The following is a 288,358-nucleotide window of genomic DNA, read 5'->3' as shown; positions in this document are numbered from 1 at the left end:
ATTTACTTCAAATTAAATAATTAAATACAATAATTCCATGCGTTATGGTGCCCAGAATAATAAAACTCAGAATGTGTCATCATAATTTTCATTGAATCGGCGCGGTTCATGATAAACTGGTGTATAGAATTGTGTTTCGCTGTAGAATTTAACTCCATTATTTTAGATTTCTGTATCGTATTTTGTAATTGCTGATTCTGCATAGAAAGAGAGTAATAAAGGGAAACTGAAGATGTCAAAGCAGATGACGGTGCACAATTTTCGAGCATTGTAAAATTACATTGGAAACTGCAGTCATGTGGTTTAAATTCAAATTATCCGTTAATGTTGTTGTATTTAAACATACATTTGAGGACATGAAAGGAGTAATTTCTGTAGGTAAAAGTCTAGACTGTTCCAGATTTTCTTGCTCTTGACCAAATGGAGCCACGTTGTGAGAATTTTCATAAATACTACAATAATTCGTTATGTTCCTTTATTCTTCTAATTTATGTAACCGGTGCTGTGGGTTCATAAAGTGGTTATTAGTACAGCGGGATTTATTATTGCGAGAAGTTTTTCGTTGTGTAAGCGTAGTAGATGTATTGCGAATATGTCGGTTATTACAGAAAAGACGTCGTGCTTCAGTTGACTCCTTGGCCTCGGGATTTGGATGGTCATGTGTCCCTTTTGCTTGAAAAAATATAACATTACTGGCTCGACGCCAAAAATGGGTTACCGAATAACCACAATGGCCTTTACAAGGTTGTATTTCCAAACGTCCTAAGCAATTTCTGAAAAAATAATTTTAAAACATTTTTATTAGTAAAAGTTTTAAGATATGTAGTTATAATCAACCGTATCTTTTTAACTTTATGGACTACCTAAGAATATATAAGGGGTATTCGCTTGCTCTTGCAAAACCCTTGCACGGTGCAAGAATTGCATATATTTCCTCTTGGTGCACCGGCACAACAACAAACACTCGCAGAAAATTATTTGCAATGGCTGTAAAATATGACAGACCAAAACCCATGTATATTTGCGTGCAATATCACGCAAAAATATAATTGCAACCCTGTTTTAGCCGCCATTTTACATAAAGACATATTACGTTATTAAATTGTTGAGGAAGGTAAGTTTTAAATCGATTTTATAATTTCTATTTAAATTATAAAAACTTGTTACCGTTTTTTTTGTTAAAAATGTATGCAGAAGGTGCCCCAATTCACAATAGCCATGCACAATAAGTCATTCAAAATAAATTGACCAAAGAAGCTGTTCATATATCACTAGATTCTGCAATGGGTGCTCTCGTGTCCTTGTATATTTCGGTATAGTATTTTTACAATCTGCAATCTTGCAAGAGCATATGTATGTGATGCAAAGGCTTCACTTACCAAAATTCTTCAATAAGCTAACATATAGTACGAAATCCTTCTACACATTAGTGAATCGCTGTAGTTGCTCAAAAGGTAACTCTGGCAACTATAGATAGCATACAGTTCAGTTAGTCAGTCAAGTCGCGTTATTCATATCAAACACATCTCATGTGCAACATTTCTCAACAATTTACAAATTACGAGTAATAAATAAATAGATTTTTTAGTGGAACGATTTTAAATAAGAAAATGAAAAGTTAACACAACAAATATTTATTTCAGCATTCATTGCAACTCCCAAAATCGATCGACATTATTCCTGATCAATAAATAATAATGAAAATAAAGAATCATCCACTTCAATATATTGTAAATTCTGCTGACCACTCAACATTCCCTAAACTCTGCCGTTAAGAACGATATGCCGCGGCCGTTGAACCACAGCTAGTTTAGGTTATTTTTAAGGAACTATGTTCAGTTACATTTCTTAACTCAATAAAGCAAAACTTAACTGGCGACCGAGCAGGGACCAACGAGGCTAGAAAAACTTAAAAGTTGAACTTCGTTGGGCATCGGTGGATTGCAAGTCTTGTAAGGCAAGCCCGCAGGACACCTTCTACTTCAGAGTTAGTTGCAGGAAAATTATTAAAATCATATATTTCTAAAAAGGGCGTAAAGCGATAATAAAATAATAACCCCTACTTTTGCAAAAATTAACTAAACGAAGTTTTGTACGCAAAAGTAGTATACTTTACTTTTAAACGAAATAGAATTACAAGAAGGCCACAAAATATTTCAAAACAATAATATAACAACTCTATCGAATAAATGTTAGAGTTCGCATTGTAAAAATTCCAGAATTAGAAGCAACCAATTATCAAAATCTACTAATAAAACCAGTTGTAACAAATAAACTAATAGTTCACTTAGAAACAGATGAAATATTTTTGTCCGAAAATTGTTTGTTAAAAGTACCAAACAACTGTAAAATATCCAACAATATGAAAATTAAAAAAATATATATAGCCATTAAGTTAAGAGAATCAAAATGTATTTCTAAATTAGTTGAGGGCAAAGAATCGCTGTGTGATTTCAGTTATGCGGACCATATCCCGGAAATCGAGAGATTGACAACAGCTTAAGGGGTTAGGTGGGCTTCAGAGGCTAAAAATAAGCGTATTTTCATCATTTTTTTTTATTATATACGAATATCGAAGGTACATATTTAAAGACTATTTTGTGAAATTTTCATGTAAAAATTCTGAAAACTCAGCCATTGACAACTCATCTCCCGTGACGTCTCAAAAAAAGTGATCTTGCCGTGGACGTCATAACCAGGGCCAACTATTTTAAGCCTGTGCTTATAATTGCTTATTTTGCATATTTAGAGTTTCCAAGCTTATTTTTGAGTTTCCAAGCTTATTTTTGATGATCATGCTTATTTTGCATATTTGTTAAACTTTAAACACATTCGACGCGATTCAACACATTCATGTTTCTCTCGCAGAGGCTTCGAATGTATTTAAGCCTTTACTTTATTTGACGAAATGTGGTAACTCAACCACTATTTTTTCCGCGCTGACAGCTGTGAACTACATTTTTATCTTTTCTTGTTATGAGCGTGTGAAACCAGTTTTGAGTGGTGTACTATTTTTTATAAGTATATTCCTTTAATATGCTAATTTTACTTTTTTAAAGGTATTCAGTACAACAGAGTATTATTTGCGGTTACGGACGCGGCGGCGTACATGTTAGCAACTATGAAGGCTATGAAGACGTTGTTGTTGGTTTAAGGCACCGTCTCGACGCCGTCAATTCAGGGCAGACTTTCCAGAGTTGAAACTACCCCCACAACCTTGTATAACTAGGAGGGGTACATGGATTGATGCGGCTGAATATTATTGCGATCATTTATATGACGTAGATTCAGCAATTAATAAACTCAGCAATGACGACTCAGACGTTATTCGTCGAACTAAGGAAATATTAAAAAATAAGAACCTGAAAAATGAACTTATTTTTATCAAATCAAACTTTGCTTGCCTTTGTGCAGGGATTGAAATGCTGCAAACAAAAGGCCTATCTTTGCAAGAAGGTATTGACGTCATGGAAGTTGTAAATCAATCATTAACACAAATCGAGGATAAACGCTTTTTTGCAAAAATTTAATGCAGTTCTAAAAAGAAACGAAGGCTACACGTCTTTATGCAAAATTAAAAGAATTATTTTCAATAACTCGAAGGAAAATGATAACTTCATCGATTCTTTAACACCGTTGGAAGTTGATAATTTTAAATACTGACCAGTGACTTCAGTGGACGTTGAAAGATCTTTTTCCGTTTACACCACATTGTTAAATGAAAAACGACGATCGCTTTTATTTGAAAATTTAAAGCAACATTTAATTGTGCTTTGCAATTTTTCTCTCTTTAATAACAATGAAAATTAAAACATATAAAACAAATTTTGTTGATTAATTGAATATTTTTTTTATTGAGCACATTTGCGAGCATATTTCAGCCTATTTAATGCATATCTAAGCGCTTAAAACTGCATTTTTTGTGCATATTTTGGTTGGCCCTGGTCATAAATCATAATTGGATTGTCTAAAATCAAAAAACCAAAAATATTTCGTTAGTACATGCATAAATCTCTTTATTGAACGAAGGAAAAAAAGTGATATTGAAATTTGAATTTTTGACAGACTTAGAAAAAAATAACACATTTTTTGGTTAAATTTTCGCCATATTTTGGCTCAAAAAAATGATTTATTATAAAAAAAAATGATCGTTCATTAAGTAAATAATGTTATTTCAAAGATGTGTGCAAAATTTGAGCCAAATCGGTTTATAACTTTTCGAAAAATCGTGTCCACCGACTTAAAAAATAGAGTTCTGAGATAAATACGTTTAAAGTTTTGACGCTGCGCTGACGTGGCCTAATGGGCGGAACTTCCGAAGGATATATCTCCTAGAATTTTACTCGAATCAATTTGAAATTTTAGGAGAATATTCTAAACATATTGGACTATTTAATAACACAAAAATAAATCGATTTTTTTTTTAAATTTTCAAACCTACCTAACCCCTTAATCCTACTTAACAACTTTAACGGCAGTCTAATACAAAATAATATAACCCGTCATCTCGTACACTATTGGAATGAGAACATAGCCATAAATAATAAACAATTCAGCTACAAGGAGAAAACTATATTAGAACCCGGAGCACCACTCATCCAAATAACCACAATAGAATTGGAGCGTCTTCAAATACTATCATTGGAATCCCTACATGCACTCAACAAAAAAAAAAAAGGAAACTTGGACCAAATAAATACAGGGCCCGAATCGCGGCATTCGTGATCGAGCGAGCTATTGTATCGAAACAAATTTCGTGACGTTTCAAGTAGCCGGATCGCCGCACATACGAAGCGAATCTAAATTAGCTCACTCTAACAGTCCTGGCCTCTCTACAAATGGCATTTACGAAGTGTCAAATTGTGAAATCAAAACAAAGAAAGTTGTTGAAGCCGTGCTATATTTTTTTATAAAGGTGAAATACTATTGTTTTTCTCAAAAGTGATGCATCCAATAATTTTTTTATATTCGTCTTCGGAATCTGAGGAAGCAAGTCATAAGGAACCGAATGCGAGACAAAAGCAATCCCTTGGCAATGCCGGAGGCAGCGTAAGGAATTAGAATTGTGTACAAATTAATTTCAATTGCCTACATGTTTATATTTACAGCTTCAGGAAACGGCCATAAGCTTTTCGACAGGCTCTTTTTCAGGGTGGAGTTGCCAAAAGTTCTTACTTCTCCCAGGCCTTCTACCGCAACATCCATGCCGGTAGCCTGAAGCTGTTGCTCCTCTGCTGTTGTTAGGTACTTTTCTTCGTAAGGACCACCACCAGTTCGCTGCTTCGACGCTTTGTTGAAAGACAACTTCTTTTTGACGTTGTGCTTTTGATCAGCAAATACCTAAGTGTACATGTATAAAGAAAATAACATTTGTGTTAGTAAATTTGTTAAGGCACTTATCAAAAGAGGAAATGCATGGAGATCTACGTACTTTCCACCAAGACTTAGCATCCTTCATTGGTAGACCGGCCGCATTAAGCAGGACCGCCAAGGAGTCCCACAATTTATTGGCAGTAGCTTTGCCCTGACCACAATTCGGCAACATATTTTTGGCCAAATCTTGATGCCGAAGCATGTATTCGGCCATTAAATTTTTTTGTCTCATGTTGATTTTATTAACATTTGTCCTAAAAAAATGATTCTATTTATAAAATAGTCAATAACATAAACGTTAACTTACATTTTATTTGATTTTTTCTGAGTAGACTCACGACGTTTGAAAACTTTTGAATTAACGATTGCAAATTATCAATCGAATGACATTTCGTTAGGTTCGTTTGAATTACAACTCGTTATCGAATGACAGAATGTCAAATTTCGAACGAGTGTACTCGATAACGAGTGCCGCAATCCGAAAACTGGAAATTTCGAACAATTTTACTCGTTCACGAATGCCGCGATTCGGGCCCAGATTCCTCGCACAAAATTTATTTTCTTTGTTTATTCTCCCTTGCTCTTCTACAGTGGATCATTCACAATGCGTAACAGGCTGTCAAAATTACTTAAAGAAAAAATGTATTACGTGAGATCTGGATACGTACCTCATAGCTTAGTATCCAGCTCTCAAGAAATGTAAATACTTCATATAAAAAAACGCTTAAGAAACGGTCAAGAAACTTTCCTGCGATAAATTTACTTGTGCTAGTATGCAGCTTTAAAGGAATCTAGTACAAATTTTTACTTTTTTTCAATAAAATTCGAATATGGAAAACCTGGTTTTGCGAAGAAACAGCAAATCAACAATGGTTTCTTGAAGGAAATTCACAGTAATCGTTAAATTCGTCCTAATTTCGTTAAAATCATTATTATGGAGTATATTTCATTTTGAAATGTTGTATAAAACTTACCAATCATCAACAACATTCCTTAAATCGCAAGGAAAATATTTATGTTACTACACACATACATACATACATTTACGCACAAAGTGTATTTTCTTTGTTTATTCTCTCTTGCTCTTCTAATGTGGATAATTCACAATGCGTAACTTCTTCTTCTTATTAATTGCCGTAGACACCGCTTACGCGATTATAGCCGAGTTAACAACTGCGCGCCAGTCGTTTCTTCTTTTCGCCACGTGGCACCAATTGGATATTGCAAGCGAAGCCAGGCCCTTCTCCACTTGGTCCTTCCAATGGAGTGGAGGTCTTCCCCTTCTTCTGCTTCCCCTGGCGGGTACTGCGTCGAATACTTTCAGAGCTGGAGTGTTTTCGTCCATCCGGACAACCGCCGCTGTCTTTTAATTCGCTGAACTATGTCAATGTCGTCGTATATCTCGTACAGCTCATCGTTCCATCGAATGCGATGTTCGCCGTGGCCAACGCGCAAAGGACCATAAATCTTTCGCAGAACTTTTCTCTCGAAAACTCGCAACGTCGACTCATCGGTTGTTGTCATCGTCCAAGCCTCTGCACCATATAGCAGGACGGGAATTATGAGCGACTTATAGAGTTTGGCTTTTGTTCGTCGAGAGAGGACTTTACTTTTAAATTGCCTACTCAGTCCGAAGTAGCACCTGTTGGCAAGAGTAATCCTGCGTTGGATTTCCAGGCTGACATTGTTGGTGGTGTTAATACGGGTTCCTCAATAGACGAAATTATCTACAACTTCAAAGTTATGACTGTCGACAGTGACGTGAGAGCCAAGTCGCGAGTGCGACGACTGTTCGTTTGATGACAGGAGATATTTTGTCTTGCCCTCGTTCACTGCCAGACCCATTTGCTTTGCCTCCTTATTCAGTCTGGAGAAAGCAGAAGCATGGTGAATATCTGGACGGTTGTTGATTTGCCAGGTCTAAAGCCACACTGATAAGGTCTATTCAGTTTGTTGACGGTGGGCTTTAATCTTTCACACAATACGCTCGATAGAACCTTATATGCGATGTTGAGGAGGCTAATCCTACGGTAGTTGGCGCAGATTGTGGGGTCTCCTTTTTTATGGATTGGGCATAGCACAGTTAAATTCCAATCGTTGAACATGCTTTCGTCCGACCATATCTTACAAAGAAGCTGATGCATGATCATTATCAGTTCTTCGCCGCCGTGTTTGAATAGATCGGACGGCAATCCATCGGCTCCCGCTGCTTTGTTGTTTTTCAGACGGGTAATTGCTATTCGAACTTCTTCATAGTCGGGTAATGGAACGTCTGCTCCATCGTCATCGATTGGGGAATCGGGTTCGCCTTCTCCTGGTGTTATGCGTTCACTGCCATTCAGCAGGCTAAAGAAGTGTTCCCTCCATAATCTAAGTATGCTCTGGGCATCGGTGGCTAGATCACCTTTGGGGGTTCTACAAGAGTATGGAGAATTAATAATAATAAAGTTAGAAAAAAAGAAGCTAAATAAAATTATCAATTTACTTTTGTATAGTTACTGAAAGAGAAACTCTTCTATATCGGCTATGACATCAAGATTTAAGAGCGATTAACGTTGGAAACCCCTATGCTTATTATGCCTTATACGGTGCAAGAAACTCACCAACTGTTTTCAACAGACGCATTTAACTAATATAATATTTTTTATTTTTATTTCTTTACCCAATGGTCTTGTGATAACAGTGAGCCGTGAGCAGACGCTATTTCAACCGCATTTATAAAATATTGAAGGACGAGGCATCGTTGGGTGAGTGTTTAACACGATACAAGCGGCCGACATCAATATTCGCCCGAAATTGTACATGCATATCTTGTTGTCTGGTGGTCTTCTAGTCGATTAAGTCGGAACGTGAAACTAAGCAATTGTATTTGAAACGTTTGCTTAAGAATGATATGGGTAAATTAGCGGTACGAAATTGCAAATAAAAAAATGTAACAGAAAAGACAAATCATAAAAATTCGCTTTTGCAGAAAATTGAAATTAAAGATCCGTCACGACAAAAAGATAAAGCATTTCCCAAGGCGGTCGGTTCTACGTTACCAGAATTGAAATGGATTTTATCTGCCCAAGGTCTATCATATCGCCGATCTAACCTTTTGAATAGGTAAATAACATTTTTTAATACTGTTATAATTAGAGCAACACCTAGTAGCAGAGTTGCTTCGTATCCTCTTAGCCGTGTTGGCATTGAATTCAACCCTGTTCTTCGTTTGCGCAAAAAGGCTCCACTATACTTCCATTTCGGTTAGATGTAATAGGGAGTGGTGCACACGTTATGTGGCCCCATGGTACGTGTGTTGGTATGCGAAAATAACCTCAACGGCTGCGCAAGTAGGCAGCATAACCCAGTCTGATAGCAATTAATTGCATATAAGCTTTTGGGTTTGTAAGTTAACTCTTAAGGAAACTGATATTGGCTTTGTGAATAACACAGGTAACCCATTTGCTATTACATGTACCATAAATAGCAGAGGTAACTCAAATGGAGTCATGTGTAGGAGTACACGCAAGTGAGGAAAGCTTTCTGAGCGCTACTCACATGGGAGTGGCCATAAATGATTGTTTTACATATGGCAGCAGATTAGGTATCCTCTGGGTAGCCAAAGGACATCCGTTTGAAGCCGCACCGTCCTTCTCCAGGGTTGTGCGCTGGGTTTGGGAACCGCTACTTAAAAAATGCCCCTAATGCAATTGAAACCACTGTCTTTGATGAGAGACCCCTATTTTGATGACGTCCAAATTGGGAATGTGCCGATGTCCAGCTTTAGATGTTCTCATAAAAGTACAAGGACTGAGACAAGTAGGCCCTTGTGGCATTTACTACGGTGGCCATATATAGGGGCGCGAATTCGGTGTGGGATTCGGAGTGAGCAAGAGACTCCGTCGTCGAGTTCTAGCGTTCACGCCGGTGGATGAACGTCTAGCCACAATTCGCATCAAAGCGAAGTTCTTCAACATATCGCTGATTTTCGCCCACGCCCCAACGGAAGAGAAGGACAATGTTACCAAAGATGTATTCTATGAGCGCTTGGAGCGCATCAATGACAGCTGCCCTGCCACGATGTCAAAATCGTCCTTGGCGACTTTAACGCCTGGGTGGGCAAAGAAGGTATCTTTGGCACAACGGTCGGTAAATTCAAATTCCCAATGGGAATAGGCTGATCGACTTTGCTAGGGCCCTCAATATCGTTATCTGTAGTACAAGATTTCCCTAATTGGGAACGTTCCGCTGTCCAGCTGATTATTCTTCAACATATCGATGATTTTCGTCAACGCTCCAATGGAAGAGAAGGACGATGTCACCAAAGATGCTTGCTTTGAATACACCAATGAGAGCTGTCCCGCCACGATGTCAAAATCGTGCTTGGCGACTTTAACGCCTGAGTAGGCAAAGAAGGTAGCGTGGGACAACGATCGGTAAATTCAGCTTCTATGAGGAAACATCTCCCAATGGTTTGAGGCTTATCGACTTTTCTAGCGCACGAAATATCGTTATCTGTAGTACAAGATTCCAGCATCTAGGTCTTGAAAACAACCAAAATTGCTCCATTGAGACGCTCAGAGTTTGAAGTTAATCAAATAAACATAAAACACTATAACTAAGTCAAAAATTAACTGACCAGTCACGACTACCAAAACTCTAACACATTAAAAAAATGTAAATGATATCTAATATAGCAGTCTCTAAAGTTTCATTTATGTGACTATTGGAGCTCTACGTCCACGGTCAGCTATTTGAGCGTTTCCCTATTTTAATTAATTGTTCATTGCCTTTCAAGAAAGTACACCACATCCGCTCCAATTCATGGAGTTAATGTGATATTGAATCTTTTCCGAAAATTTTTTTAAGTTGGAAATTTTAAAGAATTTCGTGAGTATACTTACGTCTTTTTTATATGTATTAATATATTAAAAGATACTGTGCAAGTGCCTAGGAACTTAGTGAAGAAGAATCATTATCATGTAAACTTAAACTTTTACCCCATTTATTTCCAAAGAGGACACCAAAGACTTTTCGAATGTCAAGAACCGATTCTTAATCCACTTCGACTACTGAAAATCGATTTTTAAAAATCGATTATTTTACGAGAAAACTCGATTTTCGAGTAGAATCGGAGTCGAGTTTACCATCCCTACTGGCAGCTATCGGGGCACATATAAAACCTCCGCACAATAACCACCACAAAAAAAAAAAATGATTTTTTTTCCATGTAATTTATATGGAAAACAGAAAATTTGAAATAGGCACCTCTTAATATTAATATTAAGAGCTCATCTTTTGAGTGACTTTTTTTTACGCATTTTCGAAAGTTTTGAGCCTTTTTTTCAGTTGAAAAAAAAGGTTGCCTCAGAATGACACACCCTAATATATATGTGTAAATAGAAAGATTGGTAAATAGTTTGTATAATATAGAAAATTACGTACTGCTTCTACATTAAGGCTGTAAAATCCTTTGCGGTTCATGAAAAGCGAGAGAGGAGTAGTAGCGTCTGTGCTTGAGGGTGAAACAACCCCAATATGGGTATAATCGATTGCGCCGATTGTGCCCTTGATCCCAAATTTCGTGTAAAATCTTTACGAAAAAATTTATTTATTTATTTATATTTATTTATCTTACCCCTTCTTTGTATCCGAAACATCCTGCGCGCTTGAAGGGAAACAAATTTCACTGCCATTAACATCCACAATTAATTTCGAAATAAAGTGCAGAGCTCTAGACACAGAGGGCTGGCTCATAGAGAGCATATAACTATTACCAACGCATTTTTGGTAAGAGCCATGCCCGTAAAAATATAAACACGCCAGGAAACGCAGATCAAAAGGTATATTTGACTTCTGCACATCATGCGGCACCAATTCACTTATAAGTAATTTACATAGCGATTTTGGGAATCGAAATGTATTAATAAATGTTGTTTCCTGCATAGCAAAAGGATCGCTTTTTCTCGCAAACCCTTCAACATTTTCCTCCTACCCCCCGATTCCTCCTCCACAACAATTGCCACATATACAAAGAATAGCTCCTCCATGCTAATTATAACACTCAATTCTCAATTTTTTTTTTAAAACAAAACAAAAAAAACACAGATGTTTTGTATTATGATGGCTGCTTTCACACGTCACAGATATTTGTGATAATAGTGAGCATTTGAGCTTTTGAATTTTCGCCAGAATAAGGTAACCCTCACTATAGTGAGAAACATCACTGTGGTGAGGTTGGTGACTTTTGTGAGGGCATGAGAATAGGGCTGTTGATTTATGCTTGTATAAGTTTATTAAATTCAAGACTTCGCTCATTCCCAACCCAATTTGCATAATTTTTCTGTAAATTAACAATATTAAACTAAATATTAATTTTTTGAAAAAATGCTATTTTTAAAATGTACTTTATTTTTATAATATAACACAACCGCCGCTCGCTCTTCTAAATTTCATATTGCCAAATTGAAAATGCCGTCGGCATATGTGCAAATGGGATATGTTGCCTCTTCAAAATTTTCATAGAAATGAAAACTGCGCTGTCAAACTGCTGAAGTGGCAGCTTCTAGCTTACGATACAATGGAAACTAGATAGTATTCTATGTCTAGTAAGCTATGAGCAATGTGGAGTCTCCACAGGCTATGTGCACGGCAATGCAGCTAGTATTCTATAAATTCTAACGTGTCTTGATGCCCCGTAAAGAAATTCCATCACTCACTTGTCACCAGGGATAATGGGATGCCCAACTTATTCCAGTGTGAGAGCGCCTCAAAATAAGCGTTTTTTATAACATTTTCTATTATGGCCAGATCGAACAAAATAAGAATTTTTGGGCATTTTAAATTAAAATACCCAACATTTATTACGATTGCTAATTATTACATATTGGACTTTTAATATATGGCGAAACTACTTAATTCCTTTTTTATGATTTTATGGTATATTAAAACAACTGACTTTCGCTCTTTCAATACTTAATAAGGTGAATTAAGCCTGTTAGTTCTCAATTAATAAATGTTTTTAACCAATTGTAATAGAAAATTAATTCTATTATGCATCAAATTACAAAACGTTTCATGAAATAAATTTCGCATTTTCTTTGATTTTCATTGTTTTAAATTTTTATTAGCGATCTTGAACGGCGGCAACAAATTCCTCCGTTTACACATATTTTTGGTATAATTTCAATCTGGCCGTTCCAGTCATTCCAATTGCAAAACGTCAACACCTACCCAATCTAGTCAACTGTCAAAGATCGGTAGGTGAGCGGCTCTCACATTTCCAGTGACAGGAGAGTTGTGGATCTCTTTATCTCTGCTTGTCACTGTTCAATAAAATATGAGGAAGAATTTAGTACACCATCCCAGGATTTCGGGAATAAAATGAGTATGGTCGGATAGAGGAGATTCTCCAGATCACGAATATACATGGTTATAGCCGCAGGAAGCTTATAGTTTTCGAGTTATTCGCGTTTTAAGTTGAAAATTTGCAATATTTTAATTACATATTTTCGATATATAAAATTAATTTTGCACTTATATTTTTCACTTTTATATACACTAACACATCACTTATTCATTTGCACACATTTATTTTATATAATATAGTGCAAAAATAGCTTTTAATACACATTTAAATTATTGTTGTATTTGATTATTTAAGAATAACAAATGAATTACAAACTGTCATATAATCAGTGTTACCTTATCAACATCATTTGTAAAATAACTAAATGAAATAAAGGGAACAGATTATACCCCAAATACGAAAATCAACAACCTATAAAAAACAGTAACCCTGGTCGGTCCAACACCGGGGTGTATCAATTTTTCGCGTAGAACTCCTTTTTGCGTGGGCGGCCTTAGGCCGTGCTTCAAAAAAATAACCCTGGTCGGTCCAACACCGGGGTGTATCAAATTTTTTTCGCGTAGTACTCCTTTTTGCGTGGGCGACCTTCGGCCGCGCTTCAAAAAAATAACCCTGGTCGGTCCAACACCGGGGTGTACCATTTTTTTTCGCGTAGAACTAACCGTGGTCGGTCCAACACCGGGTATATATGTACATTTTTTTTCTCCCGTAGAACTCATTTTTACATTGGCAGCCACTTAAATTTTTTATATATTTTTTAATGTTTATCAACGATTATGTTTCCTGTATTTAGGGTATAATATTTTTTTATAAATTTTTTTTTATTTTAGTTTGTAAAATATTTTACTATAGTAACACTGATTATTTGACACATTTATTTTTACAAATGATGTCGATAAGGTAACACTGATTATATGACAGTTTGTAATTCATTTGTTATTCTTAAATAATCTAATTTAACAATAATTTAAATGTTTATTAAAAGCTATTTTTGTACTATATTATTTATATATTTTTTTATATATCGAAAATATGTAATTAAAATATTGCAAATTTTCAACTTAAAACGCGAATAACTCGAAAACTATAAGCTTCCTGCGGCTATATATTCGTGATCTGGAGAATCTCCTCTATCCGACCATACCCATTTTATTCCAGAAATCCTGGGATGGTATACTAAAGCCGACCCAAATATGATTATCGCTGCTTTATTTTGAGAGAATTCATGTCTGCTTGCATTAGAGTAAAGAGAAACAATCCATGTATGTATGTATGGTTGAACTTAAAATAAGGAAGCATGACCTTATATCAAAGTTTGAGTTAAGTAAATAGTCGGTTCGCATAAGGTTGAGTCATCCTTAAATTGAATAAATTTTTACTTGTTGAAAGTTTAAGTAAATATTTTCCTTAAACCAAGTAAAATTGAACTTCTTTCACTTATAAAGTCTAAAAATGACTTGTTTTCTGTACAATTTTACTAAAATATAGAAAAATGCCATGAACTTAAAATAAGACATCGATTTTCTTATTTTAAGTACGATCGTCCTAAAATTGAAGGGTACGACTTACTCATATTAAAGGAACTTTACATACTTTGAGTAAATTTTACTATATTTAAGTATATTTTGAGCTTTTTAAAACAAGGGCGCACTTTCCTTAATTCTAGTCTGTCCATTATTTTCAGTGTACGTTGGTTTGTATTTTAGGTGACGATATATATATTATTGTTTTTAAAATATGAATTTGAGGGCATAATAACCAAAAAATATAACTATTTTATATCCAAAACTGAAATTTTGTTTCAATGTGAGTGCTTGATAACCAAAAAATATAACTACTTTATATCCAACATTGAAACAAAATTTAAGTTTTCGTTATAAAATGGATGCATTTTGGTTATTATATCATTCAGCGATTTCCATTTATTTTTGATGATACATTGGTTTGTATTTTAGGCGACGATAATATATTATTATATTTAAAATATGAGTTTTGGTTACAAAGTGGTTACGTTTTTCGGCTATCATGCACTCATATTGAAACAAAAATTGAGTTTTCGTACTGTACTGTACACTTTACACTTTATTACGTAATATTGTTATATAATATTACTTATACATATGTATATATAATATTATTATACAATATTACTAATACATGTATATAATATTACTTATTTGCTTAATAAATTTAAAAAAGAAAATATCCATATGCATGAATAGAAGAATTTTTACGAAAAAGAGGAATTTCAGCGAAATGCCTTATCATTACATGGCAGCCCTTCATTTCGTCGTCATTTTTAGTAAACAAATGAGGTTCAAACGAGTGTAAAATGTAATTTTTAAAATAAAGATTTTTTAGGTAAAAAACCTGCTAAAAGTGTAAAATGTGGATTTATTTAAAAGATTATAGTGTAATTTAATTAATTTAAAGAAGGAAATGTGAATAAAGTGTGTTTATCGTGTTGAAATAGCTTCTTGAAATGTTCGAATTTTGCGAATTTTTGAATTTTAAGGTCCAATATCTCGTAAACTAAGCGTTAGCGGACCCTATAACATGTTTTTTAATCAGGAGGACTTCCTCTTTCTAACGGTACCTTCAAATCGCGGCGCCAAAGAAATCGGAATTGTGCCGAATTATCCACTTTAAACATTAATATAAATTCAAATTTCAAATTTCACATTTTATTTTGTTTTCTTTTAGCTAAATTTATTAATTTAAAAATCACTTGCACATTCATAGTTAAACAAGTTGTTGAATTGTTTACAATTATGAGGAAAACGAGCGCGGTCACATCCTAAAAACCAAATATGAAGGATTTTTCAACGACAACGTTTTCTTTGTTTGTACTTTCACGTAATTCCTTTCTTTGTTAAAGCTTAGTATCCAGCTCTCAAGAAACGTAAAAACTTCATATAAAAAAATGCTTAAGAAACGGTCAAGAAACTTTCCTGCGATAAATTTACTTGTGCTAGTATGCAGCTCTAAAGAAATCTAGTACTAATTATTAATACATTTTCAATAAAATGTGAATATGGCAAACCTGGTTTTGCGAAGAAACATCAAATCAACAATGGTTTCTTGAAGGAAATTCACAGTAATCGTTAAATTCGTCCTAATTTCGTTAAAATCATTATTATGAAGTATATTTCATTTCGAAATGTTGTATAAAACTTACCAATCATCAGCAACATTCCTTAAATCGCAAGGAAAATATTTATGTTACTACACACATACATACATACATTTACGCACAAAGTGTATTTTCTTTGTTTATTCTCTCTTGCTCTTCTAATGTGGATAATTCACAATGCGTAACTTCTTCTTCTTATTAATTGCCGTAGACACCGCTTACGCGATTATAGCCGAGTTAACAACCGCACGCCAGTCGTTTCTTCTTTTCGCAACGTGGCGCCAATTGGATATTCCAAGCGAAGCCAGGTCCTTCTCCACTTGTTCCTTCCAACGGAGTGGAGGTCCTTCTCTTCCTCTGCTTCCCCGGCGGGTACTGCGTCGAATACTTTCCGATCTGGAGTGTTTTCGTCCATCCGGACAACATGACCTAGCGAGCGTAGCCGCTGTTTCTAATTCGCTGAACTATTTCAATGTCGCTTTACTTTTCAATTGCCTACTCAGTCCGAAGCAGCACCTGTTGGCAAGAGTTATCCTGCGTTGGATTTCTAGGCTGACATTATTGGTGGTGTTTACGCTGGTTCCAAGATAGACGAAATTATCTACAACTTCAAAGTTATGACTGTCAACAGTGACGTGAGTGCCAAGTCGCGAGTGCGACGACTGTTTGTTTGATGACAGGAGATATTTCGTCTTGCCCTCGTTCACTGCCAGACCCATTTCTTTTGCTTCTTTGTCTAGTCTGGAGAAAGTAGCACTAATGGCGCGGGTGTTGAGGCCGATGATATCAATATCATCGGCATACGCTAGCAGTTGCACACTCTTATAGAAGACGGTACCTTCTCTGTTTAGTTCTGCAGTTCGAATTATTTTCTCCAGAAGAACTTGAAAAAGTCGCACGATAGGGAATCGCCTTGTATGAAACCTCGCTTGGTATCGAACGGCTCGGAGAGGTCCTTCCCGATTCTGACGGAACTTTTGGTGTTGCTCAACGTCAGCTTACACAGCCGCATTACTTTTGCGGGGATACCAAATTCAGACATCGCGACATAAAGGCAGCTCCTTTTCGTTCTGTCGAAAGCAGCTTTGAAATCGACGAAGAGGTGGTGTGTGTCGATTCTCCTTTCACGGGTCTTTTCCAAGATTTGGCGCATGGTGAATATCTGGTCGGTTGTTAATTTGCCAGGTCTAAAGCCACACTGATAAGATCCAATCAGTTTGTTGACGGTGGGCTTTAATCTTTCACACAATACGCTCGATAGAACCTTGTACGCGATGTTGAGGAGGCTAATCCCACGGTAGTTGGACAAGATTGTGGGGTCTCCTTTTTTATGGATTGGGCATAGCACAGTTAAATTCCAAACGTTGGGCATGCATATTTTACAAAGAAGCTGATGCATGCTCCTTATCAGTTCTTTGCCGCCGTGTTTAAATAGCTCGGCCGCCAATCCGTCGGCCCCTGCCGCTTTGTTGTTCTTCAGGCGGGCAATTGCTATTCGACCTTCTTCATGGTCGGGCAATGGAACATCTGCTCCATCGTCATCGATTGGGGAATCGGGTTCGCCTTCTCCTGGTGTTATGCGTTCACTACCATTCAGCAGGCTGGAGAAGTGTTCCCTCCATAATCTAAGTATGCTCTGGGCATCAGTGGCTATGCATGGGCCAGCTTATCAAGCTCTTCGTACTCACACATTTCGGCCTCTTTCTTCCTTTATCTACAAATTCGTCTCGCTCAACTCTCGGTATCTATCCCATCTCGCACGTGTTGTGGTCGATCGTAACGTTGCGAGGTAGGCAGCCTGTTTTCTCTCCGCTGCGACACGGCAGCTGTTCTTTTGCACTTTTCGAAAACCAATGATTTCGGTTGCAGCTGTACGTAAGGAGTTTAAAATAGCGTCCCACAGTTCCCTTATACTGAGTTGTTGACGAGTGCTCTCAGACAGCAGATGTGCAAGCCGAGTAGAAAATCGTTCGGCTGTCTGTTGTGATTGCAGCTTCTCGACGTCGAACCTTCCTTGTGTTTGTTGGCATGCGTTTTTTGCTGCACAGAGGCGGGTGCGAATCGTGGCTGCAACAAGATAGTGGTCCGAGTCGATGTTAGGACCTCGGAGCGCCCGCACATCTAAAAAACTGGAGACGTGGCTTCTGTCTATCACAACATGATCGATCTGGTTGGTAGTTTTTCGATCCGAAGACAGCCAGGTAGCTTGATGAATTTTCTTATGCTGGAATCTAGTACTACAGATAACCATATTTCGGGCCCCGGCGAAGTCGATCAAACTCAACCCATTTGGGGATGTTTCCTCGTGGAGGCTGAATTTACCGACCGTAGTGCCAAAGATACCTTCTTTGCCCATCCTGGCGTTAAAGTCGCCAAGCACGATTTTGACATCTTGGCGGGGGCATCTCTCATACGTGCGCTACAAGCACTCATAAAAGGCATCTTTGGTCACATCGTCCTTCTCTTCCGTCGGAGTGTGGGCTCAAATCAGCGATATGTTGAAAAACCTAGCTTTGATGCGGATTGTGGCTAGACGTTCATTCACCGGAGTGATTGATAGTACTCGGCGACGGAGTCTCCGACCACGAATCCAACAGCAAACTTGCGCTCCTTTAAATGGCCACTGTAGTAAATGTCACAAGGACCCACTCGTCTCTGTCCTTGTCCCGTCCATCGCATTTCTTGGTCGGCAGTGATGTCAGCCTTTATTTTCACGAGAACATCAACCAGCTGGGCAGCGGCACATTCCCAATTAAGGGACCGGACATTCCAGGTGCATGCCCTCAAATCATAGACCTTAATTCTTTTGCCATGGTCGTCATCAAAAGGGGGTCTCTCATCCGAGGCTGTTGTTCATTTTTCATTGCGAATGTTTTTTTACGTGGCGGGTCCCAAACCCAGCGCATAACCCTATGCAGGGTATGTTTCGCCTTCTCACTTTAGCTCGCCTTCAAACGGATGTTCTTAGGCTACCCAGAGGATACTTGGTCAAAGACCGGAAGTCGTGAGCTGCTTGAGTCACATGTAAAAGAATCGTTTCTGGCCACTCCCAAGTGAATGGCAATCAGAGAACTTTCCTTACTTGCGTGAACTTCTACACTTGACTCCATCCTCCCGTTTGTCCGTTTGTTTTTCCATATGAGTCAGAATTTGTATATTTGTCTGTCAGTCTGAATTACCTTAACAATGTCAAAATGTTTAGATGTCGACGGCCGATTTTGCATAGTTGTCTTGATCATTGATTTTAAAATGAAAATTTTTTCGATTAGTTTTGTACGCTTATTATTCATTTTTGTTTTTGTGGGTTTTAAGTGTTTTAGAGTACCAGGTATATGATTCTCCACCAGTATTCCGTTGTGTTTTTTAATAAGTATTTCGATGTGAGTGATTTATGATATTTTGTAAATGTTACTCATTATTTAGTATATTTTTTTGATTATTATTATTGTTGTTCCTGAAATGTACTTGATTTTATATACTTTTTTTGTATTAGTCGACTTCACTTACGTACACTTTAGTTTGTTAATAAATAAATTAATATTTTTGAAAAAAAACTAAAAAAAAGCTTCTTTCTACTTACATACATCTCTGCGTCAAAAGGGCAGATTTTGATCAGGTCTCATCATGATTCATAATAACTGTAAATTTTGGGTCTTGTTTGGTGACGCTTTTCATTTTTTAGCAATACATTGTCTCCTACGTTATATTCAATTACGTATGTCTGCGGTAAATGTTCAGGAGAGTGTCTTTTCTGAAAACATCGACCAATTTTCATGTGAAATGTCCTAAATTTTTTGTTTTTAATTCTACTTTACGAATATATAAGGCAAATCGTTTTGAAAAAAGTATTTTTTTTTTGTTTTTAATGAATGTTTCGCGGTGTTCAACGTATACATACTTTCCATCAGTCACTTGAAAAATTCGGGAGAGCGGCTTTTCCGAAAATGTGCACCAATTTTCACGGGAAATGTCTTAAAATTCTTGTTTTTAATTCCACTTCACGAATATATATGGCGCGTTATCTATTTTTATGTCTTTTGTAATAAAAACAATAAAAAATATTATGATTTTCCACGATATTTACGCTATACATGGTTCGAAATTCAATTTGGCACTAGTGATACAAGCAGTGATCGGTTTCGAAATATCGATACTCGCGATATTCGAGACTGAACGAGAATTGATAAAAATGTGAGATACATAATAGAAAAATAATAATAATTGGAAAAATAAAAACAAATTAAAATATTGATATTCGAGACTAAACAAGAATTAATAAAAATGAGAGATATACATATAATAGAAAAATAATAATTGGAAAAATAAAAAGAAACTAAAATATCGATATTCTCTTCTGTCAGAGCGTGGGCGAAAATTGACGATATGTTGAAGAACTTCGCTTTGATGTTGGTTGTGGATAGGCGTTCATCCACTGGGGTGAATGGCAAAACTCGGCAACGGAGTCTCTCTCTCACCACGAATCTCACAACGAATTTACGTTCCTTTATATGACCACTGTAGTAAATACATTAAGGATCTACTCGTCTCAGTTCTTATTACTTTAGCTTGTCTTCATATGGCTGGTTTTTGACTACACAGAGAATACCACTACGTTTCTGTCCACTCCCACGTGAGTGGTGCTCAGAGAACTTTCCTCACTTGCTTGAAATTTACACATAACTCCATCCTCCAAACTAAACGCAAAAATGCGGTGCTCAAAATATTTAAAACCTTTTCAACAACCATACTCGTATGTATATCGTTGTGCCTAAAGTTAAAATTATGTAAAATGCATTCTTAGTACTCGTAATTACCTGGCATCTAATATTACTTAAAATCCATTTAGTTGACAATAAAGTTGTTAATGGAAGTTCAAATGGATTGATAATATTATTTATTTTTCCAGTTAAGGTTTGGGTTTTTTCGCATGTACAAACATCGCGTCATCATTAATCTCTAACTTCTTACCGAAAATATGAAAAAATCATGCGGAAAGTTTTGTATATGTATACTCTCGCAACAAAGTTGCTAAGGAGAGTATTATAGTTTTGTTCAAATAACGGTTGTTTGTAAGTCCTAATACTAAAAGAGTCAGATATAGGGTTATATATACCAAAGTGATCAGGGTGACGAGTAGAGGAAAATCCGGATGTCTGTCTGTCCGTCCGTTTGTCCATCCGTCCGTGCAAGCTGTAACTTGAGTAAAAATTGAGATATCGTGATGAAACTTGGTACACGCATTTCTTGGCTCCATAAGAAGGTTAAGTTCGAAGATGGGCAAAATCAGCCCACTGCCACGCCCACAAAATGGCGGAAACCGAAAACCTATAAAGTGTCATAACTAAGCCATAAATAAAGATATTAAAGTGAAATTTGGCACAAAGGATCGCATTAGGGAGGAGCATATTTGGAAGAAATTTTTTTGGAAAAGTGGGCGTGGCCCCCTACTAAGTTTTTTGTACATATCTCAGAAACTACTATAGCTATGTCAACCAAATCTATAGAGTCGTTTCCTTCAGGCATTTCCATATACAGTTCAAAAATGGAAGAAATCGGATAATAACCACGCCCACCTCCCAAACAAAGGTTATGTTGAAAATCACTAAAAGTGCGTTAACCGACTAACAAAAAACGTCAGAAACACAAAATTTTACGGAAGAAATGACAAAAGGAAGCTGCACCCAGGTTTTTTTTTTAAATTGAAAATGGGCGTGGCGTCGCCCACTTATGGACCAAAAACCATACCTCAGGAACTGCTCTACCGATTTCAATGAAATTCGGTATATAATATTTTCTTAACACCCTGATGACATGTAGGAAATATGGGCGAAATCGGTTCACAACCACGCCTTCTTACAATATAACGCTGTTTTGAATTCCATCTGATGCCTTCTCTGTATAATATATACATTAGGAACCAATGATGATAGCGGAATAAAACTTTACACAAATACGGTATTTGAGCTGAGGTATCCCTTGTGGAAAAATTGTTTTGATCGGACTATAACTTTTCAAGGTCCCTGATATCGAACACGAAGTAGTCAGTGCCTAACCTAACCTAACCTAATTTTTCACCGAAAATATCGATAAATCTCTCAGAACTTAATTCTAATTAATTTTACAGCAAAATAAAAAAATGTGTAAACGACGGATAATGAAGTCTCGATTATCACTTTATCATGCGAGAGTATAAAATGTTCGGTGACACCCGAACTTAGCCCTTCCTTACTTGTTTTATTTTATATTTCAATTGAAATCATTCAAATTTATAATAGGTAGTACATCTTTCAGGTACTGGACAATGGTTAACAAATATGAGGTGTTCTTCAGGCTTATTTGCTTATGTCACACTAGGTATATTAAAAGTATGCATTGCATAACAAAAATAGGATCAACAGATAATAATCTTTGAAAGCTGCTTGTTCTAATCCATTCTATATGAAATCTACTCTTTCTCATTTGTTTATTTTGTCAATTTCTCAATTGACAACGTTACTGTTGGAGGTTTGGCCAACTTACAAGTGATACAAGTGTTAAATTTACGAACGTATTTTGCCATATTCTCAATCCAATAAAATTCGTGCATTTTATCCAATGGCTTTTCTCAAAAAAATATGTACAATTGCCACTTGAACTTATAGTTAGTTTACTGTCCATCTGAAAGATCTGGGAAAAAACGGAGAGCTAAATTATCCGAAGTCTTTGTTGTTCACCAAATAATTAATTATCTGATTTTACAGCCAACAGAAATAAGCATATTAGGACTTTTCGTTATCAATTGCAAGCAGCCTAGATGATATATTGGATTAAGTGAGAAGAAACCAACTTCAGCAAAATGTGAGTATTTTTTGCTAATAATTTCGAAATTCCCTCTTTTTATTTGCCCTTGGACTTCAGGAATGTACAATACATCTGATCCAATTCATGTGATTTATCTAGCCGCAGGTCACTGTTTTATTTGAATCTTTTCCGAAAATTTTATTTAACCTGGAAATTTTAAGGAATTTCGTGAATATACGTCCTTTTATACATGAAAAAATATAAAAAACGAAACCACCTTTAATACCAGACACAACAAAACCACTAACCAAATTACCATTAAATTATATCACAACTGCAATCGACAGCAGTGACAATAGCAAAAAAGCCGGCACATGTTTTAAAGAACCGATTTATGATTAATTCAAATCGCTCCTCCTTGCAGCGTAATTACATGACCCCTGTACGATCTATGAATGATTTTCTTCTGAAAGTTGTCTACGTGGAGTGTCTATTCAAAATAAAGTAGCTTTAACTGCGCCTTGGTGTTGGTACTTCAAGAAAAAATGTGTAATCGTGTTGAAACTTCTGTGAAAAGTGGTTACCTGTAGTTGTCAGGGTTATTTTAAGAATGGAGTAAATTTCCTATTGTAAAGGATTTCCCAATAAGTTGTCTGCCTTGTAACTCAAAGTTGAGCTCATTCAATTTAACTACACTGTAATTTAATTAGCAACCCTTTGTTGTTCTTCCAAATTTCGATTGAATCATTTTACCATGCCATTGGAACGCGGATGTAGTGCAGGTGTACGGGTTTTCTGGATAGCCAGTTTTTGGCACATCTCCTGAATTAGAGCTGATTCAACATTCCACACGTAATTACATTGGAATGTCATATCTTGTCTCCCATTTGGTGATGAATACATCCGCTACTGGTTCAACCTCACGATTAGGAATTGGGTATACTTTTGCCAATTCGCTGGAATTTTTCTTGACAACATGCCTATACTGCTTCATCTGGCCTTGGCTCTTGACCCTCTTACCTTTACTTTCAATGTACTCAGCAAAGAATTCTGTCCAATTGCATTAACCAGCCCCAAAAATCTTTCCTTCAATTTCTCCAAGTTCTTCGTTATTCTCAGCTGCTGCCCATTTGGACCGTGGTACAGTTCGTTGAAATTTTCGGAGATTTTTCTTTCGAAACAATCATCATCAGATCTCGAGAGCATTGCCCATATTCGCTTTCCCATAGGTGGGGCAAGCATCCAGACATCAACTTTAAATTGTTCCAGTGTGACCAATATGCCCTTGCTTCTGTAGCTATTTCTTCTCTAGTATTACACATTTCAATTTCTTCTTGCTGTAATTTTACGAGTTTCTCCCGATCCCAGTTTAAAGTTATTGCTATTATTCGGACGTCTATGGTGTCCTCTTTAGAAATAAATGGGATAAAAGTTTAAGTTTACATGATAATGATTCTTCTTCACTAAGTTCCTAGGCACTTGCACAGTATCTTTTAATATATTAATACATATAAAAAAGACGTAAGTATACTCACGAAATTCTTTAAAATTTCCAGCTTAAAAAAATTTTCGGAAAAGATTCAATATCACATTAACTCCATGAATTGGATCGGATGTGGTGTACTTTCTTGAAAGGCAATGAACAATTAATTAAAATAGGGAAACGCTCAAATAGCTGACCGTGGACGTAGAGCTCCAATAGTCACATAAATGAAACTTTAGAGACTGCTATATTAGATATCATTTACATTTTTTTAATGTGTTAGAGTTTTGGTAGTCGTGACTGGTCAGTTAATTTTTGACTTAGTTATAGTGTTTTATGTTTATTTGATTAACTTCAAACTCTGAGCGTCTCAATGGAGCAATTTTGGTTGTTTTCAAGACCTAGATGCTGGAATCTTGTACTACAGATAACGATATTTCGTGCGCTAGAAAAGTTCATAAGCCTCAAACCATTGGGAGATGTTTCCTCATAGAAGCTGAATTTACCGATCGTTGTCCCAAAGGTACCTTCTTTGCCTACCTAGGCGTTAAAGTCGCCAAGGACGATTTTGATATCTGGCGGGAGCAGCTCTCATTGGTGTATTCATAGCAAGCATCTTTGGTGACATCGTCCTTCTCTTCCATTGGAGCGTTGACGAAAATCATCGATATGTTGAAGAATAATCAGCTGGACAGCGGAACGTTCCCAATTAGGGAAATCTTGTACTACAGATAACGATATTGAGGGCCCTAGCAAAGTCGATCAGCCTATTCCCATTGGGAATTTGAATTTACCGACCGTTGTGCCAAAGATACCTTCTTTGCCCACCCAGGCGTTAAAGTCGCCAAGGACGATTTTGACATCGTGGCAGGGCAGCTGTCATTGATGCGCTCCAAGCGCTCATAGAATACATCTTTGGTAACATTGTCCTTCTCTTCCGTTGGGGCGTGGGCGAAAATCAGCGATATGTTGAAGAACTTCGCTTTGATGCGAATTGTGGCTAGACGTTCATCCACCGGCGTGAACGCTAGAACTCGACGACGGAGTCTCTTGCTCACTCCGAATCCCACACCGAATTCGCGCCCCTATATATGGCCACCGTAGTAAATGCCACAAGGGCCTACTTGTCTCAGTCCTTGTACTTTTATGAGAACATCTAAAGCTGGACATCGGCACATTCCCAATTTGGACGTCATCAAAATAGGGGTCTCTCATCAGATACAGTGGTTTCAATTGCATTAGGGGCATTTTTTAAGTAGCGGTTCCCAAACCCAGCGCACAACCCTGGAGAAGGACGGTGCGGCTTCAAACGGATGTCCTTTGGCTACCCAGAGGATACCTAATCTGCTGCCATATGTAAAACAATCATTTATGGCCACTCCCATGTGAGTAGCGCTCAGAAAGCTTTCCTCACTTGCGTGTACTCCTACCCATGACTCCATTTGAGTTACCTCTGCTATTTATGGTACATGTAATAGCAAATGGGTTACCTGTGTTATTCACAAAGCCAATATCAGTTTCCTTAAGAGTTAACTTACAAACCCAAAAGCTTATATGCAATTAATTGCTATCAGACTGGGTTATGCTGCCTACTTGCGCAGCCGTTGAGGTTATTTTCGCATACCAACACACGTACCATGGGGCCACATAACGTGTGCACCACTCCCTATTACATCTAACCGAAATGGAAGTATAGTGGAGCCTTTTTGCGCAAACGAAGAACAGGGTTGAATTCAATGCCAACACGGCTAAGAGGATACGAAGCAACTCTGCTACTAGGTGTTGCTCTAATTATAACAGTATTAAAAAATGTTATTTACCTATTCAAAAGGTTAGATCGGCGATATGATAGACCTTGGGCAGATAAAATCCATTTCAATTCTGGTAACGTAGAACCGACCGCCTTGGGAAATGCTTTATCTTTTTGTCGTGACGGATCTTTAATTTCAATTTTCTGCAAAAGCGAATTTTTATGATTTGTCTTTTCTGTTACATTTTTTTATTTGCAATTTCGTACCGCTAATTTACCCATATCATTCTTAAGCAAACGTTTCAAATACAATTGCTTAGTTTCACGTTCCGACTTAATCGACTAGAAGACCACCAGACAACAAGATATGCATGTACAATTTCGGGCGAATATTGATATCGGCCGCTTGTATCGTGTTAAACACTCACCCAACGATGCCTCGTCCTTCAATATTTTATAAATGCGGTTGAAATAGCGTCTGCTCACGGCTCACTGTTATCACAAGACCATTGGGTAAAGAAATAAAAATAAAAAATATTATATTAGTTAAATGCGTCTGTTGAAAACAGTTGGTGAGTTTCTTGCACCGTATAAGGCATAATAAGCATAGGGGTTTCCAACGTTAATCGCTCTTAAATCTTGATGTCATAGCCGATATAGAAGAGTTTCTCTTTCAGTAACTATACAAAAGTAAATTGATAATTTTATTTAGCTTCTTTTTTTCTAACTTTATTATTATTAATTCTACATACTCTTGTAGAACCCCCAAAGGTGATCTAGCCACTGATGCCCAGAGCATACTTAGATTATGGAGGGAACACTTCTTTAGCCTGCTGAATGGCAGTGAACGCATAACACCAGGAGAAGGCGAACCCGATTCCCCAATCGATGACGATGGAGCAGACGTTCCATTACCCGACTATGAATAAGTTCGAATAGCAATTACCCGTCTGAAAAACAACAAAGCAGCGGGAGCCGACTGAACTGATAAGGAGTATGCAACAGCTTCTTTGCAAAATATGGTCGCACGAAAGCATGCCCAACGATTGGAATTTAAGTATGCTCTGCCCAATCCACAAAAAGGGAAACCCTACAATCTGCGCCAACTACCGCGGGTTAAGCCTCCTCAACATCTCGTATAAGGTTCTATCGAGTGTATTGTGTGAAAGATTAAAGCCCACCGTCAACAAACTGATTAGGTCTTATCAGTGTGGTTTTAGACCTGGCAAAGCAACAACTAACCAGATATTCACCATGCGCCAAATCTTGGAAAAGACCTGTGGAAAAAGAATCGACATCAGTGTGTTAGTTCCTCTTTTTCCAGACTGGATAAGGAAGCAAAGCAAATGGGTCTGGTAGGGAAGGACGGCAAAACGAAATATCTCCTGTCATCAAATAAATAATCGCCCCACTCGCGACTAGGCACCCACGTCACTTTTTACAGTCATAACTTCGAAGTTGTAGATAATTTCTACACCAACAACGACGTCAGCCTGAAAATCCAACGCAGAATATCTCTATCAAAAGGACTAAGTAGGCAATTGAGAAGTAGAGTCATCTCTCGACGAACAAAAACAAAACTCTATAAGTCACTCATATATATCGATCAATATAAAAGATAACTTAGTAAAAGTAACCAATCATATAATATTGTCTACGAGTTACCCAAACTCCCATATACCGCATATAATGATTTTCGCGTTATTCTTACAAACTTTAAGCCGAATATGTCAATCAATGACGAGGTAAAAAATTGTGAAATACGCCAGCGAGCGAAGGGAAATTACAAAAAAAAATTCCCACTGCGTGAAACATGCCCGCATCATTATATCACCGCCACCATGACATTCTCTAACTTATTATTGGAGCTGATCATTTTAGCGATGCCAATGATATGACTTGCCATCGGAAGGTAACGAAAGATCTAAAACCTGTTAACTAACAAATTTTTGCGTTCTATGTATTATTATTTTGCTAATAGCGGGTAGTTTTTAAGTTTAAGTTGATAATATCGAAAGCATGTTATACATATTTCAACAATTATCTCTTGCAAAAAACGTTTAATTAACCACCACTGCGATGGGTAATGCCCGTGAGTCGATAAACAAAATATGAGCACCTCGAAAGACCTGAAATCAGTAAGGATACACTTCCAACCACAAATCGTCGCTGCCATTTACCAGTGTACATATGTCGGAGTGCTAATAATTTAAAGGAAAGTGGATGTGCCACAGAGTCATTGAAGTAAGCGACACATACTTAAGTGGCATATGTTACGGTACTTTGACTTGTAAGTGCGCAAATAAGTAAGTATAATAGCACAAATAAATATACTGTTACTGAGTGAGGTCTGATCATATTCCGAGAACTGAGAGAGAAGACAAGACCCGTTAGGTACTTTCAGAAAATAGTAGGCATGCGCGATAATAAGAATAAGATAAGGATAAGGTGTTAATTATGAATCGATCTGTGTTTCGGCACAATTCCGATTTCTTTGGCGCCGCGATATGAAGGTACCGTTGGAAAAAGGAAGTCCTCCTGATTAAAAAATATGGGTATGGGTACCGCAAACGCTTGGTTTACGAGATATTCGACTTCAAAATTCAAAAATTCCTAAAATTCGAACATTTCCACAAGCTATTTCACCACATTAAACACACTTTTCGTACATTTTTTACTTCAAATTAATTAAATTAAACTATCAACTTTTAAATAAATGCATATTTTACACTTTTAGCAGGTTTTTTTACCGAAGAAATCTTAATTTTAAAAATTACATTTTACACTCGTAATGAACATTATTTGTGTGCTAAAAATTGCGATGAAATGGAGCCCTTCCATGTGATGATAAGGCAATTCGCTGAAATTCCTCTACCCATGCATATGGATATGTTCTTCATTTAATTTAATAAACGAATAAGTAATATTATATAGTAATATTATATAATAATATTATATATATTGTCACCTAAAATGCAAAACAACGTATTATCAAAAATAAATGAAAATCGCTGACAGATATAATAACCAAAGTTTAACCATTTTATAACGAAAACTCAAATTTTGCTTCAATATGAGTGCATGATAACCTAAAAATACAATATAACCACTTCATAACGAAAACTCAATATATTTTTTTTATTTTTAACGCAGAAAGGAGTACTACGCGAAAATACTTCAGTCACCCCGGGTATTCGCTCGACCAGGGTTATTTTTTTAAAGCGCGGCCGAAGGTCGCCAACGCAGAAAAGAGTACTACACGAAAGTACTTCAGTCACCGACTACTTTGGCCGTCGGGAAAAAAACACGAATTTCGGTATAAATGGGGTAAGGGATAGGGGAGCTTCTCCAGAGGAGGAATATGCAAAAATAATGTTGCTAACACGTATATTTTTTAAAATATTCTCTACTAAAAATTCAAAAATTTGTATTAATAGCACTAGTATTTCACAATGTTCCACTAAATTTTTTCATATTTTTCACTTTGTTTATTTAAATATACTTTCTAAACATTGAAATAAATTAACATTTTACTTTTATTTTCTTATATTTTAGCAAAATTTATTAATTTAAAAATCACCTGGCACACTCATCGCTGAAAAGATTAGATTCTTTACAATTATGAAGAAAACGAGCGTTGCCACATCTTAAACACCAAATATGTAGGATTTGCAACGATTTTTCTTTGTTCGTATTTTCGCGCGATTCTTCTTTCTATATCAACTATAATAATTCATTCGTTATTATTGCAGAAATACTAAGAATATCGATATTTTAATTTCTTTTTATTTTTCCAATTATTATTTTTCTATTATATGTATATCTCTCATTTTTATTAATTCTTGTTTAGTCTCGAATATCGATATTTTAATTTCTTTTTATTTTTCCAATTACTATTATTTTTCTATTATGTATCTCACATTCTCCCCCCCCATCTATGAACGAGTCGGCATTTTCGGCCGTTTTAATATCATAACTAAAAATTTGAAAGTTCATTTCGGCAATTCCAGTAAGAGTTGCCAAGTACCCGGAAATTTGTTGTCAAAACTTATTGAATATTTTTACGATTTTCATCAAAATATATTATTGCACATTAATTTTTACGTCATATCCATTCTAACTTCAGTAAAACGCAATAAATAGCTCTATAATTGCGGAAGCAAGCTTAAAAAGACACCTTTTCGTAATTTCCACGAGGATTATTAAAACACTACAATGTTCGAATAACAGTGGTTGAATATATTTTTTTTTTAAGTTCGAAGAATGAATTCATTGATTTGTTGGGAGCAAAAACTGAAGAGGCTATTGTAAAAGAAGTCAATGAAGCGGGAATTTTTTCTGTCATGGCAGACACTACTCCAGACAAATCACATCAAGGTCGACTTGCTGTCAACGTTCGGTATGTTCTACAAACTCATGATGGACTTTTGACTGTTGAGCGGCTTCTGAAGATGGATATTGTCCTATCAAAAAAATCGGGTGAAGAGTTGGCTAACAAAAATTGTAGAAGCTCTTAATTCAATGGGGATTTCGATCAAACAAATTGTTTTCCAGTCCTACATGTCTGGCAAGTATAAAGGAACCCAGCGAAAATTGTCAGAAAAATGTCTCATCGGATCAACATATTTGTTGAAACATCATGCAATGCAAGTGTTTTGATTAAAGGATTCTTTAACGTTTTAGAAACACTGTACGTTTTTTTTTTCTGGAAGTACGAAACGTTTTCTTAGTTTGCGAAAAGTATTAAATGATATTGAGAATGCATTGCAACTGAAAAACCTGTCAGTAACACGATGGACTGCTCGGGCTGAAACAGTAAAAGCTGTGTGGATTTCTATCGAAGGTATTGTTAACGCTTTGGAAGTCATTCAAAAAGATTCAGAAAATTTTGATAACAATACACGTACATTAGCTTCTGGTCTGCTAAAAAAAAATTCTGGATTTTGATTTTATTAGCTCGTTATTTTTTTGTAAAAATATAATGTTTAAAGTACAAAATTAGACAGAAAGTTTGGAAGCCGAGAAATTGAACGTCATTGACGCATTATTGGTGATTGAAAGCACATCAGCGTCATTTCAACAAATGAATGACGATTCACAAATTAACAGTTTGCTAGCGAGTTCAGTTGCATTTGCTGAAAAGTGTCAGATCAACCCTGAAAATGACTTTTCGAAACACCACAGAACACGCCGTGCTCCGAAGAAATATGACGATAATCCAGCAACTGCTTTTAATTTTGATTTCCAGACATTTTATAGAAAAGAATTCAAAATTGTCCACGAAAATTTCACAAATTGTATTCAAGATAATTTGCAAGAAACTATGTCAACCTTCAAACCCATTCAAGAGATGTTCAGGATTCCAGCTAACAGAAGTAATATTACAATCGAATCTATACAATTTATTGTGCAATTGGAACCTAAGTTCTTCAGTGAAGATCTAGATTGTATTTTTGCTGAAACACAAATTCTTTTTGATTCATTCAGAGTGTAAATTTTTCGATGACATTTCTATAGTAGCGTACAAATTGAGAAAGGTCATTCCTTCTGCGTACAAAATTGTTCATTACATAATGACTGCTCCTGTCACGTCAGCTTCATGTGAATGTTCTTTTAGTAAATTGAAATTTGTTTTCAACGATTTGCGTACAGCAATGGGGGATGAACGTTTGAATTCTTTGATGCTGCTTTCTTCTTCAAAGGATAAAGTAGACGAAATCGATCTGCGCGATGTTGTTGGAAAATGGTCAATGTTGAAACATCGCAGAGTGAAAATATAACTCAGAAATTTATATTGTTTGCAATTCAATTTCTTAAGAAAATCTTGTTTTTTCCCGCGTAACACGTCGCTGAACAATATATGTATTTTATATTAAGAGACACATATTAAATGATGATTATACTAATATGTACAATACTTATTTGAGAATAAAATAATGAATTATGCTATTATGTTGTCAAACTTCTCCATAATACCTTATCAGAAATGAAGATATCCTTATTTTATATATATTTATAAACATATACATTAAATCGGCAAATTCTTGAAATGAGTCGGCATTTCAAAGGGACTCACCCCCCCCCCATAATCTGGATCCTCGCGATGCTAATGAACTAAACAGAGAAGGTACCATCTTCTATAAGAGTGTACAGCTGCTGGCGTATGCCGATGATATTGATATCATCGGCCTCAACACCCGCGCCGTTAGTTCTGCTTTCTCCAGACTGGATAAGGAAGCAAAAGGTCTGGCAAAAGGAATGGGTCTGGCACTGAGCGAGGGCAAGACGAAATATCTCCTGTCATCAAACAAACAGTCGTCGCACTTGCGACTTGGCACTCACGTCACTGTTGACAGTCATAACTTTGAAGGTGTAGATAATTTCGTCTATCTTGGAACCAGCATTAACACCACCAACAATGTCAGCCTAGAAAGCCAACGCAGGATAACTCTTGCCAACAGGCGCTACTTCGGACTAAGTAGGCAATTGAAAAGCAAAGTCCTCTCTCGACAAACAAAAACCAAACTCTATAAGTCACTCATAATTCCCGTCCTGCTATATGGTGCAGAGGCTTGGACGGAAAAAACATTATTTTTTTGTACATCTCAAAATACAAATAAAAATATATTAAAAAACTAGCTGACCCCGCAGCCGTTGTCCTGCGTGAAATTATGTGTTTTGAAATGAAGAGAATGCTAAATTTATCATTTGTTTTTTTTTTTTCAATGTAACGTAGCTTAATAAACAAAATTTTTTGGTTTCTGTTCCGGTGCGTAAATGTACAGAGAAGATAGTTTTCCAACTCGTGAGCACGCCACGTATTTTTGGCCGTGTGAAAAACATAGCAGTTCCAAATTTATTCGAATTCGTAGAATCAAGCATTCTGCCCCCTTGTATTCGATAGGTGCGTCACAATCAGTCAGGTTCCATTACACAGTTTCAGCGCTTGCAGATTGCGATACACAATAACTACAGATCCAACTTTGAGACGCAAATGATGCGGTGGCATACCAAGCCTCTCCAAAGAATTTAAAAATTCTACAGGATAATTCACGGCGTCGTCTTCATTGTAAAGACGATCGATCGATTTGTATGAGCGCAAGTCTCCCGGAATTTGACTTTGAATCTCCCAGTTTAAGTCAACAATATCGGTATTTTTGGCGCGTGCACTCAAGGAATCGTAGTTACGATAATTTGGTTAATGTTCCGATAAACATTCGTGATGAGTTCATCTTTTGTGAATCGATAAACGGCAAATGGAATTCATATCAAACCACCGGAAGTATGAACCGGAATTGACACATTTCCAATTCTTAGCGAATACGATGTAAAATGTCTTCGATGATGCATTGCATATATAATCGTCAAAGTCAATTTTGTTGCTGGTGGTGTTTCCACTGGCTGTAATGTGTTCTCTGGGTTGAAATACACTCTGGCCATTCTCCAAATTAAATGCTAGACGCGCAACAGTCGGCAAACGTTCATGAATTTCAAAAGTAAATATCCTACAAAGCGCTTTATTGCAGTTCACCGACCGTATCGTTCAAGACCAATAATCGCGATGTTGCTTCCTTTGGCGACGTATTTACAAACGTATTTTATCGATTACACCAAACTGCAATACTCAACATTGACATGACTTTTGAATGTGAATTAGACAACAGTGGCGAATATGGTACGATCCATGTGTTGTCAACTTCGATACTCAGTCTTCTATATTGAATGCTGAATGTTCTGCCGTTGTCGTCTGGTGAGCGACGCCGATAGAGTGGATATCCATCATTTCAGGTTTGTGTTTCCGAAAGAAAAGCACGTGGATACTGTTTCGTGCATTTATTGTCAGACATACAAACCGAAGTGGAATGCTGATTTTCATCACTTAGTATAATACAGGATTTTGCGTGCGGCAAACCTCTCTTTTGCAACACAACAGAGTACATCTAGCATCTAACAACACCAGACGATCGCTTTCTGATTGACCGCGACGTATAATACCGCACGTATGTCATCGCATTCTGGGAGTACTCGATCATGTGCCTTAGGCTGTTAATGTACATATGTTGATGCCAAAAGAACGCCGACCGATATTAGCGCGACCTCTTCATGGCATCGTGACAAAATTCAAGCTGTAATTGAACACTTTGTTTTAAAAACACATAACATTTTCACTGAATAATTTTCAAAAATTTTTGAAACAAACGACAAATTTGAACGATTCAAATAATTGAAAAACAAAACAAAAAAATTGAAAACAAAATTTTGTATGGAAAAGATTAACTTTTTGGAATTGTCCAATTTTCCGACTTTTCCTCACAAAAGGCATACAGGATTTTTTATTTCTAAACTTTCCCCGATCCACATGGAACATTCTCTGAAAATTTCACCAAAATTGGTTCAGTCGTTCCCTTAGCGTTACTAATAAACAAAAATTCATTCGTTTGTATGGAAAAAAAGAAAAGGGCTGTTTTTAGAGGTTTTCGGCAATTTTTCAAAATTTTCTTGTCGTAAAAACCATCCTTGAGCCTCAACGAACATTTTAAAAAAAGAATTGGCAAAATTGGTCCAGGCGTTTTTGAGTTATGCGCTTACCAACACATTTAGCGATTCATTTTTATATATAAGATTAAAATGATTGAATTAATAGCTGGTGCTTGTTACTCTAATTACTTCAATGAGCTGGAAAAAGTAGTACATTCATTTAATAGCTTCAATGCGATTGTTTAAGTCACACTGTTTAATTACAGACGTCGCTTATATAAAACAGAACTTTTCTAGCCTTACAAATGTTACTGTTAGACTCGAAACCCGAGGTTTACAAATAAAAGAATTCGTCTTGTCGAGGAAGTACGAACCTACCTATCTACTTTAGAAAATAAAACATATTTTGAAGAACCTAATGCTTAAGGAAATAAATTATGTTTTGCAACAAAGCATAGAAGCTGCAAATTCATACGTGAAGAAAACTTTATCCAACGGTACTGACTCTTTTTTCACACTGCCCCGTACCATACACAGATGTCGACCGTAATTACCTTCAAGAAGAACAAATTAAGTATATGGGGGCTGTGGGCAGTATTGGTCCGATTCAACCCATTTTTAACAAAACATACCATTGTGAGAGAATGATTATCCCTTAAATTTAGTTATATACAATACTAGCTGACCAGCTGATCGTTCTGCCCAAAATAGATTTTTTTTTTTCATTTCAAAAATTAAAACGGTATTGGTTTTAATAGAATATGAACGATTTTTCCTAATTTCATTGTGTATACTTTAAATACCGCCTTTTTTGTCCTTGACAAATTCACAATATTGAAAAATAGTGAAGAAAATATTATTGCTAATTTTTTTGAACTGTTTTTGATAAAAAATTTAAATAAAAAAACATGATATACAGGCAGGTTCTGCAATTTACTTCCGAGTGAAATTTTGTGGAAAATACTTTCTGCACCTAATTTGACAAAATTTTTACAAATTTTACTCGGAAGTGAATTGCCAGACCCCTGCGAATGGTAGGCACCTTGTCGTGGTGCAGGGGCTTAAACCGCAGCACAGCATGGCATCTCCCATCCGCCAGGGATGATGCTGCTTAGCATCTCCCCTGTGGGATGGCAGAAGCCGCATGTGCGCGGCGACCAAGAGCTACCACCTCCTAATCCAGGGTGTCATGCGACCCGTGCCCATTGGATGATTTGCAGCCAGGAGGTAAATTCGGCTGTATTCGAACGGAGCCTTCCCAACACCGGGCCGCCTTTGGAAGTAACGGTGGCCTTACTGCGTCAAGGGGCTCTGGCGCAGCGGACTCTTCGGATTCCCCTTTCCAAGATTAGACCGGGAGGCCTACAACACGGGCCGAACGGTCGTACGACCAAGATGATACAACAACAACAACAAAACCAAGAAACAACCAAACAAACAACGGCAACAACAACGGCAACAACCGAATCGACAACAACAACAACGACGATCGGAGCAACGAGCAGAAGCAGCGGCAACAGTAGTACCGCAAGCAAGAGTGGCCCAGGAACTAGAAGAAAGTATAGGTTCCTGGATGCCCTGTCGCCTGAAGAGCGAGCACTCTTTGAGGAGCACGCACGCGATGATGACGAGGCGCCCTCCTGCAGCGGTACACAGCGTAGTGAGTCAACAAGGACCACGGTAAATCGCGCAAATGCTGCCCCCGCAACCCCCTTGAGCAGGATCGACGGCAAAGAGGAGGGTGGTTTCACGAAAGTGGAATCTAGGGGTGAACGCAAACGGAGACGGCAACGAGGGAACATTCCACGTACCCCGGAGCAAGGACAGCCAGGAGGTCATGGCGATCCTCACAGAGCAGGAATGAGCGGAGCCACTCTTAAGTGGTACCTTAGGTTCCTGTAGGACGGCATGACACCAGAGTCAGCTGAAAAGCGGGCTCTGAGTAGGAGCAGTGGGAACAACCCCTCTCCCAACAACGCACAGCGCACAGGTGCCAACGGTGGATCGGCGGCAACGAGACGCAGAAATCGAAGGCGTCGCCGAGCTCACGCTGCCTCGCTTGAGGGACGGAGCGAAGCAAAGCCGGCACCCCAGGAGGCACCTAGAATTGAGAAGAGGAAGAGCGGCCAAATCACACCTGAGGAGCCACCTAGACCAAAGAGGGTAAGAGAGGACAAACCACAGGAGGCCAGTGGAAAGCGCTCCAACCCCAACCAGCAGCCGGTAAGAACCGCAAGCCGCAAATATGCAGAGGCTGTGAGCAGCATTCGGATGGCTGTGTTGCCCCGCAACTACCCGGCGGAGGCCCTGGGCTCCGAACAATTAACGGCTCTCCAGGACTGCATCGTGGATGCCCTATGTGTCGGCAAAGGCTTCACCGGAGCCTTCAACGGCATATTTTTCAAGGGCGGCATGCTGCTGGTTGACTGCCAAGAGGAGAAGTCGGCCACTTGGCTTCAAGAGATCACACCAAAGCTGGGAGGTTGGAAGGGTCCGGCCCTGTGCGTAAGACGGGGCGACGAGATCCCTCAACTGTACAGCATGGTGGCGTTCTTCCCGAGAAGCGCAGACAAAGGCTACGACACCGCGCTCAATCTGGTAAATAACCAGAATGAAGGTTTAAGTACCTCGGCGTGGAAGGTCGTAGCTAGTAAAATTGAGGGTTCCGGGTGGAACCTCAATATAACGATTGACGACGAATCCTACAAGTACATCCGGCAGAGGGGATTCCGGTTAAATTTCCGCTTCGGGAAAATAATTATGAGGCCATGGAGGCCCAAGACCACGTCGTCAATCCAGAGAGCTACGACAGGGACGACCGAATTAACAGCTCCACCCGAAACCCGCCCAAGAGCGCATGAGGCAACTGCGGCTGTGGTTTCAGGAGAGCAAATGGAGACCCCCAACGAACCCATCCCGGCTGTGCAGGGTGAGACCACCGCCGCGGGTGTAGAAAGCAGCAAGGAGCCCCCCATCGAGCAAGGAGGCACGCTGCCATCAACCCAGGAGCTTCTGGAGGGGCTGGAGATGCAGGTCGAGGAAGAGATTGTGGACGAAGACCTGTCTCTCACCGAACCGGTCCTATTAGCTCCAGAACCGGCATGGAAGTGGCTCAGGTGAACCTACATCACGCATCGGCGGCCTCGGCAGTCATCGTGAAGAGGATCATCTCGGATAACCTGAGCATCCTTCTAATCCAGGAGCCCTGGGTTTTCAGAGGAGAGGTAAGAGGCCTCAACACGAGTAATAGCAAGGTAATCTGGGATCTCTCTAGCGAGAGACCCCGTTCCTGTGTAGTCGTTAGAGCCGATATAGGGGTCGGACTTTGTCATGGCGTCCGCGTACTTCCCGGGTGAGACAGCTACGGCACCCCCCCATCGATACTCAGTTTGGTGGAGTATTGCAGGGCCAACAATCTTCCCCTGACCTTAGGATGCGATGCCAATGCGCATCATACGGAATGGGGTAGTACGGACTACAACGTGAGGGGTGAGTCACTTCTTGAGTTCATACTTAGTAATAGCATTAGTATAGAGAATGTAGGGTGTGAGCCAACTTTCGTAACCAGTGTTCGCAGTGAGGTCCTAGACATCACCCTAAGTAACGACAGCATGACCGGGTTGATCTCACAGTGGCGGGTGTCAACAGAACCCTCATTGTCGGATCACCGGATCATTCGTTTCGTTCTGGGGGTGAGTGTCGGGGACCGACCTCCGACTCGTACCCCGCGTAATACGAACTGGGGTATTTTCGTAGAAACCTTAAGTAACAATATAAGCATAAATGTAGAGGGGCAGACGGATGGCAGGTCGACCACAGATGGACTGGAGAGCAGACTGAGTGCCATAAACCAGTCCATTGTGGACGCCTATCATTGCGCCTGTCCACTAAAAGCGACCACCAGTAAACTTAGCTGCCCCTGGTGGTCCAGTAGACTCTCGGCCCTCAGACTTAAGGTGCGCAGGCTGTTCAATAGAGCCAAGCGCACAGGGGCCTGGGAAGAATACAAACGGCACCTAACAGCCTACAACAAGGAGATTAGATTTGCCAAGTCGAACAGTTTCAGGAGATTCTGTGACAGCGTCTCCTCGACCCCAGAGGCAGCTCGACTGCACAAGGCGTTGTCGAAGGGTAAGACGGACACAGTATCGTCCATAAAGAGACAAGACGGGACATATACGACAAGCGCGGGGGAAAGGGCAGAAATACTCCTACAAACGCACTTCCCGGAGACAGTTCCAGTGAACCAAATTCCAACCTCGGTCACACGTAGGCCGGATCGCTCAGACTGGCTGACTGCAAGGAAGCTTTTCACTGCAGACTCGGTCAGGTAGGCACTGGCCTCCTTTGCAAGCTACAAGTCACCGGGAGTGGACGGCGTCTTCCCGGCCCTTTTGCAGCAGGGTATGGATATTCTCCTACCACACCTGTTAGGGCTGATGAGGGACAGCCTGGCGTTGTCGTATATCCCTGAGCTATGGAGAACTGCAAAAGTAATTTTCATCCCCAAGATAGGGAGGAGAGACTATTCGCTAGCGAAATCATTCCGGCCTATAAGTTTCACATCCTTTATGTTGAAAGGGATGGAAAAAGTTATAGACAATCATATTAGATCGGAGGCGCTAAGGATCGCACCCCTGCATGCCAGACAACATGCGTACAGAGCGGGCAGATCTACAAACACTGCTCTGTACCAACTCACATCTGAACTGCAGGATTCGCTGGATAATGGCGAAGTTGCGATCTGCGCCTTCCTTGACATTGAGGGTGCCTTTGATAATGCGTCACACGTTAGCGTGATCAGGGCACTCGAGAGAAGGAACGTCAACCCCCCGATACGCAGATGGATAGAAGCCCTTCTGCGCACGAGGGTTGCGGAAACAACAATAGGTGGTGTGCTGTCTCCTCTGCTTTGGAGCCTAATAGTAGACGAACTACTTGAGCTTCTCACAAGCAATGGAATCCGCTGTCAGGGATATGCGGACGACATTGTCATAATGGCGAGAGGCAGATTTGAGAACACTCTCTGTGACATTGTCCAAAGGGGCCTGAATCTGGCGAAAGGATGGTGCATCACGGTAGGGCTAAACATCAACCCAACAAAGACCACCGTGATCCCATTCACTAGGCGGAGATCTCTTCCGGGCCTGAGGCCCCTAACAATTGGAGGCACAGAAGTGGAAATGTCAAGGGAGGTCAAATTCCTTGGCCTCACCTTAGACTCAACGTTAAGATGGAGCAGGCATTTGGACCTAACGATGTCCAAAGCAACCAGAGCAATTATGATATGCAGACGCCTGGCCGGCAGATCATGGGGTTGCAAGCCATATATCATTAGATGGCTGTATACCATGATAGTAAGGCCCATCATCACCTATGGAGCGGTTGCTTGGGCCCACAAAGCAGCACAGTCTTCTGTGATTTAGAGAATATCAAAGCTGCAGAGACTTGCATGTGTCTGTGCTTCGGGGGCAATGCGCACATGCCCTACGGTGGCACTGGAAGTCATACTAGAGCTCACACCACTGCATCAGGTGATCAAGTTAGCAGCAAAACACACCATGCTGCTAATGTCAGCAGAAGGCTGTGGAAGAGGGAAAATAATGTCCTCTAAACAGATGGACGCACTAGCGGAAAGCACACCGCTGGCCCTCCTTCCAAGAGACAGCACAACGAAGAAAATAAACTTCAAGAAGAACTTCAAAGTAACCTTAGGCAGCAAGACGGAGTGGAATGATTCCACTCTGGAAAAACTGCTGGATGACAGTACCATTCAGTGGTACACTGATGGCTCAAAAACACCGGAAGGAATTGGGGCAGGTATTGCGGGTCCGCATACTAAGCTATCCATACCTATGGGATGCTTCCAAAGCATCTTCCAGGCTGAAGTTTTTGCTATCAGTCAGTGCGCCGAAGTCAACCTCAGCCGCAACTATCGCAACCAGCGCATAGCTATCCTCAGCGATAGTCAGGCGGCACTAAAGGCGATCTCATCATTCGAGACCAAATCGCTTTTAGTTGAGGAATGCACAGAAAGGCTAAACCGCCTGCCCTTGTGCAACCGGGTGCACCTAATTTGGGTACCAGGGCACAAGGGAGTAGAAGGAAACGAGAAGGCCGACGAGCTGGCACGCAAGGCGGCAGCGTCTAAGATGTTGGGACCAGAGCCGCACATAGCGGTAGGACCCCACACTCTTAAGGAGCTGCTTCGCACGGAGGAGAGAGAGGTGAGGGAGCAACACTGGCGACAGGCAGCAAGTATGCGTCACGCCAAGCTGCTACTAGGAGGATACAGCCTCTCCAGGTTCAAAGAGCTAATGAACCTCCCCCGTGAGAAATTCCGCCTCCTCGTCGCAGTCTACACGGGACACTGTAAGCTCAGGAAGCACCTGTCCAACATGGGCATGGTCTCCTGTGCTAACTGCCGGTTCTGCGACTTGGAGCAGGAAACACCAGCACACTTAATGCTGGATTGCACAGCAATCTGTGGAAAGAGGCTCAAGGCCCTGGATTCCATCTATATCAGCAGGGATCACATAACCTCACTGGCGCCCGGCAAAATACTGGAACTATTCAGGATGCTAGGTCTCTGGGAGGTCATGTGATATAGGAGAGGGCACAATAGACCCTAGGCGCGGTGCATAACCTCAATTAACTATTCATTCATTCATTCATTGCCAGAACCTGCCTGATAAACATTTTTTTCGAGGGTATATTAATGCTTTTTGAATTGCTTGAAAAATGCTACTCTTTTCAATAGCGCTGACATATCGCGTCCAGGATTTGTTGACAATTTAATAAAATTAAGTTTGTACTATTCTCATTCAATTTTTTTTAGTTTTAATCGAGTCTCGAAAATATATAATTTTAGTACATATTTAGTTTAGAGCTGCACGGTACACGATATTTTTGGTTTTCTGTTCCGCGGCGTAAATAAACAGTGAGGAAGGTTTTCCAACACGGGAACACGCCACATAGAGCTGGCCATGTGAAAAGCAAGACATTTCTAAATTTATGCCGCATACTTCCAGCGACTGCCCTTGTGACTTGTTTATTGTCATCGCAAATGCAAGTTTCACTGGGAACTGCAAACGTCTGAATTGGAATGGCAAATCTGATGAAGTTAATGGAATTCGGGGAAGTAAGCATTCCTCTCCCTTGAACGGGCCTTTCAAAATGCTTGCCACTATTAAATTGTCCATTAGCTTGGTCACAATCAGTCGAGTACCATTGCACAGTTTGGGAGCATGAAGATTCCGTAGCATAATAACTACAGACCCAGCTTTGAGAGGCGAATTATGAGGCGGCATTCCAGGCGGCATCAAAGAGTTTAAGAACTCCACTGGGTAATTTACTACCTCGTCTTCATTTTCAACGCGATCGATTGATTTATATGACCGCAGTTCTCCCGGAATTTGATTTTGAATCGTCCCATTCAAGTTGTTGACATCCATATTTTTTGCTGCTAAAATTGCGCGCGTGCTTAACCAATCGTAGTTACCATAATTTTGAGCAATATTTGGATATACACTACTGATTAGTTCATATTTATTAGATGTGAATTGGCAAATCGTAGTTGGAATCGATATTAATCCACTGCAAGGATCTATCGGAACTTATCCATTTCCGATTCGCAGCAGCTCTTTTGAAAAAACCTCCGCACTTCTATCGTTTTGCAGCAAAACTCGCATATTCATGGTCAATGAAATGGTTTTAACAAACCTCCACAAATACGATGACTTCAGACATGCGTTTAGCTCATCCGCCGCTGTTGATTTTGGAATAACGGGAAGTGTTTGTCTAAAGTCGCCCGACAGCAATATCATCACTCCTCCAAAGCAACGATTATTGTTGCGCAAATCTCTCACTGTTCGGTCGAGTGCTTCTAATGATCGTTTGTGGGCCATTGTGCATTCATCCCATATGATTAACTTACATTTTTTTTAAAACTTGTGCCATTGCTGATTGCTTTGAAATATTGCAAACAGGACTTTCGTGTATATGCAAGTTTATTGGAAGCTTTAATGCTGAATGTGCCGTTCTTCCACCTTCTAACAGTGTTGCAGCAATCCCGGTAGATGCAAGAGCTAATGCAATACCACCTTGACTACGTATTGCTGCTAGTATTAAAGACAATAGGAACGTTTTGCCAGTCCCGCCGGGCGCATCGAGGAAAAATATGCCACCGTTTCCACTATCTACAGCATTTATTAGCTGATTGTACGCACTGCTTTGCTGTTCATTCAACAGTGGAACATTTGTTTGTACTTGTTGTTGCAAGTGAGTTATATCGTAAGCACGCTCGCGTTCCAATTCGCGACTCACTAAATCCCTTGTTTGACGACTTGGTGCCGGCATATGAACTTCAATCAATAGTTTTCCACTCATAAGTAAACATAAATCTTCAATAAGGTCTAATGCTTCATTGTAGATGTCAGCGTTCATTTGTAAGTCGATGCAAAATATCTTCTGTCATGTCATCTTTGTACGTATCCCATAATAGACGCGGGTTTGAAGGCTGACATGTCGAAATTATAATAGCGAAAAGTGTACGAACTGCAGTGGCTCGTGCAGTGACTGTCGTGTTTAAGCAATTGCAATTGTTGACATGCTTCTCGAAATGTTGCACAAATGGTACCATCTAAAGTCCTCAATGATTCAAATGAAGTTGAACCGCGTACATTAATCAAAAGCAAACGTAGGTAAAAGCAATCATCGTTCTTTGGATGGATTGTGTAAATTCTTCCCAATGCATCAGTTGAAAAAACACCTGGATAACCATCTACCGGATGGCCGTTCTTCCTGCAAAACCATTTCTTCGACGATGCATTCCATGTATAATACCGAGACATCTCCGAGTAAAGCAATGTTCACGCAAACGGATCACTGGCGCAAGTTGCAAAGAAACTTGTTAAAGTGGTTTCGGGTGGTATTTCCGTTCGCTGTACTATGTTCTCTGCGTTGAAATAAACGCTGGCCATTCTCCAAATGAGCTGCCAGATGCACAACAGTAGGATGGCGTTCATGAATTGCGAATGAAAATATTCTCCAGATTGCTTCATTGCAGTTCACATATCTGCCCATTTGAAATTTGCTAATTTTATCTCGTTCAACGCCAATAACCGCCATATCGTTTCCTTTGGTAACATATTTGCAAACATAGGTACTTAATTAATTTTATTGAACTGCAATACTCAACATTTATATGTGTTTTGAATGCCTTAGACAAAATTGGCGAATATGGAACGATCCATGTGTTATCAACCACGAAATTCTTTCCTTTCAATTGAGTGATGAATGTTCTGCCATTGTCAGCGGGTGAGCGACGCCGATAGAGAGGGTATCCATCGTTTCCAGTTTGAGTTTCCGAAATAAAAGCACAGGGATAGCGTTTTTTGCATTTACTGTCCGACATACAAACCGAAGATGGATCGTGTTCTCCGCATGGCCCATGAACCATATTGGCCATCACCACTTCATGCAACTCTGGATCTATTTCAACATCAGGAATTTCGGCGGAAATGATGTCATCAATTTGTTCAGGTGTAATTTTCTCCACCATCCAAAGAAGAATGTGTGCGTGGGGCAAACCTCTCTTCTGCCACTCCACTGAGTACATCCAGCATCGAACAGTGCCATATACACGTTGTTTCGTAATAAAGTCCATCAAACATCTGAGTTTTTGTTTAAACACGCGTGCTGTAACGTCGTAACGTGGTGACTGACCGGGATGCAATAAATTCGTAATGTCTGGCCATTTTGGATTGCAAGTAAATGTAACAAACAAATCCGGCCGTCCATAATTGCGCACGTAAGTCATCGCATCCTGGGAGTACTCATGCATGTGTCTAGGACTGCCAATGTATGTCGATGGCAAAATATAGAGTCGACCAATATCTGTAATATCCGCGTCACCATTCATTGCATCTCTTAAGTGAATATACTCTTCAGATCGCAACTTCGACTGATTGTATTGCATGTAATTAAGTCGTTCTGTCTCAAATTTAACGTACATGTCAACTGCATACTGTTGAAATAACCGTCCATATCTCAGTAAGTGGTTGTCATAGTTTTGGCGAATCATCATTCGATATGCGTAAAACTTCATTGAACTTACTTTTTTATTTGTCTCGACACCTAAAAGCTTAAATTACCTATATGAAGTAGCAAACAAAAGTTTTTTTTTTACTAACCATTCACCGGATTTATCATCTTATATCCTAAGTGATATACGTCTTCTCCACGGCAGAACATGAGCGGATATTGCATTGCGTCGTGAGACCGATGTGTCTCACTTATCCGTTTTAGTGCGTTTTGATTTCTACGTTCGATAACAATATCACGCGACTGCAAATTTTCTCCAACAACAACAACTGATATTTCGCTAACTGTAGGTGCATTATATTATCTTTCATGTGTCCCTGTTGGTCTTTTGTCCGCTTGTATGATTATACTATGATCATCTGTTGGCATACGTTCCAACGAAATCGTAAACAGTTTAATGAGGCCATTGTGTTCGTGTAACATTTGCTCTCTTTTCGTTGTATTGAAGATAGCACAACGCCGATTTACTGCATCATGTGAATCTCCCAGAAAGTAAATTTGGAGATATTTGTGTTCTTGATCTGGATACGGCAACAGCGATCCAGCGAGATGAAAATGAACCTGTATAATTGGAGGAAAGCTCTGTTGTTTCTGTCGAATATTGTTTGGCAAAAATACCTTAAACGTTGGATTGCAGTTTTGTTCATTTACAATTTCACCGCCAAACGACGTCATTTGAAAACAATCGTTGTACATTTTAGTGTGCTTTAAGAAATGGCTCGAGTGAGGAGATTCACCGTAAAGCAGCTGGAACAATGGCTGTGGTGGGGGAAGCAATTCTGGCAACTTAACCTGTTTAAAGGGGTGTAAATCCACTAGTTATTTTTTCCAATGATTCACTCACTACCACTTTATTAGAAACAGAATGCAAGAGGAATTTATATTTATAATGGCTTTATTGCATTATGACATAAAATTTATCTTAATGTACACTATAAATAAAGTCGAGACGGTGTCCAGATGACGCAACGAGACATGCTGTTGAATCGATGTAGCCCGGTGGTTGCTGATGAGTCGATCTTGATATAGCGCTCTGAATTACTGAAGAATCGAATTCACGCACTCAGGATCGGTGAATTATATATCGGTGTAGGTGTTAACACGGCGCAGTGGGTAAACGATTGTATCAGAAACGAATGTATGTAAATGTGCGGCTTGTATAGATCGAATGTGTTCGCTATCCTTTTTTCCAGCCTTTTTGTTATGTGCGTTGATTGATGTGGAGGTGTGTTGAGTTGTGTTGAGTGGTATCAGCTGTGGTGAACTGAGATGGTTTATTAAGGTGCGCCAGTTTTTCCGGGAAGAGTGGGCGGATGCTTAACTCATTTAAACATCCTGGGCCCCCTAGGCAAATATTTTGCCTAGTATTACACGTTGTTGCATGCATTTCGGTGTACTGCTTGTAGAGTTGCCGAGAGCGAAGAATACATGCTGTAAATCTTGAAAATGACTTCGGTTTTAAACATAGTACTATTTGGTATTTATTTACCTTTACTTGCGTATGGCAAGGAACTATATTTTTCGGGTTTATCCGACTTATTATTATAGTAAAAATGTAATTTAAAATTTCTTATTTCATCGGTATGGAATACCGGTTGTTTATTATTTGCCTTTTCTATGTTATCGGCTTATAAAGGATAGTAACTCCATGCCTGGCTCAGATGTGGCCAGAATGGGTACTCCTTAGCCCTAGATTTAGGACTATGAAATTAGAGGGATCTTGCGAGCGAGTAGCCGGTAATTGCGAACGGCTTCATTTAGAATTATAATTTTTTAAGTGGGATGTTCAAGTTGTACAACAGACTCCCATTCAAAACCTTATATGGAGCGCTTATGTAGGGACGATAAGAGCGACCTCTGCTTTTTTTTCCTATTCCTTTGGAACAATTTTGTTATATACTGTGTTTAAGTGCGTATGCACTAATTTGGTTTTTAGTAGCCACCGCTCAAGGATTGATTCAGGATTGTGTTTTTTCCATTATTGGCGAAAGCCATCCTGCGGGGTCGAAAAGTAACATATATTTGAGTTTTTAATATTGTTAGACCGAAATCTTACTCTGTTTTTTCTACCAATATGTGAGGTATTGGAATATTGTGGCTCTAGTGGTAGTCGTACGACGTACCGGCCATTATTTGATCGAGTAGTTGTAGCTTTAGAGAAGTCTTTACAATACTGATCGTCTAGAGTTTGAAATTTCCTTAATTGTGAATTAAGGTATTTATTTGCATTGTACTCAACTTGAGTTGGTATGGTTGTAACTAGGTCGGTAACTAGTCCATTTTGTATTTCGCTGTGTAGCGTTTGAACTTTTTGAGCCTTTGAGCAACATGGTGTCTCTTGGCTATTTTTAGAATTTTCTTTTTCGGGATTTGCTTTTGTAATTAAACCCGTGGTTCTTGATTTATAAGCGCTTTTATGGGGTGGGATGTTAAATGTGCTATAATGAAGCATTGTATGATGTCTTTTGTGACAATATAAGCAGTTAAACTTGCTTTTGCAATTTTTAAGTTTATGTGTATCGGACAAGCAGTTTGTACAGAGTCTTTTTGATCTGACAAAGTTGTTCCTTTCGTTAATGTTTAATTTTTTAAACTTCTCGCAAGTTTTAAGCTTATGCCCTCTTTTACATAGTTCGCATGACGTATGTTTTTTCTGTTCGGATGTGAACGATTGCATTTTGTTAAAAATTCTATTTGATTTGTTTTTGCTTCTAGCTTGGGGTCTATTGAAGCTATTATTTTGGTCGTGTTTAATGTTCTTATTTCTGATTATTTTTTCTTCTAACCTTTCCGCAATTTCATATTGGGTGGTGAGAAAATCTTTCATTTGTGGCCACGTTGGGCACTTTTTTCGTGATGAGAGCGATTGCTCCCATAGAAGTAACGACTTTTCTGGTAATGCGGCGGTGCAAATGTTTACCAGAATTGGGTCCCAGCTGTCTGTGGGAATATTAAGTGTCGATAGAACGGACAAACAATTTGAAACAGTGGATTCTAGGTTGATGAATTCTACACTTGTTCCTTTCTTAATTTTTGGCAAGTTTAATAGTGTCGTTACTTGATTATCGACCAGTATTCTTTTGTTTTCGTAACGTGCTTTTAGAGCTTCCCAAGCAAAATTGAAATTTTCGTCATTGAGAGCGAACTGTTTTACTATTTCGCCTGCTTGACCTTTAGTTTTGTATCTGAGGTAATACAATTTTTGCGCTTGTGACAATTGAGGATGGTTTATGTACACGGCCATGAACATGTCCCGGAAGGACGGCCATTCTTCATAACCTCCGTAAAAAGTTTCTGTGTCACAAGCGGGCAACTCGAGTTGGATGCCTGAACTTGCCTTCTGACTGTATTCTTGTGGCAGCTCTACTCTACTGTGGGGAGTAGGTGCGATTGCTTTAATGAGCTTTAATTGATCGGAGATGGGAGGATAAGCGAGGTTCTTCAACATCGCTGATTTGCGCCCACGCCCCGACGGAAGAGAAGGACGATGTGACCAAAGATGCTTTTTATGAGTGCTTGGAGCGCACTTATGAGAGATGCCCCCGCCACGATGTCAAAATCGTGCTTGGCGACTTCAACGCCAGGGTGGGCAAAGAAGGTATCTTTGGCACTACGGTCGGTAGATTCAGCCTCCACGAGGAAACATCCCCAAATGGGTTGAGGCTGATCGACTTCGCCGGGGCCCGAAATATGGTTATCTGTAGTACTAGATTCCAGCATAAGAAGATACATCAAGCTACCTGGCTGTCTCCGGATCGAAAAACCACCAACCAGATCGATCATGTTGTGATAGACGGAAGACACGTCTCCAGTGTTTTAGATGTGCGTGCGCTCCGAGGACCTAACATTGACTCGGACCACTATATTGTTGCAGCCAAAATTCGCACCCGCCTCTGTGCAGCAAAAAACGCACGCCAACAAACACAAGGAAGGTTCGACGTCGAGAAGCTGCAATCACAACAGACAGCCGAACGATTTTCTACTCGGCTTGCACTCCTGCTCTCTGAGAGCACTCGTCAACAACTTGGTATAAGGGAACTGTGGGACGGCATTTCAAACTCCTTACGTACAGCTGCAACCGAAACCATTGGTTTTCGGAAAGTGCAAAAGAACAGCTGGTACGACGAGGAGTGCCGTGTCGCAGCGGAGAGAAAACAGGCTGCCTACCTCGCAACGTTACGATCGACCACAACACGTGCGGGATGGGACAGATACCGAGAGTTGAAGAGGGAAGCGAGACGCATTTGCAGACAGAAGAAAAAAGAGGCCGAAATGCGTGAGTACGAACAGCTTGATAAGCTGGCCGACAGGGGTAATGCTCGAAAATTCTACGAGAAAATGCGGCGGCTTACAGAAGGTTAGCCACCGATGCCCAGAGCATACTTAGATTATGGAGGGAACACTTCTCCAGCCTGCTGAATGGCAGTGAACACATAACACCAGGAGAAGGCGAACCCGATACCCCAATCGATGACGATGGAGCAGACGTTCCATTACCCGGCCATGAAGAAGTTCGAATAGCAATTGCCCGCCTGAAAAACAACAAAGCGGCAGGGGCCGACGGATTGCCGGCCGAGCTATTCAAACACGGCGGCGAAGAACTGATAAGGAGCATGCATCAGCTTCTTTGCAAAATATGGTCGGATGAAAGCATGCCCAACGATTGGAATTTAAGTGTGCTATGCCCAATCCATAAAAAAGGAGACCCCACAATCTGCGCCAACTACCGTGGGATAAGCCTCCTCAACATCGCGTACAAGGTTCTATCGAGCGTATTGTGTGAAAGATTAAAGCCCACCGTCAACAAACTGATTGGACCTTATCAGTGTGGCTTCAGACCTGGTAAATCAACAACCGACCAGATATTCACCATGCGCCAAATCTTGGAAAAGACCCGTGAAAGAAGAATCGACACACATCACCTCTTCGTCGATTTTAAAGCTGCTTTCGACAGTACGAAAAGGAGCTGCCTTTATGCCGCAATGTCTGAATTTGGTATCCCCGCAAAACTAATACGGCTGTGTAAACTGACATTGAGCGGGACCAAAAGCTCCGTCAGGATCGGGAAGGACCTCTCCGAGCCGTTCGATACCAAACGAGGTTTCAGACAAGGCGACTCCCTATCGTGCGACTTTTTCAATCTGCTGCTGGAGAAAATTATTAGAGCTGCAGAACTGAACCGAGCAGGTACAATCTTTTATAAGAGTGTACAGCTGCTGGCGTATGCCGATGATATTGATATCATCGGTCTCAACACCCGCGCCGTTAGTTCTGCTTTCTCCAGACTGAACAAGGAAGCAACGCAAATGGGTCTGGCAGTGAACGAGGGCAAGACGAAATATCTCCTGTCATCAAACAAACAGTCGTCGCACTCGCGACTTGGCACTCACGTCACTGTTGACAGTCATAACTTTGAAGTTGTAGATAATTTCGTCTATTTAGGAACCAGCGTTAACACCACCAACAATGTCAGCCTTGAAATCCAACGCAGGATTACTCTTGCCAACAGGTGCTACTTCGGACTGAGTAGGCAATTGAAAAGTAAAGTCCTCTCTCGACGAACAAAAACCAAACTCTATAAGACGCTCATAATTCCCGTCCTGCTATATGGTGCAGAGGCTTGGACGACGACAACAACCGATGAGTCGACGTTGCGAGTTTTCGAGAGAAAAGTTCTGCGAAAGATTTATGGTCCTTTGCGCGTTGGCCACGGCGAATATCGCATTCGATGGAACGATGAGCTGTACGAGATATACGACGACATTGACATAGTTCAGCGAATTAAAAGACAGCGGCTACGCTGGCTAGGTCATGTTGTCCGGATGGATGAAAACACTCCTTGATCGGAGATCATAGCTTTCGTTTCTTCATATTGGTCCAAGCAGTTTTCGTAAGTATCGTAAGCCGATGATTTAAAATTTTGTGTATCTGAATCGTTAGAATCTAGAATGGCGTCATGAGCCACTTGGAGCCGAGTCCAAAAGTTTTCAAGATTTTGAATTTTGATTTCTAATAACGATTCAGAGTTTTCATTAATCGGCAAAGAGGCAAATCTAGTGCAGTATCTTAATAAACTGTCACTTTGCGAAATGAATTTAACAACTTGTTTTGAGCGTGTAGCTCCTACAAGTGTATTTTGATTTGTGTCGTTATGAACCATTTTTGCAAAATAATATTATTTAGTTATATTTTAGTTCGAAAATATATTTGAATTGTTAATTGGTATTCAAAACCGCGCTTTTTATTAATTAAAATGTTTGATGTCCGAATTATTTATTTTTAGGTACACCCTAATAATTGGCTTGTATGTACTTGTTTTTGTGCAATTGAGAGCTCGTCGTAGAGATCAATATGCTTTGTACATAAGTATGCACGAATTGTTTGTGCTTATGATTATGCTTCTGTTCTTAAGCAATTGAGAGCTCGTTAGAGAGATCAATTAGCGTTTTGTCCACAATCCTGCTTGTTTTTGTTTGCCAAAGAACAAGAGGTATTGCTGGATAATTGCAAAGGTGGACTTTGAACTTTTGGTTTTTTTTGGAGATTTCGTTTTGCGTCACAGGCAGATTTTGCCGTGTGATTATATGTACAAATATATTTATATATTTATGTTCGCTCTAAGAAGAGAGCGCGGAGACGGAATTGAAAAATGTAAATCTGTTTATATGTACATATATATGTGTTAATATGTAATATTTTGAGACTTTATTTAGTGTCACAGGCAGATTATTTGCCGTATGTTTGTATGTAAGTATTCAAATTTATATCTTTTTTTTTTTGGTTGTGTTCACAACTTATGTATATTTTTTGTAACTGCTTTTTTTTATATTCGTTTAAATAAATGAATTTTGTGGGTTTAGTTTACTTTTCCGTTTAGGTCTTTATCTATATTTTCGCTTATTTTTGTCTCTGCTTACTTGTGGTATGCAGTCGTGTTTAAGGCTTTATAAAGCAAATATTCGATTTTTTTTTGATAATTTTGTGCGTTTTGAGAACAAAAAGTTAATATTTTTCTTTTTGAAAAAATATTAATAGCCGTTGAGTCGGATTTTAATTATAGATATGTATAACATTAAATACGGCTGTAATTTTAGGCATAGACATGCGTGCATAAATGAAATAAATAATGGACATAATACGCTCACTTGGTTACATCAAGGGCTTTGTAGTTGTATATATGTATGTATGTTTGTATGTATATGCTCCTCTCCGAACTGTTTCCAGCTGATTTGCCTGTTCGCCTTGTTCCAGTTCCTGTTCTCCACCTGGCCACCTCCTTGTGTTGTTGGGTTGTTTGTGTATGTATATTTGTTGTAATGTGCGCGCCCGTTTGTTTTTTTTTTTATTGGTGCTTTATTTTTTCGCGCCCGATTTGTGTTTTATCTTCTTGTTTTATTTTCGCTTTCGCGAATGATTGTGTGGGATTTTGTTTGTTTAAAATTTGTTTTTATTGTCTGAGTTTTTTTTATTTTGTTGTGCCTGTTAAAACTGTTTGATATATTTTGTTTTTGTAAGTTTATGTTTTTGTCACCGCAGCTTTGGGTTTTTCTTTGTTCCACTGCACTTTTTTTTTTTTTCGCAGTTTTCACTTAATGTATATACATATGTATGTATGTAGGTTTATAGGTATGTTTTTGTTTTGTTTGGGGCACTGCACTTTTGTTTTTTAAGCTTTTTTGTTTGGTTTATATATATATATATTTTTTTTTTTTTTTTTTTGTTCGCCACTGCACTTCTACCGCACTAGATATTGTTTTATTTTATTTTTTGTGGTTCGCTTTGTGCCTGTTAATTTATAGTGCCTGTCTTTTAGGCTCGAAGGACCATGTTTAAAGGGGTGTAAATCCACTAGTTATTTTTTCCAATGATTCACTCACTACCACTTTATTAGAAACAGAATGCAAGAGGAATTTATATTTATAATGGCTTTATTGCATTATGACATAAAATTTATCTTAATGTACACTATAAATAAAGTCGAGACGGTGTCCAGATGACGCAACGAGACATGCTGTTGAATCGATGTAGCCCGGTGGTTGCTGATGAGTCGATCTTGATATAGCGCTCTGAATTACTGAAGAATCGAATTCACGCACTCAGGATCGGTGAATTATAGATCGGTGTAGGTGTTAACACGGCGCAGTGGGTAAACGATTGTATCAGAAACGAATGTATGTAAATGTGCGGCTTGTATAGATCGAATGTGTTCGCTATCCTTTTTTCCAGCCTTTTTGTTATGTGCGTTGATTGATGTGGAGGTGTGTTGAGTTGTGTTGAGTGGTATCAGCTGTGGTGAACTGAGATGGTTTATTAAGGTGCGCCAGTTTTTCCGGGAAGAGTGGGCGGATGCTTAACTCATTTAAACATAACCTTTCCCCCGGCGCAACATAACCCTGGCGGTTCATTTTTAAATTTGACTGCATTGCAATATTGACGAACTACTGACATCTGACCGATTTGAACAGATGCGCTATATTGAATGTTTGGATCATATCGAAAACCTGCCCGTTCAATGTTCACAAAAGAAAGATGTTGCCGCTGTTGTCGTCGAATAATCGCATGTTGTGATCTTACTTCATCACTTTGGCGAGCACGAACTTCCCTTCTTCTCGATCGTTGTTGCTGATTGTGAACTTCCCTTCTTCTCAATCGTTCTTGCTGATTGTATGTTTGGTTGACATCTTCTAACTGGTGCGTGCTATTCTCCAGCAGTCTATTTCGTGGTGATACCCTCTCAATAACACTTTCCTTTGACGTGCTCTGCTATTTCGTGTTCTCCTTGCGGCCTGGGAACTCCGAGAAGTGTTACCATGCGTACTGATTCTTGGCATCGTAACAAATATCTAATTGTAAATGATCATTCATTTGCATAAAGTTCATATAAGGTTTTACGAACCAATAACTTACCTTTGAAAACTCCAAAAATGAATGAATTATACTAAGGAAGCAGATCAATTGAATGATAAATTCCAATGTACATAAATCGGTATTCACCAACACGCTAAATCACTTTCGCTAAATAACTCACTCTTTAAAACATAAAATATATCAATATATCAGTAAAGCAAGGCGCATTTTTATTGCCCTCTAAATTTTGTGAGTTCGATTGCAAAGCAAAATTGACGTTTAATTTAATTTGTTTGTTTCATAAAACTGCCATTTCCATAAACCAAAAATAGCACGTAACACAACCAAAATTACGATATAACCGCTACTGTCACCGATAAATAAACAAAAATAGCAAGAAACAACCAAAATATTGTGCTAGGTGGAAAATGAGATAAATATATGATGGATTTACAACCAAAATAATTGTATGGGAGGTACCACGCCCCCTTTTTCGATAACGCCAAGTTTTATGGGTGAGAATGGTGTTGTTTCCTATAGCTCTATACCAATTTTCATGTTCCAACCTTAAACACTTTTGAAGATATTCACCTTGAAAAATTCAGTTTGTATGAGAGGTGCCACGCCACCTTTTCCGATTACCCCTTCTTTTATGTGTAAGAAGGCTTTTGATACCATATAGGTCTATACCAATTTTCAGGTCCCTACCTTGAACCCTTTCAGATATTTTGCTTAAAAAATTTAGTTTGTATGGGAGGTACCACGCCCCCTTATTCGATAGCCCCCGGTTTTATAAGTGAGAGTAGTGTTGTTATCCTGTAGCTCTGTACCAATTTTCTAGTTCCCACCTTAAACACTTTTGAAGATATTCGACTTGAAAAATTCAATTTGTATGGGAGGTGCTACGCCCCTTAATATTTTGTTCTGATTTTAAGACATGACCTGCGCGTAGTAATAACAAACAAATCCCCCAAAGGAAGTATTTCATTTGGTTCAGCCGTTTTCGAGTTTTAGCGTTACAACTATACACCATTTCATTTTTATATATATAGATATAACTCATTGATCAACATTTTCGATCAAAAGTCAACTATTGTTCCCGGGGTTTAAATATTCTGTACCTAGGGGCTTAACCAGTTTTTATTGGGTTTAGACAATTTTTGGTCATAAGGTGGGACATACTCAAGCGCGGATCCAGAGTAGAATTTTGGGAGGGGAACTAAAAAATGTTGTACTTGCAACTCAAAGTTCTTTTCTTCGCAGAATGTGACTTATGATGAAAATAATGTATAGTTTTGAATTTTTAATTTTTTCCGCCACCTCCCCCCCGGGGATCCGCTCAAGGACATACTACATACATTATTCGTGCAAGTTTTGCTTTTTGATTTGAGTACTGGAAACTGAACGAATCAAGTGGGATTTAAAATTGTGTTATATAGGAAAAATGCGTGGTTCTAGTCCGATTTCTCCCATTGTTACAATGTCTCATGAGAATGTAAGAAATCCAAGTACTAAATTTTGTTGAAATCGATCTGTTGAGTCTAGAGAAATGAGATTTAACCAAAAAGTGGGCGGTGCCACGCCCATCATCCAATTTTTACACCAGCTCCCATTAAGTTCTCTCATACCATCTCGGTGGAAAAATTTCATGTCTCTGGCATATTTAGTTATTGATTTATTGTTTGTTATAAAATTTGTACTCAGCAAATTTGTTTCTCATCATCTGGCAACTTTTCTCGTGTACAGCTGTGCTTTCGTGCTCTTAGAAACTTAGAAATTTGTTTAATATATAAAATATTAAAAACTTTGTGGAAATTATTCGAATTGAGTGATCCGTTAAGATAAGTATCAATGTAATATTGTTCTATTAAAGTAATTGAAATTTACTTTAATTGTGTGTTGGCTAGATATAATTTATTCCGCCGGGTCATGTTCAATTTGTTTTTGTTAGTGTTAATTTATATTGCTTATTTAATTTTGTTTCTTGTTTTTATTCGTTTCCATCTTTGTCCACAACTGTTCGCGAGTTTCTTACTTTTCGTGTGTTACAGTGTATCTCAAACTGCTCGCTACATTGGTTGTTATCTTTGCTAACCAACTATTTTTATTGCACTCATTTGTTATAAATATTTTTGTCATTGCTCTTTTACTTTTATTATTTAACATTTTTTACATGATTTAATATTATTTTTTGTTCATTATGGCTTGTAACTTACCGACTCTGTGAAAGGCGAGTCGGAACGCTTTGTTTCTTGCTGCCTTTGTGATGGGCTTGCCCATCTTAAATGTGCTGGACTGAGAGGTAGGATATTGGATTCTATTCTCGACGGTAAGGGCTTGCGCTGGTCTTGCTTAAAATGCAAACCAACAGAAAGAGAATTGTTTAAAGTTTTTAAGCAGGCGCGCAATGATTTCAAGGAGATTGGTCGAGAGCTTGAAACCCTTACTGAAAAATTTAGGCTGTTTCAATCATTTCAATGCCTAAATGTGCGGGAAGAAAATCCAAAACCTTTAGCTAAACGTAAACGTCCTTCTGATGAAGATACCACTGTATCTTCCTTAAAGAGAATGCCTCCACCCACTATTGACCTCATTAATCTTTCATCCCCTTGTCCTCAAGGAGAGAAGGTTCCGTCCGCTCAAGACACAGAGAAAACTGTTACTGAGCACGGTAAGCGGAAAACTTCACAAGATCCGCCTCCAAATACCTCCAAGTCAGCTAATAACAACTTAGTTGTAATACCACGGAAAAGGGCAATTTTTATTTCGAGACTTGCTGCGGATACGATAGTCGACGATATAAAAAGTTACATCTCGTCGAAATTAAAAACGGAAGATACAGACATCCGTAAATTTAATTTCAAATACAACAGGGATATTTCGTCATTTAAGATCGACGTCTGGGGTCTTTATGCGCGAATTCGATCACAAACGCGATAAGCCCCCCGTAGTTATCCCTAAATTGCCAAGAAATCCCGTGATTACAAAAAACTAATTAACAATAATTCGCTGAATATTTATTATAAAAATGTTAGAGGTCTTAACACAAAACTTGCTGATTTGTATTTAAATAGCGGTCATTGCAACTTTAAAATCATTGCCTTCACAGAAACTTGGCTAAAGCCTCACATTTTTGATAATGAAATATTCAACAGCAAATTCGAAATCTTTAGATATGACCGACTGAACAGAAAAGGAGGTTTGTCTTGGTTGCTGTTCATTCTTCAATTCCATCTGAAGAAGTCGATGTTCCGCATGCAGACTTCATAGAATTTAAGTGCATTCGTATTTGCGCTAATAGTGGTCATATCTACTTAACTTTATCTTATATACCGCCTCACTCGGATATATCTGTATACAATATATGCAACATGCTTCATTAATAAATAATGTTTTTTCGATGGCTAATAATACTGATTCCATGATTGTTTTGGGAGATTTCAATCTACCGTTCCTATCATGGAACTCTATTGATGATTCCACCATACCTATTAGTACTTGCTTATGTTTTAACGAGTTCTTAGATGAAATGTCGGAGTTGAGTCTTAACCAAATTAATTTCAAACGAGTTTGGTAAGTTCTTAGTTCTAGATTATGTTGATAACGCTTCAATATTGTCCGTTGTCCGATGTGATCCTTGGGTTCGGCCCGAGGACCCGTATCATATACAGGAAATTAACATCAAAATCATAGCCTACTTTGCTCATAATAATACACAAGACCTTTGTTTTCGGTTCAACTTTGCGAAAGCTAATTTTAAGAAGATTAATAACGAACTTTCTAAAGTAACTTGGCCAGACTACAGTGGCAATATTGAATTTAGTGCTTCCCACTTTAATGAAACTATTTTAAACTTATTCGAAAAATATGTTCCGAAGTGTGTTGTTACTCAAAAAATAAGTTCTAATTTATGGTTTTCGAAAGAATTATGTAAATTAAAAAATTGAAATTCTCGTGCTTTTAATCTTTTTAAAAAAACTGGTTTAGTTGCTGACTATTCAAAATATTCTAAATTGCGTCGAAAATTTGCTGAACTTAACAAAATATGTTATAATAATTATATAAATAAAGTAAAAAATAATATTATGCGTAATCCAAAATTGTTCTATGGTTTCGTCAACTCCAAACGCAGGATTTCTAATTTACCGTCCGCTATGAAATATAAGTCTAGTATGTAGTGACAATCACACCATTTCTAATATGTTCGCTGAATTCTTTAAGTCTAATTACTCTCCAAAATCTCCAAAAAATGTTCCGCATCAGCACAAATTATGTCCGATTTCTGTCATTAATGCACCTACCATTTCCGAAGCAGACGTCTTATATCAGTTAAATATGTTAGAACAATCATGTCATTAAGGCCAAGATGTGATTTCCTCATGCTTTTTTAAGAAATGTGCCAAATATATATACCAACCCCTAACAAAACTATTTAATTCATCTCTTATGCAAGGCTTATTTCCATCCATATGGAAAAAGTCATTTAAAATGCCTTTACATAAGAGTGGACTTAGGTCATCTACTGAAAACTATAGGGGAATAGCAAAGTTGTCTGCAATACCTAAACTTTTTGAAGCAATTATAACAGACGACATAACCTTCCGGATCTCTCCACTAATTTCTTGTTCTCAGCACGGTTTTCGTAAAGGGAAATCTACAATAACCAATTTGCTTGAATTTCCATCACATGTATCAACGGGCTTTAGGGAGAATAAGAATACTGATGTTATATACACAGATTTTAGTAAAGCTTTTGATAAAGTAAACCATTCAATTCTTTTGAATAAACTTGATCTTCTTGGTTTCAACCAATATTTCTAAAATGTGTTGCTTGTTATCTTAGTAATAGAATTCAACAAGTCATATTTAACGATCATTTTTCTGACATTATCAATGTACCTTCAGGCGTTCCACAAGGTAGCCATCTAGGTCCAATTCTGTTCTTGTTATTTATTGATGACATATCATCTGTTGTTAAGTCTTCAAAAGTTTTATTATATGCTGACGATGTAAAACTTTTTAAAACGTATACTTCAAACAGCGAAAGATGTCAGTTGCAAACAGACTTAAACAACCTAGTTTCTTGGTGTGATAGAAATGACATGCCATTGAACCTTAAAAAATGTAAAACGATGTGCTTTTCACGTAAATCTGTAGACCCTACTTCATACGAAACTTTAGGTTTGAACAACTATGCAGTTTTGTTGATCTGGGAGTAACTATGGACCCCAAACTTAAATTTGATCTTCACGCATCTGCCACGGTTTTTAAAGCTAAAGACGCTCTTAGTTTTGTTAAACGTTGGTCTAAAGAATTTAGAGATCCGTTTACCACAAAAATTCTTTTTACATCTCGATAAGGCCTATATTAGAGTATGCTTCTGTGGTTTGGAACCCTAGTTACCAAGTCCATTCAGATAAGTTAGAGTCCGTTCAAAAACAATTTTTACTTCTTGCCTTAAATCATTTGCATTGGGATTCCAGTTTAAATCTTCCCCCTTACACTAACCGCTTAAAACTTATAAATCTCCCGACACTCGCTAGTCCTAGGGAGATGCTTGGTATAATATTTCTAGTAAAACTCATGATTGGGTCAGTCTGTAGCCCGCTCTACCAGGCAGTTTAGACCCTTACTTTTAAAATTTTCTAGAACAAATTTTGAGTTAAACGAACCATTCTGCCGTATATGTCATGATTTCAATTCTCATTCCAGCACATTTGATCTAACAGACTCACTCTTTACCATTAAAAAAATTATTTTATCTACTCTCTAAAAATTATAAACTTTAATTTAATTCTTAATTTTGGCTGTTGAAATTTTTGTTTCTGTAGCTGAGCAGCTTGAGATCGCAACGCTTAAAACTCTCTTGCCTTTTATGACTCGGCTAATTCCGCTCGTTCGCGGATTGCGCCCCTCGCGTCGGTTGGGCGGGAGGAGGGTAATCGTTGGGTATTATTATTATTAAGTGGTTTAGGAGATATGGACATTAAACTTTTTAAAGGGCGGGCCGCTTGACATCTTAATTTAGTGCTTAGTTACGGCACTTTATATGTTTTCGGTTAATGGCCATTTGTGGGCGTGGCAGTGGTCTGAAGTCGCTCATCTACGAACCCTTACCTTTTTTGTACTAAGTAATGCGCATTACCAAGTTTCGTCAAGATATCTAAATTTTTACCCAAGTTACAGCTTGCACGGACGGACGGACAGATAGACAGTCACGCGGATTTCAACTTTTCTCGTCATTTTCATCATTTATTTAGTATATATAACCCTACATTTATCTCGCTTAGTTTTAGGTGATACGTACAACCGTGAGGTGAAAAAAAACTAGTATACTCTATAACAACAGGTTGCAAGAATATCAAAAAGGCTAATTGCAGCAGAGGAGTTTTAATTTAATTAAAAAAATGGCTAATTGCCACATATAAGTATTAATTAAAATAATTCAGTCTGGAAGTCTGTTTGCCTGCATCCACTTTCCCTTTTTAGCGCCAGCACTGGGCGAATCGCTTTATCCTCCGTTACCGTTAAAGTTTCCTCAAAGGTATTTTTGGCCGACGATTGCAGAATATTTGGTTGTGAATTGATTGAATGACGTATGCCATATACCGTTCGTTAAAAATGTCCATATAGTAGCGTTGCGGTCGGGTTGGTTATTCCGCTGTTTGATGCGTTTATAGGTGGTCAATAAATTCAGAAACTTTCGAAAAATCTGTTCCTTTGTTTGAACTTTCTGCATCTCACAAAGAACTTGGCTCTACAGAAATTACTTCTTTTTTCGCTTTTTTCTCCTTCCGTCTCCAACCGGACTCTCACTAGCAACTTCAAAGTACTTGTTGCAACTTCCTCGTTGTCAAATCTATTGAATTAAAAAAAGACAGAATTTTTATCAAGGGGTTAGGGGTAGCTAGAATTAAAAAAAAATATTTTTTTTGCATTTTCGTTAAGTGTAATATCTTAAAAATATTCCCTGAAAATTTCACGTTGATCCGATGATTAGTTTTTGAGTTATTCGAGAAATAAGAAAGAGAGCTTGGGCACTTCAAAGCGCTAGTTTCTCAAAACTACATATGTTTTTTGAATCGGTAACAACTGTAACTCGAAAACCGCTCAGTAGATTTTAATAAACTCGGGCCTGATCGAAGGATTTTTATTTTTTCGAAAATTTCCATTTTTTAAGACCAATTAACTGTTGATTTTTTCGCAAAAATTTAGAAAAAAGTTTCCTGGGCCCGCGTTTTTGTTTATTTTGAAAAAAATAAATAAAATCCTTCGATCAGGCCCGGGATTATCTATTTATTTTTTTTTGTCCGATTGTTTTTAGATGAATCTCCAAGGACTTATGCATGTCACTACAAGTACCTTTTTTTGGAACAGGGTCAACACAAACAACTATAACTTCGGAAATTATTTTTTTGTTTTTAATTTTCGTGACTTCAAGTCAACACATCCTATAATAATTTTTCTTTATTTATAAAGATTTAGTAGCAAAAAAAAATACTGAAAGCTTATTTTTTCGTGCATCTGACTACCCGTAACCCCTTAAATAAAAATCACACAAATTTATAAACAAAAAAAAAATCACTACTTATAACGACATACAAGCCGGGATCTTTTTCATTATAATTTATTAATAAATCCGAATTGAATTAAATAAACAGTTAAAATTGACACACAATTTATAATAAACGTTTGGCTAAATGAATAGCGACATCGCATCACATTCACATCACTTCACCACACCAATCACCACATAACCAAACACACACACATGCATCTAGCATACCAATTAGAACAAAAGGGAACGAGAAAGGAGCTCGGGCACATTTTGTTGATACGACGTCGATCAATATACATCTCCGCTTTTCGCAGCATCCCGGTTCCTTTTCGCTATTACCCGCCTGCATATATAATATATATTTAACTTTTATTTTGAAGTGCATTTCGCAAGAAATATAAAGCTTGTAACAATCGCTCGGAATTTGTGCATTTTTCGTGAGTGACCTATAAGGTGAGTTTTTGTACAACGTTATAATAAATTAAAATCAAATTAACTTTAAATAACCGAACACAAATAAATTCTACGCCAAGATGAGCTGCAACCAATATTTCTTTGATGTGAGTTTTGCGTAACAGCTGTGACAGAATAGCTTTTTCGAACTTTTGATTTTGCTGCAGATGCCAGATTTTTTTCTTTCGAACAGGTTGCATTAAGCACACTGCAAACCAATACTGGCGTAGACACCGCTTACGCGATTATAGCCGAGTTAACATCAGCGCACCAGTCGTTTCTTTTTGTCGCAAGGTGACGTCAATTGAAAATTCCAAGCCAAGCCAGGTCTTTTTCCACCTGGCCTTTCCAACGGAGTGGAGGCCTTCCTCTTCTTCTACTGCCCCCGGCGGGTACTACGTCGAATACTTTCAGAGCTGAAGTGTGTTTACGTCCATATGTACATGACCCAGGCAGCGCAGTCGCTGTCTTTAAATTCGCTGAACTATGACAATGTCGTCGTATATCTCATACAGCTCATCGTTCCATAGAATGCGATATTCGCCGTGGCCAACGCGCAAAGGATCATAAATCTTTCGCAGGACCTTTCTCTCGAAAACTCCTAAGGCCGACTCATCAGATGTTGTCATCGTCCATGCGCGGTATGCATTACCGAAAAAGCCCAAATTTCAATTACAATGCTTATTTAAAATAATGAAGTAGTAGCAAAAATATTCTTTACGTTTTCCAAGTTCTTAATATATTTCGTGAATAGAAATAATTTATTTTCCAATCTTTTTGTTTTTAATAAAAAAAACAGTCATGTTATTTATTATACCTTTTTTATTTGATAAAAAAAAACAGTGATGGAAGCAATCCCCCCAACTCCGTTCGCCAAATACCAGGATCAGTAACGCCATTTATATTGTTGTTGAATGGTGCCAGGTTGATCGTCTGTCTGTTCCGGCAGCTCCAGCATCCCCCTACGAATGTTTGATAGGCAGGAGTACCAAAGATTGCGTCACCATACGAGAGCTCTTTTGAACCGTAGAGGTTCCTTGCCGGCCACTAGGTTGGAGTGACGGGGCATTACGCGAAGTGGGTGCATCTTGCACAGCCGTTAAGGCATTGACCATATTGGTGCGTTGGCAGCATGGAGCCACATAACGAGTGGACCACTCCCTATGAGCCTAAAGACCAGAAGAGTTTTGACGATGGCTCCAACCACTGCGTGAATTACATCTAATTGAAATGTAATTATGGTGAAGCCTTGTTAAGTAAACGCAGCAGAAATTTCCTTCGGGTCTGGGTTGAACTCAAGAAAGGCCAGAGCAGTTCTGACGATGGCTCCAACCACTGCGTGAATTGCATCTAATTAAAATGTATTTATGGTGGAGCCATATGTTGCTCTAATGGTGGTAATATTAACATGTTATTTGCTATTTACCGATCTGAGCGAGGTTAGTTCGTCGAAATGACAATCCTTTGTCGGATAAAATCCGGGTCAATTCCGGTATCGTGGGCATCGGTCGGAATGCGCTAGTTAACAAACAGTTAGTTTGTTTTGAGTAAAATCTATTATTTTATTAATATTTCTTTACTGCTTACTTTTTACAATCTTACAGCTATTTATACTTATGAGAATGATTGCTTATTTGCTAAACTAATGTAGTTTTGTTACACTTATCTATCTCTTATCTCATTTTGCCTGCTGCACTTTGCATTCGGGAATTTTAGTGTTTATTTAGGTTAAGGGCGATATTTATATAGGCTATTTCCGACGTCGCTTTAGAGTGAAGCGTTATTTTCATGAATTGTTTCACATTGTGCTGATTTATCGTTTAATATTTTGATAGTTCAAATATCAGAGCGTTCTGATTTACAAATAAAATTACTTAAAAAATTCTTACATTTTGAAACTCATTGATAATTAATGCGTTTTACTACCTAATTTTACCATGCTTTTGTGATTGTATTGGGTATTTGTAAATTGTAATTATAGTCTGTTCTAGGTAACAAATATGGACATCAGAATATTCCAAAATACTAATTAGTGGAAGATCCAACTCCTCATGATTTATTAATTCGTGTACATCGATCGAACTAAGTGTGCCAGAGTAAACATTTTTGTTTTTTGCAAAATTAATAGTATTGTTGTTAACAATTCATTATAAATCTCTGCTATGATTAAATTCTCATTTATTGCTTCCGGATCGAGAGTTCCAATTATTCTGTACATGCTTTTACTCTTATGTTATCTTTGAGAATACCGTTGTCTTCATTTGCAATATGTTTCGCGTATTTCCTTACGGTTTTTTTAAACCATGTGGGTTTTCCAAAAAATCACGTGTCCTTTATTATAAGTCAGATGCTGTCGATTGCGATTATGATGTCGCAAGACTCTTTCCTGGTTTCATTGTAGTTGATCGTGTATGTCGGGATATCCCCTTCGATTAAAAAATACGTGCTTGGGTTTCTCGCTGGTTACGAAATGAAAGGTATTGTTTTACTGCCGAACAGCTTCAAAAATTTGATCTTCCAGCACTGAATTATTCTGATAAGCTAAAACTTTCGCGAGATCAATAATTGTACTGTGTGTACGCTCAAGTTGTCCATTTGTAGTAATGGCGTTTTGGTATGCGTTAGTTTTAGTCTTTTGTAAATTTGTTGTGCACAGATTAATATAAAATAAATTAAATTATAAGTCGTTATCAGTCATTAAAAATTTGCGTTTGGGTATGTAAAATCTGCTTTGCCATATAAGTAATTTCGAAGTTTCTGTAAGGCCCACACAATTGCGAGTAACTCTTTCTCATTTGTAGAGTAATTCTGTTCAGTTTGACTAAGTGTTCGTGAAATAAATATTAGATTTTTATTTTGTGATATTACAGCTCCTATGGCAAAATTACTGGCGTCTGTGGTTAATTCAAAGGGCTTGCTGAAATTTGGTTGGAAAAGTTCAACCCGAGCTTGAAGTTCTTCTTTTATCCGACTTAATGCTGCCATTGCAGGTTCATCTAATATGATTATAATTTTTGCGCTTTGATTCTTTGAAAAGCCACCGTTGTCTCCTCTGAGAAAGCGGTAAGTGGTTTAACAATGCCTGCAAAATTTCTTATGAATTTTCGATAATAACTTCCGAGACCTATAAAAGATCTGAGCTCTTTCAGTGATGTAGGAATGGAAAAATCTTTTATAGCTTGTATTTTTACTAGATCGACAGTAATTTTATTGTATTTAATTATGTGCCCCGAATATTCTACAATCTTGAAAGAAGTGTTACTTTTCATTAGAAATCTTTATGTTAGCTTGATGAAGTGCTCGATATGCTCTTAGGAAGAAGCAGAGTAAATGAGAACATCGTCTATATAGACGTACGCTAATTTGCCAATATATGGTCTCAAGATATAATCTATGCCTTCGAAAAATGGACGGAGCACTTTTCAATCCAAAAGGCATGCGAAGAAATTCATACTTGGCTCTTTTTGCCAAGGCATTACCTAAAGGGTAAATTTCACAAGGAAGGAAGGAAGTAACTCGACGCATGGGACATCACTATTATGTGGTACACTGATGGCTCGAAAACGTCGGAAGGCATGGGTGTAGGCGTCGCAGAACCACGTACCAAACTTTCCATACCTATGCGGGGGGTTTTACATAAATTTTATGTAGTAATACTCTGTAAGCAATAAGAAATAAGTAAAAGTCAAATATCTCTTATTTTGTAAGCGAAAATTAAAAAGCAAAAGATTATTTTTTGAAGAAAAAATAAAAAATTCGCAATTACCTTGATCAGTAATGCCATTTATTTGTTGCTGCTGTAGTAGCAGAAAACTTTCCTGACGTAATTTCGACGATTGGTGCCGAATTGGCAGTCCTTGCCCGGATAAAAACCGGGTACTTACCATATTGCTTAGACTGTCGTGGGAACCGATGCCATTTGTATGTTTTTTTACGCCAGGCAAAAGTATATATACATATACAGACTTGAGTATTAGAAAGTAATTATGTACTATAAAAATCGTGAGTACAATAATTTTCGCATGTTCGAGGAGAAACGACCATTGGTGTTTTGAGAATCCAAATAATGTTGAGCCCTGGGGTCGAATCGTTACATCCGTGAACGTATCACTCGTCACGTAGAAGTCTGTATTTTGTATTATGACATACGTGATCGTAACGTAATGACATACGTCAACGAGTATATAAACGTATCCGTTCGTTCGAAATGTCATTCGAATGCAAAATGCCAATCGAAATAGGCAAATTTATGAAAATGTATTTTTTTTAAATTTTATTTGTTTTTTTTTATAATTTTGAGTTATAAAGAACAAAAACAATAAACCAATGAATGGAATAACGGATTAAAAATAATAAAATTAATTTATTATTTTTTTGTATTTCCGTTTACATTAAAAAAGATATTTACAAGGTTAAAGAGATATACATTTTCAAATTAAATTTATAAAAGAATACTTTATTTGATCTCTTATAGTAGCTACCCCGGTGACTGTTTCTTTAGTGTGATCAGAATCGCAATTTTGTGGGTCATAACTAATTTTAAATTTTATGCAGATGTTACGTAATGCCGCACAAACGTTAGCAAATCTTCCACTTTTGTGGGATGATACCTTCTTCTCTTGCCATATCCTAAAATTCTCCGTCTTTTTTAAGATTCCAATGCTTTGTTCAACTATACATCTACAAAGAAAATTTTGTTAATGAGGTTTAATAATTTGTTTTTTTTTTACACATTACGCTATTGCTAAGATCTCTTAGCTATCTCCGCACTATTTTTTTATCCCCATCAATTTCACTAGAGCTCAAATAAAAAAAAAAAGTTGGATCCATTTTGATATTTAATTCGCTTTTGTTAGTTTATTGAAAATTTTGCAACGCTTTTGACATTTCCACATCTATTGTGACCTAAAAATACGGTCCAAAGCAATGAGGAATTTAAGAACTATTGTGAATTGATAATATTGTACATTACGATCCGTTTGCTTTCGTATGTCATAATGCCTATCCCCGCATACTATTGACGTATCACGTAATTTTCTTTCGTATGTTTGCCGATCCGTGCACGGATGTATCGATTGTATCGATCCTTGCACTACTCCACAATTCAGAACGACTATTACTCGTAAGGTTCAAACTTTTGCAATGTAGATAAATGGCTATATAAATTTGAGGAAGGGCTGAGGTTTATTAAACGTGAATTTTCCTAGCAACATGTGTATCTTATTCCATTTTTAAAGAAATAATTCATAAAATAATTTATTTAAATCACATGAATATTTATTACTATATTTACATTATTTTTACTTTTCGTTTTACATAATGAGTTTTGATTTAGCCGATTGTCCACTCATAGAATTTACACATCCAAATTCACTCATTTGCAACTCAGGAACGCAACTTTTATTTTCTGTTATAAACCATCGTTTTTTATTCAATAAGAATAGCAACATCAATAATGGTAGATGGATAAGGGAAAAACGAAATAACATCCTCGAAGTATTACTATCCGATTTTTTATAAAATTTGTACGCTGAAAGTAATTATATAATTAATTATTAAATAATATATGCACATTTTATACTAATAAGATTGACGAAATTTTATTATGTATTGATATTAGTGTTTAGAATATTGTTTGATTAATTCCGATAACACTGCGATAGTCAAAAAAAAAAGACAAGACCAAACTCGACGGTTTCCCCCTATTTCGGGTCCTACGAATCGAACTGCATCATTACTTTTTTGAGTTACAATCATGGTTTCATACAAAAATTTTTGTTGAAGTTTTTCATCAAAGTGGCCCATTATAAGAGAAAGGCACATTTTTCTTCGGTCTCTAACTTTTTTAATGTTGACTTTTTTGGTAAACTTTCTTTGGCAAAGCTTCTCAGAATAAGTCCGTCTTTAAGTTCTTAGATGACTGTAAACCCAAAAATCAATGTTTTTTGTGTCCTTCTAGCCAATATGTCGAAAAAACTGAAATTTATTCCATTTTTTTTAATGTTTTTTTCCTCACGTTTCGTCAATATTTTAATTTACCCTTTGATACTTATACATTAAGTGACATCTTGTAATAGTAAGAAACTTAAGCAAAGACAATGTTCTGAGCAAACTAACCATTAGAAAAAAAACTTAACAAAATTGTATTTTATAAAAAAGCTACACTAACTATGTTTGTGTGCTATTTTTTTTTTTTGGTATCTTATAAGTGTTATCAATACGTATCATAAATTTGTACACAATATTTAAATTAAATTTAATAAGACTCATCTATCAATGTCCAACACAAATCAGCAAGCAACGAGTCAAGCTTTTTGCCGCTGTACCAATGCTCAAGGGGGGCGGCGACTTGGTGAAATCTTTCTCCATGCTCATCGGATTCAGTCGGAACTTGCTGCTCAAAATGGTCCTTGTGATGGTGAAGGAAATGAATTTTTAAGGACATATTCACACCTATTTCTTCAAAAGCGTCTACCATGTCATCCAGATATTTTTTCCAATCTTCAGACCGGTGCACTCCTAACCAATGGTTTATAACGGTCATAACGGAGTTCCAGGCAATTTTTTCATTTGGCCTTAGAAGTTCTCCGAATTTTGCGTTCTTCATAAGTTTTCTTATATCGGGGCCATTGAGAACACCTGAAAATAATGTATCAATATAACATTCATTCTATTAAAAGACTTAAAATACCTTCTTTTATTTTCGCAACACTTAGTCTTGGAAATATTTCTGTCAAACATTTAAAAGCTTCGGCATCTCGATTTATTGCTTTTATGAAATTTTTGACAATTCCCAATTTTATGTGCAGTGGTGGTAGCAAAATGTTATTAGCTGGTATCAGCGGAATATGGACAACATTTGCCACATTTAAATGAAATTCTGTGCGAAGCTTCCAATTACGCATTCTATATTTGTTTCCGTGGTACCTTGTGTCCCAATGACAAATGAAGCACATATTTTTTCTGCAAACCTATCTTACATATCTTCCATTGATGCTGCTGATACTGAACTCTGTCCAAAATTAATTTCATTGCTTCGTATGTTTCCTTTGTGTTGGAGCTTATGGCGATTGGAACCGGATTTTTTGTGTTATCCACATACAGCAATACTGCTTTTAAACTATTTTTCGACGAGTCAATAAACAAGCGCCATTGCTCTGGTTTGTACTCGCAGTTCATATATTGCTTAAGACCAGGAATATTTTTACAATACGAAAAAGTATTGTCGCCATTAACCTCAAAGAAATCTAAAAGCTCCTCCTGTCTTTTGCGGTATCCATACACCTTCACAACTTTAGACAATATATTTACCGATCGAAGATGATGTGCTAGGCAAATCGCTTGTCTTTGCGATAATTTCAGCTGTCGTACCATCGTATTCAAACGGGCTTGGGAAATCTCCAAGTGACGACATGGGCTTTCAACTTCGGTTGGGTTATACATTGAGAGTAGATCTGTAGGCTCGGTGGAAAATGTTGGCGAAATATATCTGTCAGTTGGACTTGGACATCTTGGTATCGGAACATTTTCTGAGTGAGATACTGGTAGCTGTGCAGATTGAAAACTTTTGTAAACTGTGTTTTTTTTTTGTTGAGTCTTGCAAATTTGTTCTTGCACGCGTAGCAGTTACCAGTATGATGCCCTTGTGGATCTATCCAAATCATTGGGATGCCGAACCCCATTTTTAGGCACAGTCTTTTTGACCAGTTATGCAGGTTGTTGTTGCATTGCGTGCAAATGGTATTTGGCACCCAATCTACGTCTCTTATAACGGGCAAATCGACAATTATTTACTTTAACTTATTTTATTTTAATTTATTTTCTTAATATACAAGGCACTAAAACAATGTTCTTTTCGCGAAGTCAAAGTCAAATTAACTACTGCAATCTATGCTTAAATTTTGACTCTTTGGCAAGCATTTAACGTTTTTTTCAAACGTTACTTGTTGTTATTTCTTATCAGTGCAGTGGTTAAAAGCTTGACTCGTTGCTTGCTGATTTGTGTTGGACATTGATAGATGAGTCTTATTAAATTTAATTTAAATATTGTGTACAAATTTATGATACGTATTGATAACACTTATAAGATACCAAAAAAAAAAAAAATAGCACACAAACATAGTTAGTGTAGCTTTTTTATAAAATACAATTTTGCTAAGTTTTTTTTCTAATGGTTAGTTTGCTCAGAACATTGTCTTTGCTTAAGTTTCTTACTATTACAAGATGTCACTTAATGTATAAGTATCAAAGGGTAAATTAAAATATTGACGAAACGTGAGGAAAAAAACATTAAAAAAAATGGAATAAATTTCAGTTTTTTCGACATATTGGCTAGAAGGACACAAAAAACATTGATTTTTGGGTTTACAGTCATCTAAGAACTTAAAGACGGACTTATTCTGAGAAGCTTTGCCAAAGAAAGTTTACCAAAAAAGTCAACATTAAAAAAGTTAGAGACCAAAGAAAAATGTGCCTTTCTCTTACAATGGGCCACTTTGATGAAAAACTTCAACAAAAATTTTTGTATGAAACCATGATTGTAACTCCAAAAAGTAATGATGCAGTTCGATTCGTAGGACCCGAAATAGGGGGAAACCGTTGAATTTGGTCTTGTCTTTTTTTTTTTTTGAAAAAAGCTATCACAGTGTAATCAGCAAACTAATAGAGGTTTTCCATTTATATTCACTGTATAATGTTTTTTATAATCGAAAAATTTCATGATTTAAATTGTCAAAATTATGAACCATACATGTATACAAAATAATTCATAAGCCACCGATACCTACAAATACACCCTAAACAGAGAGTATCGGGAATTCTTCATTTAAATCTCCCGCTTATATGGAAGACAGTTAAATTTAATAAGGTAGACTGACATAAACAGCTGCAGTAAACACACTGATTGACAGATCGCGCTACTTTTTGGCATCATAATTAAGGACAGTTGTGGGAAATGAAAAATTCCCGATACTTTCTCAAGGTGTATACAGGTATCAGCCGGTATATATTCGTAAACTGGAAGAGGATGTTTCCAGTTCAAGAATCAACCTTCTCTATTACGCGACTGAAAAATGTACCCTTATTTGCCTTTGTCTATTTTATTCACGATATGCAATCTGGTAAATCCTGGAGCCGCACTGTACACCATGATCGTGAAACCTATCGTTACATATGGAGCGGTGGAATGAGTCTCGAAAACATTGCTGATTTTGGTAGCATTCAAATAATTTGGTAATTAGGGGTATATTCTGGTTTACCTTCAGAATTCTGACTCCATCAAAAGAAATGTTAAATTATAGTATGTACTCCTTCGTTTGGTTCGTAAATTGGGTAGCGTTGGATTTAGCATAGGAAAGTTTTAGACTAATAGCACTGAGGAAGCGAGAAAGTTCTGGGAGATTGACATTCACTTTTGCCACAATTCCATTGCCCGATGACATTATCGTACAATCATCTGCGTATGATGTTATGGAGACTTCTTCTGATGGTTGATGGAGTTTCGAAATATAGTGATTAAATAGTAGCTGAGAGACTGTGAAACACGCTGTTTAATTCTTCTTAACTTTGATTGCTCACCTCGAAATAATACCGATAATTGTCAACCGCACAGATATTTCACGATCCACCTCTTAGATCATGAAGGAAGCGTGATTTGTTCGATGTTCTTAAGTAGCGTTGTATGGTTGACTGTGCCAAAGGCCTTCGACAAGTCTAAAGCTACTAGGAGAGTTCTCTTACAGAGCGGTTTCTGGTTGAGGCCACGAGCTATCTGAGCGTTTATGACGCTAAGTGCTATGCACTTTGCGGAATCCGTACTAGTGTTTAGCTAGGCTCAGGTGGTGTATGAAGGTCGGGAGTACCAAGGCCTAAAGTATTTTCTATACTGAGGAAAGGACAGTTATCAAGCGATAAGAGTAGCAGGCTTCCCAGATTTCAGTAGTTGTACCACACTTGATTTTCTACACATCGGGTATGTAAAGAGTGGTTAGTGACAAATTGAGGACTTTGGTAAGGTAGCTTAATTCCACCGAGCCAAGGTGTTCTAATACCAGCATAACAACGTCATGTCTCTTCGGATTGGAAAGGGGTTTGACAGTATTCCAAAACTTGCTTACTCAGGCAGATATTGCATGGCTTCAGGTTCTCTATCCAATACAACCGCATTTGTTGATTTACCAGTTGTCTAATCTTCGAGTTGAAATCCCTGTGCCGCCTGACCCAGCATAAAATCCGGGACAATTTCAGTATCGTAGAACCGGCTGTTTGAAAATCGGTCGCAATACACTGTTGTTGTGTTGTTTTAACGGAATATCTAATCCCCGTTAGGATGGTAAGGGTCACTTGTGTTGTCGTCGACGTAATCTAACGGGAGGCCCAAGAAACGTGCTGTTTCGACGGGGTCGGACCATAGGGAGGAGGGTGTTAGATGAGTAGGATCCGTAGGGCATGCAAAGAGGTGGCTAGTATCATGCGGAGACTCGTTGAATGCAGGACATACATTGGGTATGTCAGGGTCTATTCTGGAAAAGTAAGAGTTTAATCTGCTACAGTATCCAGAACGAAGTTGCGCCAGGGTTACTCGCGTTTCTCGCGGCAGCTGGACCCCTTCGTCTGCTATGGGTGGTGATTTGTCTCCAAGAACGCCATTCACGGGAAGGGAGTCGGCTCCGCTGTGAATGACGGTCAGTGCCTGTCGAAAGCCAGTTGCATCCGAAGTCCGGTCGGCGTACTATACGGCGTCGTCGACGTAGTCAAGGAAAGACCTTTTGATGCTCCTAGGAGGCGGTTCCGCTCCAAGCAGATGACTGCATCCAGGCGACCATATAGGTGCTGCGTAGTTGAGGACCGGCCGGTCGATTGCCTTGTATGTTGCCAACAACGTTTCTTTGTCTTTTCCCCATGTGCTGCCGGCTAGCGACTTGAGTATTTTTTTGCGATTTGAACCTTGGCGATAATCGCGGTCGTATGGGGAGAGAAGGAGCATAGACTATCGAATGTTATTGACAATCGGATTTTTGACGCCGTCGACTGCAATATTAAGCTCAAGTCTATACTCCTTCGTCCATTGTCTCCGAGATTTGCGTGTGTAAAATCTTCTTATCTATCTCGTACTTTGGACAGTGGAAAAGGACATGTTCAGCATTCTCTTTTCCATACCATATACTATACATAAGATGAGCATATTTCTAACTCATCATGTCCATATTTGTGAAGGTATTCTCTAAAATACCCATTGCCACTTAGTAACTGCGGCAGGTAAAAGTCGACGTCGCCATTCTTTCTATCAACCCAGGTTTCAACATTTGTAATCAATCTGTGAGTCCATCGTCCTTTGGGCGCTGAATCCAACAGAGATTGCCATTACCTTAGACTCTGCTCTCTTTCTTCCTCACCCAAGTGTTTTAGATATGGCTGTGACGTAATTTTATACCAATCAATACTCAATGTGACAGCTCCCACTTTTTTCCTGCAAGAAATTAGCACTGCTTCTGTTTTTTACCTTACCAGTTGAAGATGGAGTCATGTGTAGAAGTTCACGCAAGTGAGGAAAGTTCTCTGATCGCCATTCACTTGGGAGTGGCCAGAAACGATTCTTTTACATATGACTCAAGCAGCTCACGACTTCCGGTCTTTGACCAAGTATCCTCTGGGTAGCCTAAGAACATCCGTTTGAAGGCGAGCTAAAGTGAGAAGGTGAAACATCCCCTGCATAGGGTTGTGCGCTGGGTTTGGGACCCGCCACGTAAAAAACACGCCCAATGAAGAACAACAAACAGCCTCGGATGAGAGACCCCCCTTTTGATGACGACCATGGCAAACGAAATAAGGACTATGATTTGAGGGCATGCACCTGGAATGTCCGGTCCCTTAATTGGGAAGGTGCCGCTGCCCAGCTGGTAGATGTCCTCGTAAAGATAAAGGAGGAAGGTGTTGGATTCGTGGTGGGAGAGAGACTCCGTCGCCGAGTACTATCATTCACTCCGGAGAATGAACGTCTAGCCACAATCCGCATCAAAGCGAGGTTCTTCAACATATCGCTGATTTGCGCCCACGCCCCGACGGAAGAGAAGGACGATGTGACCAAAGATGCTTTTTATGAGTGCTTGGAGCGCACTTATGAGAGATGCCTCCGCCACGATGTCAAAATCGTGCTTGGCGACTTCAACGCCAGGGTGGGCAAAGAAGGTATCTTTCAGCCTCCACGAGGAAACATCCCCAAATGGGTTGAGGCTGATCGACTTCGCCGGGGCCCGAAATATGGTACTAGATTCCAGCATAAGAAGATACATCAAGCTACCTGGCTGTCTCCGGATCGAAAAACCACCAACCAGATAGATCATGTTGTGATAAATGGAAGACACGTCTCCTGTTTTAGATGTGCGTGCGCTCCGAGGTCCTAACATCGACTCGGACCACAATATTGTTGCAGCCAAAATTCGCACCCGCCTCTGTGCAGCAAAAAACGCACGCCAACAAACACAAGGAAGGTTCGACGTCGAGAAGCTGCAATCACAACAGACAGCCGAAAGATTTTCTACTCGGCTTAGACTCCTGCTCTCTGAGAGTCAACAACTCGGTATAAGGGAACTGTGGGACGGCATTTCAAACTCCTTACGTACAGCTGCAACCGAAACCATTGGTTTTCGGAAAGTGCAAAAGAATAGCTGGTACGACGAGGAGTGCCGTGTCGCAGCGGAGAGAAAACAGGCTGCCTACCTCGCAACGTTACGATCGACCACAACACGTGCGGGATGGGATAGATACCGAGAGTTGAAGAGGGAAGCGAGACGCATTTGCAGACAGAAGAAGAAAGAGGCCGAAATGCGTGAGTACGAACAGCTTGATAAGCTGGCCGACAGGGGTAATGCTCGAAAATTCTACGAAAAAATGCGGCGGCTTACAGAAGGTTTCAAGACCGGAGCATACTCCTGTAGATGCCCAGAGCATACTTAAATTATGGAGGGAACACTTCTCCAGCCTGCTGAATGGCAGTGAACGCACAACATCAGAAGGCAAACCCGATACCCCAATCGATGACGATGGAGCAGACGTTCCATTGCCCGATCAAGAAGAAGTTCGAATAGCAATTGCCCGCCTGAAAAACAACAAAGCGGCAGGGGCCGATGGATTGCCGGCCGAGCTATTCAAACACGGCGGAGAACTGATAAGGAGCATGCATCAGCTTCTTTGTAAAATATGGTCGGATGAAAGCATGCCCAGCGATTGGAATTTAAGTGTGCTATGCCCAATCCATAAAAAAGGAGACCAACCAATCTGCGCCGACTACCGTGGGATAAGCCTCCTCAACATCGCATATAAGGTTCTGTCGAGCGTATTGTGTGAAAGATTAAAGCCCACCGTCAACAAACTGATTGGACCTTATCAGTGTGGCTTCAGACCTGGTAAATCAACAACCGACCAGATATTCACCATGCGCCAAATCTTGGAAAAGACCCGTGAAAGGAGAATCGACACTCACCACCTATTCGTCGATTTCAAAGCTGCTTTCGACAGCACGAAAAGGAGCTGCTTTTATGCCGCGATGTCTGAATTTGGTATCCCCGCAAAACTAATACGGCTGTGTAAACTGACGTTGAGCAACACGAAAAGCTCCGTCAGGATCGGGAAAGACCTCTCCGAGCCGTTCGATACCAAACGAAGTTTCAGACAAGGCGATTCCCTATCGTGCGACTTTTTCAACCTGCTTCTGGAGAAAATAGTTCGAGCTGCAGAACTCAACAATGAAGGTACCATCTTCTATAAGAGTGTACAACTGATATTGATATCATCGGCCTCAACACCCGCGCCGTTAGTTCTGCTTTTTCTAGACTGGACAAGGAACCAAAAGAAATGGGTCTGGCAGTGAACGAGGGCAAGACGAAATATCTCCTGTCATCAAACAAACAGTCGTCGCACTTGCGACTTGGCACTCACGTCACTGTTGACAGTCATAACTTTGAAGTTGTAGATAATTTCGTCTATCTTGGAACCAGCGTAAACACCACCAACAATGTCAGCCTAGAAATCCAACGCAGGATAACTCTTGCCAACAGGTGTTACTTCGGGCTAAGTAGGCAATTGAGAAGCAAAGTCCTCTCTCGACAAACAAAAACCAAACTCTATAAGTCACTCATAATTCGTACTGCTATATGGTGCAGAGGCTTGGACGATGTCAACAACCGATGAGTCGACGTTGCGAGTTTTCGAGAGAAAAGTTCTGTGAAAGATTTATGGTACTTTGCGCGTTAGCCACGGTGAATATCGCATTCGATGGAACGATGAGCTGTACGAGATATACGACGACATTGACATAGTTCAGCGAATTAAAAGACAGCGGCTACGCTGGCTAGGTCATGTTGTCCGGATGGACGAAAACACTCCAGCTCTGAAAGTATTCGACGCAGTACCCGCCGCGGGAAGCAGAGGAAGAGGAAGACCTCCACTCCGTTGGAAGGACCAAGTGGAGAAGGACCTGGCTTCGCTTGGAATATCCAATTGGCGCCACGTTACGAAAAGAAGAAACGACTGGCGTGCGGTTGTTAACTCGGCTATAATCGCGTAAGCGGTGTCTACGCCAATTAAGAAGAAGAAGAAGACTTCACTTGGCAGATCGCGTAAAACAGTTTGGACCAATGATTCTTTTTCAGCGTATCGTTTCGAAAACTATATGCAGAATATAAAAAAATTGTAAATAAACCCAATAAAATTCTACAACAAATATATCTTAGACTTCATGAAAAACAGGGTATTGAATCAAATTCAGAGAATGTGCCAAAATTGGCATCATTTGATTTAAATCTCAACAAGCAGAAAGATAGTTTTTGTTTTAGTGAGTTGACAGGACCAATGAAGGTATTTAATGTCATAAAGTCTCAACAATCGTATGAAATTGTCTGCAAAGTTTTCAGAAAGACTGAAAACTACTTTAATGAACCTGTAGAATCGTCAAGTGGCCTAGGGATTGTAGTCGCAAGTGAGTTAGATGAAGAAATGGTAACAGTTCCTATCGAAGACATTGATTTCAAATACTTTTGTATTCCTATCGAAGAGAAATATTTGCTAATACCACTTTTACACCATCTTTTTAACACATTTTCCCATTAACCACTGATTTGCACATTCCACTTTCAATTCCACAACTTTCAAATTTAATATACAATTTTGGTTTTACTAATATAACCAAAACTGTATATAAATGCAATATAATAAAAAACATAATAACAAATATAAAACATCATAAAAAATATACAGTATTGTTCATATGTTAAGCAACAAACTCCAAATGCAACATGTTGAACGACATTTTAACAATACTGTATATTTTTATGATGTTAACCTAATATAATTAATAAAATATAATATAATAATAATATAATTATTATATATACAAATGAGTAACATATTCGAGACGCAAGATGAAGGTGGTAAGTTAAAAGGAAAATACTCATCGAAATAAGTATAAATATATTAAAAATTATTAATTTTTTAGTAGAGATTCTAATCGTTGAGAGGATTGAGCGGCGCCAATATTCAGTGGGAATATCAAGAACGCAACAAAACTCAGGTCATTTTTAACATAAAGCTTCTAATAAAATATACTATATATTAACCTTTTAAATTTAAGATATACTTGAAGCGTTAAAAACGACCATTGCAGGCCAAAAGAATATTCAGGAAAGGCTGGAAAAATTGGAGGAAAATGTATTTATAACTTTGCAGAACCAAAAAACGCTTAGTGAAGGCCAATCGTCACTGGTTCACAACCAAACTGCAACATTTGAAAAACTGAATGAGATGGAGTCGAAAGTAAGTGTTTTACAATATTGTATGTACACTCAGTAACAAAAGTAAATCTAAGACTTTATTTATATCTTTTCGTCTAAATTTATTTCTTAGATTGTCGAAAAGGCTGAGTTTTTGGCGCAAAATAAGTCAATCAGAGAATGCAAAGTTCTCTTAAAACGAGTTGAGCACTCAGTGTGCCGCATGACCGGCGAAGTGACTGATAAAGCAGGACGATGTCGCTAGCACTTTTCCGATGGAGTCGCAAGCAGTAGTTGCGGAAGTGGAGGATAGACTGCAAAGCCAGGACTATGCCCGAACAATGGTAACCTAAAAATAAAATATAATAAGTTTACTACTAGTTACAATACTTTTACTTCTTTTAAGACTACATTCCTTCACAAACTTAAAGACGCCAGTGTTAATGTGGCTGACGTAATGCCTAAGGTTTTCTCGGATGAGCTCTTGGAAGGTTACAATTGGGATGGCAGGTGGAGCAAGAAATCCCTATGCAAGTTGGCGCTGGTTGATACCATTTTAAGAAGTACGTACATATAATTGCAACTTAATGTTTACTTAAAATGTTTACTAATATATATTTTTCTTTTAATTTAGATGTGTTTCAACAACAAGGGTGTAGGAGTTTCGAGCAAAATATAAAACGATCAATACTGCTCAGCCATCATAGGTTAAAGCAGCGCACTTATTTAAAAAAAAGGAAACAATAATTAAATTTAAAGTACGATTAACTAAACCCAAAAAATGAAGCTTTAATTTTACATTAATTTTTTTTTACTTTTTGTACAATTTTTTTATAACATTAATATTATATGAATTAAAATGAATTTAATTTTTTCTAAATAAAACAAATTACATTAAATTAATAAATGCATAATTTTTACATATGCTTACATCCCATACGATTGTCACAACTGCATGATATTTACATCATATGTGATAGTCACACATGCCTGAATTTTACATCACATATAATTGTCACAACTGCATGATATTTACATCATATGTGATAGTCACACATGCAGGATGTTGGCATCAAGCATAACAGGCATTCATGACAGAGATTTCATGTCAGAGATGTCAGATGACAGAGATTTATGCCGCGAGAAACGCGAGTGACCCTAGCGCAACTTCGTTCTGGGTATTGTAGCAGGTTCAACTCCTACTTATCCAGAATCGACCCCGACATATCCAATATATGTCCTGCATGCAACGAGTCTCCGCATGACACTGGCCACCTCTTTGCATGCCCCACAAACCCAACTCATCTAACACCTTCCTCCCTTTGGTCCGACCCCGTCGAAACAGCGCGTTTCCTGGGCCTACCGTTAGATGACCTCGACGACAACACAGATGACCCTTACCATCCTAACGGGGATTAGCATATCCGTTAAAACAACAACAACAACAACAACAGAGATTTATATCATTAATGGCACCGTTGGAGTGAGCAGTGTAGCTATATGTTGTTCAGGTTGTTAAACCTAGTATGTAAGAAAGAAATGCAATATCACATGTATACAAAAGTTTTTGTCAACTTTTTCATATTGCCCTTAAAAATGTGATAGAAACTTGCACTGAGCCAGTGACAGAAAATTGTGTCACTAGTGAATGTCATATGATTGATCATTTGATTATCATCGTTCTTGTAGGGTTGTGTTGAAAGCGGTAGCACCTATACAAGTATACGATTTTTTGTATGTGTTTCGTAGAAAGATTTTTTTATATTAAAAACTACCATAAAAGAATTCGGTTACTAAATATCGCATAAAAACATTTAAGGCAAACTCATTTTCTCATTTCAGCTTTTCACCGTTATTTCGAATGTTTCAGAACTTGGATTACACCCTGGGCGGCCTTACTCGATAACGATTTATACAAACATAAGAATTCCTCATATAATTTTTGGGAGTCACTCAGACACCCATATCAAAACGTTAAATACTGTTTGAACGCAATAGAAATAACTCAGTTTTGCGTATGTGACTGATGATGAATAATGGATGCATTAAGGCAACTATAAACGCAAAACTCATAGGTGAAACTTCACTAATCAGCCAAAGCCGAATTGATCTATGATTGATTAATATGTCTCAATACTAATAGTTCTATATCAATTTAAAAAAAATATTTTTAAATTAGCTTACAAATGCACAAATTGTGTGAATATTAAGAATTAGTAAATTGATGTATTTAGTTATGTAAATAATGCAAAGTATAACAATATGAATTATATATAAACCTTATAAAACCTCTTTACCAAAAAAATTATGTTTATATAGTAAATACCACAAATAAATGTTGCCAAACAATTGATTATAAGAAAGAAAATTCAGTTTGTAATGTATATATGTATATATAAATGTTAATATTTAAAACTTAATTTAAAAAATTACAAAAATTATTGTAAATAAAATTCAGTTTGTAATGTTTATATATAAAAAGTACGTATCACGTTGTTTGTTCGCGATAGACTCCTAAATTACTGAACCGGTTTTAGTAAAATTTAGCACACTGCGTCCAGTATGAATCAAATAGGATAGTAAAAAAAATTCATAAAAAAAAATACAGTGAAATCTCTATTAAATGGACGCTCTATTAAGCATGTCAACCAAGTTCAGTTCTTCCATTTTTGGCAACAAAAAGTTTGTTAGCATCGAACGATAGCGATCGCCATTCACCGTAACGTTGCGTCCAACAGCATCTTTGAAAAAATACGGTCCAATGATTCCACCAGCGTACAAACCACACCAAACAGTGCATTTTTCGGGATGCATGGGCAGTTCTTGAACGGCTTCTGGTTGCTCTTCACCCCAAATGCGGCAATTTTGCTTATTTACGTAGCCATTCAACCAGAAATGAGCCTCATCGCTGAACAAAACACGCGCGCGAAACACATTTCGAACCGAACACTGATTTTGGTAATAAAATTCAATGATTTGCAAGCGTTGCTCGTTAGTAAGTCTATTCATGATGAAATGTCAAAGCATACTGAGCATCTTTCTCTTTGACACCATGTCTGAAATCCCACGTGATCTGTCAAATACTAATGCATGAAAATCCTAACCTCAAAAAAATCACCCGTTAATTGCAACTTAATGTTTACTTAAAATGTTAATTGCAACTTAATGTTTACTTAAAATGTTTACTAATATATATTTTTCTTTTAATTTAGATGTGTTTCAACAACAAGGGTGTAGGAGTTTCGAGCAAAATATAAAACGATCAATACTGCTCAGCCATCATAGGTTAAAGCAGCGCACTTATTTAAAAAAAAGGAAACAATAATTAAATTTAAAGTACGATTAACTAAACCCAAAAAATGAAGCTTTAATTTTACATTAATTTTTTTTTTACTTTTTGTACAATTTTTTTATAACATTAATATTATATGAATTAAAATGAATTTAATTTTTTCTAAATAAAACAAATTACATTAAATTAATAAATGCATAATTTTTACATATGCTTACATCCCATACGATTGTCACAACTGCATGATATTTACATCATATGTGATAGTCACACATGCCTGAATTTTACATCACATATAATTGTCACAACTGCATGATATTTACATCATATGTGATAGTCACACATGCAGGATGTTGGCATCAAGCATAACAGGCATTCATGACAGAGATTTCATGTCAGAGATGTCAGATGACAGAGATTTATGCCGCGAGAAACGCGAGTGACCCTAGCGCAACTTCGTTCTGGGTATTGTAGCAGGTTAAACTCCTACTTATCCAGAATCGACCCCGACATATCCAATATATGTCCTGCATGCAACGAGTCTCCGCATGACACTGGCCACCTCTTTGCATGCCCCACAAACCCAACTCATCTAACACCTTCCTCCCTTTGGTCCGACCCCGTCGAAACAGCGCGTTTCCTGGGCCTACCGTTAGATGACCTCGACGACAACACAGATGACCCTTACCATCCTAACGGGGATTAGCATATCCGTTAAAACAACAACAACAACAACAGAGATTTATATCATTAATGGCACCGTTGGAGTGAGCAGTGTAGCTATATGTTGTTCAGGTTGTTAAACCTAGTATGTAAGAAAGAAATGCAATATCACATGTATACAAAAGTTTTTGTCAACTTTTTCATATTGCCCTTAAAACTTGCACTGAGCCAGTGACAGAAAATTGTGTCACTAGTGAATGTCATATGATTGATCATTTGATTATCATCGTTCTTGTAGGGTTGTGTTGAAAGCGGTAGCACCTATACAAGTATACGATTTTTTGTATGTGTTTCGTAGAAAGATTTTTTTATATTAAAAACTACCATAAAAGAATTCGGTTACTAAATATCGCATAAAAACATTTAAGGCAAACTCATTTTCTCATTTCAGCTTTTCACCGTTATTTCGAATGTTTCAGAACTTGGATTACACCCTGGGCGGCCTTACTCGATAACGATTTATACAAACATAAGAATTCCTCATATAATTTTTGGGAGTCACTCAGACACCCATATCAAAACGTTAAATACTGTTTGAACGCAATAGAAATAACTCAGTTTTGCGTATGTGACTGATGATGAATAATGGATGCATTAAGGCAACTATAAACGCAAAACTCATAGGTGAAACTTCACTAATCAGCCAAAGCCGAATTGATCTATGATTGATTAATATGTCTCAATACTAATAGTTCTAAATCAATTTAAAAAAAATATTTTTAAATTCGCTTACAAATGCACAAATTGTGTGAATATTAAGAATTAGTAAATTGATGTATTTAGTTATGTAAATAATGCAAAGTATAACAATATGAATTATATATAAACCTTATAAAACCTCTTTACCAAAAAAATTATGTTTATATAGTAAATACCACAAATAAATGTTGCCAAACAATTGATTATAAGAAAGAAAATTCAGTTTGTAATGTATATATGTATATATAAATGTTAATATTTAAAACTTAATTTAAAAAATTACAAAAATTATTGTAAATAAAATTCAGTTTGTAATGTTTATATATAAAAAGTACGTATCACGTTGTTTGTTCGCGATAGACTCCTAAATTACTGAACCGGTTTTAGTAAAATTTAGCACACTGCGTCCAGTATGAATCAAATAGGATAGTAAAAAAAATTCATAAAAAAAATACAGTGAAATCTCTATTAAATGGACGCTCTATTAAGCGGACATCTCTATTAACACGTTCGCGGACGCAAAAAATTTTAGGGAGCTGCAAAAATATACAGGCAATTATTTTTGAAACTAGTTGTAATATCCGAAATCTAATTAGACATATATTATAAGAGTAGTCAGAACATCGTATTTTAACCGTTATATACAATGAATGCTATAGCATCCACGACGATATACTTATGTAGATAATGTTTTTCAACCAGAATGACGTGAATGAATTTGTAAATACACTGAGAAAAGATAAAATAATATGAAAGTGTCTAATGAACCAATTGGTCATTATTTTGAAATGTGTATTAATTACAAAAACTTAAGATTGTATTAAATTAAATGAATAAAAATTGGCTTTAAAGTTTGAATGCTATAGCGTCCGCGAACGTGTTAACCTTGCACATTGTAACTGGACAGCAAGGCTGGTAAACAGACATTGAGAAACAAGCCTTAAATTCGTTATTTTTTCCAATGAAATTTATTTGTATGAACAAAATTAAACCTCAAGTATATATGAATAATAGTATAAAATGTATACCACAGCAACGCCTGTCCGGATCTCCTAGTGTACATACATATACATATATAAATGGTAATATCTAGAAGCTACAGCTAAATAATTTCTGACAATTTATAATAATAGAAAAAATAAAACTTATGTAAAATCATGTAAATTTCACCAAAAAAAATTAAATAAAAATTTTAATTGTTTTAGTTGACTGATATGAGAGGGAGTGATTACCAATAAATAACTAATGACCCATAGCAAGTGTCGCAATGAATAACCAAACCAATGACGTATCGACCAGTTTTCTGTAACACATGGGTGACCATAACAATTTGTGCAACGAGTTTCCTCATGGCACTAACCACCTCTTTGCATGTCCTGCTAGCCCTACACATCTGACAAACCTTTCCTTATGTCCCGACCCCGTCGAAATAACACGTTTCCGAGGCCTACCGTTGGATGACATCAATGACAACTTATCTAATCTTTACCATCCTAACGGGGACTAGGAATAAACAATAGAAATTCAGAGAGAATCCTTTTCTGGCAGTAGCATCTCTGTGTATCAAAAGTAGGTTGAATCGGGTCAATACTTCCCTGGGCCCACATACCTAATGTAATAATTTTCGCACTTCCGGGTGACTTTATGCTGCATATATCGGCCAATATTTGAGTTCTTACGCGATTATAACCCAGTTAACAAAGGCGCGCCAGTCGTTTCTTCTTTTCGCATGGAGACGCCAGCCAATTGGATATTCCAAGCGAAGCCAGGTCCTTCTTCACCTGGTCTTTCCAACGGAGTGGAGGTCTTCCTCTTTCTCTGCCTCCCCCGGCGGGTATTGCGTTGAATACTTCCAGAGCTCTAGTGTTTTTGTCCATACGTACGACATGACCTAGCCAGAGCAGCCGCTGTCTTTTAATTCGCTGGGCTATGTCAATATCTCATACAGCTCACCGTTCCATCGAATGTGGTATTCGCCATGGCCAATGCGCGAAGGACCCTATATCTTCCGCAGAACCTTTTTCCCGAAATTTCGTAACCTGCACTCAGCAGGACGGTAATAATTAGTGACTTATAGAGTTTGATTTTAGTTTGTCGAGAGAGGGCTTTATTTCTCAATTGCCTACTCAGTCCGTAGTAGCACCTGTTGGCAAAAGTTATCCTGCGTTGGATTTCCAGGGTAAAGTTGTTGTTGGTGTTAATACTGGTTTCAAAATAGACGACAATATCTACGACATCGATGTTAGGACTGCCAGCAGTGATGTGGGAGCCTATTCGTGGGTGCGATGACTGTTTGTTTGTTGACAGGAGATATTTCGTCTTGTCTTCGTTCACCCATCCGAACCCATCCGCTTCGCTTCATTATCCAGGTTAGAGAAAGCAGAACTAGCGGCGCGCAATGATATCAATATCAACGGCATACGCCAGCAGCTGTACACTTTTATAGAAAATTGTACCTACTCGATTAAGTTCTGCAGCTCGACTTATTTTCTCCAATAGCAGATTGAAGAAGTCGCACGATGGATTCACCTTGTCTTAAATCTCGCTTTGTATCGAACGGCTCAGAGAAGTCCTTCCCGATCCTGACGGAGCTTTTGGTATTGCTCAATGTTAATTTACACAGCCGTATTAGTTTTGCGGTGATACCAATATCTGGTCAGTAGTTGATTTTCCAGGCCTAACTGCCATACTGATAAGGTCCAATCAGTTTGTTGACGGTGGGCTTTAATCTTTCTCTCAATATGCTCGATAGAACCTTACACGCAATATTTAGCAATATTTGAGTTACCTCAATGAAAGTTACAAAGCGTGATTTACTCATAACATCATCTCTTTGTGGTCAAAATAAATTAAACTGCGAAAACATGACCTACCCCCTATATAACTAATATCAGGATTTTCGAACATCCGCTGTACTTTGTGTTTATTTATTTTTTTGTCTTACTTTAATTTTATTTTTCTTTTGCTTTTTTATGTCAATTCTTTAGATTGGTTTATAAGAATTAGTTAAAAATGGCGAAGCAAAAGGTTACAGAAAGTGAAATATTGGAGACTTTGGAAGCGAGTGATGACTCAATGGTTGATAGGAATTGGCTGCCACATGATTCGGCTACTGGCTCCACTGATGTTGATATTGGTCTTGACGATGAGGAAGTTTGGGACATAAACGAAGATGACCACGCAACTGTAAGTTTACCAACCACAGCAAAACTGTCAGAAACGAACGTCAGTTGGACTCAATTTTCGTCGCTCACTTTCTCCGGCAGATCAGGCCTTCAACCAAATATTCCAACAGGTGTTTCTTGTTTGGAGGCTTTTCTTCCCCTATTCTATGAAGGGGCAGACTAAATTTCCGACAATATATTCCCAACAAGCGTCATCCTTATGGTATAAAGCTTTTTAAACTTTGTTCCACTGAAGGATTTACCTGGTCAATAAAAACATATTCTGGCAAGTCATCAACTGGATTGAGAGAAATCAGTTTGGTCAAAAAAATAAGCGAAGATCTAAGCGCTATATTGAAAGAAGGTCGAACATTATATGTAGACAACTTTTACACCAACTGGCTCGCTCAATCAAAGAATGCACGTTGTCGGTACTCTACCTGCAAACAAGAAATATTTCCCAAAGGAAGTAGAGACTGCTACAATAAAAAAGGCAAAATAGTGGCTAAAAAAGAAATGAATGGTATAGTTGTGAAGTGGAAATACCTTTGCAAAGGTTTTAAATGGTATAGAAAATTGGGAATTGAACTTTTACTTGGCCTTTCAATAGTAAATGCCTACATTGTTTATAAGGAAGCTACATACTCATAAGAACATAAAGATCCGCTCAATCCGCGAACGTGTTGTATGTAATCACAAAAAAGGCAGATGATAATAATAAAACGTTTCGACGTGCTTGCGTTTTATGCTATGCAACATCAAAAAAACAATCAAATCGAAACACAGCTAGAAATCATATCAAAAGGACAGCTACGTATTGCCCATAATGTCCCAACACACCTCACTTATGTATTGATTGTTTTCCAAAATATATGCACCTTAAAAACTAATATATACATACATATATCTGAATACTAATTTCAATAAAAAATCAAACACAAAATGTACCTCAGAGATTTTATAATAAAACAAACAAAAATTATCATAGAGTTATTTTGAACTAAGTTTTTCTGCAAATATCGGCATACGTACATACATAAAAACTTTCAAGTAATGTCACAAGAACCTGTGTTTTCACTTTCGTGCGACGTGGCACCCCACGAAGTATTAGGTGTCGTACAAAAACATGCGACATGGCACTCAATGTGTTAATGAAACACAGGGAATATTTTTTCGCATGTGGCAAGATAATAGTTAATAGATAAAATCGAGTCGATACTACCCCAACTCCCATATACTACATAGGCACGATTCCGATTACTTTGACGGCCGGGTAAAAAACACGAATTTCGGTATAAATGAGGTATGTTTGGATAGGGGAGCTCCTCCAATGGAAGAATATGCAAAAAGTAATGTTGATAACATTTATATTTTTTAAAATATTTCCGATTAAAAATTCAAAAAATGTGTATTAATAACACTAGTATTTCACAATGTTTCACTAAATTTGTTCACATTTTTCACTTTGTATATCTTTAAATACACACTCTAAACATTGAAAAATAATTTCATATTTCACTTTTATTTTTTTATATTTTAGCTATATTTAATAATTTAAAAATCACTTAGCAGACTCATCGTTGAAAAGGTTAGATTGTTTACAATTATTAGGAAAACGAACGTTGTCACATCTTGAACACCAAATATGGAGGATTTTTAAAGATTCTTTGTATTTTTCTATATTAACTCCTTATAATATACATATATATATTTAGCTATAATTGAGTTATGAACACTATACGTGACTGAAGTATTTTCGCCTAGAACTCCTTTCTGCGTTGGTGGCCTTCGGCCGCGCTTGAAAAAACTAACCCTGGTCGAGCCAATTCCCAGGGTGACTGAAGTACTCTTTCTGCGTTGACGACCTTCGGCCGCGCTTCAAAAAAATAGCCCTGGTCGAGCCAATACTCAGGGTGACTATTTTATTACGTAATATTATTATTTAATATTAAATTTAAATAATAAAATATCCATATGCATGGAAAGATACTCTTTTTAATATAAAATATAATTTATAGACGCTTGTTTTTATTAGAACTAGGATTGCTAAATACAGAAAGAGGAATTATAGCGAAATAGAGAAATTTCAGCGAATTGCTCATATTTGCTTATTATCTTATGGCAACGCTCCATTCCCTCATAATTGTTAGCACATCAATAATGTTCACTACGAGTGTAAAAAGTAATTTTTAAAATATAAATTTCTTACTTATAAAACCTGCAAAACCTGCAAAACCTGCAAAAAGTGTAAATTGTGAATTTGTTTAAATGTTCACAGGAATTTGAAGTGAAAAATGTGCAATATAGAGAAATAGCTTGTTGAAATGATCGAATTTTGAGAATATTTGAACTTTAAAGTCGAATATCTTGTAAACTAAGCGTATGCGGACTTCAGGACTTCATCTTTCCAACTAAACCATCGCGGCGCCGAAGAACTACATACGTATAATGGTTTTCGTTTTTTTAACGATCTTTATATCGAATATGTCGGTCAGTGTACAAGTGTATGTATATACAAAAATTTCTTGGATTCCGATTCTCTGGTTGACATTTTATTTTTTAACCCCTCGGGGTTGATTTCGCAAATTTCAAAAACATAAAATATTCGGCATTGACCGAACTTAGCCCTCCCTTACTTGTTTAGACATGTGGTGTAACTTTATTTATATTCAGTTTGATTTGTCATTTTATCTTATATATAAAAATGAATCGCTAAATGTGTTGGTAAGCGCATAACTCAAAAACGCCTGGACCAATTTTGCCAATTCTTTTTTTAAAATGTTCGTTGAGGCTCAAGGATGGTTTTTACGACAAGAAAATTTTGAAAAATTGCCGAAAACCTCTAAAAACAGCCCTTTTCTTTTTTTCCATACAAACGAATGAATTTTTGTTTATTAGTAACGCTAAGGGAACGACTGAACCAATTTTGGTGAAATTTTCAGAGAATGTTCCATGTGGATCGGGGAAAGTTTAGAAATAAAAAATCCTGTATGCCTTTTGTGAGGAAAAGTCGGAAAATTGGACAATTCCAAAAAGTTAATCTTTTCCATACAAAATTTTGTTTTCAATTTTTTTGTTTTGTTTTTCAATTATTTGAATCGTTCAAATTTGTCGTTTGTTTCAAAAATTTTTGAAAATTATTCAGTGAAAATGTTATGTGTTTTTAAAACAAAGTGTTCAATTACAGCTTGAATTTTGTCACGATGCCATGAAGAGGTCGCGCTAATATCGGTCGGCGTTCTTTTGGCATCAACATATGTACATTAACAGCCTAAGGCACATGATCGAGTACTCCCAGAATGCGATGACATACGTGCGGTATTATACGTCGCGGTCAATCAGAAAGCGATCGTCTGGTGTTGTTAGATGCTAGATGTACTCTGTTGTGTTGCAAAAGAGAGGTTTGCCGCACGCAAAATCCTGTATTATACTAAGTGATGAAAATCAGCATTCCACTTCGGTTTGTATGTCTGACAATAAATGCACGAAACAGTATCCACGTGCTTTTCTTTCGGAAACACAAACCTGAAATGATGGATATCCACTCTATCGGCGTCGCTCACCAGACGACAACGGCAGAACATTCAGCATTCAATATAGAAGACTGAGTATCGAAGTTGACAACACATGGATCGTACCATATTCGCCACTGTTGTCTAATTCACATTCAAAAGTCATGTCAATGTTGAGTATTGCAGTTTGGTGTAATCGATAAAATACGTTTGTAAATACGTCGCCAAAGGAAGCAACATCGCGATTATTGGTCTTGAACGATACGGTCGGTGAACTGCAATAAAGCGCTTTGTAGGATATTTACTTTTGAAATTCATGAACGTTTGCCGACTGTTGCGCGTCTAGCATTTAATTTGGAGAATGGCCAGAGTGTATTTCAACCCAGAGAACACATTACAGCCAGTGGAAACACCACCAGCAACAAAATTGACTTTGACGATTATATATGCAATGCATCGTCGAAGACATTTTACATCGTATTCGCTAAGAATTGGAAATGTGTCAATTCCGGTTCATACTTCCGGTGGTTTGATATGAATTCCATTTGCCGTTTATCGATTCACAAAAGATGAACTCATCACGAATGTTTATCCGAACATTAACCAAATTATCGTAACTACGATTCCTTGAGTGCACGCGCAATTTTAGCTGCCAAAAATACCGATATTGTTGACTTAAACTGGAAGATTCAAAGTCAAATTCCGGGAGACTTGCGCTCATACAAATCGATCGATCGTCTTGACAATGAAGACGACGCCGTGAATTATCCTGTAGAATTTTTAAATTCTTTGGAGAGGCTTGGTATGCCACCGCATGATTTGCGTCTCAAAGTTGGATCTGTAGTTATTGTGTATCGCAATCTGCAAGCGCCGAAACTGTGTAATGGAACTTGACTGATTGTGACGCACCTATCGAATACAAGGGGGCAGAATGCTTGATTCTACGAATTCGAATAAATTTGGAACTGCTATGTTTTTCACACGGCCAAAAATACGTGGCGTGCTCACGAGTTGGAAAACTATCTTCTCTGTACATTTACGCACCGGAACAGAAACCAAAAAATTTTGTTTATTAAGCTACGTTACATTGAAAAAAAAAAAAAAACAAATGATAAATTTAGCATTCTCTTCATTTCAAAACACATAATTTCACGCAGGACAACGGCTGCGGGGTCAGCTAGTAATGAATAAAATTACTCGGGAACAACGTTTGCAAATAGTGCAAACTAATAATAAATGATAAGTAAGTCGTGCAACCTTGGATAGGTTTCTCACCATGTTTTTTCTAGTGAATAAGAGTATCGAAGAAGACCTGAAAGACTTTATCCGCCATCGTCACAACAATTGAAGTTGTGTCCAACCTCTCGATGGAGCATTATGCGGAAACATCTTAATTGACGAGCTTACAACATTCAACCCATTTCACCTTCGAATTTATTAAAACAAAAGATACGGATATCAAATAGTGAAATAGAGTACAACAAATGACTGATTGGAAGTAAACTTGATTGAAATTCACTTGGAATTGAATTACAGATCCTGCCCGTTAATTGTAATTTATTAGATGTTACTTTGTACCAATCATTAATGTATCACATAAAAATTTATTAACTTACCCAAATAACAGAAGTAAGCGTTTAAAGGAAATGATTCCAAGGCAAACCAATATGAAGTTAAATTTAAAATAGGCGCAGATGCAGATAACAATGTAATTAATGCAGTATATCTCAAAGCAGTTTGTCGACATAGTGCAGGATTAGTCACAGACATCATTCGATATCCAGCACGCGAATAATCGGGCCGAAGATTCCATGACAACGCATTAAAGTGAGGGAATTGCCAGGCAAAGAGTACTCCTGCTAGTACAAATGCTGATACATCGAGGTTTCCAGTACAACCAGACCATCCCATTAGCGGAGGAATAGCACCCACAAGCGATCCAATCCATGTATTTAAAATACTAATTCTTTTTAACGGCGTGTATACAGATGTATATAAAAAAAGGTTCGAAGCTCCAAGAATGGCTGTTAACCCATTTACTCCAAAATATAGCAAACTTAACCCCGCCGTTGCTGATATAACCGCAAATTCAATTGAATGGAGAGGTGTTACCTGTCCAGTTACTAAAACCCGATTTTTAGTTCGGGACATTTGTGAGTCAAATGGTACTTCATGATATTGGTTAATAGCATTCGCGGCAGCAGAAACCAAGCCCGTACCCAAAGAGCATGATAGAAAAGTGTAGAGCTCAAAAGGAGCCGGGGCCATTGCATATCCACTCATCGCCGTTATAACCACAAGAGCTAAAATATATTTAAGATTTGTATTGTTGCAGCTATTATTACATACGTGTATACTTACACGTCAAACGAAATTTCGACAATTTTTTAATATAACTCCTCATGTTTTTGAACTCGGTATTTGGGCTCGGCTGCCATAAGTTACCCTTAATATTATTTCCAGTTACATTTTGTGTTAAACCTTTAATTTCATTGTTAGATTTTTGAGCAATGAATGGTGCTGTTGTAACAGGTACTATTATCACGTTTGGACATTTTCTTACAGAAGTAAAACGATTTGATACGTGACATATGGGGAAATATCTAGTAAACTTAATTATGGGTTATTTCAACTGTCTCTCTTAGTAATACGTATCATACCTTTAGAGCTTTTATATAACTCCTCGGATAGGATCTCCAAAGAATCATATTTATGATAATTTATGCACATTTAAAATACCATATCGATTCCTTTCCCTTAGTAACAAATCTTGATGTAATAAATCAGAGTAGAGATCGGAGATTCTTCTATCCAGTAATCGAGTTTGCTGCCAATCAGCTCTATTCTGAAAAAACCTCTCAACTGAGTTGAGAGGATATATTTGAGAGATTTCTTGCGAGGCATAATTGGTGAGGCTATTCTTGCTCAAACCTCATAAGAAAAAAGCTTAAAAACGTTTAAAAATGTCACCACGTGAGGCAAAAAGCTTTTTGTTATCAAACAGCTTTTTTAATAAAAATAGGCATACAAAAATGGACACACAAATGGATAATCAGCATTTGAAAGTAATTTTGCAAATTTTAAATATACATATGAATATATATACAATAATTTCATATATATAATAATTAAATAAGTAATAATAAAAATGTAAAAAAAATAAAAAAATTAAATAAAATAAAATGAATTATTTAAACATATGTAGATGTCCTTTTATTCATTCTTAGAGGAAGTAAAATTTACAGTGACAGTAAGTAACTTACATAAATGTATATATTGTTACAAAAGTAGTATTAAGTTATATTTGTATTACTATATGCATCCCTGATTATGAACAATAGCTGTAGGTATATGGAATAGCATTTGTCTTGTTGTAGACATCTGGCGCCACGGCTGTCTGCTCGTCGAAACAATAGACATCTGGCGCCGCACTGTCTGCTTGTCTAGGTAAACAATTGCTGAGTCTGGCGCCGCGACTGTCTGCTTGCGTCTGGCGCCGTATAGCCGTATGTTCTGGTAATTTCCAGACGCGATATTCTAGAAGGACACGTCGGCATCAGCGAGAAGTGCGTGGCTATATAAGCCGTGGCAGCGCCAACGTAATCGATCAGTGCTAAGAGTAAACTGTTATAGTGTAGACGAGTTGTGAAATAAAGAGTTGTTGAATTAAATTAAACAGTGTTGATTTTATTTGTCAATCCAGAGATACGAACCTAACAAAGTAAACTAGCAAGAGTAAATTCGTAACAATATATATATATATATTTATCTTTACAGAGGATTGGCTCATAGAGAGCATATAACTATTACCAACGCATTTTTGGTAAGAGCCATGCTCGTAAAAATACAAACACGCCAGGAAACGCAGATCAAAAGATATATTCGACTTCTGCACGTACAAAGAACAGTTCAATGCTCAAATATTTAAAAAAATGCAAAATATTGATTTAAAACAAAATAAACACAGATTTTTTCTATTATGAGGGCTGCTTTCACACGTCACAGATATTTGTGATAATAGTGAGCATTTGAGCTTTCGAATTTTCGCCAGAATAAGGTAACCCTCACTACAGTGAGAAACATCACTGTAGTGAGGTTGGTGACTTTTGTGAGGGCATGAGAATAGGGCTGTATAATAGCATTAAAGACTACAGATGAAATCATTGGCAATAGTTGTCTTAATAATTTTTAAAGGATCTTGTACACCACACGCTGTATGTATAAAAAAAAAGTTTGGTTCAGATTTAGAATACAATCGAACGATGTCGGGCTTATACTATGTTCAGACCGACACTTAATCACACGATTTCGGATGTTGAATGGATTATCCCACTAATCTTAAAAATTTATCAAGATTTCGCCATACAAAAATGACAGTTCAAAATCACTTCATTGAAATGATTTGAAACTGATCCACGCTAAATCTGTCCGTGCGACTCTGTTTTTGCGCAATCTACTTGTCAGCACTGGAAAAATACTAGTCAGCACTGGAAATCTGTTACATTATCACAGCTGATTTAGACACTGCAAAGGGAAAAAAATGTAAACAAACAAATTTTTTTTAAAGCAATGAATCTAATTTCACCTGAAAATCGACCAACAAATGAAAAAATGCATCCATTATTTCTATTATATGGAATATATTAAAAAAAGACGGCTTTTATTTCAAAATACTATATGACAATCTTTTCTTTTGATAAATATTAAGCGATGCGAATTCTTGAATGACAATAACAGCTGTTTTTTGATCTTTCTAACGGCAGTGAGAACACTGTTGGATTATGAAATGCTTAAGTGTGATCTAATCATTGAAATTTTCGGTCTGAACATAGTATTAAAATGGATATGTACGGATCGAGAAGGTCCTCCAGATCAAGAAAATGTAGATATACATGTATAGTTGCCGCTGAATTATGGTTTTGAGAGATTTGCATTTAAATATCAAAAATTCAACCATTTAATATGAGCGTGTCTCAGATTTATAATTAATTTTACTTATATTTTTAACTTTTATATTCACTAACATTTCACTCATACGTTTCTAACAACTTATTTTATGCTAAAGAGTGTAAAAATGACTTTAATAATTAATAGTTCCATATTAATCTTTAGTTAAAATCCATTTATTTATGCAATAAGAAAATGGCTGTAAACCATAGATAACCTGCAAACCGTGGTAAAAGTGCTGCAATCAAGTAAAAAATTAGTGCTGCCATATTTTGTAAAGGAATAAAAATAATCCAACAGAATGATTACGACATCAATTCAAAATTCCTTATCGTATAAGGAGTAATGTTACATTTTACAGAATTTTTATTATCTTGATAAATCCCGTCGTTGTATGTACATATGTACGTAAGGTAAAACTGTGTATTAGTTGGAATGCAGCCCTTTTGTTATTGTGTGAACAAAATTTGAAACGAATTAGTGAAGTGTTAGTGGATACAAAAGTTAAAAAATTAGGTGGTAAATTCATTATAATCGGAGAAACACGCGTTTTAAATAGTTGATATTTTGAATTTTAAATGCAAATATCTCAAAAACTAGAAGTCAGCGGCAACTATATAATTATACATATATTCTTGATCTGGAGGACCTCCTTTATCCGTACATACTCACTTTAACCCCGAAATCGAAGGATGCTAGTTTAAAATTTACCCGAGAATTGTATCTGTATGAAACTGCTGATTTGCGATATAGACCAAGGTCTAAACGCTTCTTTTGGCAATATTGACAGCAAAAAAAGAATTACGACTATACAAATAGCTAGTCAGGATGTTATGTTAGGGGTATGGAGTCTTAATTTGTAATATTGGCTTAAAAATAACCATATCTCTCGAAAGTGGAAAAACCGATAATAAATTACAAATTTTAATTTAAAAATAACCATATCTCTCGAAAGTGGAAAAACCGATAATAAATTACAAATTTTTGTGTGACAAGCGTATTCAATAATGAATCTACTTTTTTTGCTTTTATTCGGATTAATATCGAATGGGGCTACTTACAAGCCCGTGGTTTTAATTCATGGTATTTTATCAGGACCTGAAAAAATGATTGTATTATTTGAAGAAATTGAAAAGGTAAATTGGATCTCAAGTTTATATCTGTAAAGTTGGTACAAATATCCGATGATAAAGAACTTTTCGTCAATACTATTGTTGCTTGTATTGTTAATTAACGAGGGAAGGGTAAATTTTAGAATTCTATCCCCAATTTCATGGTTAAGGTCCTCCAGATCAAGAAAAAATATATGCATACATGGTGCGTTCCAAAGTAAACAGGACTTGGGTAAATTTTAGAATAGCATCCGCCGATTTATGGGTTAATGAATAGAGCATGTCCTCCAGATTAAGAATATACATATATATACATAAATAGTTTTTCATAGTAGAAACACTCAAAAACGCTTCCTTCCTTCCTTCCTTTTCCTTCCTTATTGGCAAAATGAGTGCACAGTCAAAAACGTGGTAAAAACGCAGAAATCAGCCATCTTTGCTTTGTTTTCATTTGAACAATGTTGCCATTGCCCAATACGCATATATAGTTTTGAGCACATCTTTGTTTTCAATTACAATTTTTTACAATATAAAATATCAAAACTGAAAACAAACTATTAAAAATAGTTTATATATTTATAAATAATAGCATTCGACTCTGATTTTGAGTTATTTTAAGAAAATTTCAAACATATTGAAACACATTGAACAGATTGAATTATAAAAGTTGATAATTACTCCAGTATATTGATATTGGCAACTCTGGGTTGTGAGAGAGCAATTAGCTGCGACGTTTGCGACGGCAAAAATCCAAATGTCTCGGATTCTCACGTCAGCGTCACGTCAGAGAGAAGGGAGTAGCGTTTTTCACTGTGCAGTTACATTGCGCGCCCATAAGATAGGTCGTCCCAGCTGACACGACCCACGATTCTGCGTTGTTCACTAACCAGCCTATCATACAATAACAAAAGGGTTGCATTCTAACTAATAATCAGTGCTACCTTATGTTCATATTTTACAAAAGAAATAAAGAAAACAAATAATACGCCAATGACAGGAAATATATATTGTATAAGTTATCCGCATAAAATTCCTTTCTGCTAACACTCTGTCGGACCAACACCTGGGTGTGCTCAGTTCTTTTGCGATGATCTCCTTTTTGCATTATAAATCTGAGTAACACGCATTTTAAATAGTTGATTTTTTGAACTTTAAATGCAAATATCTCAAAAACCATAAGTCAGTGGCAACTACATGTATACTTATATATTCTTGTCCTGGAGGACCTCCTCTATCCGTAAATACCCATTTTAACTCCGAAATCGGGGATCTAATTTTAAATCGCAGCCCAGGACTTAGAACAAATATTTTTTTCGGCAAAATAAATTTTTTTTTATTTCAAATGGCTCCTGCTTCAATACAGCTTTTTGCAAGGTCCAAAAGCATGCCGAACGAGTGTTTTAGCTCGTTGGCCGGTATGGCCTCTGCGTCTGCAAAATACCACATTTTGCGAAAACAGCATCCACTTCCTTAAAAAATTGCCACACATAACTCATTTTGGTTCTTTTTGACACAGACATCTTTAATTTTTATTAAGTATAAGTAAACTGATTTGTAACAGTTTCGTACAAAAATTAATGTAAATGATTCGTTATTTTTTAAGACGCACATTTTAAAAATCGCACTCTGAAGGTTTTTTTCAATATAAGCATTGAGGTTTCTGTAATCAATTTAATTTGTACATGAATATTACCCGTTTAAAGATAAATTAACTTTTTATATGTTAACCAATTTATACTTATCTAAAATTGAAGAAAATTCATCGCTTTAATGAATATGAATTCATCACAGTCGCAATTTTTTATATTCCACGGTGAATGCTATTTTGTCACAGTCGCAATTTTTCATATGATACTGTGAATGCTACTTTGTCACAGTCGCAATTTTTCATATGATACTGTGACTGCTCCTTTGTCACACTCGCAATTTTTTATATTCCGCGGTGAATGCTATTTTGTCACAGTCGCAATTTTTCATATGATACTATTACGAATTTACTGCTTGCTAGTTTACTTTGTTAGGTTCGTATCTCTGGATTGACAAATAAAATCAACACTGTTTAATTTAATTCAACAACTCTTTATTTCACAACTCGTCTACACTATAGCAGTTTACTCTTAGCACTGATTGATTACGTTGGCGCTGCCACGGCTTATATAGCCACGCACTTCTCGCTGATGCCGACGTGTCCTTCTAGAATATCGCGTCTGGAAATTACCAGAACATACGGCTATACGGCGCCAGACGCAAGCAGACAGTCGCGGCGCCAGACTCAGCAATTGTTTAACTAGACAAGCAGACAGTGCGGCGCCAGATGTCTAATGTTTCGACAAGCAGACAGCCGTGGCGCCAGATGTCTACAACAAGACAAATGTTATTCCATATACCTACAGCTATTGTTCATAATCAGGGATGCATATAGTAATACAAATACAACTTAATACTACTTTTGTAACACTGCCCTCCACTAAAGCCTAATCGTCCCGATTAGGCACAAATCCTCTTGAACCAAATGGGGCGAGCCTCTCCAAATGTACTACTTTCATTTTACATCGTGCTTTTCCATTTCTTTGTATGCGGTATACCACGTCATTAAGTCGTTTCATCACCATATAGGGTCCTTCCCAGGCTGTCTGCAGTTTCGGGGACAAGCCTTTCTTTCGAAGTGGATTGTAAATACAACAGGACCAGATCACCTTCTTCGAAACCTTTTGAATTTGCCGCTTGATCGAACCGGTCCTTCATCTTATTGCTCATCAGATGCGTATGCTGTCTTACCATTAGATGCAATTCATTCATTTCTTCCTTTAAGGCAGAACAATAATCTCCATCATTTCTTACAGCTGTAGGATTCGTTCCAAACTTAAGATCAGCAGGGAGTCGCAGATCAGATCCGAAAATAATCTTTGCTGGCGTGTAACCAGTTGTCTCGTGCTTCGCTGAACGATACGCCAGCAGGAACATCTGGATGCACTTGTCCCAATTCCGTTGATCTTTATCAACGATTTTCCGCAGATGTTCTTCGAGCGTTCGGTTGAATCTCTACCATCCCATCTGATTGTGGGTGTAACGCTGTTGTCCGTGTCTTGTGGATGCCCAATAATGTACAGACTTCTTGGAAAATGGAAGATTCGAAATTCCTGCCTTGATCTGAGTGTAATTCGACGGGCACTCCGAACCTTGTTATCCAATTTTCTACAAACGCTTCGGCTACTGTCTTCGCTTCTTGGTTTGGTAAGGCATATACTTCTGGCCATTTACTGAAATAGTCCATGACAACCAGTAGATATTTGTTTCCGGCCGTACTGGTTGGGAACGGACCTGCAACATCCATTGCGACTCGTTCAAATGGTGATCCCACGTTGTACTGTTGTAGCCTCCCGGGATTTTTGCTTTAGGACCTTTAGCTGCCATGCACTCTACGCAATTACTTATCCATTCTGCTATGGAATCTCGACAACCGATCCAGTAGAACCGTTGTTTAATCTTCTCTATAGTTTTTGTAATTCCAAGGTGCCCTCCACTAGGTCCATTGTGATATTCTTTCAATACTTTCGGGATCATGGACTTCGGTACTATGATTAGTAGACGAGACTGTTGGCCATCTTCGTTTTCCCAGGTACGATGAAGGTATCCATTAACGAGGATTATGCTGTTCCATTGGGCCCAATATGCTTTTGCCGTTGGACTCTCGCTACTTATTTGTTCCTTTGGTGGTCGTACCCCATTTTCTTTGGCTATTATCAGCTTTGCAAGATCAGGGTCCTCCAGCTGATTGATTCTGATGCGGTGAGGAGTCCAATCATCTTCAGGTTCTATATTCAGTAATCGCACGTCGATTATACCTTCTTTTCCTTCTGATTTGGAGCAATGTTTACATTCCAGTGGACAAGGGCGACGTGATAATGCATCCGCATTTTTGTGGTGAATCCCCTTTCGATGTTCCGTTTCGAAGTCGTAATTCTGTAATCTTTCGATCCATCGTGCAATTTGGCCTTCCGGATTCCTAAACTGTAATAACCATTTTAATGCTGCATGATCAGTCCTCAGCAAGAATCGTTGTCCATACAAATACTTGTGGAAATGTTTTACACATTCCACCACAGCTAGTAGTTCTTTTCGCGTCACACAGTAGTTTTTCTCTGGTTTCCCGAGCACTCTGCTGTAATACCCAATTACTCTTTCTTGTCCGTCGATGAGCTGAGACAGGACACCTCCAATTCCATAAGCGCTCGCATCTGTATCCAGGATGAATTTCTTTCCAGGTATTGGATAAGCCAACATCGGCGCCGTACAAAGTAGTTCTTTAAGCTGCTCAAACGCTTTTTCTTGTTCCAACTGCCATACAAACGGGCGATTCTTCTTTGTTAAATCATGTAAACTTCTAGCCACGTTCGCAAATCCAGGTACAAAACGGCGGTAATACGTGCATAAGCCAAGGAAGCTGCGGAGTTCATGTATGTTGGTGGGTCGAGGCCAATCTTTGACTGCTTTTATTTTTCCTTCCTCGGTGTGAATCCCCTCAGTTGACACTTTATGTCCGAGATATGATCATCAAAACTTTTTCCCATGATGATAATGTCACCAAGATACACCAAACATGTCTTCCAGTTGAGTCCTTTTAACACATGTTCCATCAGTCGCTCGAACGTTGCAGGCGCATTACATAACCCAAATGGCATCACAGAGAATTCCCATAACCCGTCGCCCATACTGAAAGCGGTCTTTTCGCGGTCACATTCATCAATCTCGACTTGCCAATATCCACTTTGTAGATCCAATGTAGAAAACCATTTCGCTCCAGACAAGGTGTCTAATGTATCGTCGATTCTCGGTAGAGGATAACTGTCTTTCTTTGTGACATCATTCAACTTCCTATAATCTACGCAGAAACGGGTGCTACCATCTTTCTTTTTAACTAAGACGATAGGTGAGCTCCATGGACTTATTGAAGGTTCGATTACACCGTTTTTGTGCATGTCTTCAATAATTTTGTTAGCATCCTCACGTTTTGCTAGTGGAACCCTACGCGGAGCTTGTCGGATTGGTTTAGCGTCTCCAGTATTTATGCGATGTTTGACAATGCCGGTTCTTCCTGTGTTTCCTTCGTTTGCAAATATGGATGCGTATTTTTCTAATAGTTTTTCTGCTTTTAATTTTTCATTTCCATGCAGTTCGTTCAGTAAATTATTTAGGAATGTAGGACTTATCTGCTGTGGCTCAATAGTAGGCTTCTGTTCTGACCGTTCGCATCGTGCTATTGCACTTATATTCTGGCACTGTCCAATTACTGCTCCTTTCTTCAGCCTTATAGGCGTGTTGAATTCATTCACTACTCTGACCGGAATGGTGGCGTCTTCTCTAGTTTTCACAAGCGTTCTTCCTACCAATATGGGTGTATCTATTTTTGTTGGTTCCACAATCCACAACTCTTCAGTCCCACCTCCTCCATTCACTTTAGCCCATACAATCGCCTCAGATTTTGGTGGAATACTCTGATTATCATCAACAATCACCCTCTTACTTTCAACGTTGGTCACATATCCGGTGTTTATAGGCATCTCCATATTCTGGCAAAACAGCATTTGCTTGTTTAAATCCAAAGTAAGCCCGTGATCAATCATGAAATCTACTCCCATTATAATTTCATCCGTGATTTCTGCTACGATGAAGGTGTGATTAACTTCCAGGGTACCAATCATCACTTCGCAAAACACTTTTCCCGCGACAGCTGCTTCCTCTCCGGTGGCCGTTCGAAGCTTGCAACCGATTAATGGTTCAACCGTTCCTCTTACCACATCCGGTCGGATAATTGAATGTGTGGCACCAGTATCCAAAGTAAGCGTTGACAGTCGTCCATTTACGATACCGTTGATAGTAAGATTGTTGTCATGGCGACCTATTTGTGATATCGAGATGGTGGGGCAAATAGTTGTGGGAACCAGCTCACGCCCCTTTGAACTGTTCCGTTTTAGTTTAACGACTTGTGAGATGTGGATGCTCCGTCATCGTTATCTGTTGGTTGTTTCCGTTTTGATGGGTTTACTTTTATATTGCAATTTCGGCAAAGTGACCCGTTTTTCCACAGTTGAAACATCTTCCTGTTGTATTTACTCGCGGTGCAGCAATTGTCTTCAGAGTCTTCAATATTTCTTCCATCAGCGCCGGTTGTTCCATTTCAACCCTTTGTCCTTTGTGTGCTGGTTTACTTAGTAGGGAAGCTGTTTCCTGTGTGAGGGCGTGCGAAACCGTTTCAGCAAACGTTCTTTTTGGCAATGCATATGTGGCGCGTTTGGTGTCCACATCACGAATTCCATTTATGAAACATTGAATTTTTACCCTCTCAATGTAATCCACAGGTGCATCTGCATTTGCCAAATGAGCCAGTCGTTCTATTTCAGTTGCGAACTCTTGCAATGACTCGTTCATTTTCTGACCCCTATTTTGCAGTTCGATCTGGTATATTTGTTTCCGGTGCTCACTACCATATCGTCTTTCTATCGCACTCATCAATGCCTCATAGTTGTCCCGTTCACAGTCTGGAATAGTCTGAAGGATTTCTGTCGCAGGTCCTTTCAATGATACAAACAAGGACGCCACTGTGTCCGCTGCATTCCAGTTATTGGCCATTGCTGTCTTTTCAAACTGAAGTTTGAAAATTTGAAATGGAATACTTCCATCGAATGTGGGTGCCTTCAATCTTGGATTATTTGTTGATGGTGCAAGGCCATGCAGTTGCAGTTCTCGCATACGATTACTCAGTTGAAGAAATTCTGATCTTAAATTTTCTTCGTCATTTTTTATTGTGCTTAATTCGTCTTCAAATTTTGAAAATTTCTCTTGCACTTGTTTTTGTAGTTGTGTAGTATTTTCCGTGATCTGTTGTACCAAACGATGTTGTTGTGTAAGGCGAGACTCTAACTGTGATGTATTTTCAGCTATTTGCTGTGCCAGACGATTTTCGGTTTGCACTGCATTCTCTGCCATTTGCTTAATAGCCACTAACAGCATGTTCATGTCCACACTTGATGATGTTCGTTGTTCTTCTACTTTTTCTTCTACCTTTGTAGAAGTTTCTGGGCCATCAAATTCGAATTCGTCGACATTAATTCCATCCGCTTCCATTGCTTCACGTAATCGTGCCTGCAGATCCGCCTTTTGCCCGCTTATCGGCAAATTACGCCCCTCCAGTTCCTTTTTTAATTGCTGAATTCTCAATTCTTCGAATTTAACCATTTTGAATTTGGATTATTTGACAATCCCACTTCTGACACCAATTGTTACGAATTTACTGCTTGCTAGTTTACTTTGTTAGGTTCGTATCTCTGGATTGACAAATAAAATCAACACTGTTTAATTTAATTCAACAACTCTTTATTTCACAACTCGTCTACACTATAGCAGTTTACTCTTAGCACTGATTGATTACGTTGGCGCTGCCACGGCTTATATAGCCACGCACTTCTCGCTGATGCCGACGTGTCCTTCTAGAATATCGCGTCTGGAAATTACCAGAACATACGGCTATACGGCGCCAGACGCAAGCAGACAGTCGCGGCGCCAGACTCAGCAATTGTTTAACTAGACAAGCAGACAGTGCGGCGCCAGATGTCTACAACAAGACAAATGTTATTCCATACACCTACAGCTATTGTTCATAATCAGGGATGCATATAGTAATACAAATACAACTTAATACTACTTTTGTAACAATACTGTGACTGCTACTTTGTCACAGTCGCAATTTTTCATGTGATACTGTGACTGCTACTTTGTGCGTTAATTCCTGTCACTGCTACTTTAGGAAACTTGTCATAGCTGTGACCAGTGATTTTTAAGTAGCAGTGACAAAGTCACAGGTACTCAAATATTTGCCATCTCTAATTTATAGTTGCTGACTTTTGGTTAGTAGGATATAGCATTTAAACTTTAAAAATTCAACTACTTAAAATGTGTGTTTCTTCTATTTATCATGAATTTTACACTAATATTTTTAACTTTTAAAGCACTAACACTCCACTAACTCGTTTCTACATATTTGTTTTATGATAAATATTGCAAAAATAACTTTTATTTAGTGTATAATATTTGTTCAATTCTTTTTGTTCACACAATTTAAGTGTTGCATTCTAACTAATAATCAGTGTTACCTTAACTACATATTATTACGAATTTACTCCTTGCTAGTTTTACTTTACTAGGTTCGTATCTCTGGATTGACAAATAAAACCAAAAGCCGTTTAATTCACTTCAACAAAACCTCTTTATTTTACAACTCGTCTACACTATAGCATTTTACTCTTAACACTGGTTGATTACGTTGGCGCTGCTACGGCTTATATGGCCACGCATTCCTCGCTGATGCCGACGTGTCCTAGAATATTGCGTCTGGAAATTATAAGAACATAATGCTATACGGCGCCAAATGCAGCTATTGTTTAGACAAACAGACTGAGTGTAATTCGACGGGCACTCCGAACCTTGTTATCCAATTTTCTACAAACGCTTCGGCTACTGTCTTCGCTTCTTGGTTTGGTAAGGCATATACTTCTGGCCATTTACTGAAATAGTCCATGACAACCAGTAGATATTTGTTTCCGGCCGTACTGGTTGGGAACGGACCTGCAACATCCATTGCGACTCGTTCAAATGGTGATCCCACGTTGTACTGTTGTAGCCTCCCGGGATTTTTGCTTTAGGTCCTTTGGTGGTCGTACCCCATTTTCTTTGGCTATTATCAGCTTTGCAAGATCAGGGTCCTCCAGCTGATTGATTCTGATGCGGTGAGGAGTCCAATCATCTTCAGGTTCTATATTCAGTAATCGCACGTCGATTATACCTTCTTTTCCTTCTGATTTGGAGCAATGTTTACATTCCAGTGGACAAGGGCGACGCGATAATGTATCCGCATTTTTGTGGTGAATCCTCTTTCGGTGTTCTGTTGGTTGATTCCGTTTTGATGGGTTTTCTTTTATATTGCAATTTCGGGCAAAGTGACCCGCTTTTCCACAGTTGAATTATCTGTCTGTTGTATTTACTCGCCGTGCAGCAATTGTCTTTAGAGTCTTCAATATTTCTTCCATCATCGGCGGTTGTTCCATTTCAACTCTTTGTACTTTGTGTGCTGGTTTACTTAGTAGAGAAGCTGTTTCCTGTGTGAGGGCGTGCGAAACCGTTTCAGCAAACGTTGTTTTTGGCAATGCATATGTGGCGCGTTTGGTGTCCACATCACGAATTACATTTATGAAACTTTGAATTTTTACCCTCTCAGTGTAATCCACAGGTGCATCTGCATTTGCCAAATGAGCCAGTCGTTCTATTTCAGTTGCGAACTCTTGCAATGACTCGTTCATCTTCTGACCCCTATTTTGCAGTTCGATCTGGTATATTTGTTTCCGGTGCTCACTTCCATATCGTCTTTCTATCGCACTCATCAATGCCTCATATTTGTCCCGTTCACAATCTGGAATAGTCTGAAGGATTTCTGCCGCAGGTCCTTTCAATGATACAAACAAAGACGCCACTTTGTCCGCTGCATTCCAGTTATTGGCCGTTGCTGTCTTTTCAAACTGAAGTTTGAAAATTTGAAATGGAATAGTTCCATTGAATGTGGGTGCCTTCAATCTTTGATTATTTGTTGATGGTGCAGGGCCATGTAGTTGCAGTTCTCGCACACGGTTACTTAATTGAAGAACTTCTGATTTTAAATTTTCTTCGTCATTTTTTAAAGTGCTTAATTCGTCTTCAAATTTTGAAAATTTCTCTTGCACTTGTGTATTATTTTCTGTAATCTGTTGTACCAAACGCTTTTCTAACTGCGTATTATTTTCAGTCATTTGTTGTGTAAGGCAAGACTTTAACTGTGATGTATTTTCTGCTATTTGCTGTGCCAGACGATTTTCTGTTTGCACTGCATTTTCTGCATTTTCAGCTATTTGTTGTGCCAGACGATTTCCTGTTTGCACTGCATTTTCTGTATTTTCAGCTATTTTCTGTATAGCCACTAACAGCATGTTCATGTCTACACTTGATGATGTTCGTTGTTGCTCTACTTTTTCTTTTACCTTTGTAGAAGTTTCTGGCCCATCAAATTCGAACTCGTCCACATTAATTCCATCCGCTTCCATTGCTTCACGTAATCGTGCCTGCAGATCCGCCTTTTGCCCGCTTACTGGCAAATTACGCTCCTCCAGTTCCTTTTTTAAATGTTGAATTCTCAATTCTCCGAATTTAATCATCTTGAATTTGGATTATTTGACAATCCCACTTCTGACACCAATTATTACGAATTTACTCCTTGCTAGTTTTACTTTACTAGGTTCGTATCTCTGGATTGACAAATAAAACCAACTCGTCTACACTATAGCAGTTTACTCTTAACACTGGTTAATTACGTTGGCGCTGCCACGGCTTATATAACCGCGCATTCCTCGCTGATGCCGACGTGTCCTTCTAGAATATTGCGTCTGGAAATTATAAGAACATAAATGCAGCTATTGTTTAGACAAGCAGACAGCCGCGGCGCCAGACTCAGCAATTGCTTAAGCAGACAAGCAGACAGCTGCGGAGCCAGACGCAGTAATTGTTTAAGTATACAAGCAGACAGCCGCGGCGCAATATGTCTATTATTTCGACAAGCAGACAGCCGCGGAGCCAGATGTCTACAACAAGACAAATGCTATTCCATATACCTACAACTATTGTTCATAATACGGGATGCATATAGCAATACAAATACAACTTAATACTACTTTTGTAACAATATTTTACAAAAGAACCAAAAAACTAAAATAAACCTGGGCAACCCGCCAGCCAAAGGGATAACTCTCCTCTCCCCAGTAGTGAAGACACTTGAGGCCTTGCTACTCCCGATCTTCACTCAGTGCACAGTACCACCACAGCACTTAGCGCCGTAAACGCCCAGATAATTCATGACCTTAACCATAAACTACTCTGTGAGAGAACAATCTTCGTATCGTTGGACTTGTCAAAGGCCTTTGACACAGTCAGTCACACAACGGTACTGCCGAAGAGGTGGACCATGAACTAGCTGAGTGGTCGTCAATCATCGGTACTAATTCGAGGAAAAAACTCTAAACTGAGAAGAATTAAACATGGGGTTCCGCAGGGTTGTGTCCTCTCCCCACTACTGTTTAATCAAGCGGTCTTTTCTCAATTACGTCGAAGATATTGAACAATACGCCGACCGGACTTCGGACGCAACTAACTTCCGACAAGCACTGACCGCTACTTATCCAAAATAGAACTCGAAATTTCCAATATATGTCCTGCGTGCAATCAGTCACACATATGACACCGACATTGGGCCAAGAACACTGCCTTGTGGTACGCCCGCTTAAATAGTTTGAGCTTCAGATGTGGTGGTGTTACATCGAACTATAAAACTTCGATCATAAAGGTAGGACAATTCGTGGGTGTAACGTTTTTATTTTATACATAAGACCATTTAACCATACTCGATCAAAAGCCTGCGCGACATCAAGAAATATTGCAGAGCAATATTCCCGTTTTTCAGATGCGCTCCTATGTACTTGCTCGATCATTCCATGCTTTTCCCTGAAGCCAAATTGATGAGATGGTATTATGTTGTGGGTTTTAAGATGTGGCTTAATGCGGAGCATAAGAAGTCTTTCAAATAATTTCGACATGCACGATTGCAAGCTGATGGGTCTATAGGAGGATGGCTGAGTTTTTTCTTTTCCAGGAATAGGTTAGTGATGATACCAAACTGACTTTGAATTTTTCCATTTTTGAGGAAAGTGAGCTTGTTTTGTGATTTCATTGAAAAATATACAGATACAGATTATAGCACAGTTTGGTAGCTCAATAATAATTTTTGGAGTAATTAAGTCGTACCCACGAGCTTTCCTTGGTTACACTTTCTTCATAATTATTTTTGATATCTCTTCAGGTACGAATTTCGCTGGCTTAGATTCTACCAAATGTGTTACGGTTGACAGTGCAAAGTAGTTAGTTTCTGGGTTTGGCTGGAAGACATTTTTTAGATGAGCAGCAACCTTCGTAGCTGATTTTTCTGCATCACTCCGAGCCCATTTGTCATTATTGTCACGTATTGGCATTTTACACTCTATTGGCTCACTTAGAGTTTTATGTGCTTTCCACAACGGGTACTTTTCACTAGTCGGTGAAAGTTTTTGAATATACTGGTACTGCGCACGCTGTTCTTCGCTTTTGAGCAAGTTAATTTTTACATTAAGTAAAAATTAGTCAAAAGAATATACATATTTCAAGCTGCATCGAAATGTATACTCTTTATTTATACTCTTAAGACTCTTATTACATCGTTCTTACTTCTATTTATACTAACTAGTATGTTTACTTATTACTAGTTGATAGTTTCTTTAGATACAGATTCTATTATTTGTACAAACCTATACATATACAAGTATATTGTTTGCTTAGATATATTTGTTTTGTTTTAAGATAAGGTTGTTGTGGTATTCAAAATCAATATTGTTTTGATACTTGTTTGTTTAGGATTGTTTGTTGTAGTGATAGTGCATTTCAACTGTTTCAACTCAAGGTTGTTTGCATTCTGTTTACTGAAACCAAAGGTTGTTTTGATGTTTGTTACTATTATAAGGAATACGTTCCTTAACTAGCGCTCTCGTCAGTGCGTGTGTGGCCCGTGACAGTTGTTTTGAGGCTGGTGATCTATAAACCTGCCACTCCCATTGTAGGCATCGTTTTGTAATATGAGTATTTCAGTTTCTCTATAAGTTAATTTAAGCTTTTTGTTTTCCATATAACCTTTTTGAGATGAAATTTTGTCGGCTGTTATGATGGTTGATTCGAATGCTGCGATGGTGTTTTTAATATCAGCCACTGTATCTAAATTTGGTTCGAGTTCAATGTGTGTGCGGATGTATTTTTTATACTTTAACTAGTTTGTAGCTTTGGCGTAAGCATGTAGGGTAACTCTTTATAGTGTAGCTGATGTCGCAAAGTGAAGAAAAGTGGTGAGTGGTCTAATGAGACGTCTGCTTGTTTCTGCACTAATAAAGCTGCGAGGAATTTTCCAAGTTACTACGAAGTCAATTAAATCTGGCAGCTTTTTGGGTTTGCCGGCCAATATGTAGGCATTTCAGGAGACACGTAATCAAGTTTGTTTCTTTTACATATAACGGCGTTATATAATTGCTAGTCCTTAGGGTTACATTACCAGCACCCCCAGTGTGGCAAGAACAAGTGCAGCAAGAAAACACTCTGAACACTAGATTGTGCCATTCTGAGGCAACCTTTTTTTTTCAACTGAAAAACAGGCTCAACACTTTCGAAAATGTGTAAAAAAAAATCACTCAAAAGATGAGCTCCTAATATTAAGAGTGGCTATTTCAAATTTTCTGTTTTCCATATAAATATATAAAAAATATCATTTTTTTTTGTGGTGGTTATTGTGCGGAGGTTTTATATGTGCCCCGATGGCTGCCAGTAGGGATGGTAAACTCGATCCCGATTCTACTCGAGAATCGAGTTTTCTCGAAAAATAATCGATTTTTCGAATGTCAAGAACCGATTCTTAATCGACTTCGACTATTGGAGATCGATTCTGAAAAATCGATTATTATACGAGAAAACTCGATTTTCGAGTAGAATCGGAATCGATTTTACCATCCCTACTGGCTGCTATCGGGGCACATATAAAACCTCCGCACAATAACCACCACAAAAAAAATGATTTTTTTTTCATGTAATTTATATGGAAAACAGAAAATTTGAAATAGGCACCTCTTAATATTAATATTAAGAACTCATCTTTTGAGTGACTTTTTATACTCTCGCAACAAAGTTGCTAAAGAGAGTATTATAGTTTTGTTCACATAACGGTTGTTTGTAAGTCCTAAAACTAAAAGAGTCAGATATAGGGTTATGTATACCAAAGTGATCAGGGTGACGAGTAGAGTTGAAATCCGGATGTCTGTCTGTCCGTCCGTCCGTCCGTCCGTCCGTCCGTGCAAGCTGTAACTTGAGTAAAAATTGAGATATCATGATGAAACTTGGTACACGTATTTCTTGGCTCCATAAGAAGGTTAAGTTCGAAGATGGGCAAAATCGGCCCACTGCCACGCCCACAAAATGGCGGAAACCAAAAACCTATAAAGTGTCATAACTAAGCCATAAATAAAGATATTAAAGTGAAATTTGGCACAAAGGATCACATTAGGGAGGAGCATATTTGGAAGTAATTTTTTTGGAAAAGTGGGCGTGGCCCCGCCCCCTATTAAGTTTTTTGTACATATCTCGGAAACTACTATAGCTACGTCAACCAAACTGTATAGAGTCGTTTCCTTCCGGCATTTCCATATACAGTTCAAAAATGGAAGAAATCGGATAATAACCACGCCCACCTCCCATACAAAGGTTATGTTGAAAATCACTAAAAGTGCCTTAATCGACTAACAAAAAACGTCAGAAACACTAAATTTTACGGAAGGAATGGCAGAAGGAAGCTGTACCCAGTCTTTTTTTAAAAATTGAAAATGGGCGTGGCGTCGCCCACTTATGGACCAAAAACCATATCTCAGGAGCTACTCGACCGATTTCAGTGAAATTCGGTTTATAATATTTTTTTAACACCCTGATGACATGTACGAAATATGGGCGAAATCGGTTCACAACCACGCCTTCTTCCAATATAACGCTATTTTGAAATCCATCTGATGCCTTCTCTGTATAATACGAGTATGTATATACATTAGGAACCAAAATAAAAAAAAATATGTAAATGACGGATAATGAAATCTCGATTATCACCTTAGCATGCGAGAGTATAAAGTGTTCGGTGACACCCGAACTTAGCCCTTCCTTACTTGTTTTTACACATTTTCGAAAGTTTTGAGCCTGTTTTTCAGTTGAAAAAAAAGGTTGCCTCTGAATGACACACCCTAGTGAACACAGTAATGTCACTTTGCTTTGTCTGCACGCAAATTGATGTTGCTTGCTGATAATTCTCAGCAGTTCCAGTTAAAGAATGGTGTTTAAGTTTTAATTTTTTTATTTGCTTTTTCGATAGTTTATATTTCCAAAAATATCCTGTGAAATTTGACAAGGTCGTATCTTGAATAGTTTTTGGATGGCAGACACGACAACATTTTCAAAATTGATGACATCATAACTCAACGCGAAATTAATCAATCGACTTCAAATTAAAGCTGAGTATTGCCGAATACATTTACTATTTCCCTTTTCCATCTGGATGATTCGAGGCGGAATTTGTCACGGGGTAGGTTAATTAGTTCTTTGAACCTAGAGAGGTTGTACCCTCCTAGAAGCAGTTTGGCATGGCGCATTCCTGCTGCCAGTCCTGATCTCTCCCCACTTTCTCCTTCGTACGGCGCAGCTCTTTAAGAGTATGGGACCCCACCACAATGCATGGTTGCTTGGATGCTGCCGCAGACCGGGCTAGTTCGTCGGCTACCCCTTTATGCCCCGGCACCCAGATTAGATGTACCCGGTTGCACAAAGATAGGCCTTATGCATTCCTGTACTAAAAGCGATTTGACCTCATATGCTAAAATAGCTTTTAGTATCGCTAAGAATGGCGATGCTCTGGTTGCGATAGTTGCGGTGGAGGTTTATTTCTATGCACTGACTTATAGCAAAAACTTCTGCCTAAAAGATACTTCGCAGACTGCGTTGCCTTGGCAGTCCAAGCAACCGCTCCATAGGTTACAATAAACCTTACAATCATGGTATACAGCCATCTAATGATACCTGGCTTGCATCCCCAGGATCTGCTGGTCAGGCGTCTGCATATCATGAGTGGCTTGGTGCATTTGAACAGCGTTAAGTCCAAATGCCTACTCTACTGTAAGGATGAGTCGAATGTGAGGCCAAGGATGTCTTTCAACATCTCCGCTATCCAATGTCGCAGAAAGTGTTCTCAAACTTGCCCCGCGCCATTATGACAATGTCGTCCGCGTACCCCTGGCAGCGAATTCCATTGCTAGTGAGCAATTCAAGGAGTACTACCAGGATCCATAGCAGGAGGCATAGTACTCCACCCTGTGGGCAGCCCCTTGAAGTGCTAAGACGAATCTCCCCCACAGTTGTTTCCGCTACCTTAGTACGCAGTAAGGCTTCTAACCATCTGCAGACTACGTTACGTTCCTTTCCTCTAGTGCTTTGATCACGCTAGCGTGAGACGCATTATCATCGCCGCATCGAATCCTCGCCTATAGTTCAGATGTGAGTTGTTACAAAGCAGTGTTAGTGGATCTGCCTGCTCTGTACGCGTGCTGTCTGGCATGTAGGGGTGCGATTTTCAGCGCTTCCGTTCTTATGAGGTTGTCTATCTTTTCAATCCCTTTATAAATGAAAGATGTGAGACTAATAGGCCGGAATGATTTGGCCAACGAGTAGTATCTCCTACCTACCTTGGGGATGAAGATTCGCAATTTTCCATGGTTCTGGGATATACGGCATCGCCAGGCTATCTCTCATCAGCCCTAACAGGTGTGGCGAGAGAACTTGTATACCTTTCTGCAAAAGATGCCATCCGCTCCTGCTGACTTATAGTTCGAGAAGGATGCCAGTGCCCATCTGATTGAGTCTGCAGTGAAAAGATTCCTTGTAGTCAGGCAGTCCAGGCGATCTGATCTGCTTGCGACCAATGGTGGAGTTTGGTCAGCCGCCTGAACCGTCTCCGGAAAGTGCGCTTGTAGGAGTGTCTCTGCCCTCTTCTCCGCACTGGTCGAATAGTGCCCGTCCTGTCTTTTGATGGATAATACCGTGTCCGTCTTCCCTCTTGACAACGCCTTGTGCAGTCTAGCTGCTTCTGGTGTCGAGGAGACGCTGTCACAGGTGTTTGAGTAGGTGCCCACTTCACTTTTACCCTTGTGACACTTACCACTTCCACTTCCTTAAATAAAACACCCGGTTAACTTATAAGGGTAATTCAATGTGGATTTAATTAGATCTTTTAACGTTGGTTTTCAATCTTTACAAATATAGAAAATGAGGGTAATTACAATTAATTTTTATTCGATTTTTAATTTCGATTTTCAATTTAAAAAAATATGCGGAACTATACTGATGCTCTCGCGTGTGGGTGGTGTTGATGTGTGGGTCCTCTGGTATGTGGGATCTGTGTGTGTGGTGTATTGGAGTGTTAAGATAGTGGCCTTATGGGGAAGACTTATCTCTTGTAGCCATTCCGGCCCCCCTAGGCGAATATTCAGCCTAGCAGTCGCTCTTGTTGTTGAAATGATGCCACTACGTTGCTGTTCAGTAGCGGGGCGATGCCGTGGCCCTTTCGGACGATGCCTGGTTGTTGCAACGCGATGCGGATGCCATTGATGGGGCTCAGACTGCAGTGGTTCGACGTCGTACTCCCCGGTTTGTTTGCCTTGGCCTACTCGTGCTTGAGGCGGCTGGCCGACATACATCGCGTAGTGGGGTCGTGTGAAGCAGCGTGTGGTGTGGTCTGCCGGTGTGTGTCACAAATCGGCGGCTTGGGCGGATGTCGTTGATGGGGCTGCTCGCGAGCCACTACCAGAATCGGTAGTCGATGCAGTAGCGTTGGTTGCCGACCGAACAGTTGGTGTTGGTATGGTGGGCATGTCCACGTCTACCTTGATTTTGAGTAAAAAATGGTATTTGAATATAAGTACATGGTACTATATAAAAATGTAGAATGGGCGATTGTGCCACGTTATGTGGCATGACCGGCTCGTCGTATTGACTGACAATTTCTGTAATTTTGATTGTTATTCTTAACGGTCTGTTGCGGGTTGCGGTTTTATTGATTTATTTGAATTGATTTTCATTTTTATTTCGGTATTATGTTCGGATTATTTAGTATCGGATTTTCGCTATAACTCTCGGTTGGTAGAAAGCATAATTTAACCAGCGGTCTGGTTAGTATTCCGTTTTGAGTACGGAGATCAACTACCCGGATGTGACCGTCTGAGCCATAATGGAGCTTTTCTATACGGCCAAGTCGCCAGTTGGTACGTGAGAGACAATCATCGTTAATAAGTACACAATTTCCAAGCTTTGGCGCATTTTCTGATGTTTTCCATCGATACCTTTTGTGTAGGTTCCTTTAAATAGTCTTCTTTCCATCTGCAGCTAAATTATGATAAAGAATTTTAATTCTCTCCCATCGATTTAATAAGGATAGCGACTCCACGCCTGGCTCAAGTGTGACCAGAATGGGTGCCCCTTTGAGAAAGTGCCCTGGGGTTAGCGGAGTGGCCGTAAATTGAAAACGGCTTCAATGCGAATTAATGGTGTCGTAAATTCTTCGTAATTAAATTTGTAGTTTCCAGCTACTTTTTTTAAGTGGGATTTGAAGCTTTTTACAGCTGATTTCCAGAAAACACCCATATGAGCAGCTCTTGGGGGGATGGATTGCCAATTCATGCCTTGGGGAGCCAGTCCACAAACTGTTTTTCTGTGGCTCTTTGAGCCATGATAAAGTTTTTTTCATTGAGAAAAGCTCTTTTGTCAGATTAGTACATAGCTCGAGGTGCACTGCTTTTGTCGTAAAACAGACAAAGACAGCTACGAAGCCTTTCATTAGTGTGGGAGACCTTAGCATAGACGCCTTTATCTGAAAAGGTCCAGCAAAAGCGACGCCTGTAGTGGTGAAAGGCAGAGAAATATTGCAGCGTTCAAGTGGAAGTGCCATAATCTGCGATCGTATTTTCTGCTTATATATAGTGCAGACCTTGCACATGAAAATGCACTTCTTTATTTGGGGCTTAAGTCGGCGTATGTATAACTCTTGGCGGACCATATGTTGCATGAGGCGATGTTCAGCGTGGAGCATTAGTATGTGGATATATCTGATAAATAAGGTGGCAAATGGACACCTCTCAGGCATAATTATGGGATGGCGTTCGCTATAACTTAGTCTTGAATTAGCAAGACGACCATTCGCCTGAAGCGACCATTCGTGTCTATAAATGGATTTATTTATTTATTTTATTTATTTATTTATACAAAGCTTACATAATAATTAATTATTGTGTAAACTAAAGCAAACGCAGCGCTAGCAGCAGAGGCTTTCGGCCGGCTGGTTGGGTCAGATACGACGGAGTAGGTCTGTGTCCTTTAGAAATTTGTAAATTTTGCTGATATTTTCTTCTGTGGCGTCCATTAACAATAGGAGAGGGTCCTTGTTGTCGAAATGATGAAGTCTTTGAGAGGCAAGTTCTGGGCAGGATGCCAGTAGGTGTTGCACGCTGACTGTTGCTTGACAGAAGGGGCAGGTGTTGGATGTAATGCCCTGTAATAAGTGCGCGTTGGTAATTATGGTGTGCCCAATTCGGAGACGTGTGTAGGGGGTGATGTGGTTGGTAGGTATCGATGTTGTGTATACGGGTTTTGTTCGGTTGGGTTAATGTCCGAATAATGGTGATTATAATCCGCCCATTCACGTAATAACTTTGTTTGCCTCTGACTATGAATTAGTCGGTATATGTCGCTAGGTAGAATGACTTCGGATGTGATTGTTGGTGTGATGGAAATATCTTTGGCGATGGTATCTGCAAGTGTGTTGCCCTTTATGCCGGAGTGTCCAGGTATCCACATGATTTTGATCTTGCGCGGAAGGGAAATAAGTATGTTTTTTATATTTTTGATGATACTGCCTGATTTGTTGTGGTTTTGTATAGCTTGGAAACATGACATACTATCGGTGCATATTATATGTTTACCCTTGTTTTTGGCAGAGTATTGAACAGCGTGGAATATAGCGGTTGCTTCGGCGGTGAAAATAGAGCAGAATGAAAAAAGGAGGCCGTACGCGACAACTTCTCGATTTTCCTTTATCACAGCATAGGAGGTGTGTGAGGCCTTCGATCCATCCGTGAAAATCAATTGCCAGCCGTTGGATTTATAATGTGCGATTGTTTCGGAAAACTTGGCTTTATAAACGGTGTTTGGTGTGCTATCTTTCCGCAAGGAGGCTAGGTCATTAATGAAGGATGTTTTGCTGGGCGCCCAGGGGGGGTGATGAGTGTACCGCGGAATGTGCAGCTTGATCGGCAGTTCAACCTGATTCGCGAATAAGAAGCAGGTGTGTATTGAAGAGGGTTGTTTAGGAGTGGATACCCGTGAAGCGGCAGATTGGAAGTCTTTGTGGATAAGAGGATTGGGGCTCAGAGTGAGCTTTGAATAGAGCCTGAATATTTTGTCTTCCATGTTGTCGTGAAGAGCCGGCAAGCCCGATTCGGCCAGAATGTTTTTTATGGGTGACGTTGGAAATGCGCGTATGGATCTTCGCACTGCGGCGTGGTAGGGAGCAGCGATCATCTTTAAATTTTGTTTAGCGTGTAATCCATAGATTTCTATGCCGTAGTTGATGGTTGATAAGATGAGAGCGTTTGTCACGTTAATCAACAGAGCCGAACTAATTAGCGAGCGTTTGCTTGATAAATACTTAATAATGTTTAACTTAACATAAAGTCTTTCCTTAACATATTTGCAGTGCTGTTGAAAGGAATATTTGGGATCGAATACAATACCGAGAAACTTAAGATTATCTGTACATACAATATTTACACAATTGAAGGTAAATGAAGGAGAATTGCAGGATCGTTTTTTGCATATATGGAGCATTTTGGTTTTATTGGGACAAATTGAGGGGCCTGAGGAGAGGGACCATGTGGATAATAGGCGTAGGATTTTGGAAAAGGTCCTCATGACTTCTGTTTGATCATTGGATTTGGAAAACAACAAAACGTCGTCTGCGTATATTTGGTGTTCGATGTTTGGGAACTTGTTAAAGATGTCGCTAATTTCATTGAAGGCTATAATGAACAAGATGACTGATAAGGGGGAGCCCTGCGGGGTGCCATTATCGAGTGGAAAAATGGAAGAGCGGGTGTTGGATATAAGTACACTTAGTTTTCGGTTTGAGAGAAATGATTTTATAAAATTGTACATTTTGGGGCCGATCTTCCATTTGTCGAGTTGTCTTAGTACTACCGGAGTTCCAATCCGATCAAATGCTTTTTGAAAGTCGAGGGAAAGGAGGGAAACATGGTTTTTGCTGGAGAGCGCGTTTGAGATGAAATGATCAAGGTGTAGTAGGGCATCTGTGGTGCCTTGTCCCTTCTTGAAGGCTACTTGGTTGTGGTGGATAAGTTGGTTTGAGTGGGCGTACCAGGTTAGTCTGGTAGCAATTATCTTCTCCATTAGTTTACCTAGACAGGGAAGAAGGGAAATTGGTCGATAGCTGTTAACTTCGCAAGGGGATTTGCCAGGTTTTAAGAGGGGTATTATAGCGCAGGTTTTCCACGCGTGTGGGTAGTGACCTGTGTTGAGGATATTGTTGTAATGCTTAATGAGACGGTGAAGGAGTAATCTGGGGAGATGCTTAATTATGGGATAAGATATTTTGTCGATGCCGGGTGTCTGGCCTTTTACTGCGGACAGGGCGAGTTGGAGTTCGTAAAGAGATATGTCGGCTTCTAAAAGTTTGGCTGAATGAGATGGTTGGTGTGATACGGTGTTGGAGGATTTGTGGGCGTTTAGAGGCGATAAATTCGGGGGGGAAGGTTTGGTCTGACGAGGCGTTGGAGAAGTGACTGGCGAATTCTTGAGCTATATCCTGGGGATATAGAAGATTGCCATGAGAGGTGTTAAGGGAGTAGATTTGGGGATTAGAGGGTAAACCGGTGAGTGTTTTTATGTCAGCCCAGATTTTTTTAGGGTCGGATGACGCACTGATGCTGCTAGTGAATTTTTGAAAACAGTCGAGCTTAGCATCTTTGATTTTCCGGCGAAATTGCGCGTTCAGCTTTTTGAATTGAATGAGAGTTGTGGTGGACCGGTTGCGTTTGAAGTTGTGCCAGGCTTGTTGTTTGGCTTGCCTAAGGGCCGCAATTTCGTTGTTCCACCATAGGGGGGCTGGCTTTACTGGTTTGGTTGAGGACAGAGGGATAGAGACGTTGGATGCACAGCGGATTGCTTTATGGATATTGGAGGTTTCTTGGTTGATGTTGGAGGATGTTGGGAAGGATTTGGAATAGAACTCGCATGCGCTTTCGAATTTGTTCCAATCCGCTCTATCTGTTTTAAATTTGATCCTGGGAGAGAAGGGAATGGTGGGTCGGGATGTGAGAATTTTGATGAGGATCGGGAAGTGATCGCTGCCGTGAAGGTCATATATAAGGTGATGATGAGTTGTTGGAAAGGGAGGGAGAGGAAAGCGTAAGGTCAATATGGGTAAAGGTTGAGTGGGTAGAGAAGTGGGTGGGGGAGCCGTCGTTTAGTACGATGCAGTTGGAGGTTAGGATGGCATTTTCTATAGAATGTCCTCTCTGATTATAGGAGGCAGATCCCCAGAGCGGACTCCAAGCGTTAAAGTCGCCTGCAAGGATGAAGGGTTGGGGAAGGGAGGGGAAAAGATTGTAAAAGTCAGCTGTTGTTATTAATTGACTTGGCGGGGAGTAAGCGCAAGTTATGGTGATCCTGATGGGGGTTTGAAGTTCTATGGATAGTGAGGATATATTGGATTGGGTAGGAAGGGGCTGGTGGGGAAGGTTTCTCTTAACCAGAATAGCTATTCCTTGTTTGTTTGAGATTATGTGAGGTAGGTTGTGGAAGTGCCCTACGTAGGATTTGGGGGTGGGGGCAGAGGAATTGTGGGCAAGGTGAGTTTCGTTAAGAAGTATAATGGAGGGTTTATACATCTTTATTAGGATTTCAAGTTCAATGTAGTTATTGTGATACCCGTTTATGTTCCACTGTAATAATGGTAACATTTGTTATATAATATGTGTGTTAGTATATGAATTAAAGGGTTAGTATAAGGATATTTATATTTACGACTTATCTATGTTGGTTGACTTGTGTGACGGTAATGTTGTTTTATATGTATTTGGTGTTATGAGGACGTTAAGATCGGGGAATTTTGCGTGTAATTGGCTGAAAGGTGACATCTCGGTATCACTGATAATTGGGCTGGGGTATGTAGGGGTGGGTGGGCTGGAATTTTTTTCTGCATTTCTACTTGTAGTTGCTATTTCTGGTGTGCTGACGTTGATTGCTGTTTGTTGTCTTACTGGGGATGTTGATGTGCTGTATTTCTGCTGAGGTTTGGATATAGTTGAAGTTGTTTGTGTGATTGATTTAGTATGTTTGTAATATGTTTTCTTGGATGCTCCGTTATTTGCTTGTGGGTTATTGTTTGTAGTTTTTACATGGGGTTTGTTTGCTGGAGTTGTTTGCAAGTCGTGTGCTGTGCTTACAGTTGTTGGTTCGGTCGTTATACTGCTGGTGTTTTTTACAATTTGTGCGAAGGACGGCGCCCTTATTTTTTTTAGAGGGGGTTGCATTTGATGTGTGTTGGGGTCGCTGTTGAAAATTTTCCATGCATCTCTAATTGTGCATCGGCGCTCTATTTTTATTTTATTTACTGACTTGTATTTAAGGAAAGTGGGACAGCCAGGGTCATTGGATGGATGGGTTTCAATTTGACAGTTTATGCAGAATGTTCTTGGGCATGGATTATGTGGCGGAGAGGTTGCACACTGGCTACATAGCTCAATATTTCGACATCTATTTTTGGTATGACCGAGTCTTTGACAGCATTTGCACCGCATCGGATTTGGGATAAATTCTTGCACACGAACCCTTTCCCATCCTAATTTAAGGATTTCTGGTCTACGGATTAGGTCGAATGTCACAATTGCAGCACCAGTAGAGATTAGTGCGTCACCATCTTTTCGCATGATTTTTTTGACTTCGATCACTTTTTGGTTTCCTAGCCCTTCTACTAATTCTTCTTCGGAGAGATTGATTAGGTTTCTGGAAAATATTCTGCCTTGCGTGGTGTTAAGACCTTTGTGAGAGGTAATATTACAGGTATAATGCCTATGTGAGTTGCTTTAATATACTTTTCGGTCGATTTCGCATTTTCGACTTTTAGGAGGAGGTCACCGGATCTTAATTCCGTTACAACGGTGTTATCGCTGCAAATGTGTTTTAAACCCCTTTCGATTTGAAAGACATTATATGATGATAATGGACGGATTTTGTCATCTGCAATTGGCCCGATGGCACTTGCCACTAAGAACCGAGGGATATGGTCGTCATTTTGTTTTGGCGCAGGAAGTGGTACAAAGTCACTGAATTTTGGTCGTTTGTTGGGACGTTGCAAATCGGGATCGAGTAACCGAAACCTATTGCTTTCGGGGGGGTCAGCCCCGTTCATGGTGTCGAATGATAACTACGGGACTGAGTTTTTTTTTTTTTTTATGTTTACACTAATAAACTAACAACTACAACTTTAAGGAGCAGCGGTAAATGAAACAGCTAGACTATCGTAGTCGATCGCAAAGAGGAAAAGAACGCGTGAAAAGGTCACGGGACGTGTTTACACGGCGGTTGCCCACTTTGAACTGTAAATGGATTTAATATTAAGAGTTAATTCTTTTTGTCAGTAGGATTGGATTCTCTTAGTAAAAGTTTTGTTCACCTAATGGTTGTTTGTATAATCTAAAAATTATTAAGTTAAAATTAAGGTTGTATATAAATGGGGTTCCAAAATTAATGCAAGGTTGGAATTAAATACAGGTTGATCAAAAATTAACACATTATTTAAGTTTGCCACCATTTATTTAGTAAAGTATTGTCAACCCTAAAAAACAAACAATTCGACTGTTGGCTTTGGCTTAGTAAAAGTGGAGCTTTAGATGATAGAACAGTAAAAATTGAGATATCGTAATGAAACTTCGTACACGTATTCTTCGACAAAAAAGTGAGTTCGTAAATGGGGGTTTTCGGACTATTGCCATTTTCACACAGTTGCACATTCTTTTAGAAGATTGTATCTTTTCTATTTAGCTCTGCAGTTCGAATTATTTTTTCCAGCAGTAGATTGAAGAAGTCGCATGATAGAGAGTCGTCTTGTCTGAAAGCTCGTTTGGTATCGATGAATCTGAGAGGTCCTTCTTCTTCTGGTGTAGCTATTGGTATTGCTCGTCGCAAGTTCACACAGTCGTATTCGTTTTGCGGCGAAACCCAAATGCAGACATAGCGGCATAGAACCATTTTCTTTCCGAATTGTTGAGGCTTTAAAATGAAATTCCGGTCGATATAAGCGTTCCCCTTTTTGTGAATTGGGCTGAGCATCTTTAGATTCAAATGTTGATGTTGTTATTAACGGTTAGCTAATCCCCGTTAGTATGGTAAGCGTTGTTTGCGTTGTCGTCGAGGTCATCTAACGGTAGGCCCAAGAAACGTGCTGTTTCGACGGGGTCGGACCAAAGGGAGGAAGGTGTTAGATGGGCAGGGTTTGTGGGGCATGCAAAGAGGTGGCCAGTGTCATGCGGGAACTCGTTGCATGCAGGACATATATTAGGTATGTCGGGGTCGATTCTGTATATGTAGGAGTTTAACCTGCTACAGTATCCAGAACGAAGTTGCGCTAGGGTCACTCGCGGCAACTAGAGCTCTTCGTCTGCAATAGGTGGTGGTTTGACTCCAAGAACGCCATTCACGGGAAGGGAGTCGGTGAAAGTGTTGATGGCTCCACTGTGAATGGCGGTCAGTGCCTGTCGAAAGTTTGTTGCGTCCGAAGTCTGGTCGGCGTACTGTTCGATGTCGTCGACATAGTCGACGCCTTGTAAGTTGCCAGCAACGTTTCTTTGTCTTTTCCCCATGTGCTGCCGGCTAGCGACTTGAGGATTTTGTTGCGGCTCTGTACCTTGCGATAATCGCGGTCGTATGGGGAGAGAAGGAGCATAGACTAAAACGATCTAACCCCGTTTGAATCGGTGAGTACTAATTTAGATTCAAATCGTTGGCCATGCTTCATCCAACCATATTCTATATAATAAACTGATAAGCCCTCGTCGCTTTGTTGTTCTTCAGACGGGTAATTGCTATTCCAATTCCTTCATGGTCGGGCAATGGAACGTCAGCTCCATCGTCATCGATTAGGGAATCGGGTTCGCCTTCTCCTGGCGTTATGCTTTCGCTACCCTTCAGCAGGCTGGAGAAGTTTTCCTTCCGTAATTTAGTATGCTCTAGGCATCGGTTACTAGATCACCTCTGGGGTTTAACAAGAGTATGCTCCAGTCTTTAAACCTTATGTTAGTCGCCGCATCTTTTTGTAGAGTTTTCGAGCATTCTCCCTATCAGCCAGCTTGTCAAGCTCTTCATACTCACGCATTTCAGCCTCTCTCTTTTTTCTGCAATCTCGCTTCCTCTCTAACTCTCTTTATGTATTCCATCCCGCATCCATCTCCACTGCGACACGACACTCCTCATGGTACCAGCTGTTCTTTTGCTATTTCCAAAGACTATTGGTTTCGTATGCGTACGTAAGGAGCTTGACATGCCTTCCCACAGTTCTCTTATACTGAGTTGCTGATGATCGCTTTCAGAGAGCAGAAGTGCAATTAGAGCAGAAAGTCTGTTATAATTGCAGCTTCTCGGCATCGAAACTTCCTTCTGTTTGTTGACGTGAGTTTTTTGAGGCGGGTGCGCATCTCCGGTGCAGCAAGATAATGGTCCAAGTCAGTACTAGGACCTCGGGGCGTACGCACGTCTAAAGCATTGGAGACGTGTCTTCCTTCTATCACAACATGATAGGTATGGTTGTTGGCTTTTCGATCCGAAGGCATCAAGGTAGATTGATGAAATTTTCTATGCTGGAATCTGGTATTATAGATAATCAAATTTCGGGCCCCGGAGAAGTCGATCAACCTTAACCCTTTTGGGAGTGTTTCTTCATGTAGGTTGAGTGTACCGACCTTTGTGCCAAAGGCACCTTCTTTGCCCACCCTGGCGTTAAAGTCACCAAGCACGATTTTGATATTGTGGCGTGCGGATGTGGATTGTGGCTAGACGACCATCCACCGGGCTGAACGCCAGGACTCGGTTACGTCGCTCTCCCACCACGAAACCCACCTCAAAATTTACGCTCCTTTATATGGCCACTGTGGAAAATACCACAAGGACCTTCTCGTCTTAGTCCTTGTTCCGTCCATCGCATGGGGGCGTTGATGTCAGCCAAAATAACCAAACTCGCTAAGGCCAAATCCTTTAAGAACCTTTGCCGACCCGACGGTTCGAAAATGGATGAAATCATATTATAACCCCATATAACAGTTTTGTTAAAAACTAATAAAAGGACGATGAATCCATAGATAAATACTTCAGATATATAAAACTTTACACCCAAGAAAGTACGGTAATGTTTCATAGAAGCCGGAGTCAACTTACGATGATGGACATGGTACCGTTAATTTTAGATGAAAATCTATATTCGGAACCTATTTGAACGAATTTGGCCAAATTATTTCTGTCCAAAGGTGTGTACCTTTTATTCCAGTGTGAGAGCGTTTCAAAATTATCATTTGTGAAGACATTTTGTATTGTTGCCAGATCAGGAAAAAAAAAACTATTTTGTGGGCATTTTAAATAAAACACCCAATTTGCATTTTACACAACACCTATGAGGTACGCAAAAGGCGCTTTACCGAAGTTATTTGTGGGTGCTCGGTTCACACATTAGAAATGTATTTGCATAAAAGCTAAAAATCTATACGATAAGTATTCACAGTTAAATAGATATAGAATAAAATCAACCAAAACAATATCACAAGAAAATATTTACAACAATAAAAATTCCTATATATTCAATAAGAGCGCTACAATTTTTTTTTAATTGAACAAAAACGGTTTGGGAGATTAATGATATTCTTTATTCCTGCCGGTCTTGATCATCACGGAAGAAGTACGGCCCAATGACGCTTCCGGGCCATAAACCGCACCAAACCGTAATTTTGATGGGATGCAATGGTGACTCCTGGAGTACGTGTAGATTGTTGTCACACCAATGTCACATACTTTGCTGATTGACAAAGCCATTCAGTCAGAAATTAGCCTCATCGCTTAAGATGATTTTTCGATGAAAATCCGTATCAATTTTAAGTAGTTGCTCAGCCCAATACACGAACATATGACGATTCTGGCGGTCAAGCGGCTTCAGTTCTTGCGTTAATTTGTAAGGATGTAGGCAAAGATCTTTTCGTAAAATTCGCCACAACGATTATTTGAGTCTTCCTCAATTGATGCGCTGCCGGCAGCAATATTGCGGACACTACGGGCACTTTGTTGTCTCGCTGGCATGTGTACATTTTGTACTGTGCCTGTGAATTCAAATTTCTGCACTATACTCTATTGTTGATCTGACATCAGCATTATAACGGCCATAAATTGGACGTGGCGCTCTTAAAGTTGAGGCCACTGACTCCGCATTTCGGTAGTCAATTTAAATAATTTCGACTCGTTTTTAGATCGTGTATTTTTCCATGATGAAATGACAAACCTTACTGAAGAGAAATATCAAAAGAGCGGGGAAAAAGATGGCGTCCTTTGTTGCCTCTGTTGGTCTACTTTTGTAGCGTCCCTATTGAAAAATTCGTTACAAATACATACCTTTAATCCGAAATTCTAATTTAAAAAATATAATCATTCTAAAAACGTCCTAACTTTAGAGTTTTTTAAAGTAGCCGGTCTGTTTAAAAATCTCAAGTGGGAAACACATTGGGAGGGGGCATGCGTGTATTTTCAAAATTTTCAGAAAAATATATTTGCAAAAGTAATTAAATGTGTTTTATTTAAAAAGTTAATTTCTAAACTGTTGTTTAAATTGTTATAATTGATTGATAGAGTTTTCCAGTCGTGGTAAGCCCTGGAAATCCACCCAAGAAAGACCAATTTAAAGGAAATATTGCAAAAGAAGAATATTATTCCTATGTTCTGAAATTACTGTATCCTTTGCTTTGAAAGGCAGCTTACAGTTATATTTTGTTACGATCAGTGTTTTGTTACAACAGTCTTACACTATTTATATTAATTACCCACTCCTTGATAAAATTACTACAGTGTTTGTCCAAAAATTATATATATTTTCCCGTAGTTCCTAGTAATAGTACTCATTTTCTTCCTCCACGGCTGTACTTCGGAGCGGACTGGATTCGGTAGCGGATGTTCCTAGCTAACGAACGAACGGCTGATCAGTTGTCTCCGAGTCCTTGGAGAGTCAGGACAAACATTTTCGAGCGACGTGATTCTGTGAATGGTACAAGCCGCAAATGAAGCGTTCGTTAGAGCAAAGTAAGCGCTTAAATTCTGTAAGAAACTCGGTAAATATGAGACGGACGTTTGATATGATCTAGCAGGCTCACTCGGATGTTGTTTTGGCAAGAAGTTTCGGATGCACCAGGCTTTTTTCGAGGGCCGAGAAAAGGTCACTGATCTGCGACTTCGACAATGTGATTCGCGTGCGCAACTCAGACGGTCGACCAAAAAAAATAGTATGGTGTGGTTTTCGCAAACATCGAAACCATATCAGTTATATTAGGTTGTCAAATATCTCTCTACCGCTTTTTTGCTCTTTATTCAATGCTTCATAAAAAATTTTACAGTGATCGGATGTAGTTCAAATATGCGCCGTTTAATCTGTTTTTATCTAGACGGCAACTTCAGAATACCCCGTCGTAGAAGCCCCCCCTTCTTATTTGCGAAGAACTGGGACAGCCACTTTTCACAAGCCTCTTTTGAGTTCAACTTTACATCAACAAGTGCGTTCGCCATGGACAGGAACAGGTGGTAATCATTTGGCGCTATATCCAGGCTATAAGGTGGATACGATAAAACCTCCCATCAGAGCTCCCGCAGCTTCTGACGAGTCCTTAACGAAGTGTGTGGTCTGGCGTTGTCCTGGTGGAACACTACTCCTTTCCTTTTGGCCAATTCTGGACGCTTCTGGTCGATCGCCTGCTTCAAGCGCTCCAGTTGTTTGCAGTAGATGGTAGAATTAATCCTCTGCCTATATGGGAGCAGTTCATTGTGTATGATTCCCTTCCAATTACACCAAACACACAGTAAAACCTTCCTGGCTGTCAATCCCGGCTCGGCCACTGTTTGGAACGATTCATCGGCCTCTGACCACGACCGTTTTCGCTTGATATTGTCGTATTTTATCATCGCCAGTCACGATATGCTTCAAAAATGGGTCGAGTTCGTTCCGTTTCAGCAGCATATCGCAGGTGTTGATTCGGTCCAGAAGATTTTTTTTGCATCAAATCATGCGGCACCCAAACATTAAGCTTTATTGTGTATCCAGCTTTCTGCAGATGGTTTAAAATGGTCCATTTCTGGGCGATGTCACGGGATGCCACATACCGGTCTAACTCGATGTTTTCCAAGATTTTATCGGTACTCGTCGTCACAGGCCTTCTGCTGGTGGCTTATCCATGGTGTTGTTTCTCTAGCGGATTTGCCTTTAACGAAGGAAAACTTTAATATATCGCGAATTTCGGCGTTGGTTAATTCCATGTTTACACGTCTATAACTGTTGGACGCAATATAGGAACTAATCATGCATAGCGTCGTTTTGTAGGTTATGTCAAGACCTTTCAAAGCTGTATAGTATTTCCAGATACGAGCTCTGTAACGCTTTATGCATAGCCACGAAATTCAAAAAACAAAAAGGCGGAAGGGAGATATTTGACAACCATATATGATCCTGATCCAACGCAGGATTACTCTTGCCAACAGGTGCTACTTCGGACTGAGTAGGCAATTGAAAAGTAAAGTCCTCTCTCGACGAACAAAAACCAAACTCTATGAGTCGCTCATAATTCCCGTCCTGCTATATGGTGCAGAGGCTTGGACGATGACAACAACCGATGAGTCGACGTTGCGAGTTTTCGAGAGAAAAGTTCTGCGGAAGATTTATGGTCCTTTGCGCGTTGGCCACGGCGTCCATCCGATGGAACGATGAGCTGTACGAGATATACGACGACATCGACATAGTTCAGCGAATTAAAAGACAGCGGCTACGCTGGCTAGGTCATGTTGTCCGGATGATGAAAACACTCCAGCTCTGAAAGTATTCGACGCAGTACCCACCGCGGGAAGCAGAGGAAGAGGAAGACCTCCACTCCGGTGGAAGGATCAAGTGGAGAAGGACCTGGCCTCGCTTGGAATATCCAATTGGCGCCACGTAGCGAAGAGAAGAAACGATTGGCGCGCTGTTGTTGACTCAGCTATAATCGCGTAAGCGGTGTCTACGCCAGTAAAGAAGAAGATATGATCCTGTTCAACACATGGTAGTTAAGAAACGTGGCGTAGTGCTTCTACTATTAAAAAAAACGATATAGTCGGTTTTTCGGACATGATGTCTATTAAAAAATCTGAAGCCGTCGGGAAGGCATAAGAAGTATCTGAGGTACCAAGTGGCAAAGAAGCAGATGACAGTGATTTGAAGAAGCGGTAAAATAATCGTAAAATGCAGATTCTGATAGTAATTATCAAGAAAGTCTGAGAGAATCTCCGGTTCACGAAGCGAGTACTGCTCAAATAAGACCCAAGGTACTACGCGATGTAAAACCAGGTCATCCACGAAAAAATTTTAATAAATGTATTACAAAATGGTAGTTGTGAAATGAAAACCCCCAAATTGTCGAATAATCTAAAAGTAGCAAATATGCAAACGAATGGGTGAGAGCAATGAAATCAGAATATGAAACCCTAGTGGCAATTTTGACCAAATGGGTGTTTACAGTTAAACATGATAAGAATAGTGAAGTGGAACGATTCAAGGCACGTTTAGTTACAAAGGGATGTAGCCAAAGGTTTGGAGTAAATTAGACAGAAATCTTTTCCCCAATAGAGCGTTACGCTACTATACGTATGGTATTGGCGTTAGCAGCAGAGTTCAAGATGATGGATGTATGTAGCGCATCTCTCAACAGTGAGTTATCCGAAACAGTATACATGAAACAACCTGAACATTTGATTGATAAAAAATATCCTGAACGAGTATTGAAACTCAATTAAGCGATATAGGGGCTGAAACAATCAGGAAGAGAGTGGAACTAAAAATTGGATGAAGACGTGAAAAGTGCATGCATAAAGAACAGTGCTTGTACAGGACGAGCAATCAGGGTAATTTATGCCTCACCGCTGTGTACGTTGAAAAAATATCAGTCAGCAATAAGTGCATTAATGTACTTAGCGCAGCGATATTCAAAGACTGTAATTAAAAATTACCAGCAAGCACAAAAAGGAAATGTACAGAAAGGATAACTTCTTCAGAGTTGCTGTCTTTGGTACGAACTAATCGTGTTGTTATACAAGGAGCGTTCCATAGTAAGCAGGATTAAAAAAAAAATGGTTTTTTCGTCAAAATCAATTTATTTTATTCAAAATAGTATCCAGCTTCAATTCAGCTTTTTGCACGGTCCAAAAGCATGTCGAACGAGTGTTTTTGCTCGTTGGCCGGTATGGCCGCTAGTATGCCGGTGCAAGCCTTTGAATCATTTGTGTCCTCACGAAAACGTTGAAACCACTTGTGCACTCTGCTACAGGATAGGCAATCATCACAATTAACTTGTTTCATCAATTGAAACGTTTCGGTAAAAGTTTTACCAACTTAAAACACAAATTTAGTGTTGGCTCTTTGTTCGAAGTTCATTTTCGCACCGACAACACAAACATACTGACACTTAAAACGAAATACTTCACTTCCAATCGGTAAAATGTCATGAAATTATCACTGAATAATCGATAAAGATAGCAGATTCGAAAGCACCAGTCGACATATACTTAGATATATCGATTAGTTTTAACATTTCCTGTATCAAAAACAAATTTAATTAATTCGTAACAATGAAATAAATATATGTTTTAACTTACATTTTTTCAACCGTCTAACAGCGTTAGCGTTTATCTTCTTGCTTTATTTCTGATATCAAAACAGCTAAAATTGTTTCGATGACACCCAAACCGATACAAATTCTGTTTCGAACATCGAACCAATATCAGATTCCACAACACTCCTGATTATGTATTAAAAGTTCAAAAGTTGTTTTAATATGTTTTCTTCATATTATTAAAGTCCATTATATAATAATTTTTAATCGTCCTGATGTGGCATCGATCGACTTCTTTTTATTCCCATATTTAAGTTCAGGATATGCTATTTTATAAAAAAATTACACAGCGAAAATTTTATATAAACGTACTAGCTGACCCGGCGAACTTCGCCCCGCCCAATTTTTATTTTTTTTTGGAAGTCATAGACTCGTATAACTTTACCACAAATAATATAAACTTCAAACAACGCATTTTCATTTAATGTTTTTAATGTTTGTAGCGCCATCTACTGTAACATACCGCACTCAATACCGCTCTTAGCGCCACCAACTGGTGGATAGCAATTTGCTAATAATAAACAAATAATTTGCAATAAATAAATAATGCGACTATAAGGAGAGTTATAAACTATCCTATCTTTCAAGTTGGACCAAACTGCACACAGTGTTAAAAATTTCATTAAAATCGGTTCAGTAGTTTAAGAGTCCATCGCAAACAAACAATGTGACACGTGATTTTTATATATTAAGATAATAAGATTTTATCCAAAATATATTCAATATCATGTTTGTTTAGGACTTTTGCCTTCGGCCCTATTCAAGTTCACCACTTACATTGCTGTAAATGATATCAAACACTGTTAATGCAATGAATCACTCGTTACGTCGGTGATTTCAAGTGAATTTTTGCAGCATTCTAATATTAACCTATTATGTAAATATTGCGACTATTCGAATAGTCGTTCTACTGCGACCATTCGAGTAGTCGTTCTATTGCGACCATTCGAATAGTCGTTCTATTGCGACCATTCGAATAGTTGTTTGAAATTTAAACAGCCTTTAATTTTTTATCGCCTTATATTTGTGAAGATGCCAATTGCGCCCGTATATACTACAAAGTTTCCATAAAATTATAAGCTTAGTATTCAGCTCTCAAGAAATGTAAACACCTCATACAAAAAAACTCGTAAGAAATGATCAAGAAAATTACCTGCGGTAAATTTTCTTCAGCTAGTATGCAGCTCTGAAGAAATCTAGTACTAATTTTTAATAAATTTTTTCAATAAAATGCGGATATGGCAATGCTACTTTTGCGAAGAAACATGAAATCAACAATTGTTTGTTGAAAGAAAATCAAAGTAATATCAGTGGTAGATGTTATTAGTTGAATAACAAGAGTTCTAATGCCTTGACAGACGGCAACATAAATCCGGATTAACTGCGCACTTAATCAGACTCAAATTTGTAGGTGACAGGCGGCTCTATGCGAGTTTGAAACTCTCGTAAACAACTGATTGTAATTTTTATAATATTTTCAGTGAAAATGGATAAAAGACAAACATTGCGGTTTTTATAGCCCTGGCAAACGAGTAAAATTAATGCGCCTTAAGCAACGCTAATGCGCATTGAAATTTTATGGTTACAGACGGCAGGCATGTGCATTTAGACAACTGGTAGTGAAATTTGTTTATTTATTTAAAAAAAAAGTGAAATAAAAATGAAAAAGAAAAATTCTTAATAGAAATTTTGGTAATTTTGAAAACTCAATATAATTTTAACGAAATTCGTTTATTATTATCTACGTTAAAAGATAATAGAGTGAAATTAATAGCAATAATTGATTGTAATGCGGAAAAAGTGTGCAAAAAAGTTAAGAGTATTCGAAAAATGGATAGCAACAGTGCGACATCTGTCAATAAATAGCAAAAATCGGCCATTTTTGAGCAGTGTTTCCTACTCAAATTTGGTAAATTCAACCAAATGCACGAAATTCTTGTGCACTACAAACTTGCATTAACATGGGTCAAATGTGCAAATAAATGTAAATTAAGCCCGCTAATGCATATTAGCGCTGTCGTCTGTCAGGGCTATTAGCCGCCCAATTCTTATAAAACCATTTTTTATTACAAAAACATATCAACATGTTATTTTTAATTCTGTATCATAACATAACATCATAACATAAAACTTCTTGTTTTATTATTGAAAATTGGAAAAACGGCTGTCAGTGTTGCTTTTTTTATTTACAATAGATTATTAGCCCTGACAGACGACAACGATAATTTGCATTAGCTCGCTTTATTTACATTTACTTGCGCATTTGACCCATGTTAATGCAAATTTGTAATGCACAAGAATTTCGTGCATTTAGCTGAATTTACCAAATTTCAGTAGGCAACACTGCTCAAAAATGGCCGACTTTTGCTATTTTTTGACAGATGCCGCTTGAAGTCTGCCGACTCTTGCGTTTACAGCATCAGAGGTAAGCAGTTTTATATTGCTAATTAAATTATGTGCAAGTATATTAACAAAAACAAATTTTAATATTTTTAGATGGCAGAGAATAACAACGTACAGTTTGCTATCAATTTTTCCAATATTCTTATCTTTTTCGCATTACAATCAATTATTGCTTTTAATTTCATTCTATTATCTTTTGGCCACTTGGTAGGCTGTGTATTTTCATTTTTACAATGACAATATCTCCTTCTCTTCTATTATTTGCTGGAATTTTCCACTTATTCCTTTGTTGAAGTGTATGTATCTTTCCATCGATTCCAAAAGTCTCGGTGTAGTTTTGTATCAATTTCCATTTGTTTAAGAGGAAATGTTTACATCCGTACCCGAAGAGGGGATTGATAATATACGTTTTCTTATTAAAAGTGTCCTGGTGTTAACGCATCTATTCCATTATCATCGTTTATGGCATATAATGGACGCGAATTTAACGAAGTTTCTATTTGTGCAAAAACTGTTGACATTTCTTCAATATGTAGCTTAGTGTCTCCAACTGTTCTTTTTAAGTGGTACTTCATTCCTTTCACTCCTGCTTCCCACATTCCTCCAAAATGTGGGCCTGCCGGAGGAGAAAATGCCCAGATATTTGTTCATTCGCTAAAATCAATGATACTTCATTGTTATTTTTTACAGCATGTTTGAACTCCTTATCAATATATTTGCTGGTTCGAATAAAATTTGTTCCCTTATCGGAGTAAATGTGAAGACTCTTTCCTTTCTGGCAAAAATCGTCTTAAAGAAAAGCTTCAGTTGATAAATCGCTTACAGCTTCTAGATGTATTGTTTTTGTTGAAAGACATACAAAAACTGCCACATGTCTTTTGAATTTTTTTTTGCCCACGGCCTTTAGAACATCTCATTTCAAAGGGTTCAGCATAGTCAACTTCGGCGTAGGTAAAAGGACTTGATGGTGACACTCTGAATTCTGGTAAACTGCCCATCATTTGTTTTGCTGCGACCTGGTTGTATCTTATGAATTGCAACATTTCCGTATACAACTTTTGATTGCATTTTTCTACCTTATAGTCCAGTATTGTCTCCTTATTATTGCTTCTGTTAATCTGTTTCCACCATGTAGAGTGGAATGGTGAGCATCTTTAATTATTAACGAACTCAAATAGGATTTGGAAAGAATTATAGGATGTGTTTTGCAATACGATAATTCTGCGTTTGTTAGTCGCCCTCCAACTCTCATAATGCCATTTTTATCTAAAAACTAGCTGACCCCACAGCCGTTGTCCTGCGTGAAATTATATAGTTTGAAATGAAAGGAAAGTTAAATTTATCATTTCATTTTTTTTTCAATGTAACGCAGCTTTATAAACCACATGTTTCGGTTTCTCTTCCGGTGTACAGAAAAGGTAGTTTTCCAACTCGTGAGTACGCTACGGCCATGTGAAAAACATAGCATTTCCAAATCTTATTATTATCTTTTAGTCCTGTTGACTGTCATCTCAATTTCAATATTCACTGGAAACGGAATACGTTTGAACTGAAATGGCAAATCGTTAGAACTCAAAAGAATTCGGAGCAGCAAGCATTCTGTCCCCTTGTATTCGGTAGGTGCGTCACAATCAGTCGGGTTCCATTACACAGTTTCGGCGCATGAAGATTGGGAAACATAATAACGACGGATCATACTTTGAGACGCAAATGATGCGGTGGCATACCAAGCCTGTCCAAAGAATTTAGGAATAACACTGGAATACCACGGCGTCCTCTTTATAGTCAAGACGTTCGATCGATTTGTATGAGCGCAAGTCTCCCGGAATTTGAATTTGAATCCTAACAACAGCGGTATTTTTGGCAGCTAACAATGCGCGTGCACTTAATCGTAAGTTCGTAGTTACGATAATTTGGCCAATGTCCTAGCATTCGTAACGAGCTCATCTTTCGTGAATTGATAATCGGCGGATGGAATTGATATCAAACCACCGGAAGTATCAACCGAAATTGTACCATTTCCAATTTTTAGCGAAGACGATCTATAATGTCTTTGACAATGTCGATGTTTATATCGAAAAGTATGCGAACTTTATTTTCATTCCAGTGATTAACGTGTGCCAGCATTTGTAATTGCTGGCTTACACAGTAAACAATGACTCAAATAAAGTTGAACCGCGTACATTAATCAATAGCAACCGAAGGTAGAAACAATCGTCGTTTTCGGGTGGATTGTGTAAATTCGTCCTCATGCACCTGGATGTCAATCTACTGGTTGGCCTCACTTTCTGCGTAACTATTCGACGATGCATTCCATGTATAATATCAAAGTATTTTCGAATAGAGCAATGTTCTCACAAACGCATCACTGACGAAAGTTGAGAAAATACTCGCCAATGTTAATTTTGTTGCTGGGGATGTTTCCACTGTCTATACTGTACACTCTTTGACCATTCTCCAAATTAACTGCGAGACGCACAACAGTCGGAACCCGTTCATGAATTGCAAAAGTAAATATCCTACAAAGCGCTTTATTGCAGTTCACCGACCGTATCGTTCAAGACCAATAATCGCGATGTTGCTTCCTTTGGCGACGTATTTACAAACGTATTTTATCGATTACACCAAACTGCAATACTCAACATTGACATGACTTTTGAATGTGAATTAGACAACAGTGGCGAATATGGTACGATCCATGTGTTGTCAACTTCGATACTCACGCCTCTAAATTGAATGCTAAATGGTCTGCCATTGTCGTCTGGTGAGCGACGCCGATAGAGTGGATATCCATCATTTCTAGTTTGTGTTTCCGAAAGAAAAGTACGTGGATACTGTTTCTTGCATTTATTGACAGACATTCAAACCGAAGTGGTCCATGAACCTTATTGGTTTTCATCACTTCGTATAATACTGGATCTTTCTTTGCATTAGGAATTGCCGCATTATTGAATGATTTCATCAATTTGATCTGGTGTAACCACCTTTCACCATCCAAAGAAGAACGTGTGCGTGCGGAAAATCTCTCTTTTGCCACTCAACAGAGTACATCTAGCATCTAACAGCACCATATATGCGTTGCTTCAAGATAATGTCCATCGAAGCTGTTGCTTGAAAAGTCTTGCTGTGACATTGTGACGATCGCGTTCTGATTGATAGCGACCCATAATACCGCACGTATGTCATCGCATCCTGGGAGTACTCGTTCATGTGCCTTGGGCTGCTAATGTATGTTGATGCCAAAAAGAACGCCGGCCGATATTAGCGCGACCTCTTCATGGCATCGTGACAAATTTCAATCTGTAATTGATCACTATGTGTGCAAAACACATAACATTTTCACTGAATAATTTTCAAAAATTTTTGAAGCAAACGACAAATTTGAACTATTCAAATAATTGAAAAAAAAAACAAAAAAATTTAAAAAGAAAATTGTATGGAAAAAAATAACTTTTTGGAATAATCCAATTTCCGACTTTTCCTCACGAAAAGCATACAGGTTTTATATTTCTAAACCTTCCCCGATTCACACAGAACATTCTCTTGAAAATTTCATCAATATTGGTTCAGCCGTTCTCTTAGCGTTAGTAACGAACAAACATTCATTCGTTTGTATGAGAAAAAGAAAAGGGCTGTTTTTAGGGGTTTTCCGGCAATTATTCGATTTTTTTTCTCCGCAGAAACCATCCCTGATTCTCAACGAAATTTTAAAAAAAGAATTATCAAATTTGGTTCAATCATATGAAAGTTATGAGCGTACATACATTTTGGCGATTCATTTTTATTTATATAGATGGATTGAGGTTGATGATTTGAATAGTATTGCTTATGTGTTTCTCACTCATTAACTTATTTATATCATCTTTAAATAACTGTTTCTGAGTTTGTCGAATGATTACGTTTCTAGTTGATTGGAGTTCCTCTGAAGATAGGTTTGATAATTTCTTTGTTTTTTCTCAAACCGTAATATATATGCCATAACCCTATGTAGTTTCAACCAACTAGAGTATCCCATAGCAAAACAAATGGGTCTGGCAGTGAACCAGGGCAAGACGAAATATCTCCTGTCATCAAACAAACAGTCGTCGCACTCGCGACTTGGCTCTCACCTCACTGTTGACAGTCGTAACTTTGAAGTTGTAGATAATTTCGTCTATTTAGGAACCAATATTAACACCACCAACAACGTCAGCCTAGAAATCCAACGCAGAATAATTCTTGCCAACAGGTGCTACTTCGGACTGAGTAGGCAATGGAGAAGCAAAGTCGTCTCTCGACGAACAAAAAACAAACTCTATAAGTCACTCATAATACCCGTCCTGCTATATGGTTGCGACTTTTGGAGAGAAAAGTTCTGCGAAAGATTTATTGCGCGTTGGCTACGGCGAGTATCGCATTCGATGGAACGATGAGCTGTACGAGATGTACGACGACATTGACATAGTTCAGCGAATTAAAAGACAGCGGCTACGCTGGCTAGGTCATGTTGTTCGAATGGACGAAAACACTCCAGCTCTGAAAGTATTCGACGCTGTACCCGCCGGGGGAAGCAGAGGAAGAGGAAGACCTCCACTTCGTTGGAAGGACCAAGTGGAGAAGGACCTGACTACGCTTGGAATATCCAATTGGCGCCACGTAGCGAAAAGAAGAAACGACTGGCGCGCTGTTATTAACTCGGCTATAATCGCGTAAGTGGTGGTCATAAATTCGTTCTGATCCTTCGATGTTAACAATATTCTTGCTGAGTCGTTTGTTTTGCCTTCTGGCCATTGACTTTCAGATAATTTCAGCGATTTTGGTCCATACCACCAAATGTCTTGATTTGATATTTTCTCCACAGAAATAGCTCTTGATACAACGTCTGCTGGGTTGTCTTTAGAGATTACATGTTTCTACTTCACTTTAAAAGTAAGCATTTTGATGTTTTCAATTCGATTTCTTATAAATTTGTCTTTATTTTTGAATTTTCAATCCTGCTTAGAGTTATATGCTAATTGTTTTTATCAATGCGTGCTGCGCAGAGTTTTAATTTCGGAATTGCTTTCCGAAAAAGAAGAAGTCACACGGTGCCATATCAGTTGAATACGGGGAGTGGAGTATATGCAAATTGTTTTTATCACTTTCCGGATCAATTTAGCTAATAAGTGTGCTGCGCAGAGTTTTAATTTCGGAATTGCTTTCCGAAAAAGAAGAAGTCACACGGTGCCATATCAGTTGAATACGGGGAGTGGTTAATGTTTAAAATGTGATTTTTGGTCAAATAATCGTCCTTGGAATGTTGGATTCTGAGCAATTTTTGGTCGTCAGTCAATTTTTGGGATAAATCGAAGTTTTGGAGATTTTCAATTTCATTTGCATGAATTTCAATGATGATTTCGGTTGATTTTTGATGAATTCTCGCACAGTTTCGATGGAATTTCCGGTGATCACGGATTTTGATTGGCCCACATGTGAGTCCACTTGTGCAATCTGCTACAGGATAGGCAATTATGACAATAAACTTGTTTCATCAATTGAAACGTTTATGTAAAAGTTTTACCAAATTAAAAAAGAAAACTTTAATGTTGGCTCTTTGTTCGAAGCTTATTTTCGCACTAACACCACAAACATACTGGATAATCGATAAAAATAGCAGATTCTGAAGCCCCAGTCGACATATAGATATACCGATTATTTTTAACATTTCCTCTATCAAAAATAAATTTAATTAATTCGTAACAATGAAATAAATATATGTTTTAATTTACATTTTTTCAACCGTCTAAGAGCACACAGAAATAACAACGCAATATTAAAATTTGTTAGAGTTTATCTTCTTGCTTTATTTCTGATATCAAAACAGCTAAAATTGGTTTCGATGACACCCAAACCGATACAAATTCTGCTTCGAACATCGAACCAATTTCTGAATTCATGACACCAACTACTTCTTATCGGATTCAATTCTGATTCCGACAACTATCACATTCCATAACACCCCTGAACACTCGGAAATTTTATTTGTTAAATAACAAAAAGTTTAAATGTTAATTATGGTATATTTTATCAGCACATAGTGTGTTGCATTGTATCCATAAACAAAGTTATTTACTCATACACTCTGTAGTAATGAGTTATTGTGAATGAATTTCTCCTGACTCTATTTGTTTGCCCGACAAAAAACATGGAAAGTTCTGATTTCGTTTATGAACCTTGTTTTTAAACTATAATGATTTCGTTTATGAACCTTGTTTTTAAACTATAATGATTGTATTATTTAGAGTTAGTGCAAATAAATGCAATATGAATAAATTTCCTTTCTTACGGCTAACCAACTACTCAATTATTATAGACATGTCAAACGAAAACACACCACTCAAGATTATATTTATTTACATCTAATACTTGAAACTTGTACAAAAAGAACAATGAACAGAACATTAAATAAGAAGCAACATAAACAATAAAAATTTAAGAAAACACGATATTTTAATAATTTTGTGAGATGTTTTGTGATGAAAGGCATCATAGTATTAATTTTCAATTGAAATTACAAAAAACATTTATTAATTGAGAGCCAATAAGCTTAAATCATTTTGTTCAGGGGTGTTGTGAAATCCAAGACAGAAATGCTTAGCTGTCAGAATTGCAAATTCTGATTTTCAATGGTGTCACAGAATCTGTTTGGATTTTCGTCTTTTCGAACACTCGTACGCAGAATGAATATTCGAATCAACTGTTTACTAATGTGACAAAACTTGCAAATTAATACATTTGGAAGCAATCCTATTAAAGTGTTTAATGAGTTCCGAATTAAAGAAAGATTTTAAGAGATAACATTTATCGAAATAATAAAGACGCATTTGGGTGTTAAATTACGTTTATTACGTTAATATCTTTAAATATCCATTTTTTCCCCCAAAAACTCAATAATGAAGGCATTTCGTGTTTTATACTTATGTTTTCCCCCATAGAAATAAAGATAAATTAATTCGTAATAATAAATAACTTGATTTCTTACTTACATTTCAAATCTGTGAGCGACTATCTGATAGGAAAACGGATAAAATTGGTTTCCGTGACACCCAAAACCGATACAAATTCTGTTTCGAACATCGAACCAATAATGTCTGAATTCATTACACTAACTTCTTATCGGTTCCAATTCTGAAGTAAGTATTTTGATGTCTTCAATTCGATTTCTTATAAATTTGTCTTTATTTTTTGAATTTTCAATCCAGCTTAGAGTTATAGTTGAATCACTCCATGCATAGATTGCTTGACATATGCTTATTGTTTTTATCACTAACAAGTGTGCTGCGCAGAGTCCTAATTTCGGAATTTCTTTTCGACTAGGTTTACTTTTGTTTTTGCTGTTTAACATTCAAGTTTAACATTCTTACCCTTTTTTATGGATATAACTGCGGTAAGCTCTTTCTGAAGCATCGCAGAACCCATGCATTTGAATTTGAGAGTCCATACAATTTCCTATCCACCGTGGAATCCGTACGTTTTCTATTAAATACAATTTCTCTATGAATTGCATCCATTCCTTCTGTAGATCCTCTGATAGTTGATTATCCCAGCTAGATTGCAGTGTCCAAAGTTTTTTGAATGTAGTTTGCAATTATAATTATGGGAGAAAGCCAGCCCAGTGGGTCAAATATTTGAGCAAGCTGTGAAAGAATGCTCCTTTTAGTGGTCTTTTTGGCATTTGTCAAATTAATTCTGAATTGGAATTCGTCTTGTTTTGGATCCCAATATAGTCCAAGAGTTTTCACTGCTTCATTTTCTTTAATTTGAATGATTTCGTTGTCTTCTTTCGCTTTTATATTTCGTGTTATGCTACTGCAGTTTGAAAGCCATTTTCGAAGATGAAATCCAAAGATTTGAATATGGTTGCTGATGCCTTCTTGAATAGCTTTGCATTGTTTAACTGAATCTGCGCCGGTCATAAGATCATCCATATAGAAGTCTTCTTTGATTAGTTTTTGGAGCTGTTTATTTGGACATTTATTTGCAATTTCAAATAATGTACGTACTGTTAAATGTTAAGCTGATGCAGTACCATAAGTCACTGTGGTCAACTTATATTCCTCAATTTTGTTCAAAGGACTTTTTATTTTTCTAATCAGTTTCCAAAGTCTCCATTTGAGAAAAATGTCAAATATGTCTCTCTGTAGTTTAGGACCGGAAAACATGATGTCATTGAGACTTTTTCCGTTCGAAGATTTTGCAGATGCATCAAATACAACGCGTAACTTGTTAAGCTGTTTTCTCGTATTACTGCATGGTGTGTATTTACCTTTTAAGTGATCTTTTGCTTTGACCATATGACCAAGGTCCTTATATTCGTTGATGAACTGATGGTAGTCCTCCTTTAGTTTATTGAGTTTTTTTTTTAATTTATTTCCATAAAAACGAGACGCGCCACAGCTTGTTTGCGAGAATCACCCAAATCTTTGAAAGGGATTTCAACAATAAATCGCCTATCATCATCTTGTTTGATGGTTTCTTCAAACTGCTTTAAACATGCAATACCTTCGTCGATATTGTTATTTCCTCCAGTTCCCAAAATCGCTCTAGGTTGGCAGTCGTGGATGTTATCTTACTGAATTTCTTTTGTTTGACGATTCCGGATAAAATTCAACCGAATTTTGTTGCTTGTCCAAGGACCCCGTCACTTTTTTTGACACCGTCTTCAATGATTCGGCTAAAAATGTCTCCAGCACTTACCATGTCTATTCTATCTCCCTTATTAAGCAATGGATCAGAAAGTGTATAATTTTTCAATTGTTTCATATCATATTTAAATAAATGATCTGGTTGAGAAGTGTGCGCTGCTTCTTCAGATATTGATGTTATTTGAGATCCTTGGTCAATTAGAGCTCTAAACAATATATATTCGCCATTCGCCGCTTTCTTTTACTTTTGTTGATGTTGATTCTGGATGTAGAAGTTCGTTATGATTTTTATTGCAAATTTTGCATTTTAAATTATTGTTACAATTTTCGAATCAATTATGGTTGAGGCATCTGTAGCAAATTTTGTTATCCCTTACATATTTACGCCTATCATCAATGGTCATGCTTTTGAATCTTCTGCATTGCAGTAAAGTGTGACCTATAATTTTACAATAGGAACACATCTGCTTGATTGGCTGCCTTGTATTATTCAAGGTATTATTGACCTTGAACATACATACATATGTTGTTTACGATTTTTACTAAGATGTTCTTTATCAGCCACTGCTTTCAATGTTTGAAAGTGTTCATCCAAAAAATCTCTGATGTCCGATAAGTGTTGAATTTCTCTCGTCTTTTTAACTGTTTGCTCATATAATTTCAGTCCTTCTTTGTCTAACTTCCGGACAATTACACGCGCAATAAATGGATCAGCTTGTTCAATGCTTATTCCCGGAGACTCTATAGCGTTAAGACACTCATTTGTTGTATCTAATAGTTGTCTCACGCTTTCAGCATTGTCACTATTTATATTTGGTGGATCCATTATTCTATCCCACTGTGTTGTTAACAGAATTCTTTGGTTGTCATACCTTTGCTTTAGCAGACTCCATACAGCTTCATAATTTTTTGTTGAAATTTGTAGGTGCTGTATTAATCGCGAAGCTTCGCCTTTTAAGCAGAGACGAAGACGCAGCATTTTTTCTGGGCTCGGCAACTGCTCGTTATCGTGTACCATTTCTTGGAACACGTTATAAAAATTTGCCCATTCATTAATATCGCCATAGAATATTGAAATTTTTCTAAATCCAAGTTAGGGCGATAAGAAATTTTAGGCTCTTATTTTTTAATTTTTTTTTTTTAATTCTGAAGCTCTTCGTAATATTCGTCACATATTTTTTCGAATATGTCCAAAATCTAATTTGCTTTTTAGATTTTGGATGTCAATGAATAAAAAGTCTAAGCCCTTTATTTGATCGTTGTCGATCATTAATTCCATGCATAAATATTCCATTTTTCTTCTGACGTTTTAAATTTTCCTCATGAATATGGAAGTTTTTTGATCTGGATTATTGCATCGTATTTTAACTGCTTCAATTTGCTGATCAAATTCGACTAGAGGTTTGTCTTTTACAATGCTTATCTTAAATGCATTGATTGCCTCTTCGATTTTAATCATAGTGTTATAGTATATAGTCTTGAAGTAATCTTCTCCTATGCCATCTGCCATTAGCTTTTCGTGGTTGGTATCGAATTCTTTTTGGTACTTTTCAAGAATTTTAATGTTTTCTTCAATTTTTGTTTTCTTTAATGCCTTTCCTGAAATAGTGTTGGATGTGTACAACACTTTTTCGGGTAAATCTCCCTTGGCATTCAGAATTTTTTTTAAACTCAACAAAGATCTATCATTCCTTACCTTTGGAGGGGGAAAGGAAACGTCTTATATCAAGTGAGAAATCTTTCATTCTAGCTTTTATTTGGTACTTTCCTGGCTTATATACAAATTTTCAAAATTCTAGTTTTCAATTGTTACTTTCCTTGCTTATATAAAAATTTTCAAACTATCTTAAAGAACTAAATATATGTGTATTAGGGGGGGTCGATATAAAAATCCACCATTGCTCTATGAAAATCATATTCTAGGGATCAAAATAAGATACTTTGCCGAAGGAACCATACCTCTTAAACGAATTTTGATGTCCCCCAATTTGGGTCGAACTTTAGGGTAGGGGCAAATTTTAAAAAATCTCACTTTGACCCATTTAGAGTACTCCAATCGAGTCCAAATGTATGACCGACCCCCACTAACTTTGGACGGCCGATCCACCCATGCCAGTGGCACACCCGTTAGAACTCCCCTGGGGGGTTCCCCATACAATCATTTCAAAAAATCACCATTTTTGGTGATTTACATGAAAAAATCAGCTAAATTGCTATGTTTTTTCTTTATTTTTATTTATTTATTTATAATAATATCTATTTTTTCTCTTAAAAAATTTATTTAGTCACAACATATGTAAATGAAAAAAATTAATTTAAGTGATGATCTTAAACTAACAATAGACAATTGTGTTTGCCCTTGAAAACACTTATGCTTAAGATATGTGTACATACTGTCGGTATGTACAGTAGATTAGTGTTAAGATGTGTGTATGCACTCAGCATGTGGTGCATACATAAATTAGGATAAGGAATGCTATAAATAAAGGAGCTCTGGGCAACCAGAGCTGAGTTCTATTTAACAACCGAAACCCTACGCGTCTTATAGCCCTGACAGACGACAGCGCTAGTATGCATTAGCGGGCTTAATTTACATTTATTTGCGCATTTGACCCATGTTAATGCAAGTTTGTAGTGCACAAGAATTTCGTTCATTTGGTTGAATTTACCAAATTTGAGTAGGAAACACTGCTCAAAAATGGCCGATTTTTGCTATTTATTGACAGATGTCGCACTTTTGCTATCCATTTTTCCAATATTCTTAACTTTTTTGCACACTTTTTCCGCATTACAATCAATTAATGCTATTAATTTCACTCTATTATCTTTTAACGTAGATAATAATAAAAACATTTTTTCGTTAAATTTATATTGATTTTCCAAAATTACCAAAATTTCTTTTAATAATTTATCTTATTCATTTTTATTTCACTTTAAATAAAGAAACAAATTTCACTATCAGCTGTCTAAATGCACAAGCCTGCCGTCTGTCACCATAAAATTTCAATTCGCATTAGCGTTGCTTAAGGCACATTAATTTTGCTCGTCTGTCAGGGCTATTACTTTACAATTACCATTTCATTCTTATTACCTCAAAAAGTTTACAATGAATCCACCATCCTCTACACCGCAAGATGAAGCAACTACATCAACAACTGTCGAAAACCCAATGAGTCATATACCCAAGCATGATGTTACTGTTTTTGGTGTGTCTACTGATTTGACTGATCTTAATTTACCAACCCATCTGGATATCTTGAGATATTATTTTTACTTAAGCGAACGCGCTAAAACAACAAAAAAAGTTTTCCCATGAATCATTTACAATTCAAGTACAAGATAAGTTGATTGGAATTTGGGAAAAACTTGGTATGGAAATAATGCTAAAAAAAAGTGTATGTAATAAATTGAATAAATTGCTTGACAAGTATCAAGAGCAATTCAAGAGAAGAAACCACACCCAACAATTTACAGAGTATGTAAAATCTCTGGAAACAATTTTTTACATTGGAACATGTAAATGCGATTTGAAGGCAGCTCCATGTGCATGCGGCTGGGTTCCCGAACGCCTCAAAGAGTTCATGCACGATCAACATAATCAGAGAAGACTAACAATGAATGCATTTATGATGGAAACTGAAGAGCAAAGAGCAACGTCTATGTCATCAATGCCAACATACCAAGATCCCGATGATTCAACATACGCACCGCCACCGGTTCAAGAAGATATGGATAGAAGCACAATGGCAGAAAAGATGATACTTTAACGATAGATAAAATTGATGAGAAATATCATACTAGGATGGTAAAAGAACCTCATCTTGTTATTTTGAGAGAACCCAATTCTGAATTGATTGGTTACGTAAGACTGCAACATGAAATCGCTGAATACAAAACAACCAAATTAAATGGTTTTTTCAACGATAAAAATATATCACTGGATACATTAATTGGAATATGCACTGACGGTGAGCCAACAAACACTGGCCCACACGGTGGAATTATACGACGATTCGAATTGCTGTTAAAAAGACCATTGCATTGGTTTGTTTGCCTTCTACACTTCAACGAACTTCCGTTTCGGCATTTGTTTGAAGCTTTGGATAAATCAACCAACACTGGACCAAGATCGGCAACCGGAAAACAGCCGTCAAATCGAAACTTGTGAAACTCTTCCGGTAAGTTATTGCTATCACTCATTTATTATAATTGTCAACCATTTTTAATTATTTTATTATTATCTATTTTTAGGTGGTGGACGGCTTCCAGAAAATTAAGTTGCAAAATATGCCCCCCTGCTCCAGAAAAAAAAAGAATTTTCCACCGATTCGTAGTACTTATACGACATGGCCCATGCAATTTCTAGCGGCGTGGTTCCGGTGGATCTGGCTAACATCAAACCAAGGAAAATTGTACATTCTCGATGGCTCACCAAGGCCGCTAGATCATTGCGATTATATGTGACAACGGAAAATCCAGATGCGAATTTAAGAATTCTGGTTGAATTTATAATTAAATGTTATGTGCCAATGTACTTCAATATCAAGTATTACAGCTCTGTCGTGTACGGCAGTGCATTATTTTTCAAGTTCATTGGTTGGTCACGATTTCTAGAACCTCGCTTACGCAAAATTGTTAATCAAGTAATTAATGATAATTCATATTATGCGCATTCGGAAAATATCTTGTTATCAATGTTGTTTGATGATAGGAAAGAAAAGCGCGACTGTGCCATCAAGAAAATTCCACGCTTTCGAACCGATGTTGACGAGCCAATGGAACTTAGAGTTTATAAAAAACCAGATATAAACTTTAATTGCACAAGTTATACGGAAATGATCAATTTGAATGATATAAATATCGTATTTGAATCGCCATTCACGCGAAGCATTCCGTACGATACATTGAAAGAATATTTAAATCAAGATGATCCACCGTTTAATGATCCAAAAATTCCATCACACATACAAGGAACGGAACGACATGTTCAATTGCTAGCTAGCGTTTCTTTTCTATAACTCACTTAAATTAATTTTTTCATTTACATATGTTCTGCCTAAATAAATTTCTTAAGAGAAAATATAGATATTATTATAAATAAATAATTAAAAATAAAGAAAAAACATAGCAATTTAGCTGATTTTTCATGTAAATCACCAAAAATTGGGATTTTTTTAAATGATTGTATGGGGAACCCACCAGAGGAGTTCCAGGGGGTGTGCCACTGGCATGGGTGGATCGGCCGTCCAAAGTTAGTGGGGGTCGGTCATACATTTGGACTCGATTGGAGCACTCTAAACGGGTCAAAGTGGGATTTTTCAAAATTTGCCCTTACCCAAAAGTTCGACCCAAATTGGGGGACATCAAAATTCGTTTCAGAGGTATGATTCCTTCGGCAAAGTATCTTATTTTGATCCCTAGAATATGATTTTCATAGAGCAATGGGCGATTTTTTTGCCTCCCCACAAATTGACCCGGCCTAATGTGTATGTTTGTATGTATTGCAGCATATTGATTATTGCTGCTTGACAAGGGGTTGTTTTCAAGTGTACAATTTAATACATGTGTGTGTGTGGGTGTAGAACCCCCAAAGGTGATCTAGCCACCGATGCCCAGAGCATACTTAAATTATGGAGGGAACACTTCTCCAGCCTGCTGAATGGCAGTGAACGCATAACACCAGAAGAAGGCGAACCCGATTCCCCAATCGATGACGATGGAGCAGACGTTCCATTACCCGGCAATGAAGAAGTTCGAATAGCAATTGCCCGCCTGAAGAAAGCGGCAGGGGCCGACGGATTGCCGGCCGAGTTATTCAAACACGGCGGCGAAGAACTGATGAGGAGCATGCATCAGCTTCTTTGTAAAATATGGTCGGACGAAAGCATGCCCAACGATTGGAATCTAAGTGTGCTCTGTCCAATCCATAAAAAAGGAGACCCCACAATCTGCGCCAACTACCGTGGGATAAGCCTCCTCAACATCGCGTATAAGGTTCTATCGAGCGTATTGTGTGAACGATGAAAGCACACCGTCAACAAACTGATTGGACCTTATCAGTGTGGCTTCAGACCTGGTAAATAAACAACCGACCAGATATTCACCATGCGTCAAATCTTAGAAAAGACCCGTGAAAGGAGAATCGACACTCACCACCCATTCGTCGATTTCAAAGCTGCTTTCGACAGCACGAAAAGGAGCTGCCTTTATGCCGCGATGTCTGAATTTGGTATCCCGGCAAAACTAATACGGCTGTGTAAACTGACGTCGAGCAACACGAAAAGCTCCATCAGGATCGGGAAGGACCTCTCCGAGCCGTTCGATACCAAACGAGGTTTCAGACAAGGCGATTCCCTATCGTGCGACTTTTTCAACCTGCTTCTGGAGAAAATAGTGTACAACTACTGGCGTATGCCGATGATATTGATATCATCGGCCTCAACACCCGCGCCGTTAGTTCTGCTTTCTCCAGGCTGGACAAGGAAGCAAAAGAAATGGGTCTGGCAGTGAACGAGGGAAAGACGAAATATCTCCTGTCATCAAACAAACAGTCGTCGCACTCGCAACTTGGCACTCACGTCACTGTTGACAGTCATAACTTTGAAGTTGTAGATAATTTCGTCTATCTTGGAACCAGCGTAAACACCACCAACAACGTCAGCCTAGAAATTCAACGCAGGATAACTCTTTCCAACAGGTGCTACTTCGGACTGAGTAGGCAATTGAGAAGCAAAGTCCTCTCTCGACAAACAAAAACCAAACTGTATAAGTCACTCATAATTCCCGTCCTGCTATATGGTGCAGAGGCTTGGACGATGTCAACAACGGATGAGTCGACATTGCGAGTTTTGGTCACGGCGAATATCGCATTCGATGGAACGATGAGCTGTACGAGATATATGGCGACATTGACATAGTTCAGCGATTTAAAAGACAGCGGCTACGCTCGCTAGGTAATCTTGTCCGGATGGACGAAAACACTCCAGCTCTGAAAGTATTCGACGCAGTACCCGCCGGGGGAAGCAGAGGAAGAGGAAGACCTCCACTCCGTTGGAAGGACCAAGTGGAGAAGGACCTAGCTTCGCTTGGAATATCCAATTGGCGCCACGTAGCGAAAAGAAGAAACGACTGGCGCGCGGTTGTTAACTCGGCTATAATCGCGTAAGCGGTGTCTACACCAATTAAGAAGAAGAAGAAGTGTGTGTGGGTGTGTGTTTAATGTTATCTCTTCTGTTATTTTATGACTTGTGATGTTGTATGCATTTTTATTTTTATTGGATGCGCATTGCATGTAAATGCATGACTATGTTTATGTACATATGTACAGAAATATGTATGTATGTATCTTTGAAAATATATATTTATATGAACAACTAATAGCCCTGACAAACGAGCAAAATTAATGCGCCTTAATAGTGAAATTTGTTTCTTTATTAAAAAAAAAGTGAAATAAAAGTGAATAAGATAAATTACACTGTGATAGTTCAAAAAAAAGACAAGACCAAATTCGACGGTTTCCCCCTATTTCGGGTCCTACGAATCGAACTGCATCATTACTTTTTTGAGTTACAATCATGGTTTCATACAAAAATTTTTGTTGAAGTTTTTCATCAAAGTGGCCCATTGTAAGAGAAATGCACATTTTTCTTCGGTCTCTAACTTTTTTAATGTTGACTTTTTGGGTAAACTTTCTTTGGCAAAGCTTCTCAGAATAAGTTCATCTTTAAGTTCTTAGATGACTGTAAACCCCAAAATCAAGGTTTTTTGTGTCCTTATAGCCAATATGTCGAAAAAACTGAAATTTAATCCATTTTTTTTAATGTTTTTTCCCTCACGTTTCGTCAATTTTTTAATTTACCCTTTGATACATGATTATTGTGTACAAATCAGCAAGCAACGAGTCAAGCTTTTTGCCGCTATACCAATGCTCAAGGGGGGCGGCGACTTGGTGAAATCTTTCTCCATGCTCATCGGATTCAGTCAGAACTTGGTGCTCAAAATGATCCTTGTGATGGTGAAGGAAATGAATTTTTAAGGACATATTCACACCTATTTCTTCAAAAGCGTCCACCATGTCATCCACATATTTTTTCCAATCTTCAGACCGGTGAACTCCTAAGCAATGGTTTATAACGGTCATAACGGAGTTCCAGGCAATTTTTTCATTTGGCCTTAGAAGTTCTCCGAATTTTGCGTTCTTCATAAGTTTTCTTATATCGGGGCCATGTTGGAGCTTATCCACATACAGCAATCCTGCTTTTACACTATTTTTCGACGAGTCAATAAACAAGCGCCATTGCTCTGGTTTGTACTCACAGTTCATGTATTGCTTAAGACCAGGAATATTTTTACAATACGAAAAAGTATTGTCGCCATTAACCTCAAAGAAATCTAAAAGCTCCTCCTGTCTTTTGCGGTATCCATACACCTTCACATCTTTAGACAATATATTTACCGATCGAAGATGATGTGCTAGGCAAATCGCTTGTCTTTGCGATAATTTCAGCTGCCGTACCATCGTATTCAAACGGGCTTGGGAAATCTCCAAGTGACGACATGGGCTTTCAACTTCGGTTGGGTTATACATTGAGAGTAGATCTGTAGGCTCGGTGGAAAATGTTGGCGAAATATATCTGTCAGTTGGACTTGGACATCTTGGTATCGGAACATTTTCTGAGTGAGATACTGGTAGCTGTGCAGATTGAAAACGCATCATAGTACTAGTTTTCAATTGAAATTACAAAAAACATTTATTAATTGAGAGCCAGTAAGCTTAAATCATTTTGTTCAGGGGTGTTGTGTAATCCAAGACAGAAATGCTTAGCTGTCAGAATTGCAAATTCTGATTTTCAATGGTGTCACAGAATCTGTTTGGATTTTCGTCTTTTCGAACACTCGTACGCAGAATGAATATTCGAATCAACTGTTTACTAATGTGACAAAACTTGCAAATTAATACATTTGGAAGCAATCCTATTAAAGTGTTTAATGAGTTCCGAATTAAAGAAAGATTTTAAGAGATAACATTTATCGAAATAATAAAGACGCATTTGGGTGTTAAATTACGTTTATTACGTTAATATCTTTAAATATCCATTTTTTCCCCCAAAAACTCAATAATGAAGGCATTTCGTGTTTTATACTTATGTTTTCCCCCATAGAAATAAAGATAAATTAATTCGTAATAATAAATAACTTGATTTCTTAACTTACATTTCAAATCTGTGAGCGACTATCTGATAGGAAAACGGATAAAATTGGTTTCCGTGACACCCAAAACCGATACAAATTCTGTTTCGAACATCGAACCAATAATGTCTGAATTCATTACACTAACTTCTTATCGGTTCCAATTCTGAAGTAAGTATTTTGATGTCTTCAATTCGATTTCTTATAAATTTGTCTTTATTTTTTGAATTTTCAATCCAGCTTAGAGTTATAGTTGAATCACTCCATGCATAGATTGCTTGACATATGCTTATTGTTTTTATCACTAACAAGTGTGCTGCGCAGAGTCCTAATTTCGGAATTTCTTTTCGACTAGGTTTACTTTTGTTTTTGCTGTTTAACATTCAAGTTTAACATTCTTACCCTTTTTTATGGATATAACTGCGGTAAGCTCTTTCTGAAGCATCGCAGAACCCATGCATTTGAATTTGAGAGTCCATACAATTTCCTATCCATCGTGGAATCCGTACGTTTTCTATTAAATACAATTTACAATTTTACAATTTTACATCCATTCCTTCTGTAGATCCTCTGATAGTTGATTATCCCAGCTAGATTGCAGTGTCCAAAGTTTTTTGAATGTAGTTTGCAATTATAATTATGGGAGAAAGCCAGCCCAGTGGGTCAAATATTTGAGCAAGCTGTGAAAGAATGCTCCTTTTAGTGGTCTTTTTGGCATTTGTCAAATTAATTCTGAATTGGAATTCGTCTTGTTTTGGATCCCAATATAGTCCAAGAGTTTTCACTGCTTCATTTTCTTTAATTTGAATGATTTCGTTGTCTTCTTTCGCTTTTATATTTCGTGTTATGCTACTGCAGTTTGAAAGCCATTTTCGAAGATGAAATCCAAAGATTTGAATATGGTTGCTGATGCCTTCTTGAATAGCTTTGCATTGTTTAACTGAATCTACGCCGGTCATAAGATCATCCATATAGAAGTCTTCTTTGATTAGTTTTTGGAGCTGTTTATTTGGACATTTATTTGCAATTTCAAATAATGTACGTACTGTTAAATGTTAAGCTGATGCAGTACCATAAGTCACTGTGGTCAACTTATATTCCTCAATTTTGTTCAAAGGACTTTTTATTTTTCTAATCAGTTTCCAAAGTCTCCATTTGAGAAAAATGTCAAATATGTCTCTCTGTAGTTTAGGACCGGAAAACATGATGTCATTGAGACTTTTTCCGTTCGAAGATTTTGCAGATGCATCAAATACAACGCGTAACTTGTTAAGCTGTTTTCTCGTATTACTGCATGGTCTGTATTTACCTTTTAAGTGATCTTTTGCTTTGACCATATGACCAAGGTCCTTATATTCGTTGATGAACTGATGGTAGTCCTCCTTTAGTTTATTGAGTTTTTTTTTAAATTTATTTCCATAAAAACGAGACGCGCCACAGCTTGTTTGCGAGAATCACCCAAATCTTTATCTTCTTTGAAAGGGATTTCAACAATAAATCGCCTATCATCATCTTGTTTGATGGTTTCTTCAAACTGCTTTAAACATGCAATACCTTCGTCGATATTGTTATTTCCTCCAGTTCCCAAAATCGCTCTAGGTTGGCAGTCGTGGATGTTATCTTACTGAATTTCTTTTGTTTGACGATTCCGGATAAAATTCAACCGAATTTTGTTGCTTGTCCAAGGACCCCGTCACTTTTTTTGACACCGTCTTCAATGATTCGGCTAAAAATGTCTCCAGCAATTACCATGTCTATTCTATCTCCCTTATTAAGCAATGGATCAGAAAGTGTATAATTTTTCAATTGTTTCATATCATATTTAAATAAATGATCTGGTTGAGAAGTGTGCGCTGCTTCTTCAGATATTGATGTTATTTGAGATCCTTGGTCAATTAGAGCTCTAAACAATATATATTCGCCATTCGCCGCTTTCTTTTACTTTTGTTGATGTTGATTCTGGATGTAGAAGTTCGTTATGATTTTTATTGCAAATTTTGCATTTTAAATTATTGTTACAATTTTCGAATCAATTATGGTTGAGGCATCTGTAGCAAATTTTGTTATCCCTTACATATTTACGCCTATCATCAATGGTCATGCTTTTGAATCTTCTGCATTGCAGTAAAGTGTGACCTATAATTTTACAATAGGAACACATCTGCTTGATTGGCTGCCTTGTATTATTCAAGGTATTATTGACCTTGAACATACATACATATGTTGTTTACGATTTTTACTAAGATGTTCTTTATCAGCCACTGCTTTCAATGTTTGAAAGTGTTCATCCAAAAAATCTCTGATGTCCGATAAGTGTTGAATTTCTCTCGTCTTTTTAACTGTTTGCTCATATAATTTCAGTCCTTCTTTGTCTAACTTCCGGACAATTACACGCGCAATAAATGGATCAGCTTGTTCAATGCTTATTCCCGGAGACTCTATAGCGTTAAGACACTCATTTGTTGTATCTAATAGTTGTCTCACGCTTTCAGCATTGTCACTATTTATATTTGGTGGATCCATTATTCTATCCCACTGTGTTGTTAACAGAATTCTTTGGTTGTCATACCTTTGCTTTAGAAGACTCCATACAGCTTCATAATTTTTTGTTGAAATTTGTAGGTGCTGTATTAATCGCGAAGCTTCGCCTTTTAAGCAGAGACGAAGACGCAGCATTTTTTTCTGTGCTCGGCAACTGCTCGTTATCGTGTACCATTTCTTGGAACACGTTATAAAAATTTGCCCATTCTTTAATATCGCCATAGAATATTGAAATTTTTCTAAATCCAAGTTAGGGCGATAAGAAATTTTAGGCTCTTATTTTTTAATTTTTTTTTTTAATTCTGAAGCTCTTCGTAATATTCGTCACATATTTTTTCGAATATGTCCAAAATCTAATTTGCTTTTTAGATTTTGGATGTCAATGAATAAAAAGTCTAAGCCCTTTATTTGATCGTTGTCGATCATTAATTCCATGCATAAATATTCCATTTTTCTTCTGACGTTTTAAATTTTCCTCATGAATATGGAAGTTTTTTGATCTGGATTATTGCATCGTATTTTAACTGCTTCAATTTGCTGATCAAATTCGACTAGAGGTTTGTCTTTTACAATGCTTATCTTAAATGCATTGATTGCCTCTTCGATTTTAATCATAGTGTTATAGTATATAGTCTTGAAGTAATCTTCTCCTATGCCATCTGCCATTAGCTTTTCGTGGTTGGTATCGAATTCTTTTTGGTACTTTTCAAGAATTTTAATGTTTTCTTCAATTTTTGTTTTCTTTAATGCCTTTCCTGAAATAGTGTTGGATGTGTACAACACTTTTTCGGGTAAATCTCCCTTGGCATTCAGAATTTTTTTTAAACTCAACAAAGATCTATCATTCCTTACCTTTGGAGGGGGAAAGGAAACGTCTTATATCAAGTGAGAAATCTTTCATTCTAGCTTTTATTTGGTACTTTCCTGGCTTATATACAAATTTTCAAAATTCTAGTTTTCAATTGTTACTTTCCTTGCTTATATAAAAATTTTCAAACTATCTTAAAGAACTAAATATATGTGTATTAGGGGGGGTCGATATAAAAATCCACCATTGCTCTATGAAAATCATATTCTAGGGATCAAAATAAGATACTTTGCCGAAGGAACCATACCTCTTAAACGAATTTTGATGTCCCCCAATTTGGGTCGAACTTTAGGGTAGGGGCAAATTTTAAAAAATCTCACTTTGACCCATTTAGAGTACTCCAATCGAGTCCAAATGTATGACCGACCCCCACTAACTTTGGACGGCCGATCCACCCATGCCAGTGGCACACCCGTTAGAACTCCCCTGGGGGGTTCCCCATACAATCATTTCAAAAAATCACCATTTTTGGTGATTTACATGAAAAAATCAGCTAAATTGCTATGTTTTTTCTTTATTTTTATTTATTTATTTATAATAATATCTATTTTTTCTCTTAAAAAATTTATTTAGTCACAACATATGTAAATGAAAAAAATTAATTTAAGTGATGATCTTAAACTAACAATAGACAATTGTATTTGCCCTTGAAAACACGTATGCTTAAGATATGTGTACATACTGTCGGTATGTACAGTAGATTAGTGTTAAGATGTGTGTATGCACTCAGCATGTGGTGCATACATAAATTAGGATAAGGAATGCTATAAATAAAGGAGCTCTGGGCAACCAGAGCTGAGTTCTATTTAACAACCGAAACCCTACGCGTCTTATAGCCCTGACAGACGACAGCGCTAGTATGCATTAGCGGGCTTAATTTACATTTATTTGCGCATTTGACCCATGTTAATGCAAGTTTGTAGTGCACAAGAATTTCGTTCATTTGGTTGAATTTACCAAATTTGAGTAGGCAACACTGCTCAAAAATGGCCGATTTTTGCTATTTATTGACAGATGTCGCACTTTTGCTATCCATTTTTCCAATATTCTTAACTTTTTTGCACACTTTTTCCGCATTACAATCAATTAATGCTATTAATTTCACTCTATTATCTTTTAACGTAGATAATAATAAACAAATTTTTTCGTTAAATTTATATTGATTTTCCAAAATTACCAAAATTCCTTTTAATAACACTGTGATAGCTTTTTTCAAAAAAAAAACAAGACAAGACCAAATTCGACGGTTTCCTCCTATTTCGGGTCCTACGAATCGAACTGCATCATTACTTTTTTGAGTTACAATCATGGTTTCATACAAACATTTTTGTTGAAGTTTTTCATCAAAGTGGCCCATTGTAAGAGAAATGCACATTTTTCTTCGGTCTCTAACTTTTTTAATGTTGACTTTTTGGGTAAACTTTCTTTGGCAAAGCTTCTCAGAATAAGTCCATCTTTAAGTTCTTAGATGACTGTAAACCCCAAAATCAATGTTTTTTGTGTCCTTATAGCCAATATGTCGAAAAAACTGAAATTTAATTCATTTTTTTTAATGTTTTTTCCCTCACGTTTCGTCAATATTTTAATTTACCCTTTGATACTTATACATTAAGTGACATCTTGTAATAATAAGAAACTTAAGCAAAGACAACGTTCTGAGCAAACTAACCATTAGAAAAAAAACTTAACAAAATTTGTATTTTTTAAAAAAGCTACACTAACTATGTTTGTGTGCTGTTTTATTTTTTTTGTATCTTATAAGTGTTATCAATAAGTATCATAAATTTGTATACAATATTTAAATTAAATTTAACAAGACTCATCTATCAATGTCCAACACAAATCAGCAAGCAACGAGTCAAGCTTTTAACCACTGCACTGATAAGAAATAACAACAAGTATCGTTTGAAAGAAACGTTAAATGCTTGCCTAAGAGTCAAAATTTAAGCATAGATTGCAGTAGTTAATTTGACTTTGACTTCGCGGAAAGAACATTGTTTTAGTGCCTTGTATATTAAGAAAATAAATTAAAATGAATAAGTCTCCAATTGGCCTATCGTAGTTCTGCTACGTACTTATGTGGAAAATTTACAAGCCCTCGGAGTAGACGCAAAATATCTTCGGGAACTGCCGGCATCTACGAGGAATAGTTCGATTGCCCGTTATAAGAGACGTAAATTGGGTGCCAAATATTATTTGCACGCAATGCAACAACAACCTGCATAACTGGTCAAAAAGACTGTGCCTAAAAATGGGGTTCGGCATCCCAATTATTTGGATAGATCCACAAGGGCATCATACTAGTAACTGCTACGCGTGCAAGAACAAATTTGCGAGACTCAAAAAAAAACACAGTTTACAAAAGTGTTCAATCTGCACAGCTACCAGTATCTCACTCAGAAAATGTTCCAATACCAAGACGTCCAAGTCCAACTGACAGATACATTTCGCCAAGATTTTCCACCGAGCCTACAGATCTACTCTCAATGTATAACCCAACCGAAGTTGAAAGCCCATGTCGTCACTTGGAGATTTCCCAAGCCCGTTTGAATACGATGGTACGGCAGCTGAAATTATCGCAAAGACAAGCGATTTGCCTAGCACATCATCTTCGATCGGTAAATATATTGTCTAAAGATGTGAAGGTGTATGGATACCGCAAAAGACAGGAGGAGCTTTTAGATTTCTTTGAGGTTAATGGCGACAATACTTTTTCGTATTGTAAAAATATTCCTGGTCTTAAGCAATACATGAACTGTGAGTACAAACCAGAGCAATGGCGCTTGTTTATTGACTCGTCGAAAAATAGTGTAAAAGCAGGATTGCTGTATGTGGATAAGCTCCAACATGGCCCCGATATAAGAAAACTTATGAAGAACGCAAAATTCGGAGAACTTCTAAGGCCAAATGAAAAAATTGCCTGGAACTCCGTTATGACCGTTATAAACCATTGCTTAGGAGTTCACCGGTCTGAAGATTGGAAAAAATATGTGGATGACATGGTGGACGCTTTTGAAGAAATAGGTGTGAATATGTCCTTAAAAATTCATTTCCTTCACCATCACAAGGATCATTTTGAGCACCAAGTTCTGACTGAATCCGATGAGCATGGAGAAAGATTTCACCAAGTCGCCGCCCCCCTTGAGCATTGGTATAGCGGCAAAAAGCTTGACTCGTTGCTTGCTGATTTGTACACAATAATCATGTATCAAAGGGTAAATTAAAAAATTGACGAAACGTAAGGGAAAAAACATTAAAAAAAATGGATTAAATTTCAGTTTTTTCGACATATTGGCTATAAGGACACAAAAAACCTTGATTTTGGGGTTTACAGTCATCTAAGAACTTAAAGACGGACTTATTATGAGAAGCTTTGCCAAAGAAAGTTTACCAAAAAAGTCAACATTAAAAAAGTTAGAGACCGAAAAAAAGGTGCCTTTCTCTTACAATGGGCCACTTTGATGAAAAACTTCAACAAAAATTTTTGTATGAAACCATGATTGTAACTGAAAAAAGTAATGATGCAGTTCGATTCGTAGGACCCGAAATAGGAGGAAACCGTCGAATTTGGTCTTGTCTTGTTTTTTTTTTGAAAAAAGCTATCACAGTGTTATTAAAAGGAATTTTGGTAATTTTGGAAAATCAATATAAATTTAACGAAAAAATTTGTTTATTATTATCTACGTTAAAAGATAATAGAGTGAAATTAATAGCATTAATTGATTGTAATGCGGAAAAAGTGTGCAAAAAAGTTAAGAATATTGGAAAAATGGATAGCAAAAGTGCGACATCTGTCAACATGGGTCAAATGCGCAGATAAATGTAAATTAAGCCCGCTAATGCATATTGGCGCTGTCGCACTGTAAAGAAAATTCAGATTTCTAAAAAAACATACATACACACATATGTATATATATTATAAGACCAAGGTGTGTATTATTTATAATGCTAATATTTAATAAGTAAATATGTTTATTACAGATTAACGCATTTTTTACAAAGCCACTTTGTTTACGCCACATAATACATGCCAGAGTACTGTATTAGTGAACCGGAACAAATAGTACACCCCTTGCTTATGTTTCAGTTAATGACAGAAGTTTCTCTTTTCCCTACTTACCGCCCGTACCAAACGAGATTTTTTCAAAAGTTATGCCCCAGTGTGTCGGGATATGTCGACATAAGGTGGCCGATTGCGTTCAGAGAAAAACGCTCCTTTTAGTGTGAAGGTTATAGTTTTTTTTAATAATAATAATAATTTTATATAATTGTGTATATGGGGTATTCCATACCAAATCGACCACTTGGGGTCGGCCTTTAGATTTTGCTGAAACTTATCCATCCTTTTCTACCCTTTGAAAAACATTTTTGAGAATTTTTTCAAAATTTTTTGTCCAACTTCAAAAAAGTTATGAATTTTTCAAAAAAATGGCGTTTTTATTTTCAAGTAGCCTTAGCTTTTGTAAAAATTGACTTTTGGGGACCTTTTATTTTAAATTTTTGTTTTTGAATGAACTTTAAAAGCGCGGTTGAGTGAAGTTGGGGCGGTTGAGATTCCTCTGCCCTATTACTTTATGTAATTAGTGGGAGTACTGCAGAGGAGCATTTGTTTGGATTACACAATCTGTTTTTATCTTTTGTTCACATAAATAATAGTATTCAATTTGATTATGAGTTCAAGAATCATCAAGTTTATTTTTTAAATATCCATGCTCTCATAAAATAAGTCGTATCAGCTAATACCCATTGAGCCAAGTAAAAGTAAAAACCTCCGCTTAATTATATTTATTTTTTTTTTTGTATAACAATTTTTTTTATAATATTTAAAAATATGGACCATAAATGATCTCCATGCTCAGCTACGCATATACGACACCTCTCTAATTAGAAAATTATTCTTTGCGGCTTGAATGGTTGAAGTTGTGATTTTCTCAATTATCGATTTAATAGAAAAAATTAATTCAGACTTCTGGGTTTTGTTTTTAACACCTCTTGCTTGATATAATTTCATAAAAAAGTCCTCGGGGCCAGCGAATAGTGGAGTTTCGTGATATTAATTTGTTTTCATATTTTCGTTGGAGCTCTGCAATAGCCGGCTATGTTCCATTTTGCTGAAAACAGACGTAGTAAGAGATACGATTTCGGCGCTATTCTGCGTAAAATAAAACTCGTTCTTCAATCATCTCCAAGTAATGGTGCCCGTTAATATTTACTGTTAAAATTAAAATTAAAATAAAAAAAAAATTAAAAATTATCCTTTGTAAAGACCGTCTGCTAACTCGAAGTTGCGCCGATAAGCGAGTCGAAACTCTTGGGATAGCAAACATACGGACCTCGATGGTACGGTCCTGTTGCGATACTTGCAGATTCGGCAAACATGTCTACTAACGTCATAATGGTCCATCTACACGGTGGAGTGCCGAAGTCTATGGACAATAAATGCAACAAAATGTAGACCAAAAACAGTTAAACTTATTGTAATTACTTTTGATTTATAGAAATAATAATTAGCGTACGTAAACTTTTTTGATATGAATTAGGCGCATTTTAAGCGTTAGCATTAATTTTTTTTGTGTAAAAAAAAAAAATATTTCGATATTCTATATTTAATGTTAAATATACAAGTTAATAATTGCCTTTTTGACTGACTTATTGATGGCGATACAACTCGCCTCTTTCAACTCAACTTTACAATTAATTTCTTAAACTGCTTGTTTCTAACTCTAAACTTACAAAACTAGTCTGCTTTAGGTGTCAGTGTTGTTGCCACGAACGAGGTGCATAAAAGGGCTCGGCTTAACTGCCGTAAGCGTGGGTGTATTTTTATCATAGTCCCGATATTTTGGCGCATCAGCAACAAGAAAATGTTGAGAGCGTTGGTACGCTGTTGTCAAGTGCAATTGCTTACGCTGATGAATAATGTATGTGTGTTGGTGCGCGGCTGTCGGTAAAAAACTAGCCTGCATTATCTCAGTGTTGTTGCAGCATAAAGAGCTTGGGTTGGCTACCGTAAGCGTGGGTGCATTTTTTATAATATGTAGTCCCGATATTTAAGCGCGTCGAAAACATGAAAAGATCGAGAGCGTTGGTACGCAGTTGTCAAGCCCATTTGATTACGCTGGTGATCATGACCATAATGCGGATGATGATGTATGTATGAATGTGCGCCAATGTCGGTGACTTAACCCAGCATACGTGACAGGAGGAACAACTCTGTTAACTATCCCCTGCTTATGTGCGAAACGTCCTCGATTCGATACGAACATATGGTTTTTCACTTTCGTTCTTTGCGTAGAGTCGCATTAGCGGAGAAAATTATTTGACACAGAAATTAGGACTTAAAATCTACCGTTAACAATATCTTAAGCTTAGATATATTAAGTATGGGAATTAAAGAAATTCAATTCTCAAAAGAGTTATAAATATTTTATTAGAAATAATATGATAGTTCAAATCATTAAAAAGCGGTTTTTATATTTTAATTTCGTTATTTGTCGTGGTGTTTTTTATTAAAAAAAAACTAAAAAAACGTAGTTGCTTAACGAAGTTTGCTTTTGTGGATTCTTCTTCCATCAATCAATACTATAGTGCCAAGATCCCTTTCAACAACCTTCTCAATGAAAACCTTGTCAAATTTATTCCCAAGCCTTTTATTTCGTCTCAAAAAAACTTTCTCTCCGGGGCTATAAGTTTTCACTGTTTAACCTTTGTTAGTTCTACGCAAAGTTCTATTCTGAGTTTCGAGCAGTCGTTTTCTTATATCGCCAAGTTTTTCTACTGGGAAATTGTGAAAGACGTCAGTTGGTCTCGCTTCCGTTACCGAATGTACGCTACAATTATATTTAAAAGTTGCTAATAGTACTAAATCTATAATTTCTACTATTTTCTGTTGTTCTTTAACGCAGTGTGAAATTTCCAACAATGTAGAATGGAATCTTTCCACCTGCCCGTTGCTTTCGCTGTGAAGGGTGGGTATGAAAAATTGTTCTATTTTGAAATTATCTCTTAGCAAAGTCCTAATGGTATTCGGTTGAAATGCTTTCTCATTATCAACAACGATCGTTTTGGTATTACCGAATACCAGTAAAATTTCCAATAAAGCATTCTTTATATCAACTGTTGATCTTTAGATAATTGGCTTTACGATAGCAAATTTTAATAACTTGTCTAAACACGTCAAGAAAAGTTTTTTACCAGTTATAAAAATATCTAAGTGAAGGATTTCGCCTGGAAGGCTTGGAATGGGAGTTTCACCAATTCCAGGATCAGGTGGTTTTCGCTGGTATTTATTTTCCAAGCATATCTTACAGTTAGTTATTAATGTTTTCAACATTTTTTTAATGTTTGGGAAAAAGTACTCACGGGAGATTTGGCTAAAAATTTCGTGTAAACCACGATGAGCTCGACTGTGCTCCGTTGCTATCGTTTCTAACTGATCATCTGTATTAGTTAAGTCTATGACCAAGACCTCTGTGTGGAGAAATTTAACACTGGGGAATGCCAAAACTAATGTATTCTGAATTTCTGTTAAGGTTGTTAGATCACAGTGGATCGCGTTAGTGACATTTGTATTTATGATTCCTTTTAAACACTGTACAATATCTTCAACGTCATCGAATGCTATTGTGTGACGAATATGTTTTTGAAAAAGAATTTTAGTGTTTTTATTAAATGAGGAAGACTTTGTTAACACCAGCTGAATTTTAAATTGATTTATAGGGCAGTTAACTGTCTTGATTGTTTTACTTGAAGACAATTCGCTATGCACGGTTTCATCAGAAACGGAATCACTCAAACTGTGGACAAACTGCCGCGAGAGTGCGTCAGCTACTTTATTATCCTTTCCGGGTTTGAAATGGAAAACGGGAGAAAATTCTTCAATAAATGATCGCCACTTCTTCATTTTTGCATTTGGATTCTTTTCTGACATCGAAAATATCAGCGGTTGGTGATCAGTAAAAATGTGGATATCCCTTATTCCGTACAAATAGTGTCGTAGCTTTTTCAATGCCCAAACAATTGCTAAAAGTTCACGCTCATTTGTCGCATAGTTTTGTTCACAAGTAGATAGTGAAATCATTGTAATTGGTCGCCCTTTTTGGGATAAGACTGCACCAAAGGCAGTAGAGGAAGCATCAGTAGTAAGTTCGAAGGCTTTATTGTAATCGGAATACTGGAGAAGCACGTCTTCGGAAGCTAATATCTTTTTTACTCTTTCAAATGCGCCAAGCGCATCTGAGTCAAAATTTATTTTGACGTTTTTGGAATTTCTCGCACCTACTTGTCCATTTTCCCCTCGTAATCCTTCACAAAACGGCGGTAGTACCCGGATAAACCAAGAAATGAGCGCAAGGCTCGAAGAGTTTGTGGAGGTTCATAGTTTATGATATCGTGAATCTTATCTGGACAGGTCTTAATACCTTTTACGGAAACAACAAAGCCTAAAAATTCAACATCAGTTTTAAAAAACTTAGACTTTTCGGCGGATACTCTCATTCCCGCTTTCTCAAGCTTCTGAAGGATACAGTCGATATGATTTAAATGTGAGTCTTCATTAGGAGAATATATGATTATGTCATCGACATAAACATGACAAAATTTTGAACAACCCAAATTTGCCAAGATAACCGATGTATCCGGTATAGGGTATCGATCCGGAATTGTTACCTCATTAATTTTTCTGAAGTCGATAACCAACCTTAATTTTTGTTTACCGTCTTCATCGAAGCCTTTTTTATTCACAACATGTACAGGAGAATTGTACGGTGAACACGACTCCCTAATGATACCATCTCTGAGTAGGGTTTTAATTTCATTATTGATGAAAGGCGCAACAGAAATGGGATACGGGTTACTTTTGCTATAGATTGGTTCATTCGTATTTGTGCGAATTCTGGCTTTTACGGCAGTGTTGTATGGCAACGCTCTATTGGGATCGGCAAAAGCATTTATGTTTTTATTTATAATTTGTCGAAATCTAGTCCGAACTAATGATGGAACAGATTCTTCTTCTATCAAAATGGAGTTAACTTGGTTACACGATAAATACTGTAATTTTATTTTACCATTGCGGTAAAATAAATACCCTTTAACGGTATCAATTTTTGCATCAATTTGTTTCAAAAAATCGTACCCTATGATACCATCAAACGTGCTTAGACTGGAAAGCAAGAAAAACGTTGAGGTATTGCCCAGAATATTTATTAAAAATTTTTTATTTATGATATTTTCGCCGTTTATAGACTTTAATTTAAAATGGTGTTCTAAAGGCTTAATTCCTTGAAGAAAGGGAAGGTCCTTTATGTAGTTTTTTGAAGTGCCGGTATCAATTAAAATCCGGAGCTCCTGCCCGTTTTTGGCTTTCTTTGTAATAAAAGGCAGGAGCGACTTTATTCTAAAAAATTAATTTCATCACCGTTTTCTTCAATGGCATCTTTTCCATCATAAGTTTGATTATTATAATTACAATTATAATCATAATAATGTTCATTTTGATAATCAATATCTTGAACTAGGTCATCTGTGCAAACCTGTAATTGATCATTGTTTGAAGAAGCTCCTATTTCATCTGGCATGAAATTAACCTTTTGTATTTTGCGAAATGGTGATCGACCTGAGTGCAATTGCTCATGAGAACGCTTAAACATCCCTGTCAAATTAGGATTAGAATGCTATGACACAGAATTATAATTGGGTGATTGAACCGGAAATGTTTTTATGTTGTTGCTTTTATATTGTTGTTGTATTTTAGGAAGATTAGCCTTCTGTCTATAAAAACTTGATCCATTATCAACTTCCATGGGAGTTGGCCTATTTGCATTACCTTGAGTGAAACGTAAAAATGGCCGACTATTCTGAGTTATAGTTTGGGGCGGATACATTGCTTGTGTTGGCATATTTGGTTTAGATGCGTTACCTGCAGCATAAGCTTCAGCAAACTCAATACGCCTGTAATTAGTTTTTAGCTCCTGAGCAACAGCAAGGGCAGAAGGTAAGAAAATATCGCACATTGGGCGACGAAGACCTGATATAAAAACACGTAAGGCATTCCCTCTAGCGCGTTCATTTATAGCTTCGATAATATCACTTCTTCCACTGTTGGTCATAATTTGCTTATGACACTCAGCTTCTTGTCAAATGGACCTTTCGGTTTTATTACTTCTTGTCAACTGTCTTTACATTAGCATTGAATACAAACTTGAACTCAAAATTAACAAATACAGAAAATGAATGAAAATGAATACATAGACGAAAATGAACTAGTGTATGAGTATATGTAAAAGAAATAGAGATCACACGTCATAGTGATGACAACTCGGCCTCTCCTGACAAAACTCGTCCCGAGTTTACGTGGTGTCAACTTCGTCTTCCGAACTATAATTGTCGTCTACTTCCGGAAACACGGCACACCAAGGTTTCATTTTGTTGGAGGCTGCAATTGTACTGTATCGTCTTCGTGTACATTGCGCCCCATCAACGTCTTCAATCACGTACCTGTCGAACCTTAACGCCTTCTTAACAACGTAGGGCCCCTTGTATTTGGGTTGGAGTTTACGCGACTCTCCAGTACTTTGTAGTGGTGCTTCTAGTGGTACTAGGTCGCCTTCTTGATATGGAACTGGTTTGCTGTACTTGGCGTCGAATTATGCTTTCCATTTCAGACGCGCCTTCTTGATATTTTCAATCGCCTCAGAACGTCGACCATTCATATGAAATTGTTCGTTATCATCGTGCAATGCGGCCAACACCCTATTTCCCCTCAGGTCGCGCAATGGAAAATCGTACACCAGATCTATTGGCGCCAACTTGGTAGTGGTATTAACCGTTGTGTTCATTGTCCATTGTAGTTGACGAATATGCGCATCCCAGTCTTTGGGATCACTTGTGGACATCTTCAAGTAAGCCAGCACCGCTTGGTTAACCCGCTCCGCTAACCCATTTGACCGTGGTGTTCTCACGGCCACTTTAATGTGTTGCATGCTGTAGGTTTCACAATAGGTTGTGAATGCTGCTGACGTGAATGCTGTGCCACGGTCCGTGACAATTCGTTGCGGTAAGCCAAAATACAGTGTTAGCTGGTTCAAGGCATCTATAACTGGTTTCGTTTTTGTTGACCGGGTCGGTACGACAACTGTGTACCTCGTCAATGCATCGACAATGACTAATACATATTCACACCCATGTCGACTCTTGACAAACGGACCTAAATGATCTAGGTGTATAGTTACAAACGACAGAGGCGGGATATCCATCCCATAAAGTTCGAATTGCTTCCGTGATGGCTCACGACTATAACAGCAATCGATGCACGACTTAACAAAAGATTTTACAAAGTTTCTAAGTCGAGGGAACCAGAAGTGTTGCAGAATTCTCTTAACTGTCCCATCCACTCGCGGATGACCCACATCGTCATGACACATCTTTACTATTCTCCAACGCATTCCCTTTGGCACAACAAGCAACAGCTCCCCCTTCCCGGTTTTGCGAAACAATCTGTGATTTTTCAACGTGTATTCTGAATTTATATTGGATCTTTGATCGGACTGCACAATCCCTTGCAATACGCCTATAATATGCTTGAGGTTGTCGTCTTGCATTTGCATTGTAGCCAGCCAATCAACAACTGATAACATCAATATATTGGCCCCGACGTCTTTTACTTATTCGGACACCTTGATTAGGGCCCGACTCATCACATCAACGTGACTCATAGTCGACCCAGCCCGATGTATTATATTGCAATCGTACTCAAGTAACTTAAGGAGCCATCGGGCCACCCTAGGTATCATCGGCTTCGATAGTTTTGCAGTTGTTATTGCTTGGCAATCAGTAACAACATTGAAGCGCTTTCCTAACAGGAACATTCGAAAACGCTGGCATGCTTCCACAACAGCAAGCACCTCTAGTTCGTAGGCATGATATTTCGCTTCTTGGGCTGTACACGCCCTGCTGTAGTAAGCGATCGGCTGCAAACTTGCATTGGCTTCTGTCTGAAGAAGAATTGCGGCGACGCCAACACTGGAAGCATCAGTGTGCAGCTCATGCTCTTTCGAGACGTCGTATATGGTGAGGACTGGCGCTGTTGTCACTGACCGAACCAGATACTGAAATGCTTCTTCACATGCTGTGGTCCATACGAATTCTGCACTCTTCTTCGTAAGCTGGGTGAGCGGTTTGGCGGTCAAGGCATACCCAGGCACAAATTTGCGGAAAAATCCCATCAAACCCAAAAAGCGTCGAACATCTAACTGGCTACTCGGTGTCGGATACTCTCTAATGGCTGCCGTTTTCACAGCCCCCGGTTGAATACCATTCGCGTCTACCACATGGCCAAAAAAATTCACGCTATAACGAAGAAATGAACATTTCGAAAGCCTCAACGTTAACCCTTCCTCTTGAATAATTTGCAAAAATTGCTCTAAATACCTCACATTCTCTTCCCTTGTATCCGTCGCTATAACAACCTCATCCACATAACACACCACTCTATTCCCCAACGGTTCTATTAATTGTGACATCATTCGTTGAAACACGCATGGCGCATTCCGAAGCCCAAACGGCATTCGGTTGAATTCGTAATGGCCATTATGAGTCACAAACGCTGTGAAAGGTTTAGCACTATCTTTCACTTCTACCTGGTAGTATCCTGACATGAGGTCTAACGTCGTGAAATATTTCTTGCCTGACAACGTGGCTAAAACTCCATCTACTGTGAGCATCAACCATGGCTGTCTCTCTGTTACCGCATTTCTTCTTCTTAATTGGCGTAGACATCGCTTATGCGATTATAGCCGAGTTAACAAGCGCACGCCAGTCGTTTCTTCTTTTCGCAACGTGGCGCCAATTGGATATTCCAAGCGAGGCCAGGTCCTTCTCCACTTGGTCCTTCCAACGGAGTGGAGGTCTTCCTCTTCCTCTGCTTCCCGCGGCGGGTACTGCGTCGAATACTTTCAGAGCTGGAGTGTTTTCGTCCATCCGGACAACATGACCTAGCCAGCGTAGCCGCTGTCTTTTAATTCGCCGAACTATGTCAATGTCGTCGCATATCTCGTACAGCTCATCGTTCCATCGAATGCGATATTCGCCGTGGCCAACGCGCAAAGGACCATAAATCTTTCGCAGAACTTTTCTCTCGAAATCTCGCAACGTCGACTCATCTGTTGTTGACATCGTCCAAGCCTCTGCACCGTATAGCAGGACGGGAATTATGAGTGACTTATAGAGTTTGGTTTTTGTTTGTCGAGAGAGGACTTTGCTTCTCAATTGCCTACTTAGACCGAAGTAGCACCTGTTGGCAAGAGTTATCCTGCGTTGGATTTCTAGGCTGACATTGTTGGTGGTGTATACGCTGGTTCCAAGATAGACGAAATTATCTACAACTTCAAAGTTATGACTGTCAACAGTGACGTGAGTGCCAAGTCCCGAGTGCGACGACTGTTTGTTTGATGACAGGAGATATTTCGTCTTGCCCTCGTTCACTGCCAGACCCATTTCTTTTGCTTCCTTGTCCAGTCTGGAGAAAGCTGAACTAACGGCGCGGGTGTTGAGGCCGATGATATCAATATCATCGGCATACGCCAGCAGTTGTACACTCTTATAGAAGATGGTACCTTCTCTGTTGAGTTCTGCAGCTCGAACTATTTTCTCCAGAAGCAGGTTGAAAAAGTCGCACGATAGGGAATCACCTTGTCTGAAACCTCGTTTGGTATCGAACGGCTCGGAGAGGTTCTTCCCGATCCTGACGCAGTTTTTCGTGTTGCTCAACGTCAGTTTACACAGCCGTATTAGTTTTGCGGGGATACCAAATTCAGACATCGCGGCATAAAGACAGCTCCTTTTCGTGCTGTCGAAAGCAGCTTTGAAATCGACGAATAGGTGGTGAGTGTCGATTCTCCTTTCACGGGTCTTTTCCAAGATTTGGCGCATGGTGAATATCTGGTCGGTTGTTGATTTACCAGGTCTGAAGCCACACTGATAAGGTCCAATCAGTTTGTTGACGGTGGGCTTTAATCTTTCACACAATACGCTCGACAGAACCTTATATGCGATGTTGAGGAGGCTTATCCCACGGTAGTTGGCGCAGATTGTGTGGCCTCATTTTTTATGGGTCGGGCAGAGCACACTTAGATTCCAATCGTTGGGCATGCTTTCGTCCGACCATATTTTACAAAGAAGTTGATGCATGCTCCTTATCAGTTCTTCGCCGCCGTGTTTGAATAGCTCGACCGGCAATCCATCGGCCCCTGCCGCTTTGTTGTTTTTCAGGCGGGCAATTGCTATTCGAACTTTTTCATGATCGGGCAATGGAACGTCTGCTCCATCATCATCGATTGGGGTATCGGGTTCGCCTTCTCCTGGTGTTGTGCGTTCACTGCCATTCAGCAGGCTGGAGAAGTGTTCCCTCCATAATTTAAGTATGCTCTGGGCATCGGTGGCTAGATCACCTTAGGGGGTTCTACAGGAGTATGCTCCGGTCTTGAAACCTTCTATAAGCCGCCGCATCTTTTCGTAGAATTTTCGAGCATTACCCCTGTCACGCATTTCGGCCTCTTTCTTCTTCTGTCTGCAAATGCGTCTCGCTTCCCTCTTCAACTCTCGGTATCTATCCCATCCCGCACGTGTTGTGGTCGATCGTAACGTTGCGAGGTAGGCAGCCTGTTTTCTCTCCGCTGCGACACGGCACTCCTCGTCGTACCAGCTGTTTTTTTGCACTTTCCGAAAACCAATGGTTTCGGTTGCAGCTGTACGTAAGGAGTTTAAAATGCCGTCCCACAGTTCCCTTATACCGAGTTGTTGACGAGTGCTCTCAGAGAGCAGGAGTGCAAGCCGAGTAAAGAATCGTTCGGCTGTATGTTGTGATTGCAGCTTCTCGACGTCGAACCTTCCTTGTGTTTGTTGGCGTGCGTTTTTTGCTGCACAGAGGCGGGTGCGAATCTTAGCTGCAACAAGATAGTGGTCCGAGTCGATGTTAGGACCTCGGAGCGCACGCACATCTAACACACTGGAGACGTGTCTTCCGTCTATCACAACATGATCGATCTGGTTGGTAGTTTTTCGATCCGGAGACAGCCAGGTAGCTTGATGGATCTTCTTATGCTGGAATCTAGTACTACAGATAACCATATTTCGGGCCCCGGCGAAGTCGATCAGCCTCAACCCATTTGGGGAAGTTTCCTCGTGGAGGCTGAATTTACCGACCGTAGTATCAAAGATACCTTCTTTTCCCACCCTGGCGTTGAAGTCGCCAAGCACGATTTTTACATCGTGACGGGGGCATCTCACATAAGTGCGCTCCAAGCACTCATAAAAGGCATCTTTGGTCACATCGTCCTTCTCTTCCGTCGGGGCGTGGGCGCAAATAAGCGATATGTTGAAGAACCTCGCTTTGATGCGGATTGTGGCTAGACGTTCATTCACCGCAGTGAATGATAGTACTCGGCGACGGAGTCTCTCTCCTACCACGAATCCCACACCAAACCTGCGCTCCTTTATATGGCCACTGCAGTAAATGTCACAAGGACCTACTCGTCTCTGTCCTTGTCCCGTCCATCGCATTTCTTGGACGGCGGTGATGTCAGCCTTTGTTTTTACGAGGACATCAACCAGCTGGGCAGTGGCACCTTCCCAGTTAAGGGACCGGACATTCCAGGTGCATGCCCTCAATTCGTAATCCTTATTTCGTTTGCCATGGTCGTCATCAAAAGGGGGGTCTCTCATCCGAGGCTGGTTATGACTATTCACTGGGGGTGTTTTTTTACGTGGCGGGTCCCAAACCCAGCGCACAACCCTATGCAGGGGATGTTTCGCCTTCTCACTTTAGCTCGCCTTCAAACGGATGTTCTTAGGCTACCCAGAAGATACTTGGTCAAAGACCGGAAGTCGTGAGTTGCTTGAGTCATATGTAAAAGAATCGTTTCTGGCCACTCCCAAGTGAATGGCAATCAGAGAACTTTCCTCACTTGCGTGAACTTCTACACATGACTCCATCTTCCATGTTACCGCATTTAGCTCCCGGAAATCGATACATAATCTGTCCTCCCCATTTTGTTTACGCACCAACACAATTGGTGAAGCGTACAATGAGGAAGACCTGCGAATTATCCCTAGCTGTAGCAACTCTTCAATAATACCCTCTACTACACGTTGTTTTGGAATGGGGATACCATACGGCTTTTTCGAAATTGGCCTCGGTGACGTTACCTGGATATCCATTTTGAACCGCTTCCATTTCCCTAACTCAATTAGCTTTTCTCCAAAACAATGTGCGTACGTATTTAACAACTCAAGTAGTTCTTGCTCAACCCTAAACTGCAACTCACTCCCTACGTCGATGTCACTTCATTCAATTGCCATTATCCTACACGTACCTCCCTCAATTACCACCTTTCCCTTTGACAGTATGTCAATACCAATTATGGCGTCATAATCCATTACGTCATCATTTATAACAAATAAATCAACTAAACGCGTGACCTTATGAAATTTTACTTTCACCGACACCTTTTCCCTGCAAACTATCTCACCTCCCGCAAAACCAATCAGCTTTTCAAAACATGTTGATGTACTTTCACCACACTTCCCTACAAATGAACGCTTAACAAGCGACCTGCCGCTACCCGAGTCAATGAGTGCACTGCAGCTGACATACTTTTGACCAATAATAATGACATCCTTACGGAGTTCTGTTCATTTTTTACTAGGAACAATTTTGTTTACTGATGCACCACTGTTTTCTGTCACTTCAATGCACTCGTCACTCACTATCTGATTTACATGCTCAGTTCGGTTCGCTTCACTAAATTTATTTCTTGGTTTCTTGCAATTTCGGGCGATATGCCCCCTTTCCCTACAATTATAGCAAATAGGCCCAATACCATTTCTATTTGATTCGACCACAGCAGTTGGCATTTGCTGTGGAACCCGCATTGAAACAAATTCATTTGACCTACCATAGCGACTCTTATTAATGATCGATATATTCAATATTGATTGCAACAAATCTGCACATTTTGCAAATCGCATTGCGCTTAATGTCTTGAGCAAGTTATCATCACTCAACCCATTAATCGTATATTGAATTATCGAACAGTCATCGATTCCATCGCGACGACCCATTGCGAGCATTTTGTAATAAAATTCGATAACACTTTCCCCTCTTCCTATTGTTGCGTTCATTAGCCGAATATGAGCGTCGGCAGAATTTCGTACATAAGGGAAATCAGTTAGGAATATACTCACAAACTCATGCCATTCGCGGAACACAGGCTGTGCGTCAGCCCACCGTTTTGCTACACCCTTGAGCTTACTGAGAATGGAGAATATCAGCAACGCGACCTCCCAACCATACAAGTTTCTCAGCTGCTCGACTCTCTCGATGAATTGTACAGATGAATAGATGTTGTCGCATGGATCGAACTCTGGCAACACTGATGCTACTTCGTTAGGTGAATAAACGCGTCTTGCCACCGATGAACTCGCTGCTTCTTCTGCTCTCAAACATGGAGGGTACAGCAACGGCACTGCTCTGTTCATGTACGCAGACGGCGCCGTTAGATGATGTGCTCTGGCGTAATCACCTGATTGTGTTGTTGCATACGACTGCGCAGCGAACGTTGTTTGTACGGGCATCCCAAACTGTTGCTATGAATACTGTTGTGTTAGTGGAGTACTCGGTTGCCCTGGTGACAAAGAGAATATCGGCGGCGGCGCTGACCGCATATGTGGCTGCGGCGGCAGCGCGTACGATGTACATGGTGAAATGTGCGCCTCGCATAACGGTACGTTGCTAGCGTGTAAAGATGTGCCGGCGTCTGGAACATTCGGCATCGTTGGACGAAGAGGCTCTTCGCAACTGTGCGGCCAGTGACTCCACAACACTACACAGATTACTGACCTGCACTTCCAATTGCGTCCTGACCCTACCGTCGCCCCTCGACGGCTCCTCCTGACCATCATCTCTCCTGGAGACACCTGCTGTATCCACTGGAATCAAGGACTCTATGACTGGTCTAACCGTATCCCCGCTCAGTTCCTGGAGTCTGGCCACTAAAATAATAATTGCCTTTTTGACTGATTTATTGATGGCGATACAATTCGCCTCTTTCAACTCAACTTTACAATTAATATCTTAAACTGCTTGTTTCTAACTCTAAACTTACAAAACTAGTCTGCTTTAGATGTCAGTGTTGTTGCCACGAACGAGGTGCATAAAAGGGCTCGGCTTAACTGCCGTAAGCGTGGGTGTATTTTTATCATAGTCCCGATATTTTGGCGCATCAGCAACAAGAAAATGTTGAGAGCGTTGGTACGCTGTTGTCAAGTGCAATTGCTTACGCTGATGAATAATGTATGTGTGTTGGTGCGCAGCTGCCGGTAAAAAACTAGCCTGCATTATCTCTATGTTGTTGCAGCATAAAGAGCTTGGGTTGGCTACCGTAAGCGTGGGTGCATTTTTTATAATATGTAGTCCGTCGCGTCGAAAACATGAAAAGATCGAGAGCGTTGGTACGCAGTTGTCAAGCCCATTTGATTACGCTGGTGATCATGACCATAATGCGGATGATGATGTATGTATGAATGTGCGCCAATGTCGGTGACTTAACCCAGCATACGTGACAGGAGGAACGACTCTGTTAACTTACATAAGTATTTTGAAATGGTTAGAAAAAAAACACAACACAACGTAATTTAATAGAACTAGGTGTATGTAAACTTTATTGATTCACTTAACGTGAAAATATAAATATCCTTTTTAGTTAAGTACCATATTTTCTTAATTGAAATTTAAATTTAAAAATCGATTTCCTATTCATTGTTAAACTTATAGTAGAACTAGCGAATTCCGCTCCGTCTTTCCTTAGTTACCGCCCGTAGTAAACAAAATTTGATCCCGTAGTTGCAACGTAAAAATCAGCTGTTCTAGTTTGCTTTGCTTTGAACAATGTTGCCATTGCTCAATACGCACATATAGTTATGTACACATCTAACTTTTCAATTATAATTTTTCATAATAAAAAATATCAAAACTGAAATCTAACTATAAAAAATAGTTTATATATTTATAAATAATAGCATTGTTAGATTAAAAAAAATTCATACATATTGAAGACAATTTTTATAATTGCTACAACAATGCGATCTGCAGATGTAGACATTGCTCCTTTAAGGAATTATTATTTACCTATTATCATTGTAGTTAATGCAAGAGTGGTTCGCGGTCATATGGTTCTTAAGGTTGACCAGAGCTTGCTTGTAGCGGAGAGAAATATCCGCATATGGTGATTTAGAAGTGATGAATGTTTCTGATATTGAGGTGCCTGGTACCGACTTGGTCATTTGCTAAAATTAAGGATAAAGCAAATAGTAATAGCTATGATAGTCTGTGATTGCGTGTCAATACTAGTAGCCAAATAAGCTATCATAACGACAGGCAATTTTATTATGCGTCAAGTGCTTCTTCCTTGATATTTTTTTTGTTTGCTTGCTATTTACAACAGCAAAAAGTAGCAGACCAGACAACTCGCCAATAGAATTTTTCAGTTAAATCAAGTTTCGTATTAATAAAGTCGACTCTAGTACACTTAATTTAGTGAAGATGGCATTTATTCAAAGCTTTGGGGAGTTCGAATGTACAACAGCAGAAACGGAGTTAGATCGCCCAAATAACAGTTTTTGACTAAGTAAAATTTTGGCGGATTCCGGTAACATACTGTGAGCGTCAAAAATAAGTAAACAGCAGTTCTATCAATATTAAAGTGTTTATAACAACGCAGTCTTTAATGCAACAATAAAAAGTTGTATTACAGAATTCAAGGCTTATATTATAAGAGCTTAACTTAGAATAAATAATAAACAAAAATTAAACACAGCCAAAAATAATTCACATAAACTAAAAATACTCTCGTTTTTTCGCGTCAAAAAAAGTAAACAGAGTTCTGTAAAGTTAAAATCTATGTACGTAAACTAAATTAATATTCATTCTGGTATTTTGTTTACTTTCCTTTGGACTTCTGTACATCACTTATTTTTCTGGGCATGTATTCTGCAAAATTTTTTTGTAAATTCTGGAGAGATTTTGCTCCATTCTTCAATCAAAGCCTTATTTAGGTCGTCCTTGCTTGAAATGTCCTTCTGTCTGATTTTTCGGTCAAGGTGCTCCTACAGATGCTCGATATGATTAATGTCTGGGGTCTGAAGAGGGTTATCCAGAGTTTTGGTGTTTGATATAACAGCCACTCACTTACAAATTTGGACTTGTGTTTAGGATCGTTGTCCTGTTGAAAGATCCAGTTTCCTGATAGGCCTAATTTTTCAATGCTTTGAGCAACATTTTTTTTTTTTATTGTTGAAATTATCCAATGTGTTAATCGTGGACTCAATAAAAACCAAATTCTCTACACCAGATGCTGTCATACAGCCCCAGACCATAGGCGATCCTCCACCGTGCTTTACGGTGTGGGTAACACACTTATCAGTAAAGGCTTTATTTTTGGATCTCCAAATTTTGGGAAACTTTTTCGATTCAAATATTTCGAATTTGCTTTTGTCTGTATAAAAAATGTTTTCCCAGAAATTTTCAGCCTGATTTAAATACTTTTTTGCAAATTTCAAGTTCATCTGTTATTCGCTTTTGATGTATAGGCCATTTGGCGTGGTACTCGTTCATGCAAACCGCTTTTGTGCAAAGTTCTCCTGATTGTACTGGCACTTACTGGTTTACCTAATGTCTCCGCTATATCTTTTGATATTTGAGCAGCGTTTGAAGCTGGATTTGTTTTTACTTCCCGTACTATTTATCGCGCTTCAGTGTCAGTAAGGCGCTTTGGTCGGCTCGGCCGTGACAAATTTTCAACTGTCTGATGTGTACCATGTTTATTAATATTTTTTTTATTGTGCAATAGTGTCCTCTAACTATTTCTCCGATTTCGCGCAAAGATTTATCTTTTTTGTGCAAATCTAATATGAGTTTTTAACCGTTTCAGTGGTCGTTCGCTTGCTCATTACAAATATTGATATTTTAGCGACTTAACCTCAAAAAAAACATAATGATATAAAAAATATGTTTTACTGCACTTAATCTCTTGAATAATAACGGTTTCCAAAGGATTTTTGGCGCTTCCCCGAAATAAGTATTAAAAACAAACAACGGTTGTTGCTACTGTTTACTTTTTTTTGACGCGAAAAAACGAGAGTATTTTTAGTTTATGTGAATTATTTTTGGCTGTGTTTAATTTTTGTTTATTATTTATACTAAGTTAAACTCTTATAATATTAGCCTTGAATTCTGTAATACAACTTTTTATTGTTGCATTAAAGACTGCGTTGTTATAAACACTTTAATATTGATAGAACTGCTGTTTACTTAGTTTTGACGCTCACAGTAGAACTAACAGCCAAAACTGAATATAATGTGTTTCAAATTCTTTCTCAATATTATATTGATATATGAAATAATTACAATAATCAATATAATATATAGCAAAGCAAGCATAATTATATTGATATACAAAATTAAGACGGTCCTTGGTTTATCTCTTAGTTGTTAACTAACACTAATTACATAGATAAATTGAAACATCACATAATCAATCAGTTTTGAAAAGGTTTATGACCAATTACCGCTGTTCAATTGTCGTCCGTTGGCCTATGTTGCCTAAATTTTTCTACCAATTGCTTAAAGCTCAGAATTCGTTAAATTGCGTAATATAACTTTTGAACCATGTTTTTAAAGATAGAAAACACTAATTACCGTCATATTCAGTGCAATGTATTTCCGTGTTGCTTTTAATGCTTTTAAGTTCCTATACTGGTATTTACTTTAAAAATGCCATTTTCAATGTACTCGTATATGAAGAACTATACTCCATTGCATCATCTTTGAATAGATACGTAGAAACAGAGAAATCATTTTGTTAAGAAATTTGATGCTTTCTGGAATTTGCATTTCCTACAATGATGGAATCAAATTGGCAAGCTATCTACCCTGCCAGCCACGGTTAACCACTTTTCTCAAATATTTCAATACAATTACACATTTTTTCTCTATGCACTAACACCAACGGCATTTCAAACTCCTTACGTACAGCTGCAACCGAAACCATTGGTTTTCGGAAAGTGCAAAAGAACAGCTGGTACGACGAGGAGAGCCGTGTCGCAGCGGAGAGAAAACAGGCTGCCTACCTCGCAACGTTACGATCGACCACAACACGTGCGGGATGGGATAGATACCGAGAGTTGAAGAGGGAAGCGAGAGCATGCCCAACTATTGAAATTTAAGTGTGCTATGCCCAATCCATAAAAAAGGAGACCCCACACTCTGCGCCAACTACCGTGGGATAAGCCTCCTCAACATCGCGTACAAGGTTCTATCGAGCGTATTGTGTGAAAGATTAAAGCCCACCGTCAACAAACTGATTGGACCTTATCAGTGTGGCTTCAGACCTGGTAAATCAACAACCGACCAGATATTCACCATGCGCCATATCTTGGAAAAGACCCGTGAAATGAGAATCGACACTCACCACCTATTCGTCGATTTCAAAGCTGCTTTCGACAGCACGAAAAGGAGCTGTCTTTATGCCGCGATGTCTGAATTTGGTATCCCCGCAAAACTAATACGGCTGTGTAAACTGAGGTTGAGCAACACGAAAAGCTCCATCAGGATCGGGAAGAACCTCTCCGAGCTGTTCGATACCAAACGAGGTTTCAGACAAGGCGACTCTCTATCGTGCGACTTTTTTAATCTGCTGCTGGAGAAAATAGTTCGAGCTGCAGAACTCAACAGAGAAGGTACCATCTTCTATAAGAGTGTACAACTGCTGGCGTATGCCGATGATATTGATATCATCGGCCTCAACACCCGCGCCGTTAGTTCTGCTTTCTCCAGACTGGACAAGGAAGCAAAAGAAATGGGTCTGGCCGTGAACGAGGGCAAGACGAAATATCTCCTGTCATCAAACAGACAGTCGTCGCACTCGCGACTTGGCACACACGTCACTGTTGACAGTCATAACTTTGAAGTTGTAGATAATTTCGTCTATCTTGGAACCAGTGTAAACACCACCAACAATGTCAGCCTGGAAATCCAACGCAGGATTACTCTTGCCAACAGGTGCTACTTCGGACTGAGTAGGCAATTGAAAAGTAAAGTCCTCTCTCGACGAACAAAAACCAAACTCTATAAGTCGCTCATAATTCCCGTCCTGCTATATGGAGCAGAGGCTTGGACGATGACAACAACCGATGAGTCGACGTTGCGAGTTTTCGAGAGAAAAGTTCTGCGGAAGATTTATGGTCCTTTGCGCGTTGGCCACGGCGAATATCGCATTCGATGGAACGATGAGCTGTACGAGATATGCGACGACATTGACATAGTTCAGCGAATTAAAAACAGCGACTACGCTGGCTAGGTCATGTTGTCCGGATGGATGAAAACACTCCAGCTTTGAAAGTATTCGACGCAGTACCCGCCGCGGGAAGCAGAGGAAGAGGAAGACCTCCACTCCGGTGAAAGGACCAAGTGGATAAGGACCTGGCCTCGCTTGGAATATCCAAATGGCGCCACGTAGCGAAGAGAAGAAACGACTGGCGCGCTGTTGTTGACTCGGCTATAATCGCGTAAGCGGTGTCTACGCCAGTAAAGAAGAAGAAGAGTAACACCAACGCACATGTTCGCGTTAGTTTTTTGTTTACCTAGATGCGATGAAAAAAAGTTATCTCATTTCTTGATTTATATGAATGAGTGCGACTGAAAAGGGGCCATCCATAAATTATGTCACACCTTGAAGGGGGGGGGAGGGTATCATTCAGAAGTGACATTGTGTGACAAGGGGCAGGGGGGGTCAAACGCTTTGTGACATCACATTTCAAAATTTGTGATGTACAAACGTGGAATTTATAGGTAAACAAAAAATATTAAGCATTTATAAACACAAACTTTGTTTTTAATACTTAAGTTGTAACCAAGCTTTTTACTGCGCCTGCTTCTTACAAGTATAACTTGCTGAGGTATACTCGCCGTGTCCAGGGTTCGTTACAATAAATTTGTAAACATTGGGGCTCTTCTGCGAATCGTACTTTATTTTATTTTATATTCTAATTTTAATCAATGTTACAAAATTGTTCCCGCGTTATTGTTTCAGCTTCACAACATTTTAAATATTTTCATTTAGATGCAATTTACGAGTATATAGCTACAAATGCCCCAGGAAGGAGTGCATTTAACAGAGTTGAACGATGCATTGCACCTCTCAGTCGCGAACTTACTGGTGTACTATTAAATCATGATGATTTTGGGTCACATCTTGATTCAAGTAATCGAACTACTGACTTAGATCTAGAAAAACGAAACTTCGAAAGTGCGGGCAATGTGTTGGCTGACATTTGGAGCAAGTTAGTCATTGATAATTTTCCAGTCGCTGCTGAATGTGTTGCTTCCACTGTTACTAGACTGGATATTGGACAGGCTATGATGTTGAAAAATAATGCTACTTGGTATGCTGATCACATACGTGAGTCACAATATTTTTTACAAATAGTTAAATGTGAAACTATTGCATGTTGCGGTGTAAGACGTTGTAGTCTTTGGAAATTATTAAGAGAAGGATATTTACCACCACCTGTGTTAATTAAACAGACATCAGAAGGTTATGGAGTCACAGGGAGTGATGACAACGATGCTAAGTTTGCTCCATTATTACTACAGATATTATTAAATCTCCAAGCATCATTCCATCTGAAAAATATTCCATATGATAGTTATTGCCCTAGTGTCGAGTCACACTTGTTCAAAAGATCGTGTAGCATATGTGGCCTATATTTTTCTTCATATTAAGCCGCCAATCAACACAAACAATCACAAGAGCTGTTACCTATCGCGAAAATTCGTCCTCAAAGAATTGCGGCTGGACGTGTCCGAGAGATTTTCTGTTTAATGAATGATGACGATGCTTTATGGATGGAAGAAGACGATTTTGATACGAAAGATGTCTCTGACATCCAAATTCAGAACGAAATGGAGTGGATCAAAAGTCCGTGGGCACAAGATGATTAAGTTTTGTATTCTTAATTAGCATATTTAAGTATCTATTATTTCTTGACTAGTCATTCGTTGTGTATGTACTTTAATATTTAACTAAATATTGATTTTATTAAAGATTATTCAATAAATATAAGAATAAATAGAATAACCCCTTTTTTTTGATAAATCCATAAATTTGGAAAATGTGTGACGTCACGAAAGGGGGGGGGGGGGGATAGTTCAAAATGTGACAACTTGTGACAAGGAGGGGGGGAGGGGTTAAAAATTCCTTAAATTCGTGTGACGTAATTTATGGATGGCCCCAAAAACATACTTGTCAATAGTGCCAAAAGAAAATCCCAAAAAGGGTAATAAAAAATGATTGAAAGACGTATGTCATTCGCGCGTGTACAATAATAAGTAATAAGGTAAGTGAATGAAATTTATGTATTTTTTTTTTACACATGCAAATAATGACTTCATTGAATTCAATTGGAAATAGCAGCAGCTGCAAATATAAATTGTTAAGACAGTATGTGAAAATAAGTGTGTGTTGTTTGAAATTGGACTGCGCAGTCCAATATAATACGCGATGCATACAAATGTGTTTTATGTGTATAAGGCGGCCTGCACAATCCAATATATGTAATATGTGAAAACAAATGTTTGATAATAATATTTATCTTTACTTTGAGATTCTGTTAATATTTTTTATTTAATTAATCTTTTCTTTCAGTTATTAGTAATTTTTTTAGTGAATGTATTTGTATTTCTGTAAAAATTGTATATTAATAAAGAAGAAATAAAAACATTATTCAAAAAATAAATTTGAAATGTTAATTTAGAATTCTTAAAATTGCGTGAGGGGAACTCACTACTTTTTTCACTAATTTGTGGTCTTGGAAACCTCGTGTTTCACTAGTTATTCACCACTTTTGGCTGGCAGGGTATACATTAATTTTAGAGAACAAATGTACCTTCATATGTATGATGGCAAGAATATTGAACACTTTCCAATAAATTTGAATAATGATAAATATTATATTATTGGAGTAAAAAGTCCAATAACGCCAAATTATACAACGTATCGCTTTGCAATATTTTACGTTGAATTATATCGATACTTTCCAGTAGTTTCTTTTCGTTATCCCGCTTGTAAATGTTGTGTTAGATGGCTGATTCCTCAGCATTGCGGAAGATCATACTTAGACAGTTATGTAAGGGACTTGTAAAGCCAGAAGAAAGTTCTGTAGTTGGATATTAGTTATCGGCAAAACGCTCTGAGCTTATCACTAATTACCGCATGAATTTCGACCCCAGCTATAAATTTCTCTACTGATAAAGAGATGGCGCTAAATCAAAGTCGCACAAGGAGACTTCGAATAAATCTTCGGTGATGAGATTAAAAAGTGTCATTTTTATATGGTGAAATCCTGCTAAATCGATCAGATTAGTGAAATAATCTACTCAACAGCCTAAATCTTGTGATTCAGTATCGGTGGGGACATTGTATTTTTTGACAGATTTGAAGTCCACTGCCTCCTTTGCGTTTACATCATCAGAGGCAAGCAGTTTTATATTGCTAATTAAATTATGTGCAAGTATATTAAAAAAAAAAAAAAAATTATAATATTTTTATCCATTTTTTCAATATTCTTAACTTTTTCGCACACTTTTTCCGCTTTTTCCGTTAAATTTATATTGATTTTCCAAAAATACCAAAATTTCTATTAATAATTTATCTTAATCATTTTTATTTCACTTTTTTTAATAAACGAACAAATTTCACTATCAGCTAAGGAATTGTCAAATCGTGTTAAATTACAAAATATTGAATAAAAAATGGACATTGGAAGAAAAAGTCGGGCTGGGATTTAGAATAGCATCCCCGGCTTTCGGGGATAAAATGGGTGTTGTTGGAAAGGTGACGTTCTCCAGATCACGAAAATATATACATTTAGTTGCCGCTGACTTATAGTTTTAAAGATATTTGCATTTAAATGTGAAAAATTGACAACTTTTACTTTGATATTTTGTTTATTGTGAATAACTTTTTCACTTATATTATGCACTTTTCACTTACTAACACCTCACTATAACGTTTTTGCATATTTATTTTATTAATATTTATTGAAATTAAAGCTTTATTTCAATTATTTTATTTTAGTTAAATTCACTTCATTTACACAACAAGAATAGGGTTGCATACTAGCAAAAAATTGGTATTGCCATATCTGCGTAGTTGTCAACAAAAGAAAATAAGCAAAAACTTTATACCCCAAATAAATAAACGGAAAACGCAACAATCTTAAGCAATTTTTTACAAAAGAAAAAAGTTGCAGAATGGAGTTTTACGCGAAAAAACTCTGAGCAAAAATTGTATACCCCAAATACATAAACGGAAAACGCAACAATCTTAAGCAATTTTTTATAAAAGAAAAAAGTTGCAGAATGGAGTTTTACGCGAAAAAACTCTGAGCAAAAATTTTATACCCCAAATACATAAACGGAAAACGCAACAATCTTAAGCAATTTTTTATAAAGGAAAAAAGTTGCAGAATGGAGTTTTACGCGAAAGAATTTTGAACACCCCGGTGTTCAAATTGGCCAGGTTTATTTTTTTTTGAAGCGCGGCCGAAGGCCGCCAGTACAGAAAGGTGTTCTACGCGAAGGAACTCTGAACTGCCGACCTTCGGCCGCGCTTCAAAAAAAAATAACCCTGGCCGATCCAACACCGGGGATTCAAAAAACTAGAATAATTTTTTAAAGCTTGGATAAAAAATGTAATACCGTGAAGGGTATAACTCCCTTTTTAACACTTTATTTTCTTTAACGGGAATAATTCTAGCAGCAATTGTACTGTTAGTTTTCAAACTAAGTACTTTTTTTCTTTTTTGTTTCGCAATTAGCAAGTTTAGCAAGTGTGGTTAGTGATTTTTAAATATTTTTAATTTTCTCAATTTGGTTTTTAATAAAAAGAAAAAAATTAAAAAATGTTTCCACAACGATCAGGTATGTTATCAAATATTTCTAAATTTTTAAATTTTTAATTAAGTATTCTCTGTAGATTTCGAACAACCTTCCTCCAGCCGCGGTGCCCGTAAAAGTGTTCTTACCGTTGCAGAACTTAAAAAAATGTGGAACATTACCAAAGTTGTAGCGACGTTTAGCACTAGGGAGGACTGCATTGCCTTTGCAGAAAAAGAGGGCTTAATTTTAGACAATAAATTGTGCCGCAAGCATAAGACACCCATGATCCCCACTCTATCGGGTAATAATACGGTAGGGTCTTTTAGATGCCGAAGAGGTAGTTGCCGTTCCCTGCCTGCTGTATCTAGGGCCAAAGGCACTTGGTTTGAGAATGCAAAGATACCATTGCCTCAGATATTTTATCTGATGTTCGCATATGCGTCTCATTGGTGCCAGACCGAAGTCAGAAAAAATAGCTTTATAGCTATTTTGTCAACAGCCACAATATGCGATTGGTACAGTTATTGCCGAGAGGCCGTTGTGTTGTACCAAATAGACCACGAAGAGGCTGTGGGGAAAATTGGCGGTCCCGGAAAAGTTGTACAAATCGATGAAAGCAAGTTTGGAAAACGAAAATACAACAAAGGTAATAACTCTTATATATATAAAATTTTACGTACTAACTTATTTTATCATATTTCAGGTAGGAGAGTTGAAGGTCATTGGGTACTGGGCATGGTAGAGGATGGGAGCGAGGATTTGAAATTGACAGTGTGTCCCGAGAATGTACGATCTGCTGAGGTGCTCATACCTATTATCAAGAAGCACGTGGCGGAAGGGTCAATTATATGTACAGACTATTGGAGGGCATATAATTGCCTTTCCGATCATGGGTATGAGCACCGAAGGGTCAATCAAAGTGATCCGGAAAATCCCTTTGTCGCCCCAGACGGGACACACACTCAAAGAATTGAGTCACAATGGCGTGTGATCAAGAGATTCTTTTTAAAGGACAATTTCTCAAACCAACAAAACTTTGCTGATTTGATAATTTAGTATCTGTGGCGTACAACCATAAGAAGAAACCGTGAAGACCCTTTTGAAAAGCTTTTACAAGCAATAAAGCATACATATAAACCTTAAATTTGTTTTTGCTTTTATTTATGACAATATATTTTTTATATTAAAATTTTTATAGGTATTTAGGGTATAATGATTTTGCTTATTTTCTTTTTCTGACAACTACGCAGATATGGCAATACCACTTTTTTGCTAGTATGCAACCCTATTCTTGTTGTGTAAATGAAGTGAATTTAACTAAAATAAAATAATTGAAATAAAGCTTTATTTTCAATAAATATTAATAAAATAAATATGCAAAAACGTTATAGTGAAGTGTTAGTAAGTGAAAAGTGCATAATATAAGTGAAAAAGTTATTCACAATAAACAAAATATCAAAGTAAAAGTTGTCAATTTTTCACATTTAAATGCAAATATCTTTAAAACTATAAGTCAGCGGCAACTGAATGTATATATTTTCGTGATCTGGAGAACGTCACCTTTCCAACGACACCCATTTTATCCCCGAAAGCCGGGGATGCTATTCTAAATTTTACCCAAAAGTCGCACTTGCAATTATGGCTACACTTTTTTTGTGTAGTCGAATCTTTAGGTAATAACACATATTATTTAATGGTGGGTAGGTTGATGATTTTGGGTGACCTTCCTGAAATTTGTCGTGGAGTAATGTAAGACGTCGATTTAATTCACCATGCTAACGATAAATGCAGATTCTTGATAGAGTTTTATCGTAAACAATTTAATTAAGTTTATCCCTCTTGATGCGTTAATCCACGTCGAAAGTTGTAAAAAATAATCGGTCGAATTTGTTCGCTGTTTAATTCTATTTTTTGGTCAAGATGCATATTTTAAGTTAGCAACACAAATAGCGCCTGTATGTCAAAACATTTTGAGTATGCATATCATCAAAAATGCCAAACTTTACAATAAAATTGTGAGTTTTCAGATTGCAACACTAGTGTATATACCAATCTCAAGATAATCCTTAAAACGTATGAATTTTTAAAAACCATTTGGAAACAATTATGTAAACTTGTGCGAAAGTTGTTCTTATGGATCCTGCTACCCCTTTTGAACACTATTGTGCCTAATGGCCGATTCACTTTGACGAATCGCATATTAACAACAAAATATGTCAGAATGAACTTTTTGCTTTCTTTACTTCTCATTAATAAAAATGACGACTTTTGTTTAGCAAAACTTAAAAGGATAAAAGTTGCCCAACATTTTGCTTAGATGTAATTGAACTCATATTAAAACCTTTTGTGTCAAAGCAAAAGTCTGAAATAAAGCGAAGCGAAAGTTCTATGTGAATCAACCCTAAATCTTTTCAAGGTTTTCTTTAGTATAAAGTAGCGTTAATTTATTGCCTACATTTGTATTGTCATGGTGCGGCCGTATTTTCAGATGATTCAATGCTTAGGCTTGCAAGGTTAGTGCAGGAATCGTGGAAACTTTAGTATACCATCCCACGATTTCAGGGTTAAAAGTGATATGGTTGAATAGGGCTGATGCTCCAGATTAAGAAAATATATAGTTGTTGTCGCTGCAAACTTATAGTTTTCGAGATATTTGGATTTAAAGCAGAAAATTTTGCAAATTTTATCTTGCAATTTCTCGATTTCTAGTAATTATTTATTTCATCATGCACTTTTTATGCACTTATACTTCATAACATTGTTTCTACATATTTATTTTTTAGTAATTATTTAGTTGTTTGCTTAAAATAAGCATTTTATATTTTACACAATTTTCATTCCATGCACAATAACAAAAATATTCCGTGTTTACAGATATTAAGTGTTGCAGTGTGGATATAAAAACTCAAACGCAGAAAACAAATACGATCTGAAATAAATTTTCCATTGTAATAAAAAAAGTTTAAGGCTTATAAGTATGTTTAATCTAATAATTTAATAAAAGGATCATAATGATTATTTGCAATACAACAAAGGTAAAACAGGGTAAACATTCCCCGCGTCCCACTTCTTTCTTTTTTTGAGTAAAACTCCTTTTTGGCGTTGGCGGCCTGTCCGATCAAAAATCATGATGTATGAAGAAAAGGGGCAATGATTTATGTATTTGGGGTATAATCTTATTTTTTATTCATTTTTATTCGTTTGATAAATGTGTATTTATGGCATCACTTATTATCTGTCAACACGTCGCGAAACGGGAAGCCATCCCGCTATTTGCCGCCACGTCGTAACCGTTACGTCGCCAAACGGGACACCTTCCCGCTTATTAGTCGCCATCGTCATAGGTATTGCATTGCCACCGGGAAGCCATCAATCTATTAGCCGCCAAAATTGTAGTCGCCAACGAGTCGCCACCCCGCTATTCATCGCTAACATTATAACGCTTATATTGCCAAATTGCCGATCATATTTTTCTGTAACATTTTCCTTCAAACCGCCGTATATTAACAATGGAAAACTCAACTAGAAAGATTATGCGAATTCAACAACAAGACAGCCTTAGTAAGTCAGTTTCAATTGAAGATCAAATATTGGATAATAATGATGTGGATAACGGATCCAATCATCAAGGTAGTGCGTCAACTAACTCTAGCGCGTCTACTAAAGTTACAATAGAAAGTCAGCAACAAATGCTCGTTGCCATGCAAAAGCAGATCAATGCCCTGAGTAACCAGCTGCGAGGTACCCAGTTAAAGTTGAAGGAAAGTGAACGTCAATGTGAACTTCTGAAGTCCACGATACGCGTAGAGGACGGATCAAGGTCAAATTCCATCGCGACCTCAGTGGATCCCGTTGTAGATACCGCTATACAACCTGCAGCAGTCTCAACGCAGACAACAACGTACTCGCAGAATAGTGTACAGTCAAGTGCATCATACAATTACTCGAATTTTGAAAACAATCAACGTCTACAAAGATGTTTAAAGGGTGAGGCTAGAGAGACAGTGCACTCACTCCTAATTCATCCGGATAATGTTCCTGCCGTTATGGACACTTTGCGATTTCGATTCGGCCGTCCAGAATTACTTATCAAATGTCAGCTGCGCCAAGTATGGGAGATGCCACACATATATGAAACCGCCATCGACAAAATCATTCCTTTCTCAGTCAAAGTAAAAAACCTAGCCGTGTTCCTACAATGTTTGATATTGTAGTTTGATGAAATCGACTTTTCCGACTGTTGTGCGTTTCGCAGTTCATTCGGAGAATGGCTAAAGAGTGTTTTTCAACCCAGAGAATACAGTACAGCCAGCGGAAACACTTCCAACAACAAAATTTACAATGACGAGTTTTTTCTCAACTTGCGTCAGTGATTCGTTTGTGAGAACATTGCTCTATTTGGAAATGCCTTGATATTATGCATGGAATGCATCACCGAAGAAATAGGTACGCAGAAAGCAAGGCCAACCGATAGATTAACATCCAGGTGTGTTCTCAACTAATTCCTTAAGACGAATTTACATAATCCACCCAAAAAACTACGATTGCTAATACCTTCGGTTGCTATTAATAAATGTACGTCGTTCAGTTTGATTTGAGTCATTGCGCACACTTTTCGCGATGGTCATTTCTACATATCAGCCTTCAAATCCGCGTCAACAATGGAACACGAACAAAAGTACATTGCTGAAGACATTTTACATCGTATTCGTTAAGAATTGGAAATAGGCAAATTTCGGTTCCAGTGGTTTAATATCAATTCCACGTTCCTTTTGTCAATTCACTTCAACGAAATATGAACTCATCACGAATGTTTATGCCAAATTGGCCAAATTATCGTAACTACGATTGCATGGGTGCGCGCTAATTATACGTGGCGTTTTCCCGAGTTGGAAAACCATCTTCTCTGTACATTTACGCACCGGAACAGAAACCAAAAAATTTTGCTTATCAAACTGCGTTACATTGAAAAAAATTTAGAAAAATCGAAAATAAATGATTTTTAACACAACGTAAATTCAACTTTTTTTTCATTTCAAAACACATAATTTCACGCAGGACAACGCATGTTGTCACGGCATCACGCGTGAATGGCTGAACCGCTTTGACTGATTTTTTTTTTGTAGTTTTCTAATACTCTGTACAAGGTTCTTATGGAAAAAAATATTAAGAAAATCTCTCAGAAAGATTGAAAAATATATGTACATTTCATCTTATATATAAAAATGAATCGCAAAATATGTTGGTAAGCGCATAACTCAAAAACGCCTGGACAAATTTTGCCAATTCTTTTTTTAAAATGTTCGTTGAGGCTCAAGGATGGTTATTACGTCAAGAAAACCCCGAATAATTGCCGGAAAACCCTTAAAAACAGCCCTTTTCTTTTTCCCATACAAACGAATGATTGTTTGTTTATTAGTAACGCTAAGGGAACGACTGAACCAATCTTGATGAAATTTTCTGAGAACGTTCTGTGTGGATCGGGGAAGGTTTAGAAATAAGAAAACCTGTATGCTTTTCGTGAGGAAAAGTCGGAAAATTGGACGATTCCAAAAAGCTAATTTTTTCCATACAAATTTTTTTTGTTTTGTTTTTCAATTATTTGAATCGCTCAAATTTGTCGTTTGCTTCAAAAATTTTTTGAAATTATTCAGTGAAAATGTTATGTGTGTTACACACAAAGTGATCAATTACAGATTGAAATTTGTAATATCGGTCGGTGTTCTTTTTGGCATCAACATAAGCACATTAGCAGCGCAAGGTACTTGACTGAGTACTCCCAAGATGCGATGACATACGGTTCGAGGTCAATCAGAAAGCGATCGTCACGATGTCACATCAAGACTTTTCAAGCAACAGCTTCGATGGACTTTATTTAGAAGCAACGTATATACATATGTTGCGATTAGATACTAGATGTACTCTGTTGAGTGGCAAAAGAGAGGTTTGCCCCACGCACACATTCCTTTTTGGATGGTGGTTACACCAGATCAAATTGATGAAGTCATTTCTGCTGAAATTCCTGATGCAGAGAAAGATCCAGTATTATACGAAGTGGTGGAAACCATTATGGTTCATGGGCCTTGCGGATACCACAATCCCACTTCGATTTGTATGTCTGACAATAAATCCACTAAACACTATCCACGTGCTTTTCTTTCGGAAACACAAACAAGAAATGATGGCTGTACTGTACTGTACTTTATCGGCGTTGCTCACCAGACGACAATGGCAGAACATTCAGCTTTCAATTTAGAAGAGTGAATATCGAAGTTGACATCACACGGATCGTACTATATTCACCAATATTGTCTAATTCATATCAATGTTGACTATTGCAGTTTGGTGTAATCAATAAAATACGTTTGTAAGTACATCAACAAAAGAAGCAATATGGCGGTTATTGGTCTTGAACGTTACGGTTGATACGTGAACTGCACTAAAGCACTTTGTAGTGCTTTCCGACTGTTGTGCGTCTCGCAGTTAATTTGGAGAATGGCCAAAGAGTGTATTTCAACCCAGGGAAAACAGTACAGCCAATGGAAACACCGCCAGCAACAAAATTAACATTTACGATTTTTTGCTCAATTTTCGTCAGTGATCCGTTTGCGAGGACATTCGGAAATACCTCGATATTATGCATGGAATGCATCGTTGAAGAAATAATTACGCAGAAAGCAAGGCCAACCAGTAAATGGACATCCAGGTGTGTTATCAATTAATGCATTAAGATGAATTTACACAATCCAGCCGAAAAACGACGATTGTTTCTACCTTCGGTTGCTATTGATAAATGTACGCGTATGTATGAATACGTATGTGAATTATACGGTGTGTGCAACTTTTTGAGAAGCAAGCCAGCAATTACAATTGCTGGAAAATTAATCACTAGAATGAAAATGACGTTCGCACACTTTTCACGATAATCATTTCGACATATCAGCCTCCAAATCCGCGTCTATTATGGGATACGAACAAAAATGACATTGCCGAAGACATTTTACATCTAAAAATTGAATATGGATAAATTCCGGTTGATACTTCCGGTGGTTTGATATCAATTCCATCTGCCGTTTATCGATTCACGAAAGATGAACTCATCAAGAATGTTTATCCGAACATTGGCCAAATTATCTTAACTACGATTTCTTGAGTGCACATGCAATGGTAGCTGCCCAAAATACCGATGTTGATGACAAATTCCGGGAGAATTGCGCTCATACAAATCGATCGATCGTCTTGACAATGAAGACGACGCCGTGAATTATCCAGTGGAGTTTCTAAATTCTTTGGAGGGGCTTTGTATGCTACCGCATCATTTGCGTCTCAAAGTTGGATCTGTCGTTATTATGCTTCGCAATCTACAAGCGCCGAAACTGTGTAATGGAACCCGACTGATTGTGACGCAGCTATCGAATACAAGGGGGCAGAATGCTTGATTCTACGAATTTGTTTGAGTTCTCACGATTTGCCATTTCAGTTCAAACGGATTCCGTTTCCAGTAAAAATAGCATTTGAGATGACAATCATCAGGACACAAGGATAGTCGCTGGAAGTGTATGGCATAAATTTTGAGCTGCTATGTTTTTTACACGGCCAAAAATACGTGGCGTGCTCACGAGTTGGAAAAATATCTTCTCTGTACATTTACGCACCGGAACAGAAATCAAAAAATATTGTTTATCAAGCTGCGCTACATTGAAAATAAAAGAAATGATAAATTTAATTTTCTTTTCATTTCAAAACACATATGTGATTTCACGCAGGAAAACGGACGCGGGGTCAGCTAGTATTCAATATATTGGAAAAGTTTCGCGATGAGAAAAAGATTCCTTTGAAAAATATTATTTCAATTGCTACGGATGGCGCTCCGGCTATGATAGGGTGCCATAAAGGCTTAATAGCGCACTTAATAAATAAAATTCCAGATGTCCTTGGTGTACATTGCGTTATTCATAGACAACATTTAGTTGCTAGAAACTTAAGTGAAAAACTATTTCAATCACTGCAATATGTCATCAAAGCAGTCAATAAAATCCGCAACAGCTCTTTGAATGATAAATTATTTCATCAGCTTTGTGTTACTAATGACGAGGATTTCAATCGTTTGTTGTTTCATACTGAAGTTCGTTGGCTATCAATTATCTGACTCGATTCTACAACCTGTTTGACTCTGTTATAGAGTTCTTGGAAACTAAAGATACAGAATTTCAAGACAAGCTCATAACATCAAAGAATGATATAGCTTACATGACAGACCTGCATAAATTTTTCAGCGACATGAATCTCCAACTGCAAGGCGATAAACTAAATTTAATTTAAACAAAAAACGTCGTTGCTGCTTTCGCAGCCAAACTGTTTCTACATAAAAAGAATCTGGGCAGACGTAAGTTTCACAATTTGCCGAATTTATCAGAATCGTGCTGTAACGACGAATTGTTTGCCTGCTGCCAACATTTGGAAAACCTCCACATTGACTTCACCGAACGATACCAGGACATTTTGAACTTGGAAATACCAGACTGGGTGTTGGATCCGTTTGAGAATGTCAACACAGCAATGTCACCTCAGCTGGAATAAGAACTTATAGAATTGACAACAAACGAGGAAATAAAAATCAAGTTCAAAAATGGTTACCAAGAATTTTGGCTACAAAAACCGATCTCGCAATTGTACCCTGGATTGTGGTCTATCGTTCAACGATTCTTGATAGCATTACCATCGTCATATTTGTGTGAACGTGGATTTAGTGCTGTGACAACACTGCTTACTAAAAATAGAAATCGTTTGCTTGTTACCGAACGTGGCGACTTGCGACTGTTCTTGAGTAAATTGGAACCTGATATTAACAAACTTATTAAACAGCATCAGATTCATCCTTCACATTAGTTTTTATATATGGATCGATTATTTTAGTTTTATTTTTAATAAAAGATTCTCTGTTTTAATACCATAAAGTTGTTTCAATACGGGCAGGTGGAGCCCGTAAGAGTTAACTTAAGACCTAAGCGCCGTTGTATGTTACCTACTGCGCTCAGGTTTCAAGTTGCTGGTTATAATTAAAGGTTTGTTTAGAATTCTTCGTTAATATACATATATAGGTCATAATAATTAATTTGAAGTTATAGTGGTTTTTAAATAGGTGAAAAAATGGGGGCGCTAAAAAAATATTTATTCTCAAAGTGGGCGGCAGACAAAATAAGTTTGGGAACCACTGATATAGAGTAAAGTCAGCCGAATGTTCGAAAGTCCTGATATTAATTATACAGAGTGTTCAAATATCATTGAACATGCTACTTATTCAGTATCACGAAAGCCGAAATACTATTAAAAATAAATATCTATTTTCAAACATACGTACATACATACATATTTACACTCGTGGCCACGCAAAACTTATCACTTAAAATTTTCAAGTGTTGTGCATATTTGAGAACACTTTATACTTTTTGCGGTATTGAAATTTTTTATTTAGAAATAAGTTAATGGCACGTTATTTATCAAAAATATTAAAAATTTAAAACGAAACAAATTTAGCTATAGACAAAATCATTTGGAAGTTAGTGAGCTTTTCAAAATGAGCGCGAAATGTAAGAGACTGACATGCGTTGAAAAACTGATATTTTTAATTCTATCAATTTACTTTCATTTACTTTATAAATGAAATTAATGTTTACTTTTATTTTTCTTTAATTAAAATACGACGCTTAGCCGCTTTATTACTTTAAAAACAATAAAATCTGTCGATTTTGTATAACCAAGCTAGTTTGTGTTTTACACATTAAACGTAATAAATTAAAATCTATACTATTGTATAATTAGACAATATAATTTAGTTTACTTAGGATTACTAAAAACATAAAAAAATTGAAGAAAATCCCGAAAAAGTCTTTAAGTTTTTACCGCTGATGGGAGAAAAATAAAGATCTTATCTGAGCTGAGAAATCTTTCGTTCTGATTTTATTTTGATATTTTCATTGCTTGTATACTACTTTAGGAAACTATCTTAATTAACTAAATACATATATGTGTATGTGTATATGTTTGATATGGGTACAATTAAAACACGTGTGTGTGTTTAATGTTATCTCTTCTGTAAATTTATGACTTGGATGCATGCATTTTTATTATTATTGGAAGCGCATTGCATGTGGCTGTTTATGTACATTCGTCACCACACAAACCTTACCATTATACTTTCAAACATTTTTTTATCGTTTGATCTTACAATCAAACATTTTTGGACCTTCGAGCCGGATAAAGGGCTCGGCCAAATTAAAAAGTCCTGTTCAAAATACAGACAAATTAAAATAAAAATAATTGTAAGACACATATTAGTAACATAAAACAAAAATAATTGTGAGACGGGTGTATATTCCCGCATATTAAACTGATCAAATACGTAAGGCGGTTTAGCAGAGACTAAACGCAGTGATCTGACAGCCATCCAAAGAAATATTCAGCGGCTGTGAGTCGAGGCACAGCAAGGTCAACCAGGCGACCAAATCAATATATAGAATAAGAAGCAGTTGATTAATAAAAACGTAAAGTGTTGCGGAAAAAACCATGGGTATAAACAGAAAGAAAAGTTTTTGATGCCCGTGCAGATTTATCCGAAAAGTCAACACTATTTCCTTAAAGCCAAAGAAAAACAAAAATTGAAGCAGTTCAGGTACAAGACCATAGATCAACAAATTTTCATGTTCAAGAAGAAAATTAAAAAAACTGAGGAAAATTATGGACGATTTTAGTATAAAAACTACGATAACAAATGAACAAATAGTACATTTACAAATTACGTTCTATCAGATAAAAAAGATGTTCAACAATTCAAATAGCAATACGAGGAAATTGCTGAAGAATATTTTCAAGAAGTTTAAATTTGCAAACAAAGGTTAAAAAAAAGAAGAGCTCTGTAAAAAACGGCGATTATTTGTAACGAATTTATAGTTAATAGTTTTAATCAGTTTAAGGATCACTGTGAATTATTAGTTTAAGAACATTATTGTGAATTATCGCAGTATCCTCTACTCCCGACGTTCGTTTTCGGTGTCCATACTGTTGGAACTCCGATTATAATTCACTCAATTTCCGAACTCCGAAGAGATAGGCTGAGACACTGTGGTAAGTTGATCTTGCAGATCATTAAATATTTGCAATAACCTTTTCTTTGTAAAAATAAATTGTTGTTCTTGTGTATAGAAATAAATTGTTATTCTTGTATACACGTGTACGAATTTATAATCGCATATATGGACATGAACGCAATTAAATTCGCCAGCCAATGGAATTGGGACATTTGCATTTATTTGCGCATCTTCATTCGCAGTATCCTATATTTTGCAACTATGCATTCATTTATACTGTCGCCAAATTGAGTGCAAACACCAATTCTTGCACTGCCGTCACTCCCGTGCCAGTGGAGTATATAATTTATATTCTAAAGCTTCATTGGATAACTGATTAGTTACGAGCCAAACGGGACGCCTTCCCGCTATTCGCCGTTCCGCCGTTACGTTGTCAAACGGGAAGCCATCCCGCAATTCTTAGTCACCATCGTCATAGGTATTATATTGCCTCTGGGAAGCCATCCCGCTATTTGCCGCCAAATCGTAGCCACCACGTCGCCAAACAGGAAGCCATCCCACAATTCTCCGCCAACGTCATAACGTTTTATATCGCCAAACGGGACACCTTCCCGCTTATTAGTCGCCATCGTCATATGTATTGTATTGTCACCGGGCTATTCGCCGCCAAAATCGTAGTCGCCACGTCGCCAAACGAGACGTCATCCCGGTAACCAGCTCTGCCCTGAGTAACCAGCTGCGAGGTACCCAGGTAAAGTTGAAGGAAAGTGAACGTCAGTATGAACTTCTGAAGTCCACGATACGCGTAGAAGACGGATCAAGGCCAAATTCCATTGTGACCTCAGTGGATCCCTGCAGCAGTCTCAACGCAGACAACAACGAACTCGCAGAATAGTTCGAGCAATTCTATGCAGTCTACGTCAACGTATAAGTTAACACACATAGCCAAACCACCATCTGCTTATTCATTTCACCTGTACTGCATCGAAGTGCTTACGATGCTTATTACCTTCCGCGCATGACAACAACAGTAATAACAACAGTATGCGAAATCAGCGACAATAACATTCCCATAGGTACGGAAAGTGCTGACGCTTTGTCTGCAGAGTAGCGTGTGACAGTAATAACGACAACAACGGCGAACCGCAGTGGCAGCAGCAGCGACGCTTAGGGTAGCGTTAAGTTAGGAATTGGCTTTTGTTTAGGGAAATAGTTAATCTAAGACCGACTCTATAATCGAAAAGATTTGGCTGCTCCTGCGTAGCAGGAGAAATAAAAGTTTAAAAAATTATAAGTGAAGAGACTTCATTATTTATACAGCCGCCACGCATACGTATACTCAGTGCCCTTATGTAGGTACTATATCGCCGATCTTCACAGCCACCGCCTCTTCTATAAGTACTATGCCTTCAACTTCATTTCAGTTACAGCTCTTTGCTAACGTTACACCAGACAGTTCATATCTGCTTACACTACCGAGAAAAATTCAAGATTTGCCAGATTTCGACGGACGGGCAGAAGACTGGCCTATGTTCGCCGCCGCCTTTGCACAGTCAACTGCAACATTCAATTTCTCGAATTTTGAAAACAATCAACGTCTACAAAGATGTTTAAAGGGTGAGGCTAGAGAGACAGTGCACTCACTTAGGAGTGAGTAACGTTCCTGCTGTTATGGACACTTTGCGATTTCGATTCGGCCGTCCAAAACTACTTATCAAATGTCAGCTGCGCCAAGTACGGGAGATGCCACACATATCAGAATCCGCCATCGACAAAATGATTCCTTTCTCAGTCAAAGTAAAAAACCTAGCCGTGCTTCTACAGTCAGTAAATGGTCAGCAGCACTTGTGTAACCCAACGTTATTGGAGGAGCCTGTGGGTAAGCTACCCATGAGCAAGAAACTCGAGTGGGCAAAACGTCATCGATGATACAGCCACATCCCACAATCAAAGATTTTAGTACCTGGCTTAGTGGAGTGGCCGATCTAATATGTACAGTACAAGATAGTGGGCGGACTCATTCCAGCGAACCAAGGCGCCGCGTTCTTCTACAAACCGCAAATAACGCCAGAGAAATCCTATGTCCACTGTGCCATGTTGGACACCACATCTTCAATTGTGACACGTTCAATTCGCTAAGCATCTGTGAAAGATGGAGCAAAGCCAAGCTCCTTCGCTTATGTTTCTCTTGTCTTCAGGGTGATCATACCACAAGAGATTGTTGCCGACGGAAAACCTGCAGAACGAACGGTTGTCAAAGAGTACATAACGAAACTGTTACACGAGCCACCGAGGAGCTTGTCATAGATGCAACGGGTTGAGATTCCATCTGGACCAACCACAGCCGGTGCAGTACTCAGTTGTACAAACAGTGGAATGAAAAAACAAAAAGTGTTGTTTAGAATAGTTCCAGTTACAGTGCATAGTCACAAAGCTCGTATTAAGACCTTCGCTCTACTGGATGAAGGATCATCGATAACTATGGCCGATTCTTCTTTGATTGAGTTAGCTCGGAGTAAAGGGTTACCAAAGCCGAGTATCCCTACAATGGCTTGGTAGAAGAGTTGCTACTGATAATGCAACTATCGTCGACTTCGAGATTAGTGGCTCCAGTTCAGGCCAGAAATATAAGTTGCATCATGCCTACGGCATCCAGGATTTACAACTTCCGATACAAAGTTTACAGAAAGCTGACGTAGATGAAGCTTACTTGAAAACGTTGTCGATTCAAACGTATGACAATGCCGTTCCCAAGTTGCTTATTGGATTAGACCACAGTCACTTGGGAATCCCTAGTGAGATCGAAACCCTACAATATAAGGGTCCCTATGCCGCACGTACTAAGCTAGGTTGGGTTGTCTTCGGGCCGACTGATAACTTTAATCAAGCGGAGGCGTCGTGTTTGCATATGTCCGTCTCGGAAGATAATTATCTGCATGATGTGGTGGCCGATTACTTTAGTATCGAGAGCTTTGGGTGTACGTCCAGCACCACTCGTCGAGCCCGATGATGATAAAAGAGCGCGCCAGATACTCGAGTCCACGATTACGAAGATTAACGGACGTTTCCAAGCCGTTCTCCTGTGGAAACGAGATAATGTTCAGCTCCCCGACAGCTACTCCATGGCCGAGAAAAGATTGGTCGGAATCGAGCGTAAGATGAGAAGAGACGAAACATTTGCCCGGGAGTATCATGCTATCATTCGGGATTACGTAAATAAAAATTATGCCAGAAAGTTGCGCCCGGAAGAAGCTGCAAATACTTGTCCAAGAACGTGGTACCTTCCACACTTCGGTGTGATGAATGTCAATAAGCCCGGTAAACTGCGCCTAGTGTTTGATGCCGCCGCCACCGTCAACGGTTGTTCACTATACAATTACCTGCTAAAGGGTCCTCAATAATATCAACCAATGCCGACAGTACTTTTTAATTTTCGTGTTGGCGCAATTGCCATCGCCGCCGATATTAAAGAGATGTCTCACCAAATTTCTATAAGAGAAGAAGATAGAAGTGCCCAAAGATTTCTTTAGAGGGAAACAACAACAAGATTCATCTAGACGTATATGAAATGCTGGTGATGACATTTGGGGCCGCATGCTTGCCTTGCACGGCCCAGTATGTTAAAAATATTAACGCGAAAGCTGTCCAAAAGCCTACGACTCTATGTTGATGACTTCGTGGATAGTTTCGACAACGTTAAAGAAGCCATTGAAGTAGCCAATGAAGTCAGACGTATTTACAAGAATGCCGGGTTCGAACTACGCAACTTTTCTTCGAATTCCCTAGAAGCCAAAATCGCCCTAAATGGTTATAAACCGGAACAACTGACAAATAGCCTTGTCACATTAGCAGTAGAACGCGTTCTTGGAATGCATTAGCAACCAAGTAGCGACGTATTTAGTTACACACTCAAATTTAACAATGTGGACCCTGAAGTCTTCAGTGGACACAAACGACCGTCAAAAAGAGAGCTACTAAGCATAGTCATGTCAGTATTTGACCCACTTGGGTTTTTATCCAAATTTATGGTCAACGCAAAATTGTTGGTGCGCGAATTGCGGTGGGATGAGCCTCTGCCTGAACCTATATGTAAAGAGTGGGACAAGTGGCGCCATCAGTTGAAAAATGTATTGAATTTTTGAGTCCCTCATCACTATTTCGCCCGTGGACCACCTGCCGAAGTCCAGCTTCACATCCTCGTAGATGCCAGTAAAGATGTATTTGCAGCCGTAGCCTATTGGAGAACAACGTATACAGATACGAGGTGTGCTCCACTGAAACCAATGACGATTCCACGCCTTGAACTGCAGGCAGCCGTCTTAGGAACACGACTGCTAGAGACTATCGTCAAAGATCATTCAGTTACAATAAAAAAACGCGTGATGTGGAGCGATGCCAAAACTGTTCTGAGGTAGATTGGATCGGGAACACGTCGCTGCAAGGCATTCGTAGCACATCGTGTCGCAGAAATTCTCGCCGCTACCGACGCTAACGATTGGCGTTGGATACCGTCAGAGGAGAACGTTGCTGATGAAGCAACAAGACCAAGTACGACATTCGATAGTCATCCCACTTCTCGATGGCTAAATGGACTGTCATTTTTAACGGAAGAAAAAGAAGCCTGGCCTACATTTGAAGGAATTTCTGATCTCTTAGAAGAGTGTGAAGAGCTTCGCCCGAAATTTGTAATGTTAGCCATGCCTTCATGTGTTATAGACATGACAAGATTTTCAAGTTTAACTAAGCTAAAGCGAACGGCCGCCTGGGTCATCCGATTTATAGATTTGTGTCGTCACAAAAAAGTGGAAGGGTGTCTGACCGCCGAAGAAATAACTTGAGGTTAGTCAATTGAATGAAGGCGGAAATGTAGTGAAGGGGTCTGAGTTATACACACTCTCCCCGTTTATCGACACGGAAGGTGTTATGTTTGTTAGTGGACGAATCGATTCTGCCAGGTGGCTTCCGTATGATACCGCGCGACCTATTATCCTAGCACCAAATCATGATCTCACTCGTTTGATCTTACTGGACTGTCATAATCGTATGAAACATCAGAACGTGGAGGCGACGATATGTGAGGTTCGGCAAAGATACTGGGTGCCGAACATAAGACGTACTATGCAGAAGATCATATCGGCATGTCTTATTTGTAAAATTTCCAAGTGCATACCCTCACAGCCTATGATGGGTCAATTACCAAAGGATCGACTAACGCAATTCGTGAGGCCATTTTCTTACACAGGTATTGATTACTTTGGTCCTCTCAACGTAACGGTTGGTCGGCGTAAGGAGAAAAGATGCGTTCTGGAGACGATGGATTCTTGAGTATTTGCCGACACTTACGCGTCGAATGAAGTGGTGTGAAAGGCCAAAACCAATTCAGGTTGGTGATCTAGTATTTGTATGCGACGTTAACATGCCGCGGAAGCAATGGTGCCGTGGTCGGGTAGAAGCGATACAGCGTGGATCTGATGGCGTTATCAGGAGAGCTGATGTACGTACCAGCAGTGGAATCCTTCGCCGCCCCGTGTCAAAGTTAGCCGTTTTGGACGTGGAGTGAGTGAATCGGATCGACTCACCGAGGGGGGGATGTAACAAAGCGGCGATTATTTATAACGAATTTATAGTTAATAGTTTTAATAGTTTAACGATCACTGTGAATTATTAGTTTAAGCACATTATTGTGAATTATCGCAGTGTCCTTTACTCCCGACGTTCGCTTTCGGTGTCCATACTATTGGAACTCCGATTATAATTTACTCAATTTCCGAACGCCGAAGAGATAGGCTGAGACACTGCGGTAAGTTGATCTTGCAGATCATTGAATATTTGTAATAACCTTTTCTTTATAGAAATAAATTGTTTTTGTTCTTGTATTTATTATGCACGTGTACGAAATGTATGTGCGCATATATGGGCATGAACACAATTTAATTCGCCAGCCAATGGAATTGAGACAAGATATATACATATTTATATACATATTTATTTGCAGGCCTTTAAAAGTTTTGATAACATGTTAAAAGACCAACCGGTCGCACATATTCACGTATGTAATTATGTGTGCATGTAAACAAAAAGAAACATACGCAAAATGTTTGTAAATTTGCCCACACACAACTTTGTATTTAAATATGTACACATATAGTACATATTGCTTCAGGGGCTACATATTAAAAAAATCCAAATTTGTTTTTCATAATTCGATAGTTTTGATATTCAAAAATATCTCCCTAAAAAGATTTTTCAAAACTCGAAATTATTTTCAAAGTTATAGCTATTTTAGTGACTTGGCAACTAGACCGGTTGAGCGAATATCGTATAACGTAAAACTTTAAACGCGTTTTTCTCAAAACTCCTTTTTTGATGCGGTAGCCACAATATCTGAAGTTCTAATCAGTCGATTTATTTGAAACTTAGCATGAATATTCTTTAAATATATCTCTATCACAAGAAGCAACAAAAAATAAAAATTTTCAATTTATAATATTTACTTTCCATTTGCCACAGCAAACTGTAAAATGTGTAAATCTGCTGTGCGGACCACTGTTTTTATTAGTTGGCGGTATGGGACTTTTTAGTGATTGCTACACTTGATCACTAAGCCGTCTGTACGTAATTCACACTACTAATTAATAGTGAAGTTAAGTGCGTAATATAAAAGACTAGCTGACCCGGCGAACTTCGCCCCGCCCAATTTTTATTGAAGTTATACTTCTTATACGACGCCGGAAAAGGTTGCGATAGATTCTGGTTGCGCAACCTTCCATATAAAAGTAACGCAAAGTTGCACAACCTCGCTCCATCCATATGAATGTAACGCAACCTTGTTTGCGAAAATGTGCGAGCAGCCAGCGAAGCGGTGACAATCGGCGATCGTTTGTTCGTTTCTTTCGGCACAGCTCGGCCGACACAACAACACAACACAATGTTCCATGCTTATGCTGTTGTTGTTTTTGTAGAACAATGTTTCAATTTTTGGTTGGTGACATTCACATGTGTGCGCATATGTATGTTTGTATGCTTGTGCATTATTGAAGTTATACTTCTTTCGTTTGTCTTTCATTTCTGCGAATTCTCAACTATTTTACGTATGTTTTGGTTGAAATACTCTGCGTTGGCCTTTCAGAATCACACAGAATCATTTCTGTGGTTTTTGAAACTGACCCACGAGGACGAGGTATATGGTTTTATCTGGGAGCGTGAGATTTAAGAAAATCACTCGCTTACAAGGGATAAAATGACTTCTGAGTGGCGATTTTAATGAATAAATTCACAGAATCATTTCTGTACTTTTGGAAATCTATACTAATAAATATTTTTTTCTTACTAATATACATAAACATATACATAATATTGCTGTGATAAATTTAATTTCTATTAGTAAGCAAAAAAGTAAAAATAAATTTATTAAGACTATACTTCTCAGGGCATCACAGCAATGTTATGTATTTGTATATACATATTATGCATATGTATTGCTGTGATAAATTTATTGCGAAAGCAAATGTTCTACAAAGTATGTATATTTCTATACTTAAACAAAATTATTAGAACCATCGTATGTTTCTTGCATTCATAACCACATCATACTTAAGTCAGCGCAACCTAATTGTCAATGGTGGTGTTGGTGGTAAGCGCTTGGAAGGTCAAGATGCTAACACAGGTCCCAGGTTCGAATCCCGACAGAATAAATTTTTAATTTTTTGCTTTTAACATCGTATACTATAAAAATAAATATTTTTCTTTATTTTAATTTCTATTAGTAAGAAAAATATTTATTTGTATAGTATACGATGTTAAAAGGCATACATCTTCTATCCTATCTTGTGTATCTGCACATGGTCATATGAGTGTATGTATACGCATGTGCGCGCATTGACTTGCATGTTCATACATTCATATATACTTATATGTACATATATTTGCATACATTGCCGAACAAATAAATCACAAGCATACAAACATACATATGCGTACACATATGAATATGTCACCAACAAAAAATTGATCTTCACAAGTCAATCCGGCTGCCAAATTTGGCGAAAAACAAAAGAGAGATGATTACGCTGCATATTCTCTTCCGCAACGAAGAGACGGAACTACTTTCTGAGTCAAAATTCATTCATTTGGACTTTGCTTTATTCTTCATTTTATGTGCATAATAAATTTATAAAATGTGAATTTAAGTTTTCTAGTTTTCTTTCATACAAAATGATATGCATTTCTGAATATCACTAAGAAGTATAACTTCATCCGCGCGTAGGGACTCCACGCACCTTTTTTTTTTTTTTGGAAGTCATAGACTCGTATAACTTTACCACAAATAATATAAACTTCAAACAACGCATTTTCATTTAATGTTTTTAATGTTTGTAGCGCCATCTACTGTAACATACCGCACTTACTCAATACCGCTGTTAGCGCCACCAACTGGTGGATAGCTCTTTGCTAATAATAAACAAATAATTTGCAATAAATAAATAATGCGACTATAAGGAGAGTTATAAACTATCCTATCTTTCAAGTCGGACCAAACTGCACACAGTGTTAAATTTTCATTAAAATCGGTTCAGTAGTTTAGGAGTCCATCGCAAACAAACAACGTGACACGTGATTTTTATACATTAAGATTAATGTCAAAAGAAGATAGCTCAAGCTCCTACAGAAAGTAATATAAGGATTTACCGATTCCGATTCTTTGTTCGACAAAGTTAAATCAGATTAGGTTAGGTTACTGGCTGTCACGGCATACATAGATACTATCTATTAGATACATAGTTAAATTAACAATGAGTAAAATCGGGCCATGAATTTCCAGAGTTCGGTCCATCTGTGTATACCCGTCATATTTCAATAAAATGAACACCCTTATTTCGAGTGTAGTATACGCTAAGAAGCTAGCGTATTGCAGGCGTAACTGACGCGTCACATACTGTTAATTAAGCAGCATTACTGCCCAACCCCAACTGCCTGCAGTATGTTGCGAGTTTCGAAGAAATTAAGAATATTCACCAAATGTATACAATTTAAATTACACTGAAAAATCTTGAAAATGCTTTGCTTTGCTGCTCTGTTTAATAATTCGGTCAATGCTGGAGATTTGTCATATTAAAAGTTAATGAAATCAGCTGAGGTTTCCCATAGTCCCAATAATTTACGCCACAATTATTCGCACCTGATTTAAGTAACTATGATTTTATAAAAGATTAGAACTATGTCGTGTCAAGTGTTAGCTCAGAATCATAATTAAATATTGATAACTTGAGTACTGAAGAAAGGAGAATATACAAAATTTAAGATAGCCTTTATTCAAAAGTTAAAAATTATTATAAATACTACCTTAATTCTAGAAAATAAATGTTTTGGTCAAACAATTTTTTTTTTGAAAATACCAATTCAAAAGAAAATTAACTATATAATATTTTCTTCACCGACAGAGAAGATTAATTAATCCCGAGAGATAAGCTGAATGAAACATAAATAGAGGTATTAAAGCATCCACGTTGTTGAAGCATGCCTTGGATATTTGAAATATCCAGCAAAATTTTAAACAATGTTACTCGTTACCTGAAATGCATAAATGTGATTACTTGAAAGTTCAATTAGATTTTACAAATAAAACTGGCCCTGCAAATATTTATTATAGAGAGAGAGCATCGACAGACTTGAATTCTAAAGACCTTGTAAAATAATTAGACACATCTTGGGAAACAATTCAAGCTTTTGGTATGACTGTCAGTGACATTAAGCTTCATTTAACCAAAATTAAAATTCGGGAAAGTTGAAAAAAGTTACAGTTGTTCAAAAATAAGTGTTAATAATGAAGAAATTCACTATATTTTGAAATTTTTGTATAAAAAAGGGAAGAATGCCACGCAAGCCACCAATGAAATTTGTGAAGTTTACGGAGACGATACTATATCAGTTTGTGTAGCACAACAATGGTTCGCCCGCTTCCATTCTGGAAATTTCGAAATTTCTATTGACAAAATACGAAGACATTTTCAACTACTTAATGTATATGTACAGTATGTATGTACATCAATTGTGCAAATAAAATCAAACATTCCTGATTTCAAATTTTTTTGCACTAAGAAACTTATTACGAATATGATATATTATATATGTATGCATTCAAATAGGTACACTAGTTGAGTTTTTTCGCGGAAATATAACGGCACAATTTCTCAATATTGTTGTGGTGGTGTTTGGTTTGCGTCACGTGCACATTTGTTCAATTGTGTTGCAACATCGATTGCGTGTAGGCGTGCGAGCACAGCTAAGACCAGAGATAATGAGATGTCCAACTCTTCTCTCACTGGAAGTGAGAGAACAATTGCTAAACGTCAAAACCACCTAAACTTTGACAGTTGACTGGATTGAGGAGGTTTTGACGTTTAGCAATTGGAAACGAGCGATGGCCAGACTGAAATCTTACCAAAAAAATATGAAAACGGAGAGATTTGTTGCCGCCGTTCAAGATGGCTAATAAAAATTTAAAACAATGAAAATCAAAGAAAATGCGAAATTTAAATATATTTCATGAAACGTTTTGTAATTTGATGCATAATAGAATTAAATTTTATTAAAATGATTAAAAACACTTATTAATTGAGAACTAACAGGCTTAATTCACCTTATTAAGTATTGAAAGATCGAAAGTCAGTTGATTTAATATACCATAAAATCATAAAAAAGGAATTAAGTAGATTCGCCATATATTAAAAGTCCGATATATAATAATTTGCAATCGTAATAAATGTTGGGTGTTATAATTTAAAATGCCCAAAAATTCTTATTTCGTTCAATCTGGCCATAATGGAAAATGTTATAAAAAACGCTTATTTTGAGGCGCTCTCACACTGGAATAAGTTGGGCATCCCATTATCCCTGGCTAAGACCAAATAAACAATTTTCGAGTATTTTAAATACCAGTAGCTCTATTTTTCAACTAACTAGCATTTCCAAAAGTATTTTTCATTTTTAAGCGGTAAATAGATTTATAAAGTTTGATTTTTTGTGAAGATAGTTTTATTAGAAAAATTAAGAAAATTGCTAACTTTGTTAAGAAAGCCGTGCTTCAATGGTTGAATGAAGGGTTCTCATATCGGCAAATTGCAAATTTAGCTGAGATTTCGTTTGGGTCAGTGAAAAATATTGCAAACTGTCGTGAAATATCAAACGGAAAACAAGTTTCTCGCATGACTGTACATCACGTGTTGAAAAAAAGGGTTTAAAGCCAGGTGCAAAAAAAAAAAAAACCTTTGCTTACTTATCGACATCAAGACCTACGTTTAAAATTTGCTAAAGCGCACCAAAGCTGACTTCTAGAACAATGGGCGAAAGTATTTTGGACAGACGAAGGCGAGATTAACCTGCAGCTGTCAGACGGAATACATAACGTTTGGAAGACGTCATCAAGTACTATTATCAGCCGCGATGTCATCTCAACACTGAAATTTGGGGGCGGTTAAGTCCCTTTTTGTGGTGGCTTTTGCAAAAGTGGTGTTAGGGACCTTGTTTTACTCGAGGGAAATATGGATGCGATTATGTATATAGATATACAATATTAAAGCAAGCATATTTTTCTTCGTTGGAGAAATTGGGTCTGGACATTAGCGAAACCGTTCCAATGCGAAGACAATGACCTCAAGCTCAAAGCTAAGAAGACTGTTGAGTATCTTAGAAGTCTACGAATTGAAATTTTGGAATGGCCACCGGAAACAAAGACGTAATTATTTGCTAGAACCGTAGAAGTATGGAACTCCATCACAGTTTTAAACTGAATGTAATTTCTATCAAACCTTACCGCTGGTTGGGGGAAATGAAAATCTTTCACTGAGCTGAGAATTATTCATTCTGATTTTACTTTCATATTTCAAATCTTTATATACTATTTTTCAAAATATCCTAAATAACTAAATATACTTATGTGTATGTTTATATGTATGTATGTTGGCTATTGTTCAATATATTTCAACATAGATATTTAATATTAGTGAAGTGTATGATTTTATATATTTAGATTTACAAGTAAAATTATTTCTTCTATTTGTATAAAAAATGTTTTTTTATTTTATTTAATAAAGATTCAATGAACACAAGCTGATTAAACGATTTTTAAAGTACGCGTGGTTAAGAAGCGAGGTGACAACTTCTATTGAATTCTAGAATAACGCTAGCACCAAACGGCATAAATATAGTTGTATTATTTTTTAGTAAATATTTTTTTAATAATTTCTTTAGATATATTCTAAAGTCAGATCTTTATATGTTATAATGATTAAGTTATTTGAAAAAAACTTTTGATATTGTGATTGAATCTAAATAATTTATTTTGATTTTTGAATACATTTAATGATCGTTCTGTTATCTTAATGAAGCTTTCAGAATCTTCATCGGCGGCGTGAAAAGTGTCTACATTAGACTCAGATTCTTCACAAAAGAGGCACTCTCCGATTTTAATACGAGAAAGAGCGTCTGCCACGCCATTTTCTTTACCTGATATGTACTTTACATCAAAGTCGAATTCATTAAACCGAATTTTCAAACTTTGTAATTTTGAGTTTAGTTCCTCTAAGTTATGGAGCCATTGTAATGGTCTATGGTCACTGTTTATTATAAACTTCCTGCCATATAAATAAGTTCTAAAATACCTTATAGCCCAGACCATGGCTAAAAGTTCATTTTCGGTAGTTGTATAGTATAGTGCAATTCATGTTCGTTGAGTGTGCGACCTGCAAAACAAATGGGATGTCCTTGTTGACTTAATACTGCTACTAACGCTACATTTGACGCATCAGTCGTCAGGGTAAATATCTTTTCATAATTTGGGTATGCCAGAATCGGATCGTTTGTAATTCAAATTTTTATAGTGTCTATATGTAGCTTCCACGAATTTATCATCTGAACTATCTATTGTATTGCCTTTTTTAAGACAGTTAGTCAAGGGTTTTGTTATTTCTGCAAAATTTCGGATAAATTTACGATAAAACCCGGCTAAACCAAGAAATTGTTTTCTTTTTCCGTTTTCGGAACGGAATAATTTAAAATATTTATTAGGATTGGGTTTAATACCTTCTGACGTTATGATATGACCCAAGAATTCGGTTTTTCTTTTGAAAAACTCGCCTTTTTCCATCTGGATTTTTAGATTTGCTTCGCTTAATTTACGATTCTGTATGTTCCCGTAGTGACGTACTGAATACTATAATGTAAACCATGTAATCCTTTCCTCTTAATCCATCCAAAACTGTATTCATCAGCCTTTGGAAAGTGGCTGGTGCATTTTTAAGCCCAAATGGCATTCTTAAAAATTCAAAATGTCCACCTTGAGTAAAAAAAGCTGTCTTTTCCTAACGGGTGGGCCATCTAACGTTTTAAATTTGTATTATCTAGAAGAAAACTGGGAAATATTGAATACTTTTTTCAGAAGAGCGTTTGACCGAGGATGGTCAATTTTACCGAAAAATCATCTTTTTCGGACGAGGTTCATTTCCACCTCGATGGTTACGTTAACAAGCAGAATTGTCGCATTTGGCGCACAGAAAATCCGCACGTAATTGTCGAGAAGCCAATGCACCCAACACGAATCACTGTATGGTGCGGATTTTGGCCTGGTGGAATCATCGGCCCATTTTTCTTCGAAAATGAAAAAGGAACCGCCGTAACCATCAATGATGAGCGATATCGCGCAATGTTAACCGAATTTTTCTTCAAGCAAATTGAAGAGGAAGACTTGGACTATATTTGGTTCCAGCAGGACGGCGCTTCGTGCCATACAGCAAACGTTACACTCAATCTTTTACGCCCTATCTTCGAAAATCGCATAATCAGCAAAAGAGGTGATGTGAATTTGCCTCCCACAAGCTGCGATTTAACTCCGTTGGACTATTTTCTGTGGGGAGCTGTTGAAGATAAATGTTACGCCAACCATCCAGAAACAATTCAAGATCTAAAGTACAAGATTCAAGCTGCTGTAGCTGCCATAAGGCCTGAAACCATCGAGAAAGTACTCCAAAATTGGGTGGATCGGATAATCTGCTGTAAACTCAGCCGTGGTGGTCATTTGTCCGAAATTGTTTTCTGCAAATAAATTTCGTAAAACAACCTTTTAAATAAATATCAGACCTTTGAAAAATATCAAGCCGTTTTTTTTTATTGACTTTTTAAATTTAAAATTTTATATGGCCCACCCGTTATCTGCTGGATCCATTTCTATCTGATGGAATCCTTGCGCTAAGTCTATTGCTGAAAAATACTTCACCTACCTAGTTTTTCGAGAACTTCATCCATGTTTGGAATAGGATACCTTTCATCGATAGTAATAGTATTAAGTTTACGAAAATCAACAACAATTCTCCGTTTCTCTTTACCTGAAGCATCTGACTTTTTTGGTATCACCCAAATTGGTGCTGAATATGGTGAATCACTGTGCGAAATTATTTTATTTTCGAGCATTTCTTTTATTTGCTTGTTTACTTCCAATTTGTGAATTTCAGGATACCTATATGATTTTACATAGATTGGATATTCGTGAACAGTTTTGATTCTATGTTTTATTTTATGAGTAAAGGGAAGTTTATCCCCTTCTTTATAAAATATGTTATCAAACATAGCTAAAAGTTTTTCTAATTTATTTAATTCCTCCGAATTTTGATGCTCAAGTCTTAATTTACTGTATTTTATATTATGATTTTCATTCATATTTAATTCTTGAATCAAATTATTTTTTAGGTCGACTTTAGCTTTAAGTAGTTTAAGCATGTTATAACCAAGTAAACCGTCATAACTATTAGAAAAGTTATAAACAAAAAATTGCAATTTTTTCATGTGCTCGTCGCTAAACAGTTCTTGAACTGCGTTCAGACATACTTTTCTTGTCGCTGTTGTTAACGTTATTGGTTGAACATGTATGACATTTTCGTTAAATATTTGTTTTTATTAAACTAACTGATGAACCTGCTATATTCGTTGTATGAAAAATACTTTATTTTTAGGATGATAAGAATATGGATAATTTTTTTAGATAATCATTTTGATTAGGATAAATTAATTAACGCAATTAAATAATTTGGCAATTCTCTCTTTAGTGTTTTCAAATTTATTTGATCTAATTCGTTATACAGAAATATCTTAGTGGAATTGCTTTCATTTTTTAATTTTATAACATCTTTTACTCTACAAACTTGCGTATTGATTTCTTGACATTCTTGACATTATTTTTAAATCTGATATTACGTATTTCTAACATTAATGTTGTAACTGGATTGTGTTCCCCAAGCTCGTCAATGAGTAACTGCCTTAACGTCCTTCAATCCTGTGGTTTTCGCCTTACCACATCTAATGCAACGCCTCTTAGTGTTCTTATAACACAATATAAAAAGAGTATTTCGGTTTCTTCCGATATTACGGGTGACTGTGGCATAATGGCGTCTATACCTTGAATGTATACTGCCAAGTAATTACGGTGACCATTCGATGACCTTGATATTTTGAATGTCCAGTTCTCTTATTTCCCTTTCCATTATGTTATTTGTTTCTTCTATTTTAATCGAATTCAAAGTTATGCTTAATTCATCCACTTCTTTTTCAATACACTGTTTTTTTGTGAATCTTCTTCTTCTTTACTGGCGTAGACACCGCTTACGCGATTATATCCGAGTCAACAACAGACCGCCAGTCGTTTCTTCTCTTCGCTACGTGGCGCCAATTGGATATTCCAAGCGAAGCCAGGTACTTCTCCACTTGGTCCTTCCAACGGAGTGGAGGTCTTCCTCTTCCTCTGCCCCACGGCGGGTACTGCGTCGAATACTTTCAGAGCTGGAGTATTTTCATCCAGCCGGACAACATGACCTAGCCAGCGTAGCCGCTGTCTTTTAATTCGCCGAACTATGTCAATGTCGTCGCATATCTCGTACAGCTCATCGTTCCATCGAATGCGATATTCGCCGTGGCCAACGCGCAAAGGACCATAAATCTTTCGCAGAACTTTTCTCTCGAAATCTCGCAACGTCGACTCATCTGTTGTTGACATCGTCCAAGCCTCTGCACCGTATAGCAGGACGGGAATTATGAGTGACTTATAGAGTTTGGTTTTTGTTCGTCGAGAGAGGACTTTACTTTTCAATTGCCTACTCAGTCCGAAGTAGCACCTGTTGGCAAGAGTTATCCTGCGTTGGATTTCCAGGCTGACATTGTTGGTGGTGTTAATGCTGGTTCCTAAATAGACGAAATTATCTACAACTTCAAAGTTATGACTGTCAACAGTGACGTGGGAGCCAAGTCGCGATATTTCGTCTTGCCCTCGTTCACTGCCAGACCCATTTGCGTTGCTTCCTTGATGAGTCTGGAGAAAGCAGAACTAACGGCGCGGGTGTTGTGGCCCATGATATCAATATCATCGGCATACGCCAGCAGCTTACACTCTTATAAAAGATTGTACCTGCTCGATTAAGTTCTGCAGCTCGAATAATTTTCTCCAGCAGCAGATTGAAGAAGTCGCACGATAAGGAGTCACCTTGTCTGAAACCTCGTTTGGTATCGAACGGCTCGGAGAGGTCCTTCCCGATCCTGACGGAGCTTTTGGTGCTGCTCAACGTCAGTTTAAACAGCCGTATTAGTTTTGAGGGGATACCAAATTCAGACATCGCGGCATAAAGGCAGCTCCTTTTCGTGCTGTCGAAAGCAGCTTTGAAATCGACGAAGAGGTGGTGTGTGTCGATTCTGCTTTCACGGGTCTTTTCCAAGATTTGGCGCATGGTGAATATCTGGTCGGTTGTTATTTGCCAGGTCTTAAGCCACACTGATAAGGTCCAATCAATTTGTTGACGGTGGGCTTTAATCTTTCACACAATACGCTCCACAGAACCTTATATGCGATGTTGAGGAGGCTAATCCCACGGTAGTTGGCGCAGATTGTGGGGTCTCCTTTTTTATGGATTGGGCATAGCACACTTAAATTCCAATCGTTGGGCATACTTTCGTCCGACCATATTTTGCAAAGAAGCTGATGCATGCACCTTATCAGCTCTTCGCCGCCGTGTTTGAATAGCTTGGCCGGCAATCCGTCGGCCCTGCCTCCTTGTTGTTTTTCTGGCGGGCAATTGCTATTCGAACTTCTTCATGGTCGGACAATGGAACGTCTGCTCCATCGTCATCGATTGGGGTATCGGGTTCGCTTTCTCCTGGTGTTGTGCGTTCACTGTCATTCAGCAGGCTGGAGAAGTGTTCCCTCCATAATTTAAGTATGCTCTGGGCATCGGTGGCTAGATCACCTTGGGGGGTTCTACAAGAGTATGCTCCGGTCTTGAAACCTTCTGTAAGCCGCCGTATTTTTTCGTAAAATTTTCGAGCATTACCCCTGTCGGTCAGCTTATCAAGCTGTTCGTACTCACGCATTTCGGCCTCTTTGTTCTTCTGTCTGCAAATGCGTCTCGCTTCCCTCTTCAACTCTCGGTATCTATCCCATCCCGCACGTGTTGTGGTCGATCGTAACGTTGCGAGGTAGGCAGCCTGTTTTCTCTCCGCTGCGACCCGGCATTCCTCGTCGTACCAGCAGTTCTTTTGCACTTTCCGAAAACCAATGGCTGCGGTTGCAGCTGTACGTAAGGAGTTTGAAATGCCGTCCCACAGTTCCCTTATACTGAGTTGTTGACGAGTGCTCTCAGAGAGCAGGAGTGCAAGCCGAGTAGAAAATCGTTCGGCTGTCTGTTGTGATTGCAGCTTCTCGACGTCGCACCTTCCTTGTGTTTTTTGGCGTGCGTTTTTTGCTACACAGAGGCGGGTGCGAATTTTGGCTGCAACAATATAGTGGTCCGAGTCGATGTTAGGACCTCGGAGCGCACGCACATCTAAAACACTGGAGACGTGTCTTCAGCCTATCACAACTATCCAAGGAAATTTCGTGACGGGACTGAAACAAATTAATAGTTAAAAAAAAAAAAACAAGAAAAAACGTTAACTTCGGTTGCACCGAAGCTAAATACCCTTCACAGGTGCATTTCTGTTAGTAACTATGTGTTCAGTTTGTATGAAAGCTATATGCTATAGCAATCCGATCTGAACAGTTTCTTCGGAGATTACATTGTTGGCTTAAACAATAATCTATACCAAATTTCGTGAATATATCTCGTCAAATGTGAAAGTTTTCCATACAAGAACTTGATTCCGATCGTTCAGTTTGTATAGCAGCTATATGTTATAGTGCTCCGATATCGTCAGTTCCGACAAATGAGCAGCTTCTTGAAGGGAAAATGACGTTTGCAAAATTTCAAAACGATATCTTAAAAACTGAGGAACTAGTTTGTATATATACAGACAGACAGACGGACAGACAGACGGACATGGCTAAATCGACTCAGCTCGACATACTGATCATTTATATATATACTTTATAGGGTCTCCGACCCTTCCTTCTGGGTGTTACAAACATCGTGACAAACTTAATATACCCTGTTCAGGGTATAAACACCCGAATATATATATGTATATATGTATGAATATATATATATATGTATATACATATATATATATGTATTGTATTTGAAGAACTGTAATTAAATTCGCCCAAAGTTAATACACTTTCTTTTTGTTTTTGTTAGAATCGACATGAGTGATTTTATTTGCTCAATTGTGTTACATGTACATATATATATTTATTTAAATAACAAGCCAAAGCTAGTGCACATTTACGCTAAATTCTAAAAAAGATAAAATATGCCGATTTCAGTGGGCTTCAAAACATGATGCAATGCGGAACCTTAAACTTGCATTCCAAATGTCTACAAATTACGCATTTGAAAATTTGCATTTTCATAAAAAATGCGAAATATAAATATTTCTTACTAATACGCTTCCTGACGAGTTGGATAGCAAACATTATAGATTTCAATTAGAGAGTTACAAAACGATAATAAAGCCTCTTCTTGTACTTTATTGGTATAGACACCCCTTACGAGGTTTTAGCCTAGTTTACAACAGCGCACAGTCGTTCTTTCTTTTCATTGCCAATTGGAGATTCCAAGAGTAGCCAGGTCCTTCTCCAGCTAGTCTTTCCAACGGAATGGAGGTCTTCCTATTCCTCTGCTCCCCCGGCAGTTACTGCGTCGGATACTCTCGGAGCTGGAGTGTTTCCATCCATTCGCACGACATTACCTAGCCAGCGTAGCCATTGTCTCTTAATTCGCTGAATTATTTCAATGTCGTCGGATATCTCGTATAGATCATTGTTTTATCGACTGCGGTAATAACAGTTATACCAATGCAAATACTCTGGATTAATACAATTTCTCTTAAGATATATGCGATATTAACACAACCAAAATGTTGAAAGTATTTGTTATACAATTGCATTAAGGACATGGATCATTCTTATTCAGCGGCAATCTACATTATGGTTAAAAAAATATTTCTACTTAAAACCACTAAAATGTCATACTTCTGGTTTATAGGAGAGCACTTTAAAAATTTGACCCGTAATTCCGGCCTCTTTTTACGAAAAGCCTCACGCAAACGACGCATAACACTCAAATAGTAGTCCTTATTGATAGTTTGGCCGATCGGAAGGCATTCGATGTGTACCACACCTCGATAATTGAAGAAAACTGTCAAGATAACCTTGATTTTTGACCTGCTTTTATTTTTTTTTTTTTGCTTCTCATCGTCTGTTTCCGAATCATAAGCATACGAGTATATCCAAGACACATTAGTAGAAATAATACCTTTCATTACATCCTGGTAGTCGGAAAATATTGTTTCACAGACCTTAACGCAACGCTGTTTTTCAAAAATATTTAGTGGTTGTGTAACCAATCATGCTTTCACTTTACAAAGGATCTTTCGAAAGGGCTTTCACTAATATTTCCGATATTCGAACTATGAAATTTCTTTGTTTTATAGCTACACACTAGTAAGAGCAAAAAAAGACGTGTTAATTTAAATTTCGCGCGAAACCCCATTCGTTAAAATTTTTTTTTTCTGTGTTGGTGTGACAGTGTCAGCTCCATTAAATCGTTTGTACGGATTTAAATTTCTGGTGCCGAAACGTTCAGAATGTTGGAATAGGCCTTCGGTGATAGTTGTTTGTTGTTCAAAGAGGGTAAAGAACGCGTTGACGACGAACCACTCCCGTGGTCATATATACATATATGTATGTATAATATATATTATTTTATGTCAATATTTTTTTTTGTTTAAAATACTATTTTGTAAGAATTGACATTGAGCTATTGATATATATGTTCATAATATTGTTACGAATTTACTCCTTGCTAGTTTTACTTTACTGGGTTCGTATCTCTGGATTGACAAATAAAACCGTTTAATTCACTTCAACAAAATCTCTTTATTGTACAACTCGTCTACACTATAGCAGTTTACTCTTAGCACTGGTTGATTACGTTGGCGCTGCCACGGCTTATATAGCCACGCACTTCTCGCTGATGCCGACGTGTCCTTCTAGAATATTGCGTCTGGAAATTACAAGAACATAATGCTATACGGCGCCAAATGCAGCTAAGCAGACAGCCGCGGCGCTAGACGCAGCAATTGTTGAAGTAGACAAGCAGACAGCTGCGGCGCCAGATGTCTATTGTTTCGACAAGCAGACAGCCGCGGCGCCAGATGTCTACAACAAGACAAATGCTATTCCATATACCTACAGTTATTGTTCATAATAAGGGATGCATATAGCAATACAAATACAACTTAATACTACTTTTGTAACAATATGTATTTATGATTGTAGTAATTGTGTTTTAAGGCAGACTGCATTTTTTTAATATTTATCCCTTAAATTTAAAAAACTGACCGTTTAATTATCATTAATCTTACAATTTTACAACGAACATACAAATTAATTCAAATACACTAAATAATTGAACAATTCTGCAAAATACTTTAAACAGTGATTCACAAAATGTAAACTAAGACCTGTGTTTTCGTTTTCAAATGTCCTATTTTTAGTAGCCAAAAATCAATTTGTTATCATCAATGAATGCGAACCGGGGAGATTTTTCCAAGCCAAGTTTCATGTTAATTCACTTAAAGCAAGATTTCGTTTGTATAATACAAGGTAAAGTTTTGAAGATTATTATGCTTTGAACACAAGGACAACTTGAATGAAATTTTTTGTTATTGGGAAGTATATAGGTCGATTCATTTGTTTTAAATCATCAACTGAGACTTGGTGAAGCTTTGAATAATTTTTCATTTTACTTATTAGTGGTAATTGTTGTCGGCAAAATCAGAAATGGTTTTAATTTAGCGAAAGGGACAACTGCAAGCCTGCTGCCGTAAAGTCATTTAATACGTTGTGTATTTCGCATATTATTAACGTATCGGGCAATTTTAGATTTGTGGTACTCACAACCCGTCGTAAAACATCGTAAAATCGTAAAACTATAAATTTTTACACTTGTTTAAAAAAAAAAAATTTTGGATTTCATACAAAAATGAGTTTACACATTTACAATTCTCAACGCTATGTGGTCGAATCTGTTATACTAGAAATATTGCCAATGGAAACTGCACATTACTAATGTTAGCACAAAATAGAATGGACGAATAATTGCCAGAATTAAATCGACAGTAAAATTCGTATTTGCCAGAATGTTCGAGTCCGATGTTTTGGTATCAATCTACTTTAATGCCTGCCGGATTTTGTAACAGACATAGTTCTAGTTACGGGCCGTCTCAACAGGATAAAATCTATGTCTTACTAATAGCGGCCATACACAGGCACACATGTGTGTTCGATCGGTATGTGTAAACATGCGGTTTACTCGTGTATGGGCTTGTTCGCGTACCGATCCATGTTCGCGAAAATGTTTGATTTTTTACGATCGGTGCGCGAACATGTTTATCGTGTATGGCGTTGTGAGCGCACAAAATCTCATTTCTCTCGTGTCGTCGAGCAGTGAAGATCGCGGACAATTGCAAGTGTTAAGGGGAGAGACTGCTTTAGAGGCTTTAAAAAATCGATTTTTTTGAGGATTTTTTTGGGAGGGAAAGAAATAATTGATTCAAGCGAAATTTCTAGGCTTTATAGTCATATATTTGAACATATTTCACAAATTTTTTGAATATGAAAACTTTGATATCCTGCCTTTAGGAAGCAATTACCCGATGCATATCGCATATGCATTTATCAGGAACAAAAAAATTCATGTTTTTTAATAACTTCTAGTTAAACTAAGAGAATTCCAAAAAAATTTACTTTATTTTGTTTAAAAATATGTTCAAACTTGACTTTTCCTAGTTTTTTTTTAGTTTAAATAGAAGATAATTTTATGCCAAAGATAATACACTTTGCCCAATTCCAACTTTGCCCGCCAATTAAAATAATCGTAAAAATAAAAAACCGAGAAATCGCGCTTTTCGCTTTTTGCCCAAGCGCTCATATACTTGTATGTATCTGTCTGACGCTAGGACACTATTTCCCTTCTAGCTTCGACAATATTTCGAGTTCCAATCTATAACTTTGTTTGTGGTTAGATAATTTTTAAAGAGATTTAAGCGATTGGGCTCTCCCCTTAATAAAGATTTCGTATCTGAATTTATTGATCTTATAAAAAATTAATTGGCAATTTGGCAAACGAAAAGTGATAAATATAAAAATAAAATTGAGATAAATAAAAGTTGGAATAACTTATTAACGAAATACAAAGAAATAGATAAAATTGCTGCATTAGAAATAAATTCGAAGAAATGTTCCGCTTGCCTGTCGCACATGTTAACTGTGTGAAGAACGAACGCAAAATGGATTTGTGTGTCGTGTATGGCAAACGAATTCACACAAATCGAACGCACAAGTGTGCCCGTGTATGTCCTCTTTAACTGGTTTTCCCTGCCTATTGCCTGTGAAGACTCCATTTTGCTTATTTCTTACATAGCTTATTGCTTACCATATATGGTAAACTAATTAGTTTGCCATATATATTGTAAGCAATAAGCTGTCACTTCAGCAGTTTTCATTTCTATGAAAATTTCGAAGAGGCAACATATCCCATTTACACATATGCCGACGGCATTTTCATTTCGGTAATATGAAATTTAGAAGATCGAATATTAAGACGACTGTGTTATGTTATAAAAATAAAGTACATGTTCAAAATAACATTTTTTCAAAAAATTAATATTTAGTTTAATATTGTTAATTTACAGAAAAATTATGGAATGAGCGAAGTCTTAAATTTAATAAACTTATACAAGCATAAATAATCATTTCTGAATTTAAATTTATTATTTTAATTGGTATATAAAATTTATGCCAGAATTATTATATAGTAGTCCAAAAATATGAATTCTTATTTTCTCAGAAGTACATTTGTAAAAAAGGGGTCTTTATCCTTTTCTTATTATCTTATTTTTCCCAGAAATACATTTGTAAAAGAACTTTATGCTTTTTTTTATTTTCCTCATAAACAGTTCAAGAGCTCAAAACATGCGCTACATCAGCTACCTACCCGACGACATTTCGCAATATGATAAAATAAGTTTTTCAAGAGCTCAAAGCATGCGCTACATCAGCTCGAACCTACCTACCCTACGTCTTTGCGCAAATGATTATGTTATGATAACAAATGCCCACATACAGATTTGGCAATGGCAATAGCAATAGATTTGACAGTTAGTAAGACATAGATTTTATCCTGTCGAGACGGAGCGTTAGAGTGCTACCCATTAACGGGGGTCGTCGCAAAACCGACGAACTCGCAGTGGCCGGTGTAGAATGCGACCAGGAGCCTGAGTTTATTTTTTGGGAGGTTTATTAACGACTTGAACCTCTTCTGGTTATACCTCCCAACTAACAGCTTGGCATGACGCATACCGTGCGCTCGCTGCCAATGTCTTTCCCTGCACGCTCTTTCTTCTTTGCGAAGCAGCTCCTTCACAGTATGGGGATCCACTCCAGTGAACGGTTCGGGCCCAACCATATTGGTGGAGGCTGCGGAGCGGGCAAGCTCGTCAGCCAGTTCATTGCCAGCTATTCCCCTGTGACCAGGCACCCAGATCAGGTGTACCTGGTTCTTTTCGGCTAGGTTTTCCAGCCTTCCTCTACACTCCTGCACTAGTAGCGATTTGATCTCGTAAGAAGAGATCGCTTTTAGTGCCGCTTGACTATCGCTGAGTATTCGCTCGTTGCGATAGTTGCGGTGGAGGTTTATCTCTATACGCCGACTTATAGCCAAAACTTCGGCCTGAAAAATGCTCGGAAAGCTTCCCATCGGTATGGAGAGCTTGGTACGCGGACCCGCAAAACCTATTCCTTCCGACGTCTTCGAGCCGTCAGTGTACCACCTCAATGTGCTATCCTTTAGCATTTGCTCAAGAGTGGGGTCGTTCCACTCACTCTTGCTACCGAGGGTAACCTTAAACCTCTTCGTGAAGTGAGTTGTTTTGCTAATGCCGTTCTTCGGGAGGAGGGCAATAGGAATATCGGCACTTATCCTCTCCATCCTCTGGGACGAAATTATCTTACCTTTGCCACAACCCCCTGCTGTTATCTGCAGAAGTGAAGAAGAGTGCTTGGCTACTTGACCTATTATTATGTGGAGCGGTGTGAGTTCCAGCAGGACCTCCAGAGCTGCCGTAGGGCAGGTCCGCATGGCGCCCGTCATGCAAACACATGCTAGCCGCTGAAGCCCCGTTTGTAATTATCGGTCGGACAATCATGGTGTATAACCACCTAACGCTCCTTGGCTTACAGCCCCAGGATTTACCCGCCAGCCGTTTGCACACTATCAGTGCTTTTGTTGCCTTGACTAACGTTTGGTTCACGTGCTGTTTCCACCGCAGGGTAGAATCCAGCATGAGACCCGGGTATTTAACCTCGTTAGTCATTTCGATCTCTCTGCCCCCCAAGTGTGAGATTCCTCAGGCCGGGTAGGGACTTGCGCCTTGTGAAAGGGACCACGGTTGTCTTTGAGGGGTTGATGTTTAATTCAACTCCCCTGCACCACCCCTTTGTCAGATTTAGACCTCGTTGCACTAGGTCACAGAGAGTAATCTCAAATTTACCTCTTGCTATTATCACAATGTCATTCGCATACCCTTAGCAGCGGATCCCGTTGTCAGTTAGCAGTGCTAGCAGTTCATCCACGACAAGGCTTCATAGTAGTGGTGATAGCACACCCCCCCGTGGGCATCCTTTTGTCGCACCCAGACGAATCCTTGTATCGCCTACTTTGGTCTCGGCTATCTTGGTGCGCAGCACGGCCTCAATCCATCTGCGCACCGGTGCAACCACCTTCCTTCTCTCCAGTGCCCTGGCTACACTCTTGTGAGATGTGTTGTCGAAGGCACCTTCGATATCTAAGAAGGCACATATCATCACCTCCCCTTCCTCCAGTGCGCTCTCTATCTCCGAGGTCAACTGGTACAGAGCCGTACTGGTGGATCTTCCCGCTCTGTATGCATGCTGAGCAGCATGCAGGGGTGAAGTTTTCAGGGCCGTCGACTTTATATTGTTGTCTATGATCCTTTCCATAGTCTTCAGTAGGAAGGAGGTTAGGTAGGATTTGGCCAAAGAATAGTCCTTCTTTCCTACTTTGGGTATGAAGATCACCTCAGCCGTCCTGCATGGGTTAGGGATGTACGCCAATGCAAGGCTCTCCCTCAGCAGCCGAACAAGGTGAGGTAGCAGAAGCTGTTCGCTCTATTGAAAAAGCGCTGGGAAGATGTCGTCCACCCCCGGAGACTTGAATTTTTCGAACGATGCCATTGCCCACTTGATCGAGTCCGCAGTAACTAATTGCTTAGCGGTTACCCAATCCAAGCGGGTTGGCCTATGCTCGCTCATAGGTAGACATTGGTCCACCGGGATGGTCTCCGGGAAGTGAGCACGCAGAAGCTCTGTCGCTCTGTCCTCCGCGCTGGTCGTAAACGTCCCGTCACTCCTTTTGATAGCTAGCTCCGTGCTGGTCTTTCCACTAGCTAGAGCCTTGTGCAGCCGCGCCGCTTCTGGTGTGGTGGAGATCTTTTTCACAGAAACTCCTGAAACTACTTTCTTTTGCTGACCTAATCTCCTTATTGTATAAGGTTAGGTAGCACCTGTACTCCTCCCAGACCCCTGTATGTTTTGCCTTGTTGAATAGGCTGCATACTTTCTTCCTGAGGTCTGCAAGCTTTCTTGTCCACCAGGGACAGTTGCGTCTATCTGTGGGCACTATTAGGGGACAGCTACCGTTGTAAGCTTTAGTGATTGACCCATTCAGTGCCATCACTCTGCTCTGTATCCCCAGGCCCGTAACGCTATCGTCGGTCTGCCTCTCCCTAATTAAATCGTCCTGTAGCTAGTTCTCCGAGGGTTGCGTCTCGGGGGAAGTTGCCTGACCTCCACCTTCAGTGCGAACCTTACTATCCTGTGGTCTGACAGGGAGGGCTCCGTTGAAACCCTCCACCTTGAGACCCATGCATTTGCATGCTCCCTGCTGAAGGAGATGTCCAGCACCTCCCTCCTGCTTATAGTTATAAACGTGGGTTCGCAACCCACATTTTCAATTGCTAAATTACTACCTAATACATATTCTAATAGAGACTCACCCCTTGTGTTGCAATCGGTGCTCCCCCATACCACATGGTGAGCATTCGCATCACATCCGATGATGAGGGGCAGCCTGTACCTCGTGCAGTACTCCACTAGCCTTATCACCACTTCAGGGGGTGCTGCTGCTGCCTCCCCTGGGTAGTAGGCTGATGCCAGGACGAAGTCTTTGCCTTGTTTACTTTTAGGCAAAACTCTGACAGGATAAATGTTTTCCAGTCAGAGTACTTATTGAGTGCAATTCATCAACAAATTTGTACAGAAGAGCTTATTAAAGCAGTTTCATGAGATTGAGGTCGTGATAAATTGTGAAATGCGTGTTTAAAAAGTTTCCATCAAGCGAAATTAACGCATGGGCCGAGGTACTAGAGACAGACCACAGAATAAAGCGAAGCAACTTCTTCTATTCTAACGTTTCTAAACCAGCAAATCCCAAAGTTGTGGAAAATTTCATTAAAATGGGTGACCAATCAACCAGGCTCCTCGAAACGCTACTTTAGCAAAACGTAAGTCAGGCCATATGTGAAATGAACGAAAGCGGAATAATCGAACCATCAACGTGTCCTTGGAATTCACCTATGGTACTAGTGAAGAAGAAAGATTGCAAGATGCGATTTTGTGTGGATTTTAAAGGGTTGAATGTCGCAATGAAAAAAGACAGTTTCATCCATTACCTAGAAACGCTGGGCGTTCTCAACACTTCATTTGAAAAGTGGTTATTGGAAGTGAAGATGACAAAGAAAATACGGCTTACTGCGTTGGAGATAGTCTATAACAATTTATCGTAATTATGGAGCTGCCAATGTCCCGTGTTTTGAGTTTCGTTTTGTAATCTGCAGCTTAGCAAAGTATTATTTAAAACAAAAATTGTAATATGGACAATGGTAATTATAAACACATCAGTATATACCATTAATATTTTAATGATAATTATAAGCTTGTGTTAATATATGGGCAATTAATTATTAAAATGCTAAATCTTATTTTTACAAAACGACACTTTTGTCGAAAAAACAACTTTTTTTATTATCCACATAAATATTTGTAGCCTCATAAAGTTTTTACACGATCTAAGAGCTCGAATATGCGCTACATCAGCTCGAAAACATTTACCAGACGCCATTTCAAGAATGAATATTTCATTATAGCAAATGCCCACGTTTGAACATTGCATACCTCAATGACAGAGTATTTGACAGATGGTTGGCAGTGTGCATTGCCTATGGAGATACGTCGAAAAGTTTGTCATTTCATCATGTCTCGTTCTCTTGCACAAGCAAACATGTTATCTAGTTGTTACTCTTCACTTGTGTATAAGTTAAAAAATTTAAATTTATAGCGTGTTCGGACCTACATGGATTGTGGAATCAAAGTCGTTCTGATTGACATCGTGTGTCTTCGATGTGTGTTTTCATTGACAATTCACAAACTAATTTGTTTGTTTACATTTACTGCGCAACGAGATAAGATTTGGAATCTGTAATATTGGCGTACAATTTTTAACGAAAACTGGTTTTCAATGTGATTTCATTTGACAAATTTTACCTGGATGAAAATAAAAATTTTAGGGCGAAAAAACAGAAAGCATGTTTTAAATGTACGAACGTAGACTATTTTTGTTCAAAGAGTAAAAAGTAAGCCATTGCGTCTTGGATGTACAATGTTGTGGGCACTCAGATATGGCAACTCTGTTTTGTCAGTTATTCATTCTCTGTACATTCTTGGAATTTCAATTTCCACTGAATTCCTACTTCTTAGTTTTGAATTTTGAGAAGCGTCACTCTTTATCCAGACGCCAACGAGAATACAAGCGTTATTTCAATAAATAGTTTTAGATTTTAAATAATTGTGGTGTTTTATTTGCCACATAATTGGTGACCCCGACGTGATGAACCAACAACAAAATTGTGAAACTAAATCGGGCGATGGGTGCCCAGATTCGCATGACGAGGGCCTGACCAAGGAATTTTTCGAAACTGACACACCTTCCCAGCTCCCACCACTACAAGCTATGCACATCGACCGATTTGAACGAATCGAACTACCGCCGTTTTGGATCCAGCAGGTTCAATTGTGGTTTGCTGCCGTCGAAGCACAGTTCCAGCTCAGAAAAATAACAACGGACGCAACTAAATATTACGCAGTAATAGCTCGCCTGGATCAAGAAACACTCATCGTGGTTGAAAACATTATTTCTAATCCACCTGAAACAGATAAGTATATCACACTTAAGGAAGCATTGCTCAACCATTATGCCATTCCTCAGGAACGCCGATTCAAAATGTTGCTATCCGGCGTCGAACTACGTGATCGACGGCCGACTGAACTGCTGGCAGAAATCCACCGCCTGGGAGGAAATCACTTAGACGCAGCATTTGTGCGCACCATTTGGTTTGACCGCCTTCCTTTACAAATACAACTAACACTTGCTGCCACTGGTGAAGAAAACAACACTATTCTCGCGCGAACAGCAGATCGCCTCATGGAAGTTCAGCGAGGACATGAAGATCCCGGTATAATGGCTGCGACCCACCATTGCCGTCAGAAAACGTTCTGTTTCAAAGAACTGTCAACGTGCACACACGTATTCCTGAGGATCGACGCAACTAAACGACCACTTGACCAGCCATATTCAGGCCCACACAAAGTGATCAAAAGACTTGATGAACGTGTTTTTGCCATCGAGGTTAACGGCAAGGTTATAAATGTAAGCATCGAGCGCCTAAAACCAGCTCATTTGGCCAATGATGAAGTATTCCACAGCACGCCACATAGACGTATTCTCACCGAGCCAACGAATTCGCCACGTACATCAACCAGCCTACCCATGCACCAAAGTACCTGAAACATTTACACCCGCGCTAGGATCGGATATTGAAACCCAATCTCAAAAAGTCCAGCAAGTCTTTATTTGGGGGGAGTACTGTGGGCACTCAGATATGGCAACTCTGTTTTGTCAGTTATTCATTCTCTGTACATTCTTGGAATTTCAATTTCCACTGAATTCCTACTTCTTAGTTTTGAATTTTGAGAAGCGTCACTCTTTATCCAGACGCCAACGAGAATACAAGCGTTATTTCAATAAATAGTTTTAGATTTTAAATAATTGTGGTGTTTTATTTGCCACAATGTCTTTACTGATCTATTCAGTAACAATTACGACAGATTGTCTCTTTCTATGCTATTATAAAGATAAGAAGATGCCCATAGCAAAATTCTTTGTATTTCGACACTGAGGTTGTTGTTAGTAGATAGACGAAATTATTAACAACTTCGAAGTCTGAGATGTGGGAGCCAAGTCGCGAGTGTGACGAAAGTTTGTTTAATGACAGGAGATATTTCGTCTTGCTCTCGTTCACTACTATACCCATTTGCTGCGCTTCTTCATTTAATCTGGAGAAAGCAGAGCTAATGGAGCGGTTGTTGAATGATATCAATATCATCGGCGGATGCTCTTATAAAAGATGACATCTTTTCTATTAAGTTTTGCAGCACGAATTATTTTCTCCAGGAGTAGATTGAAGAAGGTGTACGATAGACAGTCGCTTTGTCTGAAACCTCGTTTGGTATCGAATGGAAAGGCAGCTCCTTTTCGTGCTGTCAAAAGCAGCTTTGACAAGGAGGTGTTGTGTGTCGATCATCGTTTCAAGGATCTTTTCCAAAATTTTGCGCATGGCGAATATTTGTTCAGTTATTGACTTTGCAGACCTAAAGCCCACTGATAAGGTCCAATCAGTTTGTTGACGATACACTTGAATCTTTCACACAATACGCCCGAAAGAACCTTATATGTGAAGTTGCGGAGGCTTATCGGACTGTATCGCAGTTTGTGGGGTTTCCCCTTTTTTGGATTGGGCACAGCACACTTAAATACTAATCGGGAATGCTTTTGTCCGATTATATTCTCCAAAGAAGCTGATGCATGCATCTTGTAAGTTCTTCTATTATTGTTGTTCTTCAGACGGTTAATTGATATTTAAGCTTTTTCATGGTTAAGCAACGGAGCGTCCGCTCCACCGTCATAGAAAATGGGAATCGGGTTCACCATGTCCTGATGTTAAGCTTTCACTGCCATTCAGCAGGTTCAAGAAGGGTTCCCTCCAGAATTTCAGTTTGCTCTGGGCATCAATCACTACATCACCTATGGGGGTCCTACAAGAGTATGCTCCGGTATAGAAACATTCTGCTACTCTTCACATCTTTTCCTAAAACTTTTCAGCATTACCTCTGTCGGCCGGCGTGTCAAGCTTTTCGTACTGACGCATTTCGGCCTCTCTCATTTTAAAGCCACAAATGTGACTCACTTCCCTTTTCAACTCTCGGTATCTATCCCATTCTGCTTGTGTTGTAGTCGATTGGAACGTTGCGAGGTAGGCACTGCGACATGGCACTTTTCATCGTACCAGCTATTGTTTTGACTTTTCCCAAAAACCAATGGATTCGTTTGCAGCGGTACGTAACGAGCTTGAAATGCCATCCCATAGTTCCCTTATAACGCGCTATTTTTTATTGCTAGAATTTAGTACTACAGAAAACCATATTTTGGGCCAGGCGAAGTCCATCAGCCTCAACCCATTTGGAGATGTTTCATCGTGGAGGCTGAATTTACCGACCGTTTTTCCAAAGAAACCTTCTTTGCCCACCCAGGCGTTAAAGTCGCCAATCACGATTTTTACATCGTGGCGGGGCAGCTTTCATTGGTGCGCTCCAAGCGCTCATAAAAAACATCTTTGGTGACACCGTCCTTCTCTTCCCTTTGAGGCGTATTCGCAAATCAGCGATATGTTGAAGAATTTGATGCGGATTTTGGTTAGACGTTCATCCACTGGGGTGAACGCCACAACTCAGGCTTTCTTTTACGAGGGCATCCATCAGCTGGGCAGCGGTACATTCCCAACTAAGGGAGCGGACATTCCAGGAGCATCCCTTAAATGTGTTTGCTTTGGTCGTCATTAAAATTGAGGTCTCTCTTCCGAGACCGTTGTTTCTTTTTCTTTGGTATTGCTTTTTACTTGGCGGTTCCCAAACCCAGCGCACAACCCTCTAGAAGGAGGATTCGCCTTCAATCGGATGTTCTTTGGCTACACAGAGGATACTTGATACAAGAACGGAAGTTGTGTGCTGCTTGAACCATATGTAAAAGAATCGGTTATGGCCGTTCCCAAGTCAGTAGCGCTCAGAGAACTTTCCTCATTTGCGTTTGCTTCTACACATGACTCCATTATTTGAGTTACCGCTGCTATTTATGGTACATGTATTAGCGAAAAGGTTACATATGTGTCATTCACAACGGCAATATCAGTTCCCATAAAGCTAACTTACAAACCAAAAAACTTAAATTTAATTAATGCCATATATGTATATACATGAGGGGTTAATCAGACTGGGTTATGCTGCCTAAGTGAGCTCCGTGAGAACGTAAAGATTCCTTGTTGGCCTCTCGACTGGGGTGGCCGCGCATTGGGCGAACTGAGTGCATTTTGCGCAGCCGTTGAGGCTATTATCGTGTTAGTGCGTTGGTACCATGGGGCCACATATCGTGTGGCTCACTTCCTATTACATCTAATCGAAATGGAATTATGGTGAAGCCTTTTTGCGCAAACGAAGGACAATGCCAGCACGGCTAAAATCCATTTCAATTCCGGAATCGTAGAATCGGGAATTTCTTTATCTTTTTGTTGCGGCGGATCTTCAATTTTAAATTTCTGCAAATGATAATATTTTTAATTTGTTTTTCTCTTTTACATGTTTCCATTTGCAGTTACGTACCGCTACGGCTCATTTTTATCACACGACCATCGGGTAACTGAAATAAATAAAAAATATTCTATTAATTAAATTCGTCTGTTAAAAACAGTTGATGAGTTTCTTGCGCCGTACAAGGTTCAATAAGCACGATATAGCAGAGTTTCTCTTTCAGCATGGGCACCGTTTCAAAGTCAGCGGATTGCTTAAACACATAACTTCGAAGCAGCAGTAACTATAAAAAAGTAAATTGATAATTTATTTAGCTTCTTTTTTTCTAACTTCATTATTATTAATTCTATTATATCGTGTGATATCACGAGCGGCATTGCCCATCGAATTCCTCGTACACTGGACAGATGTGAGTTATACCGTCGCTTAAGTCGATAACATCGTCCGTAAAGAGCCCTTGAAATATTCATAAAATATTTAAAATATTTCCATTCTTCAGTAGATTCTTGTCTTTTCTTATTTTGTGCTCTTCAGACCAATGTTAACTTTTTAGGTCTGAAAGTGTAGTCCCACATTATTCTCTATTTGATAGGAACGAGCGCAGCTGTGAGTCTTTATTACCCATCGATGACTGGTGAAAGTCAAGAGTCAAGTTGATGTATACAAAACTTTTTTATTTGACAAGATATCGTAAAAAATTCAGCACGGGTTGTTCCAGGCAACGCACAGTGGAGCCAGGTATCCTGTTTTTAGGGATCAATGCACGGAAGCTTTACTTCAATGCTTTTTCATTAATTTACTTTTTTTATATTTACAGTTAGCTAAAAAACGTTTTAAGAAAATTTTGATACAGTTGTACTAAATAATGGTTTACTTCTCTTCTTCTTCTTTACTGGCGTAGACACCGCTTACGCGATTATAGCCGAGTCAACAACAGCACGCCAGTCGTTTCTTCTCTTCGCTACGTGGCCCAATTGGATATTCCAAGCGAAGCCAGATCCTTCTCCACTTGGTTCTTCCAACGGAGTGGAGGTTTTCCTCTTCCTCTGCTTCTCGCGGCAATACTGCGTCGAATACTTTCAGAGCTGGAGTGTTTTCATCCATCCGGACAACATGACCTAGCCAGCGTAGCCGCTGTCTTTTAATTCGCTGAACTATGTCAATGTCATCGTATATCTCGTACAGCGCATCGTTTCATCGAATGCGATATTCGCCGATTGAAGAAGTCGCACGATAAGGAGTCGCCTTGTCTGAAACCTCGTTTGGTATCGAACGGCTCGGAGAGGTCCTTCCCGATCCTGACGGAGCTTTTCGTGTTGCTCAACGTCAGTTTACATAGCCGTATTAGTTTTGCGGGGATATCAAATGGGGGGTCTCTCATCTGAGGCTGTTTATGCTTTTCCATTGGGGTTGTTTTTTTACGTGGCGGGTCCCAAGCCCAGCGCACGACCCTAAGTAGGGGATATTTCGCCTTCTCACCTTGGCTCGCCTTCAAACGGATGTTCTTAGGCTACCCAGAGGATACTTGGTCAAAGACCGGAAGTCGTGAGCTGCTTGAGTCATATGTAAAAGAATCGTTTCTGGCCACTCCCAAGTGAATGGCGATCCGAGAACTTTCCTCACTTGCGTGAACTTCTACACATGACTCCATCCTGGTTTACTAGTTATGAATATAATTGTTCTTAATTTAGTTTGTGCAACATGTGGTTAATTTGGTATCTGTGTGGAGTCTCTTAAAAACGTTTTTGTTAATTTACATTAATCAGTAAAGGAAATTGACCACGTGGAAATCCAATTGACAATTGTAGTCGATTCTTGTCTCGTTTTTGTCAGGTAGAAATGTCTCTTTCCTTCCATGACCTTATTTTAGTTATTCTTAATCTTAAAATATAATATTTTTGTGCGTTTTTTTGGTGTTTTTATTAGAGAGTGGTCAAAAAAACCAGTAAGTTTTTGGCACTTCTTTTAAGTAAATAACTTTTTAACCAATGTCCATCAAAAGAAATGATTCGAAATATTGTACCAGTAGAACCGAGAAAAAAAGTTGACTTGGAGCATGTTCCTACAAAATTCTAACATATTACTTTTAAAACAAAAAAATATTAAAACAAAACAAATAAAAATATAAAATAACGACAAAAACAACAAATCTAATGAAACTCTAGCAATAGAAATAATAACAGTAAAAGTAACAGCAATAATATCCACAAAAGCCGCACAAGGAGCAGTCCGGAAGCATATTTGATAAATAAATTTAATACGGAAGGCTATTACAAGTGCAAGCATATCTTCTGAGACGCAATTATGCGCAACGTAAATTTCTCAGAAAATAACTCTTACTTGTTTGGGCTTTTAAATGGATAACTTGAGTAACCACATGAGCTTGGTTTAGTTCATGGTTAGTTTTGTAAATATTTATAATCACGGTACATAAATAATATTTAATTACAAAAGGTTGGCGTCTTTTTCTGCAATTTTTTTTTCACAATTATTAGGATCGTGGTTTCACTACATAAGCTCATTTAAGTATTTGACATATATTTTTTTGCTTAGTGATGTAGAATTTTGCAAGCATACTCGGCTTTGAGGGAAGTTAATTTTTATCTTTTAATTAATCCGACGTAGGTACGCTCCGAAGTCTTATTAAACAAAAAACGCACGTCAACAAAAACAAGGAATGTTTTGACGTCGAGAAGCTGTAATCACAACAAACAGTGCTCGACTTGCACTCCTGCTTTCTGAGAACACTCGTCAACAACTCGGTATAAGGGAAAGGTGGGACGGCAATTTAAAGAGTGACCCAAAGGTGAATATTTCCATTCAAGCATTTGAAGACAGCAATGTTGACGCAAATGTTGTTGTTAGTTCGTGGAAAACTTTAATACATGGAAAGATGTAGAAAGTATGTCACTTCCAATTGGGATGATGTCAGAGAAGGCGCTAGAGATGTGCACAAAAGATTTTTGTTCATCCAGCAGCATTACACCCGACAAATTTTCACTCAATAATTAATACGATTAATAAGATTAGAAATTTTGTCCACTGTGCAACGCTTGGAAATTGTCCAATATTATTACGCAAATTTCATTCGCGTTTTCCGGTGGCTGTAAGATGACTTGCAAAACACAGTCGTCATAATGCTCCTTCTGAGCGCACTATTCAACGTATATTTGCAAAATTAGCAAATTATTATAATCTCCACGTATGGTGGTATGGTGGCATCATTTATCTCGAAATGAGGCAAGAAATGCCGTTGCAATTAATCGCGTTATCCACCCGATTTTTTTCCCCGGGATTTGGTAAAGACTGGCAACACTGTGAAACTTATGAGAACTGCACATTTAAAAATTTCCAAGCTTAAGGTTGGTACGCAGCTCTCAAGTAATTGCTCAAGAACAAAAATACATTATTTCTGAAGTAATTTTGACAGCTGGTTACGCATCGTGAATGATCCACATTAGAAGAGCAAGAGAGAATAAACAAAGTAAACAAACTTTGTGCGTATGTATGTATGTGTATGGTAACACAAATATTTTCATTGAGATTTAAGGAATGTTGTTGATGATTGGTTGGTTTTATACAACATTTCAAAATGGAACATACTTTATAATAATGATTTCAACTAATTTAGGATGAATTTGACGATTACTTCGAATTTCCTGCAAGAAACAATTGTTGATTTGATGTTTCTTTGCAAAACCAGGTTTGCCATATTCACATTTTATTGAAAAAAAGTATTAAAAATTAGTACTAGCTTTCTTAAGAGCTGCGTACTAGCACAAGTAACTTTATCGCAGGAACGTTTCTGGACCGTTTCTTAAGCGTTTTTTTATATGAAGTTTTTACGTTTCTTGAGAGCTGCGTACTAAGCTTTAAAGAGAGCGAAAAAAATTTTTAATACTCTCACAGACGAGTTAGATATGTAGCAAGAATGATCGATTTCAATTAGAACAAAAAGCACAAAAGTGTAATGAATCGTTTCGATTCATTCGTGTGTGTCGATTCTGCTTTCACGGGTCTTTTCCAAGATTTGGCGCATGGTGAATATCTGGTCGGTTGTTATTTGCCAGGTCTTAAGCCACACTGATAAGGTCCAATCAATTTGTTGACGGTGGGCTTTAATCTTTCACACAATACGCTCCACAGAACCTTATATGCGATGTTGAGGAGGCTAATCCCACGGTAGTTGGCGCAGATTGTGGGGTCTCCTTTTTTATGGATTGGGCATAGCACACTTAAATTCCAATCGTTGGGCATACTTTCGTCCGACCATATTTTGCAAAGAAGCTGATGCATGCACCTTATCAGCTCTTCGCCGCCGTGTTTGAATAGCTTGGCCGGCAATCCGTCGGCCCTGCCTCCTTGTTGTTTTTCTGGCGGGCAATTGCTATTCGAACTTCTTCATGGTCGGACAATGGAACGTCTGCTCCATCGTCATCGATTGGGGTATCGGGTTCGCTTTCTCCTGGTGTTGTGCGTTCACTGTCATTCAGCAGGCTGGAGAAGTGTTCCCTCCATAATTTAAGTATGCTCTGGGCATCGGTGGCTAGATCACCTTGGGGGGTTCTACAAGAGTATGCTCCGGTCTTGAAACCTTCTGTAAGCCGCCGTATTTTTTCGTAAAATTTTCGAGCATTACCCCTGTCGGTCAGCTTATCAAGCTGTTCGTACTCACGCATTTCGGCCTCTTTGTTCTTCTGTCTGCAAATGCGTCTCGCTTCCCTCTTCAACTCTCGGTATCTATCCCATCCCGCACGTGTTGTGGTCGATCGTAACGTTGCGAGGTAGGCAGCCTGTTTTCTCTCCGCTGCGACCCGGCATTTCTCGTCGTACCAGCAGTTCTTTTGCACTTTCCGAAAACCAATGGCTGCGGTTGCAGCTGTACGTAAGGAGTTTGAAATGCCGTCCCACAGTTCCCTTATACTGAGTTGTTGACGAGTGCTCTCAGAGAGCAGGAGTGCAAGCCGAGTAGAAAATCGTTCGGCTGTCTGTTGTGATTGCAGCTTCTCGACGTCGCACCTTCCTTGTGTTTTTTGGCGTGCGTTTTTTGCTACACAGAGGCGGGTGCGAATTTTGGCTGCAACAATATAGTGGTCCGAGTCGATGTTAGGACCTCGGAGCGCACGCACATCTAAAACACTGGAGACGTGTCTTCAGCCTATCACAACTATCCAAGGAAATTTCGTGACGGGACTGAAACAAATTAATAGTTAAAAAAAAAAAAAACAAGAAAAAACGTTAACTTCGGTTGCACCGAAGCTAAATACCCTTCACAGGTGCATTTCTGTTAGTAACTATGTGTTCAGTTTGTATGAAAGCTATATGCTATAGCAATCCGATCTGAACAGTTTCTTCGGAGATTACATTGTTGGCTTAAACAATAATCTATACCAAATTTCGTGAATATATCTCGTCAAATGTGAAAGTTTTCCATACAAGAACTTGATTCCGATCGTTCAGTTTGTATAGCAGCTATATGTTATAGTGCTCCGATATCGTCAGTTCCGACAAATGAGCAGCTTCTTGAAGGGAAAATGACGTTTGCAAAATTTCAAAACGATATCTTAAAAACTGAGGAACTAGTTTGTATATATACAGACAGACAGACGGACAGACAGACGGACATGGCTAAATCGACTCAGCTCGACATACTGATCATTTATATATATACTTTATAGGGTCTCCGACCCTTCCTTCTGGGTGTTACAAACATCGTGACAAACTTAATATACCCTGTTCAGGGTATAAACACCCGAATATATATATGTATATATGTATGAATATATATATATATGTATATACATATATATATATGTATTGTATTTGAAGAACTGTAATTAAATTCGCCCAAAGTTAATACACTTTCTTTTTGTTTTTGTTAGAATCGACATGAGTGATTTTATTTGCTCAATTGTGTTACATGTACATATATATATTTATTTAAATAACAAGCCAAAGCTAGTGCACATTTACGCTAAATTCTAAAAAAGATAAAATATGCCGATTTCAGTGGGCTTCAAAACATGATGCAATGCGGAACCTTAAACTTGCATTCCAAATGTCTACAAATTACGCATTTGAAAATTTGCATTTTCATAAAAAATGCGAAATATAAATATTTCTTACTAATACGCTCCCTGACGAGTTGGATAGCAAACATTATAGATTTCAATTAGAGAGTTACAAAACGATAATAAAGCCTCTTCTTGTACTTTATTGGTATAGACACCCCTTACGAGGTTTTAGCCTAGTTTACAACAGCGCACAGTCGTTCTTTCTTTTCATTGCCAATTGGAGATTCCAAGAGTAGCCAGGTCCTTCTCCAGCTAGTCTTTCCAACGGAATGGAGGTCTTCCTATTCCTCTGCTCCCCCGGCAGTTACTGCGTCGGATACTCTCGGAGCTGGAGTGTTTCCATCCATTCGCACGACATTACCTAGCCAGCGTAGCCATTGTCTCTTAATTCGCTGAATTATTTCAATGTCGTCGGATATCTCGTATAGATCATTGTTTTATCGACTGCGGTAATAACAGTTATACCAATGCAAATACTCTGGATTAATACAATTTCTCTTAAGATATATGCGATATTAACACAACCAAAATGTTGAAAGTATTTGTTATACAATTGCATTAAGGACATGGATCATTCTTATTCAGCGGCAATCTACATTATGGTTAAAAAAATATTTCTACTTAAAACCACTAAAATGTCATACTTCTGGTTTATAGGAGAGCACTTTAAAAATTTGACCCGTAATTCCGGCCTCTTTTTACGAAAAGCCTCACGCAAACGACGCATAACACTCAAATAGTAGTCCTTATTGATAGTTTGGCCGATCGGAAGGCATTCGATGTGTACCACACCTCGATAATTGAAGAAAACTGTCAAGATAACCTTGATTTTTGACCTGCTTTTATTTTTTTTTTTTTGCTTCTCATCGTCTGTTTCCGAATCATAAGCATACGAGTATATCCAAGACACATTAGTAGAAATAATACCTTTCATTACATCCTGGTAGTCGGAAAATATTGTTTCACAGACCTTAACGCAACGCTGTTTTTCAAAAATATTTAGTGGTTGTGTAACCAATCATGCTTTCACTTTACAAAGGATCTTTCGAAAGGGCTTTCACTAATATTTCCGATATTCGAACTATGAAATTTCTTTGTTTTATAGCTACACACTAGTAAGAGCAAAAAAAGACGTGTTAATTTAAATTTCGCGCGAAACCCCATTCGTTAAAATTTTTTTTTTCTGTGTTGGTGTGACAGTGTCAGCTCCATTAAATCGTTTGTACGGATTTAAATTTCTGGTGCCGAAACGTTCAGAATGTTGGAATAGGCCTTCGGTGATAGTTGTTTGTTGTTCAAAGAGGGTAAAGAACGCGTTGACGACGAACCACTCCCGTGGTCATATATACATATATGTATGTATAATATATATTATTTTATGTCAATATTTTTTTTTGTTTAAAATACTATTTTGTAAGAAATTACATTGTTCTATTTATATATAATTTCATAATATTTTTAAGTATTTACTCCTTGCTAGTTTTACTTTACTGGGTTCGTATCTCTGGATTGACAAATAAAACCGTTTAATTCACTTCAACAAAATCTCTTTATTGTACAACTCGTCTACACTATAGCAGTTTACTCTTAGCACTGGTTGATTACGTTGGCGCTGCCACGGCTTATATAGCCACGCACTTCTCGCTGATGCCGACGTGTCCTTCTAGAATATTGCGTCTGGAAATTACAAGAACATAATGCTATACGGCGCCAAATGCAGCTAAGCAGACAGCCGCGGCGCTAGACGCAGCAATTGTTGAAGTAGACAAGCAGACAGCTGCGGCGCCAGATGTCTATTGTTTCGACAAGCAGACAGCCGCGGCGCCAGATGTCTACAACAAGACAAATGCTATTCCATATACCTACAGTTATTGTTCATAATAAGGGATGCATATAGCAATACAAATACAACTTAATACTACTTTTGTAACAATATGTATTTATGATTGTAGTAATTGTGTTTTAAGGCAGACTGCATTTTTATAATATTTATCCCTTAAATTTAAAAAACTGACCGTTTAATTATCATTAATCTTACAATTTTACAACGAACATACAAATTAATTCAAATACACTAAATAATTGAACAATTCTGCAAAATACTTTAAACAGTGATTCACAAAATGTAAACTAAGACCTGTGTTTTCGTTTTCAAATGTCCTATTTTTAGTAGCCAAAAATCAATTTGTTATCATCAATGAATGCGAACCGGGGAGATTTTTCCAAGCCAAGTTTCATGTTAATTCACTTAAAGCAAGATTTCGTTTGTATAATACAAGGTAAAGTTTTGAAGATTATTATGCTTTGAACACAAGGACAACTTGAATGAAATTTTTTGTTATTGGGAAGTATATAGGTCGATTCATTTGTTTTAAATCATCAACTGAGACTTGGTGAAGCTTTGAATAATTTTTCATTTTACTTATTAGTGGTAATTGTTGTCGGCAAAATCAGAAATGGTTTTAATTTAGCGAAAGGGACAACTGCAAGCCTGCTGCCGTAAAGTCATTTAATACGTTGTGTATTTCGCATATTATTAACGTATCGGGCAATTTTAGATTTGTGGTACTCACAACCCGTCGTAAAACATCGTAAAATCGTAAAACTATAAATTTTTACACTTGTTTAAAAAAAAAATTTTGGATTTCATACAAAAATGAGTTTACACATTTACAATTCTCAACGCTATGTGGTCGAATCTGTTATACTAGAAATATTGCCAATGGAAACTGCACATTACTAATGTTAGCACAAAATAGAATGGACGAATAATTGCCAGAATTAAATCGACAGTAAAATTCGTATTTGCCAGAATGTTCGAGTCCGATGTTTTGGTATCAATCTACTTTAATGCCTGCCGGATTTTGTAACAGACATAGTTCTAGTTACGGGCCGTCTCGACAGGATAAAATCTATGTCTTACTAATAGCGGCCATACACAGGCACACATGTGCGTTCGATCGGTATGTGTAAACATGCGGTTTACTCGTGTATGGGCTTGTTCGCGTACCGATCCATGTTCGCGAAAATGTTTGATTTTTTACGATCGGTGCGCGAACATGTTTATCGTGTATGGCGTTGTGAGCGCACAAAATCTCATTTCTCTCGTGTCGTCGAGCAGTGAAGATCGCGGACAATTGCAAGTGTTAAGGGGAGAGACTGCTTTAGAGGCTTTAAAAAATCGATTTTTTTGAGGATTTTTTTGGGAGGGAAAGAAATAATTGATTCAAGCGAAATTTCTAGGCTTTATAGTCATATATTTGAACATATTTCACAAATTTTTTGAATACGAAATCTTTGATATTCTGCCTTTAGGAAGCAATTACCCGATGCATATCGCATATGCATTTATCAGGAACAAAAAAATTCATGTTTTTTAATAACTTCTAGTTAAACTAAGAGAATTCCAAAAAAATTTACTTTATTTTGTTTAAAAATATGTTCAAACTTGACTTTTCCTAGTTTTTTTTTAGTTTAAATAGAAGATAATTTTATGCCAAAGATAATACACTTTGCCCAATTCCAACTTTGCCCGCCAATTAAAATAATCGTAAAAATAAAAAACCGAGAAATCGCGCTTTTCGCTTTTTGCCCAAGCGCTCATATACTTGTATGTATCTGTCTGACGCTAGGACACTATTTCCCTTCTAGCTTCGACAATATTTCGAGTTCCAATCTATAACTTTGTTTGTGGTTAGATAATTTTTAAAGAGATTTAAGCGATTGGGCTCTCCCCTTAATAAAGATTTCGTATCTGAATTTATTGATCTTATAAAAAATTAATTGGCAATTTGGCAAACGAAAAGTGATAAATATAAAAATAAAATTGAGATAAATAAAAGTTGGAATAACTTATTAACGAAATACAAAGAAATAGATAAAATTGCTGCATTAGAAATAAATTCGAAGAAATGTTCCGCTTGCCTGTCGCACTAGTTAACTGTGTGAAGAACGAACGCAAAATGGATTTGTGTGTCGTGTATGGGCAAACGAATTCACACAAATCGAACGCACAAGTGTGCCCGTGTATGTCCTCTTTAACTGGTTTTCCCTGCCTATTGCCTGTGAAGACTCCATATTGCTTATTTCTTACATAGCTTATTGCTTACCATATATGGTAAACTAATTAGTTTGCCATATATATTGTAAGCAATAAGCTGTCACTTCAGCAGTTTTCATTTCTATGAAAATTTCGAAGAGGCAACATATCCCATTTACACATATGCCGACGGCATTTTCATTTCGGTAATATGAAATTTAGAAGATCGAATATTAAGACGACTGTGTTATGTTATAAAAATAAAGTACATGTTCAAAATAACATTTTTTCAAAAAATTAATATTTAGTTTAATATTGTTAATTTACAGAAAAATTATGGAATGAGCGAAGTCTTAAATTTAATAAACTTATACAAGCATAAATAATCATTTCTGAATTTAAATTTATTATTTTAATTGGTATATAAAATTTATGCCAGAATTATTATATAGTAGTCCAAAAATATGAATTCTTATTTTCTCAGAAGTACATTTGTAAAAAAGGGGTCTTTATCCTTTTCTTATTATCTTATTTTTCCCAGAAATACATTTGTAAAAGAACTTTATGCTTTTTTTTATTTTCCTCATAAAATATTTAAACAGTTCAAGAGCTCAAAACATGCGCTACATCAGCTACCTACCCGACGACATTTCGCAATATGATAAAATAAGTTTTTCAAGAGCTCAAAGCATGCGCTACATCAGCTCGAACCTACCTACCCTACGTCTTTGCGCAAATGATTATGTTATGATAACAAATGCCCACATACAGATTTGGCAATGGCAATAGCAATAGATTTGACAGTTAGTAAGACATAGATTTTATCCTGTCGAGACGGAGCGTTAGAGTGCTACCCATTAACGGGGGTCGTCGCAAAACCGACGAACTCGCAGTGGCCGGTGTAGAATGCGACCAGGAGCCTGAGTTTATTTCTTGGGAGGTTTATTAACGACTTGAACCTCTTCTGGTTATACCCCCCAACTAACAGCTTGGCATGACGCATACCGTGCGCTCGCTGCCTGTCTTTCCATGCACGCTCTTTCTTCTTTGCGGAGCAGCTCCTTCACAGTATGGGGACCTACTCCAGTGAACGGTTCGGGCCCAACCATATTGGTGGAGGCTGCGGAGCGGGCAAGCTCGTCAGCCAGTTCATTGCCGGCTATTCCCCTGTGACCAGGCACCCAGATCAGGTGTACCTGGTTCTTTTCGGCTAGGTTGTCCAGCCTTCCTCTACACTCCTGCACTAGTAGCGATTTGATCTCGTAGGAAGAGATCGCTTTTAGTGCCGCTTGACTACCGCTGAGTATTCGCTCGTTGCGATAGTTGCGGTGGAGGTTTATCTCTATACGCCGACTTATAGCCAAAACTTCGGCCTGAAAAATGCTCGGAAAGCTTCCCATCGGTATGGAGAGCTTGGTACGCGGACCCGCAAAACCTATTCCTTCCGACGTCTTCGAGCCGTCAGTGTACCACCTCAATGTGCTATCCTTTAGCATTTGCTCAAGAGTGGGGTCGTTCCACTCACTCTTGCTACCGAGGGTAACCTTAAACCTCTTCGTGAAGTGAGTTGTTTTGCTAATGCCGTTCTTCGGGAGGAGGGCAATAGGAATATCGGCACTTATCCTCTCCATCCTCTGGGACGAAATTATCTTACCTTTGCCACAACCCCCTGCTGTTATCTGCAGAAGTGAAGAAGAGTGCTTGGCTACTTGACCTATTATTATGTGGAGCGGTGTGAGTTCCAGCAGGACCTCCAGAGCTGCCGTAGGGCAGGTCCGCATGGCGCCCGTCATGCAAACACATGCTAGCCGCTGAAGCCCCGTTTGTAATTATCGGTCGGACAATCATGGTATATAACCGCCTAACGATCCTTGGCTTACAGCCCCAGGATTTACCCGCCAGCCGTTTGCACACCATCAGTGCTTACCTGTTTCTTTGACTAAAGTTTGGTTCACGTGCTGCTTCCACCGCAGTGTAGAATCCAGCGTAAGACCCAGGTATTTAACCTTGTTAGTCATTTCGATCTCTCTGCCCCCAAGTGTGAGATTCCTCAGGCCGGGTAGGGACCTGCGCCTTGTGAAAAGGACTACGGTTGTCTTTGAGGGGTTGATGTTTAATTCAACTCCCCTGCATCACCCCTTTGCCAGATTTAGACCTCGTTGCACTAGGTCGCAGAGAGTACCCTCAAATTTACCTCTTGCTATTATCACGATGTCATCCGCATACCCTTGGCAGTGGATCCCGTTGTCAGTCAGCAGTACTAGCAGTTCATCCACGACAAGGCTCCATAGTAGTGGTGATAGCACACCTCCCTGTGGGCATCCTCTTGTCGCACCCAGACGAATCCTTGTATCGCCTACTGTGGTCTCGCCTATCCTGGTGCGCAGCACGGCCTCAATCCATCTGCGCACCGTTGCAGCCACCTTCCTTCTCTCCAGGGCCCTGCCTACACTCTTGTGAGATGTGTTGTCGAAGGCACCTTCGATATCTAAGAAGGCACATATCATCACCTCTCCTTCCTCCAGTGAGCTCTCTATCTCCGAGGTCAACTGGTACAGGGCCGTACTGGTGGATCTTCCCGCTCGGTATGCATGCTGAGCAACATGCAGGGGTGCAGATTTCAGCGCCGTCGACCTTATATTGTTGTCTATGATCTTTTCCATAGTCTTCAGTAGGAAGGAGGTTAGGTAGGATTTGGCCAAGGAATAGTCCTTCCTTCCTACTTTGGGTATGTAGATCACCTCAGCCGTCCTCCATGGGTCAGGGATGTACGCCATTGCATGGCTCTCCCTCACAGCCGAACAAGGTGAGGTAGCAGAAGCTGTTCGCTCTATTGAAAAAGCGCTGGGAAGATGTCGTCCACCCCCGGAGACTTGAATTTTTCGAACGATGCCATTGCCCACTTGATCGAGTCCGCAGTAACTAATTGCTTAGCGGTTACCCAATCCAAGCGGGTTGGCCTATGCTCGCTCATAGGTAGACATTGGTCCACCGGGATGGTCTCCGGGAAGTGAGCACGCAGAAGCTCTGTCGCTCTGTCCTCCGCGCTGGTCGTAAACGTCCCGTCACTCCTTTTGATAGCTAGCTCCGTGCCGGTCTTTCCACTAGCTAGAGCCTTGTGCAGCCGCGCCGCTTCTGGTGTGGTGGAGATCTTTTTCACAGAAACTCCTGAAACTACTTTCTTTTGCTGACCTAATCTCCTTATTGTATAAGGTTAGGTAGCACCTGTACTCCTCCCAGACCCCTGTATGTTTTGCCTTGTTGAATAGGCTGCATACTTTCTTCCTGAGGTCTGCAAGCTTTCTTGTCCACCAGGGACAGTTGCGTCTATCTGTGGGCACTATTAGGGGACAGCTACCGTTGTAAGCTTTAGTGATTGACCCATTCAGTGCCATCACTCTGCTCTGTATCCCCAGGCCCGTAACGCTATCGTCGGTCTGCCTCTCCCTAATTAAATCGTCCTGTAGCTAGTTCTCCGAGGGTTGCGTCTCGGGGGAAGTTGCCTGACCTCCACCTTCAGTGCGAACCTTACTATCCTGTGGTCTGACAGGGAGGGCTCCGTTGAAACCCTCCACCTTGAGACCCATGCATTTGCATGCTCCCTGCTGAAGGAGATGTCCAGCACCTCCCTCCTGCTTATAGTTATAAACGTGGGTTCGCAACCCACATTTTCAATTGCTAAATTACTACCTAATACATATTCTAATAGAGACTCACCCCTTGTGTTGCAATCGGTGCTCCCCCATACCACATGGTGAGCATTCGCATCACATCCGATGATGAGGGGCAGCCTGTACCTCGTGCAGTACTCCACTAGCCTTATCACCACTTCAGGGGGTGCTGCTGCTGCCTCCCCTGGGTAGTAGGCTGATGCCAGGACGAAGTCTTTGCCTTGTTTACTTTTAGGCAAAACTCTGACAGGATAAATGTTTTCCAGTCAGAGTACTTATTGAGTGCAATTCATCAACAAATTTGTACAGAAGAGCTTATTAAAGCAGTTTCATGAGATTGAGGTCGTGATAAATTGTGAAATGCGTGTTTAAAAAGTTTCCATCAAGCGAAATTAACGCATGGGCCGAGGTACTAGAGACAGACCACAGAATAAAGCGAAGCAACTTCTTCTATTCTAACGTTTCTAAACCAGCAAATCCCAAAGTTGTGGAAAATTTCATTAAAATGGGTGACCAATCAACCAGGCTCCTCGAAACGCTACTTTAGCAAAACGTAAGTCAGGCCATATGTGAAATGAACGAAAGCGGAATAATCGAACCATCAACGTGTCCTTGGAATTCACCTATGGTACTAGTGAAGAAGAAAGATTGCAAGATGCGATTTTGTGTGGATTTTAAAGGGTTGAATGTCGCAATGAAAAAAGACAGTTTCATCCATTACCTAGAAACGCTGGGCGTTCTCAACACTTCATTTGAAAAGTGGTTATTGGAAGTGAAGATGACAAAGAAAATACGGCTTACTGCGTTGGAGATAGTCTATAACAATTTATCGTAATTATGGAGCTGCCAATGTCCCGTGTTTTGAGTTTCGTTTTGTAATCTGCAGCTTAGCAAAGTATTATTTAAAACAAAAATTGTAATATGGACAATGGTAATTATAAACACATCAGTATATACCATTAATATTTTAATGATAATTATAAGCTTGTGTTAATATATGGGCAATTAATTATTAAAATGCTAAATCTTATTTTTACAAAACGACACTTTTGTCGAAAAAACAACTTTTTTCATTATCCACATAAATATTTGTAGCCTCATAAAGTTTTTACACGATCTAAGAGCTCGAATATGCGCTACATCAGCTCGAAAACATTTACCAGACGCCATTTCAAGAATGAATATTTCATTATAGCAAATGCCCACGTTTGAACATTGCATACCTCAATGACAGAGTATTTGACAGATGGTTGGCAGTGTGCATTGCCTATGGAGATACGTCGAAAAGTTTGTCATTTCATCATGTCTCGTTCTCTTGCACAAGCAAACATGTTATCTAGTTGTTACTCTTCACTTGTGTATAAGTTAAAAAATTTAAATTTATAGCGTGTTCGGACCTACATGGATTGTGGAATCAAAGTCGTTCTGATTGACATCGTGTGTCTTCGATGTGTGTTTTCATTGACAATTCACAAACTAATTTGTTTGTTTACATTTACTGCGCAACGAGATAAGATTTGGAATCTGTAATATTGGCGTACAATTTTTAACGAAAACTGGTTTTCAATGTGATTTCATTTGACAAATTTTACCTGGATGAAAATAAAAATTTTAGGGCGAAAAACAGAAAGCATGTTTTAAATGTACGAACGTAGACTATTTTTGTTCAAAGAGTAAAAAGTAAGCCATTGCGTCTTGGATGTACAATGTTGTGGGCACTCAGATATGGCAACTCTGTTTTGTCAGTTATTCATTCTCTGTACATTCTTGGAATTTCAATTTCCACTGAATTCCTACTTCTTAGTTTTGAATTTTGAGAAGCGTCACTCTTTATCCAGACGCCAACGAGAATACAAGCGTTATTTCAATAAATAGTTTTAGATTTTAAATAATTGTGGTGTTTTATTTGCCACATAATTGGTGACCCCGACGTGATGAACCAACAACAAAATTGTGAAACTAAATCGGGCGATGGGTGCCCAGATTCGCATGACGAGGGCCTGACCAAGGAATTTTTCGAAACTGACACACCTTCCCAGCTCCCACCACTACAAGCTATGCACATCGACCGATTTGAACGAATCGAACTACCGCCGTTTTGGATCCAGCAGGTTCAATTGTGGTTTGCTGCCGTCGAAGCACAGTTCCAGCTCAGAAAAATAACAACGGACGCAACTAAATATTACGCAGTAATAGCTCGCCTGGATCAAGAAACACTCATCGTGGTTGAAAACATTATTTCTAATCCACCTGAAACAGATAAGTATATCACACTTAAGGAAGCATTGCTCAACCATTATGCCATTCCTCAGGAACGCCGATTCAAAATGTTGCTATCCGGCGTCGAACTACGTGATCGACGGCCGACTGAACTGCTGGCAGAAATCCACCGCCTGGGAGGAAATCACTTAGACGCAGCATTTGTGCGCACCATTTGGTTTGACCGCCTTCCTTTACAAATACAACTAACACTTGCTGCCACTGGTGAAGAAAACAACACTATTCTCGCGCGAACAGCAGATCGCCTCATGGAAGTTCAGCGAGGACATGAAGATCCCGGTATAATGGCTGCGACCCACCATTGCCGTCAGAAAACGTTCTGTTTCAAAGAACTGTCAACGTGCACACACGTATTCCTGAGGATCGACGCAACTAAACGACCACTTGACCAGCCATATTCAGGCCCACACAAAGTGATCAAAAGACTTGATGAACGTGTTTTTGCCATCGAGGTTAACGGCAAGGTTATAAATGTAAGCATCGAGCGCCTAAAACCAGCTCATTTGGCCAATGATGAAGTATTCCACAGCACGCCACATAGACGTATTCTCACCGAGCCAACGAATTCGCCACGTACATCAACCAGCCTACCCATGCACCAAAGTACCTGAAACATTTACACCCGCGCTAGGATCGGATATTGAAACCCAATCTCAAAAAGTCCAGCAAGTCTTTATTTGGGGGGAGTACTGTGGGCACTCAGATATGGCAACTCTGTTTTGTCAGTTATTCATTCTCTGTACATTCTTGGAATTTCAATTTCCACTGAATTCCTACTTCTTAGTTTTGAATTTTGAGAAGCGTCACTCTTTATCCAGACGCCAACGAGAATACAAGCGTTATTTCAATAAATAGTTTTAGATTTTAAATAATTGTGGTGTTTTATTTGCCACAATGTCTTTACTGATCTATTCAGTAACAATTACGACAGATTGTCTCTTTCTATGCTATTATAAAGATAAGAAGATGCCCATAGCAAAATTCTTTGTATTTCGACACTGAGGTTGTTGTTAGTAGATAGACGAAATTATTAACAACTTCGAAGTCTGAGATGTGGGAGCCAAGTCGCGAGTGTGACGAAAGTTTGTTTAATGACAGGAGATATTTCGTCTTGCTCTCGTTCACTACTATACCCATTTGCTGCGCTTCTTCATTTAATCTGGAGAAAGCAGAGCTAATGGAGCGGTTGTTGAATGATATCAATATCATCGGCGGATGCTCTTATAAAAGATGACATCTTTTCTATTAAGTTTTGCAGCACGAATTATTTTCTCCAGGAGTAGATTGAAGAAGGTGTACGATAGACAGTCGCTTTGTCTGAAACCTCGTTTGGTATCGAATGGAAAGGCAGCTCCTTTTCGTGCTGTCAAAAGCAGCTTTGACAAGGAGGTGTTGTGTGTCGATCATCGTTTCAAGGATCTTTTCCAAAATTTTGCGCATGGCGAATATTTGTTCAGTTATTGACTTTGCAGACCTAAAGCCCACTGATAAGGTCCAATCAGTTTGTTGACGATACACTTGAATCTTTCACACAATACGCCCGAAAGAACCTTATATGTGAAGTTGCGGAGGCTTATCGGACTGTATCGCAGTTTGTGGGGTTTCCCCTTTTTTGGATTGGGCACAGCACACTTAAATACTAATCGGGAATGCTTTTGTCCGATTATATTCTCCAAAGAAGCTGATGCATGCATCTTGTAAGTTCTTCTATTATTGTTGTTCTTCAGACGGTTAATTGATATTTAAGCTTTTTCATGGTTAAGCAACGGAGCGTCCGCTCCACCGTCATAGAAAATGGGAATCGGGTTCACCATGTCCTGATGTTAAGCTTTCACTGCCATTCAGCAGGTTCAAGAAGGGTTCCCTCCAGAATTTCAGTTTGCTCTGGGCATCAATCACTACATCACCTATGGGGGTCCTACAAGAGTATGCTCCGGTATAGAAACATTCTGCTACTCTTCACATCTTTTCCTAAAACTTTTCAGCATTACCTCTGTCGGCCGGCGTGTCAAGCTTTTCGTACTGACGCATTTCGGCCTCTCTCATTTTAAAGCCACAAATGTGACTCACTTCCCTTTTCAACTCTCGGTATCTATCCCATTCTGCTTGTGTTGTAGTCGATTGGAACGTTGCGAGGTAGGCACTGCGACATGGCACTTTTCATCGTACCAGCTATTGTTTTGACTTTTCCCAAAAACCAATGGATTCGTTTGCAGCGGTACGTAACGAGCTTGAAATGCCATCCCATAGTTCCCTTATAACGCGCTATTTTTTATTGCTAGAATTTAGTACTACAGAAAACCATATTTTGGGCCAGGCGAAGTCCATCAGCCTCAACCCATTTGGAGATGTTTCATCGTGGAGGCTGAATTTACCGACCGTTTTTCCAAAGAAACCTTCTTTGCCCACCCAGGCGTTAAAGTCGCCAATCACGATTTTTACATCGTGGCGGGGCAGCTTTCATTGGTGCGCTCCAAGCGCTCATAAAAAACATCTTTGGTGACACCGTCCTTCTCTTCCCTTTGAGGCGTATTCGCAAATCAGCGATATGTTGAAGAATTTGATGCGGATTTTGGTTAGACGTTCATCCACTGGGGTGAACGCCACAACTCAGGCTTTCTTTTACGAGGGCATCCATCAGCTGGGCAGCGGTACATTCCCAACTAAGGGAGCGGACATTCCAGGAGCATCCCTTAAATGTGTTTGCTTTGGTCGTCATTAAAATTGAGGTCTCTCTTCCGAGACCGTTGTTTCTTTTTCTTTGGTATTGCTTTTTACTTGGCGGTTCCCAAACCCAGCGCACAACCCTCTAGAAGGAGGATTCGCCTTCAATCGGATGTTCTTTGGCTACACAGAGGATACTTGATACAAGAACGGAAGTTGTGTGCTGCTTGAACCATATGTAAAAGAATCGGTTATGGCCGTTCCCAAGTCAGTAGCGCTCAGAGAACTTTCCTCATTTGCGTTTGCTTCTACACATGACTCCATTATTTGAGTTACCGCTGCTATTTATGGTACATGTATTAGCGAAAAGGTTACATATGTGTCATTCACAACGGCAATATCAGTTCCCATAAAGCTAACTTACAAACCAAAAAACTTAAATTTAATTAATGCCATATATGTATATACATGAGGGGTTAATCAGACTGGGTTATGCTGCCTAAGTGAGCTCCGTGAGAACGTAAAGATTCCTTGTTGGCCTCTCGACTGGGGTGGCCGCGCATTGGGCGAACTGAGTGCATTTTGCGCAGCCGTTGAGGCTATTATCGTGTTAGTGCGTTGGTACCATGGGGCCACATATCGTGTGGCTCACTTCCTATTACATCTAATCGAAATGGAATTATGGTGAAGCCTTTTTGCGCAAACGAAGGACAATGCCAGCACGGCTAAAATCCATTTCAATTCCGGAATCGTAGAATCGGGAATTTCTTTATCTTTTTGTTGCGGCGGATCTTCAATTTTAAATTTCTGCAAATGATAATATTTTTAATTTGTTTTTCTCTTTTACATGTTTCCATTTGCAGTTACGTACCGCTACGGCTCATTTTTATCACACGACCATCGGGTAACTGAAATAAATAAAAAATATTCTATTAATTAAATTCGTCTGTTAAAAACAGTTGATGAGTTTCTTGCGCCGTACAAGGTTCAATAAGCACGATATAGCAGAGTTTCTCTTTCAGCATGGGCACCGTTTCAAAGTCAGCGGATTGCTTAAACACATAACTTCGAAGCAGCAGTAACTATAAAAAAGTAAATTGATAATTTTATTTAGCTTCTTTTTTTCTAACTTCATTATTATTAATTCTATTATATCGTGTGATATCACGAGCGGCATTGCCCATCGAATTCCTCGTACACTGGACAGATGTGAGTTATACCGTCGCTTAAGTCGATAACATCGTCCGTAAAGAGCCCTTGAAATATTCATAAAATATTTAAAATATTTCCATTCTTCAGTAGATTCTTGTCTTTTCTTATTTTGTGCTCTTCAGACCAATGTTAACTTTTTAGGTCTGAAAGTGTAGTCCCACATTATTCTCTATTTGATAGGAACGAGCGCAGCTGTGAGTCTTTATTACCCATCGATGACTGGTGAAAGTCAAGAGTCAAGTTGATGTATACAAAACTTTTTTATTTGACAAGATATCGTAAAAAATTCAGCACGGGTTGTTCCAGGCAACGCACAGTGGAGCCAGGTATCCTGTTTTTAGGGATCAATGCACGGAAGCTTTACTTCAATGCTTTTTCATTAATTTACTTTTTTTATATTTACAGTTAGCTAAAAAACGTTTTAAGAAAATTTTGATACAGTTGTACTAAATAATGGTTTACTTCTCTTCTTCTTCTTTACTGGCGTAGACACCGCTTACGCGATTATAGCCGAGTCAACAACAGCACGCCAGTCGTTTCTTCTCTTCGCTACGTGGCCCAATTGGATATTCCAAGCGAAGCCAGATCCTTCTCCACTTGGTTCTTCCAACGGAGTGGAGGTTTTCCTCTTCCTCTGCTTCTCGCGGCAATACTGCGTCGAATACTTTCAGAGCTGGAGTGTTTTCATCCATCCGGACAACATGACCTAGCCAGCGTAGCCGCTGTCTTTTAATTCGCTGAACTATGTCAATGTCATCGTATATCTCGTACAGCGCATCGTTTCATCGAATGCGATATTCGCCGATTGAAGAAGTCGCACGATAAGGAGTCGCCTTGTCTGAAACCTCGTTTGGTATCGAACGGCTCGGAGAGGTCCTTCCCGATCCTGACGGAGCTTTTCGTGTTGCTCAACGTCAGTTTACATAGCCGTATTAGTTTTGCGGGGATATCAAATGGGGGGTCTCTCATCCGAGGCTGTTTATGCTTTTCCATTGGGGTTGTTTTTTTACGTGGCGGGTCCCAAGCCCAGCGCACGACCCTAAGTAGGGGATATTTCGCCTTCTCACCTTGGCTCGCCTTCAAACGGATGTTCTTAGGCTACCCAGAGGATACTTGGTCAAAGACCGGAAGTCGTGAGCTGCTTGAGTCATATGTAAAAGAATCGTTTCTGGCCACTCCCAAGTGAATGGCGATCCGAGAACTTTCCTCACTTGCGTGAACTTCTACACATGACTCCATCCTGGTTTACTAGTTATGAATATAATTGTTCTTAATTTAGTTTGTGCAACATGTGGTTAATTTGGTATCTGTGTGGAGTCTCTTAAAAACGTTTTTGTTAATTTACATTAATCAGTAAAGGAAATTGACCACGTGGAAATCCAATTGACAATTGTAGTCGATTCTTGTCTCGTTTTTGTCAGGTAGAAATGTCTCTTTCCTTCCATGACCTTATTTTAGTTATTCTTAATCTTAAAATATAATATTTTTGTGCGTTTTTTTGGTGTTTTTATTAGAGAGTGGTCAAAAAAACCAGTAAGTTTTTGGCACTTCTTTTAAGTAAATAACTTTTTAACCAATGTCCATCAAAAGAAATGATTCGAAATATTGTACCAGTAGAACCGAGAAAAAAAGTTGACTTGGAGCATGTTCCTACAAAATTCTAACATATTACTTTTAAAACAAAAAAATATTAAAACAAAACAAATAAAAATATAAAATAACGACAAAAACAACAAATCTAATGAAACTCTAGCAATAGAAATAATAACAGTAAAAGTAACAGCAATAATATCCACAAAAGCCGCACAAGGAGCAGTCCGGAAGCATATTTGATAAATAAATTTAATACGGAAGGCTATTACAAGTGCAAGCATATCTTCTGAGACGCAATTATGCGCAACGTAAATTTCTCAGAAAATAACTCTTACTTGTTTGGGCTTTTAAATGGATAACTTGAGTAACCACATGAGCTTGGTTTAGTTCATGGTTAGTTTTGTAAATATTTATAATCACGGTACATAAATAATATTTAATTACAAAAGGTTGGCGTCTTTTTCTGCAATTTTTTTTTCACAATTATTAGGATCGTGGTTTCACTACATAAGCTCATTTAAGTATTTGACATATATTTTTTTGCTTAGTGATGTAGAATTTTGCAAGCATACTCGGCTTTGAGGGAAGTTAATTTTTATCTTTTAATTAATCCGACGTAGGTACGCTCCGAAGTCTTATTAAACAAAAACGCACGTCAACAAAAACAAGGAATGTTTTGACGTCGAGAAGCTGTAATCACAACAAACAGTGCTCGACTTGCACTCCTGCTTTCTGAGAACACTCGTCAACAACTCGGTATAAGGGAAAGGTGGGACGGCAATTTAAAGAGTGACCCAAAGGTGAATATTTCCATTCAAGCATTTGAAGACAGCAATGTTGACGCAAATGTTGTTGTTAGTTCGTGGAAAACTTTAATACATGGAAAGATGTAGAAAGTATGTCACTTCCAATTGGGATGATGTCAGAGAAGGCGCTAGAGATGTGCACAAAAGATTTTTGTTCATCCAGCAGCATTACACCCGACAAATTTTCACTCAATAATTAATACGATTAATAAGATTAGAAATTTTGTCCACTGTGCAACGCTTGGAAATTGTCCAATATTATTACGCAAATTTCATTCGCGTTTTCCGGTGGCTGTAAGATGACTTGCAAAACACAGTCGTCATAATGCTCCTTCTGAGCGCACTATTCAACGTATATTTGCAAAATTAGCAAATTATTATAATCTCCACGTATGGTGGTATGGTGGCATCATTTATCTCGAAATGAGGCAAGAAATGCCGTTGCAATTAATCGCGTTATCCACCCGATTTTTTTCCCCGGGATTTGGTAAAGACTGGCAACACTGTGAAACTTATGAGAACTGCACATTTAAAAATTTCCAAGCTTAAGGTTGGTACGCAGCTCTCAAGTAATTGCTCAAGAACAAAAATACATTATTTCTGAAGTAATTTTGACAGCTGGTTACGCATCGTGAATGATCCACATTAGAAGAGCAAGAGAGAATAAACAAAGTAAACAAACTTTGTGCGTATGTATGTATGTATGTATGTGTATGGTAACACAAATATTTTCATTGAGATTTAAGGAATGTTGTTGATGATTGGTTGGTTTTATACAACATTTCAAAATGGAACATACTTTATAATAATGATTTCAACTAATTTAGGATGAATTTGACGATTACTTCGAATTTCCTGCAAGAAACAATTGTTGATTTGATGTTTCTTTGCAAAACCAGGTTTGCCATATTCACATTTTATTGAAAAAAAGTATTAAAAATTAGTACTAGCTTTCTTAAGAGCTGCGTACTAGCACAAGTAACTTTATCGCAGGAACGTTTCTGGACCGTTTCTTAAGCGTTTTTTTTATATGAAGTTTTTATGTTTCTTGAGAGCTGCGTACTAAGCTTTAAAGAGAGCGAAAAAAATTTTTAATACTCTCACAGACGAGTTAGATATGTAGCAAGAATGATCGATTTCAATTAGAACAAAAAGCACAAAAGTGTAATGAATCGTTTAAAAAAATAATTTAGTAATTATATAATATATATAATTTAATTTTTAAAGAATAGTGTCAACAGATTATTCCATAATTTTACGCAATCTCTTTCTTCTATATTGTATAATACTATAAAATTAAAAAAAAAGATCGACAGAAATAAAAAAATCCATAATAATAAATTTATATTTGACATTAATATCTTTCAATGAGCAATGAGCAACTACTTTTCAAATGTTGCAAGAGTATACTGTGGTCATCTCTTCAAAACAAAAAAAAAAACATTAAAAGTCACAAATTGAGACCTGATAGTTAACAGGTCACAAAACTAAAAAAAGCTCTTGGATGCCTTTTTGAATATACTGAATAGAGATCATCATAAATATTAATCGACTGTCGTTTTTTTATATTTTGTAAGCAACTCAAACACGAAAAGGTTAAAAACAAATCAATTTTACATAAATTTCGTAAATTTCATGAAACAAAGTCAACATATATTTTTATTGGTATTATGTATTTTGACTATGTTATAGAAAATTTAATACTTGTTATCGATATATTTATTTTCATCCAAGTGTAAAAACATCTCTGAATAATGAAATGTAATAGATTTTGTGACTGTCACTTACAGACTAGCGAAATCGTCTGAAATCATAAAAATTGTCTCTAATTTATGGGGGGAGACTGATTAAGAAGCTTCGAAAAATCGATTTTTTTCACTTAAATCTTGTTAAAAATAATCTAAGAATATGTTCCGAAAGTTTCATATAGGAATTTGAAATATTTTCGAAGCTAGAAGGAAAATAGTGACCGAACGTCTAGCAGATATATGAGCGATCGAGCAGAAAGCGAAAACTATGACGCGCAATTTCTCGGTTTTTCCTTTTTACAATTTGTCTTAATTGGCGAGCAGGATAAAAGAAACTAAACGACGTATGGAATTGGGGCAAAGTTTATTATCTTTGGCATTTAATTATCTTCTATTTGAACTAAAAAGTAAAATTTTTTTGGTCAAAACCACTTTTCAATTTTTAATTTTTTTTTTTAAATTTTACACTCCTTTTGGAATTTTTTTAGTTTAACTAGAACATTAATTATCAAAAAATAAGAATCTATTGAATTTTTTGTTTCCGATAGAAATTACAACCTGCATCCTGCCCACCTTCCGACAAATGCACATGTGAGATGCATCGGGCAATTGCTTCCCAAGGGCAGAATATCAAAGATTTCGTATCCAAAAAATTTGTGAATGCTGTTTAAATATATAACTATAAACCCTAGAAATTTTGCTTTAATCACTTATTTTTTTACCTCCCAAAAAAAATCGTTTTTTTGAAGGCTCTAAATCTCAAATATAGAGACTTCTGATTGTATCACAGTACAGAATCGCACGATAAAATTATTCTCCATTGGATATAAGGCACCTTTTGTTTTCATTAGCCTTCGGCTTTCATTTTATCAAGAATCTTACATTAAAATATTGTCAATTGAACAATTGAAATTAGTTTATTTCTGTATGTGAAGGTAAATTGGCCTAAACTAAATTTTTGAGTGATACCAATTCAAATTTTCATGGCGATACAGACTTGCCGCTCTGTCCGTATCTCTATGAAAATTTCATTGCTGTATTTAATATCATTTCAAGATAGTTTTTCTCACATTACATTTTTAAAATAATGAATTGTCTTACATATTATAGGCCCATCCTGATACCAAAATTTACAACTTTGATAAATATGATGGATGGTCTAGTTTGGAAAATACTTGGAGGCAAGTTCTAGAGTTTCGTAGTTTTTTGGAGGTAATTGGAAGGAAACATCCCGATGGTATCAACGTAGTAGGCATGATTTCTATATTTTTTCTATATTTAATGTTTGTAATTATATCTTAAATATTTTTTTTATTCAGGGTACTCTCAAGGGGGACTTATAGCTCGGGCTGCTATTCAAACTCTTCCTTTTCATAAAATTAATATTTTCATTTCAATTTCATCACCACAAGCTGGTCAATTTGGAGGTAAAGTTATATAAAAAGTCATTGCCATTACAAAATAGAATTACTTTCAGCGAATTTTTTGCATCTTGTATTTCCGGATTTGGCAGCAAATACTGCGTATGAGCTTTTTTATTCAAAAATTGGGCAGCACATATCGATAGCGAATTATTGGAATGATCCTTTAGAACAAGATTTATACTATAAATTTAGCAAATTTTTGCCAATAATAAATAATGAAATACGAACACAGAATTCTAGCCAGTACAAAAACACTTTACTTCGTTTGAATAAAATGATTTTAATAGGAGGTCCAAATGATGGCGTAATTACCCCTTGGGAATCTAGGTTAGTAAGTCAATCCGGTTGTAAAGAATTGAATAATTTATTGGTGATTTCTTACAGTCATTTTGGATATTTTAACACAACATTGAATGTAATACCTCTACACAAGCGACCAATATACATTGAAGATGCAATTGGTTTGAAATCTCTCGAAAATAATGGCAAATTAGTAATAATTATCAAGCCATTTGTCCATCATCTTACATGGCATACAAATCGACGCGTCATACAAGAAGTAATTATTCCATACCTAGATTAAATATTTTATTTGGTCTTGTGCAATTCAATAAAAAACCTAATTTTGTACATAAAATCTATTTACGAAATGCATGAATATTTATTAGTTAACATATTCTATATAATTTGATCCGGTTCTGGGTAATAGTTTGCGTACGCTGTAGATCATGTTTATTAGTTTCCCGCTCAGTTCGCAATCTGATAAAATTTTCTGAAGTTTTTTAGTCTTTTTAGCCAAAATATCAAGTTAATATTTCTTCTTTACTTCGCTTTCTACAATCCACTTCTACTTTGTGCTTTCAACGCGTTATCCATAACTACTACTACCAAATAGGTTTACCTTAATATATACATAAGTGCATTTAACAAAAATTTTTTATGTTTGAATGTTTTGCAAGTAACCAAGTTCTATTGGAAATGCATCAATGTTTTTAAGTCTCTATCTTTTCTAAAGCTCATTAACTTTCTGACGGATTGATATGATTTCAAAATCAAATAATGGTTAGAATTAGTGAAGTGTTAGTGGATATAAAAGTTAAAAATATTCATTATAAATCGGAAAAACACGCTTTTTAAATAGTTGAATTTTTGAACTTTAAATGCAAATATCTCAAAAACCATAAGTCAGCGGAAACCCATTTTAACCCAGAAATCGGGGGATGCTATTCTAAATCGCATATATACATATATTGGAAAACATGTGAGTTATTTCAATAAAATTGAGGAAAAACGTTTTTCTAACAACTGTGCATCTTTGCTGCTAAATTGGATAAAATTGGGTGAGACCTTGCCTTAGACCCAATATAACCAACCTGATGCACCTGAAGAATATTTCTGGGTTTGATCTTGACAAGAGTATGAAATTTTCCATTACACCAAAATTAGCGCTTCCTTACTTGTTTATGATATATATTGGGTTGTCAAAAAAGTCTTGCTGTATTTTTATTGATTTTTTTTTATTGAAATTGAAATGACTTTTTGATGACTCATGCCCAGCTCTTGACCGATGCTACGGCTGCTACTATGCCGGTCTCTTTCGACCAATTCAGCGATTTTATGGCAATTTTCGAGGACAGGCCTTTAGGAGGGTGGCGCATCTTCAACCACCTCTACACCAGAACGAAAACGTTGAAACCATCGTTGTGCGGTGGAAATGGAAACTGTATCGGGTCCATAAACTTCAAAAATTTTATTGGCGGCTTGAGATGCATTTTTGCCTTTATCGTAGTAGTACTGCAGAGAACGTCTATCATAGAGAAGGTTCACGGCGCGAAGAACGTAAAAATATTTTTGGCTAACTCGGTCGCGATGGTCCAGTTTCACCACTGCCAACTCGGTCGCGATGGTCCAGTTTCACCACTGCCAACTCGGTCGCGATGATCCAGTTTCACCACATACAAATTATGAGCGTGTTTCACCATATTGAGTGGTTTTTAGAGTCTATGAGCACCAACATGTTAATGTAAATAAAAGAGAACCAATGCAGGGCAATATACATACAAGTGTATTTATATGCAGGTGATTTCTGGTAGGCGGAGAAGTTTCTGGATGCTACATACATATGTATGACTTTTTCTAAAGCTAACATATACAAATATGTACATATGTTTTACGGGGGAAATGGCGCCAAAATGAAACATAATAAGGTTATTCTGCTTTTTGATTGGAAAAGTTTTTGTATACTATATGCAAGTAGTTAGATTTTTTTCTACTAAAATTATGCTCAAAACTATATATTGCTCTAACAGACGTATGTTCGCTCTTTTGCTTATATTCTTATATGGATATATGCAAACATGTGTATTCGTATGAATTCTTTTTGTTCATATTAATGAATACATGTGCAATTGAATAAATTTGAATTTAATCACTTTTTCAAAGCAATATTCGTAGTTTATGTGAAAATAAAGCCTATTTTTTTAATTACATTTGTAATTGATATATTCATACTTATGTGTATACTTCATTACATATGTACATATGTATGTATGTACATAACAGACTATCATAATATATTAAACAAATTTAATATATTACAATACATATCGTACATTTTATTATTCAAAACTTATTTTCACATGTACATATATTATCACTTATCAATAATAACATGTGCGCGCTGCTGATATGTACTTATGTACATACATACATACATAAATAAATGCCTATGACATTGGCACACAAATAACGCATACACAACATACATACTTATATGCGTTCACATGTAGATATGTCACCCGCAAAAACTACAAACATTGCTTTACCAAAACAACAATCGTTTGAAATAGCATCAGCAGCGTCACAAGTCAATATGGCAGCCAAATAGTCGCACGCATCTTTCGCATCTCCGTTGTCAAGATCACCCAATGGCCGAAACTGGTGTTTTGTCAAAGAGTCAAGTGCTGAACACATTGAGTGCGACAGACTGTTCTGTCAAATATTAAAATACACACGTTTTTATGGACACAGTTATGTAGTTGTGCAGCTGCCTCAATAACTGTGTCCCTAAGAACGTGTGTATTCTAATATTTGGCAGAACAGTCTGTCGCACTCAATGTGTTCAGCACTTGTGTGATGATAGAAAATCCAAGCTGTGCCGAAAAAAATAAACGAATGGCCGCCTATTGACCGCTTCCCTTGCCGCTGTAACAGCTTCGCCTACAAACTAGCGTGAATATGTATGCATATGTATGAGCTTGCATACATATCGACGCAGATTTTTGCGAGTCACGGAAAAATATTTTAGACAAATATTATAAATCGACAACTCCTATGTTGCCACTTTTCTCACTTCTTTCTGTGAAGAATCATCAGACAGTTGTTCAATTTATGATTTTTAGCTTTTGCCATCGTCGCGAAAAGACGCTTGTTGGCAAAGGCATGCTCGGGGAGATGTTACGGCGTCTGCTTTTATGAATGAAGCGAGGTCGTTTGTGGCATATGCGCCTGCGTTTATGAATGAAATCGTTTTTGTTGTAAAATTTACTACATTTGGGCTTCGTCAATTCGGCTGCCATATTGACTTGTGATGCTTCTGCTTTTTAGGCAATTGTTGTTTTTGTAGAACAATGCTTCAATTTTTTGTGGTGACATATTCACATGTGTACGCATATGTATGTTTGTATGCTTGTGCATTATTTGTTCGGAAGTGTATACAAATATATGTACATATAAGTATATATTAATATATGAACATGCAGATCAATGCGCGCACATGTAATATGTATATTGATAAGTGATAAAATCATGATATGAATTTCTGAACGCGCACATGCGTATACATGCAATCATATGAGCAGATAATAAGATTAATATGATAGACGATGTATTTATACATATATTGTTGTGATAAATTCAATTTCTATTACTAAGAAATAATACAAAAATATTTATTAGTATAGTATATTATGTAAAAATCAAATAAAATTATTAAATATTCAAGTCCAAATTGACTGTAAATAGTACTATGCATTCATATAAAATTATACTCATATCATAATTATGTTTACATGTCAATATTGAATTGCCGACGGCAAAACGCAAAAGCATACATTCATACATACATATGTACATATGTATTTGCATATGTATCACACACAAGCGATCCTCTGGTTGAAAGCTAACATGAAGCATGAAAATATCACAGTGCTGTTGTTGGGAGTATCATAAGGAGCATGCATACATACGTATATTAGACTTAGAAAAAATGTAACTACTTGTATGTATATAGTATACAAAAGCATACAGGAACTTCTCCGCCTACCAGAAATCTTCTTCTTCTTTACTGGCGTAGACACCGCTTACGCGATTATAGCCGAGTCAACAACAGCGCGCCAGTCGTTTCTTCTCTTCGCTACGTGGCGCCAATTGGATATTCCAAGCGAGGCCAGGTCCTTCTCCACTTGGTCCTTCCACCGGAGTGGAGGTCTTCCTCTTCCTCTGCTTCCCGCGGCGGGTACTGCGTCGAATACTTTCAGAGCTGGAGTGTTTTCATCCATCCGGACAACATGACCTAGCCAGCGTAGCCGCTGTCTTTTAATTCGCTGAACTATGTCAATGTCGCCGTATATCTCGTACAGCTCATCGTTCCATCGAATGCGATATTCGCCGTGGCCAACGCGCAAAGGACCATAAATCTTCCGCAGAACTTTTCTCTCGAAAACTCGTAATGTCGACTCATCGGTTGTTGTCATCGTCCAAGCCTCTGCACCAAATAGCAGGACGGGAATAATGAGTTACTTATAGAGTTTCGTCATTGTTCGGCGAGAGAGGACTTTGCTTCTCAATTGCCTACTTAGTCCGAAGTAGCACCTGTTGGCAAGAGTTATCCTGCGTTGGATTTCAAAGCTGACATTGTTGGTGGTGTTTACGCTGGTTCCAAGATAGACGAAATTATCTACAACTTCAAAGTTATGACTGTCAACAGTGACGTGAGTGCCAAGTCGCGAGTGCGACGACTGTTTTTTTGATGACAGGAGATATTTCGTCTTGCCCTCGTTCACTGCCAGACCCATTTGCGTTGCTTCCTTGTTCAGTCTGGAGAAAGCAGAACTAACGGCGCGGGTGTTGAGACCGATGATATCAATATCATCGGCATACGCCAGCAGCTGTACACTCTTATAAAAGATTGTACCTGCTCGATTAAGTTCTGCAGCTCGAACTATTTTCTCCAGCAGCAGATTGAAGAAATCGCACGATAGGGAGTCGCCTTGTCTGAAACCTCGTTTGGTATCGAACGGCTCGGAGAGGTCCTTCCCGATCCTGACGGAGCTTTTGGTCCCGCTCAATGTCAGTTTACACAGCCGTATTAGTTTTGCGGGGATACCAAATTCAGACATTGCGGCATAAAGGCAGCTCCTTTTCGTACTGTCGAAAGCAGCTTTAAAATCGACGAAGAGGTGATGTGTGTCGATTCTCCTTTCACGGGTCTTTTCCAAGATTTGGCGCATGGTGAATATCTGGTCGGTTGTTGATTTACCAGGTCTGAAGCCACACTGATAAGGTCCAATCAGTTTGTTGACAGTGGGCTTTAATCTTTCACACAATACGCTCGATAGAACCTTATACGCGATATTAAGGAGGCTAATCCCACGGTAGTTGGCGCAGATTGTGGGGTCTCCTTTTTTATGGATTGGGCATAGCACACTTAAATTCCAATCGTTGGGCATGCTTTCGTCCGACCATATTTTACAAAGAAGCTGATGCATGCTCCTTATCAGTTCTTCGCCGCCGTGTTTGAATAGCTCGGCTGGCAATCCATCCGCCCCCGCCGCTTTGTTGTTGCGGGTAATTGCTATTCGAACTTCTTCTTGGTCGGGCAATGCAACGTCTTTTCCATCGTCATCGATTGGGGAATCGGGTCCGTCTTCTCCTGGCGTTGTGTGTTCACTGCCATTCAGCAGGCTGGAGAAGTGTTCCCTCCATAATTTAAGTATGCTCTGGGCATCGGTGACTAGATCACCTTGGGGGGTTCTACATGAGTATGCTCCGGTCTTGAAACCTTCTGTAAGCCGCCGCATCTTTTGGTAGAATTTTCGAGCATTACCCCTGTCGGCCAGCTTATCAAGCTCTTCGTACTCACGCATTTCGGCCTCTTTCTTTTTCTGTCTACAAATGCGTCTCGCTTCCCTCTTCAACTCTCGGTATCTATCCCATCCCGCACGTGTTGTGGTCGATCGTAACGTTGCGAGGTAGGCAGCCTGTTTTCTCTCCGCTGCGACACGGCACTCTTCGTCGTACCAGCTGTTCTTTTGCACCTTCCGAAAACCAATGGTTTCGGTTGCAGCTGTACGTAAGGAGTTTGAAATGCCGTCCCACAGTTCCCTTATACCGAGTTGTTGACGAGTGCTCTCAGAGAGCAGGAGTGCAAGCCGAGTAGAAAATCGCTCGGCTGTCTGTTGTGATTGCAGCTTCTCGACGTCGAACCTTCCTTGTGTTTGTTGGCGTGCGTTTTTTGCTGCACAGAGGCGGGTGCGAATCTTAGCTGCAACAAGATAGTGGTCCGAGTCGATGTTAGGACCTCGGAGCGCACGCACATCTAAAACACTGGAGACGTGTCTTCCGTCTATCACAACATGATCGATCTGGTTGGTAGTTTTTCGATCCGGAGACAGCCAGGTAGCTTGATGGATCTTCTTATGCTGGAATCTAGTACTACAGATAACCATATTTCGGGCCCCGGCGAAGTCGATCAGCCTCAACCCATTTGGGGATGTTTCCTCGTGGAGGCTGAATTTACCGACCGTAGTGCCAAAGATACCTTCTTTGCCCACCCTGGCGTTGAAGTCGCCAAGCACGATTTTGACATCGTGGCGGGGGCAGCTCTCATAAGCGAGCTCCAAGCGCTCATAAAAGTCATCTTTGGTCACATCGTCCTTCTCTTCCGTCGGGGCGTGGGCGCAAATCAGCGATATGTTGAAGAACCTCGCTTTGATGCGGATTGTGGCTAGACGTTCATTCACCGGAGTGAATGATAGTACTCGGCGACGGAGTCTCTCTCCCACCACGAATCCAACACCAAACTTGCGCTCCTTTATATGGCCACTGTAGTAAATGCCACAAGGACCTACTCGTCTTTGTCCTTGTCCCGTCCATCGCATTTCTTGGACGGCGGTGATGTCAGCCTTTATTTTCACGAGGACATCAACCAGCTGGGCAGCGGCACCTTCCCAATTAAGGGACCGGACATTCCAGGTGCATGCCCTCAATTCGTAGTCCTTATTTCGTTTTCCATGGTCGTCATCAAAAGGGGGGTCTCTCATCCGAGGCTGGTTGTTGCTATTCGCTGGAGTTGTTTTTTTTTACGTGGCGGGTCCCAAACCCAGCGCACAACCCTATGTAGGGGATATTTCGCCTTCTCACGTTAGCTCGCCTTCAAACGGATGTTCTTAGGCTACCCAGAGGATACTTGGTCAAAGACCGGAAGTCGTGAGCTGCTTGAGTCATATGTAAAAGAATCGTTTCTGGCCACTCCCAAGTGAATGGCGATCAGAGAACTTTCCTCACTTGCGTGAACTTCTACATAAGACTCCATCCTCCTACCAGAAATCACCTGCATATAAATACACTTGTTTGTATATTGCCCTGCATTGGTTCTCTTTTATTTACATTAACATGTTGTTGCTCATAGACTCTAAAAACCACTCAATATGGTGAAACACGCTCATAATTTGTATGTGGTGAAACTGGATCATCGCGACCGAGTTGGCAGTGGTGAAACTGGACCATCGCGACCGAGTTAGCCAAAAATATTTTTACGTTCTTCGCGCCGTGAACCTTCTCTATGATAGACGTTCTCTGAGTACTGTAAAATATGTCGTATTTTCTCTTTGTTTTGCTCCATGTTTGCGACGCTATAACTCACGAACGACTTAACGAAAATAAATCAAACACGTGTTAGCGCGTGAAATGATCTTTCCAAAAAGGTATAACATGACCATTATGCGACGAACTATGCGAAACTAAAAGTACGCGCTTTCAGCGCCAATTACCGAAAATACCGCAAGACTTTTTTGACAACCAATATAAATGATCTGAAGGGAATATAATTATACTTTCAAATTCGTGAATCGGGGGTGATTGTTCACTCAAACTTGTTCTCACTAAAAACATTATCTTTTCAAAATCAGATGAGTTGAGTGGCTCATAGTTTTTTCATGAATACATGCAAAAATTGTTATATCTTGGAGTAGATTTAATGTTTTAGTATTTTTAGTTTTTAAAAAAATGGAAAGTGTGTAATTTAATTTTTGTTTAAAATTCACTTAATTTATTGAACCAACGAGATGTTTTTTTATACTTATGCAACTTGTTGGTGCAGAGTATAATAGTTTTGTTCACCTAACGGTTGTACGAATAACCTAAAACTAAGCGAGATAGATATAGGGTTATGTACATAAGTAATCAAGATTATGAAAAAGGTTGAAATCTGGTTGACTGTCTGTTCACTCGTCCATCCGTGCAAGTGATATCTTGAGTAAAAATTGAGACAAAACAAGTTACGTAGATGGCCGTAATCGGAACCCAAGACGTTTTGGGGGAAGCTCTGTTACCGGCTTATACTATGTTCGGACCGACATTGAAAACATGTTTTCGTGGGAAAAACTGGTGTAAAATCTGTCAAACGAAAACACAGTTTTTGCTGAAAACTACTTGAAAACTTACATTCCACTCATTATAATCGGTGCCTGCTCTAGTTTAATCGATTTTTTTAGGAGACATATTTTGCCGACCCTAAATTGTCACTTGATACACTCAGTCCTTTTTTTACGCGATTATTGGTTCTGCCACTAATCGCGTAAAAAAAAATCGCGTAAAAATTGTTAGTTTTCCAATATTAACTGACGAATTGGTTCCGAATATAAAAAATATCGCGTATAACAAAATATACGCGCAAAAAAATATTCAAAAACAATACAATAAGTTTCAAATTTCATACTTATAATTTATTCATTCATAACAAAATAAAAAACACAAAACAAAAACCATATATAAAAGAGAAGAAAATAGAAAATAGGTACATTTATTGAAAAACACCGTTGAATGCTGTTTAATCACTGTCATTATCCGTAGTGGAAATTATTCTTTGCCGCTTACTTTGATGGCCGGCACTGATATCACTAGAATTTGTATCAGAATCAATAGTAAGAACTATGGATTGATGTTCTGATTGACTTAGCATCTCTGACTGAGTTTGCACCATAAATTCAGTTTATTTTGTTTGAATGCTTCTTTTTGGACCCAATAAGTTCCGATGTAGTTCTTTATATCTTAACATACAGAGACTCAATTCTTTTTGAAAAATTCGTCTACCTCGGTGTCAATATCCAATATCCACACACTATTAGGGTGCGCCGACATATTCAAAAATTATTACGCGTAAAAATATGTAAACAAGCAAAAAACGAAAAAAAGCAATCGCGTTAAAATGAGAAATTCGCGTAAAAAAAGGAATTTGCGCTGCAAAAATAATCGCGTTAAAGTGAAATAGCGTAAAAAGAGATCGCGTAAAAAAAGGACTGAGTGTATTTGTTTACTTTCCATATACAAATACAGCTGTCACTTGATATTGTCATATTAGGGGGATTCTCTAGCTCTTGCAAAACCCTTGCGCGGTGCACCAATTGCAGAATTTTCTTCTTGGTGCAACGGCACAACAAACACGCAAAAATTTATTTGCAATGGCTGTAAAATATGTCAGACCAAAACCCATGTTTATTTTCGTGCCGTCATAGATTCTGCAATGGGTGCTCTCTTGGCCTCGCATATTTCGGTATAGGATTTTTGCATTTTGTGTCATCTTGCAAGAGCAGCAGAATCCCCGTATTGATAGTTGTCAGTGAAAACACACTTTGTCGGTTCGAACGACTAACATTCCACAACATACAAATGTGTTTTCAAAATGTTTTCAATGTCGGTCCGAACATAATATTGTTACAAAAGTAGTATTAAGTTGTATTTGTATTGCTATATGCATCCCTTATTATGAACAATAGCTGTAGGTATATGGAATAGCATTTGTCTTGTTGTAGACATCTGGCGCCGCGGCTGTCTGCTTGTCGAAACAATAGACATCTGGCGCCGCAGCCGTCTGCTTGTCTACCTAAACAATTGCTGAGTCTGGCGCCACGGCTGTCTGCATTTGGAGCCGTATATCATTATGTTCTTGTAATTTCCAGACGCAATATTCTAGAAGGACACGTTCGCATCAGCGAGAAGTGCGTGGCTATATAAGCCGTGGCAGCGCCAACGTAATCAATCAGTGCTAACAGTTTAGTTATAGTGTAGACGAGTTGTAAAATAAAGAGTTGTTGAATTGAATTAAACAGTTTTTGGTTTTATTCGTCAATCCAGAGATACGAACCTAGCAAAGTAAACTAGCAAGCAGTAAAATCGTAACAATTGGTGTCAGAAGTGGGATTGTCAAATAATCCAAATTCAAGATGGTTAAATTCGGAGAATTGAGAATTCAGGAATTAAAAAAGGAACTGGAGGAGCGTAATTTGCCAATAAGCGGGCAAACGGCGGATCTGCAGGCACGATTACGTGAAGCAATGGAAGCGGATGGAATTAATGTGGACGAGTTCGAATTTGATGGGCCAGAAACTTCTACAAAGGTGGAAGAAAAAGTAGAAGAACAACGAACATCATCAAGCGTAGACATGAACATGCTATTAGTGGCTATACAGCAAATAGCTGAAAATACAGAAAATGCAGTGCAAACAGGAAATCGTCTGGCACAGTAAATGACGCAAATGGCTGAAAATACATCACAGTTAGAGTCTCGCCTTACACAACAAATGACTGTAAATAATACACAGTTAGAAAAGCGTTTGGTACAACAGATTACAGAAAATACTACACAAGTATAAAAACAAGTGCAAGAGAAATTTTCAAAATTTGAAGAGGAATTAAGCACGTTAAAAAATGAAGAAGAAAATTTAAAATCAGAATTTCTTCAACTGAGTAATCGTATGCGAGAACTGCAACTGCATGGCCCTGCACCATCAACAAATAATCCAAGATTGAAGGCACCCACATTCGATGGAAGTATTCCATTTCAAACTTCAGTTTGAAAAGACAACTATGGCCAATAACTGGAATGCAGCGGACACAGTGGCGTCCTTGTTTGTATCATTGAAAGGACCTGCGACAGAAATCCTTCAGACTATTCCAGACTGTGAACGGGACAACTATGAGGCATTGATGAGTGCGATAGAAAGACGATATGGTAGTGAGCACCGGAAACAAATATACCAGATCGAACTGCAAAATAGGGGTCAGAAAATGAACGAGTCATTGCAAGAGTTCGCAACTGAAATAGAACGACTGGCTCATTTGGCAAATGCAGATGCACCTGTGGATTACATTGAGAGGGTAAAAATTCAATGTTTCATAAATGGAATTCGTGATGTGGACACCAAACGCGCCACATATGCATTGCCAAAAAGAACGTTTGCTGAAACGGTTTCGCACGCCCTCACACAGGAAACAGCTTCCCTACTAAGTAAACCAGCACACAAAGGACAAAGGGTTGAAATGGAACAACCGGCGCTGATGGAAGAAATATTGAAGACTCTGAAGACAATTGCTGCACCGCGAGTAAATACAACAGGAAGATGTTTCAACTGTGGAAAAACGGGTCACTTTGCCGAAATTGCAATATAAAAGTAAACCCATCAAAACGGAAACAACCAACAGATAACGATGACGGAGCATCCACATCTCACAAGTCGTTAAACTAAAACGGAACAGTTCAAAGGGGCGTGAGCTGGTTCCCACAACTATTTGCCCCGCCATCTCGATATCACAAATAGGTCGCCATGACAACAATCTTACTATCAACGGCATCGTAAATGGACGACTGTCAACGCTTACTTTGGATACTGGTGCCGCACATTCAATTATCCGACCGGATGTGGTAAGAAGAACGGTTGAACCATTAGCCGGTTGCAAGCTTCGAACGGCCACCGGGGAGGAAGCAGCTGTCGCGGAAAAAGTGTTTTGCGAAGTGATGATTGGTACCCTGGAAGTTAATCACACCTTCATCGTAGCAGAAATCACGGATGAAATTATAATGGGAGTAGATTTCATGATTGGGGTTACTTTGGATTTAAACAAGCAAATGCTGTTTTGCCAGAATATGGAGATGCCTATAAACACCGGATATGTGACCAACGTTGAAAGTAAGAGGGTGATTGTTGATGATAATCAGAGTATTCCACCAAAATCTGAGGCGATTGTATGGGCTAAAGTGAATGGAGGAGGTGGGACTGAAGAGTTGTGGATTGTGGAACCAACAAAAATAGATACACCCATATTGGTAGGAAGAACGCTTGTGAAAACTAGAGAAGACGCCACCATTCCAGTCAGAGTAGTGAATGAATTCAACACGCCTATAAGTCCGAAGAAAGGAGCAGTAATTGGACAGTGCCAGCCGGTCACAACAGAAGCCTACTATTGAGCCACAGCAGATAAGTCCTACACTCCTAAATAATTTGCTGAACGAACTGCATGGAAATGAAAAATTAAAAGCAGAAAAATTTGCAAACGAAGGAAACACAGGAAGAACCGGCATTATCAAACATCGCATAAATACCGGAGACGCTAAACCAATCCGACAAGCTCCGCGTAGGGTTCCACTAGCAAAACGTGAGGATGCTAACAAAATTATTGAGGACATGCACAAAAACGGTGTAATCGAACCTTCAATAAGTCCATGGAGCTCACCTATCGTCTTAGTTAAAAAGAAAGATGGTAGCACCCGTTTCTGCGTAGATTATAGGAAGTTGAATGATGTCACAAAGAAAGACAGTTATTCTCTACCAAAAATCGACGATACATTAGACACCTTGCCTGGAGCGAAATGGTTTTCTACACTAGATCTACAAAGTGGATATTGGCAAGTCGAGATTGATGAATGTGACCGTGAAAAGACCGCTTTCAGTATGGGCGACGGGTTATGGGAATTCTCTGTGATGCCATTTGGGTAATGATGGAACATGTGTTAAAAGGACTCAACTGGAAGACATGTTTGGTGTATCTTGATGACATTATCATCATGGGAAAAAGTTTTGATGATCATCTGAAAAATCTAGAGGATCAGCCGGATTACGCTTGAATCCCAAAAAATGTTCATTATAGAAGAAGCAGGTCACATATCTCGGACATAAAGTGTCAACTGAGGGGATTCACACCGAGAAGGGAAAAATAAAAGCAGTTAAAGATTGGCCTCAACCCACCAACATACATGAACTCCGCAGCTTCCTCGGCTTATGCACGTATTACCGCCGTTTTGTACCTAGATTTGCGAACGTGGCTAGAAGTTTACATGATTTAACAAAGAAGAATCGCCCGTTTGTATGGCAGTTGGAACAAGAAAAAGCGTTTGAGCAGCTTAAAGAACTACTTTGTACGGCGCCGATGTTAGCTTATCCAATACCTGGAAAGAAATTCATCCTGGATACAGATGCGAGCGCTTATGGAATTGGAGGTGTCCTGTCTCAGCTCATCGACGGACAAGAAAGAGTAATTGGGTATTACAGCAGAGTGCTCGGGAAACCAGAGAAAAACTACTGTGTGACGCTAAAAGAACTACTAGCCGTGGTGGAATGTGTAAAACATTTCCACAAGTATTTGTATGGACAACGATTCTTGCTGAGGACTGATCATGCAGCATTAAAATGGTTATTACAGTTTAAGAATCCGGAAGGCCAAATTGCACGATGGATCGAAAGACTACAGAATTACGACTTCGAAACGGAACATCGAAAGGGGATTCACCACAAAAATGCGGATGCCTTATCACGTCGCCCTTGTCCACTGGAATGTAAACATTGCTCCAAATCAGAAGGAAAAGAAGGTATAATCGACGTGCGATTACTGAATATAGAACCTGAAGAAGTACAACGTGGGATACCATTTGAACGAGTCACGATGGATGTTGCAGGTCCGTTCCCAACCAGTACGGCCGGAAACAAATATCTACGGGTTGTCATGGACTATTTCAGTAAATGGCCAGAAGTATACGCCTTACCAAACCAAGAAGCGAAGACAGTAGCCGAAGCGTTTGTAGAAAAGTGGATAACAAGGTTCGGAGTGCCCGTCGAATTACACTCAGATCAAGGCAGGAATTTCGAATCTTCCATTTTCCAAGAAGTCTGTACATTATTGGGCATCCACAAGACACGGACAACAGCGTTACACCGCCGTATAGCATTATGTTCTTGTAATTTCCAGACGCAATATTCTAGAAGGACACGTCTGCATCAGCGAGAAGTGCGCCAACGTAATCAATCAGTGCTAAAAGTAAACTGTTATAGTGTAGACGAGTTGTTGAATTGAACTAAACAGTTTTTGGTTTTATTCGTCAATCCAGAGATACGAACATAGCAAAGTTAACTAGCAAGCAGTAAAATCGTAACAATATTATATTTCAATATTTCTTCATGGAAAAATTACCTTACAAGATGCGTTCCAAAGTAAACATAAACAGAACAAATGGTTTTTTCGGCAAAATCAATTTATTTTATTCAAAATAGTCTCCTTCTGCTTCAATATACAAGTTAACATAAGCTGCCCTTTGTCAACAATAAGGTCCGCGCGTGGCCTGAGTCAGCGAATCCACATTCTCACGCTAGCAGCTAGCAGTTAACATAAGCAGCACTTTGTCAACAACAAAGTCCGCGCGTGGCCTGAGTCAACGAATTCACATTCCCACGCTGACGGGTAAGGCACAGCGGTAGCGGCAAACTGCCAACGCAAGGGTCGGCGTCGTATCCGCTGCAATAACTCTACAACTACTACTAACAACGAATTGCGGGACACAACAACTAAGACAAGGTGCAGGGACTTATTTAAGACATTAGCTTTAGAATGTAAGTTTCAGTTTGTAACAGAGAACTCATCAGACAGCATGATCTGATTAATAAAGTGATAATAATAAAGAAACATGACGGTTATTCGTAATTGGCGCCCAACTATATGGGAATAAAAAAAATTAAAGTTCCATAAAAAATAGTAAAAACTATTCGGGAACAAAAATTAAAGTTCGTTAAAAAATAGTAAAAACTATTCGGAAATAAAAAGCTCGATAAAAAATAGTAAAAAAAACTATTCGGGAATAATTGTACGGACCCATCAAGGAAGAGACGTCTCAAAAAAAGGATTCACGGACCAAAGGGGATCGAAAATTTAAACCAAAAAATAAAAAAATAGAATTAAGATTCAAAAATATGTAAGTAGAGTGCAAAAAATATAGTATGTTGAATTGCTCTAATAAAAAAAGTAGCTAAGAAAAAAACTTGTGTTAAATATAACTGTAAATCTTTGCACGAGTTTTTGAGAAATAAATTTTGCGCAGTCCAACTTATTGGTATCGGTTTTACTTCAAGCTCATGAGTGATCAGGACCTGGACAAAATATTTGAGAGCCTTAACGGAATAGAAGTTAGTAAAAGACAGTGCAACAATAGGGATAATATAGAAAATTGGTGGACAGAATATAGAGTGGTAGACAAAAGACAAGAAATGGCGCTGGAACCAGACCAATTAAGGGCATTAGTGGAAAGTGCAGTTTGTAGTGCTCGGGGATTGTACTCGGGATTAGATGTGAGGAGCCACTCGATATTGTAAAGTCCTTACCGGACTTCGACGGTAAGCAGGAGAATTATGTATCGTGACGGCAGGCGGCACACACCGCCTACAAAGTTTTTGAAGGCTATGAAGGTAGCAGCAAACATTATCAGGCTGTTGCCATCATTAGAAATAAAGTTAAAGGCCCGGCCGACATGGTTCTGGCCTCATTTAATACCGTTCTAAATGCTAATGCCATAATTAATCGACTCGATTTTAGTTATTCCGACAAACGACCAATTTACTTGATCGAACAGGAGATGTCAACTCTCCGCCAAGGAAGTTTGTCACTACTACAATATTACGACGAGGTAGAGAAAAAGTTAACCCTTTTAACTAACAAAACGATAATGACTTTCGAAAAATCAATTGCTGCATCACTAAACGAAAAATACAGAATGGATGCATTAAGCGTATTTATTTCAGGGCCTAAGAAACCGCTTAGTGATGTGTTATTCTCAGCCCGGCCTAAAGATCTACCTTCGGCTCTAGCGTTAGCACAGGAGATGGAATCTAACCATGAGCGATACCAGTTCGCAAGCACATATGCCAGGAGCCTGGAAGACAAAGCCCAAAGGCTAAATATAGAGCAATCTAGGCAAAAAGGTACAAGTAGTAAATATCAGATAAATGACACGTATCTTGCGAAAAATTCCCATTTTAACAGAACGCGGGACTTCGACAGCAGGACTCCGCCGAAACTAGAGCCAGTACAGCCAATGGATGTTGATACCTCGCAACGCTTCAGAGAACCTACAGCACAACAGAAAAATAGTGGATACTCATCTCGATATCCTAATAATCAAAATCAAAAATACGGACAGACAGTGAAAGGACCAAGTATTGGTTCTGCAAAATTCACAGGACCAAAACAGCAACGGGTTATCTACCTGCCAAACGTAAATTCTACTTTTAATCAAGAAGATATCATGAGGTAGCAAACTCAGAGGCCTCATCAATCGAAGACGACCTTACTGAACCTAAGCAGTTAATTTTTAAACAGGACTCCTTGCTACCGTTCATTGAAAGAACAATTGCAGGGAGAAAACTAAAATTATTGATTGATACGGGGGGCATCAAAGAACTATATAAAGCCTCTAAAAGTGCTTAAGCACATAGCACCTGTCGAAAATTCTCTCTTGGTAAAGTCAATCCATGGCTTTACTCACATTAAAGAAAAATGTACGGTAAACCTTCTCGACGCAAACAGTACCTTTTTTATGCTCCCGTCTCTTTCAACGTTCGACGGAATAGTAGGTCTGGATTTGCTAACGCAAACAAACGCAACAATAGATTATTATGGAATTATCGCAAAAAGGTAATTTGTTATGTACATATGTATGTGTTATGTTCGGTTATAAACTGTTTTTACATTTGGGATTATAGCTTCATACAAAACTTTAGACTTTGTAAGGAAGCCTTTGATTATGTCTTAAGAGGCACAACTGAAGAACTAACGGTACCTAGAAGATCCATCGCAATAAATCCAGTTATAAAACTTGCTGCTACTTTAAAATTCCTTGGTCAAGGGGGCTTTCAACATCAAATAGGGCAAGACTGGTTTGCAAGATTAGCACAGTCCACTACATCTAAATGTATTGCAGAAGTTTTGAACGCTATTGAAAAAACAATGTGTCTGGTTATTTTGAGAGGTTTTTTTTTATAAAAACTCGCGGCACTTACCACCGTGTATAAAATGAGAGGTTTTTTATCACAACTCGCGGCACTTACCAATAGTTTAGCGACGACCTTTTGTCAAAACGAATTAAAAACTGCGGGATAATCGGTTGGCGGATGGTTACAAGCGCACGGATCGTAATCGAAGGAGCCTGGGGCCTAGTCCGTCGGTCCCTTTTGTTATTTTTTGTGCGGTGTCCTCATGTGTGTTGAATTCGTGATGCGTTGGTGTGTGTGGGATGAAATGATGACGTGTGGAGTTGGTGTGTGTGCGATGAGAGGATGATGTGTGGAGTTGGTGTGTGTGCGATGAGAAGATGATGAGTTGAGTATGGTGTGTATGCGGTGAGAAGATGATGTGTTGAGTAAGGTGTGTATTGTGGGGTGTAGATGTTATTATATTAAGAGGGGGGTCAGATGCTCATTTAGCCATCCCGGTCCCCCTAAACGACTGTTTAGCCTAAAAGGCGTTGCAGCTGTTGCAGCGTTGCCACAACGCTGCTCAGCCCCGTAGGACGACGAGATGGTGACCCAGGCTGTCGACGCCGCAGTGATGTTCCGCTCCGCTGGGGTGCGGCACGAGCTGACGGTTGGAATCGGGGTGTGCGGCCGCGATGGATGGGTGTTCGATTCACCTCGCGTGACGAGCTGCGGTGTAGCAGCGTGTGGTGCGGCCGGTGGCACAACCCACGTGACTCACACTCGGTAGTTGCATGAGTGTGCGACAGGCAGTTGATGCAATGCCCGTGGGCCTGAGCAACTTGCTGCCGTTGCAAAGGCCGCATACCCCTAAATATTCCACAATGGTGGAGACGATGAGGGCGTCGACAGATGGGACACCTTATCCGACGGGGCTCCGTAGTCTGTGATGGGATTGGTGGTGGTCGCGTGCCACCACGAGGTGGGTAGGACCGCTGCAGGCGCGATTGCCGGTACAGGTGCCGGCGTTGTTGCTGGTGCGGCCGATGCTGTCGCAGCTATCGTCCGGGGCGCTGGGGTAGGCCCGTTGCGTGGCACATTCGTAGCCGCGCGAGCGGTTGACGTATTTGCGGCTGGCGTATCTATATCCATGGTAATCTGTATAGAGAAGATTATTGATTATAAATTTCTATCAGATAAGCAAACATGGTGAAGGTGCCACGATATGTGGCATGAACGTGTCGTCATATTGATCGACAATTTTTTGGCTAAGATTCTTTGTTGGTTTTGACAGTTTATTATTTTTTTTGCGGTTTATTACGGGCATATTTCTCGTTTTAGCGTAAAATTTAGTGATTTTATTATCGCGACAGTATCGGTTTGGTTATTTCGATTTTCGGTTTGTATTTTTTAACGGTTGGTATTGGCGTATTTCTCGTTTTCATTTGATTAGCTTATTGTGAAACGATAATATCGGTTTGTTTTTGCGGCTTTTCAGATTCGCGATCATCGGAAGTTGGCAAAAAGCATAGCTTCACGAGCGGTCTGGTCAGCGTTCCGTTTTGCGTACGGAGATCAACGATTCGTATGTGACCGTCGGAGCCGTAATGTAGCTTTTCAATGCGGCCAAGCCGCCACTCGGTGGGGGGTAGACAATCATCGTGGATGAGGACACAGTCTCCAAGTTTAGGCTCTTGTTCAGGAGTCTTCCAGCGGTATCTTTTGTGGAGATCCTTTATGTACTCGTCCTTCCAGCGGCGGCTGAAATCATGATTTTATTATCGCGACAGTATCGGTTTGGTTATTTCGATTTTCGGTTTGTATTTTTTAACGGTTGGTATTGGCGTATTTCTCGTTTTCATTTGATTAGCTTATTGTGAAACGATAATATCGGTTTGTTTTTGCGGCTTTTCAGATTCGCGATCATCGGAAGTTGGCAAAAAGCATAGCTTCACGAGCGGTCTGGTCAGCGTTCCGTTTTGCGTACGGAGATCAACGATTCGTATGTGACCGTCGGAGCCGTAATGTAGCTTTTCAATGCGGCCAAGCCGCCACTCGGTGGGGGGTAGACAATCATCGTGGATGAGGACACAGTCTCCAAGTTTAGGCTCTTGTTCAGGAGTCTTCCAGCGGTATCTTTTGTGGAGATCCTTTATGTACTCGTCCTTCCAGCGGCGGCTGAAATCATGATGGAGAATTTTAATTCGTTCCCATCGATTTAATAGAGACAGCGACTCCACGCCTGGCTCAGGAATGGCCAGGATGGGTGCTCCTTTTAGAAAATGCCCTGGAGTTAAGGCGGTGAAATCTGAGGGGTCTTGCGATAGTACTGTGAGTGGCCGTGAATTGAGAACGGCTTCAATTCGATTTAATAGCGTCGTGAACTCTTCGTAATTGAATTTATAATTTCCAGCTACCCGTTTGAAATGGGTTTTGAAGCTTTTTACAGCTGATTCCCATAAACCGCCCATATGAGGAGCGCTTGGGGGTATAAATTGCCAATTGATACCTTGAGGGGCGTACTTTTGTACGATGTCGGGTGACACTTGTTTTAAAAAATCCACAAATTGCTTTTCTGTGGCTCGTTGAGCTCCGATAAAGGTTTTGCCATTATCGCTCATGATCTTTGATGGGTAGCCACGTCGAGCGACGAAGCGAGCAAATGCCGCGAGAAAAGCCTCCGTCGTCAGATTACTACACAGCTCAAGGTGTACTGCCTTTGTCGTGAAACATACAAAGACAGCCACATAGCCTTTCATGAGAGTGGGAGACCTTAACATAGAAGCCTTTACCTGGAAAGGCCCAGCAAAATCAACACCTGTTGTGGTGAAAGGCAGAGCGAAATTGCAGCGTTCCGGTGGAAGTGCTGCCATAATCTGCGTTCGCATCTTCTGCTTGTGCATAGTGCAAATCTTGCACGTGAAGATGCACTTCTTAATTTGCGGCTTAAGACGGGGGATATAATACTCCTGGCGTACCATCTGTTGCATGAGACGATGTTCGGCGTGTAGCATTAAGGTGTGGATGTAGTGGAGGAATAATGTGGCAAATGGTGACCTCTCTGGAATTATTATGGGGTGGCGTTCATTGTATGTATGTTAGGCTCGAATTAGCGAGCCGACCATTGGCACGAAGCAGACCTTTCGTGTCCAGAAATGGGTTGAGAACTAAGAGTGAACTCTTTTTATCAATCGGCTTCGATTCTCTTAGTGCTGATATATCGCGGCTGAAGTAGCGCGCTTGTGTGTATGCAATTAGTGCGACCTTTGCCTTTTGTAACTCTAGGTGCGACACTGTGTTGCATGGGGAATTTTGTGATCCCTTGATTTTGCTTTTGAGTTGCTCTATAAATTTGAACATATAAGCAACTACTCTGAGAGCTCTTGGAAACGATGAAAATCGTTCAAGGATGTCGGCATCATCCAATAATGTATGAAAGGAGGCGATTTTTCGACCTTCTGGGGCGATAATGTTGCGCATGGGGGATTGTGGCCAAGAATCAGGAGATTCTATCAACCATCGGGGGCCATTCCACCAGAGGGTGGTAGTGGCAAGGTGCAGTGGCTTGCACCCTCTTGTGCCTAGATCGGCAGGATTGTCAGCACTGGCTACGTGACGCCAAGTGGCTGATCCCACTAGGTCAAGAATTTGAGACGTTCGGTTAGAAATATACGTCTTCCATGCATGTGGTGGTTTTTCCAACCAGGCTAGTACAATTTCTGAATCGGACCACATATATAGTTTGCATTTTGTCATATTTAAATGCATTTGCACCACGGCTACTAATTTTGAAAGTAGTAGTGCGCCACATAACTCAAGTCGTGGTAGACTTACAGTTTTTAAAGGTGCCACCTTTGCTTTTGCTACTAATAAGTGGCTTGTGGTCGTGGTATTACTTTGCGTGCGCACATAGATAGTAGCGCAGTATGCCTTTTCTGAGGCGTCACAAAAGCCATGTAATTCGACTTTGTGTTCGGGGGAGTAGTTTACCCATCGTGGAATTAGTATCTGAGAAATGTCATTCAGATTTTTTGCGAACTGGGACCATTTTTCTAAGCGAAGCGGTTTCACTTGTTCGTCCCAGTCGGTTCCATCTAGCCATAATTCTTGTATTAAGATTTTCGCTTGGATCATAATTGGCGAAAGCCATCCTGCGGGGTCGAAAAGTTTTGCCACCGAGGATAAAATCTGTCTTTTCGTTATGGCTGATAATGCGGATATGGACTCTGTCGTGTATGAAAACTGGTCCGACATCGCATTCCATTGGATGCCTAGTGTTTTTGTGGTACTTTCCTTTTCGAAAATAAGGAAATTAGTGTCCAACAAATTTTCTTTTGGTATATTTTTTAATATACTTGGGTGATTCGCTGTAATCTTTTTTAATGGAAACCCTGCGGATGTGAGGGCTTGGATTACTTGTGATAAGGCTTCGTATGCTTTTGGAAGAGTATGACTTCCTGACAAAATATCGTCTACATACGTTTGAGTTTTCAACACTTCAGTTGCCAGAGGAAACTCTGACTTACGTTGTCTGCCAATTCGTGGAGAGTTCGAATGGCTAAATATGGTGCACAGTTAACGCCAAATGTAACTGTTTTTAATTTGAAGTCGCGTAAAGGACTGGTGGGGGATCTTCGGAACATAATACGTTGAAAATCTTGGTCGTCTTTATGTACGCCTATTTGCCGATACATTTTTTCAACGTCCCCATTGAATACGTATTTGAATATACGCCAGTTTAATATCAGAAGCATTAAATCTGGTTGGAGTGTGGGTCCCGTAAACAGGATATCGTTTAGGGAATTCCCCGAGCTAGTGGATCTTGAGACGTTGAAAACAACTCTTACTTTAGTTGTTTTTTTATCTGGCTTTACTACTGCATGATGTGGCAAGTAAAAGGAGTAGTATTTGCCGTTGACGATTTTCTCCCCTGGGTTTACTTCCTCCATATGATCTAAATGGAGGTATTCTTCTAACACACCATCATATTCAGATTTGAGTTCGCCCTTTTTAAGTAGGTTTCTTTCCATACTTAGAAACTGCTGTATTGCAGAGGTGCGCGAGTGACCTAAGGCGAGTGTGTTAGGAAATTGTTGCTTAAGTGGTAGTCGTACGACGTACCGACCATTTTCTGATCTAGTAGTTGTGGCTTTGTAAAAATCCTCACAATACTGATCTTCAGGGGTTGTGACTGATATGGGGGGGAGTTCTTCTAGTTCCCAAAATTTTCTCAATTGTGAATTGAAGTATTCATTTGAGACTTCCTCAACTTGAGTTGTTAATGTTGTAACTGGTTCCGCAACTAGTCCGCTTAGGACCCATCCGAAAATGGTATTTTGCGCCAGAAGTGTTTCGGTAATTTTTTCAATACCTTCAAGAATAATTTGTGGTATTAGATCGCTGCCTAATAGTAGATCTATTTGAGCGGGGGTGTTGCAGTTGGGGTCTGCTAGCTTTAGGTGTGAAACCTTTTGCCAATGTTTGCTATTTATGTGATAGCTGGGTAACATATTGGTTAATTGCGGTAAGACAATAGCTTCTGCTTGTATGCGCTTATCCGCTTTGGGGGAAAAGAGGGTAATGGGGCAGATTTTATTTGAGTTTTGAACAACTCTTCCGCCCATTCCCGTGATTTCAAAGTTGGCCAGTTTTGTTGGTAACTGTAGCCTGTTTTGTGCCCTAGACGCTATAAAGGATCGTTGTGATCCTTGGTCTATTAAGGCTCTGAGTTTAAACAGTTCTCCTCGGTGCTCGATGGAGACAACTGCTGTGGGTAAAAGTACCCTACTGTGATTTTCGCTGTGTAGCGATTGGGTTTTTAATGCCTTTGAGCAGCATGGTGCTTCTTGGCAGATTTCAGAATTTGCTGTGGCAACTAATCCTGTTGCTCGTTTAACGTTTGCATTGTTTGGGGGTGAGCTGGAAAAATTTGTTATATGTAACATTGAATGATGTCTTTTATGGCAGTAAACGCAATTAAATTTGCTTTCGCAATCTTTAAGCGTATGCGCATGTGACATACAGTTGGTACATAATTTTTTCGATCTTACGAAATTGTTTCGATCGCTAACATTCATTTTTTTGATCTTTTCGCATAATTTTAATTTGTGACCTCCTCTGCACAGTTCGCATGACGTTTGTTTATATTGTTCGGAAGAGAACGATTGATTTTTAAAAAGGTTTCTATTTGAATTATTGTGGCTATTGGCTTGGGGCTTGTGGAAGCTTCTATTGAAGTCTTGCTGCATACCTTTTGGTTTACTTGTATTTATTTTTTTGTCTACCCTTTCTGCGATTTCGTACCGGGTAGTGAGAAAATCTCTCATTTGTTGCCACGTTGGGCACTTTTTACGTGATGAAAGCGATTGCTCCCACAATAGTAAAGATTTTTCTGGTAATGCTGCTGTGCATATATTCACCAGTATAGGGTCCCAGTTGTCTGTGGGAATGTTTTGGGTCGATAAAATCGACAAACAATTGGAAACAGTGGATTGAAGTTTGATAAATTCTTCACTGGTTTCCTTTTGAATTTTTGGCAAGTTCATCAGAATTGTTATCTGCTTATCGACCAATATTCGTTCATTCTCGTATCTTGATTTTAAAGCTTCCCAAGCCATATTAAAATTATCGTCATTTAATGCGAACTGTTTTACTATGACGCCAGCTTGACCTTTCGTTTTGTATCGGAGGTGATACAGTTTTTGTGCATTAGATAATTTTGGGTGGTTTATGTAAACGGCTGTGAACATGTCCAGGAAGGACGGCCATTGTTCATAACCCCCATGGAAAATTTCAGTATCACATGCGGGCTCCTTGAGGTGGATACCCGAACTTGCCTCTTGATTTTGAATGTGTGGCAGCTCTACTCTCGGAGGTGGAGTAGGTGCAACTGCTTTAATTAATTTTAGCTGATCTGCGATCATAATTTTTATGTCTTCATACTGGTCTAAGCAGTTTTCAAATTTAGCATAAGCAGAAGATTTAAAGTTTTCTGGTAGATCTGAATCGTCAGTATCTACAATTGCGTCATATGCAGCCTGGAGACGTGTCCAAAAATTTTCAATTGTTTGGCCTTTTATTTCTAGCGCAGATTCAGAATTTTCTTGAATCGGCGAAGAAGCAAATCGATTGCAATATTTTATTAGACAGTCACTCTCAGAAATGAATTTAGAGTATGATATGTCTTTCCCCCTTTTTTGTTTCGTAGCACCTTGCTTCGAGCGTGTAGCTTCTGCAGGTGTACATGGACTTTTTTCGTCAGAAATCATCTTTGGGACTTTTAGTAACTGACTTGGTTTAGAGTCCTTAGAGTCTGAGCTCATTTAAAAAATGTATATAATAAATCAAAACGTCTTAGTAAAAACTAGACTTGTAGCTAATTAGAAAAAGTTTCGTATATCAGATTTTGAATTGAAGACTCTTTTGTATGTAAGAGTTTCAAACACGGAAATAAAACCAATGGCTTTTTGATAAACCGAGATTTTAAAAATATTTTCGTATATATATGTATTTATATATATGATCAGACGAGAACTCTTTTAAGTAAATAAGAGTTTTGAACGAAATTGATATAAATAACGCTTTAGGTATTTGATAATATGTGTAATCGCGGACTCTTTTACGTTAATAAGAGTTTTTAACTGAAATAAATAATTAATCGCTTAAATTTGATTTAATTATTTATTAGCGACCGGAAATATTTTATGTATTTTGATTTTCTGTGTATATTTCTTTTATATATATTTGATGTCCAAATTTCCTATAGGGTATACCTATAGGTGGATATTTTATTTATTATGTGCTAATGAGCGCATATTAGATTAGAGTGCGTATTAGAGATCACTGCACTTTGTACATATGCATGTATGTACATATGTATTACGCTTTAGTGTTTTACACAATCCTGCTTGTTTTTGTTGCTCAAAAATCAAGGGGTATTGCGGGAATATGCCAATGTGGACTTTGAATATATTTTATACGCAATCCTGCTTGGTTTTGTTAGCCAAAATCCAAGGGGTATCGCGGAGCATACGCCAATGTGGACTTTGAAGCAATTTAGCGTATATACATACGTGACAATACACTTTGTACAAATTTTAGATTAAAAAAAATTTTTTTTTTTTTATATATAACGGGTGATTTTTTTGAGGTTAGGATTTTCATGCATTAGTATTTGACAGATCACGTGGGATTTCAGACATGGTGTCAAAGAGAAAGATGCTCAGTATGCTTTGACATTTCATCATGAATAGACTTACTAACGAGCAACGCTTGCAAATCATTGAATTTGATTACCAAAATCAGTGTTCGGTTCGAAATGTGTTTCGCGCGCGTGTTTTGTTCAGCGATGAGGCTCATTTCTGGTTGAATGGCTACGTAAATAAGCAAAATTGCCGCATTTGGGGTGAAGAGCAACCAGAAGCCGTTCAAGAACTGCCCATGCATCCCGAAAAATGCACTGTTTGGTGTGGTTTGTACGCTGGTGGAATCATTGGACCGTATTTTTTCAAAGATGCTGTTGGACGCAACGTTACGGTGAATGGCGATCGCTATCGTTCGATGCTAACAAACTTTTTGTTGCCAAAAATGGAAGAACTGAACTTGGTTGACATGTGGTTTCAACAAGATGGCGCTACATGCCACACAGCTCGCGATTCTATGGCCATTTTGAGGGAAAACTTCGGACAACAATTCATCTCAAGAAATGGACCCGTAAGTTGGCCACCAAGATCATGCGATTTAACGCCTTTAGACTATTTTTTGTGGGGCTACGTCAAGTCTAAAGTCTACAGAAATAAGCCAGCAACTATTCCAGCTTTGGAAGACAACATTTCCGAAGAAATTCGGGCTATTCCGGCCGAAATGCTCGAAAAGGTTGCCCAAAATTGGACTTTCCGAATGGACCACCTAAGACGCAGCCGCGGTCAACATTTAAATGAAATTATCTTCAAAAAGTAAATGTCATGAACCAATCTAACGTTTCAAATAAAGAACCGATGAGATTTTGCAAATTTTATGCGTTTTTTTTTTAAAAAAAGTTATCAAGCTCTTAAAAAATCACCCTTTATATAATTATTGTTCTAATTTGTACCCAATGTCGATTGGGTATTTCTTCCAGTATATCGAATATATTTATAGGCGCCCGTATGTGCATATAATATATATAAGCATGTATATATATATATGTATATATTTATGTTCTTACGAAGAAAACCACGAAAAGAGAATTAACCCACCGCAGGTAATTTTCTCATATACACTAGGTTTTATGTATATATATGTATATATTTAAGCAATCGCGTCGCATATACAAGTGTATGTATATACATATGTTTGCAGAGATAAGAAGCCGCGAAAAGAGAGTTTGATAATATTTTAATATTAGATCTGAATGTACATATGTATATTTGAAAAGTGTTGATTTGTATATGGTTTTATTTAGCGAAGAGCAAGTTATGCTCTTTATATGTTATAGACGTATATGTAACATATATGTATGTATGTATGTATGATATACAATTTATTTGCGCATATACTCTTGTTTTTTTTTTTTTTTTTGTGATTGTACCAAACTCCTTTGTTAGCGGCTTTTCAGTTTTTACCGTAAAATAAACCGAAAACCGAAAACAGTCTGGAAACGGTTTTTAATACTTTTCCGACCGTAATTTTGGTCTGACCGCAATTTTAATATTCTGATATCAGAACATACATATATGTATACATATAATATAAAAATTTAAATGAAACGATACAACTCACTTCGCTTTCCGCCAGGGGCTTTTGGGGATGTTGTGAGTTTACGTGTGTATCTAATGTGTGGGTGGTGTGCGTGTGCCTGTATGTGTGCCAGTGCTTGTGCTTCGCTTGCTTCTACAGTTCTCCTGTCCTATTGCTTCCCCGTTGTTCCTTCTTATTGTTGCTGGTGTTGTAACCTGTATTTTGTATTCCTTTTTTTTCCTTTTGTTTGTAGGTTATATGTCACTGCACTATCACTGATTATGTGTATGTATGTATGTATGTATATAGCAGGTGTTAATTTTTTCTTTTACTCTGCTCTTTCTCACATCACCTCACTTTTTGTTACCCCTCTTTTTAGTTATTAATATTTTCTTTTTTCTTTTCCGCTTGTGGGTCGTTTCAATTCACTGTCACATTACATATATAAGTATGTACATACTCGTATATGTATTGTATGTGTATATCAATATTAACACTGCACTTTGTCACCACACTTTGTTTAAGGTTTTATCCAGCATGCACATTTGTACATACATACATATGTAGATATGAAAAAATTTTTTTTTTTTCAATATGTTGGCTTTTATTTAAACCACGTCACCAACGTTATTTTGCGCAATTTTATGTATCCACTAACGGTTTATTTAGTAACCGTTTTAAAATGTGTCACCTCACTACCGTTGTCTTTCCACAAAATTTTTTGCACTCTTTTTTTTTTTTTTCAACGGCTTTTTCACTTTTTTATTTTTTTTTTTGTTTTAACAGGTTTTTCACATATTTGTTTAAACAGTTTTAAACTCAGTTATTTTCCACTTTTTTGGTTCACCACTTGTACTCCGGGTTTTTTTTTTTTTCACTTATTTTGTAAATTTTGTAACTCCGGGTTTTTCACTAACACTTATGTTTTTTTTTTTTGTTACCGCGTTCCCGTGACCGATTTTTATGATTAATATTACTTTTTTTTATTAATTTTTATTTTAGTTTTCACTGTTACCACTACTGCCGTCCGGTACGGCTTCGAAGGACCATGGTTATTTTGAGAGGTTTTTTTTATAAAAACTCGCGGCACTTACCACCATGTATAAAATGAGAGGTTTTTTATCACAACTCGCGGCACTTACCAATAGTTTAGCGACGACCTTTTGTCAAAACGAATTAAAAACTGCGGGATAATCGGTTGGCGGATGGTTACAAGCGCACGGATCGTAATCGAAGGAGCCTGGTGCCTAGTCCGTCGGTCCCTTTTGTTATTTTTTGTGCGGTGTCCTCATGTGTGTTGAATTCGTGATGCGTTGGTGTGTGTGGGATGAAATGATGACGTGTGGAGTTGGTGTGTGTGCGATGAGAGGATGATGTGTGGAGTTGGTGTGTGTGCGATGAGAAGATGATGAGTTGAGTATGGTGTGTATGCGGTGAGAAGATGATGTGTTGAGTAAGGTGTGTATTGTGGGGTGTAGATGTTATTATATTAAGAGGGGGGTCAGATGCTCATTTAGCCAGTGTCCGAAACACATAAAATTTTAAATGAACTCACAAGGAAAGCGTGAAGCTAAAAATTATTTTTATTCAAAATTTGGATTACCAGGAATAATAGGTGCTGTTGATGGAACTCGCATCCAGATGGATAGACCAGTAAAAGATGAGCATCTCTTTTTTAATCGAAAGCTAAATCATAGCGTCAATGCTATGGTGGTAAGTTTATATTACGACGTTTTATTTAGACTTATACTTATACTTTATAATTAGATTTGTGACCATAACATGTATATAAGAGCTGTAAATGGAGTTTATGGTGGAACAGCGCATGATGCCCACGTATGGAGCCTTTCAAACGAACGACAATACATGCTATCCAACTACCAAAATGGAGATAAATCTTCATGGTTAATTGGTCGGTGATTTTATTCGAACCGCTTGTATTTGTATTTATATATAGTCTAAGGCTTACTAATTATTCATTATCTATCCTATTTAAGGTGATTCTGGATATCCATTAGAGCCATGGCTCCTTACGCCTTACCGCAATGCAGAAGAAAATTCACTTGAAAGTTTGTACAATGAAAAATTTACAAAAGCAAGATCAATAATCGAGCGTGTATTTGGAATTTTAAAAAGTCGTTTTCGATGCCTGCTTGCTGGAAGAGAGCTTCCCTATGCACCAAAAAAATTTGTTTGTTGTGCCCTGCATAATATTTGCCTCATATACAACGTTGAAGCACCAACAGTAATTGAAACTAATGAAGAACGATCTAATTTTGCTTTACCCAACGGTGATCAAAACGAGTTTTCACGAATTGCGCAAAGAATACGAGACCGAATTAAAATAAGCTTGCGTTCGTAATTTAAATAAAGTAACTAAAAAGTAATCCATTTATTTCATTTCCTTCAAATATTCATTCATTTCAACAAGTAAAGTTAACGGGTATTAACATTTAACATTTGTTGCTTGATTTTAAGTTTTGCAATTCTTATATTGTTCCTCTCCCTGTCGATTTTAATTTTGTACTCATGCTTTACTTTGCAAACTTTAGTTTTTGTCTTTCTAGTTCTATTTTTTCTTCATTTTGTTCAACAAGTTTCTTATTAAATTTAACTAAAGATTCTAAATTATAATTCACGTCTTTTAAAGTCTTAGTACAATCATTGTGAAACATTTTGGTGACGTTTGGGGGCGAGAAGATGGTGTTAAAGGTGGTAGTTCTTCTAAATTTTGTAAATCACTTATGTCGTTCTGAGTGCTTGGATCCATGGTTTCACATTGGTAGCTTTGTGTGACTTCACTTGTTCCCGCACCGAGCATCTACCATCCCATCTACTGCTTGATTTATCTGCAGTAAATCAAATGCTATTACAGTGGTGCTCCAGTATAACAAACGCCGATATAACGAATGTTCAATATAACGAAAGCTGTTTTTCAATACATTGATAACTTTATATAACGAAAGCTGGAAATTGGATGAACTCGATATTACGAATGTATGGCGTTTGTATTTGGTTTTGGTTGTATTACAACAATAAACAATGCAGGCAGTTAAATACCCGTTAGTTCTTGTTATTATTGAGCTATTTTCTTTAAAGAATTCTATTTATTTTTTTATGCACGCTTCATTGCGCGAAATATCAGTTGTGAGTTCAAAGTGGTAAAGTGAGGATATCGCATAAATTATTTAAAAATGCCTTCAATTCGGAAACGCGGCTTTGCTTGGGTGACAAATTAAAAATAATTGACGAAAATAAAAAGGGGAAAATAAAAAGGGGAAAACCCTGAAAGAAATCTTTTTGAAACATGGTATTCCAAAATCGAGTGTTTGCACAATTTTAAAAAATTGCCGGAAGTGTTAAAGGTACACATGCTGGCACATTGAGACGACAATCGTTAAAGAAAGGCGAATATCAAAATTCAACACAGATGATTTGGAAGCATGGAACAGTGTAGACAATGTACTTGTAGAAGAGAACCCGAGTGCTGAAAATGAACTAGCTATAGAAATTTCGGAAGAGGAGGAAGGTGATACCGCTGCAGTTGTAGCTGTGCCGACTGTTTTGAGAAGTGTATCAAATGGTCTGAAGAAAACAACGTGGAACAGGAAAAAATATTTTTATTGAAAAGCCTACATCAAAAGGTACAGGATCTCAAAATTTCTCGCCCACAAAAGCAAATGAGCATAACAAATTTCTTTTCAGTTGAATAATGCTCATATTTTTGTTATAAAATTCAACTTTTATTAATTTTATTGTATGCATTTTCCATTGTATATGTATTTATTTCAACCAATGCTTATGAATTCATGAATAAATAGTTATTTTTAAACATATATGTACCAATATTAATTTAGTTTTCGTTTCCGATATAACGAATATTTCAGTTTAACGAACGGTCCCAACATTATATCATTCGTTATATTGGAGTACCACTGTAATTCAACTGCATTGAAGGAATGAACATGTGCAGGCCCACCACCTGTCCCCGACATATGCAACTTATTTTTGCGAGCTTTAGCCTTAATGTGGGTTTTATAATCCGCCCAAACCTTAAATGCAAAAGAAATAGAAATCAAAACACAGGTAACGTATAATAGCAAAATAATTTTGTTCACACAGAAATTTACCTTTTTCCACGAAAGCATGTCCCGTATGGGTGGTCCATCTCCATTTAATTTTTCACTCAACCGCTCCCACAAACGTTTACTTGTTTGTTTAGCGTCGGCACATTTTACGTAGCCTTTGCCCAAGTTTGGATGTGTTTCCATAAACTCCACCATTATTTCAAATTGGCTTTGTTTAGTGTGCTGACTTTTGCTAACTGAGTCCCTATTAAAAATAATATTTTTTTTTAACTTATCTATAGTATATTATACTATAACAATAAAACTTATTAAAATACTTACAACGAATATTTTATACGAAACTCGAATATTTATGACAATTAAATTCGAATTACATAGTTGCACATTTTCTTAATTCGGATTCACTTTTCGAAATACGGATTAAAAATCCGAAAATAGAGTTACCGAATACAAAAAATTCGAATTCGAGAAAATTCAGAATTGCCATCAAAGCCAGATATTCGATCGATAATAGGTAATTCGAGGACTCCATTCCATTAATTACATTTGTGACGCAATGTGGTCCAATAATTTTTTTAATCTCAACTTCAACATCAGATTCTGAGACCTTTATTTGCTCAGGATAACTATTTTACATTTAAAATGTTATCATAGCAGGGTAAAAAGTTTATATCAAGTTTTTTGTTTACGAAGCTTCTAATAAGTAGATACTGAAGCTTTATTAAATTTGCTTCAGTGAAAAATGATATTAGTTTACACATCTTCTAAACAAGAAAATTCAAAAATGTAATATTTTATATAGGCCTGAAAGTTTACACCCATATGATGTGCTTAAATAAAAGTACGTTTAAAATAAACATTTGATAAAAGTGAGAAAATGATAAAATGAAAACCAAAGCTTAAATATTTATATATATGTATGATGAAAAAAAAAACAATAAAATATGCAACAATAGAATATACATACACGTAGATAAAAAAAAAATTATAAAAAATAACACACAAAAAATCGCATACCTGGTAGAATAACATGAATAACAAAGAAAGTTGCAAAAAGTTGCAGCTGAAATCAAAAGCATAGACTTAGAAAACATTAAACAAACTTGATTCATATGAGGGCGAGGCAGGGATCACAACTTTTTGTATACCTTAAATCGATGTATAAAAAAAAACTTACCACTCAAAAGGGCACTTATAAAACAATTGTTTTAAAATAATAAAAAAAAACATATTATTACATAAAAACCACTTTGTTATATAACATATACCTTTATTTTCAATCTTCATTTCGATTTATGGGGATTAAAGACGATTTTATATTGCAACTTAATTTATTATAAGAGATAATTTTTTAGCCATTTTCACTGCATAGTCCGCGTAATTCTGTTGTCTCACTTCTCCGTTAGTTTTATTGGTGTTTTAAGAAATAGCTTTGATACTAACCGTGGTAAATTTCAAACTTTTATTTTGTGTGCGTCGCTGTTTAAGTAACTTGGTTGTTGTCCTTTCAACATAATTATCTTCAAAATGTAAATCCACGTTGTTAAACATTTTTATTCAGTTTTTTAAAATCACCGTAAAATTTCAAAACACACAATATTAAGTTTTAATACGTCAAAAAAGTCAATTTCGGATGAACTTGTGTGACATTTCTCAATTATTTTAGTATGACAACAAAAAAGTTGAGCGAATGTGTTGATCGCCAGTCACAATATGAACATGGCGAATTTTCGCCTGAAACATTCGAGTCTCCAATGCATTCGCTTCGCCAGTGACAATAACAGCATAAATTTGGTTTGGTAAGGTGAGCTCCTTCTTAAATTATCAAATTACAACGAAAAGTGGCTTTACTTTATATATATGGGCCATTTCATCAATTGGCGACATGGTTTTGTACCCGTGGTTCCCCGATTTTGACGAAACTTTAGAATATCATAATATAGACTAAAATAAGAATATCTGGAAACTTTTTAGTGGCCAAAGTTGCTCCATTGATTTTTGGCGCGCACTTCAAATTGAGATCAAACAAAAAATTTTTTTTGCTGTTGATGGGATCAGAGTCCCATATTTTTGAACACTGATTCTTATGTAAAATTTAACGAGGAATCGAATGGAAAAGTCAATTTTGAAAAAAAGTTGGTGGAAAAGCACAAAAAACCGGCACAAAAAACCGGGTGCATCATCATCTAACCATATTTTGCAAAGAAGCTGATGCATGCACCTTATCAGTTCTTCGCCGCCGTGTTTGAATAGCTCGGCCGGCAATCCGTCGGCCCCTGCCGCTTTGTTGTTCTTCAGGCGGGAAACTGCTATTCGAACTTCTTCATGGCCAGGTAATGGAACGTCTGCTCCATCGTCATCGATTGGGGAATCGGATTCGCCTTCTCCTGATGTTATGTGTTCACTGTCATTCAGCAGGCTGGAGAAGTGTTCCCTCCATAATCTAAGTATGCTCTGGGCATCGGTGGCAAGATCACCTTTGGGGGTTCTACAGGAGTATGCTCCGGTCTTGAAACCTTCTGTAAGCCGCCGCATTTTTTCGTAGAATTTTCGAGCATTACCTCTGCCGGCCAGCTTATCAAGCTGTTCGTACTCACGCATTTCGGCCTCTTTCTTCTTCTGTCTGCAAATGCGTCTCGCTTCCCTCTTCAACTCTCGGTATCTATCCCGTCCCGCACGTGTTGTGGTCGATCGTAACGTTGCGAGGTAGGCAGCCTGTTTTCTCTCCGCTGCGACACAGCACTTCTCGTCGTACCAGCTGTTTTGCACTTTCCGAAAACCAATGGTTTCGGTTGCAGCTGTACGTAAGGAGTTTGAAATGCCGTCCCACAGTTCCCTTATACCGAGTTGTTGGCGAGTGCTCTCAGAGAGCAGGAGTGCAAGCCGAGTGGAAAATCTTTCGGCTGTCTGTTGTGATTGCAGCTTCTCGACGTCGCACCTTCCTTGTGTTTGTTGGCGTTCGTTTTTTTTCTGCACAGAGGCGGGTGTGAATTTTGGCTGCAACAATATAGTGGTCCGAGTCGATGTTAGGACCTCGGAGCGCACGCACATCTAAAACACTGGAGACGTGTCTTCCGTCTATCACAACATGATCGATCTGGTTGGTGGTTATTCGATCCGGAGACAGCCAGGTAGCTTGATGTATCTTCTTATGCTGGAATCTAGTACTACAGATAACCATATTTCGGGCCCCGGCGAAGTCGATCAGCCTCAACCCATTTGGGGATGTTTCCTCGTGGAGGCTGAATTTACCGACCGTAGTGCCAAAGATACCTTTTTTGCCCACCCTGGCGTTGAAGTCGCCAAGCACGATTTTGACATCGTGGCGGGGGCATCTCTAATAAGAGCGCTCCAAGCACTCATAAAAGGCATCTTTGGTCACATCGTCCTTCTCTTCCGTTGGGGTGTGGGCGCAAATCAGCGATATGTTGAAGAACCTCGCTTTGATGCGGATTGTGGCTAGACGTTCATTCTCCGGAGTAAATGATAGTACTCGGCGACGGAGTCTCTCTCCCACCACGAATCCAGCACCAAACTTGCGCTCCTTTATATGGCCACTGTAGTAAATGTCACAAGACCCTACACCTCTCTGTCCTTGTCCCGTCCATCGCATTTCTTGGACGGCGGTGATGTCAACCTTTATCTTTACGAGGACATCTACCAGCTGGGCAGCGGCACCTTCCCAACTAAGGGACCGGACATTCCAGGTGCATGCCCTTAGTTCGTAGTCCTTATTTCGTTTGCCATGGTCGTCATCAAAAGAGAGGTCTCTCATCCGAGGCTGTTTTTTCCTTTTCATTGGGGGTGTTTTTTTACGTGGCAGGTCCCAAACCCAGCGCACAACCCAATGCAGGGGATGTGTCGCCTTCTCACTTTAGCTCGCCTTCAAACGGATGTTAGGCTACCCAGAGGATACTTGGTCAAAGACCGGAAGTCGTGAGCTGCTTGAGTCATATGTAAAAGAATCGTTTTTGACCACTCCCAAGTGAATGGCGATCAGAGAACTTTCCTCACTTGCGTGAACTTCTACACATGACTCCATCCTCCAATGCCACGTACAGTGATTTAATTTACAATGAGGATCTGACAAAAATTGAAAATCAGATTAAAACAATTTCTGGAAAGGATTTATCAGATTATGGAATGAACAGACCACAGAGAACCGAGGAAATCAGTAGCAATTTAATACGGGAACTAGATTACGATACTGCTTCCTTACAACAACAATTAACATAGTCTGTTTGAACCCAGAACAAAGGTTAGTATTTGACAATGTTGTCAAAAAAATCGAAGATGGCGAAGGTGGTTTGTTATTTTCGGATGCTCCTGGAGGAACGGGAAAAACCTTTCTTTTAAACTTGCTTTTAGCCAAATTCCAAAAAGATAAAGGAATTGCTGTAGCAGTTGCCTCTTCCGGAATAGCCGAAACTCTGCTCAATGGTGGTCGAACGGCACATTCGGTGCTTAAACTGCCATTAAACTTAGCCCATGAAGAAATGCCAGTCTGTAATATTAGTAAAAACAGCGAGCGTGGACGTATGTTGCAGCAATGTAAATTATTAGTTTGGGATGAGTGTGCCATGTCCCATAAAAGAGCAATTGAAGCTCTACATCGGACTTTGAAAGACATCAAGAATAATCGAAATATCATGGGGGGGATGGTGGTACTTTTAGCGGGCGATTTTAGACAGACTTTGCCGGTTATCACGAAAGGCACCCCTGCAGATAAAATAAATGCGTGTTTAAAATCGTCAACGTTATGGATGCACGTAAAAACGTTTAGTCTGTCTACAAATATGAGAGTGCAACTACACAATGATGTACAATCTGGACAATATGCTGCTGCTCTTCTTAAAATTGGAGAAGATCGTATGGTAATGGCATAATTACATTGGATCGTGAATTCTGCAATGTTGTGCATAATCCAGATGACCTAAATAACTTCGTCTATCGCGAACTGCTAACTAATATGAGGAATAGAGAATGGCTATGTGAAAGAGCAATTTTAGCGCCGACGAATTAAATGGTGTGGCAGATAAACTAGCAAATTATGTCACGCGTGGGAGGTTATATTGTTGAGTTTTTCTCTGTAAACACTGTAATGGATACTGAACAAGTAACATCATACCCAGTAGAATTTCTTAATTCTTTAGAACTGTCGGTAGTACCTTCACACAAACTGAGGCTGAAAGTAGGCGTTCCTTTCCTTTTGATGCGGAATTTAGACTGTGTAATGGCACACGTTTGCAAGTAACACATCTCGGTCGCAATATTGTAAAAGCAATCATTATGACTGGAATGGCAAAAGGAGGGAACGTTTTAATCCCCCGTATACCCATAATTCCGACAGATTTGCCATTCGAGTTTAAGCGATTACAGTTTCCGCTGAAAATCGCATTCGCTATGAAGATAAATAAAGCTCAGGGGCAAACGTTAAAAGTAGCCGGCATTAATTTAGAAAATAGTTGTTTTTCTCACGGAGAATTATACGTGGCTTGCTCACGTGTTTCAAGTCCACAGAAGCTCCATGTGTTGGCCAGAGAGGGAAAAACAAAGAACATATTTTACAAAAATGTGCTATAGTAATAAGGCCTCTTATTTTTAGCTTCCTACATTATTATACTTACATTAAGTTAGTACTTCCTACGCAGACGATGTTGCGGATGTCACAGTGTTGGCAGGTAGGTAGGTATTAGTATTTTAAACCGATTTACATTATTTACTTTTTATATTTACTAAGGTAACATTCGGAGATATCCATTATGTGCTTAGGTTGCTTTTGAAAAAATTTTGATGTGAAGTTGAGGACCGGAAAACGAAAGTGGGACATTGTTGCAGGAGGACTTACAGCCGGGAGAAAACGAAAAAACTTATGCGGACGAAGTCGCGGGTAAAAGCTAGTCTACATACAGTATATGGGTCATTCCATCAATTGGCGACATGGTTTTGTACCCGTGGTTCTCCGATTTTGACGAAGCTTTAGAATATCATAATATAGACTAAAATAAGAATATCTGTAAACTTTTTAGTGGTCAAAGTTGCTCCATTGATTTTTGGCGCGCACTTCAAATTGAGATCAAACAAAAAATTTTTTTTGCTGTTGATGGGATCAGAGTCCCATATTTTTGAACACTGATTCTTATGTAAAATTTAACGAGGAATCGAATGGAAAAGTCAATTTTGAAAAAAAGTTGGTGGAAAAGCACAAAAAACCGGATTTTTTGGAAAATAATGTTTTTTTTTTGGATTTTGAGCGTCAACTTTGAATTTTTTTGCTGTTCATGGGATCAGAGTCCCATATTTTTGAACACTGATTCTTATGTAAAATTTAACGAGGAATCGAATAAAAATGTCTATTTTGAAAAAAAAAAAAGTGGGGGAAGAGCACAAAAAGCGGGATTTTTGGAAAAAACATGGTTCTTTTGGATTTTGAAATTTTTTTTGGATTCTGAAAATATTTTTATCAGAAAGCTGAATTTTTTTTACATAAAAATGGATAACTTCAAAATTTTTTTCACTCAATTTTGAGGTCGTTAAAAAATAAAAGAAAAAGTCATTTTTTTGTTTGATCTCAATTTGAAGTGCGCGCCAAAAATCAATGGAGCAACTTTGACCACTAAAAAGTTTACAGATATTCTTATTTTAGTCTATATTATGATATTCTAAAGCTTCGTCAAAATCGGAGAACCACGGGTACAAAACCATGTCGCCAATTGATGGAATGACCCATATACTGTATGTAGACTAGCTTTTACCCGCGACTTCGTCCGCATAAGTTTTTTCGTTTTCTCCCGGCTGTAAGTCCTCCTGCAACAATGTCCCACTTTCGTTTTCCGGTCCTCAACTTCACATCAAAATTTTTTCAAAAGCAACCTAAGCACATAATGGATATCTCCGAATGTTACCTTAGTAAATATAAAAAGTAAATAATGTAAATCGGTTTAAAATACTAATACCTACCTACCTGCCAACACTGTGACATCCGCAACATCGTCTGCGTAGGAAGTACTAACTTAATGTAAGTATAATAATGTAGGAAGCTAAAAATAAGAGGCCTTATTACTATAGCACATTTTTGTAAAATATGTTCTTTGTTTTTCCCTCTCTGGCCAACACATGGAGCTTCTGTGGACTTGAAACACGTGAGCAAGCCACGTATAATTCTCCGTGAGAAAAACAACTATTTTCTAAATTAATGCCGGCTACTTTTAACGTTTACCCCTGAGCTTTATTTATCTTCATAGCGAATGCGATTTTCAGCGGAAACTGTAATCGCTTAAACTCGAATGGCAAATCTGTCGGAATTATGGGTATACGGGGGATTAAAACGTTCCCTCCTTTTGCCATTCCAGTCATAATGATTGCTTTTACAATATTGCGACCGAGATGTGTTACTTGCAAACGTGTGCCATTACACAGTCTAAATTCCGCATCAAAAGGAAAGGAACGCCTACTTTCAGCCTCAGTTTGTGTGAAGGTACTACCGACAGTTCTAAAGAATTAAGAAATTCTACTGGGTATGATGTTACTTGTTCAGTATCCATTACAGTGTTTACAGAGAAAAACTCAACAATATAACCTCCCACGCGTGACATAATTTGCTAGTTTATCTGCCACACCATTTAATTCGTCGGCGCTAAAATTGCTCTTTCACATAGCCATTCTCTATTCCTCATATTAGTTAGCAGTTCGCGATAGACGAAGTTATTTAGGTCATCTGGATTATGCACAACATTGCAGAATTCACGATCCAATGTAATTATGCCATTACCATACGATCTTCTCCAATTTTAAGAAGAGCAGCAGCATATTGTCCAGATTGTACATCATTGTGTAGTTGCACTCTCATATTTGTAGACAGACTAAACGTTTTTACGTGCATCCATAACGTTGACGATTTTAAACACGCATTTATTTTATCTGCAGGGGTGCCTTTCGTGATAACCGGCAAAGTCTGTCTAAAATCGCCCGCTAAAAGTACCACCATCCCCCCCATGATATTTCGATTATTCTTGATGTCTTTCAAAGTCCGATGTAGAGCTTCAATTGCTCTTTTATGGGACATGGCACACTCATCCCAAACTAATAATTTACATTGCTGCAACATACGTCCACGCTCGCTGTTTTTACTAATATTACAGACTGGCATTTCTTCATGGGCTAAGTTTAATGGCAGTTTAAGCACCGAATGTGCCGTTCGACCACCATTGAGCAGAGTTTCGGCTATTCCGGAAGAGGCAACTGCTACAGCAATTCCTTTATCTTTTTGGAATTTGGCTAAAAGCAAGTTTAAAAGAAAGGTTTTTCCCGTTCCTCCAGGAGCATCCGAAAATAACAAACCACCTTCGCCATCTTCGATTTTTTTGACAACATTGTCAAATACTAACCTTTGTTCTGGGTTCAAACAGACTATGTTAATTGTTGTTGTAAGGAAGCAGTATCGTAATCTAGTTCCCGTATTAAATTGCTACTGATTTCCTCGGTTCTCTGTGGTCTGTTCATTCCATAATCTGATAAATCCTTTCCAGAAATTGTTTTAATCTGATTTTCAATTTTTGTCAGATCCTCATTGTAAATTAAATCACTGTACGTGGCATTGGAGGATGGAGTCATGTGTAGAAGTTCACGCAAGTGAGGAAAGTTCTCTGATCGCCATTCACTTGGGAGTGGTCAAAAACGATTCTTTTACATATGACTCAAGCAGCTCACGACTTCCGGTCTTTGACCAAGTATCCTCTGGGTAGCCTAACATCCGTTTGAAGGCGAGCTAAAGTGAGAAGGCGACACATCCCCTGCATTGGGTTGTGCGCTGGGTTTGGGACCTGCCACGTAAAAAAACACCCCCAATGAAAAGGAAAAAACAGCCTCGGATGAGAGACCTCTCTTTTGATGACGACCATGGCAAACGAAATAAGGACTACGAACTAAGGGCATGCACCTGGAATGTCCGGTCCCTTAGTTGGGAAGGTGCCGCTGCCCAGCTGGTAGATGTCCTCGTAAAGATAAAGGTTGACATCACCGCCGTCCAAGAAATGCGATGGACGGGACAAGGACAGAGACGTGTAGGGTCTTGTGACATTTACTACAGTGGCCATATAAAGGAGCGCAAGTTTGGTGCTGGATTCGTGGTGGGAGAGAGACTCCGTCGCCGAGTACTATCATTTACTCCGGAGAATGAACGTCTAGCCACAATCCGCATCAAAGCGAGGTTCTTCAACATATCGCTGATTTGCGCCCACACCCCAACGGAAGAGAAGGACGATGTGACCAAAGATGCCTTTTATGAGTGCTTGGAGCGCTCTTATTAGAGATGCCCCCGCCACGATGTCAAAATCGTGCTTGGCGACTTCAACGCCAGGGTGGGCAAAAAAGGTATCTTTGGCACTACGGTCGGTAAATTCAGCCTCCACGAGGAAACATCCCCAAATGGGTTGAGGCTGATCGACTTCGCCGGGGCCCGAAATATGGTTATCTGTAGTACTAGATTCCAGCATAAGAAGATACATCAAGCTACC

The 288,358-nt window shown here is 38.4% G+C and overlaps 3 protein-coding genes, 2 long non-coding RNA genes and 1 pseudogene across 23 annotated transcripts in view; 4 read left to right on the top strand and 2 right to left on the bottom strand.

Annotated features, from left to right (window-relative positions):
- Nucleotides 1-91,311, bottom strand: part of LOC105224118 (protoheme IX farnesyltransferase, mitochondrial) — a 91,399-nt gene extending 88 nt beyond the window's left edge. Inside the window, exons 1-5 of one of the 10 annotated variants that reach the window (XR_007421165.1) lie at nt 91,125-91,311; nt 90,826-91,075; nt 90,081-90,767; nt 6,348-7,788; nt 1-773 (exon numbers count right to left, since the gene is read on the bottom strand). The exon at nt 1-773 is cut by the window's left edge and continues 88 nt beyond it. Coding sequence is in view for 8 of the 10 variants with exons in the window: in XM_019989617.3 (XP_019845176.3) it covers nt 66,623-66,840; nt 90,081-90,767; nt 90,826-91,075; nt 91,125-91,172 (1,203 nt within the window). In the remaining 2 variants the exon portion in view is untranslated. The other 9 variants (XR_007421166.1, XM_049445897.1, XM_049445898.1 and 6 more) reach the window with 9 other exon arrangements.
- Nucleotides 91,312-93,933: 2,622 nt separating this feature from the next.
- Nucleotides 93,934-277,142, top strand: LOC105225932 (lysosomal thioesterase PPT2 homolog). Of its 10 annotated transcripts, XR_007421186.1 has the most exons (10): nt 93,996-94,547; nt 247,437-247,578; nt 247,646-247,753; nt 247,792-248,077; nt 248,135-248,309; nt 263,869-264,048; nt 264,110-264,760; nt 276,362-276,468; nt 276,523-276,667; nt 276,753-277,142. XR_007421186.1 is itself a non-coding variant. In XM_049446089.1 (5 exons), exons 1-5 carry the CDS (start codon nt 94,419-94,421, stop codon nt 248,331-248,333), a joined length of 852 nt encoding a protein of 283 aa, XP_049302046.1. In that variant the 5' UTR covers nt 94,038-94,418; the 3' UTR covers nt 248,334-248,391. The 10 variants fall into 10 exon arrangements, 2 of the variants coding, with proteins under 2 accessions (XP_049302045.1, XP_049302046.1); XR_007421188.1 differs by having other exon boundaries at nt 263,869-264,760; nt 276,362-276,465; XR_007421185.1 differs by having other exon boundaries at nt 263,869-264,760.
- On the top strand, nt 99,919-108,865 carry LOC125775754 (uncharacterized). Its single transcript, XR_007421362.1, has 2 exons — nt 99,919-100,882; nt 103,807-108,865. It is a non-coding gene; the product is annotated as an uncharacterized LOC125775754 (long non-coding RNA).
- LOC125775469 (uncharacterized) lies at nt 176,196-181,768 on the top strand. Its single transcript, XM_049446116.1, has 2 exons — nt 176,196-179,553; nt 179,611-181,768. The coding sequence occupies exons 1-2, from the start codon at nt 179,073-179,075 to the stop codon at nt 179,961-179,963; spliced, it is 834 nt and encodes a 277-aa protein (XP_049302073.1). The 5' UTR covers nt 176,196-179,072; the 3' UTR covers nt 179,964-181,768.
- On the top strand, nt 197,121-197,250 carry LOC125775979 (small nucleolar RNA U3; annotated as a pseudogene).
- Nucleotides 277,143-277,870: 728 nt separating the features above from the next.
- Nucleotides 277,871-279,899, bottom strand: LOC125775635 (uncharacterized). The gene is made up of 3 exons (XR_007421213.1): nt 279,165-279,899; nt 278,886-279,087; nt 277,871-278,807 (listed from the first exon to the last, which is right to left on the bottom strand). It is a non-coding gene; the product is annotated as an uncharacterized LOC125775635 (long non-coding RNA).
- Nucleotides 279,900-288,358: the final 8,459 nt, after the last annotated feature.

Source organism: Bactrocera dorsalis, chromosome 1 (genome assembly GCF_023373825.1).
Source record: "Bactrocera dorsalis isolate Fly_Bdor chromosome 1, ASM2337382v1, whole genome shotgun sequence".
NCBI lineage: Eukaryota > Metazoa > Arthropoda > Insecta > Diptera > Tephritidae > Bactrocera > Bactrocera dorsalis.
The sequence above is the reverse complement of the archived record's forward strand: the minus strand, read 5'-3'. Positions and strand labels throughout refer to the sequence as shown.

Coding starts and splice junctions, on each gene's coding strand:
- LOC125775469 (XM_049446116.1), top strand. CDS start 179,073: ATGTGGAACATTACCAAAGTTGTAGCGACGTTTAGCACTAGGGAGGAC. Junction 179,554..179,610: donor AAAACGAAAATACAACAAAG/GTAATAACTCTT, acceptor ATCATATTTCAG/GTAGGAGAGTTGAAGGTCAT.
- LOC105225932 (XM_049446088.1), top strand. CDS start 261,233: ATGTTAGCTTATCCAATACCTGGAAAGAAATTCATCCTGGATACAGAT.